The 285,117-nt window shown below is 39.2% G+C and overlaps 20 protein-coding genes, 5 long non-coding RNA genes, 2 other non-coding genes and 6 pseudogenes across 39 annotated transcripts; 17 read left to right on the top strand and 16 right to left on the bottom strand.

The window, feature by feature from the left end:
• The window catches only part of LOC111337332 (cholesterol 24-hydroxylase-like), a 5,228-nt pseudogene extending 5,194 nt beyond the window's left edge, over nt 1–34 (top strand).
• Nucleotides 35–3,706: 3,672 nt separating this feature from the next.
• LOC111337354 (cholesterol 24-hydroxylase) lies at nt 3,707–7,723 on the top strand. Its single transcript, XM_022943636.2, has 4 exons — nt 3,707–4,364; nt 4,885–5,218; nt 5,939–6,011; nt 6,731–7,723. The coding sequence occupies exons 1-4, from the start codon at nt 3,765–3,767 to the stop codon at nt 7,236–7,238; spliced, it is 1,515 nt and encodes a 504-aa protein (XP_022799371.2). The 5' UTR covers nt 3,707–3,764; the 3' UTR covers nt 7,239–7,723.
• On the bottom strand, nt 6,693–8,964 carry LOC148723830 (uncharacterized). Its single transcript, XR_015991468.1, has 2 exons — nt 8,766–8,964; nt 6,693–8,468 (listed from the first exon to the last, which is right to left on the bottom strand). It is a non-coding gene; the product is annotated as an uncharacterized LOC148723830 (long non-coding RNA).
• A 57-nt stretch (nt 8,965–9,021) lies between these two features.
• Nucleotides 9,022–21,078, top strand: LOC111337349 (uncharacterized). The gene is made up of 9 exons (XR_015992075.1): nt 9,022–9,518; nt 12,428–12,726; nt 14,319–14,472; nt 15,415–15,629; nt 16,106–16,238; nt 17,214–17,412; nt 18,046–18,077; nt 19,460–19,567; nt 20,259–21,078. It is a non-coding gene; the product is annotated as an uncharacterized LOC111337349 (transcript).
• LOC111337334 (uncharacterized) lies at nt 20,982–46,604 on the bottom strand. Of its 2 annotated transcripts, none has more exons than XM_088732451.1 (16): nt 46,429–46,604; nt 44,694–44,727; nt 43,969–44,062; nt 42,998–43,098; nt 41,664–41,839; nt 41,046–41,158; nt 40,299–40,341; nt 39,936–40,016; nt 37,541–37,654; nt 37,027–37,356; nt 36,063–36,192; nt 35,234–35,277; nt 23,500–23,746; nt 23,213–23,333; nt 22,819–22,874; nt 20,982–22,454 (listed from the first exon to the last, which is right to left on the bottom strand). In XM_088732451.1, the coding sequence occupies exons 1-16, from the start codon at nt 46,466–46,468 to the stop codon at nt 22,292–22,294; spliced, it is 1,887 nt and encodes a 628-aa protein (XP_088588577.1). In that variant the 5' UTR covers nt 46,469–46,604; the 3' UTR covers nt 20,982–22,291. The 2 variants fall into 2 exon arrangements, with proteins under 2 accessions (XP_088588577.1, XP_022799348.1); XM_022943613.2 differs by having other exon boundaries at nt 23,222–23,333.
• On the bottom strand, nt 27,690–30,688 carry LOC111337336 (galanin receptor type 1-like). Its single transcript, XM_022943614.2, has one exon. The coding sequence runs from the start codon at nt 29,507–29,509 to the stop codon at nt 28,388–28,390; it is 1,122 nt and encodes a 373-aa protein (XP_022799349.2). The 5' UTR covers nt 29,510–30,688; the 3' UTR covers nt 27,690–28,387.
• LOC111337337 (uncharacterized) lies at nt 46,538–62,838 on the top strand. Its single transcript, XM_022943615.2, has 13 exons — nt 46,538–46,664; nt 46,846–46,931; nt 50,608–50,702; nt 52,184–52,259; nt 52,507–52,574; nt 53,145–53,189; nt 53,396–53,475; nt 53,952–54,101; nt 55,395–55,480; nt 56,684–56,780; nt 56,903–56,956; nt 57,785–57,957; nt 58,476–62,838. Exons 1-13 carry the CDS (start codon nt 46,559–46,561, stop codon nt 58,635–58,637), a joined length of 1,278 nt encoding a protein of 425 aa, XP_022799350.1. The 5' UTR covers nt 46,538–46,558; the 3' UTR covers nt 58,638–62,838.
• A 2,347-nt stretch (nt 62,839–65,185) lies between these two features.
• On the bottom strand, nt 65,186–66,759 carry LOC148723829 (uncharacterized; annotated as a pseudogene).
• A 2,058-nt stretch (nt 66,760–68,817) lies between these two features.
• Nucleotides 68,818–74,646, bottom strand: LOC111337346 (immunomodulatory peroxidase-like). Of its 2 annotated transcripts, none has more exons than XM_088734039.1 (7): nt 74,207–74,646; nt 73,023–73,801; nt 72,238–72,416; nt 71,855–72,165; nt 71,164–71,417; nt 69,443–69,779; nt 68,818–69,349 (listed from the first exon to the last, which is right to left on the bottom strand). In XM_088734039.1, exons 1-7 carry the CDS (start codon nt 74,629–74,631, stop codon nt 69,292–69,294), a joined length of 2,343 nt encoding a protein of 780 aa, XP_088590165.1. In that variant the 5' UTR covers nt 74,632–74,646; the 3' UTR covers nt 68,818–69,291. The 2 variants fall into 2 exon arrangements, with proteins under 2 accessions (XP_088590165.1, XP_088590166.1); XM_088734040.1 differs by having other exon boundaries at nt 68,818–69,346.
• Nucleotides 74,647–85,123: 10,477 nt separating this feature from the next.
• LOC148723828 (immunomodulatory peroxidase-like) lies at nt 85,124–90,956 on the bottom strand (annotated as a pseudogene). Its single transcript, XR_015991931.1, has 7 exons — nt 90,496–90,956; nt 89,317–90,095; nt 88,532–88,710; nt 88,145–88,455; nt 87,454–87,707; nt 85,722–86,057; nt 85,124–85,628 (listed from the first exon to the last, which is right to left on the bottom strand). The product of XR_015991931.1 is annotated as an immunomodulatory peroxidase-like (transcript).
• An 867-nt stretch (nt 90,957–91,823) lies between these two features.
• On the top strand, nt 91,824–121,638 carry LOC148723827 (uncharacterized). Of its 2 annotated transcripts, XR_015991469.1 has the most exons (4): nt 91,824–91,984; nt 108,939–109,013; nt 113,533–120,013; nt 120,372–121,638. It is a non-coding gene; the product is annotated as an uncharacterized LOC148723827 (long non-coding RNA). The 2 variants fall into 2 exon arrangements; XR_015991470.1 differs by lacking the exons at nt 91,824–91,984; nt 120,372–121,638 and adding an exon at nt 107,670–108,150 and having other exon boundaries at nt 113,533–120,287.
• On the bottom strand, nt 101,414–110,023 carry LOC111337351 (peroxidasin homolog). Of its 3 annotated transcripts, none has more exons than XM_088732453.1 (8): nt 109,914–110,023; nt 106,624–107,074; nt 105,445–106,223; nt 104,468–104,646; nt 104,084–104,394; nt 103,388–103,641; nt 102,039–102,375; nt 101,414–101,945 (listed from the first exon to the last, which is right to left on the bottom strand). In XM_088732453.1, exons 2-8 carry the CDS (start codon nt 107,067–107,069, stop codon nt 101,888–101,890), a joined length of 2,364 nt encoding a protein of 787 aa, XP_088588579.1. In that variant the 5' UTR covers nt 107,070–107,074; nt 109,914–110,023; the 3' UTR covers nt 101,414–101,887. The 3 variants fall into 3 exon arrangements, with proteins under 3 accessions (XP_088588579.1, XP_088588580.1, XP_088588581.1); XM_088732454.1 differs by having other exon boundaries at nt 101,414–101,942; XM_088732455.1 differs by lacking the exon at nt 109,914–110,023 and having other exon boundaries at nt 106,803–107,070.
• A 1,155-nt stretch (nt 121,639–122,793) lies between the features above and the next one.
• LOC148723826 (uncharacterized) lies at nt 122,794–132,304 on the bottom strand (annotated as a pseudogene).
• On the top strand, nt 132,251–137,946 carry LOC148723825 (uncharacterized). Its single transcript, XM_088732456.1, has 2 exons — nt 132,251–132,948; nt 137,760–137,946. Exons 1-2 carry the CDS (start codon nt 132,370–132,372, stop codon nt 137,805–137,807), a joined length of 627 nt encoding a protein of 208 aa, XP_088588582.1. The 5' UTR covers nt 132,251–132,369; the 3' UTR covers nt 137,808–137,946.
• Nucleotides 137,947–139,328: 1,382 nt separating this feature from the next.
• Nucleotides 139,329–153,107, bottom strand: LOC111337338 (uncharacterized). Of its 2 annotated transcripts, none has more exons than XM_022943616.2 (3): nt 152,822–153,107; nt 149,486–150,121; nt 139,329–144,464 (listed from the first exon to the last, which is right to left on the bottom strand). In XM_022943616.2, the coding sequence occupies exons 2-3, from the start codon at nt 150,075–150,077 to the stop codon at nt 140,302–140,304; spliced, it is 4,755 nt and encodes a 1,584-aa protein (XP_022799351.2). In that variant the 5' UTR covers nt 150,078–150,121; nt 152,822–153,107; the 3' UTR covers nt 139,329–140,301. The 2 variants fall into 2 exon arrangements, with proteins under 2 accessions (XP_022799351.2, XP_088588578.1); XM_088732452.1 differs by having other exon boundaries at nt 149,486–149,713.
• LOC111337342 (protein Wnt-8b-like) lies at nt 152,179–159,022 on the top strand (annotated as a pseudogene). The gene is made up of 4 exons (XR_015992074.1): nt 152,179–152,403; nt 156,195–157,524; nt 157,786–158,152; nt 158,976–159,022. The product of XR_015992074.1 is annotated as a protein Wnt-8b-like (transcript).
• Trnan-guu (transfer RNA asparagine (anticodon GUU)) lies at nt 158,751–158,824 on the top strand. Its single transcript has one exon. It is a non-coding gene; the product is annotated as a tRNA-Asn (tRNA).
• LOC111337339 (serine/threonine-protein kinase PLK4) lies at nt 158,979–173,849 on the top strand. The gene is made up of 19 exons (XM_022943617.2): nt 158,979–159,318; nt 160,754–160,849; nt 161,567–161,662; nt 162,054–162,168; nt 163,507–163,619; nt 164,134–164,222; nt 165,062–165,158; nt 165,333–165,391; nt 166,110–166,158; nt 166,316–166,343; nt 166,555–166,631; nt 167,069–167,301; nt 168,128–168,340; nt 168,673–169,435; nt 169,997–170,078; nt 170,791–171,085; nt 171,410–171,728; nt 172,208–172,314; nt 173,147–173,849. The coding sequence occupies exons 1-19, from the start codon at nt 159,286–159,288 to the stop codon at nt 173,256–173,258; spliced, it is 2,976 nt and encodes a 991-aa protein (XP_022799352.2). The 5' UTR covers nt 158,979–159,285; the 3' UTR covers nt 173,259–173,849.
• Nucleotides 169,367–170,814, bottom strand: LOC148723824 (uncharacterized). The gene is made up of 3 exons (XR_015991471.1): nt 170,718–170,814; nt 170,266–170,310; nt 169,367–169,491 (listed from the first exon to the last, which is right to left on the bottom strand). It is a non-coding gene; the product is annotated as an uncharacterized LOC148723824 (long non-coding RNA).
• A 461-nt stretch (nt 173,850–174,310) lies between the features above and the next one.
• Nucleotides 174,311–175,688, bottom strand: LOC111337341 (uncharacterized). Its single transcript, XM_022943620.2, has one exon. The coding sequence runs from the start codon at nt 175,679–175,681 to the stop codon at nt 174,428–174,430; it is 1,254 nt and encodes a 417-aa protein (XP_022799355.2). The 5' UTR covers nt 175,682–175,688; the 3' UTR covers nt 174,311–174,427.
• Nucleotides 175,689–175,763: 75 nt separating this feature from the next.
• On the top strand, nt 175,764–199,475 carry LOC111337347 (RNA-binding protein 41). Of its 2 annotated transcripts, XM_022943626.2 has the most exons (9): nt 175,764–175,905; nt 177,934–177,991; nt 179,324–179,497; nt 180,434–180,629; nt 181,230–181,452; nt 182,003–182,316; nt 183,059–183,206; nt 183,735–183,885; nt 197,698–199,475. In XM_022943626.2, exons 1-8 carry the CDS (start codon nt 175,890–175,892, stop codon nt 183,878–183,880), a joined length of 1,275 nt encoding a protein of 424 aa, XP_022799361.2. In that variant the 5' UTR covers nt 175,764–175,889; the 3' UTR covers nt 183,881–183,885; nt 197,698–199,475. The 2 variants fall into 2 exon arrangements, with proteins under 2 accessions (XP_022799361.2, XP_022799360.2); XM_022943625.2 differs by lacking the exon at nt 197,698–199,475 and having other exon boundaries at nt 183,735–184,524.
• Nucleotides 188,310–191,431, bottom strand: LOC111337348 (uncharacterized). Its single transcript, XR_002695488.2, has 2 exons — nt 191,263–191,431; nt 188,310–190,472 (listed from the first exon to the last, which is right to left on the bottom strand). It is a non-coding gene; the product is annotated as an uncharacterized LOC111337348 (long non-coding RNA).
• Nucleotides 197,793–199,475, top strand: LOC148723823 (neuropeptide FF receptor 2-like). Its single transcript, XM_088733183.1, has one exon. It carries the CDS (start codon nt 197,793–197,795, stop codon nt 198,945–198,947), a length of 1,155 nt encoding a protein of 384 aa, XP_088589309.1. The 3' UTR covers nt 198,948–199,475.
• Nucleotides 199,476–201,389: 1,914 nt separating this feature from the next.
• On the top strand, nt 201,390–208,451 carry LOC111337330 (neuropeptide FF receptor 2-like). 3 transcript variants are annotated; one of them, XM_022943609.2, is made up of 4 exons: nt 201,390–201,546; nt 205,565–207,364; nt 207,988–208,089; nt 208,237–208,451. In XM_022943609.2, the coding sequence occupies exon 2, from the start codon at nt 205,617–205,619 to the stop codon at nt 206,787–206,789; it is 1,173 nt and encodes a 390-aa protein (XP_022799344.2). In that variant the 5' UTR covers nt 201,390–201,546; nt 205,565–205,616; the 3' UTR covers nt 206,790–207,364; nt 207,988–208,089; nt 208,237–208,451. The 3 variants fall into 3 exon arrangements, with proteins under 3 accessions (XP_022799344.2, XP_088589790.1, XP_088589791.1); XM_088733664.1 differs by lacking the exon at nt 201,390–201,546 and adding an exon at nt 202,826–203,842; XM_088733665.1 differs by lacking the exon at nt 201,390–201,546 and having other exon boundaries at nt 205,216–207,364.
• A 4,338-nt stretch (nt 208,452–212,789) lies between these two features.
• On the top strand, nt 212,790–215,494 carry LOC111337353 (QRFP-like peptide receptor). Its single transcript, XM_022943635.2, has one exon. The coding sequence runs from the start codon at nt 212,859–212,861 to the stop codon at nt 213,873–213,875; it is 1,017 nt and encodes a 338-aa protein (XP_022799370.2). The 5' UTR covers nt 212,790–212,858; the 3' UTR covers nt 213,876–215,494.
• A 2,320-nt stretch (nt 215,495–217,814) lies between these two features.
• LOC148723822 (QRFP-like peptide receptor) lies at nt 217,815–224,047 on the bottom strand. Its single transcript, XM_088733676.1, has 2 exons — nt 223,892–224,047; nt 217,815–222,783 (listed from the first exon to the last, which is right to left on the bottom strand). The coding sequence occupies exon 2, from the start codon at nt 222,690–222,692 to the stop codon at nt 221,538–221,540; it is 1,155 nt and encodes a 384-aa protein (XP_088589802.1). The 5' UTR covers nt 222,693–222,783; nt 223,892–224,047; the 3' UTR covers nt 217,815–221,537.
• A 4,134-nt stretch (nt 224,048–228,181) lies between these two features.
• Nucleotides 228,182–239,178, bottom strand: LOC148723821 (QRFP-like peptide receptor). 2 transcript variants are annotated; one of them, XM_088733814.1, is made up of 2 exons: nt 238,948–239,178; nt 228,182–235,404 (listed from the first exon to the last, which is right to left on the bottom strand). In XM_088733814.1, exon 2 carries the CDS (start codon nt 235,311–235,313, stop codon nt 234,159–234,161), a length of 1,155 nt encoding a protein of 384 aa, XP_088589940.1. In that variant the 5' UTR covers nt 235,314–235,404; nt 238,948–239,178; the 3' UTR covers nt 228,182–234,158. The 2 variants fall into 2 exon arrangements, with proteins under 2 accessions (XP_088589940.1, XP_088589939.1); XM_088733813.1 differs by lacking the exon at nt 238,948–239,178 and adding an exon at nt 236,516–236,808.
• Nucleotides 239,179–256,193: 17,015 nt separating this feature from the next.
• Nucleotides 256,194–257,622, top strand: LOC148723820 (uncharacterized). Its single transcript, XM_088734319.1, has one exon. The coding sequence runs from the start codon at nt 256,210–256,212 to the stop codon at nt 257,416–257,418; it is 1,209 nt and encodes a 402-aa protein (XP_088590445.1). The 5' UTR covers nt 256,194–256,209; the 3' UTR covers nt 257,419–257,622.
• Nucleotides 257,623–257,644: 22 nt separating this feature from the next.
• On the bottom strand, nt 257,645–259,487 carry LOC148723819 (uncharacterized). The gene is made up of 3 exons (XR_015992035.1): nt 259,188–259,487; nt 259,035–259,103; nt 257,645–258,109 (listed from the first exon to the last, which is right to left on the bottom strand). It is a non-coding gene; the product is annotated as an uncharacterized LOC148723819 (long non-coding RNA).
• Nucleotides 259,488–261,198: 1,711 nt separating this feature from the next.
• LOC148723818 (uncharacterized) lies at nt 261,199–263,287 on the top strand. The gene has a single exon (XM_088734495.1). It carries the CDS (start codon nt 261,881–261,883, stop codon nt 263,285–263,287), a length of 1,407 nt encoding a protein of 468 aa, XP_088590621.1. The 5' UTR covers nt 261,199–261,880.
• Nucleotides 263,288–263,470: 183 nt separating this feature from the next.
• LOC148723817 (uncharacterized) lies at nt 263,471–265,309 on the top strand (annotated as a pseudogene).
• A 5,756-nt stretch (nt 265,310–271,065) lies between these two features.
• On the bottom strand, nt 271,066–274,087 carry LOC111343316 (gonadotropin-releasing hormone receptor-like). The gene has a single exon (XM_022950462.2). The coding sequence runs from the start codon at nt 274,034–274,036 to the stop codon at nt 272,999–273,001; it is 1,038 nt and encodes a 345-aa protein (XP_022806197.1). The 5' UTR covers nt 274,037–274,087; the 3' UTR covers nt 271,066–272,998.
• A 5,216-nt stretch (nt 274,088–279,303) lies between these two features.
• On the top strand, nt 279,304–281,420 carry LOC148723816 (uncharacterized). Its single transcript, XM_088734494.1, has 2 exons — nt 279,304–279,546; nt 279,603–281,420. Exons 1-2 carry the CDS (start codon nt 279,304–279,306, stop codon nt 281,418–281,420), a joined length of 2,061 nt encoding a protein of 686 aa, XP_088590620.1.
• The last annotated feature ends 3,697 nt before the right edge of the window (nt 281,421–285,117 follow it).

Below are 285,117 nucleotides of genomic sequence, written 5' to 3'. Positions count from 1 at the left end.
AGTTGGCATAAGTGCAGCGGAAATAATGATATAAACTGCTTCAGGGTTATCACAGAAGCTTAACTTAATGCAGAGATGTCTGAGATAAGAGGGAAGCAGAGAAATGTCGAGTGTCAAAAGCGGAAGCTAATTGAAAAAAGCTCAGGGGAAGTTTCAGTTCCTACGAAGAAGGCCAGGGTGTGTCGGCCTCGGTACCAAAGCAAGCATCAAAGAAGAAGAGCGAGAAGAAATCTAACGTCAATAAGACAACCACAGCGACCTAAAAGCCGTGGTGATGGCCTTGCTCACGAAAGAATTTCCAAATGCTTCAGCTTAACTTGTAATACCGTGAGTTCATTCAGAACAGTGACTTGTGTTGCGTTATTTGGCCTTATTTGTTGTAACCTAAGTGTTTTTGCATCACATCAATTTCCTTGCTTGTTACTTGCATTCACATAAGTGTCAATACTGAGTTTTGGACTCAAACCAGTTGATATTGTCAACCATTGTTGAACTGAAAGGGATTTCAGATTGCTCTTGTTATTGATCTCACACGCCAAAGAAGTTATTGTCAGTAAGATGACGTTATGATTCCAGAAAAAAACTGATTGTTATTTTTGACTTGGAAAGACATGTTTGAAACCAACAAAGCATCTTTCTTTTCTTGACTTTTTATTTGGTAACATATTAAATCCGTACATCTAGAGTGTCTAAAAGGTAAAGAACTTTAGATTGGTTCTATAAGTTGCTGTCAGATTGGTCCTATATTTTTGCCGTTTTGGCGGGCTTTGTCCTATATTTTTAGGTCGTCGAGTCCTATATTCCTATATTTTTGGACCCCTAAAGCCCTTGACACCCTGAATGTAACTTATCCCTATACTCCATACAGTATTCAGCAAACAGGTATTGTGAATGCTCCAACATAAAAAAAAAAAATATTTGTAACTAGTAAAATAGTAAAAGAAAACTATATTTCCCCTTTGTTACCCTACTTTTAGCCAAACAAAACAACCATAACTATCCAATGTCATATGAAAAAATGCGTCATGACCTCAGGCCAAATATTAATACCGTAAAAACCCGAAGGTAAGTCGCATCCGCAAATAAGCCACACCCTGATTTAGCAGCTCAAATTCTGGAAAAAGTTTTTTTGAAGAAATTTTAAAGAAATCTAAAGTCGAGTCTTGAGAAGCCTTCATCCACTGTTCATCGAATGTGAACTCACTATTAACATTGCAAAGGAAAATAATTCAGTCTTACCCAAAATTTTAGCACTTTAATATAATGAACATCGTTTCTACCAACTTTGACACATGAATGATCTTTTACTGGTGTTTGTTGACAGGAATTTCTTCATTTAACATAGTTTTTCCATAGATTTTTGCATCTTACAACAGCAACGTGAGTAAAACATTCGAAGCTTAGTAACCAGGCATTAGGTCGGACGCGTTACACCTTTTCCAAATGTTCCCGCAAATAAGCCACACCCCCTAATTTCTAGCGACGATTTTTGGAAAAAAGGTGCGGCTTATCCGCGGGCTTTTACGGTATTTTCCGGTCCGGCCCTCCCACACAGTCAAAAAGTACATCTTACGTATCACAGAAGTCAGTAGAGCCATCATACATTGGTCGACTGCTTCCAGAACTGCAGTTGTAGCTTCTGCTGCATTCTGTCGACATCATTCGCCTTAGGGAGTGAATGAGTTGCCAGACGAACAAAATTAGCATATTGAGTGTTTCTTTGTTTTGGATCAAATTATCCCGTAAACCGGAACAGAAGGGAAGTAGTAACGGCGACAACCACAAGCGTACCAAAACAACAAAACATTATCCGCATAGGACGAATCATACGGAAAACAGCAATTCTGTAAATTTATCAAAGTACAAAGCATTCTTCCGTCGTCGATAGAGGTTGTAATATGGGAATCATTCCACCAAAGCACCCAAAGGCACGACAACAGCTGCTTAAGGTTACTTTCCACCTTCAGAGGCCAAAAAAATCGCTTTTTCTTTTATTGGACTAGAGTGAAGTTGGACATTTTACTAACGTTTACAAAAAAGAAAAATTTAAAAATCTCAAAATTAAAAGCTTCTGACTTATTTAGGAAAACGTATTTTCAAAGAATAGTTGATAAAGCAGGAAGGTATCATAATCTCGTAAATGGGCGAACCTCTGGGGGAATATTAGCGGGAATTTCATGTTATTTGCATATTTTGTTTACATCGCGCACTTGACAAAATTCACACGTGGACGTTCTCTGCTAATGGAAAGTCTTTTCTCATGGAAAAAAATCATAAATCAAAATTAAAGAGGAGTCCTTGGGCAAAGAAAAAGGAAAAAAACAGGCCCAAAGGAGAGAGAAATGGCACAGGAACAAAAGAACAGTGGTGGCAACTCCTCTCCACGCTGGCATCCAATACTACTAATAATATTAATAATAATAATAAACGAATATTTATCCCGGATAGCCCTTCAGTACCAAGTACTGTTATCAACGGGGTCCTGCTGTTAAAAAAATATTTAACATAATTATAACAAAAATAAGACTAAACAAAAATATTTAAGACATGCACTAGCCTAAAACCGTTAAAAACTACAATAAAAATCACAAGTAAAAATCGTCCAGGGCTTTCTTAAATAAAACTTTGGAATTAATGTTTCTCAAACGTAATGGCAATTAATTAATTGTATAGTGGTTTAGTTGGATTTGCTTTTGAACTTCATATATTCATTGTATACATACGTTAGTTGACCACTCCCCATGGCGGCTTTTCAGGGCCAATTCCCACCCATCCCACCCCAGGGGAAGACATCCACGACACAGTAATCTCGAGCGTGGGAAATTAACGTCTCCTACCCCTAACCTGCGGTTTATTCGTCCTTATCCGAGAAGACTAGAATATCTATCCGTTTCTTGAATATAGAAAGGTAGCAAATTCTCCTCACTTATTTTAAGACCCCCGGCCGGGGCTCGAACCCTAGACCTCCCGCACAACACAATCCGGGGCTCTAACCAACTGAGCTAACCGGGAGGCGGTTAGCTCAAGGTCTCACAAGGACTGAGACCTCCCGCTCGGTTAATAAGAACTATTATTATATGGCTGTGTCTCACAAGGACTGGGAACTACCGAATTCACGAATTTGATTGGCTGAAGTCAATATTGAAAGCGGTCTAGATTTTCCCATCTAGACCGGCATCTAGACCGGTCCAGAAAAAAAAGGTACAAAGAATATAAAAAATTGGCATATAAGATGCACAGCCATATAATAAACATCTTATTAACCGAGTTAGGTCGGTCTGTATGAGAGAATCTTGACCTCGGTCGCTGGTACAGACCTCACTGCGTTCGGTCTGTACTGGCGATCTCGGTCAAGATTCTCCCATACAGACCTTCCGCTCGGTTAATAAGAACTAAAAAATCTTGACCTAAGTCGCCAGTACAGACCGAACGCAGTGAGGTCCGTACCAGCGACCGAGGTCAAGATTCTCCGACAGACCGTCCTGGCTCGGTTAATATAATAAGATGTTTATCATATGGCTGTGTCTTATATGCTAATTTTTTATATTCTTTATACCCTTTTTTTCTAGACCGGTCTAGTCTAGATGGGAAAATATAGACCGCTTTCAATATTGATTTCAGCCAATCAAATTCGTGACTTCGGTCGCTCCCAGTCCTTGTGAGACACAGCCATATAATAAAGCTATTTTACTGCTGACCAGCTCGTCGCCGGTGATGTAGAGGAAGTTAGTTGAGTTTCAAAAACTTTCCTGTGTCGAAACAACATGGCGACAATTGCTACTGTGTTGTTTTGGTTAGCGATCTCGATTGCAGCTTTGCTTGCCATCCTCTTCTCGGTCTTTTCGATTTACGTGATTTACCTCCATAGGAAGTTCAGTCATTTACCTGGGCCAAAAAGGGACAGCTTTTTCTTTGGTAATTTGCCTTATATCAAGCGCGAGTTGGCGAAAGGACATATTTTTCCCGAATTGGTCATCGAACTCAACCGAATTCACGGTCCAATAATTCTCCTATGGATTTTTCATAAGCCAATCACATTCGTGTCAGATCCAGAACTCATCCGAAAATGTTTAATCACGCTTAACCTACCGAAAAATCCGTTTGGATACATAAACCTCGGATACCCATTTGGTTATCGTATGATGGGGCATGGGTTAGTAACCCAAGTGGACCATGACGCGTGGCAGAAGCGAAGAGCACTCTTGAATCCAGCATTCCATCGACGATACTTGATGAATTTGATGAATACGTTTAACGAAAGCTGCGACTTATTTCTGGAAAAGTTGGATAACATGGCTGACGGAAGAACTATAGTGGACATGTCGGATGAGTTTGCACGAGTTACTCTAGATGTCATCGGAAAAGTGGGTAATTTATATAATATATGTGCGTGCAGAAGGAATTGAAAAGGTTTCCATAGAACCTCATTCTATTCTTAACTTAAGTCTTATGCCTAAATGCAGTTTACTGTTTTAACCATGACTCTCTTTTACTATTGTCAAAGAACTGTTCACAGAGTATATAAAGTATGGGGTTTTAAGGAGATTATGGCAAGGAATTTTTTTCCTGGCTGCTCTGAAGGACATAGTGGTGAATGTAAATTGCAGAAGATTGAATTGATGAATGAGTCAACTGATTCCTGTTTCAAAGGGTGCTCCCCTCTACCTAACCAACGAGCTCCAAAAAGTACTGCGGGTGACTGGTGCTCGAATCAGTTTGGTTCAACATAGATGCACAGAGCAGCATAAACAGTTACCTGAGATTGCTCCATATTCCAAATTTTTGAACTGCATTGGGCAATTTTCCAAGCTGAAACAACCTCCAAAAGATTATGCACATAATATTTCTAAGGCTTAACAAACATTTTCTTAAAACCAAACACAGGTTGCATTCAATGTTGATCTTGAAGCAGTCAAAGATGCCAACAGTCCATTCACATCATCTATTTCCAAATCACTTAAAGGAATGCAAGACTGTTTTCGGATGCCGTTTTGGAGGATATCTGTGACAACATTTCCTTATCAAAGGAGTGTGATTGAAGCCGGAAAATTCATACGTGATTTTGGAAGGAAGGTAATTCTCGAACGTCAAGAAGCTATGTTACGAGGAGAAGATACGCCTCCTGATATCCTTGCCCATATCTTGGGTGTCAAAGCAAAGGAGCCAAGTATTACAATTGAAGATATGGTGGATGAGTTTTTCACATTTTTCATCGCAGGTGGGTGAATAGTTACCTTCATTATCCACTGGTTAACGTAAATATAAGTAATCATATTCTCCATACTTTTTGTTACATTTCCTATGGTTGTGACCAAGGGAATTAGCTTTCAAAAACTGGTGAAATAAGTGACCATCTCCTATAGTCTCAATACCTTAGCATTCGATTCAGAGGTGACACAATCAGACAATTCAGACGCTAGATATTCCTATGGGATCCTGGGGATTAAAGGTTAAATGTGCACGTAGAAATTATATCAATCCAAGGGGAATGAACAGCTCATCTTAAAGATAACAGACAAGGTCTGTGCTTGAGGTAATTGGCCCATCCAGCCAAAGATTGTCCTAGTTTCCCTTGAATGAAGCAATTAGTAGTATTGCTACTCCCCCCTGGATGGAATGCTAGTCCATGACCTGGAGTCCAACACACTAACCATTAGGCCACTGGGTTTCCCTTGCTTTAATGATAATAAATTATAATAAGGGAACTGTAAGCCCAAACAAAATTTGAAAATTTTTGGCTGTTTGCATTTACTGATAGCATCACTTAAAACATGCTACATTTTGGAACATTTTCAGGAAAGCCAGGTATGGCCACGTAGCTCTGAAGGTGATGGGATTGAACCTATAAGAAACATATTATCCCACATTAGTAATAATTATTCATTTGACAGTGTGCACATCTTTTTTATAATGAATAGTGCCTTAATGATACATGTAGGTCAGGAAACTACATCCAACCAGTTGTCATTTACTCTCCATGAGCTGCTGAGGCATCCAGATATTGAGGACAGGTATGAGGTAGTAAGTTATAACTGTGCATTTTGCATTGTCAGTGCACAGTCTGCTGTATAGCCTTACCTACAGAGGTGCTCTTGAAGTACTTTAGACATAATTAAAATAGATATGTTATATGGAGTAAAAGTGGCTGGCCTGGACCATAAAAAAGCCTCAAAACCTGATTTTTAGCATAGTTATCATGAGTCATCTTTTTGTTATATCCAGTGTCAGGTGTATTTCACCTTTCGCTCCGACGAAGGGCTAACGCTCGAAACGTCAGCTTTTGTAATCATTACGGTGGCCAATTTACCATTTCAACTTTGTTGATATATCCAAAAGTATTTCAGCAATGTTGCTTTCCCAGAAAGTCCAAAAATTACAAAACCATTTGAAGTGGTATAATTAACAACTTTTTACTCAAATGGGGGGGGGGGGGGGGGAGGAATTACTCTTTTAGTATATACTAAAACAGTGAGATAACATAGCACAAAAGGATGAGTTAAACTCAATTATTCCTGCAACAATTACAATTATATTTTTTGGTGCAATCCAGATTGGGTTGTAAGAGGTGAATAGCAAAGGATATTAGGAGTTTCAGTAGCCAATTAGCGTGTGTCTTCAATGCTATCCACTGTTTTAGTGACATATACATCTAAAACATACTGCTGAATATTCACTGATTGTCACCTGCCTAGTAAAGTGTGAAATCAGTTTTAATTTCTTTTTTTTGTAGAGTAAATCAAGAGATTAGGGCTGTTCTTGGTTCACGTCAGTTTGTTGAATATAAAGATCTTGGAAACTTCCAGTTCTTAGGACAGACGCTCAAGGAAGGATTACGACTCCATCCCCCTGCTGGGGGAACAAACCGAATAACTGCAAAAGATGAAGACATTGGTGGCTATATCTTCCCTGCTGGCACTACTGTAAATCTAAGTAATTTTGTAATGCACCGACACCCAGACTCATGGAGAGAACCACATAAATTTGATCCTGACAGATTCTCGCCTGAGGTCAAAGATGAAATTCCACAATCTGTGTACTTCCCATTCTCCCTTGGCCCACGCACTTGTATTGGACAAACCTTTGCTCAGTTTGAGGCCCGTGTGTTTATGGCGAGACTTCTACAGCAGTTTGAATTGAGTCTCTGTCCTGGTCAAGATGAGATAAGATATGAGGAGTATTTGACCCTGAGGCCAAAAGGGGGTTTGCTTTGTACACTCAAACAACGGCATGAAACCTAGATTAAAAGAGAGTCAAAGAAATTTCAAGTGTTTTTAAATGAAGGAGCAACATGCACATATAATACAACAGAGGTAGAAAAACAGTTTTATAACCTGAATAGAAAGGGGGGGGGGTCTTCATTTACGAAGTCAAATTTAACTTTGTTTGATGCCACTTCTTCATGTGTTTACTCCAGCATTTTGTACTCAATTCTTCATTCATTGAGACTTTTGTACTACATGTTTCTTTTTTTTTCTCATTCTTGTTTAGCTATGTTAGTCTCTCAGCCATTATGGCATAATGCCCACAGGAATGAAAGCTTAGTTACAACAGGGAAATGCAACAGTAAAAACCTCCACTCGCTAGGGAACATTTCATTGTAGCTCCTTGGTTTTACACACAAGTGTCACTCTCTCATTTAAATGGAATGCCTTGAAGAAAGAATTATTGGTGGTTAAGCCTCATCATAATCATTGCATTTTCAAATAAATTTGCTCAACCATAACTGTTCACTCAAATTCAACTGTTAACAAAACCCTCTCATTCCTGTGCTTTCAACACTCACCAAACCTGTACCCCAAGGGTTACCCACCCACTACTACAAGGGTTACCCACTCACTACCCCAAGGGTGACCCACCCACTACCCCAAGGGTAGCCCACTGTCTACCCCACGGGACTTCAATTTTGATTGTAGTAGAAGGTAATTCTGTGTCTTGATCAGGCACCACAGCTAATGAAATTCAGCTTCAAAAAGCCTCTTGGACAGGATGTTATCCCAGAAGTGATTGAAATGGTAACTTCTCCCTATAATATCCCATACAGTATTCAGCAAACAGGTAATGAGAATGCACAAACATAAAAATCTTTGTAACTAGTAAAAGAAAATTATATTTCCCCTTTGTTACCCTACCTATAGACAGAGAAAACAACCATAACTATGCAATGTCGTATGACAAAATACGTCATGACCTCAGGCCAAATACGGTATTTTCCCGTCTGGCCCTCCCACTCAGTAAAAAAAGTACATATTACGTATCACAGAAGTCATTGGAGCCATCATACATTGGTTGACTGCTTCCAATACCGCAGTTGTAGCTTCTGCTGCATTCTGTCGATATCATTCGCCTCAGGGAGTGAATGAGTTGCCAGACGAACAAAATTAGCATATTGAGTGTTTCTCTGTTTTGGATCAAATTTCTCCGTAGAATGGAACAGAAGGGAAGTAGTAACGGAGACAACCACGGGAGAACTAAAACAAAAAAAACATCCACATAGGACGAATCATGCGGAAAAAACAATTCTGTGTATTTATCAGGGTACAAACCATCCTTTCGTCGTAGATAGAGGTTGTAATACGTCGATAGAGTCGACAGAGGTTGTAATACGGGAATTATTCGACCAAAGGACCCAACGGCACGAAAACGGCCGCTTTCACTGAAACCCTGAAAACTTTTAGCCATGAGCTCATCGCATTCCTGCGCGTTAAAATTCTGAAAGTAACGACAACACAGCTCCACGAGGAACAACAAACAGAAAATATACCCACCATCTTCTCGGTTGCATTTTCAACTCTAAATTCTTTATTAGTCTGTACTACACATTGTCTATCCTTCTAAAGACAGCCCGTGTGGTTCCGCTTCCAACCCCTATTTTTTCTCAGTTTTCCTTTTCCATCTAGAATTTTCTCAGAATTATTCCACGCGTAAGATTTCAGGAGAAAGTTAAACCAATGCGTTCTGGTTTCAACAAACATTAATTTTATTACCATTCTTAGGAGTATCCACTTTTTGACGTCATAGGGTGTAACGACAGGAAGTTGGAACGGTTTATAAATGTAAATATTTCAGTCTCTGAAGAGGTCAGAACTTATTATCACTTTCGAAATCACGCTCAGTAACGTGCGCCTGTTTTAATCATAGTCGGAGAGTAAGCTGTGGCTCGTAATCTGCGTAAAGAAACATGCCATCGACGACTGTGGTTACCTTGAACTCTTTCACAAGAATCGTTGTTTTATTTTTTTGCCTAGCTACTCTGCAACTTCCTTCGATACAAAGTACTTTTAGTGAGGATGGTGTTGAGAAGTATGTTATTACTAGAAGAGAAAGGAACGATAGCGACGTATTCAAGGTTATTTACAAAAGTAGTCACAAGTGTCCTGAAGACGTTTGTGAAAACTCCTCTGCTTGGGTGAACAACATCGCTCCATGCAGCTGTTCATGTAGAGCCAACACTGCTACTTTCCTCCCGCAATTAGGAAGTTGTGGTGATATAGCAAGTGTAAAGAAATCTCTGTTTGGAAGTAAGTAAGAATCATTTTATAATAAATGAAGGAAGAAAGTGAATGTTTTTCATAGGGTGGATACTGCCATCTGACGGATACGTGTTAAAAAGCATACTGCGATACCCACTGGATAGAGATATATATGCATATATATATAGATATTTCTGTATGCGAGGGAAACCCTGACCCTGTACACCCCAAGTAATCATACTTAAATAGAATAAATGTTTGAAAAGAAAATTTGCCCTGAGCGGGATTTGAACCCACGTCCCTCCTGTTACTAGTCAGGTGTGATGACCACTACACTATCAGGACAACCATGCTGACAACACGGCAATCAAAGACTTGCCAGCATGGTTGTCCTGATAGTGTAGTGGTCATCACCTGTTTAGTAATAGGGGGACGTGGGTTCAAATCCCGCTCAGGGCAAATTTTCTTTTCAAAAATTTATTCTATTTATGTATATATATATATATATATATATATATATATATATTGTATTGCTGTAATTAAAGGCTGATAATCTTCGCTCCCTTCGCTCCGACGAAGGGCTAACGCTCGAAACGTCAGCTTTTGTAATCATTACGGTGGCTAATTTACCATTTCAACTTTGTTTATATATCCAAATTATTGCTGTAATTGTTTGTTAAGTTCAGGTTTGATCTTATTTATATAAAAAGCTTCTTTGAGTTTTAAATCAATTGAGTTGTTAGCAGAATCCAGAATACTAAAGCAAGAAAGGGTGAAAGTTCTTTCAATAATATGCGAAAAAAAAGAATTACGTTTTAAAGTGTCGGAAAGTTTCTTAAGATCGTTTTGAAGGTCGGAGGAGGTGTTGTTGATTTTGTAGATACGGTCAGTAAGAGTTCGGATAACGCCAATTTTGTAGCATGATGGAATAAAACTAAGAAATTTGTTAGGAGACCCGTGCAGGTTTTTTTATGAAAAACTGAAAAAACACAATCATTCGAAGAGTTAATTTGAATATATCAACAAAGTTGAAATGGTAAATTGGCCACCGTTACGATTATAAAAGCTGACGTTTCGAGCGTTAGCCCTTCGTCGGAGCGAAGAGTTGTCGATAAATATATCAAGAAAGGAGAGTTTACCATCATTCTCTTTTTCGAAAGTGAATTTTATGTTGGGGTGCTGTGAATTAATGTAATCAAAAAATGACATAGCATCCTGTTTATTGTGGAAGACACAGAAGGTGTCGTCAACGTAACGCCTATAAAGTAGAAGGCGAGTCGAATGGTTAAAATTATTTAGCCACGTTTCTTCGTGGAAACCAAGAAAAAGATTAGCTAGGATGGATGCTAACTGAGAACCCATCGCTACCCCATCAACTTGATCATAAAATTTTCCATTAAAAAGAAAATGAGTCTCAGCTGTAGCGAATGAAAACAGTTTCTTGAGGTCGGATTTTTTGATCGAACATTTAGCGTCATGCTTAAAAATAAGATCAACAGCAATATCGATAATTACATTTAACGGAATATTGGTAAAAAGACTTTCAACATCAAAGGAAATGAGAAACTTGTTGTTATGATCGAAACTCCTGAGTATTTATTCATCTACTTTTCTGTTATATAATTTCTCACGTTCTGTTACTTATTGATTGAAGATGGCATAAGCATGCCGAAGCATGTCTCTCAAAAAAGTTGTATATTTCTTACAATATTTATCATACTTGCTGCTACAACGACCATATATATATATACACCTTGCTTATATATATGCACTTAGCCTTCGGGCGAACTCATCACCTTAGTTGTGATTTGAGCACTCTCGCATGGCAACATGCCTGCACTTGGACCCACAAGTGTAGCGCCCAGGCAATGGTTTATTCCAGAGCTTGGCCCAGTGTCTGCACTGCACTGACGAGACCCACATAGGTCGAAACAGTGTGCACTCTGTCTGCAGTTATATATATATATATATATATATATATACATATATATATATATATATATATACATATATATACATACATTTATTGTTCAAGTCGTGCTGTTGCCATGAATTTCATTCGCCTTTTCGCTTAGTGGTTGGTTCATTTATGCACGGTGCTTCTTTCAACAAATGAAATTCGGAGGCATTGTTAGGAATTGTGAAGTTCTGTCGAGGACCCTCACCGTTATCTTTTTAGGGTGCTCCCGCGGAAAATTTAGACGATGACGTAATGGAAACACGCTTAATGGGTGACATTGCTCTCGACAGACTGCTCCAGAAGAATGTGATCAGTGTGGTTTTGTGCGTAGTGTGTCTCATTAATTAACGCATTTATCTGAGGAAATTTAATCTTCTCTTATGTTTTTTTTGTTTCCAAAAAAAAGTGAAAAATGTGTCCTAGAAACCAGTTTTTTAGCATAACTTCTCTAGTTTCATAGATTCACCAAAGCGAAAAATTAGAAGCTGCGACTCTACCTTAACGAGGAGACCACGTTTTCTCTACCGCTCCAGAAATGAAACATTCAGTATGGCCAAAGCTTGGTCGGAAATGTCGTGATTGACTTTGCCGTGACCAAATTTCTTTGTTTTTGTTTGTTTTTTCTTTTCAACGCGCGAATTTTTGAAAGTTTCCAAAGTAATAAAACAAAAATCACCGATAGCAAATTATTTACTACGGTTTTACTTAGAACGTGGCGATGCCTTCTCCTGTAAAGGTGAAACAGAGGTCTGACTTCATATTCAAAATACAGTGAAGACTTTGTGCCAGGGGAAAAGCTCTCTCAAGAAAACTGTAGGATAATTTCTGAATTAACGCGCGCTGGATGTCACCGTTGTCGTTTTGCGAGCAAGGTCTCTAAGAAGCTAGCCAACTTAAGGATTCTCTCTGCCAACATGCCTACTTTGTTAGTTAAAAATTACTAAAATTGCAGTCTTGATTATGCTGAATTAATTTGTCACCTCTGGTTACTTTGTAGGTTGCTCACAAGCGCTTGGTTTGGAAAGCGGGAAAATCAGCGATTCCCAACTAACTTCCTCGGATGTTTTTCCAGGTTTTAGTCCATCGGAGGGAAGACTAAATAATGATAAGGCCTGGTGCCCAGCTGAAAATACGCAGTTCTTTGAAATCGACTTATTGAAGGTCAGGCATGTCTCAGCCCTCGCAACTCAAGGATACCAAGGAAAATTCAATAACTATGTTAAAACATTTGAGATAAAGTACAGTTATGATGGTGCAACTTGGTTTGATTACCAAGATGAAAACGAAAAAAAAAAGGTACGGAATACCTAACTTTGTTTCATAGCTAGCAGTGCAAGAAAAACAAAGTATTGATTCTTTCCCACGGAAAACGAGACAAGAGACGTTTGTGACATGCCTGAGCAAGAGCGGAATATGCATTTGTGAAGACCTTTTAAAAACGTAACGAAAACTGATAAAATAACTTTATCTTTAAGGTGGTCAAATGAAAAACGAGCACGCGCTGGCTTTCTTTCCCATGCAGCTCTCTATAGTAAAGTTCTTGATTTTGCATTAAGCATATCTATTGCTATATAACAAACGCTTTATTTTGAGCAATAGTGAAAATCAGACCTGAAAAAAATTTCAGGCCTGTACGGGACTCGAACCACTGACCTCTGCGATACTAGTGCAGCGCTCTACCAATTGAGCTAACAAGCCAACTGGGAGCAGGCCATCAAATTAATTCGATATAAACCCGTAGATGATAAATCAAACAACAACAAACATATGAAACATATGTGTGAACTGCGGTTATGAGACGTATATGAGAACGATCCTTCGCAGTAAAGCACTATTTGAGCAATAGTGAAAATCAGACCTGAAAAAAATTTCAGGCCTGTACGGGACTCGAACCACTGACCTCTGCGATACTAGAGGTCAGTGGTTCGAGTCCCGTACAGGCCTGAAATTTTTTTCAGGTCTGATTTTCACTATTGCTCAAATAGTGCTTTACTGCGAAGGATCGTTCTCATATACGTCTCATAACCGCAGTTCACACATATGTTTCATATGTTTGTTGTTGTTTGATTTATCATCTACGGGTTTATATCGAATTAATTTGATGGCCTGCTCCCAGTTGGCTTGTTAGCTCAATTGGTAGAGCGCTGCACTAGTATCGCAGAGGTCAGTGGTTCGAGTCCCGTACAGGCCTGAAATTTTTTTCAGGTCTGATTTTCACTATTGCTCAAATAGTGCTTTACTGCGAAGGATCGTTCTCATATACGTCTCATAACCGCAGTTCACACATATGTTTCATATGTTTGTTGTTGTTTAAACGCTTTATTGAAGTCTTTATTGACCAAGCTTGTCCGGTAAAGATGGCTGGATACCTTGATAGATTTTCTTGTATGTTAAAATTGAGAGTTAGGAAAAATTTCCATGAAAAATAATGACGGACCATAGGGAGTCAATTTAGTTTGAAAATAGTAACCATCTGACTTACATCCATCTGATAGCCCCTTCAAGGTACATACAGGGCAGGGTGACTAGACTCGCTTTTTCCTCCTTGACTTTAGTTGTTTCGATGTTTTGAAAATTTCCTATACTACAGGGGCTGCGGTTCTATGTTTATTTTATACCTGTTCTCTTGAAAAATATAATTTCATAATAGTTAAAATACTTAAACATCCTCATGATATCATTATTAAGTTGAAGGAGAGACAGGCAAGTTAATTTCATGCGCCAAGATTTTATCGGCTGGTCACGATCAATTTTCTTCACAAAGAGAATTTGACCCTGCTTGTAAGCCATTTTTATTATTTTTCGCTTGATGAAGATATCATGAGAGAAAAAATTGCGTTTTCAACATTTTGGCTCGTAAATGTTTAAACAAATGTTCACTCTCTCAGGAATTTACTGGAAATAGTGACACAGACACAATGAAATACAACTACTTCAAGCAGACATTTGAAACAAGGTTCCTCAGGATATATCCTAAAGCGTATAACCGAGGTGGGTTCAGATGTCTCAGAGTTGAAGTATATGGGTGTAGTGACAATACTGGTAAGTGATTTTAATAGACGCCTACTACAATCATAACCATTACAATTTCCCCAAATGTGACTGGTACATTAGTTGCTTTATTTTCTACTAATCATTTTGCAGAGTTGCGATGGGATCGTTAGCTGTAATCGGACACCTGTGATCGAACAGTTAAATCAGCCCAGCTAAATCCACCAATCACGGAATCGATTTATTTTACCGTAGCAAGAGCCACTTTACCTACAAAACTTGATTGATGATTACGTTTTGGATAATTGATATCGAAAGCCTTTCCTCAAATGAATGTATCTGTTTTTTCGAGAAATGTAAAGGTTATGATTAATAGGTAACAGGACTTTGTATCGCCCAATTTAGTCTGTAATCATATTCGTGATGGACAAATTGGACTCCCGCTTCGCGGTCGGTGTTGTAATCACCCCCTCAGTTCTGTTCCCATTATTACATGATTACTTCTGTAAGGGACATATGATATCACTGAATGTAGTTAAGAGGTTGATTTTGCTTATACCAACAGTTTGACCCTATGCGCGAAAATAAAATAGATACATTTCTTTACACAAATAGAAAAATGTATGTATGTGGGACATAATATCTGACTCTTTCGACTGGATTTCATAATATTTCTGGCCTCTTGTTCACCAGCAAGTAGATGGAGCAACCAATTCCACCATTTAAAATAGGGTTCGTGCGTTTTCATGCACACACGCACCTTCTTGTAATAATTCAAATAATAAATCGATTTAATTATGGGTTTCTTGTGAGGATAATGTGTCAGGTAAAGATACAATTAAGATAATGATTGTAAAATTATGACTTAAACTTTCTCAATGAACATTTCCAGAGGTGGACAGCTCAATTCACCACTGCCCCCAGAGAGTAAGAGCTACTTCTGCAGTGTGATTGATCAAAATAAATTGATACTTTAAATTGCATTTTTTGCAGTTTGCTCCAGTTTCTTCGAGTGGCCCTTTTCAGTAGAATCTTTCGACCTGAAAAATGCTGGAGAGGTGGATATTGGGTCAAATAATAGCTATCAAGCCTGTCAAGTTGTTCCTGGAAGCACAGCATATTATGATTATCAACTGGAAAACAAGTGGGCGCGGGTATCTTCAGAAATCTTCAAAATGGAGAGAGCACATGGCAAACTAATTTTCAAGGTTTCGTATCTATGGTTTTAGAGCGTTTTGTTTAAAGCATGTAGGCTAGGAGCTCACAAATATTGTTATTGCCTTACCGACAGCCCAGTGGCCACCTTCTCATATTCACAAAGGATGTGATGGTCCTAGCACGGTGCATGTCAGTCAGTAGATCAATGAACGCTGTAGGGTTCAAATTTGCCTTAAGCCTTATTGAAAGTTAATATGAAGTCTCAAGAGACTACATTATAATATCTTGGAAGTCTTTAAAAATTGGAAGGTGTCTGCGATCTTTGCGAAGCTAAAAATTATCCTTTTAAGGATCATTAAAATTGCTGATTTGGATTTATTTTTCTGAGAAAAATATCGGAACAATGTTTTCTTGGATCAACTGGTGAATACTCAATTTTTGGCATAACCTTTCGACTTACTGGTGTTACGATCAGAGAATGTCTTAATTAATCTGTGTCTTGCTCATTTTTCTTTGAATTCTGTAGTGGATGAATGGAGCTGACAAGAATCTGTTTGGAAGAATTGTACGAATAATGATCAATTGCAGTTATTCAGCATCTCCATCTCGACCACCCAGGAAAGCTTGTCTTATTTTTAAGTCCTCAGGGAAAATCACTTGTGAGTTATAGTTTCTTTAAAATTGATAACGATTTTCAGCCTTTTAACCTTTTAAAAGTTTAAACAGTATTCGTTAGAGTCGCCACCAGCCAGCTTTTTCATCAACTAATTGTTTCTGAAACATTATAGGTCCACTGTGATAAGACAAAACAACCTGAGAAAATACCTGTTAAGATATGAAATAGTTTTAAGCTTAAATTCTCTTGTATATACCTCAAAAGATGGAATTAAACTGAAAAAAAAAAAAAGAAGAAAAAGAAAAAAAACCAGCACGAAATGCCAACAGAGTGGATACTGGTGCCCCTTAGGTACCCACCCTGTTTCCAGCTGGCTATTATTTTATGACTGGCTACTTAAAAAAGTCTCTGGAGGACGCTGATGTAAAGAGTAAATAACATGTGACACGGTTACTAAATGCATTTTTAAAATTCTCAGTGTTTGGTTGCGCGTTGATTTTTTTTTAAGGGGCGATAGTCTTAGACTCCTAACAAATAGCTGTAAAAGGGAAGCCGAAACAGTACAAAGGCTTAGCTCTTGTGTCGTAGTCTCTAGTACAAAAGGCATGGCGGGTAGGCACACATAATTTTTCTGTGGGAAGATTCTGGGGAAAGGGGTAGCACGAGGGGTATCTCACTCGTTAAGAGAAGTAGCAATATAAGGTTAGAGAAATAAGAATAGTCTCTTCTGTGAAATACATATATATGAACTGCGGTTATGAAACGTATATGTGCACGATCCTTCGCAGTAAAGCACTATTTAAGCAATAGTGACCCATTTTAGGACAGTTTATTGGGGTAGTCTGTGGACAAGGGGTCAGTGTTTTGTCCATCGTCATTTGTAAGTGCCCTCGATCTTAGATCTTAGTCTCGAGGTTCACATTTGGGGGGTCTTTTCTATTGGAGTTATATTTGGGTTTCAAAGCCAGCTTTGCATGTAACTGTTGGTCGTATTGAAAATGAATATCATATTGATGAGGCTTGAACTCTGATTATCAACACTATTTCTCGCAGACAACTTCAGTCACAGAATCCGTCCGCGGCACAAGTAAGGAAGACGCAGGAACAGATGGAATTTACAGTGGATCTGGTGTTGTGATTGGCATTGGAGTGGGATGTGCACTTGTGCTTGGAATCTTTATCACTTTTCTTGTTGTATCGTGCAAGCGACGGGAATCGTAAGTCTAATACTTTTTTTTACAAATCTTGACTCATTTTTTCTTTGAATACACGTGTGTTGCCAGTTTCAAACTTTGTGCTAATCATAAATGTGACCGTGATTTCTTGCAGTTGTCAAAAAGAATACGGCAAGGACTGTTCAAAACTTACAAAAAGACTTTAGGTTCCTTTAAAGTCTAACTTTACATTGTCTGTTCACTTCTTGTGATGCCTAGACTTTTGACTGTTAAATTTTGTTCCATTTCGACTCATCACAACCGTTTTGGATCAAATATTGAGTACTAAGATTTATTGTGTGCAGTTTTAAGCACAAGTAGATGATATGTCTAAATTTGCTTTTTGTAAGGATTCATTACAAAAGCAGCACCTAAACTTTGGTCTTATGAGTAAAAAGCATGTTCTTAGTGTAATGTGTTTAGCTTATAGATTCCACGCTACCACACATCTGTTCAATGACAGATCACAGAAGACATCAAAAATGTGGTAAGAACAAAACCGCGCAGCACGAGCCGCGGCAAAATGTTAATGGTGACGTCATCCAGTTCGTCTGTCCTCTAATCAATATTAAGTAGGAACCATTCAAAATGCGTGTATAATTCAGCATATCATAAAAATTGAAATTTTTCACACAGGAACAACGAACAGCAAGAAGCAAAACCAGCAGGTAAATTTTATTTTCATTGGCAGTTGATTGTAGAGTTTTATAGGATTGGAAAGGTACATCATCGAGTCCATTAAGCATTGCAATCAATACCTATTTTGAAATGTTTCACTTGCAATCAAAATCCATGTTGAAAGAATGTCACATTAAATGCTTGAACAGAAACATGGTGAATTGAATGCTATTACAAGATTGGGAGGACAAGTAAGGCAAGGCAACTGGATGGATTTTTGCAGCCCAGCGAGCGTAACGATCGAGAAGTAACATAATCAGGATTTAAGAAGAATATATAAGTGGGAGGGGGGCAGTTCTCGAATTAATCACTTTTTACCAGAATGTGTCACTTTTTACCAAAATACATCGCATTTAACCAGCGTGCACTGCGCCCCGTTTGTTGTGGTCAGTGTATTGCGTTACATAGCATTACTACTGTAAGGACATTTCCTATATGTACTCAAATGTCTTGTAAATCTACTTTCTTAAGTAAAGGCAAACCAACTTATCGCGGGTATTACATAGTAAATCAACTATCTTGATCACTAGTGAAGGAAAGTTCAATTAGAGCAACGAAAGGAGTCACTTGATCAATGAATAACTGCACCTTGCGTAAGTTGACATTCCGGTAAGCCGTAAAGCAAGAGGTGTTGATAAGCCTGTGCGACTCCATTCGCTAGCGCTTTAATCCTCTGCCCTCAAAGTTAATATTAAGGTCTCTCTGAATGACTTTCCTTTGCGATGTGATAATAAGGATTACTTATAAGATGTCATTTCCCCATCTGTGTGTTCTTGAAGTTTGGCAAAGCCGGATGAGCTTGTGTTACAGAACGCAATATTTTTCTTCTGCGCGCACGCCTTCTTCTTCGTCTTTAAGTATACTTTTTCTCTCGCAGAAAATGACGTCAGAGATACGTTTTTGAAAACCTCCATCTAGGTACCCTCCATTGATTACGACCCCCCCCCCCGTTCCAAATAGAAAAAAAATTCCAATTCGCCTTGGTAGGTAGTCAATGAACTAACTAAAATCGCAATACAATGCGTAAAGGTGAAATAGAATTGACACAAGGCTTTGCAAAGTGCCTCAGGTTCTCGGGATGGATTGGAAAGTATGGGATATGTGAGTGACTGGCATTATTATGGATCTCAAATGCATTACTAAGATTGCTATTGCTGTTCTTACATTCATATCGGCCAAAGATTGCATCGTGTTATCGCTGTCCTTAACTATAAAAGCACCGATCATGTCCGTCAAAGATGATTAGTAACTTAGTTTTAGTAATTAGTAAGAGCCTAGAACCCAAAATGATTGTCCTGTAGAATCTATCACTTAAATAGATTTTGATTAAATATTGTTTTTAATAGTTTTTAAAAATGACTTTTGATCCTAGTTGGGAACCCAGTGGTCGAGATTCAAATGGAAAGATCAATAGAGGATGTTTCAATCTCCGGTGAACAAGACGGTCAATCGACATACCAAGACCTTCTTACCAATAATGGTGAGTTAGTAAAGAATACAGTGTAACGGTTACTTAGATTGTTTTTCGGCGGTGTCCATCCAAAGACCTTTAATGATCACATTGTTTTTATAGCACATACCTGTGGTGAGGGTAGGGAGTTCTCGTTTTATATTAGCTTGAACACAAGTCTTTTGAGCTTGTATGATGAACTCTTGGCGGGAAGAAAACAGTCAGTGATGTTACCACACGGACAAGTCGTGATCACTCTCAGATACTGTTCATTGTGTTTACGTTAGCATGCCAAACAAGTTTGACTTAAATTATAAAAATGTGATTGCTACTTCATACTCCATCTGAAGAGTGTCTGCGTGCATCTTGAGGTAACATTTTGAAGCGTAGCCATTACAAAGTAAGACACTACATTGCAGTAAGCTCAGGTTGTAACTTCTCAATTCTCAGGCACTAATAATGATAAAAAGTGACTATTAAGTGAAAATGTAAAACAGACATTTACACTTGCCTTAAGACAATTTATACACCAAACTTCATTATCAACTTTACGATGTTCAACAGACGTCTTCCTTCTATGCTCTGATGCCTGTTGTTCTTCCCAAGAAATAGTTACTAAATTGTTCTTGACGGTTATCCCTAATCAACCATTTTCATTCTTTGAGGGGAGGTTTTACAAATTCATTTATTAAAAAAAAGTGTTTTCCCATATCCACTCCAGGACAAAGTAATGGTGGAGCTGATCCTTCGGAAGGTTACTATGGTTACTGTTCTCTTTACAAAAGTGTGGACAAGAACACACCAGTTACAGTTGCACCAGTTTACCAAAATGTACACACACCAGAGTCAGCACCAGATTATCAAAATGTGCAGACACCAGTAACAGCACCAGACTATCAGAATATGCAGACCCTGAAGGGTGGCGTACCATATGCTCCAGTGCACAGCCTTGAGTCCAAACAGAATCTAAATATAATCTCCTAAAGGGGTCTGATAGGCAAAATGTGTATGAACCCTTAACGAAAGTGGCAACTTAATTGCACGGAAAACTAATGGGCCTTGAGGTAAAGACAAAGAAGCTACATTCGGTCCAATGTTGATTCAAGTCAAGTGCTGTTCGGGATCTATGAGTTGTCAGTAAAGAAGTCCACACTGACTCTCCATGTTTTCAGAGATTTGATGAAGAATATGACTTGTATAAATTTTTTCAAAACTTTTTCTTTCTACACTTTGACATGATTTTTGTTACATTTTTGAAGTGAAATTATTATTTCTTATGAAGAAGTAGTGAGAAACAGGTATTGCCGAGGTCGGTAAGGAATTTTTCTTCCTTTTAAAGGTTAAACTGTGGTTTGTGTACCGCAGGTGGACTTACCGGCGGGCATGTCTCGATCGGTCATCCCAAGTGGGACGCAGAAAAAAAAGTTTGCAAAATGAGAGAGGATTATGCTGAACTTTGATCTTTAATATTTCTTGACATTTTTTACCATTTTCTTCCCTTTACACATAACATTTGTAGAATAAAGTGTATTATTATCCAACTACGCTTCGTAGAGTACAAATAACGCCATAGACGAGTACAAATATCACACGGTATTTGTACTGTAGAGTACCGGTTAAACAGGTTTTCTCGCATCGCGCAAGCGAAGAATTGGATTGTCGTTACAAAAAAAAAAAGGCGGACAATTTGAATCGTATTTCCGACGACGAAGAGTTAGAATGGCTGGCAAATATAGATCCAAGGTTGTAAGATGAATCGAACGAAGAAAAACAGCAAGACGACCAGGAAATTTCTTCATTTATTGAAGAAAATAGAAACAGCAACTCGACAACGTGCCAATTCCGTTCCGCTTCGCATACTTCTGTCACGCACTCCCCGTAACTAAATATCCGCGAAATTCGCCCGCACTGAACTGACAGTTTGGCGTGTTGAATAATAAATTACTTATTAGACGTTTTGTTGTGTAGTATCGCCGAGTATTTTTACCCGTTATTTGTATCTTGACTCGCCCTACGGGCTCGTCAAAATACGACACAACTCGTAAAAATACTCAGCGATACTACACAACAAAACGTCTAATAAGATATATATAGAAGAAATAAAGCTACATTTTCAATTTATAGTTTGATCCAACCTTGACATGGGACGAAGAAATGACAATACAAACGCAGAAATGTAGTTTAAAAGACGAATATTTACAATGGTTAAGTTAAAAGTCGGACTGACCAAGGAATCCTTCGAATGCTTGATTTTTTATATTTCTTGTGAAAGAAGAAATTTACGAGCAAAGACACAGCATCTTAAATGACTAAAAAAAGTTTGGACGCAACCTGCGTTGATTACAGGTGGAAGTGACGTCCATCTGGTATTAAGAAAAAGATGCGTTGCACTAAGGTCTGGGCCACATGGCAATTAAAATCCTTGCTTGGCCTTAGCGGTTTTCAGTTTACAAAGTCATTTGGGCTATCTAGACGCTATGACTAGAGATTGAAGATGGCCGCCTCACAAGTGCTGGCAAATTTTTCTGGAAATCCTCCATCAACAGATGAAAAGATTGCGCAATCAAGAGAACAAGTAAGTTATCACTCAGACTTGAAAAATCGTCGCTGCAGGACTCAGTCTTGATGCCTTGCACAAATACCATTTTGTACAAAGACGACACAAAATGAAACTGACAAGCAACTATAACGTTCGTTCTTCAGGTTTAACAACGTTTTTGACACTATTCCCCGCACCATAAGACCTGTAAATAATCATGGTGTAGGTGTCCGCTGACCCTCCTCTCGCGGTTCAGAGTTTTCGCTCTTAGCTTCTTTCGCCTCCCGGGTTCTTCTACTCTTCTTCTTGCTCGACACCAGTTCTCCCTCTTCCGGGCCGCCGGAAGTTTCAGACCCAGCCGTTTTACTGTGCCTTTTTCTAAGGCAAAAAGAGATTAAACTTACCAAAAAGGTTAAACACCTACAATTTCTTTTCTATAGGTGGGATGGATAGCCCATGAGTGTTTCACCTAAAATAGACCATATTTTTAAAGAACCAACACCAAGCGCAGAAAACGTGCGGGTTAAGACGAGAATGTACTAATTTAAGCAAATCAAGGTTTCGTTAACTCAGACGGTGATTTTATTTGATCGGACATGTGAATTTCAACTAAAAAGAACCATGAAGAGCATCAAATTCTGCTTGAGACGTTACTTTTACGTGAGAATGAGTTGAATCCTTTGCAGGTGTACGTTAACTTTCGTCGTAGGATCGCGAGAGATTGAGCGAGCTTAATACTTACTTTTCTCGTTGTTCTTTTGATTTTTCTCTATCTTTATCTTTTCGCGATGAACGTTCCTACAACAAAGAACGTACCATAAGGTCTACATATCGTTAGTGAAAAAAAATGAGATTATCTGTACTGCGTAGAACCGTCCGTCCAGATCTGAAAATCTGCTGTCCAAAAGGAATTCGCAGGTAAGTCGACTCATGAAAACCTAGCCAGTTGTCAAAAGCCAATAAAACTGAGATTTTGTGCTTTCCACGAGTCTGTTTAGGTTGTCTCCGTTCCAAAATATCCGTCTATCTCCATGTTTGCTGCGCGACTTTCAACCTTTTCTAGGCTTGTCAGCCAGCAGATGGGTTGTCGTCTGCAGGGAATAAAAAACTTCTACATAATATGAAATATGACATACCAGTCTTACCTCACGTCTTTCTCTGTCTCCTTTATCACGGTCACGGTGTCTTCTATCTCGGTCACGCCTATCTCGGTCACGATCACGCTCTTTACGCGGAGAACGATCACGGTCACGATTTCTGAAAAGGTACAAGTGGTCAAGTGAAAAGCTTGTCCAGTCCGCGTACGGTTACGTTGTACACAGAAAACGATTACCGTAATTCTGGTCTAAACGCTCGTGATAAAATTCCACGGGACTATTTTTTTCCTCACTAAATATATAAACTTTTTCTAAACCTGCATCACCTTTCTCTGTGTTCACGGCTTCTGTCCTTATCTCTGTCTCGGCGTCTATGTGAATCACGATCGCGTTTCCTATCTTCATCACTACTGCCAAACTCGCTATCGTCGTCTCCAGGACTCTCGCTGCCTTGCCTGGCCATGGTACCCGGGAATCCCTCGCGGAATCCCGGAGGAAACCCGCGACCTATGCCAGCGTCCCACGGCATGCCAGGAGGATGTCCCATCATTGGATGAAAAGCTTGCGTTGGATCTGCAGGGTAACCATGGAAACGATCACAAACGTGTTATTAATCGTTTACCAAAGAATCATGCAAACCCAAAAAATGGGTCTTTTAAAACAGCGTATTTTCCTCTCTGACGGAACCGCTTCTGGTGCGAGAGTCTGTCTTTAGTTTTGTCTACGTTAAACAACGTTAAATAACCTACGGAAAAAGAGAAACTGTTCCCACAGTCTTAAACCTTCGTCTGTCCTATGATTTTTACTGAATAACGTACTGGTATCGCGAGTAAGAAGTACACGTCAATCGCTGACGGGTTGAACGGGAGGGCTAAGGTTCACACAGCTGGTAGAGGTCGTTTAGCGATATCGATGCGGTGGGAAGAACGGGTCAAAAGTTATCAACGTAGTAGCACGATATTTGGCCGCGCTCTTTATTAATTTTAATCTGACAATATGCCAAGGAAGAGGTTATCGCAGGTCAACATCGAATACACACAACATAAAAATAAGCCAACATTTTTGGCTTGCATGAAAAATCTAAGACGGAAAAAACACTATTAAGTACTCAAATTACACCACAAGTGATACGCGCACAAGATGACGATGATGCAACAGGAATTTCTAAAAAAAAAAATGGTGCTGATAGTTTTTCATGAAAAACTTCTCGAAGTTCTATGTATCCCATGAATTAGCACAGTAAAACCGTCACAAATAAGGACGACTACACGGTAGCAACATCAGAAAAGGGCTCTCTTCAGATAAAGTTCGATCACACGATGGGAGAAGGCCAAGATTATTACAGAAAGAAAAGTAAGGGAAATAGGAGGGGAAGACATGTTCTGTTTTTCCGTTTCTTCAATCAGACTTAAGAAATTTAACTCACTGCTAACAGAGGCTAGGCAATGCATTTTAAGAAATGTTGACGTTGACAAACTAGTTAATTGACTTCTATGAGATGATGATAGATACCGCTTTAGACAGTTCAGATAATTCAAGGGAATACAGAAAAGCTTGTAAGGGAAATAGAAGGCAAAACTAAAGGAGATAAAAATTTGTGTCGGGCTGAGTTCTTTTAATATCAACTAAATCTATCTGAATGCTCACTGAGTTCCTCTTTTCAAGCTTTTTCCGTGGACGTGATTTTGCAAATAGAGGCTTCCCACATTTGCCGTTTAGTGCCAGCTTTTATCGAAAATGAACAGATAACTTGGATTTTCATAACCTTCTCTGACCCCGAAAAGAGTGGTTTCCATTATGTTGCTGTACCTTCAAATGTGGTTCGGGGCGGAAGACTAAAAAAATACACGTAGTAGTAATAAAATATACATCAATCCACGATTGAAAGGAATTCTGCAAACCAGGAAAACTTAAACGACTAAAAACAAAAAGGAAGGCGCAGATTTGAAATTGCAGATACGTCAATAAAGTTGATTTATGGCTACTTTTTTCCAAGACTAAAACCTTTTGTAATTCTTAAAATCAACGGATAAGAACTAATGTATAAATAACCCATCAGTGGCTGCATAATGGTAAGTTTGTTTATTTTGTTTTAGTATATTTTAAGCTAATGTCTCTTAAACTTGGCCTTCGATAACAACGTAAGAGCTCTCTTCAGGCGACCTTAAAACGTTTGGTCTGGGAAGAGTATTGCAACAAAACACCCGATAATGGTAAAACCAATTTATTTAACACAAGAAAAACAAAAATGCAATTAACAAATCAAATGACCTGAGGGGAAAAAGTTCATATCAGATATTCTGTGGAAAAACAACCTTTAAAAGAGGAAATGCTATTATTTTTAGCTACATCTGAAAACATCTACATTCTTACATGCACCGCAACGTAAAGTTTAGAATCTAGACTGAACAAACATCCGTCGTGCGACTAATTTTGATTTCCCACACTAAGAGAAATTTCCTGCCGCGGTCTTAGCTGTCTCCCCGTAAAAAGTACAAACTCTTCTTGTCGATAAAATTCCTAGCTGGTTATGTCTTAAGTTTCTTTTGAACAACTTTTCCGAAAGCGCAATTACCACAAAGGACACAATTTTAGCCACAACAGCTGCAGTATGTTCATTGGCACAGAACATGCGTCACAGAGCGTGCAAAAAAACCATTAAATTTGCAAATTGTGCCTTCGTAATGATGAATTTACACAAGGTAAGCAAATAAAGAAACGTCTGTAAAACCTTGACTTCTGAGCAGCAAATTCTTGCGTAATCGCAGCCGTTGGTGCTCGCGCTCAGAAATCAAGGACAACGAGAAACAACCCTAGCTCAAACAAATGTTACAACATTGTGTATCGCCTTAAATACAATGCAAATTTCAAAGCCCGTTTTTAATAATGAATTTTTATCTTAAGATCTCCAAAATGGTTTTAAAGGTTGCACTGGTCTCTTGTCTTCGCGACGGTTCATGCACACTCTAAAAATCAGGGCGGTAGGTTCAGCAGTTAAATATCCAGGTAGTAAATTAGAAAAATCTGCCCGAGTTCATTCCATAGCAGTGCATTTGGAAAAGCAAAAGACATGGTAATTTGTTTCGTTCAGATAATTGAAGAAGTGAAGAAGAAAGTGGGACAGTTGTCGTTCTAAAATTTATTTTTCGGGAAGCCAATTTCAGGCTTGAATTTTGTTTTACTTTTACTTTTCAGTACATTTTCACTTCACTGTTGATATCGACTGTTGAGTGTCCAGATTGCTGATGCAGTTCCTTGATGCTTAAGCTATATGTTCATTACTTGCAATTCAGCTTTTTACTTTCTTCTTTTGCATTTTTCTATGACAACGTTACAGCAATCAGGTGTGTCCAAAGACAAAAACACCATATCCACAGATCTAACGACATGTTTGCCACTAGTAAATGGCGACTGTGGATCACTAAGCAAACACTGGCGTAACAAATTGAATATTTTGCCATGACGAGAGGAAGGTAAACAAAACTCGCCTTTTGTATTAAATCTTTCGGAAAAGTTGTAGACACTGCAATTAAAAGGGTCGTGGAAAAATATCATGGAGCAACACCCTGACGAAAATAAAACCTTTTCCGAATGTCTCTTGCGAATGTAGGGCGTTGGAAAGAAGCGACAACTTTTAGCGAGAGAAAAAAAAGTGTGAGCATGCGTAATTGCTGGACACATTAACGCTTTCTTTCGTGAGGCACGAGTGTGAATAAACGAAGTAAATAATAGTATACATCACTGAATAATGTATCGATTTTGACTTTCTTTCCTTACAGAAGTACGAAAATAAATATAAAAGAGGAATCGAAGAAGGCGCATGGACCAGAATAGCCGTGAAGGGAAATTAAGTAGAAAATGAAAAGAAAAGAAAAGAAAAAAAAAACACTCTCCGAGACAACTTACGTGTTGTGGCGCAACTATGATTTCAAATCTAAAAAAAAACTTTAAACGTTATCTAGGATCGTCTGCGATGTGAATTCGATTTATCAAATTTACTGGCAAGACAATAAGGTAAAAATCCCTGACCTTAATCAATTTACATCTTTTTACGCAAGTGTAAATCAGATAATTCCAGAAGTACATCTTTCGAACACCTAAAATGTTATCTACGATCGTCTGCGATATGAATCCGATCTTATCAAATTAACCCGCAAAACAATAAAGTACAGTAAAAAAAAAAAAAATCCTGACCTTTGTCATTTTACATTTCCCATGCACGTGTAAATCAAATTATTCGACAAGTACATTATATGAACCTTTAATATTACCTTTGATCGTGAGTAATGCAAATCAAGTTTTATCAAATTATCCGTCAGAAAAATATAGTAAGGTAAAAAAAAAATCCTGGACTTTAATGATCTAAATTTTCTACGCAATTTCAAAAGAGATTATTCGAAAAGAACATCGTAGGATACGCGCTGTCAATGTGCTTGCCAATGTTAAGACCAACGATTCAAAATTATATGGGTTCGGAGTTGTTGACAAGAGAGAGAAAAAGCTATAACGAAAGATATCCATTTACGAGCCGTTTATTTGTTTGAACATCACTAGAACATGTCAGAGTCGGTCTTACAATACAATACAATACAGATTTAAAATACATTCCTAGAAGACCGCTTATTCGCGAAATTGACAGGGAAAAAGGAGAATTGTTAATAATCCCTATGAAAAGACTGAACACTCTTTTGAATAGAGGCAATTAAACCACCGTCAAATAAAAGAAACTTGCTTTGAAACATAAGTCATCAACGATTTCGACGTTTTATGATTAACAAGTAACCTTTAATATCTCGCTATTGTGTCTGAGCTTTCGCTGTCTTCACTGTCTTGTCAAGTTTACCGCATTCAGCGATTCCTTTTTTGTAAATATATTACGTGCAAATTACTTTGAAGTGAGAGTGCCAGACGTATGCCAGAAATCACACAAAGTATTTGTCGTTACAATTTTGTTGACAGTACATTGTTTCGTATTTAGATATGTGCTTCCCCCGCCGTAACTTAGTAATATTCCGCCAAAACATTCGCTCTCGGCAGGGGATACAACAAAGCGCTTCAAAATCCATGATCAAAATCTAATTTAAAAATGGAATACCCCACGACATGACTCCTTCATAAGAGTAATTATGCATTAAACAGTTATAGTAAAACATCACGAAATGGGTGTGAACTTTTCTTCGAGAAAAGAGAATTTAAAAAGATCTAAATTGTCTACTACACGAAAACGTCGGAAGCCGACGAACTGCCTTGCTCTTTACCGCGCGCGCTAGTGCGGGCGAAAAACGACCTGGCGCGGCGGAATGAGGAAACTTTTTCGGAGAGGAAAAACAGCTTGGAACGTTTTCCAGATGAAGAACAATGCTTTACGTGCCACTTGAAAGCCTTTCGGAAGTCCTCGCTGAACAAAGCATAGATGAGAGGATTAGCTGAGCTGTTGCAGACAAAAAACAGGATGCATACTTTAAAGAAAAACAGCAAATACTCAAACTGCGAAGTGTCCTGAAACATGTCTACCACTCGAAAAACATTGTACGGCAACAGCGTCATGAAGAAGACCAGGACAACTGGAGTTAAAATCTTGAGCGCTTTGCAATTGCGGTCACTTGCACGCCGACTTCCCCCATATGATGAAGAGGTAGGACGCTTGTGAGACTCTCGACGAATCCGGCTGTGTAAGGCGATGCTCTCGTTCAAACGCCTTCGTATACGGAGATATGTGAAGAGGATAATAGCCAAAGGTAGAAGATAGGTTAACAACACTGTCTCCCCTTGGTACAGCTTGTAGAAAGTGACACTCGGAAACTTGGGGTGACAGAACGCACGGCCGCCAGACTCCACGTAGTTCATGACAAAAAATAACGGCACCACGAACAGCAAAAAGGACAGAAGCCACACTAACAAAATCACAACCTTGACTGTTTTCATGGTCCCCTTTTGGCTCAAACCGTGCCCGGAAATGATGCCCCGGTATCGAAAAACGGCTATGGCGGTGATGCTAGCGATGGAAACACCGTGGAAAACGTCGCTCAACGGGTAAAGCACCTTACATCCAAACTCTCCAAACGGCCAGGTGATATCCTCTGTGCGCATCACGCCAAATGGAAGGCTGAATAGGAGGATACCTAAATCGCTGATTGCCAAGTTAAGAATCAAACAGTAAGCGAGAGAACAATAAAGACGTTCTTTAACCACCACTACACACACCAGTCCGTTGCCCAGAACGCCAGCCACGAAAATCATGGCGTCTAAAATAAACCGTACAAGCTGCAAGGAAAACGGTTCGACGTAGAAATGAAATTGCCGTCCCCCTGGGTCGCTTACGTTGCTGCTATTCATGGCTGTAACAACTTCGGGAAGACCTGTAGAGTTCGAGTCGACACCGCTTTAGTGTATGCGTAATCCTATTTCGAAAGAAATAAATACACGATAATCGTGCGCCAGTCCGAACTTCGAAGAGCCTCTTGGGCCTTTCAGTGGATCTAAGGTAATTGTTCAAATTGCCCGCGAACTGAAGTCTTGTCTGTTCAACTTTCGTACCAAACGTAGCAAAGCTGGCGCGACCAATGTTGACCGCAAGTCTGATGACGAGACACACTCACAAAATTGAATATTAATCTATTCCAGAAGACTATACATCGCTTTTGTTGACCACGAGCCACTTCGCAATGATGACAAACACAGCAATCTTGGCAAGGAAATAGTGAAACGTGGTTAAACTGTTCACGGTTGAAACAAAGATCGAATACGTATCCTTCCTGTTTTTGCTTCACTAACATAAGACGTGCAGGCCTCCTGTGGCTTAATTTAACGCTAGCTCCCACCCCACTGTGCCACAATTTTTCCCGGTCTCTATAGCGTCTCAATTAACTGGTGTAGTGTGTACTTCACGTACTTCGGAAGACTGACGAGCGAAGACTGATTAACTTCTGACGGATGGTCCTACGAAAGTCACGGTGACGTAGTGTAAAGTTACGAACAGGGCCCAAAATAAAATTTGATATAAATAGAGCCGATACCTGACACGGAATATCAGTAACAGCGCCGCGTGGTTTGTTGTTTAAAGCAATGACAGAGGTTAGCATTTTGTTCGCTCGCTAGAGTAATCATTGGTTGTGTCATTTGAATGACAATGTTGCTCTAATGGATAGGAAAGAAAGCCGATCGACGATAAACGAATTGGAAGTAATATTCAAATTTCTGACACTAAGGTATTGCCGGCAGGCATAATGGGAAGGATCTAATTAGCTGTGACTTAGTGACTCAGTCGCTATGAACGCGAAAATCCAAGGCATTCATCATCACATTTCCGCCATATTTGAGGTTGAGCATCGCGTTACAAATTACCAGTGCACGCTTTGACAATAAGAGCACCTTTCCGTAGGCTTAACTTTTACATTTATATCAAAATTACTCAGACATATTAGCGTCAAACCGAAAACAACACAGCAAAACAAAGCCAGAAAATACTGGATTACCTTAGAATAGAAAAGAACAAAAGACCCCTGTGAAAAGTGGAGGATTATTAGCAATGAAGTCTCCTAGGCGGTTGAGAATGCAATAAGGAAGATAGAAATTATCTTCTGCAGATTAGCTGTGCTCTAAATAACACGGCGGTGTCAAGAAAATAGGCAAAATCGAAGCCCCCCGGTTAAGTAAACTTTCAGATTCTGGATAAATAACTTGCCTCAGGTCACACCAGTAATTTGAGCTATGCACACTTACAAAAATAACTTCTAATAGGAACCACTTTTCCGTGGAAAGGACGCTAACAGGAAAACAAGGACCTTGCTTATAAAAGCTTAAGTCAATATACTTGATTTGAATTAAAAAATTCCTTTGCGAAAAATAAAAAACGCTTACAATAAAATCTTTGCAGAAACGAAGCAAAGGAGGCGAATTGGTATAATATATTGCCCATGCCCTAGTCAGAGTCATTTATTTTACAAATGTCTAAAATCTCCCCATGAGCCAACAATAAATGTTTATAAGAATTCTTTATGCCACTACCACATCAAACTACCGCTGCTGTCTTTCCTCACTGAACGCGTGAAAAAGGCAAAGAGTCGAACCTCTTCAAGTTTGAAAAGCCTGCGTGTTATCGTGTTGGAGAACAGAGCCAAACTTGCCGACATTCGAGTGGCAGGTGAAATCTTTAGTCCACTAATCAAATGAAATTCTCAAGTGCACTCTACGATAATCTTTGAGTTACGATCTGTCAGGGAAGGTGGTCACATATTTCCCACAGATAATCTCCGCAACTGACAAGATCAATTTATTATTTTTACTGTGGCACCGACGAGGGGCAAAACGTTTTCTGCAATGATAACAACATTACATTTAATTTGCATCCGGTTTCTTACAAAAAAGGATCTCATAAAAGAGGCTATTCTCAAAAAGGCCCTAAACATGTCAGCTAAGAGAAAATGACAGAAAAGCCAATAAAACGATGTCATATGTGACCTCACATTCCTTGGGCACTCAAGTGATTCATTTGGGGGAATTTTTTATGTAAAATGCAAATCATTTCTAGGTCGACAGATTGTGCCGGATTAGCGAACAGATTTTGGGATTAAGGACATTGTCATTTAGAAGATGCACAGTGTTTGCTTAACGAATGAAACAGTATTACATGCGTCTCCAAGACGCTGTCGCTGAGGTGCTCTGTCAAAAGTCCTCAGCGACGTTGTAAGCGAACCAAAACAACACGATGTACAGTACAAAAATTCAATTACATCGAGGAAACTACAAGTCAAAAGGATTTTGTTCATTTTGCATTCTTTCCTCTATGCAATAAGAGGGTTTCCCGGACAAATTGCAAATTGTTTTGGCAATAACAAAACGGGGAAGGAAATTAAAAAGGTGGAAATATTTTCAACAGTTTTTGAAATAGAGTATAGTTTTTTGAAAATATGAAAAGAACATTGATTAAATAGCATTTCAAACGAAATTAAGGTGCCGGAAATCATTGCGGACTAAACAACCAAAGATTAAACGCGGCTACTTTTTTCTTGTCTTTTTGGATAGAAAAATTTTAGGCTATTACAAAAATTTAAAAAAAAACAAACAGGTATTAAACTTTTACCCTATTTGTGTTTCCACACTAGAAAATAGAAAGAAAAGGGTGAAATCAAAGGAACTTTTCTGGAACACGTTAAATAAAAATCAATTTATCCAGTTGGCGCGAAAATGGGTGAAAACGGTAGGAAGCGGTCGATTTCCCGCCAAAATGAAATCTAGATTAGACAAAAAGTAAATCATCCTGAAAACTGCCGTTATGAAGAAAGGCATTTATTCGACATCGCAATTTATCTATTCCTTTGTCTCCTTCCCATGTAATAGCCAAGAAAAAAAAAAAGAAAGGAAAATACTAAAAGGACAATACAAAGTGCAGAGCTATTTGTATACATTAGTTTATCAAGAAAATCAACGTTAATTGGATTAATAGAAAATAGGTTTTAATGGTTCACGGGACAAAACTAGAGAAAGAAAATGCAGCTTCTCTATTTGATATTTTTGCAAAAGTGCACCTTCTGTAAAATACGAAGAACAAAAGCTTTCTATAAAGTTATGTCGCCGGCCAAGGTTAGCAAAACAGCACAGTTGTAAGGGAGATTTTTTTTTTTTTTCACATTTGTTTTTCGTCACATTTCTTTCGCGTATCCGATAAACGTTATCGCAAAGCAAAGTTTTCGAAAAGGAAGAGAGATGTTTAAAATAAAAATAAAACCAAAGAACGACGAGTCCACCTTTTTTAATAGTACTGTTAAAAAAAAAAAAAATTGTAAGCTACTAACAACGTTTTGCGACAGTTTCCCGCTATTATCAGAGAATATAGAGTGCAGAGATTTAATTCATATTGTACAAAACAGAGTTTTCGAAGATTAAACAGAAAAAAACAGTGAAGAGGCAAATCCTTCCAAAGATCCAGTGCATCGATTTAAAGCTTTTAAGAAACTGAGTTTTATCTTTAATAGCATTTCTCCCATCAAGCTGGTACATTTTTCCTTGAAAATTAGTTTAGAGTAATAGGTGTTTCAAGAAAACTTCCGGCCTGCCCTTGCTGCATGCTTGCTAAAAAAATCTTGCATGTTAAAAACTTCTTTTGATAAATTGTTGAGCCACTCAATTCCAAACTGAATTTACTCAAATTATGGATAGGGAAGTTAAGGCTTTTTCACATTCTTTTGAGGTAAGACTTTGTAGTTAAAGTTTTGTCTTGTGTTTTCGACGAAAAACTTATATTAGTATACAACAAGACGTGAATTAATACTTTATCGAGTGGAAGACATTTCTTCAAGGGAAAAAACCCTTAATGTTTAACTGAACATCTTTGGGACAAAAACATCACGATCATTTAGTGATTTCAGTAGTGTTGTATCACTGTGTTTTACATATATCAGTTCTGATCGATTTCTCATTTACTAAAAATACCGTTTCTTGCGAAATCTACGTCGATGGTATTAAATGGGAACCATACACTAACAGCAAATTTCCTTCAACAGAAAAGTTTCCGTTCTTCCCAGACAAGTTCCTGCTCCAATGTTTACACGAATGTATACCGACAATTTGAACGAGATAAGAGGAAAACTTCACGAAACCAATGAATTTAGTATAAAAGAATAACATGGGATTGTACAAAACAGAGAAAGGGTCACATAATATTTTAATTTCTTGGGGGACGAACGGCTTTCAACTTAGATTGCGACTGAGCAAGAGAATTTCATTACGTGCACTGACTCAGTTGAAGACGAGCCGTCCTTGACGCCCTTGGCGCCAAAGCCTTTCTTGTCGTAGGGCAGGTAATTTAATTAAGCACTCTAATACATCGTCATTAGAATAAATGAAACAGATAAAAAATTAAACTGCGTCGTAGGATTAAAGTAAAGCAAAACAGGTGAAAAATAAACGTCATTTTAACTCTGCTGTTTAAAGCTTTTTAAGCGAATTGTTCAGCTACTGCGCAATAGGCGAGGACGTGAAAAGAGCACACAATTCTATCTAATTTTAAATGTAAAGAATCGTTTGAAAAACATACACAGGACATTCGATCGAAATCGAAGACCCGGAAATTATCGCCTTATAAACATTCTTTAATTGAACAGGTTGCTTTCCAGAAGGATAATGGTGCAGGAGGAAATGATCGAGCATTTTGAGAAGACGTAATTAAGATCAGTAAAAGAGATAAATCGTTCAACTCACTCGCAAGATAAAACAAATTGATTGAAGTGCAGGGAGACAGATCTTTGTAGATGCAAACGCCCACCCAAATTGTTCAGTTAATCAATACCGCCTCCACAGTAAACCAGCTAACGGCACATTTTGAGCTTAAAATGGTTATAAATTGTTTTAAAATCGAGAGTAGCTAAAACGTATGTAAAATAGGATATAAATGAATAAAGGCTGATAGTTTCGAAAGAAACTGTTTGGGGCTGCGTCGGTGGGAGTAACGAAATAATTTGGATATATCAACAAAGTTGAAATGGTAAATTGGCCACCGTAATGATTACTAAAGCTGACGTTTCGAGCGTTAGCCCTTCGTCGGAGCGAAAGGGCTGACGCTCGAAACGTCAGCTTTTGTAATCATTACGGTGGCCAATTTACCATTGCAACTTTATTGATATATCTAAAATAGGATATGAAACGTTTAAACCACAGATAAGAAAGCGATTTATTTAATACTAGAAATAATCAACTTCAAGGCAAACTTTGCAGCTAAAACTTTATTAAGACACGACTTCTTCGCAGCATTTTAACGAGCTAGTTTTCCGCGGGGGGTGCTTGAGAAAAGAAGAAAAAATTGTTCCCCATCTCCACCAACAGATAGAAAATCAACAGCACTTAATAAGGAAAACTAGCTGGAATAAAACTTCCCGCAGTTTACAGTTTCCCCCGTCAAGTCATTTACACTCAAAAGAATTGTCTTCGGCAAGTTTTAATAACAATAACATGGTCCCCATTAAATCGCTGGCTGCATAAACGTTTCACAAGCAACTGTTTCCTATACAAATCCTGAGACTCCTTTACCTTATAGATTATGACGAATTAAAATAATTGCCTCACCTCCTGGGAAGAACGCCGCGCCTTCTTCAAACGGTCTTGGTCCCCTGCACAAAAAGATCACATATAACAGAATTTTTATAAATTGAATTTGACATCATGCGCTGGTTAGTCGTGTAGAAACACTACCCCTCAGTTGCTTTATAAAAATGTATAAAAACCTTCAAGAAAAAATGGTATAGTTTCATGAAAGAGCAAAGTCAGCTATCGAATTAGCACTCCTTCAAAGGAACAACTTGGAAATAAGGTGTTGGGCTGTCAAGGAGTTATCTAGCTCGAGCACCTCGTGGAAACGGAGGCTCCAGGAGTCTGATCAAGAACTGTTATTCATTCTCTACGACTCTGAAAGGCTCTACATCTGAATGACCGAGTCTCTGTGCCTCTCTCATTCAGCCCTAAGTACATGCTCTTAAATATCCTATCCGTAGGCATATTTGGGCTCACGAGACAACTGACCTTGGCAGAGACAACATATTTTAAGAGCGCTACCCAAATGCTTTCACAAGCCATTCGAAATGAACAACAAAGTACTTGAAAAACACCCAGTCTTCGAGAACTTCCCGTTGAGGACTCTAAGCAAGGTCCAGGACAAACCCAAACACGACTAACGATGACGATCATCGCACAAAGGTCAAGGACACATCACTCAAAAGGTAAGAATAAATGTGTGGTCTTGCAGCACATACCAACCCAAAGCTCAAAAGAATCGCACAAAGATTTCAAGATAATTTAACAGGCCTAAACAATTCCTTAACATTAAGCCAGAACATTCTTAAATTTATTAGTTTATCGAACACTTCTAAGTTTAGTCGTTCATAACAAAGGCACCGACCTTTCGTCTATTCCTTGCGGAAATTCCCCGGGTGGAGGCATTCCAGGTGGTACCCCTGGGGGTCCTCCTACCGGTATTCTTCCACGACCTCTACCACGCATGCTCATTGCACCTGGACGACCTGGAAACCCTTCAAGACAATGACAAATTAAATTTAAAACGGCACCATGTTGGTAGCTGTTGAGTTATTGCCAGTACAGTTACCACTCGCGAAGCAGTACCTTCCTAATGAAAATTTACCAAATAAACAACTGGAACTTCTTAAAGGTAAATATCATGATATGAAAGCAGGAAGAAATGGAGCTGGTTTCAAAGACAAGGAAGATTTGATTTGCATAAGTATCCGGTGTTAAAGGCGAGAAAACTCGCAAATGTTTGGCGGCGCAGGAAAAACACTTATCTGAAAAACACGTAAACGTGAAGGAAAAAGTCCGGGGAAAGCGCGAGCAAAAAATGGTTTGTCCGAAGGACAGGGACACGTACGTATAAAAACCGGAAAAACGCGGGAAAAGTTGTAAGCGTCATCAAGAACTAGGAAACATGTAGTTAGTGTAAAGTAAAAATAAATTTGCGACCATTGCCACTTCATTTTAAGAGGTACACACTCGTGTTGACAAATTTCCCGGGATTTTCTTAACATTTTATTACATCAATGTGTTAGTTATTCTTAGTCCAGTACATCCACATTTAGTTTTCAGCCTTCGTTATTCGTTTAACTAACTTGCTCCGTCAGTAAACACCTCCAGTTTACCGTTAGGTTTCATTTAACATGACGCCTTCGCAGAATCCGTTTGAGCTTTCTCGCAAACGTTCCACGGCTAAAGAAGGAACCGAGAGTGAATTTGGTAAAAGGCTTTCCCAAACAAGCGTTTACAAACGTTTCGAACAGTTCAAATTCATTTCCACGCTCCAGTTTTAAAATTAATTAGTAAGAGATAGCATTTTTCCAAAGATGAAAACAAACCTGGGTCAAATGGCGGCGGCATCCCGTCTGGAGGTAATCCCATCTCAGGCGGAAATCCGTGGGGCGGCGGACCTGCCATGCCGGGCATAGGGGGCATACCCGGGGGCGGCATACCCGGAGGTGCCCCCTCGGGGTGGTGTCGTCCATCTGGACCCATGGGTCTGAAGGGAGGGGGCATTCCGGGTGGAATGGGACCTCCGGGTGGCATATGCATAGGTATACCATGTGGTGCTCCAGATGTTGGAGGACCCATGGAGGGGTCCGGGTGAGGGGGGATAAATGGCGGGGCTCCTGACACCGGAGGCATACCATGGGGACCTCCTGGCGGACCTGTAATTGCCAATGAATCATTAAAGATCATTGAGGAAAAAAAACGCAGACAGGGAAGCACTCTCGAAGCACCGCGGGTTCCTCGTGAACACGGGTAACGGAACTTCGGATATTTATTTTTGCCATATTGGTGTTAGGATACAAAGCAAAACGAATCACATCTAATCAAATCAAAATAACCAACCTGGAGGGAAGTGTCTTTTGTTCATCATCCCCTGTCGAGCCGCCACATCCGGGTTCATACCCTCTTCCATCATCGGCATCATGACGTCATCTTCGCGTCTCCGGCGACTTTCCACTGAAATGAAACCAACACTGAATCAAGAGGAAAACCATGAAAAACAAACTACAAGCAAACAAAAAACCCTGACGAAAAAAAAACTGTATTATGGGTAAATTTCAAAGGAAGTTATATTTCATATCTACAAGGAGTCTAAGTTTCACGACGAGGAGAACTTGCATTTCTGTCTATCAAGTGCTATAGTCGCCGTAAATCGTGATCTTAGGAACATCAGTAGATGGTGTGCAGACAATTCTTTACTCATAAATCCCGAGAAGACAAAATTGGTGGTTGTTGGCTCAGCACAACTTCTTAAGAGGCTACCTCATATCTCCTTAACTCTGCTTGGCAAGACTATCTCACCAGTTTCGTTTGCTAAGGATCTCGGGGTATATGTTGATCAATATCTTAACTATGATGTGCATATTACTAAAACAGCCTCTAGTTGCATGAACCAGTTAGAACAGATAAGAAGAATTAAGCACCTTTTAGATAAGAAAACACTTTTATTACTCATAAATAGCTTTGTTTTTAGTAAATTATTTTATTGTTCCTCAGTGTGGGGAAACACATCTAAGCGTAATCTACACGAACTACAGTTGGTACAAAATTTTGCTGCCAGAGTTGTATTAGGTTTAAGGAAATTTGACCATATCTCTCAGGGGCGGAGATCTCTTAGATGGTTAGATGTTACAGAAAAGGTTTTATTCAATGATTTAGTTTTAGCATATAAAGGTGTAAATGGTTTAGCTCCAGACTATTTACGTAAATATTTTGTTAAGCGTTCAGCAGTTCACAATAGGAACACAAGGGGATGTAATGATTTTGTGATCCCCCGATGTAGATTGTCGACGGGACAAAGTGCATTTTATTTTCGCGGCCCACGGGAATGGAATGGTCTACCTGACAACATTAGGAATACTAAAGATATTGATATTTTTAAGCGGAAACTTTTTAACAATATGTTCTATACGTATGATGTGCGATCCTCGCAGTAGATAGCGCTATTTATGCAATAGCGAAAATCAGACCTGAAAAAAATCAGGCCTGTACGGTTTTCGCTATTGCACAAATAAAAAAAATCAGGCCTGTATGATTTTCGCTATTGCATAAATAGCGCTATCTACTGCGAGGATCGCACATCATACGTATCTAATACCGCAGTTCAAAATATATGAACTTCATATATTCATTGCATCTCATTTATCACTTTCACGGGTTTATTACGAATCAACTTAACGGCCTGCTCCCAGTTGGCTTGTTAGCTCAATTGGTAGAGCGCTGCACTAGTATCGCAGAGGTCAGTGGTTCGAGTCCCGTACAGGCCTGATTTTTTTCAGGTCTGATTTTCGCTATTGCATAAATAGCGCTATCTGCTGCGAGGATCGCACATCATACGTATCTAATACCGCAGTTCAAAATATATAAACTTCATATATTCATTGCATCTCATTACGTAAGGTTTGTTGGTTTGTTTTGTTGCAGCCACATAAAAGCTGCCAATCCAATTTGGAGTCACCCATTTTCGACAGCTTTGAGCAGAGGTTCTACCGGAATACATTAGCGATAATGTTGAAAACGTCTGCGCCTAGTAATGATAGAGCCAGTCGAAATTTTCAAATGAACCACTGATTCAATGAATATCTGAAGTTCATATATTTTGAACTGCGGTATTAGATACGTATGATGCACGATACTCGCAGTAGAGAGCGCTATTTATGCAATAAATAGCGCTCTCTACTGCTTGTTGATCTCCTCTGTGAGGACTGTAGTATGTTGGGCGGTAATAGTTCACAACATCCAAAGCTTCATCTGTTCCTTGGAAGGGAAAACTCTTTCGACGTTTTAGTTCTTCTAGTCCTCTGCGCGGGGGTAGTAAATCGTATACAGGTTTTACCAGAACTTTTCCGCTGCAAAGGTCCCAGATAGATCCCATTTTCTGTCTATCAAATGCAGCTTCGTCATTGTGAAACCTCGCCTCTAATAGCTTCAAGAATAACCTTCGTTGGGGCACCCAGCGGTTTCATTACGGGGCCGGCTTTGCGAGCGCGCCTGATGAAGCGACCCGTGGGCCTCATTTGATCACTGTTTTGTTGCCAGAAAGTGAATTTCTTTCAAGAAATCATTTGTTAGACAAGAAACCCTAAACTGACCAAGCCTGTCTAGTCAAGACGGCTGGATTTTGTAACCACTACTTAGTCTCGGTCCATAAAAACGACAAATAAAGACTTCACCAACGTCTATACATCTCTTTTTATTTGTTGGCTGTGCAAACTGTTTACCAGTTACATAACCTTACCTCTGGAGCCCTCTCCGCCAATGACATCAATGCTTCCTTCCAGTTTTCTTTCAGGGGGTGGGCCTGCTTTTCTGGGTCTCCCTGCAGCCAAAATAAACAAAAAAGGTCATGTGATCAGAACCGTTCAAGTGGGCTCCTGGTTCAGAAACGAAGTACTTCCAAACTGATACGATTTCGAAAGTATACATTTCCATCGGCGCTTTGAGGATATTTAGTTCAGATGATACGCAAAAACACATTAAAAAGTTTGCGTTTTTCAAATAAAAACCAATTAGCATCTATGGGACCTCTGCACCACATAGAAAGAGAGAAAAACAGTATACACAGTTGGAAAATTGGGAGCTATCTGAGCACGGTACTAACCATCAGGCAGCATGGCTGGATCCACTGTGGCTGGCGGGTGCATCTGAGAAAGAAATTTTAATAAAGTTTAGAGAAGAGAAAAAATACCAAAAATGTCTAAGTGTGAAAGGTTGTAAACATAAAGAAAAAAGTTGCAGAAAAAGTAGAAATTTTAGCTGAATTATATGCCATCGCCCTGTTTTGACTCAAACTAGTAAGTGTTATCTATGTATCTATGTTGTCTATGCAATCCCATTCATCATAGCATGCGTGGTTGTCGAACAAAGGGGCAAAAGTAAGTTTATGTAGGCGCCAAGCTCAATCCGACCAGATCTGATAAACGCACCTTGCACTCGCATGAACTTTCCTTTCTCCCTTTCGATACTTTTTTAAGTTTCTAAACGCTTTCGGCGAACAAACGAAGAGAAAGCGTAAAACACAACCCCAACCAGATCCCAACGATCGCCCTTTGTACTGGCATAACCCCCATCTCTACCTCTTTACCCTTTGAATGCCAGCAACACAAGCTACTCCAATTATATTTAAAGTTTGTCCACGATTCTAGAACAGTTTAGGCTAAGGATACTTGAAGATGCGAAGGGGAAAACTAAATGAAGACCTTTAGGGAGGAACACACGGTCATCGGGCTCAACGCGTTTACAAAAAGCTGTCCATTCTGCTGCCTTCAGATCGTGTTACAAATAGCTTTCTTCGACCAATCAGCTGAACTACTACAACAGCTATCATTAACAACAAATCCCAACTCACAAATATTTTCTTTGGCATTTGTAACTCCATTCTCATTCGCCTCTGTTTTTCACAGTATTGTTTCCACGTGTCTTCCGTGAAGCCATAGTTGAAGTAGTCAGTGATGTCAGCACCTGTAAACAAGAGATAATTAATTCAACATACAAAGTATATGGTTAGCCGATTTTCCCAAGTGGGGCAACCATGACCATTCTTCTAGAGCAATCTTCAATTGGGTGTCAAAAATAATTCAGGATTGTTTTGGTTTCACTTATGATTATGATTGGTCCAAAAACATTTCCGGCATTCTCTCCACCAATCACATGCAAAGCGAAAATCAATTGCAACTTGGTCATCTGCGTTTGGAGCAGTTTGCTTGCTCTCGTTTGGAGTTCTCACTGGCTAATGATTATGTATCCCTCAATTCTGATTGGACATTGAGATTACTTTGGTTTCTGTCTTTTTTGATACTCAACTGAAAAATGCAGAATGCGACAATTTACCCATTGTTTGGTTGCAGCCTTTTCTCCTCCACCAACTGAGTTACATGACGAGACCAAACAAGGGCTGCAAAGATAGCTACATGTAACTCAAAACTTTCATGGTTTCCCTAGCATCAATGGCTGTCGCAATTCTTACCAGGCTTTCTCCAAGGTTTGTCATCAACTGAGTCCAAATCAAATTCATGCACAGAAACTCCATTGACTGTTCCAACGGCATCCACATCAATGTGTTTATTGTCTTTTGTGTCCTTTACTGCGGCAGATCCACCTCCTGTCTTGAAATTCCAGTTTACAGGTGCCGCATATGGAGCTCTGAGGAGAAATCAATCAAACATCAGCACATGGTACATGTGGGAGACACTTCGACTTGTAAAAAAACCGCTACTGAACTCTACCTGATCTCTCAGTAACAGCGCACGTTGGGATTGGTAAATTTAGCAGGGCCTACTCTGCACCAACACATAGCTAGTCAGGTTATGTATTTCAAATCATATTAATTAAATACATGTTGAACTGCAGAAGCGTTTCAACTCTTTAACCTCTAAGAGTGACCAGCATCTAATTTCTCCTTACAACATCACCCCTGAATCACACATTGAGGTCACGAGAATGAAGGAGATGATCACCAACTAAAGAAGCTTTTGATTGTTAAACAAATTCTCCTTGTCAGCACCATAGGAAATGTATAGAGAGCAGTAGGGAGAATATGCCTACTGATCCTAGGGTGGTAAAGGGGTTACACTGGTTCTCATAATGATCTATTAGAGGTCTGAAAACACATTGAGGACATCCCTTTTAACAACACCGCCTCCCAGTTAGCTCAATGGATAGAGCGCTGGACTGGTGTGCAGGAGGTCGAGGGTTCAAGCCCCGGCTGGACCAACACTCAAGGTCTTAAAATAATTGAGAAGAATATGCTTACTTTCTATAACATCAAGAAATGGTTTAGATATTCTAGTCTTCTCGGATAGGGATAAATAAATGGGGGTCCCGTCTCCTGCAGGGTTGGGGGTAAGAGACGTTAATTTCCCACGCATGAGATTACAGTGTGATGGATGTCCTTCCCGGGGTGGGATGGGTGGGTTGGGTTTAGGTGGATGAACCTACAGTAGTAAATTGCTGGGGTGTAGTAGGACATGTAGTAGGGGACTACATGCCCTATTGTTCTTCCACCTGTACAATGTACAAATCTTTAGAAACAAACACATTGCCATTTTTTTATCATATAAATCAAATCGATTCCATTCCATTGGTTTGTAGAGTGACAGACTACAGAAGATGTCAAAAAGGAGTGAGAACACCGGTGATATGCTAGGCTACTCCTTGAGTGCCACTTTTTTGTTGTTGTCACATTTTGATATCACCTATGATGTACAACTAAACCAGCCACACAGCAAGATGGAATCAAAGTAAGAATTTGAGATATTAACCAACATTCTGTACCAAAAAAATGCAACTCTATGTTTTTACCCATATGGTGCTGCTGACGTATTTATTTCCCCAATAGTGACTTGAACGTCGTCATCATCATCGTCATCATCATCGTCATCGTCCTCTTCATCTTCATTACTCTATAAAATCCACCACACAGCTCTAAGTTACTCACTTCTCATGAACAACTCAGGTAATATCACAGACAAATAAAGGGGGTAAGTCTCTAAAGAAACTGTGACGCTGTGTCAGTGGTGAAGTGCAACAAGATAATTTGGTTTTATTAACTGTGTTGACAATGTAAATTGGCCACTGTAAGGAGTTTGAAAGCTGACATTTTGAGCATTAGCCCTTCCTCAGAGTGAATCACTATTACAGACTTCTGTCACTGTTGACCCCAACACAAACATAATCATTCTAATAACAAGAAAGAAGCAATGGATGTTATCTTTGGAATTCTATGTCACCCCTGCTTCTTCTGGTCCCAAGCACCCAATATACACTTGAGTGAATGCAAATTATTGTCCATGTCCTCAATTAATTGATTTAATTTGTTGAACCCTTGAACTCTCAGGAATGACTAAGACAGAATTAGTGTCACAGTCTTCAGGAATCTAGATAACATGATTTTTATTTTAGGACTGTGCCCTGCAGATTGGGAGAGTTCTACCCATTAGCCTAGAATTTTTTCCCTAATCTTCACCCCAGCAAGTGTAGTGGGGTTTTTTCATCCTATGGATGTTCATGGGTCCTCTCCCAGGTTCTGTTTTTAGTAGCCTATTTTTGTTATAATTATATACACCTTTTACAGTTGCTGTATCAGTTTTATTCAATAAACATGCCGTGCAGCCTCCAGTGAGCATGCGTTAGCAACTATGTTGTGTTTTTTCTGTTGTTGTCATGCACGGCTATGATGTTGTCAGGGAATTTAGACAACAGTAGGCTATTCTGTCCTTAACATGCCCAAGATCTGTTGAATTTTCCTGTATCAGGAGAAGTTTTGGACTTACCAGCTCTCCAGCCTCCTTGGCATCATCTTCATCTTTGACTTGTCCATTCTCAGTAATTTCCTCTTCTTCTTTTGGTTCTTGTTTTATTTCAGTGCTGCGCAGAGTGTACAAAGTGAAAAGTATGCAATAAAAGTTTCAATGAGAGATTTTTTGAGTAACAGTTACCACTTGCATTATCTGCCAAGTGCGAACCTTCAGGGAGGTTGTAAGGAGGTAAGAAGGGTGTTCCCTGAGGCATCCAAAAGCGGAGATCTCTCCAGCTTCATTTGAATGGCCTGAGCTTTTAATTTTCAGACATATTCTCTTGCTGTCACCTTTCTTAAAGAAAACCCGACCTAAGCAAAAGATGTATGTTTATGCGCAACATGCATCTGCAAGCTATTGGAATCAAAAGTTTCTTAACCCTTTTACTCCCACAAGTGATAAACATGATGATTCTCTTGATAATAACTATACATTATCCAGAAAACAGGCAATGAGAATATTCAAACTAATCTGGCAGATGTTATCTTGATTTAACACCAAATTCTGGTGACTACAGCTGTACTTTACAAGGGAATGTACAGCAGCTAGAGCGGAGAATAAATGATCAGATCTAAAGAGTTAAAGTGTTAAATTTACCACTAAAAAAGCTACTGTCTCCTCAAGAATAATTTTATACTGTTATATCTGTATTTCTTTGGTATAACTAGTGCTCAACTCGTTCAAAAATACAGACTTCTTACCTTAATGTTTCTTCCTTTTCCTGTGCATCACCACCTTAGAGCGACAAAAAAATAGATATCCTATCACATATCTAGACTGAAAGACATGGAGTACTTCTTCTTATAAAGTTCAAGGTAGTGACTTTTCAAAGGTTACTTTGCCAATCCAATTTATGTTTCAAGTTACAATAAACTATTAAGACATACATTTTCTTAATCAAGAATCATAATTTCAAGTAAGTCAGCTCCAGCTTGAATGAGTGGATAAAACAAGCTGTAATATGGTTCACCAAAATATCTCTTAAGCAGAACTGGTGAATTAATAGGCCATTTTACAGTTGTGTACTTTGTTGCCAAGCCTTTGATTCAGAGTGAGGCTGAAGGTGACCTTGTTGTGATAGAGACCTGTATCTACTTAGCATGATAACAAAGTGATTTACATTTGAAAGGCAGCAAGGTTTGTATCATAACAAGGTCACCCCTAGCCTCACTCCCATTCAAAGGCTTGGCAACCAAGCACACAACTGTAAAATGGACTATTGATTTCACTTTTTCCCTTAATTCAAGTAACAATGACACACTGCACACACAGAATGCTGACAAATGCAATGCAGAGCTCTGAGAGGAATTTCAGGAGCCTGAGTGGAAAGAATTCCAAATTGTACAATGCATTTTGACTATGATAAAAATTCACTTGAATTGTATTTTCAGGCATATGTCTATCCTGCAGTCAGAGACTTTGTGGACTGAAAGTAGAGCACCCTCTGAGCCTCCAGACTCATTTGCCTTTATTTGAAGAATTAATCTCTACCTTTGATGCTTTTTTCCAGGATCCCAAATCTATTCAACAGATTATTAGACTTTTTCAAGAACTCCAGAATCTGTACAAACCATTCAACCCCTCAGAGCATCTAATTTTTCCTTGCAACATCAACCATGAATTAAGTGTTAAGTTCATGAGAATTAAGTGGTAAATGATCACCAATTAAGCAAGCTCTTGATTCATGAACAAATTATATTTGTCGGCACCTCAGGACAAGTACAGAGAACAGCTGATGCATGTTCATCAACTGTTCTCACTGTCATCACTGACTTGATTAGCCCTTGGTCCTTGGTTGGTTTAACGTGCAAGGCTGTGCTCTAAGAAAAATTGGAGGGAGCCCAGTGCTCTAAAACTGTGAAATCCAGGGTGCCTAGCATATGTTTATATGAAAAAAACTAAGATTCCTGAGTCGCCCAAGGGCAAAAGTAAGACGCCAGGGGCCACTGCTAGACCACAGCCCCGACATGGGTTACCTTACTTATGATCTAGATCCTCCCCAAAAACTAAATAATTACCCTGGAAAAATTGATTTTCTCGTCCAACATTCATCTTATTTCTGAACAACCATGAAAAGCTAGTGACTGACCAAGTTTCAATTTTTGAAATTAATATTAAAGGTTGCATACAGCGTTTACTGCGATATAATTGACCGCTACATTTTTTGGAATCAAAATTAACATTCTACAGGGCAAAGTAGCGAAAATCCAACGATGCGAGGATTTTTCTTCGGAGAAAAATTCCCCACAAAAAGTTTCCAACGAGCACCTGACAAATTATTAGTTCTACAAATGTATGAGCTCAAAAAGTCATCTTTAAAGTATTCCTTTGTTCGTTTATGAAACAATTCAATGATTACGGAAAGAAGATATATCATGACGGGATTCGTCGCTGCAGATATGGCTTACAAGGGCATATTCTCGAGTCTTTCCTTACCTCCATATAAAAACTTCTCATCGTCTTCGGCGTCCGCCATCTTGATGGAGCATGTGGGATGCACACAGTGTGCGCATACAATTTCCGTGATCACCGCTGGTCGCCTTTCAGCCGGTGTATTTTTGTCAAGATGGCTGTGGAAGGGAGTTCTTTGTTTTGTGATGATGATAAATCATGCGAGAAACATCCCAACGAATCTGACGAGGACGATGAAAAGTATATTTCGGCACCAATAGGTATGACTGCGATAGTTTTGTCTACAGATGTTGTTTTTCTGGTTGATTTTCGCCGAGCAATTTGCGTTGATGTTGTCCCCACCCGCTTTCGTGAGATGTTGTACTTTTTAGACTCACAGCGAAGCTTTACATCACCTGATCTTTTGATATAATGATTTATTTCTTCCCTCTTTACCCACAGATAAGCTTGGGCCTGCTGGAAGATGGCTTCGACACCGTCTTCTCAGCTCAATTCTCATTGGAACACCTCCTCTTGTAGCGCTTCAGGTAATATGTTCAAGCCTATGGGTTTTTTCGCCGTTGACTCTTCAGCGCGCATCCGGCTTTTCACTTTCCTGACCCAGCCAGATGTTTCAGGCGTATCTCTTTCAATTGCTTGAGCCTGGTAGGCTTTCCTCTAACTTAATGTGTGTGTTTCGCTATCGATGAGATTTCTCTTTCCGCGTGGCGAGTATGTGCGCACAAGCTAGCTTGGTTTGATTTTATTTTTAATTGCCCTTCGATTTCGCAATCGCGATAAAATCAAATAAATTTTTATATCCCCAGTTGGTGATAAAGCTATTAGTGACGAAGAGGTGATGACAAGAAGGGCAAAGTACACATTCTTTGCTCAGTTTGTGTTTTCGAGCTGGTCAGAATATTATTTTACCTTAAAGGGACTTGAGCCACGCTCAAACCATTTCATCGTCGATCTTTCGCGAGCAATTAATTTCAAGGAATTGATATGGTCGCCCGCGCAATAGGAGATCATAATTGGTAGACTCAAAAAACCTCTCATTATTATGCAAAGAAATCTCAACGTTGAAAACTTCATTCTCTTTGCTATTCGGTAGTTAGTTCTGATTTAAACTCCAAAATGCCCGTCCATCGCAAATCCTGTAGATGGAATGTTTTTGAGAAAGAGCTGTTTTCATTAGTGCGGCTAATCTCTTAGACCGTTTCAAACTTTGTCTAATATTAAGCTTGTGAAAAAAAAAATATATTGATTTACCAGCAAGCGTGTCAAGTCCATCCTTTGTATAATTATATAGTATTTGCCTTTCATACAGCTGAGCTTTTGTGTTTTTGCCTTTCTTTTTCTCTTTGTTATTAAAACAAGCGAGGGTCTGTCAATCTTTTTAGATACAGTTAAGGTGATTTGTTTGCTACAAACTTGTTCTTGCCCTCATACTATTTGTCTTTCAAATTTTATGAGTTTCAGATGCAGGAGTGTTTTTGAGTACTAGGAGCATCTTACTGAATGAATTTGGAGTCAGATATTTAGACATACTAGATGGAAATATCAACGTAGACCAGTTTGCTTACAAATACTTTTAATTACATCCATAGTGGATTTCATATGGCAGGGAAGTTATCCATTTAATTTCTACATTCTACATTCACCCTATCAAAGGTCTAACATGCGAAATTTGAGCTGTAGAAACTCTTTACATCAGCTAATTTACATTATCAACTCAGTTGATAAAACCAAATTGTCTTATATGAGGTCAAGGGTTTATGCATAAAACATGAACAGGCCAAATATAACATGTGATGCACAAATTTTACAGAAAGGTGAATGTGATTTGTGAATTTGTGAACCAGCTTGAGGTACGATTTACCTCCTAACATATAGCTGACTTGTGAATTTTTTCTTTCATTTCATTGAAACCTTACACACAAGAAGAAAGATGTGAAGTTTTTCCTTTTTGTTTAAGACTGACCAGTGAATTCTTCTGAAAATTTGTGCGTGAAATGGGATCAGGACCCCTCTCTGCTATCCTCTCCTAATACCCTCATTGACAGAGCACCATAGTTTCTTTAAAAACTGACTCCCTTTATTGGACTTCTGCACTGGACTGACATGTAAGTTCTCCTTATGATGTCTGCGCATTTCCTATTAAAACCCTTACTCCCAAGATCTTATTATTAACTTTCCCTAAGAACTACTACACATTTCCTTGTTCATTAAGGACAAGAATTTGGTGTTAGATCAAGATAATGACTGGTACCTGATGAATTTGAGTATTCTCATTACCTGTTTGCTGAATAATGAATTGATATTATAGGGGGAAGTTACATGTTAATCACTTCTGGGAGTTTAATGGAAAAGGGATGAGAATAGACACGTTTATCAGCTTGAGGGCACTGCATTGACATAGAGCCAAATTCTCGCAACTAGCTTGGAAGAAAATGTTGTGTGGGTAAAAAGGAAAACTATGAATTAGTGACTTAGAGTTGAATGAGAGTATAGAATTTGAAATCTGGAGGTCCCTAGTGTAAGCTCCTTCCTCTGCCACCAACTGTATTCCTTTTTTCAGTGGTACCGAGTTCAACTTCTCTGGTACACTTTCTGCAGGATACTGTGTTATTTTCCCAGGCAGCACTGTTTTAACTCCCAGTGGTTTACTTTGTCTTTAAGTATAGATATGGTGAAAATATGAAGTTTATAGTATTTTGAACTGTGGTTATAGCTACGGATGATGCATGATCATTGCAGTAGAGAGTGCTATTTATGCAATAGCGAAAATCAGACCTGAAAAAAAAAAATCAGGCCTATACGGGATTCGAACCACTGACCTCTGCGATACTAGTGCAGCGCTCTACCAATTGAGCTAACAAGCCAACTGGGAGCAGGCCGTTAAGTTGATTCATAATAAACCCGTGATGATAAATCAGATACGGTGAATATATAAAGTTCATATATTTTGAACTGCAGTTATAGCTATGTATGATGCACGATCCTCGCAGTAGAGAGTGCTATTTATGCAATAGCGAAAATCAGACCTAAAAAAAAAATCAGGCCTGTACGGGATTCGAACCACTGACCTCTGTGATACTAGTGCAGCGTTGTACCAATTGAGCTAACAAGCCAACTGGGAGCAGGCCGTTAAGTCGATTCGTTAAGTTGATTTAAGTATAAATAGGAAACAGCAAACTGTGAGGGAATCTTGACTAATTATCAAAGCAAACAAAATGATCTAGTGAGCTTTACAGACTAAACAATCACAATTGTTATACCTTCCACCTCAATTAAGTTTTCTGATTGGGAGAGAATGCTACAGGTCAAAACTACCACTGTAACACCATAGGGAAACAAAACTAAGTAACTTCTTAAGGTGAACAAAACTCACTAACTCATCGACTTCCTAGGGAACAATAACTTAAACTTTTGACCTGCTTGAGGTCACTTTAGTATCCATGATGTGTATGCAATACAGCCAACATTAATTTTGGGAGGTAGAAAAACATTAAATAAAGACCAAGTTGTGTTTTGGTTGATGAGAGGTAAATCAGTATGTGTTGAGAACCTATTTAATACAATCAGTTTGTGCACCTTGAAACCCTGACAAATTTGTATGCCAGTCTGTATCCAAACAATGATTTTCAGATACCATTTCCAGGCAAAATCTTTTTTTCTTTTTGCCCTATGTGAAACAGGTGTTTGTTTCCCAAAGCCTTTAAGGGGAGCTAAGGGGAACATTTAGGAAACAGACCTCACTGTTTCCGCTGGGACCAGTCATTAACGGCTTATTGACCAACACTGCTTGAGTATGGAGGTCAAAACCATCAGGGTCAGATTAACTAATCTGTTTTCACAAACAAGGCTTGTAATGTTTGACTGATGAACAACTCCTTAAATGGTTCTCATGATGACTTGTGCCACCAATTCCTACTACTGGTGACAGTTCTTCTAAATGATAAAAGGCTGATAGTTTCGAAAGAAACTGTTTGGGGCCAAGGCGGTGGGAGTAACGAAATAACTTGGATATATCAACAAAGTTGAAGTGGTAAATTGGCCACCGTAATGATTACAAAAGCTGACGTTTCGAGCGTTAGCCCTTCGTCGGAGCGAAATATATATATTCTATATATAAGCCTTCTAAATGACAGTCAGAGAATACTATGAATTAAGTTATTGTTTTCTTATGAACACACATTAAATTTCCTTGTCTTTTTACAGAGAAGACGTACACCCTTATGGACAAAGTTCATGCACTTGAACAGTTTCTTTGGTACTGAGGACTTTTATATTCCTATGGGGGTTTTTATTCTTTGGTAGGTAATATGTAAGCTTTCTATACACATGCTTCATAGGTTAAGGAATCATGTCTTTTTTTCATTTAATCAGAAATACATTTGAACCTCTATTAAACAGCACTGTATTAAGTGGTCACCCTGTATTAAGTAGTCAGTCATCAAAGTCCCAAATTTATTGCTCCTTAAGCCCCTTCTACACGAGCAATTTTTATATGGCAATTTTTATTTGCCCGTATAGATGATGAAAAATGACCAATATTTTTGTGACAACTACATTTGCTGAAAAGCTGGCGTGTTAGTTTTTATGTGGAAAATAAAAATTGCCACAAAAAAATTGTCCGTGTAGATGAGACGCCACAATGTGACAAACACGCCTAAAGCTGCAACACGTCTGGCACGTCTTCTGACTTTTGCCATCTTGCTTTTTTCCTTTCCATGAGCATCTCCGCTATGCAAAATTATTACTGACACAAATTAACAACAAATATTTGTCAAGTCATCTACACAGGCAAATAAAAATTGCCACATACAGTTGCCACATAAAAAATAATTGCTCGTATAGACAGGGCTTTAATCCTTGTAATTTTCAGTTCTTTCAAGTGGTCACCTCTATTAAATGGTTCTGGTCACCTTTAAGTGAGTCCCAATGGCCTTTTTTTATTATATTCCTCCTGTATTGAACTACTCAAATAAAACTAAATATAATCTTTTTAAGTAAAATTTAATCCATATTTTTCTCTTGAAATCAATCTTAAGTAGTAGACTAAGTATTTTTTAGCTAGTTCTGTTAAAAGTGGTCAGTTATGGCATAAAATGGGGTTTTTATCATTTTTTAGATTACCCCTATTACGTATGATGCACGATCCTTCGCAGTAGATAGCACTATTTATGCAATAGCGAAAATCAGACCTGAAAAAAATCAGGCCTGTACGGGATTGGAGCCACTGACCTCTGCAATACTAGTGCAGCGCTCTACCATTTGAGCTAACAAGCCAACTGGGAGCAGGCTGTTAAGTTGATTCGTAATAAACCCGTGATGATAAATCAGATACAATGAATAATACCGCAGTTCAAAATATATGAACTTCATATATTCATTGTATCTGATTACCCCTATTATTGGTCACCCTGCCATTTCCTGTGGGTGATCACTTAATACAAGTTTGACTGTTCTTCTATCGATCATGATTTGTTGCAACTAGTTAACATGGGGGGAGGGGGTCAGGATAAATTAGATGTTAGTCACTCTTAGGGGTCAGGGAGTTGAGGAACATGGGGGGAGGGGGTCAGGAGTGATTTGTTGCAACTAGTTAAACCTGGAAAAGCCAGGGAAACATAGATAAACTGTGAAGACTTTGGAAGGGGTCTTGAGTTTTTTTTTCATGTTTGAGAAGTGCTTGATCATTGTTCATTATGTAGTCAAAATTCTTGGATGTTGCAAATGTTTTCAACCTTAAGGCAAGAATGTATGTTTTAAAACTGACTATTCTTTTATGCAGGATTGTTGATGCTAAACTTGGGAGGTTGTTGTGCCTACTGATGGGTTTAGGTTTCTACAGTGCTGGATTCATCAAGGTAACAAAATGAAGGTTTGATTTAGGGGTGAACAATTTATTTTAAGGTTGGCCATTAGACTTTTCACTTTTATTGTCATATTTAGGACAATTGCTGAGGCATCAAGAGTATTTTCAGCACATGAAAAAGAAATGGAGGTTTTTCTGAAATTAAATCAAGAGCACGGTGCTTGTATAATGCAGTCTCCCAGAATGCAGTGAAAAGAAAATCTTAGGGTAGTTGTTGAATGTCTGATTTAATTTTACAGGATTGTCTGTGCCTACCTCGGCCAGCAAACCCACCAATTGTTCCTTTAGAAGGTGCTTCACAAACTTGGTAAGGAAAACATATAAAAAAAGAGTTTTTCAGTTGGCTTTTCAGTTGTTTATTGGTATTACAAGTGGAATTTCTATTCATAGAAACATTTTTATACTTAGTTCATTTTTCTAATAACTAGTTCTTGCCTGAACTTAGTCAGGGCTAATCTCACCTTATTCTCTGTGTCTCAGTGTTAGAGCACTGGAGCATGGAGTTCAAAGGTCTTGAAGTTTGATTCCTTGTGCTGAGTCAGTTTTTTTTACTCTTTGTTCCACACTTGAGACAAAATGAAATAGTGTGTTTCTTTCTTTTCTTTGCTAGTTGGACTGTGGGCAATAGTAGTTTTCTTGTAAGCTTCCCAACTTGATATTTTACACTGTTCAGTTTTCCATCTCTTCATGTCTCTTCCGTTTATGAAAAGCTGTAACAGTTGTGCTCCACAATACCTTGTGTAATCAAGTGTAATTGCTACATTTGTCACACCAACAATGTGCATATGTTGGTTGTTAACCCCAGACGAACAAGTGTCCTGATAAATATTGTGTTAAACTTTTATTCATAGTTTTACATTTTGACTTTGTTTTTCAGGGGCCTTCCAAGTCACCATGCTGTTTTAGGTGTACTAGTTCCTTGGTAATTCATTTTCTTGTCTAAATAGACTCTTAAATACATGATTGGGTAAATAAATGTGATCCTGTTGGGTTTTTTCATTATTAATAATTGTCACAAGCCCATAATTTAGAGGTTTAGGATGAGCGAGAACCTCGTATGGGGGTGAGAGAGAAATCCATTACCTTTGTTTTGAACTAGATTGAAAAATGGCAGTATTTTATTTTTAGGTATATTTGGTTTTACTCCTATATCCACTTTTCTATGCCTCAGTGGGGATTTGCTGTCCTTTTTGGATTCATTGTGTATTGTAAGTGCTTCAAAGTTCATACTTTGTGTTGAAACTTTAAATTAACCTCTCAAGCCCCAAGAGTGACCAGGATCTAATTTCTCCTCACGTTAATACAGCTGAATTGCTCATTCAGGTCAGTGTAAATAGAGTAAATGGTCGCTAACCTTATAAGCTTTGATTGTTGAACAAATTCTTTTAGTCATTACCAAAGGAAATGTAAGAGAGGATTATGGAGATTATGAGTACTGATGTTATTGAGTAAAAGGTTAAGAATGCATCCAGAGCCCAAAGAAAAGTCTAAAAACACCGTTTATTGAGGATTTATTTTCTCCCAAACATCCACATGTTTACGTATGATGCACGATCCTTCGCTGTAGATAGCGCTATTTATGCAATAGCGAAAATCAGACCTGAAAAAAAATCAGGCCTGTACCACATGTTTCGTGGTAGATGCTCTAGAGCTGACTTTATGTTCATTGCATTGTGTGTTTTAGGGTCAGTGTCTGTTATGTTTAGTCGGCTTTACCTTGGTGTCCACAGTCCAGCAGATATTGTTGCTGGAGGAATTATTGGTTGTGTCATACTGGCTTATTGGATAAAAATAGACACAATTGTGGACAGATATATCAGCTTTGGGGATAATGGTATGTATTTTAAACAACAAACATATGAAATACATATATATGAACTGCGGTTATGAAACGTATATGTGCACAATCCTACGCAGTAAAGTGCTATTTAAGCAATAGTGAAAATCAGACCTGAAAAAAAAAAAAAAAAAATTCAGGCCTGTACGGGATTCGAACCACTGACCTCTGCGATACTAGTGCAGCGCTCTACCAATTGAGCTAACAAGCCAACTGGGAGCAGGCCATGAAATTAATTCAACATAAACCCGTAAGATGATAAATCAAACAACAAACATATGAAATACATATATATGAACTGAGGTTATGAAACGTATATGTGCACGATCCTTCGCAGTAAAGCACTATTTAAGCAATAGTGAAAATCAGACCTGAAAAAAATTCAGGCCTGTACGGGGGGCAAATGGTAACTAAGTTCTCTTTACAATTTCAATAATGTCAATCAGATTTATAGGCAGAGTGAAATTTATTCTGAACTTGTGCCAGTTGGCCCATCTTGAGCTTGACTTGATTTCTTTGTCTTGAAACAACTAGGGATTTTGTCCGCTCCCCCTCCCCCACCCTCTCCTGGATAGAATGATAGTCCATGGCAGGCTACCCTTAAGCATTTCATTAGGTTCCCCTGAAAGTTTGTTGGTACAGTCAAACCTTGATTATCTGGATCTGGATTTTCCGGATTTTTCCTCTGGTCCCATTTTTCATGAATATTAATGAGCTTTGATCTTCAAAACTTAAAAGAGGAAAAATTTCAGAGATTAAGTTTAAAGTCAGGAAAGTGCACTCAAAGCAGCACATTACCTCCTCTGCTTTCAAAAGATCGAGCTCTCAGAGAGTCATTGAAGCAGACTTTTAGAATGAAAAATGTGTTGTCTTTATTTCTTTTGTTTACATTATTGTCTTATTAATATTTAGCTTTTTGATTATCCGGACTCTTGATTATCCAGACTGTTTACCAAAGTCCCAATGAGTCCAAATAATTGAGGTTTGACTGTACCCATACTTCAGGGTAGAGAAACACTGTAAAAGGAGAGTTGCTTACACAAGAAGGCATCACAGCGGCCCTGCCTCGCAGAGTCCAGCACACAAATTGTAAGGCTAGTGTGTCTCCTCACAGAGTGAAACAGTAGCCTAGAATTGTTTGAGTTTGTGGATGGTCTTTAAAAATATAACAGTTTGGATATTGAGCTGTTTATCAAAGCTATCTAGTTATCTTTTGCTCTTTGTGCACCCAGCTTAAGTAGAAATTAAGATGGTTTAAAGCTGTAATGACATTTATTCCTTTTTATTTAGTTGTCCTTCAAGCCATTGTTTACTCCTTGTTGCTGTTGTTTCTTCATCCTCGTCCTGAGCCCCGTACGCAGTCTCTGGTTGAAACGGTAAATTCTGGTGTCAAAATTTACACCCAGTGTAACCATTGTAAGTATAATTACTCGGGTGATTATAGAAATTCTCACGCTCTTATTGGCTGAGAATGGCATCATATTCCGCTATAATCACCTCCAGTGAGGTGATTATAGTGGGAGGACAAATTTTCAAAATGGCCACCTCGCGCTTTGTCGATGTGTCTAAAGAGGAAATTAATTTGATGAAAGAAAATGCCATTCTGAGGAATACCAAACATGCCACAAAGTTTGGAATGACACTCTTCGAAGGTAAGGTGTAAAAATTGTGCTAAACATAACGAAGAAACCATTTAAATTTCCGTGAAAATTTTGCTCTTGTCGACATGCATGAATAAGTCAAAACAACTACATTAAATTTTCGCAACACTTTATTTACTTAACAGAATGGTTTCAACAACAAACCAAATTTACCACTGACTTTGAGGCAATGGAGGTCAACGAGATGAATAAATGTTTGTCAAAATTTTACGTCTCAGTCAGGAGGAAAGATGGGACTTTTTACAAGAGAAATAGTCTGTTGTCCATGCGAGCGGCTCTCGCTCGGTTGTTCACTGACATGTAACAATGACAAATAAAATTTAACATTCCTTTGCTCATTTCTATAATCACCTGTGAGTAATTATACTAAAACAATTAATCACCAATGTTCACGAGCCTGAGGCAAATAATTATTAATTATTAATAATAATAATTGTGCTCAGCTAGCAAAGCTTGTAAAGAAGTGCATTTTTTTTTTATGAATTGTGTGTTTCTAGTTTTGGAAAAGTTTTTATTTTAGAATCTCTTTAATTGTTGTTGTCCTGCTCGCACCTGCCTATTGCATCCTATTTGGTTTGAAACAATTTTTTTTAAATTGCCAACATGAGTTTGGCACTTGGTCATGATGCACAGACCTTACTGCACTCCATCCATATTTCATGACCTCAAGTCAAATATTTTCCTTTCTCATCCTCCCACTCAGTCACTTGGTAGGTAGTGTAGTGTTATGGAGCAATTTTATTGAAATTACTTTTCATGTTTTAGAGAATATGGTCACATTATCTATTAAATTGTCAAGCTAGTATAAACTGTCTTCTTTACTAGATCCTTAAGTGATATGAAAAGTATTAATAGACCTTTCAGAGAAAGAAGTGTTTCAAACACTTTAAGACTGAAATACTTTTTTTTGTCTTTTAGACTGCAATGACTGCTGTGTCAGTTGGTTTTGTAATTGGCAAGGCCACATCCACAAGACACCCATCCATTTACAAAGCAATCCTGGACTTTGATATTGGTGTGTTTTACTTTGTGCTTGCAATAAAGCTGGTTGTCCATCTCAAAGTCAATCTTATAAACTTGCAATGTTGCACATAACAACATCATGCCTATATTCTCAGTGTTTTTTTATTTGTTTAGATGATGTGTCCAATTTCACCCTGATCTGGGTTTCCACTGTACGATTATTGCTTGGTAAGTGGACCCGTAGACTTAAGTTAACAATCTGCAAGTAAACTGGTTGCACATTGTGCTATATTCTGTCATAGCATGACAATTATTTTAACCCAAGTTCTCTAACTTCAAATGGCTCCATGTCGCTGACCAGTGTTACACTTTATAAACTGAGTAGATACTGAATTTACCTATGTATAATACGCACTTTATTTCCATAAATATAACCATCAAAATTGCTGTCTGTGTTATACACGGACTCCGTTGTTTGCTGGGCACATCCTAATTTGCACGTGTTAAAATACAACAAAGAAAGTAACAAAAGCCTTGATTAAATTACTTACTTTCAATGAAAAAATTACAGGCGCACACTAAGATCTACTCTAAAGTCTTATAAATCACATATCTTTTGGTCATGATTTATAAGTTTTCCTTGTGTTCTTGCCAACATCCCGCATGGTTTTATTACATTATAGAGCCCAAAAATATATGTCCTATTGCTTGACTACAAAAACCAAGCTAAGCAGGTTTCAGCTATAGAATACCATGAAAAGGCTTTGGAAATCCAAGTACAAATAAGTGGTCAGATTGTTTACTTAAACCAGGTCAGGTGTCTTTCCCAAGCCAGGTGTATTCCTGTGTAAGTGCCACAATTTCCAACTTTGTCATAAGTGTTAAAATTTTACATGATATGTGTTCTGTGTATTGGTGATATTGTTTTTTTTTTTTTTAACTCCCAACTTGCGATATTATCTGGTGCACTTTTCTCCCTCCACCATTGTCCAGAATGTAGATGAGATTCTTTTTTAAATTTGTAGTAACAACTACTGTATATCCTGTTCTTCATAGGATACATCCTCGTGATACTTACGAGGCTGCTCTGTAAGATTGTGTTCAAAAGCTTGCTGAACAACCTTTTCCGAGTATTGGACTTGGAATGCTTTGAGATAACAAAGGTTAAGTACGACTCAAGTGAAAGGATGTATGGCCCTTCATTCAAACTGCCTCCTGTTTTTTATAAGGTCAGATTTAAAGTTATTTATAGTAATCTAGTAGTGTCCATGTTCACTGTAGAGTTTTAGTTGGTGAAGCATCAGAGTTGAAAGGTCTAATGTTTGATTCCTCTTGGAACTCAGATTTTTTTTTTTCTTTGTGTTGTGCTGGTGACAAGACAAAAAAAAAACAAAATTGTTGAAGACTTGTAGTCTTATTGACTCAACAACAACTCTTCACTTGACTCTGATGATGACTTTCACTCAGGTTGTTGTAATGTTTATCATTAGTACCCAGACTACCCACAACCGTCCCTTCTCGGCAATACCCTCCCCAGACAATCAGACTACCTGATCACATCGTACCCCTGGGTTCAAATCATTTACCATAATATTCTTATCAGGTTAGAAGTTAACAACAGTTTATTTGATTTGTAACAACGTTAAGTTCTTTTTAGTTGTAAATTTGCTTTCTGGCAACCAAAATGCTCACAGGTAGTTTGGGAACCAGAGAATGATTTTCATTGTTGCTTTTCTACATTTTTCAGGGAGGAAAGAAAAGAAGCCAAAAATCCCAGCCTGATACAGAGGATGGTAGCCAAAAGTATAACTTGATCTTTGTTATTAACTATGTCTCATATGTATGTGTAGGATGGGTGGGGATAAGTGGTGTACCACTACTTTGTCACAGTATTGGACTGGTTTTGTAGACCAGTGTGTGGCCAACATTGGTACCTTGCATTATTAGGCTACTAAATTTACCCTAGACCAGTACTGGAATAGTATTGCCAGTTTGCATTCTTTCATAGCTAATCAACTAATACACTTAGGAGATTGTGTTGGATATTGTAGAAATGAATCCAAAAGGTCAGATATTGCTTTACACAGTTAGTCTAGGATAGACTGGTCAGTTGGAACCAATGGAATGTCTGTTGCATGTAGTAACTATCTCAGACGTAATTATATGAAGAAATTGAGCATTTTGTTAAGTAGAGCCACTGTTACACTAAATGAAATAAGTGGCATATTTCGTACAGTATTTTTTATTATGGTATTGTTTTGTTGGAGGAAGTTTACCTGTAAACTCTCTTAATGATTAATATAAAACTTATCCCAATAATATTCTTAAATTATCCAATAACCAGGTAATAAGAATGCTTAAACTTATCAGGTGAAAATAGAGGATATTACATGGCCGCGCGGGGATACGAATTTTATCTTCGAGCCGAAGTATCTCTCACGAGTGAGCGTGAGAGATACTTTCAGCACGAGAAGATAAAATTCGTATCCCCAAGCGGCCATGTAATGTTCTGTTTATTATATAGATACTGATGAAATTTCAAATCAACCGACCGCGCGCCTGAGCGAGCTCTATTGTAATTGGGAAATTATGTTGGTAACCATGGCCACACCAATATCCTCACACGTGAAAGTTGAAAATTGTATCTTCACTGCGCGCGGTGAAGATATGATTTTTAGTAAAAGGAGAAATCCTGGTATTTCATCAGTATCTATATAATAAGTTGTTATCTTGATCAACCCGCGTAACATCAAATTTCCTGATTAATTTACATGGTGTCAGCTACAGGGGAGAACTAACAATCTGACATTGGGAGTTAAACAGCTAACATGAGAGAAATGAACCTGTGTTCCAGGCAATCAGACGGTGGAGACAAACAAAATAAGGGACCTTAAGAAACTACGACGGCGACGGCAACGAGGACGTGGAAAAACAAGAGATATAATTGGCAGAACAATAGCTCAGCACGTGCATTTTGAAACTTTGTTCATTTCATAGCCGTCCTATGCAAAACAACAACGTGAAATCGCCAAAATTTGCGTCGTCTACGAACCGAAACCGCGACGGCAAATTATTTTAATTTCCATTTGGAACTCAACGGCTACTTTATACGTCATGCTGAAGTTGAGCTGGGGCGCTGTATGAGACAGTAAGCTCCTGCAACCATTTTTGAAATTCTAACTAAGAGTAGAAATTCATTTTTTAATCGAAGTCTTCCTTAGCGTCGCCGTCGTGGTTTCTTAAGGTCCCTAATAAGTAGGGTGAACAAGGCAAAAGACGTGGTGGGACTCACTCTATCTCAGAACCCTAAAGATTTCTCTTGTCCACTTTGTTCTCTTTCTTTCTTTTTTCCTTTTCTCGCTTGTCTCCACTCTCTAAGAGCCTGGAACAGTCTGGGAGGGGGGGAAGGTAAAGAAAGTCAAAGCTAATTGTGCAATTTTCTTCTTCTTTTCATCTGTAAACACCATACTTAGGTTATTTGCTCAGAACTCCAAAGTGATGTAACAGCATGAGAAAATTAATTAGAGCGGCTTTATTTGACTTCCATTTTCTGACAAACAGAAAATAGAAGGTGATCATCAAAATGTGAAGGTTAGAAGATTTTAAAGAACTTTATTCAAGAAAGGTTCAGATTTGTATAGTTCAGGAAGTTCAAGAAGCGAGAGTCGCTCTCGGCTATCGCCTCGCACGAGTCTTACGCTTCTTTCGTGCTTAGCAAACCTCCCAAGTGCATCCATAACTCAATAGTGTACGCTGTGGTGTTTACCATTTGTTTTTGACGCTAAATTGACCAATCAGAGCGTGCGCTTTACTTTGGTTATGTTATAATTAACAAATGGTAAACACCACAGCGTACACTATTGAGTTATGGATGCACGCGGGAGGTTGCCAAGCACGAAAGAAGCGTAAGAGTCACTCGAGGCGATAGCCGAGAGCGACTCTAGCTTCTTGAGTGCTTAGCAAACCTCCCAAGTGCATCCATAACTCAATAGTGTACGCTGTGGTGTTTACAATTTGTTTTATAACATAACATTGATACATTGTAGCTAAAGAGTTCCCTTTTATGTAACAAATCTTACGTGACCAGAAAAAACAAACGCGCGCGGAAAAATAGTCTTTGCATTTGCTCACGTCAGCAGCGTACACCCATGGGCAAATGGGGGACGCTAAGTTGACCAATCAGAGCGCGCGCTTTACTTTGGTTGTGTTATAAAATAAGTTCGCGTAGATAAGTTGGAGCTAGTTTATGAATACATTTAAAAGTGATCAGCAGAATTTTGAACTCAACACGATTCTTTATGGGTGTAGCCAGTGAAGACATTGTAACGATGGTGTGATGTGGTCAAAATGGCCGATCCTACAGATAAGTCTTGCAGCGGTGTTCTGTACACGTTGCAATTTTTGTAGCTCGCAGGCAGGTAAACCATAAAGAGTACTATTACAGTAGTCGAGGCAGCTTGTGATGAAGGCATTGACTAAGGTCTTAGTGTTCTCAAAATCTAGGAATTTTCTGATTTTTCTGATGTTATGAATATGAAAGTACGCAGCTTTACATGTGTTATTGATAACAGTATCCATTTTAAGTTGGTCATCAAACCAACACCCCAAGTTCCTGACAACTGAGGATGACGACACATTAGTGCTACCTACCCGAAGAGACTCAATGTTGACTTTCTGAAGTTGTTGCCGAGTGCCAATTACAATGAATTGAGTTTTATCGTCATTGATTTTCAGTCGATCAGTTAACATCCATTTCTTAATATCCGAGATGCAAGCAACACCAACACCTGTACATATGTCAAATTTTTCATTTTCTATTGTGGCAAAATACTAAAAAAACGACAGTATACTTGTGGAAGAAGTATTAAGCATTGATTAACTGCTGATAATTGTCTTGATTTGTATGATCAGTTTTCTTATTTAAGATTCTGCACGCTACCACTGAAAATATTGAAATATCAGTTAAGTTGGGAACATTCCTTGTTTCAGAAGTTGCTGTGTTTGGTTGTCATTGGTAACAAAAAGGTTTTTGTTCTGGGAGGGGAAAAGTTGGGGGTGGGTGGTAAGCAATCAATTTTGACGAGTGCGGTTTTCAGGAAGGGTCTAAATTAAGGGACTAATCATTTGAACTTTTATTTATAAATATGCTTTGAGATTCACTGTTATTCGCTAATATAAAAGAAGTTGAAACCATGAAATGCGAAAGATAATTTATTGCATCATTCATGTGTTGTAAATGTTCAAAAGATTTATTAATAATTATGTATAGGTTTAATTCTTTGAGCTAGGATTTGAAGAGGCGATTACGAACAATTTAGTATGCAAAATCGATAGATATTGAACTTAATCGTTCAAGTTTCCTCGTTTTTCAGCGAGATATGAGGTAAAACTGAACAACACGCCTACTAGAAAGTGACAGAGAATGCTATTAATTTATATTTATAAAGTTTAAAGTTCATGTGACATATTTGATGGTTTATGGCTTTGTCCGAAATATTCAACGCATTTTTGTTTTTAAGTGTTGAGAGACTTAGATTGGTCCATCAAAGATTGTACGGGTTACCAGAAATTTCTTTGAGGATATGATAACTTAAAGAAGACTCGCTAAGTAACCCGCTTTTCAGAGTTATATCTATCTTGTAAAGGGAACGAAACTTTTTTACGTGAACTCTTCGATTAAAGGACAGGAGCTAGTTGTGCTGGTAATAACCTGTTAAAGAACAAACAATTATCTCTTTAATAGCGCAATTCAATTGAGTGTCGTAAGGTCAAAAAACTTACTTTCTGGAAGCATTGTTCCTCTGTGATTGGCTGGTATTCAACTGTTGCAACTGGCGCATTTCGGAGATTTGTTCCCTCGGCGGTCCGCGGACTTTACTTTTGCATTGGTTGAGAGGTTGGCAAGAGTTATCCAAACCGATCACCGAGCAACGTGTAGCAAATCAGTAAAATCCAGGTTCTTGGTTTCTTTCGACACTCGAATTACAAAATTCTGTTGTGCGGGTCATCGAAGATCCTTGCTTCCCTTTGTTTTGTTATTCTTTTAAATAAAAAGTTTGTAAGGGATATCGGAATCATAGAAATAATAAAAATCAAACCGTTGCTGTCAATTTTTGTTCTGGTATTGATTTAGAGATAAAAATAAAATGCATGCAGCCTTCGATTAGCTAATGCATAGTTTACAAGGAAAAAATTCCATAACTTTTAGCGAAGTTTGCGTAGAAACTTCTGCTGTGCATGCAACGATTCAGGTGCGGTACGTGCGCCTTTTCACCAGTAAGGCCTATTCCTCAAGGCGTTGACTCAGGCCTCTTTGTCCGGGAAAAGTCTGGGAAGAGGTGGGCGAGAGGTTCACTTGGTGACGTCATAACTCATAAAGAGACCAAGAAGGACTAATCCTTTCAAAATAGTGGTCTGGTTGACAGGCATTATCACTTTAACCCCATAGAGTCACTAGATCACAAGAATAGAGGAAATGATCACCAACAAAATATGATCTTGATTGTTAATCAAATTCTCCTCGTCAGCTGCCTTAGGAAATATATAGAGAGCAGTGTGGAGAATATACATACTGATGATCATTTAATTCTCAACTGCAGTTAACCTACTTTCCTCAACTCCCAGTTCCAACAAAGCTATCCTTCAATTCAACGTTTTCTTTAGAAACCTCGTATATATGTTAGCTGAGCGAGAGTAAAGCTCACGCTAGACTGGGTGTGATATTTACGTCGGAATTTAGAGATGCGATCTTTCCTAAAAATAGAAACGAAAGGCTATTTTACTGTGTATCATTTGTTATTTTTAAAAATAAGATCTTTAGAAAAACACACGCGGGTAACATTACACTACTTTCATTTGAGACGCCAGTTCTTAACTTATTAAAAAAACTGCAATAAACCTGTGTACTCAACAGTACATCAGCTACAATTGCAAGTAAATAAAGGGCGTATGTTCTAAAGAAACTGTGGTGCTACAACGGTGAAGGTTTCCTATGATAATTTAAAGTTTTTTTTTCTTGATTGAGAGGGAGAGATGGGGAGAGAGGGAGCCAGAAGAATGAGGCACTTTTGTGACGAAAACAGGGAACTTTGGTGACGAAAATAGGGAACTTTTATGACTAAGGGAACTTTTGTGACGTGATAGGGAACTTTTGTGTCGTGCATAGGGAACTTTTTGACGTCACTAGGGAACTTTTGTGACGACACTAGGGAACTTTAGCGACTAAGGGAATTTTTGTGACGTGCATAGGGAACTTTTGTGACGAGCATAGGGAACTTTTGTGACGCCACTAGGGAACTTTTGCGAAGACACTGGGGAACTTTAGTGACATTAGAGAACTTTGGCGACTTGAATAGGGCACTAAGTGAACTTATGTGACGCTGATTTGGAGGTGTTACTCTCAAGATAAACGTCACTTTCAGTGCAATAGCAGTAGCAGGTATTTTCCTTGTTCATTATCAAACTTGATGCGAACAGAGCACAAACAAATTTGGTGCTTTTCCAGCCGCTTTGGATACAATTTCTTAGTTGTTTCTAAACACTGACTAGTCTCATTTATTGAACAACCCAACATTTTACTTAACACTTTGACTGTGTTTCTTTCATTTGCGTAGACGTGGAGACAAGACAAACAATCAGCTCCGTTATCCACTCAACAAAAACTTGAATTAGATAGCCGGTCTAACCTATTATAGTAACGTGAACTTTATCAAAATCTCTAGCAAATCTCAAGACCCTTGACAACAGTACATTGTAAACAAGAGTGCAAAACTGTGCAATTATTTAGACCGTTCATGATCCGACAGGAATGTCATTACACTTTTATTCTGAAGAACAAACATTCGAGTTACAATGCATTTTTACGCAGCGAACTTCCCCCGGGTGGCAACGTCTTTAGGTACTAGGTTGAGCTTAAAAATGTAGAAGAGGACAGGATAAAAACTACAACCAAAACAGGAGGCGCATAAGCATGAAAGGTGAACACCTAACAATTTTGTACAGACTTAAATCAACTGTTAACTATTTTTAAAAACAACTCTAATATTAGCTGCCTTAGATCTTGTAAGGCGCCTTCCGTATTTCACCCGATTAAGTATTGTTTCTAACGAGGCTTTTTGTAAGATTTCTTTTCCCCCATCTTCCTTTCGAAGAATATCTTTGACCTTGGGCTTTGAGATTGGTACAGCTGTCGTGATGATCTCATTATTAAACATAGCTCTCAGCCTATCAAGCTCCAAAGATGAAAATAGGCTACGAACACTACTTGCCTATGTTGTTGTGGTCTGTATTTCCCAAGGTTAGTCGAAAGATCTCTCCACTCTTTGTTCAAGAGTCTCTTGTTCGTCAGGGAGGTTTACAGGCTCTGATTGGATGGAGGAAATGTCACATCCCCCGAACTTCGGGGTCCCTGTCCTTCAGCTGCTCATTTTCAGCTATTTTCTCCCTCACCGTTTGCATTTTCACAGATTTCCCCTCGATGTCCTCTTTAAACAGATCTCTCATCATCAGTTTCTTGGTCTTTGCTCCAATAACATTTGGAAGAATCTCCCTCGTCTACAGTGGAAACGCTTGGGCTTTCGTCTTCCCCAGGCATGACTTGACGCAAGTGTTTAGGAGCCAGGTCGGAGGATATCGATTTTTCTTGTTATCGATAATACTTCCTGGCTGTGGAAACATTGTGGGCCATCAGTTCCGCCAGGTTTCCTCTTGCTTCATTGCTGTCGCTACTGCTGTGTACGCCTGACACTTTCTAAAGAACGTAGAGCTTGGCGCACCCCCCACTTCGACTTTCCTCCATACGGACTTTAAAGCTCTGTTGATTTGACTGGAAACCAGAGACTCTCCATTAGACGTTAAAAACACACATTTGTCTGGCCCACTGTCAGAAAGAGCAAATTTCAAACGTACTTCTTTGAGGAAGACGTCCATCCAGCTTTTTAACTTTGGAGAGAAAACAATTCTGCGGGACCATGGGTGCTCACTGTCTTATGATCCTTCACAAGAACGACGAATTCGTCACTCTCCTTTTCCATTCTGTTGTATTCCCCGACTGTCATGTTCGCGAGAGCCCCTGCCCTGTTAGCGTTTTCAATAGATATAACAACTACTGGGAATCTCGTTTTAACGTGTACTGAGTTTTGATCATCATGCAGGATGTTGTGTGCACCTGACAGGACCTAACAAACATACAACATCTCTTGCAGCTTTGCTTGTTTCAGACTGTCTTATTTGATCCGGAGTTATCAAGGCGCATAAGTACTAGACTTTCTCCATCATTTCCTTATTCGTTTGGCCCAGTTCTGGCGAAGTGCTGATGACCATCGGTTGACCTTGCCTCTAAAAGAGATTAGATTATCCTTAAAAACAGTTATTCCTGACTGTTCAGTGAGGGAAAAGGAGTAAAAATGACGTAAACTCGTTAAATAACTCTGCGTTACTTTGGGGTGGTATTCTTTCGTTGCATAGCCCTCGAGGAACTTTTGGTTTATAAGGATGTCAAATGGCACTTGTCACCCCCACCTTCAAAAGCTTGGAAACTTGCTTTCTATGCTGTTGGCTGGTTTTCTCATCAAGCTCACCACCGTCGGCCGATCTAAGCCAGGTTTCAAATTCAGTAATGACATCTTCAGCCAAAACATGTGGAGTTTCAAAGGAGCTTCCATTTTCATTTGCACTGTCCTCAATCTCCACAACTCTTGGGTGATACTTCCATGTTCACTTCTTCACTTTCGCTTTCGCTGTCGGCGTCAAGAATCCACCTGATACGTCTATGTGAACTTCTTCTGGGGACTTCTATTTCATCTTCACTGTCTTCAAGGGCTAGAACACTCACAGAAGATTTACTCTTGTCTTTCCCGGGGTTGCTCCGTCTTTCGTGATAAGGTCGCTAGTGTGAATCACGGGCTGGTTCTCGCACCCTTGACTCTACCGCCTTTTATTATCCAACTGTACTTCGTAGAGTACAAATAACGTGAAAAATTGAAAAAACTGAGCGATTCTATTCGCGCGTAGCTGTTTACTTAACACCTCATATTAATTAATTTTCATCCTTTTCACCGCTTATTTACACTTCAGTTTTGCACTTTTTTTATTAGTTATTAGCTCTATTGTTTGTGTGTAAATACTTAGCTTTTACCTTCATTCCATTGTTTAAGAAATCGTCTATATGCGGAAATTTCCTCATGAACTCTAACTTGAAAATGACCGTGGAGCGGTCGAAACGTCGTTCATATTTTTTATCGCACGTTTTTATCACTAAATGTTTTAATAAGAACTTATTACTCCTTCTACTCGCACAGTTTTGTTAGGGAAAGCATTAATGGCCATCTTGGTTGCGTGATTCTCATAGATTTGAGGAAGGCCTTTTAAACTATCGACTACGCTGAGAATTTTATGCAAAAACTCGCTAAATATGTCGGGGGTATTAGATCGAGATGCTCAGAGAGAGTTTGAATATTATTTAACTAGTCTTATAACTTGATAACTCGAGCCCTCCTAGTTGTGGAGGACCACAAAAGTCAATATTTAGTTTAGTTTATTAGCTTCGCCGACAGGCAGGGACCCCGCAACAGCTTGCGCTAATGACTGCCACCCATCCCACCCCAGGGGAGGACATCCACCACACAGTGATGTCGTGCGTGAGAAGTTAATGTCTCCCACCCCAACCCTGCAGGAGACGGGACCTACGGTTTATTCGTTCTTATCCGAGAAGACTAGAATGTCTATCCCGATATTTTAGCCCCATTGCCTTCCTGATCTTCCAAAATGACCTTCCAAATTGCTTGATCTCACGAACTCTCTGCTGACGACATCTATGTCACTGTTTCTGCCTCTAACTTAACTAATGTTGAGGCCTTAATCAAAACTAAATTGAAAGATACTGATCTTTGGCTTTAAACTAGGAAGTTGAGACTCGATGTTACCAAAACAGAGTTAATGATCGCTCGCTCGAGGTAGAAATTACAGTCTTTGAATGACTACGCAATGAAAATTCATATGGACGCGCTCTAAATAAGTACAAATAGACCAACTCAACTAGAAATATTCACTTTGGCTCAACATTGATGGAAATCTCTCTCGAAGGCCTACACACATGAGATCTTAAGAAATGTTTAGTTGAGTGTCGGTGCGCCGTTGGCGAGTCAGATCATTTATTTCCATGCACATTGTCATTAGGCTACACAAAGGTCTTACTCTTTCTTATTCTCTTTTCGTTTTGTTTTTAATAATCTGTAGGACTGAAGAAAAGTTATTTAAGTTTTTGATACAAATTTTAAGCTGAGTGAATTTAAGCAAACTGATGATATATAACTAATCAATAAACATCCGTAGAAAGTAATTTTGAACATTCTGTCATTATTCTTTTTAACTGAATTGGAAACAGACAAATTTGAGGGGCGAGTCAGTTCAGTTGCAATAAAAAAGGTTGTTTCACCCGTTTGAACAAGTGCTCTAATCTTAATGAAAAACAAAACAAAACAAAACGAATCAGAACAAAAATAAAAACGAAAGAAAAGATTAACTGAGGATATAAAATGACCGGGAAGTTTGTCTCCGAATGTTGATATAACAGCATGAGGAGATGAAATCAGCGATATAAAAAGCTTCATGTTATCAGTACGTACTAGTAGAGGGCTCGATGTTTCAGAAGGATTGAAGACTAAACTGTCTCGAGGTTGCGCATGTGGCGAAGTAAAAAGCCTTTTTCTCCTTTCATCAAGTTTTCCTATGAACAGAAAATTGCCTTTCAATAAGATGCTTCGATGTTAAAGCGGATAGTTCAGTTCGCTTATAGGATTGACACTCAAGGGTGACTAGCATCTAATTACTCCTTACATGAACCATCACTCCAGAATCACAAATCAAGATCACGAGAATAAAAGAAATGACCGTCAACTAAACAAGCTTTTGCATTGATTGTTAAAAATTTTTTCCTTGCCAAAAGAAGTACAGAGAACAGTATGGAGAACATACGTATTGATGTTAAGAGAGCCGGTTCATAAATGCTTGTGAATTAGGACTCAGGGACCGATATCTGGAAAGTGATCCGCTGCGCATTTATATGTTGATAGTCAATGAAGAGACACTGATTAATGCATCAATGAAGTTTATTGTATGACTATCTAAAGCGGAATATAGCGAGCTTCCAAAATGGTTCACCTAGATATCATATTTGAAATTACACATGAAACCTTTTTGAATAAAACTAAAAAAAACCACAACAACAACAACAAGAAAAGCCTAATACCTATCGGATCCCTCAATGGCAATATCTTGTAGGCTGAGACCGGTAAAAATAAGGGCGCGATCCCCAGTAAGTTAGAAAACAACACAACCAATTACAAAAAGAACGTTAAATTTCACTAACAAGATTATCCTTGCAAACTCTCCTCCACCGTAAGAATTTAAATCAGTATTCCTCAAACCACTATCATATTTCTGCGCAAAATCAATATTAAACCCTTGACCCTAGTAGACTTAATCTATAATCCTTCCTAAAATAATAGAAATCCATGATTCGGAGCCGAGAAGCCGATAAATTATTCCATATTTTTGTGGATGGGTTAGTCGGTCGATCCTTTGTCATATTCACCCTCAAGGTTTGGAGTGTCGCCCTTCCTTCTGTCGGAAAATAAGATAATTAAAAAACAGTTCATCGAAATTGAGACGGAATTTAGATGAATTTGCTTCTAATCAATAATAGCTGCAACATACCCTCGCCATCCACATCTGAAACCTGGTTTAAACACGTTCAAGTTCATTTCGGGCAGCTTATTACAATCGGTGAATATCTTTGACTGTTGTAATACCCTCCTGGGGATAGAAGGGATGTTCTCAGAATTGTCGCAGATCACCTTGGCCAATGTGACTTTTCTAATTTCTTGCAGTTGACAAAGCGTGAAAGCTGTTTTATCAGTGTTCTTTGCTGAGTTCGGCGCGTTTTCATGCCAGAAGCGGTCACCTTCTCGTAGGCGTTTGAACTGCTCGGCTAGTAGACATTGAAAGGTTTTACCCAGCACTCCCCCCTCCGGATCTGCAGGCTCCAGCATTCCTGTGGGGAATCATAAAAATAACAATTACTATAAGCGCTTCATAAGAGCCCCCCCTCCTATTGCGCTTAATTGTTTTAGTTGTGTAAGCTGAGAGAAATTAAATTATAACATAACCAAAGTAAAGCGCGCGCTCTGATTGGTCAATTTAGCGTCCCCCATTTGCCCATGGGTGTACGCTGCTGACGTGAGCAAATGCAAAGACTATTTTTCCGCGCGCGCTTGTTTTTTCTGGTCGCGTAAGATTTGTTAAATAAACGGGAACTCTTTAGCTACAATGTATCAATGTTATGTTATAAAACAAATGGTAAACACCACAGCGTACACTATTGAGTTATGGATGCACTTGGGAGGTTTGCTAAGCACTCAAGAAGCTAGAGTCGCTCTCGGCTCTCGCCTCGAGCGACTCTTACGCTTCTTTCGTGCTTAGCAACCTCCCGCGTGCATCCATAACTCAATAGTGTACGCTGTGGTGTTTACCATTTGTTAAATGTAGATAAATTTTAGTGTCGGGGGGTGGTTTGCATGAATGGGTCCTCGAATGGGTATGATGAAGCGAATCCTCTGATATGATTGACTACACGAGTGGGCAAGGTTCTGGATCGCCCGTTTTGATCTCGCAAAAGGAGACAAAGAGCTTGTAGCTGATTTACATTCGTTAAAGATTTTTCAGCATTTTGGCAACAAGAAAGTCACAAATATGACTTTAGACGGTTGAACCAAAAAAAACACTTTAAATTTACTGAATCGTAAACCAATTTTCATTTGAACGTCGAAAGTAATTCGAGATTTCTTTCAGTTTTCTCTTTGCCTCGCTCTGTTATTGATCCATTCACTGAGGATGAAAAAGTTAAATCAAAGACGGTTTGGTAAGTGGCGTTTTCCCGCACTTCTGCCAGTTTGGTTACCTATTTGCAGTTCTTATTGGCTCCATGTGATATGCGCCTTTTTTTCTTATTGGTAGTTGTAATTGCTTTGGTTTTGGTTTTACGACTCTCCATAAAGTAGCGGGATTGCACCACTTGTCGATTTGATTTCTTTTGATTCATTTTTCTTTGTGGCCAGTCAAAGAAAAAGAAAAGCAACTACGCCCTCTTTACCGATCAGATGAAAAAATTAAACCAGATGTAAAAGTTGATCACTTGCCTTTTCATGCACTTCAGTCAGTTTTCTTACTTCCCCTACCCCCTTTTTTGGATTCTTATTCGCTCCTTATGATAATTCCCTTTGTTTTGATTGGCTCCTTATGATAATTCCCTTTGTTTTGATTGGCTCCTTATGAGAATTCCCTAAGTTCTGATTAGCCGTTGCTATTACTTTGGACTTGATTTCACGGCACTCAATCGATAATCAGTGTATAGCGGCATTGCACCTGCGCAGACATACCTCCAACAAAAAGATCGATGTCCCAGACTGACTGGTACTGGGACTTCAAATTATTTATATCTTTTTCGCCAATTCCAGCCTTTTTCAGATCTGTAAATCTGTTTACTTTTGGTTTAATTTTACAAAACGTGTTTCGATATTTCGTGTATGAAGGCACTCCGCGTTCGCGTCCTCTTTGGATGTTGATGGCTATGAGGTCGGACAAGTCACCGGGGCTTCGAAACAGGTTTTCTTGTACAGAGCTTGAAAAACGCCTGGAGAGAGAATCAGGTCAATCCAAGGATCAGTCGTGAGAATCATTATCTTGTATTGAGTTACTGATAATCCTACTTGTACGTGGAGATCTATAGAAATTAATTGTTTTTGATTGCGGGATCGATTGGTCGCTTTTTCGTTTTAGCTCTTCGATCCAAGTAACCTGATATGAAGCTGTTTTACAACGAATATTGTAGCAAGCATTTTGTCTTTCTCGAGGGAAAAAGTTTAAATCAAATATAATCGGGTAAAATGATTTTTCACTCGATTTTGACATCTAATTAACTGTTTTGTTTTTTGCAAAACTACCACCCCTCTTTCGCCTAATAACCCCTTCCCCGCTCTTTCCCCTCCGGATGAAAACGTATTGGCTTGGTTTTTTCCAGACAAGAGATACGTACAAGAATGTCCTATATACCTTTGATCTCTTACTCACCCATCAACTTTGGCTGCTGGACTTTTAACCAAGCCTCTAAAGATGGAATCGACACCACCATTACTCTTGTCATAAAGGTAGGTTGGATTACCAAAGTCAAGCACTGGGATAGGAGTGTACTCTGACACAGAATCTTTGCTGCATTTGTGTGCAAAACCCTCTTGAGTAAAACGTAGAAACTCCTCTTGAACCAAACTGTGGCCAAATCGGTAAGCCGCCGCAGAAAAGGCTTGGGATATTTGCGCATTGACTTTAGGGTTGTAACCATTGAAGTACCCTGTTCCATTCAGCGCGAGATTGTTGTCTCTGATCTACAAAATGAAGAAAAGAAGTCAGTTGGAAACTAAGAAAAAAAAAAGATAGAATTAGAAACTATTGCATACCGTTCTGGGGCTGAGAAGCAATGGCAGATCTTCGTTGTATGTGATGAATTGTAATTCCGCCCCGACAATTCTCCTGGTCTCCTGGTAAATCTGCTCCGCTTCCCAAACTGTGTTTTTACCAAAAAATTCTGCTATTCGGTTATGTTCCCGGACGAACAGAGTATGAACTGACATAAAACCTGTATGTTGTATCCATGAAATATATGTCATTATAATGAATATAGGGTAAGAAATATAGGGTAAGATAGAAGGGTTTGTGGCATGAAGATGTCGGACAAACGCCCGCACAGGATACTCCCTATATTTCTCAGGGGTATGGTTTTTGGGTCGTCGAGTATGAACTCTTTCACCACACGGAATGACCTAAAAGTATTTTCTCCCCGCAACATAAGTACTCCATAAAGCAAAAAGGTGAGAAGAAGAAAGAATTACACTGATCAACGTGGGTGTACTATTTGATTTACTAACAAACTCCCAGAACTACCACCATAAGAACTGTATGACAGACATTTAGGAGTAATAGTGTTGAGATCTTGGGGCTAAAAGGCTTAATCAGGGCGCACGTACAATTTCATCCTTCCAGTCTTGTCTTAATAAGGGTGTTTATGCACAAGCCTTGACAGGGTATCACCTTGTCAATTCGCTGTCTATATATGTAGCAGTAACAATATTTTAGAGTTTTACAGTAAATAGTTGGTCTGAATACACTATAGGCTTGGTTATAAAAGTTCGATAGACCACAGCCTAGTCTTTTTGTCTTGATCAGGGAAGCGAGGTGACCTCACCTTGATTCTCGTTCACACGTTTGTCTCCGGCTATGAAACAAGGTCTGTTAGGATCTCTTGATACACATGGTATCTCAGGATCTATTTGTGCAGGTAAAAGATCCCCCAAAGGGCAGCCGTGACGAGGTTTCATAATTTTCATTCTTCCATCAGGGGCTCGAAGGTGTTCAGCTTCCTCCTCGCTAGAGCCGTAAACGTTGGACGCGTCGATGAAAGCTGTTATCGTATTGGTGTGCTCTCTTGGTCCTGGTGAACACTCTTCTATAAATCCATGAGGAGCATCTCGAATCACCTTGAAGAATCTAACATCCCTCTTCTGGAAGACGTCATCATCGGACGGAACCTTAACGTTGAAACACTCTGGCTCGGTAGTGTTAAGAGCTTCACAGTCACATTCTTGTTTGCCCGCCAAAGTTAGGTCATGGTCCAGGAACTGACCCCAATTCATGGCCAAGTGTGTCAGCCTTGGAGAGTCAGGGTTTTTGCGGTCTGCATTTGTGCCATGGACGAAACGACTCACATCTCTCGCGTTGGGTAACTTGCCTCCATTTCGTGCCTCACGAGGTGTCGAAATCTTATCTGCATAATCAGCTTCTCGTACTCGTATGAACGGAGTACGGGCTGCTCCGAATAAGGGTTGACGCACATTATTGCAAGTTCCATCAATTTTTCTGAAACGGGCCTCCTCCTTAGACTTATTCGGACATTTCACGCTCCCTAATGGTCGATGTTTTAAACATTGAAGAACCTTTTCCCTGCAGATGCTTATTGTCTTGTTCCTGAAAAAAGAAAAAGGAAATATAAATTATTTAGTGGCAGAGTACCACTTGAATTAAACGGAGATCGGGATACCTTCAAAGTTAGACATGGTTTGATGCTGCTCTGATTTAAGGATTTGATGAATGTAACCGTTAATTGCAATTCATGGACCTTTGAAAGCTATTAACTTTTTTTTTTTTTTTTTATGAAAACACGTTTTTCTCAATTACTTACGTGCGTTTTAAGATTTTAACTTAATCTTTCTGAAAATGTAGATTTAAGTAATTAACTACGAATCAACGAGAAAAAAAGTTTTCTTCGTCCAGTGTTCACCTGCAAAACTTTGGAGTAACCTTAAGTATCAAAACTAAGCCTAAGGGCTGGCTGTGAACGCCTTTTTGTGTTCTCGTGCTGGAAACACTTACCCCCTTGCAGCTATTCCTAAAAGGTTTAAAACATTGCTCTTCTTACAAATGTCTCCAATGGCACGACTGACACAAGCTTCGTGCTGTAAAGTCCTAAACACTTTCGAGCCGTCCGCCAGTGAACTTTTACCATGTTGTAGTCTCTGGAAGTATAATGTACGACCAACGGTGTATGTTACATTTCTCCCTCTTCGATAGCTATCAGGTTTTTCTCTTTTGGCCTCAGCCATGGATTTGTTCTCAACGTCTTTGAATTCAGCTTTAATTTTAGTACAAACATCGGCCGGCACGCTATCTTGCTTCTCTTCCATGTCTAGGTCATTCAATTCATCAAATCGGCATTGGTCATTTAGAACAGAAGAAGATCCCTGCTCCAATCCCAGAACCAAGATAAGCAATAAGGCACTGTGTAAACGTCCTGGCATGGTGTCTGACGGAGAGATTAATAAAATAACTTGAGGCCGTCAAGTTGCAACCAAGAACATATAAAGTTCAATCAACTTTATTATAGTGATATTACTGCTAGTAATGTTGACAACGCCATTCTCTTTGTAAATTCTTTTTGTTCCCCCTGGTTTTGCGTGATATGGCGTGCGTGAGCTCGCGAACTATGCCTTGATTGTCAAAATATAAAATTGGTTCTGTGAAACATAGACCTAATTCTTTGAAAATTAAATTTGATATCTTGATAAGCAACGTTTATTTTTGTTAAATGCAGGCTTCTAAAACTTGCCGTGATTCTCTTTAGTGCAAAATTCGGTAGTTTTGTGTTTCAGAGCGACATAAAACTGATTGAAACTTGTTTTTTGAAATCGAGGTGAATAGTTTGTAGAAATAAACCATTCAAGTTCGACCCTTTTATAGATTAAAGCCACCAGCGCATGAAACATCATTTCGGGGCCGACCATTTAGCTTTTGAGGGAGGGGGAGGGGGGTTTGTGGGTGATTGCTGGTCATCAAGAAATTATTTTCCTAGCAATCTGCTGGGCAGGATATTCTTTTCCGTTCTAAATGCTCTTTTTTTTCTGTTACATTTGGGCTGCATGCAATTTTTTTCTTCCAATAAACGCTGGCAGGAAGTTTATTTTCAAAATCACCCCCTCCCCCCCCCTCAAGAGTTAATGGTCGGCCCCAAGGTCATACGCATTACTGGACGTGACAGTCCGACATTTTTGTAACTCACTGCAAGTTTTTTTCTTAAAGCCGACTGCCTTGTTAATTTGAAAAAAATTTCCAAAAACTTCGACGGAAAATTTTCATCAGAATAACAGTATTTCAAGGAATTATCGAAGAAATGTTTTATCATTGAATTTAATTATGGCCGGTGACAGCGAATGTATGGAGAGTTTTCATTTTTTCTGACAACAAATCGTCGATGGTGATATGTCCCGATTCAATTTATCGCGAAAGAAGGGTTTTATGGGGGGCTATCACAAAGGTTTAGATGGCGGCGCTCTCCGATTGAGGTAAGCTTTGCTTTGTTGCTGAATCCTTTCGTGTAGCTAACAAGATTGTTGTTGAATATCAATAGCTGTAAAGTAAGGGATTAAGGTCTTTTCATCCCAATAAATTGCCATGTAAACCGGCTATCAAACGTTTGAACGATTTCAAGTTGAAAACGACAAGCTCTTGTTTACCGTTACTGACTTACACAAATCATCCCAGGGACATTTCTTTTAAAACTACTAGTGTCAGTTACATATGCTTCGGATGGCATCCTCGTGTAATCCCTTCTTCTTTAGGTATGTAGTTCTTTATTGCAAGGAAATTTTCTTTACAGATTTACAGTATCTACATCTTGTGAACTCTGCCCAAAAATTTTTAATTCTTTCTGAACGATTGCACGTTAAAACCTAGAGAAGTACACAGAAATTACTTTGAAACGCAGATGTAAAATGTTCTGCAAGCACGAGTTTGGTTTAAACTTTTCGCAGTCTGATGATTTCTGTCTTTTCATATTGTGGTAAAACCTGGCTTAATGACACTAGCATATTTAAACCGTTCGTATTCACTTCCAAGGTTAGCAATCCGTCACGTCATTATATCGCAGAGATATAGCTGTTGAAATTTAGTGCCTGAATATTACTCCAACAAGGAAGTCGCTGGTTATTTGTTTGAAGGGTCAATTCTAATTTGCGTGTTTACGATGAATTTCAAAATAACCGCAGCCGTAGTGTAAGGTGAATCAAAACGAAATACTAAAATTTATTCTCGAGGCATTGACCACTTTCAAAAATGGCTGCCGGATTAATATTCTTTTGTTTAAATTTAAATTAGCCTTTCTGGCCTCGCTTGAGATAATGTATTCTTTTGAATTTTGTACTAGAGAACGAGGTCGCAGAGATTTAGCCATTGAAATCTAGTGCCTGGGTGTCCTGCAATAAGGAAGTCGCTGGTCAAGTTATTTGTTTGAAAGGTCAGTTCTAATTTCCGCATTTATGATGAGCTTAAAAATAACCGCAGCCGTATTGTTAGGCCAAGTAAAACAAAATACTGTATCGAAAATAAAAAGTAGGAAGGTTATCAGCGAAATACCACAAACATCAAAGTTTTGGTCTAAAAAAACCCTTTGTTTCTGTTACTTCTTCGTCTATCATCACACAAACCAACGGCAGCAGCTAACTTTGGACAAATTCTATTGTAGAATTTTAGTTCACTAATTGGTCATTTTAGCCCATCGACTTCGTTTTCCGCTAGTGTGTTAAGTTCTAAACCACATTTGACGTCAAAAATTTGGTTTGAGCAATACATGTAGGTTTGGGTGAGTGTTTCTTGCGGTTCCGCGAGGTTATCACTTTATTTTGGCGAATGCCTTCAACTCTGCCTGAGCCACAATATGGGAAAATAAAATGGGTTTCTTCTGCACAGTGAAATAAAGCTAATAAACAAACAAACAAAAGATGAAGAATATATTGTTCAGGTTCGCATGTTTTAGAGCCTTTTTCTTTTTCATACTCGTTAATAAAGCTGAGTGTCGGTGCTGTGATAGATCATCGGCAAAAACCTTTTACTGAGCGTGCAGTTTTCAACAAGTGGTCAGCTAGACAAAAGACCTTCGAAGTCATTGTGAAAAGCGAGAGATCAAAAGTTGAAATCGTGGTACCACTGTTGATGATGATTGATTGAAAAAAGTCAAGTTAATCATATTTGTGTAGAATTAGTGGTCTAGATATTAATTGCTTAGCAATTTTGGAGACCGTTTCAACACTAATAGACTTATTTGTTGAAAAAAAAAATTAACGAAATATGAATGCAAGTATTGGTAATGATAACTAACTCACATAGTTCATTCTTACCTTCAAGTCAGTTTGATATTTCGCATCGGGTCTACCAGGCAGCTCAAACTTTTCTAGCTGAAAACTTCTTATTTTATACCCCCAAACAGGAATTCTATCGGGTCATTGCTTCTTTTGTTGTGGTTTTTTTTAATGCAATTAAAATAATTGTTTACTACAGACAATGGTTTTTTTATCGATCGATTCATCACACCGGGAAAATATTTCGGTAATTTGTCTTTATTTTTGGAAAGGGCGGCTATTCAAAAAGGTTGCAATTAAAAGAATTATGCCGGTTTAATTTTACTTTCATTGCCTAGAAGTTTCCAAAGATTACTTTATAGATCTAATGCTAAAGTCCCCGAAGATGCTGACTTAAATGTAGTTTAGGCTCATTAAAAGTGCGCTTGCTTCATTGTGGAGATGTGATTTAATAGTTGCTTGAGACGTGCGTGTCTTCCAACAAGGAAGTCGCAGTTGTTTTTCCTTCATCATCATTATTATCATTATGCAAGTGAGCTTAAACGTCTCATACTAAATTCCGCACTCACGAGTTTGAAAATAAACACAATAGTATTGTAAGGCATGAGGAAACAAAACACCAATGCTCAACTCTCAAGAGAAGTTGACAAATAGTGACAAATGCTTGCCGAGATCAGGTTTTTGCGAGAGGCAGTTTAAGTCTGGAAACCCTTTTTTTTTATTAAAAGCGTCAGCTATCGTTTTGAACAAATTCTGATGAAGAATTCACTAGTTGTTTGAGTTTAGGCATGGATGTCTTCCAACAAGGAAGTTCCTGTTCTTTTAAAAGGTCAATATTATTTTCCGCGTTTTCGAAATCAAAGATTTAAAGCAGTGGTAATGTTAGAAAACATGAACCAGATATGAATGGGCAGATTTCAAGAGAAAGTAAGACAAGGTCGAAGAAAAGAAATCAGAGAAATACTGGCAAATCCCGTTGCGACCAGCATTTTACAAAGTTACTGGTCTGAAAAACCATGTGTTTGTTTATTACTCGGGCTTTCCGAAGGAAACGCCCGAGGCATAATTTGGTTTTTTTTTTTTGCTTTTGCGTTCAGTCACGAAACGCAGTTCCACTACAGCGCATGCGTGAAGTGTAAGCGCATGCGTAAAATGAACCATAGAGAGCATGGTTTAAGGGATGGCTGCCTTCGTGGACATTACCTTGCTCGATGTACGCGAAACAAATTCGATGGCTATTACGCTCAATATACACACAAAGTCACACACCGTTCGCAGTAGACCCACACTAAAACTTGTGGAGCGTTTTGGGAACGGGTCGGTCCGCGAACTTTAAGAGCGATCCTTTACGAGTGAACCTTACGAGTGAGAAATATCGAGCGAAACCTGCGCTATTTCATATTATATTTACATGCAAACACAACCGTGTATTTAGACGGGATCGAGAACCCAGTAGAATGCCAGAAGCTACTCTGACACGTCTCAGAAGAAAGGGCATGAAACTGAAGGAATTTGCTTATGAGCGTATTCGTCTAAGCATACCGAAGTCCACTTGGCTACGTCGTTATGTGAAGGTTAGAAGAGTTGCAAAGAATGTTTGTAAGCTTAATATTGTAAGCTTAATATTGTAAGCTTAATATGGTAAGATTAAATAAAGTTACACAGCATGAGACGGAGTGTTTGTTGAATTGTTCTGTGAGGGTATATTAAAGGATAATTAAATTGAAGTATAGAGCAGCCATGTGTCTCTGTAAGAGTAAGGCACACATATCAAACTATTGTAAATTTCAACTGAGTTCAGATATAGAGAAAAACTCTGGTCCTACTCCAACGTACATTGACCCTTGCAAAACAATAAGGGCACCATATTGCCAAGCTAATGAGTTGGTATTTGGACAAAATTCAGGTCAACAATGTGTTGCAATGAGTTTATGCTCTTTGACTTACAATAATAAACAAGGAATCAATTCATCTTTTGGGCGCAAGATTTCACATGTAGTGTCACGCGATTTTTTACGTAAACAAACCGCAAAAGTTCGGATATCGGGTCTCAAATTACGATATGTGTACGAACTACGAGTCGCTATTTCACGTTCACGTCACTAAAAAATTTTTCCATTGCTTTAATCTTGAAAAGTCGGAAAAACTCGAAAAGTTCCAGGTTCAAAATGTCCAATCAGAAGAACAAAAGCTACTTAAACGCCATGAACGTGGCAGAACTTAAAAAATATTTGCAGGAACGAGGAGTTTCAGTTAGCGGATATCTGAAAACTTCGCTGGTAGAAATCGCCTCTGCAGTCGAAAGAATGGTTTTGCCAGTGGATCCAAACTTCGAAAAAGATCAAACCAATAAAGCAGACAATTTCATAATTCATGATATGCTAATTCCCAATCCATTTTGGCATGTACTAAAATCTGGAAGACCGGAACACCGGAACACCAGAAAACCAGAACACCGGAACACCAGAACACCGGAACACCCCGGAACACCGGAACAACAACAACATTTATTTATACCACAAAGAAATAAGATAAGGGAATTGTATAAATGGTAAGTCAATAGCTTCAGTTTGCCAAAAGAAATGGATTAATAGCTTTTGAATCGGCCGATACCACGACATAGGGCACTTTCGTGCCCCCACAAATACAAATAACCAGCTGCTTCAGTGAGGATTAGATGGTATTGGTCAATCGTTTGCATGCAGACAGGTTGGGTCATCAAGCTTTGTTATTGGGGTTGTCAAAAGTTACCCCACAAAAATGGGTAATCTATCATCAACAGAGGGAAAAGTCAGGAAAGTGCCCTACTTTTCTTCTGGGGTGGGGGGGGGGGGGGAAGAGAGAAATAGAAAAGTTCGTATTAGCCTTATTTCTCCTATACCCTTAGGACAATTTCTCGAACAATTAAATAAGATTGTTCCAAACTCGTGCGGATTTAATGAATAATATATTGAAAAATAGATAAGTTATTACCGGTCTTTTAAATGTCCCTTTTGATATACCGTAGGGTAGGGCCAGAGTTAAACAGTAACACTACAACAACTTTCTATGGTATTTTTAGAAATATGGAGGGAGTTAAGAGTCTCCCAAAGGCGATCAAATGCATCCTCTTCCATTAAAATTCACTCGTTGAACTCTTTTCACTAATTTGGCGCCCTCGCTGGTCAGGAACACGAAGCACAAGGTGGTTGAGTAACCAAAACGTTTCTTATAAATCAATTTTTTTCCCGCGGCTATTTGCAGTTTTTTTTCGTTACCTCAGTTGTAGAGAGAAAGTTTTAAATTTTTGCGTTTGACACTTATTGCTGATAAACTGTAATTTCTGAACCACTCATTGCTTCCATAAAAAAAAAAAAAAAAATGACCATATTCTAAAAAGCTTATTGGTAATGATCGCCCTAAATATAGAGTTTATATCCGTCTGCAATCGTAGAAGCATTTTATCAATGTCGTCTTTCCTTCGAAGAGGCCGACTTTACCCTGGCTGTTCATGGCAATTTACCCAACCATTCTAAGCAACACATGGCAATCTGCGGTCTTTCCTTACACTGAGGTAGCACGGAAAGCCGGAAAACTCTTGAACAAAAGTTCATCTTTCAAACCGGCCGTCTAAATCCCACAGGTATCAACGAACGCTTTTCATTCCACTAATTTATTCGTCTTTTTCTCGTTGCCATGTTCCCACCAATCACGTTGCTCCTTTTTCTGCCTTTTAAGCACACACAAACCCTCACACAACCCACAATTCCCCTATTCGCTCCGACGAAGGGCTAACACTCGAAATGTCAGCTTTTATAATCGTAACGGTGGCCAATTTACTATTTCAACTTTGTTGATATATTCAAATTATTTCGTTACCCCACAGACGCAGCCCCAAACAGTTTCTTTATTCAATTGTTAACATAAGTCGGGTGTTAACTTTGGATTAAGCAGAGTAATACAATTAATACTAGATTAATATTGGATTAATACACTCGTCAACAGCTGCTTCGAGGGTCAATAATAACAACTCTGGGGGTCGTTGATCTTAGACACAATTATCGCTGTTTGTTTTCCATAGCCATTATATTTCTCATTTTATTTTGAATCAAGTGTGAATTTTATTGTTACTGTTCTTAGGGCGGGCTCGATCTTCATACCTTTGTCGAAGGGCACGGTGCCGCTTCACCACCTCGCCTTGTTGATCCATTTTCGTGTCTAACTTGGCAATAATCGTAAAACTCTTGTTTGTCTGTCTGTTTATTTATTTGTTTTTTTTGCAGTTAAATCAACGATTAATCCATGCAGTTTTATGTCTGGTCACTACAAATGGCAAGAAAATTCACCGTGAGTAAATCTTTCTATGTTGTAGGAATTTCTTTGTTTGTTTGGTGTAGTTTAGTAGAGCGTATCAACCTTGACTTACTTCCAACGTAAAATATAAGTCAAGTGAAGTAGTTTTAATTTGGAATTTAATGGTGATCTCACTCATTGAATTCGAGAGAGAAAGAGAGGAAAAAGAAGAAATCTATTACCGGCAATAAACACTTTCTTTAGAGTAGTGGCGGAGGGTAGAGGTCTAGTTAACCTTTTCTCCCAACAACAACTCCTACAGCATTTTTCGGCATAAAGGGAGTTGAGAGTTTCTTAAAAAAAGGTGACTGTGAAATGTTCAGCAGGCAACCGTGGACGATACTCCTACTCTTGTACGTTGGATCAGCGATGACCTGATCGGCCCAAAATAACGACTATGAAATATAAATATAGAGGCAAGACCGATACAACGAAGTTAAGTAAATTTTAAGACGGAGCACTATATTTCGGCTGGCCAAACCAGCCTCCTTCTTCTCTGAAAAATTGAACAAACAGAGCGATTCTATTCGCGCGAAGCTGTTTGCTTAACACTTCACATTAATTAATTTTCATGCTTTTCACCGCTTATTTACACTTCATATTTGCACTTTTTTATTAGTTATTAGCTCTATTGTTTGTATGTAAATACTTAGCTTTTACCTTCATTCCATTGTTTCAGAAATCGTTTATATGCGGAAATTTACTTATGAACTCTAACTTGAAAATGACCGTGGAGTGGTCGAAACGTCGTTCATATTTTTTATCGCCCGTTTTTATCACTAAATGTTTTAATAAGAACTTATTTCTCCTTTTACTCCCACAGTTTCGTTAGGGAAAGCATCAATGGCCATCTTGGTTGCGTGATTCTCATAGATTTGAGGAAGGCCTTTTAAACTATCGACTACGCTGAGAATATTATGCAAAAACTCGCTAAATATGTCGGGGGTATTAGATCAAGATGCTCAGAGAGAGTTTGAATATTATTTAACTAGTCTTATAATTTGATTACTCGAGCCCTCCTAGCTGTGGAGGACCACAAGAGTCAATACTTAGTTTAGTTTATTAGCTTCGCCGACAGGCAGGGACCCCGCAACAGCTTGCGCTAATGACTGCCACCCATCCCACCCCAGGGGAGGACATCCACCACACAGTGATGTCGTGCGTGGGAAATTAATGTCTCCCACCCCAACCCTGCAGGAGACGGGACAAACGGTTTATTCGTCCTTATCCGAGAAGACTGGAATGTCTATCCCGATATTTTAGCCCCCTTGCCTTCCTGATCTTCCAAAATGACCTTCCAAATTGCTTGATCTCACGAACTCTCTGCTGACGACATCTATGTCACTGTTTCTGCCTCTAACGTAACTAATGTTGAGGCCTTAATCAAAACTAAATTGAAAGATACTGATCTTTGGGTTAAAACTAGGAAGTTGAGACTCGATGTTACCAAAACAGAGTTAAAGATCGCTCGCTCGAGGTAGAAATTACAGTCTTTGAATGACTACGCAATGAAAATCCATATGGACGCGCTCTAAATAAGTACAAATAGACCAACTCAGCTAGAAATATTCCCTTTGGCTCAACATTGATGGAAATCTCTCGCGAAGGCCTACATACATGAGATCTTAAGAAATGTTTAGTTGAGTGTCGGTGCGCCGTTGGCGAGTCAGATCATTTATTTCCATGCACATTGCCATTAGGCTACACAAAGGTCTTACTCTTTCTTATTCTCTTTTCGTTTTGTTTTTAATAATCTGTAGGACTGAAGAAAAGTTATTTAAGTTTTTGATACAAATTTTAAGCTGAGTGAATTTAAGCAAACTGATGATATATAACTAATCAATAAACATCCGTAGAAAGTAATTTTGAATATTCTGTCATTATTCTTTTTAACTGAATTGGAAACAGACAAATTTGAGAGTCAGTTCAGTTGCAATAAAAAAGGTTGTTTCACCCGTTTGAACAAGTGCTCTAATCTTAATGAAAACAAAGCAAAACAAAACGAATCAGAACAAAAATAAAAACGAAAGAAAAGATTAACTGAGGATTAAAAATGACCGGGAAGTTTGTCTCCGAATGTTGATATAACAGCACGAGGAGATGAAATCAGCGATATAAAAAGCTTCATGTTATCAGTAAGCACTAGTAGAGGGCTCGATGTTTCAGAAGGATTGAAGACTAAACTGTCTCGAGGTTGCGCATGTGGCGAAGTAAAAAGCCTTTTTCTCCTTTCATCAAGTTTTCCTATGAACAGAAAATTGCCTTTCAATAGGATGCTTCGATGCTAAAGCGGATAGTTCAGTTCGCTTATAGGATTGACACTCAAGGGTGACTAGCATCTAATTACTCCTTACATGAACCCTCACTCCAGAATCACGAATCAAGATCACGAGAATAAAAGAAATGACCGTCAACTAAACAAGCTTTGCATTGATTAGATACAATGAAATATATGAAGTTCATATATTTTGAACTGCGGTATTAGATACGTATGATGCACGATCCTCGCAGTAGATAGCGCTATTTAAGCAATAGCGAAAATCCGACCTGAAAAAAAAAAAAAAAAAAAAAAAAAAGTCAGGCCTGTACGGGATTCGAACCACTGACCTCTGCGATACTAGTGCAGCGCTCTATACAACGCTCTAATACCGCAGTTCAAAATATATGAACTTCATATATTTCATTGTATCTGATTTATCACTCTCACGGGTTTATTACGAATCAACTTAACGGCCTGCTCCCAGTTGACTTGTTAGCCCAATTGGTAAGAGCGCTGCACTAGTATCGCAGAGGTCAGTGGTTCGAATCCCGTACAGGCCTGATTTTTTTCAGGTCTGATTTTCGCTATTGCTTAAATAGCGCTATCTACTGCGAGGATCGTGCATCATACGTATCTAATACCGCAGTTCAAAATATATGAACTTCATATATTTCATTGTATCTGATTTATCACTTTCACGAGTTTATTACGAATCAACTTAACGGCCTGCTCCCATTTGACTTGTTAGCCCAATTGGTAAGAGCGCTGCACTAGTATCGCAGAGGTCAGTGGTTCGAATCCCATACAGGCCTGATTTTTTTCAGGTCTAATTTTCGCTATTGCTTAAATAGCGCTATCTACTGCGATGATCGTGCATCATATGTATTTGCATTGATTGTTAAAAATTTTTTCCTTGTCAAAAGAAGTACAGAGAACAGTATGGAGAACGTACGTATTGATGTTAAGAGAGCCGGTTCATAAATGCTCGTGAATTAGGACTCAGGGACCGATATCTGGAAAGTGATCCGCTGCGCATTTATATGTTGATAGTCAATGAAGAGACACTGATTAATGCATCAATGAAGTTTATTGTATGACTATCTAAAGCGGAATATAGCGAGCTTCCAAAATGGTTCACCTAGATATCATATTTGAAATTACACATGAAACCTCTTTGAATAAAACTAAAAAAAACCACAACAACAACAAGAAAAGCCTAATACCTATCGGATCCCTCAATGGCAATATCTTGTAGGCTGAGACCGGTAAAAATAAGGGCGCGATCCCCAGTAAGTTTGAAAACAACACAACCAATTACAAAAAGAACGTTAAATTTCACTAACAAGATTATCCTTGCAAACTCTCCTCCACCGTAAGAATTTAAATCAGTATTCTTCAAACCACTATCTACTTTCTGCGCAAATCAATATTAAACCCTTGACCCTAGTAGACTTAATCTATAATCCTTCCTAAAAAAATAGAAATCCATGATTCGGAGCCGAGCAGCCGATGAATTATTCCATATTTTTGTGGATGGGTTAGTCGGTCGATCTTTGGAGTGTCGCCCTTCCTTCTGTCGGAAAATAAGATAATTAAAAAACAGTTCATCGAAATTGAGACGGAATTTAGATGAATTTGCTTCTAATCAATAATAGCTGCAACATACCCTCGCCATCCACATCTGAAACCTGGTTTAAACACGTTCAAGTTCATTTCGGGCAGCTTATTACAATCGGTGAATATCTTTGACTGTTGTAATACCCTCCTGGGGATAGAAGGGATGTTCTCAGAATTGTCGCAGATCACCTTGGCCAATGTGACTTTTCTAATTTCTTGCAGTTGGCAAAGCGTGAAAGCTGTTTCATTAGTGTTCTTTGCTGAGTTCGGCGCGTTTTCATGCCAGAAGCGGTCACCTTCTCGTAGGCGTTTGAACTGCTCGGCTAGTAGACATTGAAAGGTTTTACCTAGCACTCCCCCTCCGGATCTGCAGGCTCCAGCATTCCTGTGGGGAATCATAAAAATAACAATTACTATAAGCGCTTCATAAGAGCCCCCCCTCCTATTGCGCTTAATTGTTTTAGTTGTGTAAGCTGAGAGAAATTAAATTATAACATAACCAAAGTAAAGCGCGCGCTCTGATTGGTCAATTTAGCGTCCCCCATTTGCCCATGGGTGTACGCTGCTGACGTGAGCAAATGCAAAGACTATTTTTCCGCGCGCGCTTGTTTTTTCTGGTCGCGTAAGATTTGTTAAATAAACGGGAACTCTTTAGCTACAATGTATCAATGTTATGTTATAAAACAAATGGTAAACACCACAGCGTACACTATTGAGTTATGGATGCACTTGGGAGGTTTGCTAAGCACTCAAGAAGCTAGAGTCGCTCTCGGCTCTCGCCTCGAGCGACTCTTACGCTTCTTTCGTGCTTAGCAACCTCCCGCGTGCATCCATAACTCAATAGTGTACGCTGTGGTGTTTACCATTTGTTAAATGTAGATAAATTTTAGTGTCGGGGGGTGGTTTGCATGAATGGGTCCTCGAATGGGTATGATGAAGCGAATCCTCTGATATGATTGACTACACGAGTGGGCAAGGTTCTGGATCGCCCGTTTTGATCTCGCAAAAGGAGACAAAGAGCTTGTAGCTGATTTACATTCGTTAAAGATTTTTCAGCATTTTGGCAACAAGAAAGTCACAGATATGACTTTAGACGGTTGAACCAAAAAAAACACTTTAAATTTACTGAATCGTAAACCAATTTTCATTTGAACATCGAAAGTAATTCGAGATTTCTTTCAGTTTTCTCTTTGCCTCGCTCTGTTATTGATCCATTCACTGAGGATGAAAAAGTTAAATCAAAGACGGTTTGGTAAGTGGCGTTTTCCCGCACTTCTGCCAGTTTGGTTACCTATTTGCAGTTCTTATTGGCTCCATGTGATATGCGCCTTTTTTTCTTATTGGTAGTTGTAATTGCTTTGGTTTTGGTTTTACGACTCTCCATAAAGTAGCGGGATTGCACCACTTGTCGATTTGATTTCTTTTGATTCAGTTTTCTTTGTGGCCAGTCAAAGAAAAAGAAAAGCTAAAAGAAAAGCAACTACGCCCTCTTTACCGATCAGATGAAAAAATTAAACCAGATGTAAAAGTTGATCACTTGCCTTTTCATGCACTTCAGTCAGTTTTCTTACTTCCCCTACCCCCTTTTTTGGATTCTTATTCGCTCCTTATGATAATTCCCTTTGTTTTGATTGGCTCCTTATAATAATTCCCTTTGTTTTGATTGGCTCCTTATGAGAATTCCCTAAGTTCTGATTAGCCGTTGCTATTACTTTGGACTTGATTTCACGGCACTCAATCGATAATCAGTGTATAGCGGCATTGCACCTGCGCAGACATACCTCCAACAAAAAGATCGATGTCCCAGACTGACTGGTACTGGGACTTCAAATTATTTATATCTTTTTCGCCAATTCCAGCCTTTTTCAGATCTGTAAATCTGTTTACTTTTGGTTTAATTTTACAAAACGTGTTTCGATATGTCGTGTATGAAGGCACTCCGCGTTCGCGTCCTCTTTGGATGTTGATGGCTATGAGGTCGGACAAGTCACCGGGGCTTCGAAACAGGTTTTCTTGTACAGAGCTTGAAAAACGCCTGGAGAGAGAATCAGGTCAATCCAAGGATCAGTCGTGCGAATCATTATCTTGTATTGAGTTACTGATAATCCTACTTGTACGTGGAGATCTATAGAAATTAATTGTTTTTGATTGCGGGATCGATTGGTCGCTTTTTCGTTTTAGCTCTTCGATCCAAGTAACCTGATATGAAGATGTTTTACAACGAATATTGTAGCAAGCATTTTGTCTTTCTCAAGGGAAAAAGTTTAAATCAAATATAATCGGGTAAAATGATTTTTCACTCGATTTTGACATCTAATTAACTGTTTTGTTTTTTGCAAAACTACCACCCCTCTTTCGCCTAATAACCCCTTCCCCGCTCTTTCCCCTCCGGATGAAAACGTATTGGCTTGGTTTTTTCCAGACAAGAGATACGTACAAGAATGTCCTATATACCTTTTATCTCTTACTCACCCATCAACTTTGGCTGCTGGACTTTTAACCAAGCCTCTAAAGATGGAATCGACACCACCATTACTCTTGTCATAAAGGTAGGTTGGATTACCAAAGTCAAGCACTGGGATAGGAGTGTACTCTGACATAGAATCCTTGCTGCAATTGTGTGCAAAACCCTCTTGAGTAAAACGTAGAAACTCCTCTTGAACCAAACTGTGGCCAAATCGGTAAGCTGCCGCAGAAAAGGCTTGGGATATTTGCGCATTGACTTTAGGGTTGTAACCATTGAAGTACCCTGTTCCTTTCAGCACGAGATTGTTGTCTCTGATCTACAAAATGAAGAAAAGAAGTCAGTTGGAAACTAAGAAAAAAAAAAAAAAGATAGAATTAGAAACTATTGCATACCGTTCTGGGGCTGAGAAGCAATGGCAGATCTTCGTTGTATGTGATGAATTGTAATTCCGCCCCGACAATTCTCCTGGTCTCCTGGTAAATCTGCTCTGCTTCCCAAACTGTGTTTTTACCAAAAAATTCTGCTATTCGGTTATGTTCCCGGACGAACAGAGTATAAACTGACATAAGACCTGTATGTTGTATCCATGAAATATATGTCATTATAATGAATATAGGGTAAGAAATATAGGGTAAGATAGAAGGGTGTGTGACATGAAGATGTCGGACAAACACCCGCACAGGATACTCCCTATATTTCTCAGGGGTATGGTTTTTGGGTTGTCGAGTATGAACTCTTTCACCACACGGAATGACCAAAAAGTATTTTCTCCCCGCAACATAAGTACTCCATAAAGCAAAAAGGTGAGAAGAAGAAAGAATTACACTGATCAACGTGGGTGTACTATTTGATTTACTAACAAATTCCCAGAACTATCACCATAAGAACTGTATGACAGACATTTAGGAGTAATAGTGTTGAGATCTTGGGGCTAAAAGGCTTAATCAGGGCGCACGTACAATTTCATCCTTCCAGTCTTGTCTTAATAAGGGTGTTTGTGCACAAGCCTTGACAGGGTATCAACTTGTCAATTCGCTGTCTATATATGTAGCAGTAACAATATTTTAGAGTTTTACGGTAAATAGTTGGTCTGAATACACTATAGGCTTGGTTATAAAAGGTCGATAGACCACAGCCTAGTCTTTTTGTCTTGATCAGGGAAGCGAGGTGACCTCACCTTGATTCTCGTTCACACGTTCGTCTCCGGCTATGAAACAAGGTCTGTTAGGATCTCTTGATACGCATGGCATCTCTGGATCAGTTTGTGCAGGTAAAAGATCCCCCAAAGGGCAGCCGTGACGAGGTTTCATAATTTTCATTCTTCCGTCAGGGGCTCGAAGGTGTTCAGCTTCCTCCTCGCTAGAGCCGTAAACGTTGGACGCGTCGATGAAAGCTGTTATCGTATTGGTGTGCTCTCTTGGTCCTGGTGAACACTCTTCTATAAATCCATGAGGAGCATCTCGAATCACCTTGAAGAATCTAACATCCCTCTTCTGGAAGACGTCATCATCGGACGGAACCTTAACGTTGAAACACTCTGGCTCGGTAGTGTTAAGAGCTTCACAGTCACATTCTTGTTTGTCCGCCAAAGTTAGGTCATGGTCCAGGAACTGACCCCAATTCATGGCCAAGTGTGTCAGCCTTGGAGAGTCAGGGTTTTTGCGGTCTGCATTTGTGCCATGGACGAAACGACTCACATCTCTCGCGTTGGGTAACTTGCCTCCATTTCGTGCCTCACGAGGTGTCGAAACCTTATCTGCATAATCAGCTTCTTGTACTCGTATGAACGGAGTACGGGCTGCTCCGAATAAGGGTTGACGCACATTATTGCAAGTTCCATCAATTTTTCTGAAACGGGCCTCCTCCTTTGACTTATTCGGACATTTCACGCTCCCTAAAGGTCGATGTTTTAAACATTGAAGAACCTTTTCCCTGCAGATGCTTATTGTCTTGTTCCTGAAAAAAGAAAAAGGAAATATAAATTATTTAGTGGCAGAGTACCACTTGAATTAAACGGAGATCGGGATACCTTCAAAGTTAGACATGGTTTGATGCTGCTCTGATTTAAGGATTTGATGAATGTAACCGTTAATTGCAATTCATGGACCTTTGAAAGCTATTAACTTTTTTTTTTTTATGAAAACACGTTTTTCTCAATTACTTACGTGCGTTTTAAGATTTTAACTTAATCTTTCTGAAAATGTAGATTTAAGTAATTAACTACGAATCAACGAGAAAAAAAGTTTTCTTCGTCCAGTGTTCACCTGCAAAACTTTGGAGTAACCTTAAGTATCAAAACTAAGCCTAAGGGCTGGCTGTGAACGCCTTTTTGTGTTCTCGTGCTGGAAACACTTACCCCCTTGCAGCTATTCCTAAAAGGTTTAAAACATTGCTCTTCTTACAAATGTCTCCAATGGCACGATTGACACAAGCTTCGTTCTGTAAAGTCCTAAACACTTTCGAGCCGTCCGCCAGTGAACTTTTACCATGTTGTAGTCTCTGGGAGTATAATGTACGACCAAAGGTGTATGTTACATTTCTCCCTCTTCGATAGCTATCAGGTTTTTCTCTTTTGGCTTCAGCCATGGATTTGTTCTCAACGTCTTTGAATTCAGCTTTAATTTTAGTACAAACATCGGCCGGCACGCTATCTTGCTTCTGTTCCATGTCTAGGTCATCCAATTCATCAATAGTGTAGGTGTCTCCTTCAAATCGGCATTGGTCATTTAGAACAGAAGAAGATCCCTGCTCCAATCCCAGAACCAAGATAAGCAATAAGGCACTGTGTAAACTTCCTGCCATGTTGTCTGACGGAGAGATGAATAAAATAACTTGAGGCCGTCAAGTTGCAACCAAGAACATATAAAGTTCAATCAACTTTATTATAGTGATATTACTGCTGGTAATGTTGACAACGCCATTCTCTTTGTAAATTCTTTTTGTTCCCCCTGGTTTTGCGTGATATGGCGTGCGTGAGCTCGCGAACTATGCCTTGATTGTCAAAAAATAAAATTGGTTCTGTGAAACATAGACCTAATTCTTTGAAAATTAAATTTGATATCTTGATAAGCAACGTTTATTTTTGTTAAATGCAGGCTTCTAAAACTTGCCGTGATTCTCTTTAGTGCAAAATTCGGTAGTTTTGTGTTTCAGAGCGACATAAAACTGATTGAAACTTGTTTTTTGAAATCGAGGTGAATAGTTTGTAGAAATAAACCATTCAAGTTCGACCCTTTTATAGATTAAAGCCACCAGCGCATGAAACATCATTTCGGGGCCGACCATTTAGCTTTTGAGGGAGGGGGGGGGGGGGTGTGTGGGTGATTTCTGGTCATCAAGAAATTATTTTCCTAGCAATCTGCTGGGCAGGATATTCTTTTCCGTTCTAAATGCTCTTTTTTTTCTGTTACATTTGGGCTGCATGCAATTTTTTTCTTCCAATAAACGCTGGCAGGAAGTTTGTTTTCAAAATCACCCCCTCCCCCCCCCCTCAAGAGTTAATGGTCGGCCCCAAGGTCATACGCATTACTGGACGTGACAGTCCGACATTTTTGTAACTCACTGCAAGTTTTTTTCTTAAAGCCGACTGCCTTGTTAATTTGAAAAAAATTTCCAAAAACTTCGACGGAAAATTTTCATCAGAATAACAGTATTTCAAGGAATTATCGAAGAAATGTTTTATCATTGAATTTAATTATGGCCGGTGACAGCGAATGTATGGAGAGTTTTCATTTTTTCTGACAACAAATCATCGATGGTGATATGTCCCGATTCAATTTATCGCGAAAGAAGGGTTTTATGGGGGGCTATCACAAAGGTTTAGATGGCGGCGCTCTCCGATTGAGGTAAGCTTTGCTTTGTTGCTGAATCCTTTCGTGTAGCTAACAAGATTGTTGTTGAATATCAATAGCTGTAAAGTAAGGGATTAAGGTCTTTTCATCCCAATAAATTGCCATGTAAACCGGCTATCAAACGTTTGAACGATTTCAAGTTGAAAACGACAAGCTCTTGTTTACCGTTACTGACTTACACAAATCATCCCAGGGACATTTCTTTTAAACTACTAGTGTCAGTTACATATGCTTCGGATGGCATCATCGTGTAATCCCATTCTTCTTTAGGTATGTAGTTCTTTATTGCAAGGAAATTTTCTTTACAGATTTACAGTATCTACATCTTGTGAACTCTGCCCAAAAATTTTTAATTCTTTCTGAACGATTGCACGTTAAAACCTAGAGAAGTACACAGAAATTACTTTGAAACGCAGATGTAAAATGTTCTGCAAGCACGAGTTTGGTTTAAACTTTTCGCAGTCTGATGATTTCTGTCTTTTCATATTGTGGTAAAACCTGGCTTAATGACACTAGCATATTTAAACCGTTCGTATTCACTTCCAAGTTTAGCAATCCGTCACGTCATTATATCGCAGAGATATAGTTGTTGAAATTTAGTGCCTGAATATTATTCCAACAAGGAAGTCGCTGGTTATTTGTTTGAAGGGTCAATTCTAATTTGCGTGTTTACGATGAATTTCAAAATAACCGCAGCCGTAGTGTAAGGTGAATCAAAACGAAATACTAAAATTTATTCTCGAGGCATTGACCACTTTCAAAAATGGCTGCCGCATTAATATTCTTTTGTTTAAATTTAAATTAGCCTTTCTGGCCTCGCTTGAGATAATGTATTCTTTTGAATTTTGTACTAGAGAACGAGGTCGCAGAGATTTAGCCATTGAAATCTAGTGCCTGGGTGTCCTGCAATAAGGAAGTCGCTGGTCAAGTTATTTGTTTGAAAGGTCAGTTCTAATTTCCACATTTATGATGAGTTTAAAAATAACCGCAGCCGTATTGTTAGGCCAAGTAAAACAAAATACTGTATCGAAAATAAAAAGTAGGAAGGTTATCAGCGAAATACCACAAACATCAAAGTTTTGGTCTAAAAAAACCCTTTGTTTCTGTTACTTCTTCCTCTATCATCACACAAACCAACGGCAGCAGCTAACTTTGGACAAATTCTATTGTAGAATTTTAGTTCACTAATTGGTCATTTTAGCCCATCGACTTCGTTTTCCGCTTGTGTGTTAAGTTCTAAACCACATTTGACGTCAAAAATTTGGTTTGAACAATACATGTAGGTTTGGGTGAGTGTTTCTTGCGGTTCCGCGAGGTTATCACTTTATTTTGGCGAATGCCTTCAACTCTGCCTGAGCCACAATATGGGAAAATAAAATGGGTTTCTTCTGCACAGTGAAATAAAGCTAATAAACAAACAAACAAACGATGAAGAATATTTGGTTCAGGTTCGCATGTTTTAGAGCCTTTTTCTTTTTCATACTCGTTAATAAAGCTGAGTGTCGGTGCTGTGATAGATCATCGGCAAAAACCTTTTACTGAGCGTGCAGTTTTCAACAAGTGGTCAGCTAGACAAAAGACCTTCGAAGTCATTGTGAAAAGCGAGAGATCAAAAGTTGAAATCGTGGTACCACTGTTGATGATGATTGATTGAAAAAAGTCAAGTTAATCATATTTGTGTAGAATTAGTAGTCTAGATATTAATTGCTTAGAAATTTTGGAGACCGTTTCAACACTAATAGACTTATTTGTTGAAAAAAAAAATTAACGAAATATGAATGCAAGTATTGGTAATGATAACTAACTCACATAGTTCATTCTTACCTTCAAGTCAGTTTGATATTTCGCATCGGGTCTACCAGGCAGCTCAAACTTTTCTAGCTGAAAACTTCTTATTTTATACCCCCAAACAGGAATTCTATCGGGTCATTGCTTCTTTTGATGTGGTTTTTTTTAATGCAATTAAAATAATTGTTTACTACAGACAATGGTTTTTTTATCGATCGATTCATCACACCGGGAAAATATTTCGGTAATTTGTCTTTATTTTTGGAAAGGGCGGCTATTCAAAAAGGTTGCAATTAAAAGAATTATGCCGGTTTAATTTTACTTTCATTGCCTAGAAGTTTCCAAAGATTACTTTATAGATCTAATGCTAAAGTCCCCGAAGATGTTGACTTAAATGTAGTTTAGGCTCATTAAAAGTGCGCTTGCTTCATTGTGGAGATGTGATTTAATAGTTGCTTGAGACGTGCGTGTCTTCCAACAAGGAAGTCGCAGTTGTTTTTCCTTCATCATCATTATTACCATTATGCAAGTGAGCTTAAACGTCTCATACTAAATTCCGCACTCACGAGTTTGAAAATAAACACAATAGTATTGTAAGGCATGAGGAAACAAAACACCAATGCTCAACTCTCAAGAGAAGTTGACAAATAGTGACAAATGCTTGCCGAGATCAGGTTTTTGCGAGAGGCAGTTTAAGTCTGGAAACCCTTTTTTTCTATTAAAAGCGTCAGCTATCGTTTTGAACAAATTCTGATGAAGAATTCACTAGTTGTTTGAGTTTAGGCATGGATGTCTTCCAACAAGGAAGTTCCTGTTCTTTTAAAAGGTCAATATTATTTTCCGCGTTTTCGAAATCAAAGATTTAAAGCAGTGGTAATGTTAGAAAACATGAACCAGATATGAATGGGCAGATTTCAAGAGAAAGTAAGACAAGGTCGAAGAAAAGAAATCAGAGAAATACTGGCAAATCCCGTTGCGACCAGCATTTTACAAAGTTACTGGTCTGAAAAACCATGTGTTTGTTTATTACTCGGGCTTTCCGAAGGAAACGCCCGAGGCATAATTTGGTTTTTTTTTTTTTTCTTTTGCGTTCAGTCACGAAACGCAGTTCCACTACAGCGCATGCGTGAAGTGTAAGCGCATGCGTAAAATGAACCATAGAGAGCATGGTTTAAGGGATGGCTGCCTTCGTGGACATTACCTTGCTCGATGTACGCGAAACAAATTCGATGGCTATTACGCTCAATATACACACAAAGTTACACACCGTTCGCAGTAGACCCACACTAAAACTTGTGGAGCGTTTTGGGAACGGGTCGGTCCGCGAACTTTACGAGCGATCCTTTACGAGTGAACCTTACGAGTGAGAAATATCGAGCGAAACCTGCGCTATTTCATATTATATTTACATGCAAACACAACCGTGTATTTAGACGGGATCGAGAACCCAGTAGAATGCCAGAAGCTACTCTGACACGTCTCAGAAGAAAGGGCATGAAACTGAAGGAATTTGCTTATGAGCGTATTCGTCTAAGCATACCGAAGTCCACGTGGCTACGTCGTTATGTGAAGTTTAGAAGAGTTGCAAAGAATGTTTGTAAGCTTAATATTGTAAGCTTAATATGGTAAGATTAAATAAAGTTACACAGCATGAGACGAAGTGTTTGTTGAATTGTTCTGTGAGGGTATATTAAAGGATGATTAAATTGAAGTATAGAGCAGGTCGGTATTTATCAATGTTTTCCTGTAAGAGACCCATGTGTCTCTGTAAGAGTAAGACACACATATCAAACTATTGTAAATTTCAACTGAGTTCAGATATAGAGAAAAACTCTGGTCCTACTCCAACGTACATTGAACCTTGCAAAACAATAAGGGCACCATATTGCCAAGCTAATGAGTTGGTATTTGGACAAAATTCAGGACAACAATGTGTTGCAATGAGTTTATGCTCTTTGATTTACAATAATAAACAAGGAATCAATTCATCTTTTTGGCGCAAGATTTCACATGTAGTGTCACGCGCTTTTTTACGTAAACAAACCGCAAAAGTTCGGATATCGGGTCTCAAATTACGATATGTGTACGAACTACGAGTCGCTATTTCACGTTCCCGTCACTAAAAAATTTTTCCATTGCTTTAATCTTGAAAAGTCGGAAAAACTCGAAAAGTTCCAGGTTCACAATGTCCAATCAGAAGAACAAAAGCTACTTAAACGCCATGAACGTGGCAGAACTTAAAAAAATATTTGCAGGAACGAGGAGTTTCAGTTATCGGATATCTGAAAACATCGCTGGTAGAAATCGCCTCTGCAGTCGAAAGAATGGTTTTGCCAGTGGATCCAAACTTCGAAAAAGATCAAACCAATAAAGCAGACAATTTCATAATTCATATGCTAATTCCGAATCCATTTTGGCATGTACTAAAACCTAGAAGACCGGAACATCAGAACACCAGAACACCGGAACACCAGAACACCGGAACACCCCGGAACACCGGAACACCCCGGAACACCGGAACAACAACAACATTTATTTATACCACAAAGAAATAAGATAAGGGAATTGTATAAATGGTAAGTCAATAGCTTCAGTTTGCCAAAAGAAATGGATTAATAGCTTTTGAATCGGCCGATACCACGACAGGGCACTTTCGTGCCCTCACAAATACAAATAACCAGCTGCTTCAGTGAGGATTAGATGGTATTGGTCAATCGTTTGCATGCAGACAGGTTGGGTCATCAAGCTTTGTTATTGGGGTTGTCAAAAGTTACCCCACAAAAATGGGTAATCTATCATCAACAGAGGGAAAAGTCACGAAAGTGCCCTACTTTTCTTCTGGGGTGGGGGGGGGGGGGAGAGAGAAATAGAAAAGTTCGCATTAGCGTTATTTCTCCTATACCCTTAGGACAATTTCTCGAACAATTAAATAAGATTGTTCCAAACTCGTGGGGATTTAATGAATAATATATTGAAAAATAGATAAGTTATTACCGGTCTTTTAAATGTCCCTTTTGATACCGTAGGGTAGGGCCAGTAACACTACAACAGTAACACTACAACAACTTTCTATGGTATTTTTAGAAATATGGAGGGAGTTAAGAGTCTCCCAAAGGCGATCAAATGCATCCTCTTCGATTAAAATTCACTCGTTGAACTCTTTTCACTAATTTGGCGCCCTCGCTGGTCAGGAACGCGAAGCACAAGTTGGTTGAGTAACCAAAACGTTTCTCATAAATCAATTTTTTCCCGCGGCTATTTGCAGCTTTTTTTCGTTACCTCAGTTGTAGAGAGAAAGTTTTAAATTTTTGCGTTTGACACTTATTGCTGATAAACTGTAATTTCTGAACCACTCATTGCTTCCATAAAAAAAAAAAAAAATGACCATATTCTAAAAAGCTTATTGGTAATGATCGTCCTAAATATAGAGTTTATATCCGTCTGCAATCGTAGAAGCATTTTATCAATGTCGTCTTTCCTTCGAAGAAGCCGACTGTACCCTGGCTGTTCATGGCAATTTACCCAACCATTCTAAGTAACACATGGCAATCTGCGGTCTTTCCTTACACTGAGGTAGCACGGAAAGCCGGAAAACTCTTGAACAAAAGTTCATCTTTCAAACCGGCCGTCTAAATCCCACAGGTATCAACGAACGCTTTTCATTCCACTAATTTATTCGTCTTTTTCTCGTTGCCATGTTCCCACCAATCACGTTGCTCCTTTTTCTGCCTTTTAAGCACACACAACCCCTCACACAACCCACAATTCCCCTATTCGCTCCGACGAAGGGCTAACGCTCGAAATGTCAGCTTTTATAATCGTAACGGTGGCCAATTTACTATTTCAACTTTGTTGATATATTCAAATTATTTCGTTACCCCACAGACGCAACCCCAAACAGTTTCTTTATTCAATTGTTAACATAAGTCGGGTGTTAACTTTGGATTAAGCAGAGTAATACAATTAATACTAGATTAATATTGGATTAATACACTCGTCAATAGCTGCTTCGAGGGTCAATAATAACAACTATGGGGGTCGTTGATCTTAGACACAATTATCGCTGTTTGTTTTCCGTAGCCATTATATTTCTCATTTTATTTTGAATCAAGTGTGAATTTTATTGTTACTGTTCTTAGGGCGGGCTCGATTTTCATACCTTTGTCGAAGGGCACGGTGCCGCTTCACCACCTCGCCTTGTTGATCCATTTTCGTGTCTAACCTGGCAATAATCGTAAAACTCTTGTTTGTCTGTCTATTTGTTTATTTGTTTTTTTGCAGTTAAATCAACGATTAATCCATGCAGTTTTATGTCTGGTCACTACAAATGGCAAGAAAATTCACCGTAAAATATAAGTCAAGTGAAGTAGTTTTAATTTGGAATTTAATGGTGATCTCACTCATTGAATTCGAAAGAGAAAGAGAGGAAAAAGAAGAAATCTATTACCGGCAATAAACACTTTCTTTAGAGTAGTGGCGGAGGGTAGAGCCCTAGTTAACCTTTTATCCCAACAACAACTTCTACAGCATTTCTCGGCATAAAGGGAGTTGAGAGTTTCTTAATAAAGGTGACTGTGAAATGTTCAGCAGGCAACCGTGGACGATACTCCTACTCTTGTACGTTGGATCAGCGATGATCTGATCGGCCCAAAATAACGACTATGAAATATAAATATAGAGGCAAGACCGATACAATGAAGATAAGTAAATTTTAAGACGGAGCACTATATTTCGGCTGACCAAACCAGCCTTCTTCAGGTGCAGTGGGAAATATAGTGCTCCGTCTTAAAATTTACTTATCTACGTTGTATCGGTCTTACCTCTATATTTATACTTAATAATAAAGGCAATCATTTCCTCCACAATCGTCAGTTATTCCTCCTCTAATACGAACTAATGTGGCGCCAACGCTGGCCACAAACACGAAACAAGGGTGTCGCTTGATCAACCAAAAAGTTGCACATGAGTCAAATTATTCTCTTGCGGCTATTTTCGACTTTTTTCCCCATAACTTGTTGCCGAAAGAAATTTTCAACTTCAAGCCTCTGACACTTCTCGATGATTAACCGCATTTTTTCTTCATTTAATGATTGCCTGCGTGTTCTTGTTTGAAAGACTAATAAACACCTACCGCTCCCTTTCTTATATTCGTTGTGTGGCCAAATTGTTTGAAAAATTTCCATGATCTACTGTACTCCTATCTAAAAGAAAACACTTGCCAGGCCGGTTTTTTATATTTACAGAACACTCCTTCTACTACCTTTAGTGATAAAAACGAGCGATAAAAAATATGAATGACGTTTCGAAGGCTCCACGGTCATTTTCAAGTTAGAGTTCATGAGTAAAGTCCCGCATACACACGATTTCTGAAACAGTGGAATGAGGGTAAAAGCTAAGTATTTACATATAAACAATAGAGCTAAGAACTAATAAAAAAGTGCAAAAATGAAGTGTAAATAAACGGTGAAAAGGATGAAAATTAATTAATATGGAGTGTTATGCAAACAGCTTCGCGCGAATAGAATCGCTCTGAAAAATTGAACAAACAGAGCGATTCTATTCGCGCGAAGCTGTTTGCTTAACACTTCACATTAATTAATTTTCATGCTTTTCACCGCTTATTTACACTTCATTTTTGCACTCTTTTTATTAGTTATTAGCTCTATTGTTTGTATGTAAATACTTAGCTTTTACCTTCATTCCATTGTTTCAGAAATCGTATATATGCGGAAATTTACTCATGAACTCTAACTTGAAAATGACCGTGGAGTGGTCGAAACGTCGTTCATATTTTTTATCGCCCGTTTTTATCACTAAATGTTTTAATAAGAACTTATTTCTCCTTTTACTCCCACAGTTTAGTTAGGGAAAGCATTAATGGCCATCTTGGTTGCGTGATTCTCATAGATTTGAAGAAGGCCTTTTAAACTATCGACTACGCTGAGAATTTTATGCAAAAACTCGCTAAATATGTCGGGGTATTAGATCAAGATGCTCAGAGAGAGTTTGAATATTATTTAACTAGTCTTATAATTTGATTACTCGAGCCCTCCTAGCTGGAGGACCACAAGAGTCAATATTTAGTTTAGTTAATTAGCTTCGCCGACAGGCAGGGACCCCGCAACAGCTTGCGCTAATGACTGCCACCCATCCCACCCCAGGGGAGGACATCCGCCACACAGTGATGTCGTGCGTGGGAACTTAATGTCTCCCACCCCAACCCTGCAGGAGACGGGACAAACGATTTATTGGTTCTCATCCGAGAAGACTAGAATGTCTATCCCGATATTTTAGCCCCATTGCCTTCCTGATCTTCCAAAATGACCTTCCAAATTGCTTGATCTCACGAACTCTCTGCTGACGACATCTATGTCACTGTTTCTGCCTCTAACGTAACTAATGTTGAGGCCTTAATCAAAACTAAATTGAAAGATACTGATCTTTGGCTTAAAACTAGGAAGTTAAGACTCGATGTTACCAAAACAGAGTTAATGATCGCTCGCTCGATGTAGAAATTACAGTCTTTAAATGACTACGCAATGAAAATTCATGTGGACGCGCTCTAAATAAGTACAAACAGACCAACTCAACTAGATATATTCCCTTTTGCTCAACATTGATGGAAATCTCTCGCGAAGGCCTACATACATGAGATCTTAAGAAATGTTTAGTTGAGTGTCGGTGCGCCGTTGGCGAGTCAGATCATTTATTTCCATGCACATTGCCATTAGGCTACACAAAGGTCTTACTCTTATTCTCTTTTCGTTTTGTTTTTAATAATCTGTAGGACTGAAGAAAAGTTATTTAAGTTTTTGATACAAATTTTAAGCTGAGTGAATTTAAGCAAACTGATGATATATAACTAATAAATAAACATCCGTAGAAAGTAATTTTGAATATTCTGTCATTATTCTTTTTAACTGAATTGGAAACAGACAAATTTGAGAGTCAGTTCAGTTGCAATAAAAAAGGTTGTTTCACCCGTTTGAACAAGTGCTCTAATCTTAATGAAAACAAAACAAAACAAAACGAATCAGAACAAAAATAAAAACGAAAGAAAAGATTAACTGAGGATATAAAATGACCGGGAAGTTTGTCTCCGAATGTTGATGTAACAGCATGAGGAGATGAAATCAGCGATATAAAAAGCTTCATGTTATCAGTACGCACTAGTAGAGGGCTCGATGTTTCAGAAGGATTGAAGACTAAACTGTCTCGAGGTTGCGCGTGTGGCGAAGTAAAAAGCCTTTTTCTCCTTTCATCAAGTTTTCCTATGAACAGAAAATTGCCTTTCAATAAGATGCTTTGATGCTAAAGCGGATAGTTCAGTTCGCTTATAGGACTGACACTCAAGGGTGACTAGCATCTAATTACTCCTTACATGAACCATCACTCCAGAATCACAAATCAAGATCACGAGAATAAAAGAAATGACCGTCAGCTAAACAAGCTTTGCATTGATTGTTAAAAATTTTTATCCTTGTCAAAAGAAGTACAGAGAACAGTATGGAGAACATACGTATTGATGTTAAGAGAGCCGGTTCATAAATGCTCGTGAATTAGGACTCAGGGACCGATATCTGGAAAGTGATCCGCTGCGCATTTATATGTTGATAGTCAATGAAGAGACACTGATTAATGCATCAATGAAGTTTATTGTATGGCTATCTAAAGCGGAATATAGCGAGCTTCCAAAATGGTTCACTTAGATATCATATTTGAAATTACACATGAAACCTCTTTGAATAAATCTAAAAAAAAACCAAAACAACAACAAGAAAAGCCTAATACCTATCGGATCCCTCAATGGCAATATCTTGTAGGCTGAGACCGGTAAAAATAAGGGCGCGATCCCCAGTAAGTTAGAAAACAACACAACCAATTACAAAAAGAACGTTAAATTTCACTAACAAGATTATCCTTGCAAACTCTCCTACTCCACCGTAAGAATTTAAATCAGTATTCTTCAAACCACTATCTACTTTCTGCGCAAATCAATATTAAATCCTAAACCCTAGTAGACTTAATCTATAATCCTTCCTAAAAAAATAGAAATCCATGATTCGGAGCCGAGCAGCCGATGAATTATTCCATATTTTCGGGGATGGGTTACTCGGTCGATCCTTCGTCATATTCACCCTCAAGGTTTGGAGTGTCACCCTTCCTTCTGTCGGGAAATAAGATAATTAACAAACAGTTCATCGAAATTGAGACGGAATTTAGATGAATTTGCTTCTAATCAATAATAGCTGCAACATACCCTCGCCATCCACATCTGAAACCTGGTTTAAACACGTTCAAGTTCATTTCGGGCAGCTTATTACAATCGGTGAATATCTCTGACTGTTGTAATACCCTCCTGGGGATAGAAGGGATGTTCTCAGAATTGTCGCAGATCACCTTGGCCAATGTGACTTTTCTAATTTCTTGCAGTTGACAAAGCGTGAAAGCTGTTTTATCAGTGTTCTTTGCTGAGTTGGGCGCGTTTTCATGCCAGAAGCGGTCACCTTCTCGTAGGCGTTTGAACTGCTCGGCTAGTAGACATTGAAAGGTTTTACCCAGCACTCCCCCCTCCGGATCTGCAGGCTCCAGCATTCCTGTGAGGAATCATAAAAATAACAATTACTATAAGCGCTTCATAAGGGCCCCCCCCTCCTTTTGCGCTTAATTGTTTTAGTTGTGTAAGCTGAGAGAAATTGAAATGCAGATAAATTTTAGTGTCGGGGGGGTGGTTTGCATGAATGGGTCCTCGAATGGGTATGATGAAGTGAATGCTCTGATATGGTTGACTACACGAGTGGGCAAGGTTCTGGATCGCCCGTTTTGATCTCGCAAAAGGAGACAAAGAACTTGTAGCTGGTTTACATTCGTTAAAGATTTTTCAGCATTTTGGCGACAAGAAAGTCACAGATATGACTTTAGACGGTTGAACCAAAAAAACACTCTAAATTTACTGAATCGTAAACCAATTTTCATTTGAACGTCGAAAGTAATTCGAGATTTCTTTCAGTTTTCTCTTTGCCTCGCTCTGTCATTGATCCATTCACTGAGGATGAAAAAGTTAAATCAAAGACGGTTTGGTAAGTCGCGTTTTCCCGCACTTCTGCCAGTTTGGTTACCTATTTGCAGTTCTTATTGGCTCCATGTGATATGCGCCTTTTTTTCTTATTGGTAGTTGTAATTGCTTTGGTTTTGGTTTTACGACTCTCCATAAAGTAGTGGGATTGCACCACTTGTCGATTTGATTTCTTTTGATTCATTTTTCTTTGTGGCCAGTCAAAGAAAAAGAAAAGCTAAAAGAAAAGCAACTACGCCCTCTTTACCGATCAGATGAAAAAATTGAACCAGATGTAAAAGTTGATCACTTGCCTTTTCATGCACTTCAGTCAGTTTTCTTACTTCCCCTACCCCCTTTTTTGGATTCTTATTCGCTCCTTATGATAATTCCCTTTGTTTTGATTGGCTCCTTATGATAATTCCCTTTGTTTTGATTGGCTCCTTATGAGAATTCCCTAAGTTCTGATTAGCCGTTGCTATTACTTTGGACTTGATTTCACGGCACTCAATCGATAATCAGTGTATAGCGGCATTGCACCTGCGCAGACATACCTCCAACAAAAAGATCGATGTCCCAAACTGACTGGTACTGGGACTTCAAATTATTTATATCTTTTTCGCCAATTCCAGCCTTTTTCAGATCTGTAAAGCTGTTTACTTTTGGTTTAATTTTACAAAACGTGTTTCGATATTTCGTGTATGAAGGCACTCCGCGTTCGCGTCCTCTTTGGATGTTGATGGCTATGAGGTCGGACAAGTCACCGGGGCCTCGAAACAGGTTTTCTTGTACAGAGCTTGAAAAACGCCTGGAGAGAGAATCAGGTCAATCCAAGGATCAGTCGTGAGAATCATTATCGTGTATTGAGTTACTGATAATCCTACTTATACGTGGAGATCTACAGAAATTAAATGTTTTTGATTGCGGGATCGATTGGTCGCTTTTTCGTTTTAGCTCTTCGATCCAAGTAACCTGATAGGAAGATGTTTTTCAACGAATATTGTAGCAAGGATTTTGTCTTTCTCGAGGGAAAAAGTTTAAATCAAATATAATCGGGTAAAATGATTTTTCACTCGATTTTGACATCTAATTAACTGTTTTGTTTTTTGCAAAACTACCACCCCTCTTTCGCCTAATAACCCCTTCCCCGCTCTTTCCCCTCCGGATGAAAACGTATCCATTGGCTTGGTTTTTTTCCAAACAAGAGATACGTACAAGAATGTCCTATATACCTTTTATCTCTTACTCACCCATCAACTTTGGCTGCTGGACTTTTAACCAAGCCTCTAAAGATGGAATCGACACCACCATTACTCTTGTCATAAAGGTAGGTTGGATTACCAAAGTCCTGCACTGGGATAGGAGTGTACTCTGACATAGAATCTTTGCTGCATTTGTGTTGAAAACCCTCTTGAGTAAAACGTAGAAACTCCTCTTGAACCAAACTGTGGCCAAATCGGTAAGCTGCCGCAGAAAAGGCTTGGGATATTTGGGCATTGACTCTAGGGTTGTAACCATAGAAGTACCCTCTTCCTTTCAGCACGAGATTGTTGTCTCTGATCTACAAAATGAAGAAAAGAAGTCAGTTGGAAACTAAGAAAAAAAAAAAGATAGAATTAGAAACTATTGCATACCGTTCTGGGGCTGAGAAGCAATGGCAGATCTTCGTTGTATGTGATGAATTGTAATTCCGCCCCGACAATTCTCCTGGTCTCCTGGTAAATCTGCTCTGCTTCCCAAACTGTGTTTTTACCAAAAAATTCTGCTATTCGGTTATGTTCCCGGACGAACAGAGTATGAACTGACATAAGACCTGTATGTTGTATCCAGGAAATATATGTCATTATTATGAATATAGGGTAAGAAATATAGGGTAAGATAGAAGGGTGTGTGACATGAAGATGTCGGACAAACGCCCGCGCAGGATACTCCCTATATTTCTCAGGGGTATGGTTTTTGGGTTGTCGAGTATGAACTCTTTCACCACACGGAATGACCTAAAAGTATTTTCTCCCCGCAACATAAGTACTCCATAAAGCAAAAAGGTGAGAAGAAGAAAAAATTATACTGATCAACGTGGGTGTACTATTTGATTTACTAACAAACTCCCAGAACTATCTAGTAAAACTTTATTTATTGAGGATAGCACGTGATAGTGCACAAACACTAATAAACTTGTGGTCCTCTTAATTACAATAAATATATAAATACAATAGAATCATTAATATATTGAAAAAAGAAAAAAAAAAAAAAAAAAAAAAAAAAAAGATTACAAATATAAATAGAAATTTAGCTAATTACAAATAATATCACCATAAGAACTGTATGACAGACATTTAGGAGTAATAGTGTTGAGATCTTGGGGCTAAAAGGCTTAATCAGGGCGCACGTACAATTTCATCCTTCCAGTCTTGTCTTAATAAGGGTGTTTGTGTACAAGCCTTGACAGGGTATCAATTTGTCAATTCGCTGTCTATATATGTAGCAGTAACAATATTTTAGAGTTTTACAGTAAATAGTTGGTCTGATTACACTATAGGCTTGGTTGTAAAAGGTCGATAGACCACAACCTAGTCTTTTTGTCTTGATCAGGGAAGCGAGGTGACCTCACCTTGATTCTCGTTCACACGTTCGTCTCCGGCTATGAAACAAGGTCTGTTAGGATCTCTTGATACGCATGGAATCTCAGGATCTGTTTGTGCAGGTAAAAGATCCCCCAAAGGGCAGCCGTGACGAGGTTTCATAATTGTCATTCTTCCATCAGGGGCTCGAAGGTGTTCAGCTTCCTCCTCGCTAGAGCCGTAAACGTTGGACGCGTCGATGAAAGCTGTTATCGTATTGGTGTGCTCTCTTGGTCCTGGTGAACACTCTTCTATAAATCCATGAGGAGCATCTCGAATCACCTTGAAGAATCTAACATCCCTCTTCTGGAAGACGTCATCATCGGACGGAACCTTAACATTGAAACACTCTGGGTCGGTAGTGTTAAGAGCTTCACAGTCACATTCTTGTTCTTCCGCCAAAGTTAGGTCATGGTCCAGGAACTGACCCCAATTCATGGCCAAGTGTGTCAGCCCTGGAGAGTCAGGGTTTTTGCGGTCTGCATTTGTGCCATGGACGAAACGACTCACGTCTCTCGCGTTGGGTAACTTGCCTCCATTTCGTGCCTCACGAGGTGTCGAAACCTTATCTGCATAATCAGCTTCTCGTACTCGTATGAACGGAGTACGGGCTGCTCCGAATAAGGGTTGACGCACATTATTGCAAGTTCCATCAATTTTTCTGAAACGAGCCTCCTTCTTTGACTTATCCGGACATTTCACGCTCCCTAATGGTCGATGTTTTAAACATTGAAGAACCTTTTCCCTGCAGATGCTTATTCTCTTGTTCCTGAAAAAAGAAAAAGGAAATATAAATTATTTAGTGGCAGAGTACCACTTGAATTAAACGGAGATCGGGATACCTTCAAAGTTAGACATGGTTTGATGCTGCTCTGATTTAAGGATTTGATGAATGTAACCGGTTAATTGCAATTCATGGACCTTTGAAAGCTATTAACTTTTTTTTTTTATGAAAACACGTTTTTCTCAATTACTTACGTGCGTTTTAAGATTTTAACTTAATCTTTCTGAAAATGTAGATTTAAGTAATTAACTTCGAGTCAACGAGAAAAAAAGTTTTCTTCGTCCAGTGTTCACCTGCAAAACTTTGGAGTAACCTTAAGTATCAAAACTAAGCCTAAGGGCTGGCCGTGAACGCCTTTTTGTGTTCTCGTGCTGGAAACACTTACCCCCTTGCAGCTATTCCTAAAAGGTTCAAAACATTGCTCTTCTTACAAATGTCTCCAATGGCACGATTGACACAAGCTTCGTTCTGTAAAGTCCTAAACACTTTCGAGCCGTCCGCCAGTGAACTTTTACCATGTTGTAGTATCTGGAAGTATAATGTACGACCAAAGGTGTATGTTACCTTTCTCCCTCTTCGATAGCTATCAGGTTTTTCTCTTTTGGCTTCAGCCATGGATTTTTTCTCAACGTCTTTGAATTCAGCTTTAATTTTAGTACAAACATCGGCCGGCACGCTATCTTGCTTCTGTTCCATGTCCAGGTCATTCAATTCATCAATAGTGTAGGTGTCTCCTTCAAATCGGCCTGGGTCATTTAGAACAGAAGAAGATCCCTGCTCCAATCCCAGAACCAAGATAAGCAATAAAGCACTGTGTAAACGTCCTGGCATGTTGTCTGACGGAGAGATGAATAAAATAACTTGAGGCCGTCAAGTTGCAACAAAGAACATATAAAGTTCAATCAACTTTATTATAGTGATATTACTGCTAGTAATGTTGACAACGCCATTCTCTTTGTAAATTCTTTTTGTTCCCCCTGGTTTTGCGTGATATGGCGTGCGTGAGCTCGCGAACTATGCCTTGATTGTTAAAAAAAAAAATTGGTTCTGTGAAACATAGACCTAATTCTTTGAAAATTAAATTTGATATCTTGATAAGCAACGTTTATTTTTGTTAAATGCAGGCTTCTAAAACTTGCCGTGATTCTCTTTAGTGCAAAATTCGGTAGTTTTGTGTTTCAGAGCGACATAAAACTGATTGAAACTTATTTTTTGAAATCGAGGTGAATAGTTTGTAGAAATAAACCATTCAAGTTCGACCCTTTTATAGATGAAAGCCACCGCGCATGAAACATCATTTAGGGGCCATTTAGCTTTTGAGGGGGGGGTGTGTGGGTGATTTCTGGTCATCAAGAAATTATTTTCCTAGCAATTTGCTGGGCAGGATATTCTTTTCCATTCTAAATGCTCTCTTTTTCTGTTACATTTGGGCTGCATGCAATTTTTTTCTTCCAATAAACGCTGGCAGGAAATTTGTTTTCAAAATCCCCCACTCCCCCCCTCCTCAAGAGTTAATGGTCGGCCCCTAGGTCATACGCATTACTGGACGTGACAGTCCGACATTTTTGTAACTCATTGCAAGTTTTTTTCTTAAAGCCGACTGCCTTGTTAATTTGAAATAAATTTCCAAAAACTTCGACGGAAAATTTTCATCAGAATAACAGTATCTCAAGGAATTATCGAAGAAATGTTTTATCAACAAATGCCGAAGACACCTTCGCATGCTTCGACGTTAAGGGTTCAAACTTGTTATTGAATTTAGTTATGGCCGGTGACAGCGAATGTATGGAGAGTTTTCATTTTTTCTGACAACAAATCATCGATGGGGATATGTCCCGATTCAATTTATCGTGAAAGAAGGGTTTTATGGAGGCTACTACAAAGGTGTTGATGGTGGCGCTCTCCGATTGAGGTAAGCTTTGCTTTGTTGCTGAATCCTTTCCTGTAGCTAACAAGATTATTGTTGAATATCAATTGCTGTAAAGTTATAGGGATTAAGGTCTTTTCATCCCAATAAATTACCATGTAAATCGGCTATCAAACGTTTGAACGGTTTCAAGTTGAAAACGAAAACCTGTTGTTTACCGGTACTGACTTACACAAATCATCCCAGGGACATTTCTTTTTAAATACTAGTGTCGTTACATATGCTTCGGATGGCATTTTCGTATAATCCCATTCTTCTTACGTAAATAGTTCTTTGTTGCAAGGAAATTTTCTTTACAGATTTACAGTATCTACATCTTGTGAACTCTGCCCAAAAATTCTCAATTCTTTCTCAACGGCTGCACGTTAAAGCCCAGAGAAGTACACAGAAATTACTTTGAAACGCAGATGTAAAATGTCCTCAAGCACGAGTTTGGTTTAAACTTTTCACAGTCTGATGATTTCTGTCTTTTCATATTGTGGTAAAACATGGCTTATTGACACTAGCATATTTAAACCATTCGTATTCACTTCCAAGGTTAGCAACCGTCACGTCATTATATCACAGAGATATAGCTGTTGAAATTTAGTGCCCGAATATTATTCCAACAAGGAAGTCGCTGGTTATTTGTTTGAAGGGTCAGTTCTAATTTCCATGTTTACGATGAATTTCAAAATAACCGCAACCGTAGTGTAAGGTAAATTACAAAGAAATACTAAAATTTATTCTCGAGGCATGAATAATTTCATTACATTATTATAATTATGTCGCAGAGATTTAGCTATTGAAATCTAGTGCCTGGGTGTCCTGCAACAAGGAAGTCGCTGGTCAAGCTATTTGTTTGAAAGGTCAGTTCTAATTTCCGCGTTTATGATGAGTTTAAAAATAACCGCAGCCGTACTGTTAGGCATATTAAAGCAAAACACTGTATCGGAAATAAAGTCTGAAGAAGTAGGAAGGTTATCAGCGAAATACCACAAACATCAAAGTTTTGGTCTGAAAAAACCCTTTGTTTCTTTTACTTCTTCCTCTATCATCACACAAACCAACGGCAGCAGCTAACTTTTGACAAATTCTATTGTAGAATTTTAGTTCGCTAATTGGTCATTTTAGCCCATCGACTTCGTTTTCCGCGTGTGTGTTAAGTTCTAAACCACATTTGACGTCAACAATTTGGTTTGAACAATACATGTAGGTTTGGGTGAGTGTTTCTTGACGTTCCGCAAGGTTATCACTTTATTTTGGCGAATGCTTTCAACTCTGACTGAGCCACGATACGGGAAAATAAAATGGGTTTCTTCTGCACAGTGGAATAAAGTTAATAAACAAACAAACAAACGATGAAGAATATTTGTTTCAGGTTCGCATGTTTTAGAGCCTTTTTCTTTCTCATACTCGTTAATAAAGCTGAGTGTCGGTGCTCTGATAGATCATCGGCAAAAAGCTTTTTGAAAACTGCACTGAGCGTGCAGTTTTCAAAAAGCTGTCAGCTAGACAAAAGACCTTCGAAGTCGTTGTGAAAAGCGAGAAATCAAAAGTTGAAACCGTGGTACCATTGTTGATGATGATTGATTGAAAAAAGTCAATTTAATCATATTTGTGTAGAATTAGTAGTCTAGATATTAATTGCTTAGAAATTTTGGAGACCTTTTAAACTAATAGACTTATTTGTTTAAAAAAAAAAAAAATTAACGATATATGAATGCAAGTACAAGTAATGATAACTAACTAATATAGTTCATTCTTACCTTCAAGTCAGTTTGATTCTTCGCATCGGGTCTACCAGGCGGCTCAAACTTTTCTGGCTTAAAACTTCATATTTTATACCCCCAAACAGGAATTCTATCGGGTCATTGCTTCTTTTGAAGTGTGTGTTTTTTTTAATGCAATTAAAACAATTGTTCACTACAGACAATGGTCTTTCATCGATCGATTCATCACACTGGGAAAATACTTCGGTAATTTGTCTTTATTTTTGGAAAGGGCGGCTAGTCAAAAAGGTTGCAATTAAAAGAATTATGCTGGTTTAATTTTACTTTCATTGCCTAGAAGTTTCCAAAGATTACTTTAGAGATCTAATGCTAAAGTCCCAGAAGATGTTGACTTAAATGTAGTTTAGGCTCATTAAAAGTGCACTTGCTTCATTGTGAAGATGTGATTTAATAGTTGTTTGAGACGTGCGTGTCTTCCAACAAGGAAGTCGCAGTTGTTTTTCCTTCATCATCATTATTACATTATGCAAGTGAGCTGAAACGTCTTATACTAAATTCCGCATTCACGAGTTTAAAAATAAACACAACGGTATTGTAAGGCATGGGAAAAAAAACACCAATGCTTAACTCTCAAGAGAAGTTGACAAATGGTGACAAATGCTTGCCGAGATCAGGTTTTTGCGAGAGGCAGTTAAAGTCTGGAAACCCTTTTTTTTTATTAAAAGCGTCAGCTATCGTTTTGAACAAATTCTGATAAAGAATTCACTAGTTGTTTGAGTTTAGGCATAGATGTTTTCCAACAAGGAAGTTCCTGTTTTTTAAAAGGTCAATATTATTTTCCGCGTTTTCGAGATCAAAGATTTAAAGCAGTGGTAATGTTAGAAAACATGAACCAGATATGAATGGGCAGGTCTCAAGAAAAAGTAAGACAAGGTCGAAGAAAAGAAATCAGAGAAATACTGGTAAATCACGTTGCGACCAGAATTTTACAAAGTTACTGGTCTGAAAAACCATGTGTTTGGTTATTACTCAGGCTTTCCGAAGGAAACGCCCGAGGCATAAATTCGGTTTGTTTTTTTTTTTCTTTTGCGTTCAGTCACGAAACGCAGTTCCACTACAATGCATGCGTGAAGTGTAAGCGCATGCGTAAAATGAACCATAGAGCGCATGGTTTGTTGGGGGTTTTACAGCTCGCTCGGACGAATTAACAAGAGGTGCCAAGACTCTACTTTTCTTCTTTTATTCTCTTCTGGAGAGCTACTAGAGCAACGCTTTCTGCATCTAATAATCATGCTGTGGCGTAAGAACCAACGCTTTAAGTAGGAAAATCGTAGACGTGTTTGGGTTAACTGACCGTGAGAGTTTCCAGAGTGTATCCGTTATTTTGCAAAAAGGGGGAACTGGTTGGCCCTCACCGAATCACTTGTCGAACGCCAAGGAACCAATTGAACTCTAACAGCTGCTCACAGGAATTGTGCACACAAACGAGAACTTCAGTGTGGGTAGAACTCAAAGTCAGCTTTACCAACCCAAACATGACCACTTATGAAACTAATTATTCTCAACCATAACAAGCGATTAAAATGGCTAGCACGGTAAGAAGGAAATCCGCGAACTGAGCCAAGTTCAAGCACACACTCAAAATAAAAGATCAAAACTATAGATCTACCAGAATAACACGTAGGCGCAAAAGGCAAGGCTCAACAAAACAAAAAGCTTAACTGAAAATAACGTCGGAGCGAATAGAGGAATTGTGGGTTGTGTGTGCTTTTAAAGGCAGAAAATGGAGCTACGTTATTGGTGGGAACATAGCAACGAGAAAAACATGAATAAATTAGTGGAATGAAAGCGTTCGTTGATCCCTGTGGGATTTAGACTGCCGGTTTGAAAGATGAGCTTTTGTTCAAGATTTTTACGGCTTTCCGTGCCACCTAAGTGCAAGGAAAGACCGCAGATTGCCATATGTTGCCTAGAATGATTAGGTAAATTAAAATGTCTAGCGACTGGTTTCGATGTGCCCTTGTCATTCCTTTCCACGTCTCGAAGGTGTTCTCGGAATCGTTCACCTAGTCTTCTGCCTGTTTCGCCGATGTATATCTTTTTGCAATAAGTGCAAGTTATGCAATAGATTACATTGGCGGAGGTGCTCGTGAAGTGATCGGTGATCTTAATGGATCGGTTAGGTCCCGATATTTTGTCAGTGTTGTGAATGAAAGGACACGTTTTGCATCGTGCACGAGTGCATTTAAAAGTGCCTGGTTGGTCATTAGTCTTAAAATAACTTCTGACCAAAAAATTGCCTATGTTTTTGTCGCGTTTGAATGAAATGAGCGGAGGCTGCGAAAAGATAGTGCTTGTCTCTGGATTGTTTTGAAGTAATTTAAAGTTTTTAAGAATGATGGATTTAACTGAGTGGTTGTGAGGGTGAAACGTGAGAGTGAAAGGAATGCGGTCGGAATCTTCCTTATGCGACGTTTTGTAGTGCTGAATGTCGATCAATAAGTTGAGCGCGGTGGTAACCCGCTTGAACGACGGAAACAGGGTAACCACGTTTATCGAAGAACTGGCACATTGACTCCGATTTGAGGTGGAAATCAGAGTCATCACTACATAAACGACGAAGTCTTAGAAACTGAGAAAAAGGAATGGAATTCTTAACGTGAGATGGATACGAAGACGAATATAACAAGTAATTATGCGAGTCTGTAGGTTTGTAATACACACTAGTGCATAAACCGTTACCTTCAATTGAAACTTTGACGTCTAAAAAGGATAAAGAATTGTCAGAAATTTCCCAAGTATATTTCAGAGCCGGGTGAAAAGAATTGACTGCGGTTATGAATTGAGTGAGCTCCTCTCTGGTAGAGGAGGTAGCGCCAATACAGTCGTCGATGTAGCGACCGTGGAGTTCAGGTTTGGACCCGTTGTATTGGTTGAAAAATTGATGTTCGACAAAACCTGCAAAAAGATTGGCATAGCTAGGTCCCATTTTGGTGTCCATGGCTACACCATTGGTTTGTTTGAAGAAGTTGTTTCCGAATGAAAAACAATTGAGTGTGAGCACTAGTTCGGCTAAGCGTAGTAGTGTTTCAGATTTAGGTTCCTTAACAGTACGTTGATCAAAAAAAAAAATGTTTAAGGGCCAGAAGGCCTTCGCCATTAGGAATGACATAACTTGCTAGCTTAACAGATGGCACTTTAAGTAAGTTTTTAGAGGAGGACCTCAGATTTCTGGTTGTTACATAAGGCTTCAACAGTTCAGTGATGTAACTAGGGGCCTGGCCGTTGAGCGCTTTGTAGGTCAAAAGTAGTATCTTGTAATCTAAGCTCTGGCTGACTGGGAGCCAGTGCAGCTGCTTTAAGATAGGTTTGATGTGGTCTTACTTTCTTGTACGAGTGACGACACGAGCTGTGGCATTCTGGACATTTTGTAAGCGATCTATCAGGAATTTGGGCAGTCCGTATAGTAGCGAGTTGGTGTTATCTAGCTTAGATGTAATGAATGCATGAACTAACTTTTCAGTATCTGCTAGAGATAGGCAGTCTCTTATCTTGCTAATGTTTCTAAGGTGGAAGAAACAGGCTTTGCAGGCACTGGTGACATGCTTATCTGATGACATGTGCTCATCGAAGATAACTCCAATGTTTCTTGCAGAGGGAGATGGCTCGATCCGCTCACCAGACACATCAACATACTCTACTAATGGGGGTGGACGGTGTCGTGCGCTCAAGATCAATAGCTCCATCTTTTCTCTGTTTAGTTTCAGTTTATTGCACACTATCCATGAGTCTATCTCAGAAACACATGCCTCTATTTTTGCTATAGAGCTGGGTTGTTCGGCTGGGTTGGGCTTGAAAGGGAGATAGAGCTTGGTGTCATCGGCGTAGAGATGGTAATTTAGTCCGTACTGTCTGATGATGTTCCCAGTGGGTGAAGTGTATAATAAGTATAAAATTGGACCCAGTACTGATCCCTGGGGAACACAGTACCGAAGTTCTTTCGTCTTTGACTTGTTTCCATCACTTATCACAAACTGTTTTCGGTCTTGGAGATAGGATCGAAACCATTTTTGCACATTTCCTTTTACTCCATAGCGTTTTGACATTCTTTCCAGTAGTAGATCGTGGTCGATTCACGGTATCAAACGCCGCAGACATATCCAACAATAGCATGACAACACATTTTTGATTGTCTATTTTTAAGAGAACGTCATTTTGCACCATCAAGAGGGCAGTCTCTGTGCTTTGAAAACGCCTATACGCAGATTGAAAAGATTCCTCTAGATCATTATCACGTAGGTGATCACTTAATTGACAAGAAACTGCCTTTTCAATTATCTTTGTTATGACCTTCAGATTTGAGATAGGTCTAAAATTTGAATGAATAAAGGCTGATAGTTTTGAATAATCCTCAGAGTCCAGGTTGTCCTTCTTCAACTTCGGTTTGATCGCTGCTTCTTTTAGTGCAGCAAGCATTGATGCTGATTGGAGCGACATGTTAACGATGTTAGTTAAGACAGGTAGAAGGGCTGATTTACATTCCTTTAGAATAGATGCCGGTATAGGATCAAGATCTCAGGATTTTTTACCGATAGTGTCTACAAAACCCTCAATCTCTCTCTCTCTGACATCACTCTGAACTCGTTGAGTTCGGCATGACAAGGCTTTTGTTTGCTTCCCAGGACTGGGTACTGGTATTTGCTTCATTGGATAGCTTTGTTCTTATTGTTGCCATCTTCTTGTCAAAAAAGTCGGTAAATTTGTTCGTAAGCTCAATCGTTGAGTGTGCGGTCGGATAGCGTCTCTCTACTTTGTGGTTTAATGGCTTGTCAACTGCGTTGAAAAGCACTTTTGGATCTGATGCATTCTCTGAAATAATAGATGAGTAGTATGAAGCCTTTGCGTCTTTAAGCATTTTATTCACAGCCCGACACTGGTCGACATACATCTATCTGTCAATGCGCAGTCTTGACGATCGCCAGCGGCGCTCCAGCTTCCGGCGTTTTCTCCTAGCATCACTAATACCCTCGTGGTACCTTGGTGTTGATGGGTGGAGGGTTATTACGCGTCGTTTTAAAGGGGCATGCATCTCAAATATTTCCGTCAGTGTGGTTTCGTATTTTTCAATGAGACCTGTAAGATCAGGGGTGCTAGTTGACAGAGGGCCGGACTGCTTTAGGTCATCATTAAAATTGCCCATATTTACCGAGCGCAGTTTTCGATAACTAGTTTCCTTTTGTTCCAGAGGTGGTTTCTTTAGACGAAGTTTGCAGTGTACAGCAGAATGATCGGACAGCATGGGTTCCCGTATTTCAGTGCTATTTACTAGCTCGTCCTCGGCTCTAGTTATGATCAGGTCTAAGGTGTGGCCCTTCTTATGGGTGGGTCGATTGACATGCTGGACTAGGCCGAACGATTCTAAGATGTTGTAAAGTTTGACAGTATCCAAATTGCTGATATTATCCACGTGGTAGTTGAAGTCACCCACTATAAGTAGGTTACCAGGGAACACAACTAACTGTTCTGTGAGAATGCAGAATTCTTCGAAGAAGAGAGCACTATTTAGCTGATTTGCCTTAGATGGAGGTGGTCTAAAGATGGTAACAATTCTTGTAGACCCAGCGGAGCATGTCGTTACGATGTCCAGGTATTCGAAAGACTTTAAATTTCTTTGGGTTTGTTTCGTAACCTTTACGTGTTTCTTTATTAGGAGACCAACTCCTCCCCTTTGTGAGTTTTTCCGAGGAATGTGGTAAAACTGGTATCCAGTGGGGCAGACTTCGGTGATGGAAAAATTATAGTTTTCATTATTACTCAGCCATGTCTCAGTCATTGCGAAAATGTCCACGTTATTGTCGACTGCATAGTCTTTCATCGCAAGTTCCTTCTTCTTGATCGATCTGGTATTCAACAAGCAGAAGTCGATGGGTACGAATCTATTCTGCAGTTTTTGCTTTGAGCATCTTATGCTGATAAGATTGTGCCAATTCACACCTCTGGGACAGCAATTTTTGGAGCCAAGGGTGACGTTGTGTAACATAGTGGTTGGCCGTAATGCATGGCTGCGCTTCGCTTGCGATGAAACAATGACCGGTATTGTTTTGTTCATAGAGGGTCCGGGATTGAGTTTAAATGTCAGATCGCCAATTAGTTCCATGTTGAAAGCGGCGAAGCTGTTGGGATAATAAAAGCATGGTCTTTTGTGTCTTTTCATCCTGCGCCGCTTTTGATAAATGAAATGCTCGTTGTGAACAAAACATCTTTGTTAGAGTAATTAGATGTATTGTGAAACAAGATTCCGGCAGCTTTGTCGGTCGAACAGAAATGCGACGATGGATAGAAAAAATCCCTTCTAGGAGGCAGAATATTCAGCCTTGGGTCGCATTTTCGAGGCCAATTTGTAGATTCATAGCTTCTGTAATGTCTTGTGTTCAGAAATGGTTGGTTGGTCCAGTAGAGAGCGAAGTAGAAAGTAAGTCTACTTTACTTTAGGTAATCCCTAAACCATCCAAGCTCTTTTCTAGTGACTGCATATCCCATCGTGAGTTTCTCCAGTAGCAGGTCATGGTCCACTGTATCGAACCTTTTTCGCAAATCGATGAAAACTGCACCAGTTAGTAGACCCTGATCCATATTGCGCCTTATGTTGTCAGTGAATGATAAGACAGCCAAATCAGTAGAGTGGCCCTTACGGAAGCAACATTGATAGGGACTCTGTAACTTTTCTCTAGCCAGAAAATCATATAACTGCGTGTGAACTACTCTTTCCAGAACCTTGATAAGTGGCCTGGTGTGAGGTTTATGGCGCGTCAGTAGATGAATCGCCGGCGCGAATATGCCCCTGACTCCCCTCTCACATGAGGGATTTCAAACAGGGAATTGTTTACCATCATCCAATCAGCGTGGAGTAAACAGCGTGACGAAATCTGTGCCGCGGATGTCGATCGCTTGGAAAGCTGCATTTCTCGAAAGTTTTTTGGCGGTTAGCACTTGGATTTTGAATGGATCCCCGATTGAATGACACGAGAAGAAGCGTCAACCTTTTAGTTTATCTGGTGTTCGATTTGGTAGCCGGGCGATTCTAATTTCTGGGTGAAAATCGGCTTCGCGCTGGAGCGGTCGAAAATGAGCATTCCACCCTTGTCTCTGCCTTCTTATACAGTAAAGTAACAGTCAACGCAAAATCTACCAAATCGCTCAAAATCGCTATTTAGAACCACAGAAACGACAATACACGGCAAGTGAGATAGGTTTACATTTATTTTGAACCTAAACATACACATTCCTTGATATAAGTTTACGATATTACGACTCTTCAATATTCTCCCATACATTTCTTTATATATTTCGAACAAACGACCAGACACGCCGCTTGTGTGGGCATACTGAAGTCCTCTTGGCTACGTCGTTATATGAAGGTTAAAGGCTGATAGCTTCTAAAGAAACTGTTTGGGGCTGCGTCGGTGGGGTAACGCAATAATTTGAATATATCAACAAAGTTGAAATGGTAAATTGGCCACCGTTACGATTATAAAAGCTGATGTTTCGAGCGTTAGCCCTTCGTCGGAGCGAATAGAGGAATTGTGGGTTGTGTGTGCTTTTAAAGGCAGAAGAAGGAGCTACGTGATTGGTGGGAACATGGCAACGAGAAAAACACGAATAAATTAGTGGAATGAAAAGCGTTCGTTGATACCTGTGGGATTTAGACTGCCGGCTTGAAAGATGAGCTTTTGTTCAAGAGATTTACGGTTAAGGTTAGAAGAGTTGCAAATAATGTTTGTAGGCTTAATACGAAAAAGGTAAGATTAAATAAAGTTACACAGCATGAGACGAAGTGTTTGTTGAATTGTTCTGTGAGGGTATATCAAAGGATAGTAATAGTAATCAAAGTTTAATCTCTTTACGTGAGGCATGGTTACCCATATTGCCCGAGCCAGAGGCTCATGTATGAAACGCAAGACAACAACCCACCCATCCCACCCCAGGGGAGGACATCCATCAGACAGTAATCTCGTGCGTGGGCACTTAACGTCTCCTACCCCTAACTCTAACCCTACAGGAGACGGGACCTCCACTTATTCGTCCCTATCTGAGAAGACTAGAATATCTAAACCATTTCTTGATGTTATAGAAAGGCAGCATATTCTTCTCAATTATTTTAAGACCTTGAGTGTTGGTCCGGCCGGGGCTCGAACCCTCGACCTCCCGCACATCAGTCCAGCGCTCTATCCATTGAGCTAACCGGGAGGCGGTTAAGGATAATTAAATTGGAGTATAGAGCAGGTCGGTATTTATCAATGTTTTCTTGTAATAGACCCATGTGTCTTTGTAAGAGTCAGACACACGTATCAAACTATTGTAAATTTCAACTGAGTTCAGATATAGAGAAAAACCCTGGTCCTACTCCAACGTATTATTGTAAAATAATAAAGGCACCATATTGCCAAGCTAATGATTTGGTATTTGGACAAATTTCAGGACAACGTTGTGTTGCAATGAGTTTATGGTCTTTTATTTACAATAATAAACAAGAAATCAATTCGCCTTTTAGCATAGGCAGCCCAAGCTCTCTTTGAGAACCACACAAGGAACACAATTTACATATCGATTTATAAGGATTTGTATGGGATTTTCTACAAGATAGCCATAGAGATAGTTAAAAGTGAAAATATTAAATGAAAATGGCTTACCTTATTCCAGTACCCCCGCGAGTCTTGGTTTGCCAACATGACGAGGTTACCAAGCCGATTCCAACGGTCGTTGTGTCGTGTTTAAAAAGGACTCGGATATCTACAAACGCTTTAACGTTTCACTGAGGACTCGAAGAGCCACCTGGCGTCAATCGCAGGGCTGAGATTGTGTGGCTAGAGAATCGAAATGAAAGGTCAACCTTTGCCCTTGAATTCTGCTGTGGATTTGTGGCCGTGAGGACATTTTAGCTCGGGATTTTTTACTTCGTTCGGGAGGCTGTGTGGACAGAAGTGTTCGGCCTTGTCCTCTCTTTAAGAAGAGAAAACCAGGATTAAAACAAAAACGATTAAATCAAGTAAAATCGGTAAAATAATGACACCAGGAGCAAGCAACACACGTATGGAATAAGGTAAGCCATTTTTATCTAATATTTTCACTTTTACCTATCTCTATGGCTATCTTGTAGAAAATCCCATACAAATCCTTATAAATCGATATGCAAATTGTGTTCCTTGTGTGGTTCTCAAAGAGAGCTTGGGCCGCCTGTGCTTTTAGGCGCTAGATTTCACGTGTAGTGTCACGTGATTTTTTACGTAAACAAACCACGAAAGTTCGGATATCCGGTCTCAAATTATAATATGTGTACGAACTACGAGTCGCTATTTCGCGTTCCCGCCACTATAAAATTTTTCCATTGCTTTAAGTCTTGAAAAGTCGGAAAAACTCGAAAAGTACTAGGTTCAAAATGTCCAATCGGAAGAATAAAGGCGACTTTAACGCCATGAACGTGGTAGAACTTAAAAAATATTTGTAGGAACGTGGAGTTTCAGTAGGGTCTCTGTAAAACGTAGACCGGAGAGATGCGGATGGCGGATGCGGATAGAAAAATGCGGATGAAAAATTGCGGATGGAAAAATGCGGATAGAAAAAAAATCGGTTGGAAAAAACAAAACAAAACAAAAACATGAAACATGTCATTACAGTCGAACCCCGCTATGTCGAACTCGGTTAAATTCAAGTCCCGCTATTTCGAACAAAAATCGATTTCCCTCGGATTTACCCATGTTCTACTGCTAAAACACCAAAATAGCGCTAACTCGCCGAAAACGCTTCAAATTGGCCTGAGACGCTGGTAATCAACAAAGAATACAACAAGGCAATGAGGTAAGTCAATTTTATTTCAAAACATGACATTTTTTCTCTCTTTTAAGGTAAACCGATAACATTTCATACAAACCTTTATATAACCAATTGTACAACACTGCAAGAGTCACGTCCGCGCTTCTAGTAGTGAGCTTGGGCTGCCTGTGTCACAATACAAATCAATCAACGCTCTCGTTCATGAAACGCTGCCACTCTTTCATGTTGACGCCTGCCATGATGGAAGTCGTGGTGGAAAGTTCTGGTTCAGAGAGCGGGGAGTTGCCTGTTTTTGAGATCACATGGTGAGTTACTGTTACACTAATTGGTTTGTCATTTTCAATTTGGCTGGTGCTTTCTAACTTCCTGAGCAAACTGCATCCTTTTAAATCTGCGATTTGTATTTTTCCGATTTGCCGGAGTGAGAACACAACATGGAAAGAGATAGGACGTAGTGTGTCTTGACTTTATATCTACAAATCTCTATTTTTCTACTCGAGTTTGAAATGAGTCTTGTTGAATAGAGGTTTTACCAAAGAGTTTATATTTTTAAGCTTTAATAAATGAATATGCTGCCTCGGCTTGTGTCTGCATTTTCTCGTTTTATTCTTACTATTTTGGTTTACCCACAATTTTTTTCCATCCGTCGTTTACAATCCGAAGAATTCTTGGAAGGACCACTGGGACAGAGAGCGGCGAGGGAAAGGCGGATCTTTTTGTAGATCAGGATCAGCGATACAAAGTAATATATTTGAAGTTGAAAGCAAGGCTGATCGGACAGTTGTGGATTTTTTAAAATACATTATATTAGCCCAATATTTCGACTAGACAAAACTAGTCTTCCAACGAAAACTAAGTAAGAATGGAAAAGACGGTAACAGTATAAAAAAAAAATACAAAACTGAGAAGTAAAATATGATAGGGGGAGGAATACAATAGAAAAAAAACAAGTATAAAGAGGCATCATAAAAATACACATCATGAGATTAAATTTCATCGCCTCGGTTCATTCCATAGGGTCTTTCTCTGTCTGAATTAATTAGTTCTAATGGGATGAGTTCTATGTCTTTAATGGAATGATCTGGAAGGAAAAAGTGAGAAAATTAAAGTGGGAAAAGTTTACAATCCGCCCGGTCCACGTTTTACAGACACTCTTTATAATCGAACCGGCCTCACTATTTCGAAGCTACAAGGGAAATAGAAAAAGTTCGAGATAGCGGGCTTTCGAAATAACACCGGGGAAACGTAAAAGGAAGGGTAAATCCTAGGGAAATCGATTTTTGTTCGAAAAAGCGGGACTTGGGACTTGAATTTAACCGAGTTCGACATAGCGGGGTTCGACTGTAATGACATGTTTAATGTTGTTCTTTTTTTCCAACCGATTTTTTTTTCTAACCGCATTTTTCCATCCGTAATTTTTCATCCGCATTTTTCTATTCGCATCCGCCATCCGCATCTATCCGGTCCGCGTTTTACAGAGACCCGTCTTCAGATGTTCCTGTTCGATATGATCAAAATAAGGTCAATATAGGGAAGCGTAATTTAAATTGCGTTAGTTGTGATTTTATAGATGTAAAATATACTGATGATAATAAATGATGTGAATTAGTGTATTGCTTGTACGTTCATAAGAAAAAAAAATGGCAGTTCCGCAAATAAAACAATCCCACTCAGTCTCGTGTGGTATTAACCAGTTGATCTGTATGCAAATGACTTTTTCTATTTTCGCGCAATTCAGGCATGATTACTTAGCGCCTAAAGAATGAATTCTTTTCAACTTCCTGTCTACGATATAATCATGATTTTGAACAGACCCTTTTGCACATTTTATTTCTTCAAAAAAGTAGCTCACAAGGTTTTTTGATACTAAAACCATTGGTTGAGGAGTAAGGAGGAGCAATTCGAGTGCAAAAGAAATTTAGTTATGGAGCTCCCGGATGCAAGCAGTAATTTGTTTCAACTTGTTGGTAATCAATTGAATTTATAAAACTCTCATTAAATTTTTTTCTATCCACGAGTTTCAGAGAACTATAATTAGTTTACACTAAACGGTGTTTCCCACCCATGAAATACTAAATTCTAAACAAAATTCTAAATTCTTTCGAGTGCAAAAGAAATTTATGGAGCTACCGGATGCAAGCAGTAATTTGTTTCAACTTGTTGGTAATCAATTGAATTTATAAAACTCTAATTAAATTTTTTTCTATCCACGAGTTTTAGAGAACTATAATTAGTTTACACTAAACGGTGTTTCCATCCATGAAATACTAAATTCTAAATAAAATTCTAAATTCTTTCGAGTGCAAAAGAAATTTATGGAGCTACCGGATGCAAGCAGTAATTTGTTTCAACTTGTTGGTAATCAATTGAATTTATAAAACTCTAATTAAAATTTTTTCTATTCACGAGTTTTAGAGAACTATAATTAGTTTACACTAAACGGTGTTTCCCATCCATGAAATACTAAATTCTAAATAAAATTCTAAATTCTTTCGAGTGCAAAAGAAATTTATGGAGTTACCTGATGCAAGCAGTAATTTGTTTCAACTTGTTGGTAATCAATTGAATTTATAAAACTCTAATTAAAATTTTTTTCTATTCACGAGTTTTAGAGAACTATAATTAGTTTACACTAAACGGTGTTTCCCATCCATGAAATACTAAATTCTAAATACGGATGGATTTTGTTCGTTTCGAAAGAAATCATAGCACCTGGGTTTAAAGGAGGGGAGACTTTTCACTTGCGACAGCCAAACAGGAAGAAAACATTCCACAGCTCTGAGCCTGATATAATTGGTTTTGGGAGGCAGAATGCCTCTGAACAGAGTTTGTATGACGAGTACCATAAATCCTCTAATAGGTCCCCCTTCTACTATGCCACCCCTTCTGATAAGCTCCCCCCCCACTCTTAAGAAGAAGAAGTTTATTAAGTCCCCTACCCTCCCCCTCCTAAGACAAAAGTTCAAAATAACACTCCATGTCAGTAAATACGATAAATCTATGGAAGTACTGTATTTTTAGTGTGTCATTCAAAGTTGATTATGGTTATTGGTTAGTTGATGTTATTAAAACCTGGATCATTGGATAATGCAATTCAAGACTTTTTATCGGCTTAGCCATTATGGTATATGAGCCAATATACCATAATCTAATATCTGTACATTGTAACATCCGGTTTCTTCTTACAAAATAAAGTCGAGACGATTTGTCTAATATCTTTGGGGTGTTTTTTTTTTTAATAAAACAATTATTCCACTCGCGCTTGTTGGATATGAGATGATTATAGCCAACTCGGCGCTACGCGCCTCGTTGGCTATCTATCATCTCATATCCAACGCGCGCTCGTGGAATAATTGTTAATTATCATGTTGGCATCAATAGAATACGGTATACGAAAATTACAGAGCGATGCTAATAATATAACATAACTCTATTAAGCCTCCCCCCTCTAATAAGCTATCCCCTAAAGTAACTGAAATAAATAAGCCCCCGGGGGGGACTTATCAGAGGATTTAGTTGTATTAAGCAGTAACGTCACTATTAATCTATTTACACCCTTTGTCTGTTGTTGGTCTATTAGATGGTAGTCGAATTCCTGACTTGCCAGCACGGAGAAAGCGGTGACTGTAGCTGTGTTTTTTTTATAAAAATACAAACAAATTTTACGGCAGTTCATCAGTGTCAAACTTATTACTCAATTCCTTTCCGACCGCTATTAATCTCGGTAACGTTGTTCTTAGGAGGAAAGACCCGCGGGAAAGTTTCCTAGAGCCGGGCCTTTCGGCTTGCTTGTTTCTGCATTAGTACTTTTCAGCGTTTCTATTCGACCTTCTTACGAAGATCTTTAAATTGTTTTCACTCCTACAGCACCTTGTTTTGACTTGATTTGATAATTGTTCCTAAGATAATGCTTACAGCTGTACTGATGACGCTTTCTTAAAACAGATGTGATTGGTACATCAATAACGGTACTAATTGTCGATTTCGCTGAGGTAGAATGTTGTATCAATTGTGACAGGTCATGGTCCACTGTAAATTCCGCAGTCTTGAAATGGGTTTCTTAACAGACAGACTGGAGATCATCGAAACCAATTACACCCTCCCCGCTAATTTAGTGTTCCTAGCCGCGAACCTCGAGGGACTAGTTTGGAGCCTTGTGTGCACATTAAATTAAATAATTCGCTTTTTGACCTCGCACTTGCAAACCATATAACAAATCCCTTCTTGGGAAAAGTTTTACGTCATCCAATGCAGAGAGCACGATTCCTCCTACGTACGATTGTTTCTCCAGTCATGGCGACACACAGAGAATGACACTATCGATCAAGTCTCTGTACTGGCAAGAGGTAAAGAGAGGGTATTCGAAAAAATCAGCCTCATTTCATCGATATGAGCGAAATAAATTGGTTAGTGTAGACCACCCAGTCCTAAGTCACAGTGGGCTTGCCAATCAAGGTAGCTAAAGTACCGTCAAAACGTTCCCACGGATGAATCCAAAAACTTATCTCAAATAAGGTGAGTGTAGTACAGCTTTCCACTATGTTTACCACCCTTGCGCTGGAGGGAATTCTTGAGTAAATATTCGAACTGTCTTGCTATCTTTATATGCGGCCCAACAGAATAGTTTCTTGGTGATGTTCACTCTGAATCCCATCATTCCACATTCCATCATCAAGTGATAAATCTGAGGTTTTCTATTAAAACTGAAGTCAAGGTGACGGCTACGATCATACACCCGTATTGAGGCTTTAAAAGGATCCTGCTCGTCACTTATAAATCCTCTTGTTTCGATGTTACATCTAGCCAGGTCAACTCCAGGTTCGCATGTTTGCAAATTAACAATGAAACGGCTTCCGTCTCTTGGTGGAGATGGTGCGGGGCCAGAGTGATCCATATCTGGGTAGATTCGATTAAAAGACATTGAAAAATTGTTGAAAGGGTGAAAAACCTGCAAATAAATTTCTACAGAATGTCTTTCAGACGTGACCTTGCAGGTGTGTTTGTGCCTTCCCCAGTGTTTCAGCTGGCATTCCTTTCCACAATACTTCGCACTCATGCAACTCTTGCAAGACTTCAATCCAACATCATTTCGAAGGCAAAAGGCACAATATCTTCCCAATTTGTGTGACGTTAAATTTGTTGAACCGTGATCATTTCCGGAACACCGATTGCTTGGCTTAAACTCCACGGAAACCATATTAGGAGCAACCGTTTTAAATTCTAGAGGATGCTGCCCCGCAAACAGGTTTACTGCATCTTTCAACATTAGAACTTTTTGCAGATTCAACGGAAAAGAATATAATTCATAGTTGTAAAGTCCCTCATGAAAAGTAGGACCACAATTGTCGTGTATGTAGTTGTTTTCTATCACACAGGGGATTTTCCCTGGACTTTGAACTCCAGCCATTATGTCACCCATTTTGTTGTTACAGATCTTGTTTCCCTTGTACAGACCGCCCGAATTGCTGTGGATATAGATTCTCCAATAGAAGCTCTCAAATATCTCATTATTCTCCAAAGTGACGTCATTATGATTTAACATTACGCGAACACCAAAGGTACCACTGTGAAATATCTTGTTTTCACGAATTTCCACAGGGAGTGAAACAGTATTGTGAGGGGGAAGTCCCGCCACGAGGATTCCCTCGTACCTATTGTCGTAAATCTCGGAGTCGATTATTATGGCTTCCTTTGCTAAGACACCCGCTTGTTCTTCATCGACCCAGATTCCTCTTGTATTGCCATGAATGTGGCATGTGTGTATTGTAACACGTCCCTTGTTTAATACTCTAACTCCAGAGGCATAACATCCCATCATACCATTTCCAGTCACGTGACATTGTACCATTGAGGCTGAAGCGTTTGAGCCGTGTACCACTAGTCCACAACCTCCACCACCCTTGATTGTGCACTGAAGAAAACTTTGGTCCATTGACATGGACCAAAGGTTCGGTTGAGCCATTTCTCCAAAAGAAACAGTTCTCGAACTTGATATTGCCATTAGGTGCAACCAATTTAGATTCTGTTGAGAGAGTAATATTGCTAAAAAAGCAATCTTCTTCTAAGCTAAGCTTCCCAGAGGGAATGGTGACCTTAGCTTCGTTGCCCAGAGCAGCTATCACTGTGTTACTGATGGGCACTTGAAAGTGAGTGTCAGGGTTGTGACGTGTCAGAGAGTCGTCTAACCTATATTCTCCGCTTAGAAGAAGAAGCACTTTCGTTTGTGACTTGCTATTGTTGCTAAACATCATCATATTTACGTATGATGCACGATCCTTCGCAGTAGATAGCGCTATTTATGCAATAGCGAAAATCAGACCTGAAAAAAATCAGGCCTGTACGGGATTCGAACCACTAACCTCTGCGATACTAGTGCAGCGCTCCACCAATTGAGCTAACAAGCCAACCGGGAGCAGGCCGTTAAGTTGATTCGTAATAAACCCGTGATGATAAATCAGATGCAATGAATATATGAAGTTCATATATTTTAAACTGCGGTATTAAATACGTATGATGCACGATCCTTCGCAGTAGATAGCGTTATATAGCGTGTATCATACGCATTTAATACCGCAGTTCAAAATCTTTCGCAGTAGATAGCGCTATATAGCGTGCATCATACGTATTTAATACCGCAGTTCAAAATGTATGAACTTCATATATTCATTGTATCTGATTTATCATCACGGGTTTATTACGAATCAACTTAACGGCCTGCTCCCAGTTGGCTTGTTAGCTCAATTGGTAGAGCGCTGCACTAGTATCGCAGAGGTCAGTGGTTCGAATCCCGTACAGGCCTGATTTTTTTCAGGTCTGATTTTCGCTATTGCATAAATAGCGCTATCTACTGCGAGGGATCGTGCATCATACGTATTTAATACCACAGTTCAAAATATATGAACTTCATATATTCATTGTACCAAACATCATATTGTTGCGAGGGGCCTCCGATGATTCACAAATCTTCTAGTTTCCATCCAGATCTCTGAAAGCAGCTTTGACAGGCTCGTAACGACCACAGCACTTACTATCATGGGGATACGCGATAGTGGCGAAGCATAAGGAAGAAAGTCTTTGCCCAAGACCAGTAAGAGCCAAAGCTTTCCTAGAGTATCCCTTCCAGCAGTTTAGCATAACTCTGATATACTCCACGGAATCTTTAATACATTATTTAAACTTTCTCAGTTTAAGATATGCAGTTGTTCGGTTGTTAAATAAGCATGAGTCCGGGTTGGTTGCTCCCCGCATGGCTTCAATTCCTTCAGTATAAGAATTGATGGCCTCTTCATACAGCCCACTTTTAAAAAAGGTGTTTCCCTCCAAGCGGATTTAATCTGTGTTAGCACTCTTTTGGATTTCCAACGCAGATGTTTTCCGATTCTCCACTGGGGGTCGTGACGAGTAGAATATGATTTTTTGAAACATGTGAGAAAGGGGAAGAGTATGTGGAAATAGCTCTCTAAGTTCTTCATTAGAAAATACCTTGCTCACTCCTACATCAAAATCCAAAATTTGAAATGCAAATCTCTTGGCTTCCTTGGCTTTCTCTTGATGATCATACACACTCAGCTTCATGGCGTTTTCATAAATAATCCGGGACGTCTCAGTAATTAAAACGACTGTTTTCACTTCCTTCCCAATGTCGCCTTGATCGAGAAAGCATCTCAAATGCTGTTGCAGCTCGGAAGCATGAATGGTTAACTTTGACCAGTGATAGAACAAGGAAGGATCAGTTACAGAAGCAGATGCTTGTTCTGCTACGCTTCCAGTTACATTCAAAACAATCTAGTCTGGTGAGGCAACGACGAAAACAGTTGATGAGGAGTACTAGTCGAACAGCTCACAGCATTGAAGAAGCGGTTTCCTCAATGGTCATTCTAGTTCTAATAACTTCCTGAACCAGACGATGTAGGCCTAGTGACGTGGAGGATATTCTCTGGAATAGCGAAAACTTTGTGATGACTTCCAGGATGTGATCTTTTATCAAAGGACCACAGGAACTTTCTAGCACCTTATCGTCAGAGGAAAGCACCTTTCCGTCGATTATCCCGTCTTGAATTTCATGAGGCTCCAGAAAGGCACAAACGTTTACAAATCTTGATGCTGCTTCCCCATTTGTTGACTTCTTGACGTACTCGAAGTGAATAAGCCACGTGGTATGCACTGCCAGCCGACTTTTGGATTCGTACTCCGACGATGGTTTTGCTGGATGCTGGCTCAACAACTTTAATCGCTGGATTTTGTACTCTTCAAGATACTTGCTTATGGGACCACCAGCTTGTTCTAAGGCAAGCGGAAGACCACCGAGCTCACCAATAAGTTCTTTCAATAATTTCTCTTGTCCTGTGGGATCTAGGAGATCACTTCTAGAAACAAGAAAACGTATTGATTCGTCTTCTGAAAAGGAAAACAACTCCACGCAATTGGATAGATTTACGTCAAAGGAATCACAAACTTCTCCCGAGTTACGTCTCGTCGTGAGTAAGAGATGACCGATAGCTTGCCTTCACCATCCTCCATAACAAACTTTTCGCATTTGGTTGGAGAGGTTGAGCTTGTCTACATCGTGAAGCACCAACAACCATGGCTTTTTGCTTCTTGAAAGGTAATTGAGCACTTTAGACAGCGTTAGGTCGATTAAATCCGCGAGCAATCCCAAACGTAAAACCAGGTCATTCAGAGAATTTTAAAACCTATGGTAGTCTTTCATGGAGATCCAAAACACTCCTCCTTCGTATTCCGGTTCACGTTCCCATGCAAAGTGAGCGGCTAACGTGGTCTTCCCGAATCCTCCAAGACCGCATATGGCTGCCATGTTTAATACGCTGCTTTTTTCCAATTGTAGACATTTTTCCAGAATTGATAGTTCATTTTCCCGCCCTGTGAACCATTTACTTTGATCTGGCGCATCAAATACAACCTCCCTAGATTCATCTGAAAGGGAAGAATGTTCAAGTTTTTCCTTCAGTATATCCAAATCTCTCCGCATGAGGGTCTGGATGGGGTTTAGTGTTAAGTGTTATTTGGCCTTTTTTTTTAAATGTTTAGTGTTAAAATTTGTAAAATTTTAATGTTTAGCGTTTTAAAAAAGTTAACTGTTAAGTGTTAAAAGGTGTTAGAACAGTGATTTCACTCATTAAAGATCGATAAAAGTTTCATAAAGAAGGCAATATGTTAGAAAAAAAAGGACTAAGATTCTTCAAACTTAGCTCTTATGAGAAAGGGTGCAAAACTAGAAACAAAAGAAGAGCCCGCGCGGAACTGACCAAACTGGTCAACATGCATACTTTGTGCTCATGCGCATAAGTTCTTCAGACATTTTGTGGTCAGCGGTTTTTTAGCAGACTTCTGTATGCAAAATGGCCGCCACGTCCGCATCGGTGGGAGTTGTGGAAGTATTAGTCAGCTTTTATAGATGTGGCGAGGAAAATGCTTTTGAAAGGCATCGAAGCAGAATTCCAATCGGTAAAGAGCAAAGAAATATAACGGACGCAAAGAAGCATTTGATCAACTTTCTTGGTATTTCGCAAATGGTCACCTCATTGGGGATGGGAAATTTCGAGTTGAAACTGTACCGGCTGGCTAGGTATGCCCACGAGAAAACGAAGAATTTACATATCCTTACGCAACATCAATGGGAAATGGAGGTTCCACTCCTTGTTTCTGACGAAACCCAGAGTGAACTCAATGGTGAGCAGACAACTGATCTTTCAAATTCATAAAGTGCAGGAAAAAAAATTGCAAATTGCAATATTCACTGGAAAAGCTAAGGTTTTGCTATTCAAACCCAGGTTGTTCTTAATAAAAATAACTGTTATATTTGGTGACTTATGCTTATGTTAAAAGACCTTAAAGACCGTACGTTACTGACCCCTGTAGTTGAAAGCCTTCATGCAGTTTCCTACTTTAAAAACGAGACTTTCACAGCTTTACAGTATGCTCGAGACTTTGGCACAATTGCAAAAGAATCATTAAAAAGGACGACAAAGTGGAGCGCCAAATACCTTACACATGACAAATCCTTTTATCCAGTTCCAACATCTAGTATGGAGTTGGCAGATGTTGAAGTTATGAAGCCTCTAACAGCTGCAAGGATAGATCCTCCAATTGAGATAGCGATGTAGGAGTTGGTGGACAAATATCGTCCAGTGAGGCAGAGAACACTGCGGAGTGAAACCACAAAAGACAAATCTGGAACTCTTCCACCAGCAGTGTCTTACGCTCAGCCTCCTCGTTCCAAAGTAATGTTCCACGACGACTCAACTGTTGAAGGTCAAGAAGGAATGAAACCAATTATGCCGCAAGTCACAGATGACGATGGGGACTCGCACGTACCCAGCATCACGTTTGTGAACGATAGCGCGGTTGAAATAGTTGCCGTTAGTGAATTGCCAGATCAAGAGGATGAATACGACACTGACTCAGGCAGTGATATGGATGATGACGATCACGACTCCTACCCCCACACAACAACACTCACAAGGTCTGGTCGCGCCATTCGCGCTCATTTTCGCCTTGATTTATAGAGTTTGCACGATCGGGCGTGCGCATATACATAACCTTGTGAATGACTCTCTGATCCAGAGTTCATTAAATGAAAACCCGAAAATAGCGCTATCTTGGACCCGGGAAGGCAAGGGGAGTTCAGATTCAAAGGCTGGCTTGCTGCTGATACATGTGCTAAGAAACGAGAGGATTGGCTAGTGAGGACGCATAAGTCTATTTCCCGGTAGGTAAAAAGGAGCATGATAATTGATTAAACAAATGTTTGAAATGAAAGATTGCAAAAGTGCAATAACGACAGAGGAAAGTTTTCATTGTCGAGCATATTGTACCCTTCTGCTGAGAAATAGTCTCCCACGATTTTCCATGATAGAAACATAAACAATGAACAAACCCAAAATTGTAATCAAAATGACAGTCTGTAAATCAATTGTAGATATTATTCCATATCGAATGTCCACGTTTGTCTTGATTAGTATCTCGCTTTTTTAAGCCATTTGCGCTTACATTTGTATGAAATCTAGTGTTACTGTGGTTTTTTTAGTGTTAGATGTCAAACAGTCTAAAATTTAACTGTTTGATGTTATAGATGGAAAAATTTTAGTGTTTAGTGTTTTCGAGGCACCCCATCCAGACCCTCCAGCATGGCCGATCCCCCAATTTCTAGAGAGTTACAGCGGAGCTCCAATTGTTCTTGCCGCATCTTCCAGTTAATCTCAGAACTTTTTAAAAGGTTCATGTGTTCCTCATCTGTTCCATCTGTCTTGTAATCGTATCTTGTGTTTTCTTCAAATCTTTACAAACGCTTTGCAGATCTGACTGTTTCTCTTCGACACTAAAGATAGCTCTTTGAAACTCGGACTTAATCATGGCAAGAGTAGAAGAGACACTTTTCATGTTTTTATCTTGGTTTTTTTTCGTTGCGATGTAAGGAATGTATAAGGTTTTGAACATCATTATGAATAAAGTAGAGAAGAGTGTTGTCAAGTGGTTCACCAAGGCATACATCTATTCCTGTTCAAAGTTCACAAAAACCAAGCATGTGTAAGGCAGAGAGAAAGGATCCATGTCAGTATCTTAACAACTGAGCATTTGCCCCTTCCCTAACACAGCATTGACCGAGGCTCTGAATGGGGCTGCCCGTTAGCTGTAAACGGCAAAAACGTTTAGCTGTTAGGCGTAAATATTGACAAATTTTAACCGTGAGTCTTAAAAGAGTTAATAAGTATTGTGAAGCAACAAGGAGTACTGGTGAAACCCTTTGGATGATATACTTGTCCATCGAATCACTAATGGAACTGTTCTTACGCTGTGGAATTTTACTGTTGTAATTTCTCTATATACGACTGAACATAAGTTTCTGGTAACAAATTATAAGGTACTTTCTGTAGTGCTGGTTTTGGGTGAAATTTTGGAAAGAGTGGTAAACACGCAAATGAGTAATAATTTTAGTCACTGGGGTTAAAGTAAGCACCAATGCGGATTTAAACTATGTTTAAGTTCGGCACTAGCAGTGGGCCAATTAGTTTTTTTTTCTCGATAGATGCCATATGGATTTGCAGATCGACAATTCTCGAATCTAATAACTGAAACCTGAATAAAAAAGAAACAATTACTTAAATTTTCTTGAATTACAAGGACAAAAAAAGTGACTTAGTTGTTCACTGTTATCATACCTCCTTTTCTCCATAGCTGGAGCTTGTTCATAATACTCAGTTCATCAGCTGGAGGCAGCTTAAGGATTTTGACCAAGGCCTCCATGAGATCGAAGCAGTAGTCGTATTGGACGTCAGTCCACCTGGCAAAGTTGCAATGAGCCCATTCATTGCGCACGGTACGTCTTCGGCTAATGGTTGCACCAAAGTGAATGGTGTTGCTCCGCAAAGAACGGCAAGAGGTGCAGACGCGTCAAAGGATGTATCAAATGCATTGAAATGGGACATGAAAGGCTTCATAAAGAATTTCAATAAAGAAACTTCATCTTTTACACGTGTAACGTTGCTAGGAAACGAGGCTAGCCTCGCCCCAGGACAAAAGGAGTAGAGCGGGAAAATCGCGTGGGCCATCTTGTTGTGTTGATGTAGTGTCGCCATCGCTAATTGTATTAAAGGAGGTTTATTAAACGTTACACTGGTGGCAGCGGTGGGATAAGGACGAAATGACTTCGAGGGAAATGCTGGAGGATGTTATCGAGCGGTTAACCAAGCAGTTGAAGCTGGCAAACGCAACTTCGCGATCGACAAACGAGGAATTTCGACAAACACAGGTGAGCCTTGAAGCGTTGGAGAAGGAACACAAAGGAGTCGTCCAGCAGCTCGGTGAACTCAAGGAAAGGGAGTCCACACTAATCAGTGAGAGGGACGAAGCGAGGGAATCGGCGAAGAAAGCGTTGGAGAAGGTGTCGGGGATGGAAGGCAAGCAGTTGCCTTTTAAGAGACAGTCGGCGAAATCGACTGTAGCGAAGCCCGAAAAATTTTCGGGTAGTGGAAACGTCACAGACTTCCAGGCGTTTTTGGATCAGTTTGAAGTCTGTGCGAGGATGAACGATTGGAGTGAAGAAGAAAAAGCAAATCAATTGGTTTTGTGCATGAAGGAGAAAGCACGCGTGGTCATGTCCCAACTCCCGTTGGACGACAAGAACTCCTACCAGCGCATGGTCAAGGCCCTACGCGAAAAAATCGGAATGCGACAGGTCCCCGAAGCCGCCAAAGCTACGCTCAAGGCTCGACGAAGAAAGGTAGGAGAAACCTTGTTAAATCTGAGCATTGATATTAAACGCCTTTGTGGAGAGGCTTACCCGACCTTGAGCCCAGCTAGTTTAGAGCAAGCTTGTATTGATCATTTCACCGATGCACTTGGGGCCTCACTTGCAAAAGATGTGATTCGCTCTAAGCCCTCGACATTAGATAAAGCCCTTTCAGAAGCTCTGGAGCTTGAAGCGTTGGAACTCAGAGCTATTAGAATGAGAGAGAGAGAGTTGTGAACGATGTGTCAACCAATGGGGGAGAGGTTCGTGAGGTGCTAAACTCACCCCTACCAGGCTGGGCCCCCGAGCTTTCAACTATGATTGCATCAGCTACAGCAAAAGCAGCAACTGAAGCGGTGGTTAATGCAATCCCTTCTAGGAGTGTTCAGGTAAACTACGCTCCTCCTCGATTCAGACAACCCAATGGCAGGGGTAGGGGATGTTGGTCATGTGGGTCTATGTATCATTTCCAGAAGAACTTCCGACAGGGAAACTTCCGCAGGGCGGGGGACAGATCGTAACCGTGAGTCGCTCCCCGCCCGGAGACCAAGTACCAGTGATACGCATTAGCTCCATCCAACCTAACGCGTTTTTGCTCGACTGCAAGATCAAAGGGGTCCCTGTGAGTGCAGTGGTGGATTGTGGTAGCCCGATCTGCATTTTGAATAAGGAAGTGTTCAAACATATCGGCTTAAGTGACACCCTGGGGAAGGTCACATCCAAGATTGTGGGTGCTGAGGGCTCACAACTCAGTATCCTGGGAACTGTGGAGCTAGACACCACTCTCGAGGGGATAAGAGCTAAGCAGCTATTTTATGTTTGCGACAATCTGAAGCAGAATGCCCTACTTGGGATGAACTTTTTACAAAACAATGGGTACGTTGTTGACTTTAGTAGGGGAACCCTTCACGCTGGAAACACCCAGATGAAACTGAGAGGCGAATCTCGTTGGGAGGTCCACAGGGTGTCACTGGTAGAAACTGTTACCATACAACCAGATCAGAAAGTTCTTTTTGTTTGCCAAGTCAAAGAGGTGAATTTGGAAGGAATTCATGGGATCCTAGAACCTCTGGACAGGTTCTTTGAACGGTTCCCGATTGCGGTGCCCAGTTCTCTATCCTCGGTCAATAATGGATCGGTCCCAGTTCGTTTCTACAACTATTCCGGCCGGCCAGTTACCATCTACAAGGATACAAATGTAGGGGAGTTCTGTCCAATAGTAGAAAAGGGGCAAACAATACCTACGGAACGCAGTTACAGAGTAGAAACCGCCTTTCCCGACAGCAATAAGAGACAAATAAATTGCAACGCGGTGTCAGTCGAGGCAGAGCTGAGTTGCGATGCAGTTGAGGAGATAAAAAAGCTATTCCCCATAGACAATGACCAGCTAACAGAAGATAAGAAACTTAGCGTATGGAAAATCTTGGCCAAGCATTCCAAAGCGGTATCGAGAGGGCCACATGACATTGGCCACTGCACTAAGGCCCAATTACGAATTAACACTGGCTCTGCTCCCCCTTCAAGACTTCCCCTGCGCCGCTTTTCACCAGAACAAGAGAAGTACATCAACGAGGAGACGCAAAGGCTGCTTGAAGGAGATGTGATAGAACCCTCTACCAGTCCTTGGAGTGCCCAAGTCGTCTTAGCTTCTAAAAAGGATGGCTCATACCGTTATTGTGTTGATTTTCGTAGACTAAACAGTGCCACCGTCAAGGAACACTACCCTATCCCGAAGGTGGAGGACATGATTGATTGTCTTGCCGGCGCGAAATTCTTTTCAACTCTAGACTTCATCTCTGCCTATCATGCATTCGAAATCCACCCCGATGACAGAGAGAAAACAGCGTTCTCCACCAAGCAAGGACACTGGCAGTGGAAGCGGGTTCCCTTTGGGCTCTGTAATGCAGCTCCCTTCTTTGTGCGCCAGATTGCTAGTTTGTTAACAGGAATGACATGGGAAGAACTCTTGGCATTCTTTGATGATGTCCTGCTATTTAGTCCCACCTTTGCCAAGCACTGTGAATCACTGGATCGTGCTCTTTCCCTCATTGAGGAGGCAGGGTTAAAGGTGAAGCCAGAGAAATGCCGTATTCTGCCAAAGCGCGTACCATTTGTTGGCCACATCTTATCAGAGCAAGGAATGTCCACAGACCCTGAAAAGGTGTCTGCAGTGATGTCCTGGCCTCCACCAACCACTGTGTCTGAGTTGCGTGTTTTCCTGGGCAAGGTTGGATACTACCGAAAGTTTATACCAGACTTTGCAAACCTTGCACACCCTCTGTTCCAACTAGAGGAGAAGGGGCGTCAGTTTATGTGGTCGATCGCCTGTCAGAAGTCTTTTGATGGCCTGAAACAAGCCCTATGTGTAGCGCCTGTGCTCGCCTTTCCACAATTTAACCTTCCTTTTGTGCTAGACACTGACGCTAGCACAATTGCTGTCGCTGCCGTTTTGTCTCAAGTGCAGAATGGCGAGGAGTGCCCCCTTGCGTACGCTGCGAAGGCCCTGACAAAATCGCAGCGGAAGTGGCCCCCAACCAAGCTTGAAATGTATGCCCTTGTGTTCGAGACAGAATCCTTCTACCCTTATGTGATCAACATGCAGTTTTTTGCTCGGCTGGACCACCAATCGTTGGTGTGGCTCCAGAGTTTTAAGCACCCCAAACCACAGGAAGCCCGATGGGTTGAGTACCTGCAACAATTCGACATGAAAATAGAACATCGGCTTGGTCGTCTGCATGCCAATGCTGATGGCCTTTCGCGTAGACCTTGGCCAGAAGACCCACTGGTTGACAAGCTGGAGGAAACAAATGTCGCTAGTGCGCCATTGATTGTTGAAACGACGACCCATGTTGATGAGTCAAACCCCCCTGAGGGTATGCAGTCTGTACCTAGACAAACGCCCGTGCCATGGTCCAATGGGCACTTTAGAACAGAGCAGTCCAAGGACAAACATCTACGAGCAGTGCGGCAGTGGCTGGAAGCAGGGAGGCGACCACCGAAGCAGGAAATGGAAGGGGCTAACCGGCATATGTGGTCTCTTTGGAGTCAGTACAATCGACTGCTGTTAAAGGATGAATTGTTGTACCGGCGATGGTTCGACGAGAAGACCGGACGCGAAAACCTACAGTTGTGTGTCCCACAGCATTTGAAGGGAGATTTGCTGCGGGAGCTACATGACCAGTGCGGACACTTGTCAGTACGTAAGACTACAGACAATGTGCGGAAACGGTTTTACTGGTTTGGCCATACTGTGGATATCGAACTGTACTGTCAAACATGTCGCACGTGTGGTTCCAGAAATGGACCAATTCCTCGACCGAGGGCACCTATGCAATCCATTAGGACTGGTTATCCACTCGAGAGGATTCAGATTGACATTCTTGGACCACTTCCTAGAGACCAACAAGGGAAACAGGTTCGTTGCGGTTGTGGTCGACATTTACACCAAGAGGCCCGAGGCGTATGCCCTACCTGATCAAAAGGCCGAAACCGTAGCGCACGCTGTTATGGACAACTTTATATGCCGCTTCGGTTGCCCTCGTGGAGTGCTCAGTGACCAGGACCGTAATTTTGAGTCGCGCACATTCCGTGGGTTATGCAGCTTGATTGAATCCGTCAAACAGAGGACAACTCCTTACCACCCTCAGTGTGATGGGGGTGCGGAACGGCTTATCCGTACGGTTACTAATATCATTGCCAAGATTGCAGAGGAACAAAAGCAATGGGATCAACATCTTCCTAAGGTCCTACTGGCGTTGCGAGCATCGACCCATGAAACGACGGGGTTCTCCCCCAGTATGCTGATATTTGGCAGGGAGCTGAGGTTGCCCATTGCTGCAATGCGAGGGGAACCCCCGTCAGAACAATCCCCTGATTACCCGTCGTTTCTGAAGAAACAGCGTGAAATCCTCAAGGAAGTACAGGAACGAGTGGAGAAGAATGTAGCAGCCAATCTCCGTCACCAGAAAGATGCCTATGACGCACGCTGCAAGCGGAGATCAAGACCTTACAAAAAGGGTGAACTGGTCTGGCTAGAGGAGAAGGCTGTTCCCAGGTGGCTGCACCGTAAGTTCCATCGTCCTTGGTCCGGGCCATGGAGGGTAGTCAAGGTCGTTTCGGACGTCACCTACAGAATACAGTGTCAGGAAGTGGCCCCCTTGCGGAAGATACGGAAGACCAGACTGATTGTGCACTTTAACCGTCTTAAGCCGTACCACGCAAGGCCCGTTGAACTTCAGCCGACAATGCGCGACACCGAGGAGGTCGGCAACCTATCAATGGATCTGAATGTTGGAGAGCATGCTGTGGTGAGGTCACAGAGGGCCCACAACGTTGAACCTGCCCAGACCCTTAGACGTTCAGATAGGAACCGTCGTGCTCCTGTCTGGATGAGAGACTTTCTCTTAGAGAAGGACCTTGATACCACCCTTCTTCCGCTAGGGGAGGGGGGTGTGTAACGTTGCTAGGATACGAGGCTAGCCTCGCCCCAGGACAAAAGGAGTAGAGCGGGAAATTCGCGTGGGCGATCTTGTTGTGTTGATGTAGTGTCGCCATCGCTAATTGTATTAAAGGTTTATTAAACGTTACACACGTTAGTCATAGTGACGCGGATTTTTATGCAGGGCTGCCTTATTGTTGATGCTTTCGTAGTTCAACTGGAGCCAACAAGCAAACTGGGAGCTGGTTATTATGTTGGTTCGTATTAAACCCCTCAGGGGTCTGTTGTCTTGTTCAGATATAATTTTAGATTGTTCATACCGTTCTCCTTACTTACCCTTAAGTTGTTTCATTTTTCATTGCAGCTACTCGAGAAACAGCTTTCCTTCACACCATTAGCACAGCCGCTATAACTCATGAACTAACCCTATGGTGTAGACAGAACAGAATACTCGGATGCATGTGCGGTAAGACGAACAAACACCAAAAAGGAAACGGTGACTGGCAGTGGGGAGGATGCAATGATGACATCAAGTTTGGAGAGAAGGAGACGAGACAGTTTATTGACAAACTGGAGAAAGGAAACGACGCTCGTACAACATTCAACCTGCATAATAATCAAGTAGGAAGGAAGGTGGGTTTCAGTTTTTGTCGTAATTGTTTCTAGTTTGTTCAAATATTGGTCAACTGTTATTTAAAAAGTATAACTGTCATTAAAAGATCATAGTTGTCATTTTCGTTTTAATGTGATGGCAATCTAACGTGATTTTTCTTAGAAATGAAAAAATTTATATACATATCTTGCGTTTCTAATGTTTCGTCCTTGGTTATATCAGATTGTCCGCGCAAAGTTAAGAAAAGTATGCAGATGTCCTGCCGTCACTTAAAGCTGTAACATGAAAATATGCTGGAAAGAGCTGGAACCTTTAACGTAGTTGGACAGGAGCTGAAAAGTAGATACCGCTCAGCCGTCCGGGTGTCATTTGTGAATACAAAGCTTCACAGGCGCGACAACGACCGAGACAGACTGATGACTAAGAAAGGGAAGAAACTAGTTTATCTGGACTCGTCTCCAAACTACTGTGTATGAAACACGACGGTTGGCTCTCCTGAAATGTGAGGAAGGACATGGGCTAGTGACGTTTTATCCGTGGAGAAGAGCAGATCTTTATGTAACTCTTGTAGTCTGCGACATCGGACGGTAGAACATAACAAGCAGGTTGAGTGTAGATGTAAGTTCGTGTGGTGCTGCACTGTTAAATGCAATTTATGCACCGTAAAGTATTCACTTACTACTTGTGGGTGAAATATTGGTCCAGGTTCTTTCTGAGTTCTGTTGTATATAGCTTTCCACTTGGAGTATATCACGATATTTCAATTTAATTTTATCAATTTTATATTGTTTGTATATAGTTTTTCTTCTTATTATTATTATAATTATTAGTTTAGTTTACGTAGGTGTCCCCAATTAGTTTTTACTTGTAAAAACTAGAACGATTGACACGTTAATAAAGTTATTCATTCATTCATACGTGTTTGTTTCTGTCAAAGTGTCATTGTAACACTAAACACGATTTTGATGTAAATTACTGTTAAGTCTTCAGATCTTCCTGTTCGATATGATCAGAATAAGGGAACCGTAATTTAAACTGTGTTAGTTGTGATTTTATAGATCGTGTTTGTAAAATATGCTGATGATAATAAATAATATAAATTAGTGCTTTGTTTATAATTTCATTTCGTCATAAGAAAAAAAAAATGACAGTTCCGCTAACAAAAGAATCCCACTTATTAGTCTCGTGTGGTATTATCCAGGTGACTTGTGTGCTAATGACCTTTTCTTTTTTCGCGCAATTAATGCATGATTACTAGGCACTTAGAGAGCGAATTCTTTTCAACTTCTCGTTTACGATATAGTCATGATATTGAACAGATACTTTTGCACATTTTATTTCCTCAGAAAAGTTGCTTACAAAAGAAATTTATGGAGGTACCGGATGCAAGTAGTAATTGGTCTCAACTTGTTGGTAATCAGTTCAATTTATAAAGCTCTAATTAAAACCTTTTCTATTCACAAGTTCTAGAAAAGTATAATTAGTTTACACTAAACGGTGTTTCCTATCCATGAAATACTAATGCTAAATACGGATGGGTAGAGCCAGCTGTTTTGACACGATTGGATAATTATCGCTTAGACAATGCTTACTGATGACACTTTTTTAAACAGACTGAAGTAATTGGTACATCAATAACGGTACTAATTGTCGATTTCCTTGGGGTAGAATGTTGTATCAATTGTGCGATGTCACGGTTCATTGTAAATTCTACAGTATCTCTTAATGTCTTCAGGTTGGTTTCTTAACAGGCAGTCTTGAGATCACCGAAAACAATTACATCTACCACGGTAATTCAGTGTTCCTGGTCGCGAACCTCCAGGGATTCGTTTGGAGCCTTGTAGACGCATCCAATTAAACAATTCGCTTATTGTCTTCGCACTTTTAGCACATGTACCAAATCCCTTCTTAAGACAAGTTTTACGTTATCCGATGCATAAAGCACGACTCCCCCTAGATAGGACTGTGTCTCCAGCCATGGTGATACACAGAGAATGGCACTATCAATCATGTCTCTGTACTGGCGACGGGTAAAAAGAGGATATTTGAAAAAAAAAAAATCAGCCTCATTTCATGAATACGAACGAATAAATTGGCTAGTTTTGACCACCCAGTCCTAAGTCAAAGCGGGCTTGCCAATCACTTCAAACATGAAGATAAATCATCAGTCTCTTAGAGATCCTTAAGCTTGCACCAGACGAAAGAATCTCCCTAAAGTACCGTCAAAACGTTCCTACGGATAATCCAAACACTATCTTAATTAAGGTCAGTGTAGTTAAGTTTTCCACTATGTTTACCACCCTTGCGCTGGAGGGAATTCGTGAGTAAATATTCGAACTGTTTTGCAATCTTTTAATGCGGCCCAACAGAAAAGTTTTTTAGTGATGCTCATACTAAATCCCATCATTCCGCACTCCATTATCAAGTGATAAAGCTGAGGTTTATCATTAAATTTGAAATCAATGTGGCGGCTACGATCATACACACGTATTGTGGCTTTATGAGGATCCTGTTCATCACTGATAAATCCTCTTGTTTCGATGTTACCTGTCGCCATGTCAACTCTAGGTTCGTATGTTTGCAACTTAACAATGAAACGACTTCCGTCTTCTGGTGGAGGCGGTGCATAGTCAGGGCCGGAGGGCTCCATACCTGGGTAGGTCCGACTTATAGACACTGAGAACATGTTGAGAGGGTGAGAAACTTGTAAAGAAACGTCTACAGAATGTCTTTCAGTCGTGGTTTTGCAAATGTATTTGTGCCTTCCCCAGTGTTTCAGCTGACATTCCTTTCCACAGTACTTCGCACTCATGCAACCCTTGCAAGACTTCAATCCAACATCATTTCGGAGGCAAAAGGCACAATATCTTCTCAATTTGCGTGACGTTAAATTTGTTGCACCATGATCATTTCCGGAACATCGGTTGCTTGGCTTAAACCTCACGGAAACCAAATCAGGAGCAACCGTTTTCAAGTCAAGAGGATGCTGCCCCACAAACCGGTTTATTGCATCGCTACACATAAGAACGTTTCGCAGTTTCAACGGAAAAGAATATAATTCGTAGGTGCGAAGTCCCTCATGAAAAGCAGGACCACAGTTATCGTGTATGTAGTTGTTTTCTACCACACATGGGACTTTTCCTGGACTTTGAAATCCGGCCATTATGCCACCCATTTTGTTGTTACAGATCTCATTTCCCTTATAGAGACCGCCCGAGTTGCTGTGGATGTAAACTCCCCAATAGAAGTTCTCAAATATCACGTTATTCTCCAAAATGACGTCATTATGGTTTAACATAACGCGAACACCAAAGGTACTGTTGTGATATATCTTGTTTCCACGAATTTCTACGGGGAGCGAAACGATGAATTGAGGGGGGAGTCCGGCCACGAGGATTCCCTCGTACTTATTGTCGTAAATCTCGGAGTCGGTTATTGTGGCTTCCTTTGCTAAGACACCAGCTCTTTCTTCGTCGACCCAAATTCCTCTTGTATTTCCGTGAATGTGGCACTTATGTATTGCAACACTTCCTTTGTTAAACACTCTAACCCCAGAGGCATAACGTCCCATCGTACCATTTCCAGCCACATGACATTCTAACATCAGGGCTGAAGCATTTAGGCCTTGTACTACTAGTCCACAACCTCCGCTACCCTTGAGTGTGCAGTGAAGAAACCTTGCCGTTCCATTTACATGAACTAAAGGTTCGGCTGAGCCTTTCCTCCAAAAGAGACAGTTCTCGAACGTGACATTGCCATTGGGTGCAACGAGTGTATACTCTGTTAAGAGATTAATACCTCGAAAAAAGCAATCCTCTTCTAGGCTAAGTCTCCCAAAGTGAATGGTGACCTTAGCATCGTTACCTAGAGCAGCTACTACTGTGTTACTGATGGAAGCTTGAAAGTCAGTGTTGGAGTTGTGACGCTTCGGGGAGTTATTTACCCAATATTCTCCGTTTGGAAGAAGAAGTACTTTCGGATGTGACTTGCTGCTGTTACTGTACATTACATCCCTGCAGAGAGCCTCTGATGATTCACAAATATTCCAGTTTCCATCCAGATCTCTGAAAGCAGATTTGAAAGGCTCGTAACGACGACAGCACTTACCATCAAGGTGATACGCGATAGCGGCGAAGCATAAGGCAGAGAGTCTTTGTCCAAGACCATTCAGTGCCAAAGCTTTCCTAGCGTATCCCTTCCAGCAGTTAGGCACAATACTGATATACTCGTTGGAATCTTTAATACATTTTTCAAACTTTCCTTGTTTAAGATATGCAGTTGCCCTGTTGTTAAATAATAAGGGGTCCGGGTTGTTTCCTCCCTGTATTGCTTCAATTCCCTCAGTGTAAGAACTGATTGCCGCTTCATAGAGACCTTCTTTGAAAAACTCGTTTCCTTGCAAACGGAATTGCTCTGTATCGGCACTCTTCTGGATTTCCAACGTAGACGTTTTCTGAATCTCTACTGGTGGTCGTGACGAGTAGAAAATAATTTTTTGAAAAATGTGAGAAAGGGGAAGAGTATGTGGAAATAGCTTTCTAAGTTCTTCATTAGAAAATACCTTGCTCACACATGTATCAAAATCTAAAATTTGAAATGCAAATCTCTCGGCTTCCTTGGCTTTCTCTTGATGACCATACACGCTCAGCTTCATGGCGTTTTCATAAATGATCCGGGACGTCTCAGTAGTTAAAACGACTGTTTTCACTTCTTTCCCAATGTCGCCTTGATCAAGAAAGCATCTCAAATGCTGTTGCAGCTGGGAAGCATGAATGGTTAACTTTGACCAGTGATAGAACAAGGAAGGATCAGTTACAGAAGCAGATGCTTGTTCTGTTACGTTTCCAGTTACATTCGAAACAATCTGGTCTGGTGAGGGGCAACGACGAAAACAGCTGTGGAGGATTCGAACAGCTCTCAGCATTGAAGAAGCGGTTTCCTCCATAGTCATTCTGGTTCTAATAACTTCCTGAACCAGACGATGTAGGCCTAGTGACGTGGAGGATATTCTCTGGAATAGCGAAAACTTTGTGATGACTTCCAGGATGTGATCTTTTATCAAAGGACCACAGGAACTTTCTAGCACCTTATCGTCAGAGGAAAGCACCTTTCCGTCGATTATCTCGTCTTGAATTTCATGAGGCTCCAGAAAGGCACAAACGTTTACAAACCTTGATGCTGCTTCTCCATATGTTGACTTCTTGACGTACTCGAAGTTAATAAGCCACGTGGTATGTACTGCCAGCCGACTTTTGGATTCGTACTCCGACGATGGTTTTGCTGGATGCTGGCTCAGCAACTTTAATCGCTGGCTTTTGTACTCTTCAAGATACTTGCTTATGGGACATTGAAGGGCTTTGATGTGAGCACCAGCTTGTTCTAAGGCAAGCGGAAGACCACCGAGCTCACCAATAAGTTCTTTCAATAATTCCTCTTGTCCTGTGGGATCTACGAGACCACTTCGAGAAACAAGAAAACGTACTGATTCGTCTTCTGAAAAGGAAAACAACTCCACGCAATTGGATAGATTTACGTCAAAAGAATCACAGACTTCTCCCGATTTACGTCTCGTAGTGAGTAAGATATGACCGAAAGCTTGCCTTCTCCATCCTCCACAACAAACTTTTCGCATTTGGTTGGAGAGGTTAAGCTGGTCTACATCGTCAAGCACCAACAACCATGGCTTTTTGGTTCTTGAAAGGTAATTGAGCACTTTAGACAGCGTTAGGTCAAATGAATCCGCGAGCAATCCCAAACGTAAAGCAAGGTCATTCAGAGAATTTTCAAACGTATGGTCATCTTCCATGGAGATCCAAAACACTCCTCCTTCGTATTCCGGTTTACGTTCCCATGCAAAGTGAGCTGCTAACGTGGTCTTCCCGCATCCTCCAAGACCGCATATGGCTGCCATGTTTAATACGCCGCTTTTTTCGAATTGTAGACATTTTTCCAGAATTGATAGTTCATTTTCTCGCCCTGTGAACCATTTGCTTTGATCTGGCGCATCAAATACAATCTCCCTAGATTCATCTGAAAGGGAAGAACGTTCAAGTTTTTCCTTCAGTATATCCAAATCTCTCTGCATGGCCGATCCCTCAATTTCTAGAGAGTTACAGCGGAGCTCCAATTGTTCTTGCCGCATCTTCCAGTTAATCTCAGAACTTTTTAAAAGGTTCATGTGTTCCTCGTTCTTCTGTTCCATCTGTCTTGTAATCGTATCTTGCCTTTTCTCCAAATCTTTACAAACGCTTTGCAGATCTGACTGTTTCTCTTCGATGCTAAAGATAGCTCTTTCAAACTCGGACTTAATCATGGCAAGAGTAGAACAGACGCTTTTCATGTTTTTATCTTGTTCTTTTTGGTTGCGATGTAAGGAATCGATGAGGTTTTGAACATCATTACGAATAAAGTGGAGAAGAGCGTTGTCAAGTGGTTCACCAAGGCATATATCTAGTCCTGTTCAAAGTTGACAAAAACCAAGCATGTGTTAGGCAGAAAGAAAGGATCCATGTCAGTATCTTAGCAACTGAGCACTTACCCTCCCTTGACGCAACATTGACCGAGATTCTGAATGGGGCTGCCCGTTAGCCGTAAACAGCAAAAAGGTTTAGCCGTTAGGCGTAAAAAAATTGACAAATTTTAACCCTGATTCTTAAAAAGAGTTAGCCGTACAAATCTTTTTTTAAAATAATAATAATAATAATAATAATAATAATAATAATAATAGTACGGTATTTATATAGCGCTATTTCTATCACTATCCAATAGCGCTGTACAGTAACTTTGTAAATCGGACCGATAAGATTAAAAAAACCATGAAAATCTCTAAAACATGAGTAAAAGAAACTAGCTAATAAGGTAGTCTGTAATAATGAGTAAAAACTTGAAACATATTGAAATTAACTAATTTCCTAGCCAATTAACTAGCTCACCAACTAATCAGTTAATTTACTAGCTAACTATCTAGCGGCCTAACTTACTACTTATATAATTAAATAGCTCAGTAAGGAGTAGTCTAATTATAAAATCTGTTAAAAAGGTATGTCTTTATACAGGTCTTAAAATGTGATAGCGACCCGCTCACTCTTATGTTGTTTGGAAGAGAGTTCCATAGAGTTGGTGCTACAAAAGAGAAACACCTATGACCATAACTTGCTAGCTTAACAGATGGTACTTTAAGTAAATTTTTAGAGGAGGACCTCAGATTTCTGGTCGTTACATAAGGCTTTAACAGTCCAGTGATGTAACTAGGGGCCTGGCCGTTGAGCGCTTTGTAGGTCAAAAGTAGTATCTTGTAATCTATGCGCTGGCTAACTGGGAGCCAGTGCAGCTGCTTTAAAATAGGTTTGATATGGTCGTACTTTCTTGTATGAGTGACGACACGAGCTGCGGCATTCTGGACATTTTGTAAGCGATCTATCAGGAATTTGGGCAGTCCGTATAGTAGCGAGTTGGTGTTATCTAGCTTAGATGTAATGAATGCATGAACTAGCTTTTCAGTATCTGCTAGAGATAGGCAGTCCCTTATCTTGCTAATGTTTCTAAGGTGGAAGAAACAGGCTTTGCAGGTACTGGTGACATCCTTATCTAATGACATGTGCTCATCGAAGATAACTCCAATGTTTCTTGCAGAGGGAGATGGCTCGATCCGCTCAACAGACACATCAACATACTCTACTAATGGGGGTGGACGGTGTCGTGCGCTCAAGATCAATAGCTCCGTCTTTTCTCTGTTTAGTCTCAGTTTATGCACACCATCCATGAGTCTATCTCAGAAACAGATGCCTCTATTTTTGCTATAGAACTGGGTTGTTCGGCTGGGTTGGGCTTGAAAGGGAGATAGAGCTGGGTGTCATCGGCGTAGAGATGGTAGTTTAGTCCGTGCCGTCTGATGATGTCCCCAATGGGTGAAGTGTATAATAAGTATAAAATCGGACCCAGTACTGATCCCTGGGGAACACCGTAACGAAGTTCTTTCGTTTTTGACTTGTTTCCATCAATTATTACAAACTGTTTTCGGTCTTGGAGATAGGATCGAAACCATTTTAGCACATTTCCTTTTACTCCATAGCGTTTTTCCATTCGTTCTAGTAGTAGATCGTGGTCGACTGTATCAAACGCCGCAGACATGTCCAACAATAGCATGGCAACACATTTTTGATTGTCTATTTCTAAGAGAACGTCATTTTGCACCTTGAAGAGGGCAGTCTCTGTGCTGTGAAAACGCTTATACGCAGACTGAAAAGATTCCTCTAGATCATTATCACGTAGGTGATCGCTCAATTGACAAAAAACTGCCTTTTCAATTATCTTTGTTGTGACCTTTAGATTTGAGATAGGTCTAAAATTTGAATAATCCTCAGAGTCCTGGTTATCCTTCTTCAACTTCGGTTTGATCGCTGCTTCTTTTAGTGCAGTAGGCATTGATGCTGACTGGAGCTACATGTTAACGATGTTAGTTAAGAGAGGTAGAAGGGCTGATTTACATTCCTTTAGAATAGATGCTGGTATAGGATCAAGATCGCAGGATTTTTTACCGATAGTGTCTACAAAACGCTCAATCTCTCTCTCCGACATCATTCTGAACTCTTTCAATTCGGCATGACAAGGCTTTTTGTTTGCTTCCCAGGACTGGGTACTGGTATTTGCTTCATTGGATAGCTTTGTTCTTATTGTTGCTATCTTCTTGTCAAAAAAGTCGGCAAATTTGTTCGTAAGCTCAATAGTTGAGGATGCGGTCGGATAGCGTCTCTCTACTTTGTGGTTTAATAGCTTGTCAACTGCGTCGAAAAGCACTTTTGGATCTGATGCATTCTCTGAGATAATAGATGAGTAGTATGAAGCCTTTGCGTCTTTAAGCATTTTATTCACAGCCCGACACTGGTCGACATATATCTGTCTGTCAATGCACAGTCTTGATGATCGCCAGCGGCGCTCCATCTTCCGGCGTTTTCTCTTAGCATCACTAATACCCTCGTGGTACCATGGTGCTGATGGGTGGAGGGTTATCAGGCGTCGTTTTAAAGGGGCATGCATTTCAAGTATTTCCGTCAGTGTGTTTTCGTATTTTTCAATGAGACCTGTAAGATCAGGGGTGCTAGTTGACAAAAGGTCGGCCTGCTTTAGGTCATCATTAAAACTGCCCATATTTACCGAGCGCAGTTCTCGATAACTAATTTCCTTTTGTTCCAGAGGTGGTTTCTTTAGACGAAGTATGCAGTGTACAGCATAGTGATCGGACAGCATGGGTCCCGTATTTCAGTGCTATTAACTAGTTCGTCCCCGGCTCTAGTTATGATCAGGTCTAAGGTGTGGCCCTTTTTATGGGTGGGTCCATTTACATGCTGGACTAGGCCGAACGATTCTAAGATGTTGTTAAATTTGACAGTATCCAAATTGCTGATATTATCCACGTGGTAGTTGAAGTCACCCACTATAAGTAGGTTACCAGGGAACACAACTAACTGTTCTGTGAGAATGCAGAATTCTTCGAAGAAGAGAGCACTATTTAGTTGATTTGCCTTAGATGGAGGTGGTCTATAGATGGTAACAATTCTTGTAGACCCAGTGGAGCATATCGTTACGATGTCCAGGTATTCGAAAGACTTGAAATTTCTTTGGGTTTGTCTCGTAACCTTCACGCGTTTCTTTATTAGGAGACCAACTCCTCCCCCTCGTGAGTTTTTCCGAGGAACGTGATAAAACTGGTATCCAGTGGGGCAGACTTCGGTGATGGAAAAATTATGGTTTTCATTATTACTCAGCCATGTCTCAGTCATTGCGAAAATGTCCACGTTATTGTCAAATGCGTAATCTTTGATCGCAAGTTCCTTCTTATTGATCGATCTGGTATTCAACAAACAGAAGTCGATGGGTACGAATCTATTCTGCAGTTTTTGCTTTGAGCATCTTATGCTGATAAGATTGTGCCAATTCACTCCTCTGGGACAGCAATTTTTGGAGCCGAGGGCGACGTTGTGTAACACATTGGTTAGCCGTAATGCATGGCTGCGCTTGGCTTGCGATGAAACAATGACCGGTATTGTTTTGTTCATAGAGGGTCCGGGATTGAGTTTAAATGTAAGACCGCCAATTAGTTCCATGTTAAAAGCGGCGAAGCTGTTGGGATAATAAAAGAATGGTCTTTTGTGTCTTTTCATCCTGCGCCGCTTTGATAAATTCCTGTGCAGAAGCGAAGCAGTGATTGTACAGCAATTCATCGAGCGATGTGAAATGATCGTTGTGAACAAAACATCTTTGTTAGAGTAATTAGATGTATTGTGAAGCAAGATTCTGGCAGCTTTGTAGGTCGAACAGAAATGCGACGATGGATAGAAAAAATCCCTTCTAGGAGGCAGAATATTCAGTCTCGGGTCGCATTTTCGAGGCCAATTTGTAGATTCATAGCTTCTGTAATGTCTTCCGTTCAGAAGTGGTTGGTTGGTCCAGTAGAGAGCGAAGTAGAGGAGAAAGAGTGCAGAACGATCACATACACGTCTTACCCTCATTGTATTGTATATTTATAAAAATGATGAAACCCTTTGGATGGTCTACTTGTCCATCGAATCACAGATGGAACTATTCTTACTCTGTGGAATATTACTCCTTTAATCTCTTTATATACGACTGAACATAAGCTGCTGTTAAAAAACTATAAATATTTATAAAAAACGTAGAGGACAAAATAACCCTTGGACATAAAATGGCCAAATCTGTGACCGTTAGTCCTAAAAGCCATCACCCATTGAGACCCTCTTAATTAACCCTAAGTTGTTATCAATTAACTGTTGCTGTGTTAGGGGAGGAGTGGGTGCGTAGTTGCTTATATACTGAGATTGATCCGAAAAAAAAAACTTTAAGTTCGGGATAAGCCATCTTGAAAAACACGCGCGCTTACAGAAACAGCCAAGGCGACAGCTTCGAAACCATCTCCCTTAACTTTGGGCTATCAAAGGTCCATTTATTATAAAGCAATTAAAATCATCTGCTTTTTTTTAAGCACAGGAGCCCCGGGTTTAATAAGGAACGTGAAGCAACAAGGAGTACTGATGAAACCCTTTGGATGGTCTACTTGTCCATCGAATCACAGATGGAACTGTTCTTACTCTGTGGAATATTACTCTTTTAATCTCTTTATATACGACTGAACATAAGCTGCTGATACAAAACTATAAGTTACTTTCTGTGGTGCTGGTTTTGGGTAAAGTTTTGGAAAGAGTGGTAAACATGCAAGTGAGTAATAATTTTAGTCACTGGAGTAAGCGCCAATGCGGATTTAAACGATGTCTAAGTTCGGCACTAGCAATGGGCCAGTCAATTTTTTGTTTCGATGGATGCCATATGGATTTGCAGATCGACTATTCTTATTTGCAGATCCTTATAACTGTACCCCGAATTAAAAAAAGAACAGTTATTTAAATTTTCTTGAATCACAAGGACAAAAAAAAAAGTGGTTTAGTCGTTCGCTGTTATCATACCTCTTTTTCTCCATAGCTGGAGCTCGTTCATGATACTCAGTTCATCAGCTGGAAGCAGCTTAAGGTTTTTGACCAAGGCCTCCAAGAGATCGAAGCAGTGATTGTATTGGATGTCAGTCCACCTGGCAAAGTTGCAATGAGCCCATTCATTGCGCACCTCTGAACGTACGTCTTCGGCGAATGGTCGTACCGAAGTGAATGGTATTGCCCCGCAAAGAACGGCAAGAGCTGCAGAAGCGTCAAAGGATGTATCAAATGCATTGAAATGGGTCATGAATGGCTTCATAAACAATTTCGCCAAAGAAATTTCATCCTTTACACGGTAGTCATAGTGACGCGGGTTTTTGTGCAGGGCGGCGTTATTGTTGATACTTTCGTAGTTCAGCTTCAACGTGCTTGGAGGAATGGTTTTTCGGTGAGTTGGATAGGTCTGCTTATCTAGTCCACAAGATGCCACCAGATGCTGGTAAAATGGCTTCATCTCGCTCTGAATTTTGACCCTGAGACAAGGGGTGAGAACATTTTGAAGGGCAATACCCACCACTACCCAGCGTCGTTGTTCCAAGGATGTGGCCCCAGTTGAGGAAGCCATTGACGGCTTTGCCAGTCACGGTTAGAGAGAAACTGATATTAATCCTATGACGAAGATAACACAATTTCGCGTTGAAATTATTAACGTCTTAATAAGGACTTTTCTTCCTTCAATCATTTAGTAAATAAACCTGGCCTCTAGAGGCGGCTGGTATTGGTTGATAATTTCCTCAGCAGAGAGATTACCCGAAAAATGATTATTTCACCGTGGAGCGAAGCTTCAAGGATAAGCTTGAGTGTGATATTTTGAGGACAATCTCACAGCTAAGGACATTATTAGCCGACATACAAGCAAGCCAGAGGGCAGTTTATTTATTTTACAAGCCTCCCATTAATTTTTGTATCGCGCTTTGACAGCACATTTTGTTGACTTTTTTCTACTTTCCAGTGTAACATTCGAGATAATTATAATAATAATAATAATAATAATAATAATAATAACTTTTATTTATATAGCGCTCATATCTTCAATTCATGGTGCTTTACAACACTGTACGGGGGACTTTACCAGACAGCTAAGCAGTTTACAATCAAATAAAGGCGAATATGACAGATGCCCCCTCCCCCCAATTCCCAGTAAACAGGCCAGACCACATCACAGTAATCTCGTGAAGTGGGTTCTATAACGTCCCCTGCCTAATTAAATCAACTAATTAATAGATGCAGGACACGGGACCTCCATTTATTCGTCCCTATCCGAGAAGACTAGAATATCTAGCCATTTCTTGATCGATGTTATAGAAAGGTAGCATATTCTTCTAAATTATTTTAAGACCCTGAGTGTTGGTCCGGCCGGGGCTCGAACCCTCGACCTCCCGCAAAACAGTCCGGCGCTTAACCAATTGAGCTAGCCGGGAGGCGGTTTACTTTGAGATCTGCTTTTTATGTCACTATAACTAGACTACAAAATGAGTTCGTTTTTCTTGCATGTAAAACTAATAAGATGAAAAAGGTAAACTCTTGAGCTGGCTTTTTTGTGCATCCTTTGTCTCTTTTCGACGGAAATAATCGTTGGACAAATATCAACGTAGACAGGGTTATTGCGTGATAACTATCCGGTGATTCTAGTGCGAAGTAGCCAATAGAATCACAAAAAATCAATGGGTGGGCTATGTTGCGTGATTTTGCACCGCGTGAAGTAAAGTAGCCAATAGAATTGCGCGAAAAACGATGGGTGGGTTATCAAAATCAAAAATCAAAAATCAAAAATCAGATCATATGAATCCAAATAATGGATCACGAGAAATGTATGATATTTATACAACAAAGTAAACTAGCCGCCTCGCAGAGCCCTTAAGATCATAAGCAGCATAACCTGTATATTAAACTTGATATTACTACTCGTGTAAAAGTTGAAGTTGAAAATGAATTTTAGCGCTTCAAGTTAAGTTTCAAAGGCCAATTAAGATCAATGTCTAGTGTATATTTGCCGCTGGAGATTATATATCTTTGATAACACGAAGTTCTTGACAAATCCTTCGACTTTCACCATCACTCGGAAATGACAATGAAATTAAAAATTTCCAGTGGGCATATTTACGACTCACCCAACGAGCTCGGAGGATATGTGTCAAAACGATTGCACAAATTTCTTCCTTGAAATCTGACCCTTTGGCTCAGTTTTGCTTTCGACATCTCTGTAAATTTATTTACGAGCTAACTAGTGTCAAATACCCCGTCTGTAATACTAAGATAAAACCATTCTTAGTCAATTTGTGACTTCACAAGTTATCCAACACCTTTAATAATTTTAGTCCAGCCTTTTGTGGACATGACTGGGTCAATTATTTGCACAATTTATGCAGTAAAATGTAAATATCACTCTTTCAGTTTTTTGTCCGCTTTATTTTGGGAAGTCAGAGCGCTCTTAATTAAACAAGCATATTTCAGTTCAAAGCAAAAAAGAAAAGATTTAAATCTACTGATAAAAATATTAATTTTATAGTAATAAACGGCGCGCTTAAATAACAATTGCCCTTTCACTGTCTGATTCGATCATAATTTCGGCATCTCGGGAGAATGACAGTCACGAAATCGCTTTTTGTTGGCCAGTATGATTTTATAGTTTCCAATTTCCTCTCACGATTCACTGAGGAATTCGAGGGGTACATCCATTTTTGGTATTCTTATGATTCACCCATGGAAATGTTCGACGTCTTCGTCCTCTTTTCAGTGCGTTTCGATGCATACAAACAATGTAAGGGCCTATAACATTCAAAATCCCTGTTTTAGAGATTCATTTGAGCTTGTTTGAGTTATGATACTGTGTTGTATTCCGGCAAGAATTTAAAGGCGGGATCTAACGTCTCTTTACTCTACTGCCTAAGGTAAGGATTATTAAAAACTTTTCTCGTTTTTCGCACGATATGTGACAACTATGATCGCTACCTTAAAGCTCCATTCTTGCTAGTTGTACTCGCTCGCAATGCTAATGATACACGACCCGAGATAACGATCAACACGATTGAAATTTTACTCATCCAGCGGTTGTATATTAAAAGACGTTAAGTCCACACCGTTGTAGATGGAATGAATGAGCTAAAACGGTATTTTTGCGTGCATCGCTAGTAATCAACGTTTGAACACTACCAGCGATTCTCATCTGCGTACAGCCAATTTGGGGTGAAACCAGAATCGTAAATCACAAGTCATAGCAGTTAAATTAGACGGAATCATGAATTACGAGATACTATTGAATGAAAAATTAAATAACGAATATCGAAAAACGTAAATGCATAAACTCACCTGAAAGAGTGCCTTGTTTCCTTTTCCTGACCAGCAGCGAAAACCCAGTTTAGCACTCTGGCCAGATTAAACTTAGTAGCCGGCGTACGATCGACTTAGCTACTCTGCGGCTTTTTCTACCGATTATTCACCTAGGGGTTCTGTACACCGGCGCTAGATGTGGAGCCTATGTGAACCTAGTTGAAATATCTAGGAAATCTTCGATGGTCTTCTACGTCGTCAAATCGAAAGAACAATTTTCTTTCGGTTTTATCCTGAAGTTCTCTCCATTTTCACAGGGAGAGGTACGTCATCGCAAAGTCGCAATGTGATTCGCTGCTTGGATATTTCATCAAAGATCGATATGAGAATTTTGAGGGAGGGGGAAGTGGGGGCTAGGGGATTAAAAAAAAAATTGTGGCAGGAAAATTCAGGGCGATATTAGGATTAGTTGCTGGATTCTTTCACGTTATTTTGGAGCTTTGTTTGAGTTTTAAAGTCCCTTTTTACTACGAAACGAAATTACTCTCGTTATTGTCGGGGTTTATTGCCCAGCGGACCATCATATAGCGAGAGTCGTTGACCCTTGTCCTGGTTACTATTGTCTTCATTGATAAGGATGATGGGTGTTATTGGGTGTACTCGACCTCCGACCATCTATATACCAAGTTTTACAAGGGGCCACAATTTTATTACAAGGTGTGAGGATATTTCTAAGTGCGACAGAACTAACCCCGCTCACCTGACGACTTCTTTCGGCTACCCCGGAGATGCCGAAGGAAATTAGACCGTCTTGCGTGCATGATGTTCTTCTGACCATTACTTAACGTGGAAACTGGCTCAATCCGCGCATGAAATTGAAACGTTTATCTTAGTTAGGCTAACATGTTAATATTATTTTAGCCACCGGAATATGTTTATTTTTAAATTGTTTATTTTGCGTTTTCTTGGTGAGGCAATGGGAGGCTGACTCGTGCGGAACGTGGGAGACTGGATTCCTTCTCTCATCGCTCTCCTGTAACACGAAAGAAAAAACAAATTAATTTCAAGTTTGTTTTGGTGGCTTAGATCATTCGTCATAATTCGAAATTTTGAGAATAAAGATGCTTAAGGCATCATCGAAGCGCTAGTTTTTGTATTTCTATTGAAATCATTCTCAAAATTCGATGTGATACAAGAAATATTGAGTGGGTATGAAAATACTTTTCTCTATTCATAGTCTACGCCTTTTAGAGTAGCAGTACACCTTATTATAAACCATCGGTTAAAACAACAGGAGTTCGTGTTCATCTCATTCTTTATTTTGTTTCTGTTATAAAAACTGAAAATCACACCTTGTCTCTAATGAGTGCATGTGATTAACTGAAACTTTTGTTCGCATTTGTGTAAAATCCTTCTTTCTCCTGCATTTTTCCAAGCATTAGAGGGAAAAGTGCATGGTCTTCTTAGGTCGTGTCTAAGTAAATTCTGAAAGTCTTTCCCAAGTTGGTATCACTTGTTTTCACTCCCCGTTAATCCCCCTCAGGCACTCATCTCTAGACGTAAAATAATCATTTCTCTAGCAGTGGTAGGGAAATGAATTTGCTGCGCGTGTCACGAGTTTCCATGTAATTCGTTTAGGTCTTTTCCCTTTTCTTTTTTCTTTTTTTTTTTTTTGACCATCCTTGGAGCACTTTCAAACAGTAACTTTATTACATATTTCCTCTTATAGTGCGCTAACAAAAGAACCTAGTCTGAAACGAAGGATAACTTAGCGACCACGCCTTAGCTTTAAGCGTTGAGCCGGATTCATGAAGAAGCATGATTACATACTAAATCACATCAAAATAACAAGATAATTTGGTTTTATCTATCAACTGAGTTGATAATGCAAATTGGCCACCGTAAAGAGCTTCAAAGCTGATACTTGGAGCGTAAGCCCTACATCAGAGCGAAACTTAACTATATTTTATTTCTAAATATCAGTGACCTGATTTTTCCGTGTTGCGAAAAATTACGCCTCCGCAATCTAGTAATCTCTTCTCTTCGTGGATGGTGTCATGGTCTTTGATGTAAATATCATACTTAGAGAAAAAAAAAATATAAGGAATTCAACATGTCCACGCACAAACGAATCTTTGTTGGCAGTTAGATAAAAAGTTGCGGCCACGTACAGGCTATCTTTCTGAATACGAACCTGGAAAAAGGAATAAACATTAAATGGCATGTGAAAAAACTTGATAAAGCTTGTGTAGGGAAAATCAGCTTTCTTTTGCATTAGAAAATCAGAGTAAGTTTCGCGCCTTTTGTTTTTTTTCTTTGTTTTGAGAAAGAAAATCACACCTCCTACTAAAACGAAAAGCCACCTCTGGTCTCACGTGGATGCTTTGAATTCAATCTTCAACTCACTTATTTTATTAGCGTGCGTGTTTATGCGAATTCCTATAAAGTGTTAAGGATATGTAAAGGCTCCACCGAAGATCACATTCTGGCCTGTACTTGCTACATGCGATGGTTCACGAAAGTTCGTCATGAAGTTCTTAGGCACAAAAGTACAAGTTTCTTTTGGTTGCCTCTTTTTAAGTCCCTAATCAGCCATTTCAGCAGTGTATGCAAAAAAAAAAAAAAAAAAAAAAAATTAAAAAAAAAAAAAACCGCATAATTTTATCTAGTAAAGCGCGCATGCAAAGTGTCATGTCTGCAATAAGTTATCAAGAGCGCCTTGGCTACTTAGTTATCCTTTTGAATGGAATCCCTTTAAAAGCAGGAGCATGTTTGAAAAACAAACCATACAAACAAACTTTACTCTTGTCACACTTTTTTTTCCACTTCATTGTTCAAAAAATCTCACCTTTGTAATTAAACTGAAAAATCACAGCTAGTCTCGCGTGGGTACTTTTAATGCAGTCTTTTGTTCGCGTGTTCAATTAATGGACGTTTTTATGCATATTATTACTACAAAGCGTTTCTGGTATAGATAGGCCTTCCCTGATAATCATTTGCCATCTTTTGAACCCGCAACAAGTGAAGGATCACAGTCGCTCATTGAAGATCTTTTTAGCGCTATTAGAGGCTCTTTTAGTGTTGGGTCATTCTCAGCAGGGACACAGCAAAACTACAAAGTAAGTTGCATTTCTGCAACATTATTTTCAGACAGGTGCTTTAATTCCATCAAACTACATCTTTGCTTGTCTCAATTTCGACGCGCTTGTATAACTGAAGCACGAAATTAAATGACACCAGCAATTTTAAAGTAACAAGCGAGAATGCTTATTCTCTCCATAATCCTGAAAAAAAAAAAAAGTTAGGCCAGTTCAGTTCAAAAACAAATTTAATGACAAATCATACAACCCAAGACTTTAGAAACAAACTTCCAAATATTTCGTCAAGTAATAGCGGTTTTGTTACTTTGCAGGTCTGGCATTCACAATTTGTTATGGAAGTATTGTGAAAGAGGAAGGTTATCGTGGACAGAAGTGTCGGAAGTTATGTCAGAACGAGATTTGGAACTGTTCACTGCACGACAAGAATGTGTTTCAGAAGTTACCCATCTTTTTTAAAAGAACTTTGCCACACGGTTACTTGAATTTGAACCTTTTTTCCCTTTTATAATCTGCTTCGATTGACTATGATTTGTATCGCACGTTTTCCTTGAATTGAAGCCACCCAGTTTTGAATGTTTTAAAAGCAGTTATTTTGAATTATTATTACAACAACAAGGATTTGATAATATCACTTGCCAAATGGCTAATCAACGATCTTCAACTTTTTCTTGACTGTTCAATTCCTAATTTTTTAAAAGTAAAACAGTTTGCTTTCTGATTTATGGGGAAATCTGTTGGCAATTTGTAGCATGCAAAGTAACTCTGTGATTCTTTGTATTAAGTGCAAATTTCCCCAAGTTGTTCTCTATAGGAGAACGTTTGCTGAGCTCGATGATGAATATAACTGTTTTATTATAATTACTCATGTCATTATCCGAGCACACGCATCAAACGAACCACATATATTTGTTTTAGGCTATCGGCTGTATTTTTGTACATATTGTAGTCTAAAATGCTTTAAAAAGTCCGCATTTTTGTCTCCGGCTAGAACTAACTTGTGTAAGAATTAATGTATGATGCACGATCCTCGCAGTAGATAGCGCTATTTGAGCAATAGCGAAAATCAGACCTGAAAAAAATCAGGCCTGTACGGGACTCGAACCATTGACCTCTGCGATACTAGTGCAGCGCTCTACCAATTGAGCTAACAAGCCAACTGGGAGCAGGCCGTTAAGTTGATTCGTAATAAACCCGTGAAAGTGATAAATGAGATACAATGAATATATGAAGATCTTCATATATTCATTGTATCTCGTAAGAATTAATGTTGTCAGGGTTCCTTGTACTCCTATCCAGAAATCTTTTCAGATTATTCACACTGATATGTTTACGATGTACTGATCCAAAAGTTGTTTCATTTTCCATTGCAGCTACCCGAGAAACAGCTTTCCTTCACGCCATCAGCGCAGCCGCTATATTACTCACGAACTCACCCTGCAGTGCAGACAGAACAGAATACCCGGATGCAGGTGCGGCAAGACGAGAAACCAGCATAAAGGAAACAGTGACTGGCAATGGGGAGGATGCAGTGACGACATCAAGTTTGAAGAGAAGGAGACGGGACGGTTTATTGACAAACTAGAAAAAGGGAACGACGCTCGTACAGCGTTCAACCTGCATAATAATCAAGTAGGAAGGAAGGTAGTCTTAAATTTCTGGTCTTTTCAGATATCTGCTGCCATTAAAAAAGGACCACTACCTTCTAGTCATGATATACTCATGACAGTGCCTCGAAAAACGGTCTTGGCAGTACAGTCTATTGACGGCCGCAGAAAGAATTATTTACTGAATTTTCTGTTCGAAGTCTTAGTTTCCAACACCATATTGGTAGTCCGTCCTCGGGTCTCTTAGAAAGTAAAAAGATTTGTAATAATCCTGATGCTTCTTCTTCGCTCAAAACAGGTTGTACGTGCAAAGTTCAGGAAAGTTTGCAGAGATGCCACAGCGTTACCGGAAGCTGTAACCTGTTGCCCCTTTTAAGGTGGTTGGACAGGAACTGAAAAAGAAATACCGCCCAGCCGTTCAAGTGTCGTTCGTGAATAGCAAGTTTCACAAACGCTACAACTACCGAGAAAGACTGGTGAATAAGAAAGAGAAGAAGTTGGTTTATCTGAACTCGTCCCCAGACTACTGTGTACGAAACGCGACGGTGGGCTCTCCTGGAGTGCGAGGAAGGACAGGGCGAGTAACATTGTATCCGTGGAAAAGAGCAGATCTTTGTGTAACAATTGTAATTTACGGCACGGGACTGTAGAACATAATAAGCAGGGTAAGTATAGATGTAAGTTCGTGGGGTGCTGCTCTGTTAGATGTAGTTTATGCACCGTTAAATATTCTCTTACAACTTGTGTGTGAAGCTAAAGGCTTATAGATTTCCGTACGCTTTCGTAGGAATTTCTGAGGGTCGTCGAAATTTTTACATTTGAATCAGTACGAATATATTATTGCACGTCAGTGTTTCAGAAGATTCTTTTTTATCAACTCCTGATGAATTGTTTTTGCAACGATAAATGCAATTTTTTATTTTACTTTCAGGATTTGTTGTATTTTTTTAAATCACCTTTTTCTTCACCGGTTGCAAGCGCGACACGCGAGCAACCACTGAAATGAGAAACTTGAAAATCGCCCAAGAAGTATTATTTCGGAGATCTTGAATGGAAAGGACGCCTCTTGGATTGTGGGGAAGGCACATTCGCACAGCTCTGACGATAAATTTCCCCTTCTTATAAGTGTAACTTAATTTATGCAACTGATTTAGATGGACTAAATCACTTGTACAAAGGCGAGCTGTACCCCCACCCACATTTCAACTTTTGCGGCGCGAAAAAGAAATCAGTTACTATTATTTTCCCATTGTTACGTAACTTGTCTCCGTGGCGCAATCGGTTAGCGCGTTCGGCTGTTAACCGAAAGGTTGGTGGTTCAAGCCCACCCGGGGACGTATCATTTTACTTCTTAGTTTTATTTTCTCAGTTGAATTAAGTTTTTAGTATTCGATTGGCGCTTTACTAAGTTTTTTTTTTTTCATCTAAGCTGAATGAATGTAAACCTTGTATGTAAATTATTATGCCAACACATTTATTTCTTCACAGCGCGAACTGAAATAAATGATTTGAAGCTATTCAGATTACAACCATAATCCATTACGGCCGTTGGTGACACTAGAGCCTCGCTTCAGTGATTCATGTTGTGATTGCGCGGGCCGTTCAAAGTGATTCGTTAAATGGCGGAAAACGACTTTACTTCTGAAGGGAGCTATAAACACCAGAAGTAAAAGTGTCTCTGTGAACATGAAACGACGAATTGAAGCTAAGATTATCCAAAAGTGGTACCAGAGCTTTCTTTCTGTGTTACGCTCGCTCGATTCTTGGAAGAAGTAGAGATACGTCACGCGATCGAAAAATGAGTTCTCGTTTCATGGGGGAATCAATTGAGGTAAGGATGGCTAATCGGTTTCACATTTCATTGGACGCTTACTACGTGTGCGAACTAGTAACACCAATTGCAAATCAAAGATAGCATGATAGCGTGTTAGGTCATTTGAGAGAGCACCGGCGAAGAAGAATTTGCGCCTTCTAGCTTGAAAGTCTGAACCTGATGTTTCACCGCGGCCTCTAGTAGCCAGTCAACAAATTTCGAGAAACGTAGTTTAAAACTGAGTATAACTCCCAGATCTTTTGTCTACGATGACGAATAATTGTAGAATTAGGTTGAGAGTTCTTTCCTTTTCTATTGTACTTTATTGATTGAAAGATTTTAAGATCAAGTGATATTAGTTTGAAAAGTTTTGCTCTGCATGTGTCTGATTTCGTTGTGAATAATCATAGTCCACGATCTGGCGGACTGCAAAATCTTAGGAACGCGATGTCGTGACTCCTTCGGATTCGTTTCTGAGTGCACCTGATTTCTAGCACATTGAAAAAAACGAAGAAAATAGCTCGATTCGAAGATAACTGGATTTTGATAAGTAACATTTCACAAAATTAAGTACATCTTTTTGAGAGCTAATCAGTTGATGAGTTTGTTTACTATTAGCTTGAGCGTTCAACTCCCAATACAAAAGTTTTTAGAAAAATTTGATGTAGCTTTATCATGGAAATCTGAAATTTGAGAGGAAAGCCTTTTTCTGTGAGTGGCTACTCGCAGCGTATGCCTTAGTACCGGTAATTACACTTTTAGATCACTGGTGGACCTACATAGTTATAAATATATAAATAATCTGGTCAAACTTCAACACATGACCACTTATTTTCACCTCACAAAACTACTCTAGGGCCTATTATTTTGTTCCATGTTCTTTGAAGACTGTAGTCAGGGTGTATCCTACTGACCAGTTGTTTTATATTTGCTTCACAATTACGAATGGTAATGCCAACCATTTACTTCCTGTTTTGTACTTTAAAACTTTATTCCACACTGTGTTTGGGTGCAGTGAAAAATGAGTTGAGTCCGACAAGTCAACGCTTTCATGTGCACTTTTCATGGAAGACGGGATGGCAAGAGTTCCATATAACCCCATACATTAATTATGCCTAGAGTGTTACAAAGAAACCTTTATATTAATTTTAGTCTTTATGAAATGGAATGCATAATTAATGTTGGGGTTATATGGAACTCTTTCCAACGGGATAACAGAACTAAGAGAGTTTTCTTTCATGGATTTCATTGTGTAAAGTTCCTGTCTGAATTGTTTCTAGCAGTACAAAATTGGACTTTCCAATCAAACAAATAACAGACGCAAGATTTGTGTTTTACACTATTTTTACTGGAAAGTTACCTGTAAAATAATGTTGACTTTGTTTAGCCTTTCTTTTTGTGAGCTTGTTTTAAACATATCAAACACACGCTTATTGCTTATTACTTTCTTTAGGACTTCAAAGTCCAGGAACTTTTGGGTAAAGGTGGATTTGCCTGTGTTTATCGTGCTCTTTGTTTGGCCACTGGACAGGAGGTTGCCATCAAGATGGTGTGTATTAGAATAAATGAACTAACTGCTTAGACACAAACATATTTTAGGAATCTACATTATGTAGGTGTCCAAAATTCAGCTATTAGTAAGCTAAATAGTCTAAGATGTGAGGCAAAGTGACTCAAATTTATATATTAATAATCCACACTTCTTACCAACAGGGATTTCAATTAAAGCCAGGTACTGGCACTATACCACTACCTACAATATGAAACCCCTTAACTTTATTTGTTTAGTCTGTAAAGCAGGCTTTCGTGTTCGGCCCTTTTATTGAGTACAGCGGCTTATTTACTATCAGTGGCCACTTATAGAAAAAGTTACTGAAACCTCTGTGTTGAGTGATTCTAATATAATTGAAAGATAAACTGAACAAATTTTATTGTTCTTTCATTGGAACTGGCTAAGGCACACTCTTGTCTGAAAGTGTCTCCTATTTGGAAGAGACTAATCTCCATGTAAAGATGTGGGTATTCCCAAGGAAGACTTTCAGTTGTCTGCCCTTCAACTCTCACTCACACACTGGCCAACCAAAGGCTACTCTCTAGTCTTCTGTACATGTAGGTGGTTTATTCTGTGCATCAGATGTTCTTCAAATTAACAAACAGTTTTGATGGGAGACTGGTTATTTTATTGCTGTGTTAATGTGAATTGATGGACTGCTATTTGAATTACTACATGGTTTTTTTTATCATGTCAATGTCGGTTTTATTACAGATTGATAAGAAACTCATGAAAACATCAGGCATGGTTGCAAGAGTTATAAATGAAGTGGAAATTCACTGTCAACTGAAACATCCTTCCATAGTTGAGGTAGAAAACTGTTTTTATTTTTCTGTACTCTTTTTCTCAGAGATTTTAGTAGACTTATGTGCAGATCAAACTTGTTAATTGCTCTTTAAAGATCAAAATTTTTGATGAGACGAAGAAAGGTCTTGAAGGATTTTCTAAATTTGCCTTATTTTTTCTTTTTTACAATCGTAATTAAAAACCTTGACTAACTACTGCATTCTTCCTGTCAGATGTTGGTTAGAGGGTATTCCATTTTTTTCATTACAGAACACTTCACTTAATGGTAAATCCAATTTTTGGGAAAGAAAACATCCAAGACTTTCTAAAAAGCTGTCCTTTTCATCTCTCAAAATTAAATGATTCATTGTGATCCAAAGTATCATTATGATAACACTTGATTAAATATTGACAGCTATACAACTACTTTGAAGATGCAAATTATGTCTACTTAATCATGGAAATGTGCCACAATGGAGAAATCAACCGCTATCTCAAGAAAACAAGGAGACCAGTAGGAGAAAATGAAGGTACAATTTTAAAATCTGCTGCCTGTTCTTTTTTTACCTCCAAGCATCAGTATGCATATTGTCTATACTGTTCTCTGTACATTTCCTAAGGTGGTGACATGAAGAATATGTTTAACAATCAAGAGCTTCTTTAGCTGATCATTTCCTTTATTTTTGTCACTTAAACGTTTGACCTAGGGGTGATATTGTACTTGGAAGAATTTGATGCTAGCCAGTCTCTAAGAGTTTAAGAGTTGACATTATTGTATTGCAAGAAAAAAAGAAGAAAAAAAAAGAAAGATACCTGGTTAGCTAGAATTAAAAGGTAGAATGAATCAGGGGTTAAATCATCAAGGGCCTGGGTAGCAGGCAAATTGACCAGTTGTGAGTACGGTTTTGCCCACCTGGTTTGACGATCTGGAGGAAACTTGATCTTAGAAAGAAGTTCAGCTCTAAAAGTTTTGCCCACCTGTGAAAACCAGTTGCTCTCCCGCTGAAAACAGCAATGAAACCCCTAATGAATAGGGTAGCTCTCCTGACCCCTAAGAGTGTCTGCTATTCAGTTTCTCTTAAAATGTCACCTCTGAATCACACATAAAGTAATGCCATGTGAATAAAGGACACAGTCATCAACTGAAGAAGCTCTTGAGTGTTAAACAAATTCTCCAGTCAAATTATCCGGTCAGTGGTCCGAATCCTGTACAGGCCTGATTTTTTTCAGGTCTGATTTTCGCTATTGCTTAAATAGCGCTATCTACTGCGAGGATCGTGCATCATACGTATCTAATACCGCAGTTCAAAATATATGAACTTCATATATTTCATTGTATCTGATTTATCACTTTCACGGGTTTATTACGAATCAACTTTAGTTAACAGCCTGCTCCCAGTTGGCTTGTTAGCTCAATAGGTAGAGCGCTGCACTAGTATCGCAGAGGTCAGTGGTTTGAATCCCGTACAGGCCTGGTTTTTTTCAGGTCTGATTTTCGCTATTGCTTAAATAGCGCTATCTACTGCGAGGATCGTGCATCATACGTCTCTAATACCGCAGTTCAAAATATATGAACTTCATATATTTCATTGTATCTGATTTATCACTTTCATGGGTTTATTACGAATCAACTTAACGGCCTGCTCCCAGTTGGCTTGTTAGCTCAATTGGTAGAGCGCTGCACTAGTATCGTAGAGGTCAGTGGTTCGAATCCCGTACAGGCCTGATTTTTTTTCAGGTCTGATTTTCGCTATTGCTTAAGTAGTGCTATCTACTGCGAGGATCGTGCATCATACATAATGTGAATAAAATGAGAGAAACTTGACAGTGAATGAGATAATGCTGATATTGACTTGATTTGTCCAAAGCTCGTCACATCATGACTCAAGTCGTCAAAGGAGTGTTGTATCTTCACACACATGGCATAATTCACCGGGATCTTACGCTTGGAAATATTCTTCTGACTAGAGAAATGGATGCAGTGAGTATCTTATTTTAAGATTGGTAGCTTCATGTGAAATACTGGTTTGGGATGATAACAAAAAACCTCAAAAAACTCAATTATTTCTCCATTTTGAAGTGAATCATAAGGCATAAGTTAAAGAAATACTTATTATAATAGTAACAATTCAATATAATTAAACTCTTGTGAAAACCAATACCATCAGCAACTCCCAAAGAGCCATCATAGTTAGCTGTTACTTGAAAGTGTCTGCCCTCCATTAATGACATGTGTAACTTAGATTATTGTTCATTTTGAAAGAAAAATTATCCAAGCTGCGGTTAAGGGAGATAGAGTTTGCTCTTGCCCGGCAGCCATCAATTAGAAAATGTTCCACACCAATGACATTGGAAAGCTGGTTTCAGGCAGCAGAGTGACTAACTTGCATCTTTCTGAGTACTTATAATAATTACTGAACTTTGTCCAGGTGTTTTCAAGGGTACAGAAAATGTAAGTCTGTATTGACCTTATTGACATCCTTTATATGTCTCAGAAAATTGGTGACTTTGGCCTTGCAGCAAGACTAACAATGCCCAATGAAAAGCACTATACTATGTGTGGAACACCAAACTACATTTCACCGTAAGAGTCATTCTACAATTTGTTATCATTAATTTTTTTGTTTATTACTAATTATGTTGTCTTTCACTTTGTAAATCCCATAACTGACCAAGACAGAATTTCTCCTAATTAATACAATATCAAGCAAAGGAGTGATGGGAATAAAGAAAAATATCACTTAGGGGATTATTAGTTAATTGATGAAAAGAAAATTCTCCAAACTAACATCATAAGAATTATTTGACAGATGTAAAGGAGAATTAATGATGAGATCTTGGAAGTGAGAGGGGTTTAAGCTCATCACCAATAGATGAGCTTGGGAACTGATGCCTTAAAGGTTGGACGGGAGCCTGAACGCTTCAGGCGTAACAAGGAGGTATCCATGGCAACCCCACGAGTGGGAACCACCCTTGCATGCAGCCGCCAACTGGCTCCGTCACACTGAAATAATTCAGTGAAAAATACTCACCTGACCTCATACTTACCAATGCACAGAAAGGGGAGGGATGGGCTGGGAGCCAGAATCCGCAAAGATTCGCTATAAGCGATAGATCCACAAAGATCAGCTCAAAATGCCAGCATGAGATGCAACATAAGTTGCACGATAAGCAAAGGCCCCTGCGGTCACACTGCAGATTACGTACACTTGTGCAGGGAGGAGACCACTGACTGCATTGGCTCGAAATTTAACCTTGCCTAAATTACATTTAGCCACCTTAATCATCTTTTGCGCCTGAACTGTTTTTCTCACTTTGCAATATTGCAGACATGGTAAAGCTAAATATGTGAATGTTAATTTTGAAAATGAAAACAAAGATTGAAAAGTTCAAATATCTTGTTTATCCTTTTTTTTTTACTAGTGAAATAGCCACCAGAGGTCCTCATGGTCTTGAGTCTGATGTCTGGTCACTGGGGTGTATGCTCTACACTCTGATTGTTGGATGTCCTCCATTTGATGTGAGTTGAATACCTTTTACTGCCGGGATATCCTGTTTTGCACTTTATTTTACCATTAGTGTATATAAAGACTCCATTGGGTACCATAAGACATTGTTCTCCTGTTTAAACTCTTGATTTATTCTGTCAGTAATATGCATATTTATTGTTAATTTTGGTTTGTTTGTGTTTCAGACTGAGGCTGTTAAAAGCACACTGAACAGAGTAGTCTTAGCCGACTATGACCTGCCATGGTGAGTTTGTTTTCATGCCACTGTGACTAATTATTAGCGTTTAGCTTCTTGTAAAGGTTGGTAAAATTGGTGCATTAAGGCCAAGACACACTGTGCGACAAATCGCTGCGACACATTGCGTCGATATGTCGCTGCAATATGTCGCATGAATTCAAACCAGTTTGAATTTGTGCGACATATCGCAGTGACAAAGATTTTTTACATGTCACACAAGGCTATTTGTTGCAGCAACCTGTCGCGGCTGCGTGTTGCAGCGATTTGTCGCAAGTGTGTCTCGGCCTCAATTAGCCCTACAAGAGGACACAGATGTTGTACATTCACTATCAGCTCAGGTTTTTAAGAAAAACTGAAGTAGGCTGTGACAAACAAAGACTATGCATAGAATACAGCTAGTACATAGCAGCTATAAATCTCAAAGTAGATAGGTATTAACTCTTTCACCCCCAATATCTCATGTATTTTCATTTAGCAGTTCTTGGTACCATCTAGCTGTCATACAGTTCTTATGATGTTGGTTTGGAGAATTTGGCATTGGATCAACAAATAAATTTTTGCATAGTTGATATTTTTTGGGAGAGTTAAGTCCATGGCAGATTATTCCCATTTACGAGAGTGGTTGTCAGATACTTACAATGAGTGATTGTCAGGCTCTCTCTTTAATTAGTGCTATAGTTTTCACAAGTGTTCCCATGGACCTTTCTTCTTCCTTTGTTTTTAGTGATCTTTCATCAGAGGCCAAAGATCTCATCAGTCAGTTACTCAAGAAGGTAAACTTTTAATAAAAATGTATTTTGCAAGGATTCAAGCCAGATGGCACATACAAGGTTGTTTGATACTAATGTTCAGTAACTGCTGTGTAAATAGTTTTAAATTTAAGAATTTCTTGTTCTTCTTTCTAATCAAAATCTCCTCTTTGTCATTAAGAACCCAGGAGACAGGATCACACTATCAGGTAAGAGACAGATAACTATATTGGGCTAATCTATGCACATGAAGGAGGATCTTACTAGTTTTTCAACCAAAAGAAAAAGTACATTTTGAGATATAAAAATTAGTCCATCCGTTAGTTTGAAAACTGATGCTTCAAACTTTTCAGTTAAATTTCAGTGTCGTACAGGATAATTGTTTGATGCTTCATGAGAACTGTTTCTTTATTTTGACAGGAATTTTAGATCATCCATTTATGACACAAGAAAGCTTGCTGAAATTTTCTTCAAATAATCAGCTGTGTCTACCAAAGGTTTGATGTTTATTCTATAACTAACTAGCAATTTTAACTCTCCAGTAAGTACCACCAGGAACATAGGAACCAAATTGCTGAAATCACTTGAACTGCCAGAACTGGGGGATTGATGTTGTTTATTCAAAGAAGAAAGGTCAAAACACATGACATGATGAATCTAGTAAGACTTAATCAGTCTTCCATACACGTTGAATCACATTTGTTTGGAAAATGTATGTACTTGTAGAAAATTGTCTAGAAAACTATTTCCCAACCTGCTTGATGATAGCAAAGGTTTTCATCGCACAAAAATTAATAAAAATTTTCCCCAAAATAATTTAACTGTAAAAATTAAATTTCTCATGAAATTCAACCCATGCAACAGCTGGGTCTGCATTTCAGAGCCCTCATTTGATTTTGAGAATTGTTTTGTTTTATTCCTCTTTCTGACTCAGCATGTTGTAGAACAGTCAGTGGACAGTGGAACTGGAACAATGGCTACAGTGTCTACAGGATTGGGAAGATCCTCAAAATCCACTCGCAACAACAGTGAGCATACAAAACCCACAGGAATACAGGGAAATCAGTGTACTGATACTTTTGCTGACAGATCAGATGACTGTCTGTCCAATATGTGGCCTCGACATGCCAGACACCCCCCGTCTCCACCTGTTAGACAGAGAGCGAGGTAGAGAGAGCATTCTATGATACACAGTATCAGAATTTTTTTGAACCCTTTTACTCCCATGCTTGACATTGTATTGATATTGTAAGGAGAAGTTCTGTCTTGATCACTCACAAGAGTAAAAAGAGTTATTAAATGAAATGTGAGTGATGTTAAATTAATTTAATCATCATGATTCACTCTTTTAATAGACACTTATTAACTAAAACATTTTGACCACAAGAAATGCTCGTGGAGTAAGAGATTTTGCATCAATGTCAGTGTCTCTGTGGAACTGCACAGTCCCATAACCCAACAACAATCAACTGATAACAAGACAGTTAGGGTTAATGTTGGGAAAGAGTAGGGGTGATTGTGCAGTTTCTCAGACACAGACACTAATCCAAGATTTCCCCAATGAGGATTCCAAGTTGCATTAGTCATGCAATAGTAGCACTAGTCAGTAAACCACCCCTTAGTTTGCTTTTTTTGACTATGTCCCGTTCCTCCCTTTATATGCTGTTGCAGTTGTGCTACCATGGTACCAGTGTGCCTCTCTTGGGGGCAGTGCTGTTGACAACCTCCCTACCCTCCCCTTACTTCAGTGGCCTGTGCCAGATCCATTGTTATGGTGATGATCCAAAAAAGCAAGCCAGCTAAAAGACAGTGAGGCAGTTGAAGGGAAAAGAAAGAATTGCTTTTCTTATTGTAGATCTCCTCCAATGTTTTTGGTTGCCTTCTTTTTATGATCATCTCCAGCCACTCAGTGTCTGGTAAAGCTGATACAATGCCTCAAAAGTACTCAACTTATTTTTCGCATTCATAGTAATTGTAACCCGTTTTTCATTAGTCATAGTGAAAGTACTAGTGAAATGAAGACAAGTTCTACAACAGACCAAATACGCGGGACGGAAATGGCTCCTGCCTCATCCACAGGCCTAAAACAGAGTCCGGCCTCACCTTCTTGGCTGTCTAATATCACTGCTTCCACCTTCAGAAGAAAAAAATTGAAAGAGGAGTTGGATACTAGCAATGGTGAAAACAGGCTTAAAGCAAAATTCAGGTTTGTAGCTAAGAGTAAGAAACCAATTGACATTAAATTTACTTGTTGAAGCAGTTTTTCTCAAAACCTCCTTGCCCTCTTTTTTCCCCAGTGCTGGTCCGATCACTTTTTGCTTGGTACCTAAAATAGGGGTTAATGGCTGGATTGCAGGAATTTCCCAGCTATCAGCCAGGGTGACATATTAATTGGAAAGGTGTGGAAACTCCTGAATATTAAAACAGGCATAACTATACCTTCCATTTTTAAGTGAGACAACAGTTACTTAAGTGATCGATTGATTGAATAATTATATTGATTTCAAAGCCCACGGCTCAAATTGAATATTCCTCTAGGAACTACAATGCCAGCAAATATAGCAGCTCATATGGACAGACCCTTGGTGACTTTCTCAAAAGTGCAGCTTATGGGACAAACACAAGCAGCAGTGGGTTCAGCAGCAATGAAAAAGACATTGGTCATCAGGAAAAGGCTCACCAATCTAGAACCTCTGATGTTAGCAACCATAGTTTGTTAAAAAGGTCCTCTTCCAATGTCAGTTCTTCAAGTCACGTGGACACTGTTCAAAAGGACAAGTATTTTCAACATCAGCGAAAAGGAAGTGACAGTGTCACAAAAGATTCAGGTTTAGACTTTTCCCATGTACAAGATCGCTCAAGTGGGACATCTGCAACCCAAACAGCTGCTGAACAACATAAGAGAAACCACAGATCTAAATCAGTAACATCACGAGCTAAGTCCTTGGGAGACATTGTAGAACCTTTAAATTCAGAGAGGCTTAGGCCAATCAGACAGAAGAAAGGAAATGCTGTTGTGAGCATCACTGACAATGGCGAAGTATGTCTGGAGTTCTTTCATCATAAGCATGGTGAAGACAAAGTATTTGAGGTGATTCGAGTATCCCAAAATGGGATGAAGATATGTGTGTACCAACCCAATGGCAAGACAGGTGTACGGCTGTCCCTACAACCTCCATTTCCTCCCACTGGGTGTGAGTCATTGAGTTCATACTTGTTCTCCAATTTACCTTCAAAATATTGGAAAAAGTACCAGTATGCCACTAACTTTGTCCATCTTGTGCGCAAAAAGACACCAAAGGTTTGTAGGAAGCAAAATTTTCTTCATAAAGGTTGTTTGAAGTATATAATGAACACCTAAAGAAGGGTGGTAGTAATCAGTAAAAGTTTGTTGCTGGTGAAAAAGTCCGAGTCCACACCTTGGCTACCACTACTGTGTTGTAAACCCTCTGGGGATGAACACTTAAAAAAACTGTCACAGTGCCTGACAATTCTCCCTGAAGTTTTCAATTGATTAATAAAATCAAGCTGTGAATGAAATCTGAAAAAAAAGGTTGGGAATTATTTCTTTCATCCTCATGACCTTGATTTTTATTCAGTAATGATAACGTAAGAAGAAAACATTTTGGTTGCTTAGTCACTCTTGGAGGTTGGATGGTCAGGTCCCGGTGATATTTTGGATCACTAGGTCTATAAGACTGTGCACTGTTACCTCAAGCTTCTAGTGCAATCAGCGCATAGGTTTTGAAACATAGCAAGGATTGGTCAGGGGAAGGGAAGGGGGCAGTTAAACATATTAATTTTTCTATACACTTTATGTCTTAGAATTGCTCAGTGACACTTTACAGCTCTGATCTTTTAGGTTACTATGTACTCCAAACATGCGAAGTGCATGTTGATGGAAAATTCTCCTCATCCAGACTTTGAGGTCTGCTTTTATAATGGTAAGTGTAGTAAATTAAAGTTGTGAGAGAAAAATAATGCTGCTAATGAGGTTCCTGGGTGTATTTTTTAAGAAGTAACAAGGGCAAGTTCTGTGTAAGAGCCAAAAAAAAAAAAAAAAGAAAAGGGTGTAGAACTCCTTGAATGTGCTAAAATTGAAATTCAAAAATCGTTACCCACAACACTCACCTGTATAGTGAACTGACCACCCAGGTTTCAGCCAGAGTGAGAGCTCTGAAATCAATGTTAAGTTTTGTAAGGGAAATTAAAGTGTAAAGGGTCTAACTCATGGCTGGATGGTACATAGTTAGGAGCTTTTTCCAGGTCTGTGTGTGTCACTAAAGGATTGTGGAAAATGTATTAAATGTTTTAACAATTAACCTTCTAAATGCAGGTGAACTCTTATGCATGTTGAACATTGTCTACCTCTCCCACATAAAACTGAGACTTGGGCACCAAGAGTGATTTATTATATGACAGTATCATTTAATTGGTTGTGTATAATAGTTTTTCATACTCAGGTTAATTAAGCGTGGTGGCAAGGTATTAAATGTACTATGTTCAGTTAGTTCCAAGTCCTTTTTGTGGCCAGTATTATCTAGGGTTTAATTTTTAAGGTAGAGTTCTCCATTTATCCTCACCTCTGTTCACTTCAGTTTAATAAAATTGAAGACATGACTACTTGATGCTAAATGTGCCATTACTGTTACACAGGGGCCAAAATCCACCAATCTCATCAATGCACTCGGATCATAGAGCCTGGAGGAGTATCATACACTTTAGAGTCTGTGGGTGGTGCGGAAGGTGCTACACAGGAGATGAAACCACTGTTGGAACATGCTCAGAAATGTTATCAGCAATGTGTTCATTTAGAGAGAGTGATGAGCAAAGAAGAGTTGGACAGCAATGAGGGACAATACTTTCCCTTCATTGTGTGCCGTAGGCCACCAGCGTCCAGAAAGCCACCAAAGGAGAGTGATGTTCATTCTGAAGATCACAATTCTACTAGGTAAGAACAATACAGGTGATTGATTGATTTTATTGTTAATTTGGATTTCATTGTATTTTGAGTAATAAATAATTTCAAGAGCAAATAAAGTAAAACACCATCAAACTGCTGTAATTTTGGATTACATTTGAAAATAAATACCTAGGACATAAATGCATTTACTTATGAGATGCATTGAGAAACCACTAAATGCAATGCTTAACCCAAAATAGAATTAAAAAATTGATACAATTCTGTTCTCAGTTATGTTCAAATTAGTGACCAAAGACCAAATTGCACAAAATCTTTCTGAAAATTATTTATTTAATTTTTATTCTTTCTCAGACCTCCCGATTCCATTGAAAATGCTGCTGTGACATCTCCTAGCACCATCGCACCAGTGTCCACATCTCTGATGTCATTTGATGGCACCATTGCCAGTGTCATCAATAATTCAAGACACTCTACAGCTGGGTGTAATACAAAAGTTGACAACAGAACAGTACCTTGTGTGAGTGAATCACAGAGGGTCTCCAAATCTCAGTGTGGACAAGAAGCAAGAAACCAACAAAGTGAGCTGATAGACAAGCAAGTGTTGAGGCAGGACTCGACATCACAAGTCATCAAAAGTGTATTTGTTCAAGGAGTTGGCTGGGCATCACAGGTGAGTTGAACGCTACTTGGTTGCACAGGTGGACACATTTTAAACAATTTGGAAATCTAAGAAATCATCTGGTGGCAATTTTTAAATCAATGTGCAATAGTATTATACCGGTAATCACTGTGATTGCATGTTTTGATTTATGAGACAAGCTTGGAATACCTTGTGGTTATTAATCAAATAGCAAATGAAAACATTAGAAGGTGAAAAACTGAGGCAAGGAGGGAAACTTTTCTTGGCTTTCTACCTTTTTTTCCTTGTTTGACTGGTGCTCATATTCTTGCTGCTGAATGACTTAGGGCTTAGAACAGGCTTTGACCAATCACAGTTTGCACTTCTCTATCACTGCAAATCTGAGCAAGTAATATTATGTTATCGCCCAAAGTGCTTCTTGACTGTCATATAACCAAAAGCAAAGTGATTACAATTATCAAAACAAAGGGAAATCACAAGGAGACAATCATTCCTTTTAATTGTTTTAGTTATCCAGTGGGGAAGTTTGGGTGCAGTATAATGATGGTTCCCAAATGATCATTCAGTCATCTGTAACAAGTATCAAATACACAGATAGTAATGGAACAATAACAAGGTAATAATTATTTATTTGTATTGGTTATCATGGAATTTTAAGAAGTAGCTTCTGGATTGTGCCAGCTTCCTACAGCTGAAAGTTGAGGTTAACCTTGGGGTTATTGCAGGAATTACATTGAACAATTCAACTCATGAAAGATGAAGCAAATAATTTTCTCATAATTAGTATCAATTCTTGTTTGCATGTAACTGATTCAAAAGCAAACCATTTTCTTCCATAAAATCTTTCCTAGAGTGCAAGAAAAGAAAAAAAAGAAAAGAAAAAACGAAATATATAAATGGTGTCATTCAAATGTATGAACCTTCTTTTATTTAGTGGTTTTACATAATAGTCCATTTTACAGTTGTGTGCTTGGTTGCCAAGCCTTTGAATGGGAGTGAGGCTAGAGATGACCTTATTATGATACAAACCTTGCTGCCTTTCAAATGTAAATCACTTTGTTATCATGCTAACTAGATACAGGTCTCTATCACAACAAGGTCATCTTTAGCCTCTCTCTGAATCAAAGGCTTGGCAACTAAGTACACAACTGTAAAATGGCCTATTACCTTATTCAGGAGTGTTTATAGGGAACTTTAACACTTTTCCAATCAGCTTGTGGCATTGTACATCTTTCATTGCCCGAGTAATATAACAAGTTTCTATTTACTGATTTTTAGGGCAGACCTAGTAAGTTATATAAGTGTTACGCTTGTATTCCATATTGGTATATAAAATTATATAGTGATTTTGGTCTGTTTATAAAAGATATGGTAAATGTAGACAGTAGGTGTTTTTCTCGTTAGTCTTCCTTTGTATTGAAGTAAGAAGCTATTATTTATTGTTTCAGGTACAGTCATGCAGACAGATTACCAGAACCAATCAAGGAAAAGCTTTGCCACCTGCCAGTCATTATTGAGAATCTTGCTGCTTCACCCAAGATATCAGAGAGTACTAGATAACATGTTAATGAAAATGAAGCTAGACAGTTCTACAACAAAACAAAAAATCGTGATGTACAGTTGGCAAATTCTACAGAACAGGTCTTATTTATTTATCCTTCATGTTGGATTTTGTCCATATAAAAAAAAAAATTGTAAAGATCAGTGATTTAGTATGTTTATTATTAGTTGGAACTGACCAACAAGACTTGTCAAACATTAAATATTTTAAATGTAAAGTAATTTTGATTTTTTGCCCTAGCATCTCATACAAAACTAAAGATTTTGGTCCTTGCAAGATGATTTTCCTAAGTAGTTGTGTAGGAGACTGGATGAGATGGGTTGACAATCAAGTTTTAAGAATTTTTTTTCTGTTTTAATCAATTATTAAATCATTATGTTAATCTTTATCTCTAACCTTTTCAATGTCTTTTTTTTTTTCAACTAGAAATTTTCATGTTTTTTTTTTTTTTTTTCGGGCAAAAACTTTGCTAGAGAGAAGCCCAACTTGATGTAAATCTATTAGTTTTGATGTACAATTAGTGTAACTTTCCAGAAGGAAAATGTCTTGATTGCATTTACATTAAATGTATTAAATGAACCTTCATGATATATTCATTTTTTGTTTCTCTCTTTTGTGGAAATAACTCAATTTTCTGTTTTGTGGTATTAGTGTACAGAGCAGAAAGCACAAGAAAAAATATCAGTTGAGAGGTTATTACAGGTGATAGCAAGAACTCTGTAAGGCTGTGCTCTTAGGAAATTGAATGGACCCCAGTGCTGAAACTGTGAACTCCAGGGTGCCCGGCATATGCTTTGTATGAAAAAACTAAAATTCCTGAGTCGTCCAAGAGCAAAAGTCAGGGGCCACTGGGTGCTGCTAGACCACAGCCTTGCTCTGGTTTCTTTATTTTCTGGAAAAGGAATAAAATGGATCTGAGCCTGGAAAGCTATTCAAAGTGCACCTCTTTACATCTTAAAGTACACTTTAGTACCCTTTTTTTTTCAAAAAGTGTACTATGTGATCAATAACAATTATTAGATGCCTATAACACTAGTAATAAAAGGCCATAAACAGTATCAATTGATAAGTTTTTAATTTTTGAAACAGGGCTTTACAAATTAGTTTTTTCAAAGGTAATTTGTATACTACTTGCTTAGAAAAGAGAGGTTACATTGACATTCAACTCTCAAAAATTAAGTTCCTCTTCAGAAAAATTAGCAAAATAGTCACGAAACCATCCAACTCTTTCCTTTTTCTGTGCCACACTCAGAAATGGATTTTTCTGTAAACCATTGATGACCAATTCCATGAAACGGCGAACTGGACCTTTACTTGGAAAGTCATCCAGTAAGTACTCCAGAAATACATGCTCTTCAAAACTGGTATTCTGTTCTTCTTGTGAGTTACACACTTCATTGTCTACTGGGTATGTCCAGAGCCTGTTGGAAACCTTCATTTGGTCACTGAATGCATTCCTCAACAATCCCCCTGAGTCTCGGTTCTGGAACCTATTTCTGACAGTAAGATGGAACAAGAATTCTGATTCAGAGACCTGGTGCTCTTGTCTGTGTTTCACCTCTTTTAGGATGTCATCAAAGAGCCCAGTCTTGTCGCTCTCATCAAATGACATCCAGCTCGGTGTCTCTGACAAAGTCTGCACGGTTTGCTGTAAGTATTCCTCTTGAATCAATCTCTTTCGTCTATTGATGGTTTTACCCCAGTATTCCACAGCTGTAACAAGCTTCTCAGCTGATCCACTTTTTTGAGTTCCAACCTGTAGTCCTGCGAGTATCTGTTTGATTTTCTGGTTCAGTTTGGGATCAGTTGTTTGTGCCTGTGCAGTAGAGTGCTTGGTCCGTGCCTTTTCGAAGTCCTCGAGGCTCTTTTCTATCCACTGTGGTCTTTCTCCTTTCCTTGTTGGAAATTGGGCCTTCATTTTATGCCTCATAAGACTTTTTCTCAGCTCAGTAACATTCTCTGATGACCTCTCTTCAAGAACCTTCAAACTTTCGTACCCTGTATACTGTTGCGGGTATTCCGTCATGAAGGAAAGGATACCGCTAGCAGGAATGTTTCCCTCTTTAACTTGTTTGTTTTCATTCCTATTCTTTCTTTTTCTCGGAGCTTTGCCAGTTTGTAACAATTTGGGAAGAAGAACCTCTAAAAATGAACTTTCTTTCGCTTCTTTTTCTTCACCCTGATTTCTGATTTCATTTTCACTCTCATCTTTCACTGCCTGCTCGACAAGGCCTGCGATTTCACTTTTCCCCTTGTGTCTACCTAGTAAATCAGAGTGAGAAGGTTCCACTGATGTCTTTGGTTTCTCTCCATTGTCACCATTGTCAGAACTTAACATTCTGATCCACGATACGTATACCTTAGGAAGATGGTGGGAAAGCCTCTCAGGCAAAAACCCACGACCGATCAGCATAGCCGCCATAACAATCCCAGAGTTCTTAATCGCTAAAGTATCCATCCCGAAGGCCTTAGGGCGTAACATATTCATGTCCAGATCTCCGCAATTACTTTTTCAAGATGGCCGTCTTGTTGTCGATTAATGAAGCGGGTTACATACTTTTTCATATTTGACAAGTTTAAACCCAAACGATCCATTTAAGTTCAAGGGTAATTTTTCAGACAATTGCAAGATGGTTGGAGGATCAGGTAAGATCAAGAAATGATTTATTTCTTGTCCTCAGTTGCCGCTTATTTCTGTGCCTACTTAGTTTCAGGTAATTTGAAATGTATTACTAGTAGCGATATACCAAAGTGTAGTAGTTTATTATTACCCCTATTTTATTTATTTTTATAAGTAAAGATTTGGTAAAACATTTGACAATGAAAAACTGCGATAAAATATTATAAAGCATGACACGACGTTTCGACGTTTCCAGAACGTCATTATCAAGTAAACTAAAATAATAAAATCGAGCATATATATAATGAAGCGGTGAATAAATTACAAAACGTTAAAAGTCAAACAAAGAGTTTAGCCCTAATGGAATCGCTCTGGGTGTTTAAATTGGGCCTTATTGTTCTTATGTACAACATTTCATAAACAAGACAATCCCATTTCGTGCCGCATTTTTTAAGCATTCTAAACTGGCTCTCATTGAGTAAGTCAATGTTCCCATGGGCATCTCTCAGGTGGCGACCAATGGCAGAGTATCGATGATCAGCAATCAACCTTACATCTCATTTACCAAGCTTTAGTAAAACCTCACTTTGATTACTGTGACATTGTTTGGGGTAGCTGTGGGAAAACGCTACGAGACAAACTGCAGAAATTGCAGAGTAGAGCAGCCCTTGTGTTGACATTCTCTAACTATGATGCTGATGCAACTGAGCTACTCAAGTTTTTAGGGTGGAAAAATCTTGCACACCAGCAGGAAATCCATAAAGCATTGCTGATCAACGCGGTTGATGCTGGGATCAGGTGCCTAATTCGCTTTAGGGCCCCGATACCAGAGGCGATCTTTTTTGTTAGTTTTCGATGTGACTATGCCAATCGAGTTTATTATCTATTATTACACCAAGCGATTTTGTAGCTGTAACCTTGCTCACTTGAGTATTGTCCATTCTAATTGTTGGTGAAGCTGTGAGAGTATTCAGTCTCTGCCTCGACCCTATTAGCATGAATTCAGGTTTAGTCATGTTCAACACGAGTTTGTTCGCTTGTAGCCAGTTGAAGACATTTTCTAGGTCTTCATTTAGGATCTAGGTTGTTTTCTAGGTTTTCTAGGTCTTCGTTTACGATGACAAGGTGTGCATGCTTTGGGAAGAATTTTCCGCGCAGGTTAGCTCAATGGATAGAGCGCTGGACTGATGTGCGGGAGGTCGAGGGTTTGAGCCCCGGCTGGACCAACACTCAAGTTCTTGAAATAATTGAGAAGACTATGCTGCCTTTCTATAACATCAAGAAATGGTTTAGATATTCTAGTCTTCTCGCATAGGGACGAATTAATGGAGGTTCGGTCTCCTGCAGGGTTAGGGATAAAAGACGTTAATTACCACGCACGAGATTACTGTGTGATGGATGTCCTCCCCTGGGGTGGGATGGGTGGGTTGTTGTCTCGCGTTTCATACATGAGCCTCTGGCTCGGGCAATATGGGTAACCATGCCCATCGTAAAGACATCGTAAAACTTTGATTACTGATCTTATTGACATCAGATCAGCTCGTGAAGAATAGAACATCGGATCTGATCAGCCTTGATGCTCAATTTTTAAATTCCCCCAGTGTCCAATTTTTCTATCACAAGCACTTATTTGATTTTCCCAAATCGTGGCTGAAAAATAAGAGAAAAGATTTCCATGCAACCCCATACCAATCAAAAACAAAGCTGTAACCCCAAAGGTAATCTGCTGTTTTGCCTCTGCTTCCTTTTATCCAAGAATTGTATGCATAATGACCTATGAGGTTGTACAGAAACCTTGCCAAATAATATCTTTTGTAAAACAACATTTGCTTCTAAACAACTGCTCTCTGACTGTCCTCCCAACTTCCCAAGTGGCTCTATTATGTTATAGAGCCCAGAAAAAATGCGTTCTCTTGCCTCTATAACATAACTAGTTACATTACGGGTCTTATAAACTGATAAAGTATGTGCTTGGAAATTGAATTGACCAATCAGAGGATGTGTAATATGTTTATTATGTTATAAACTTAAATGTGTCTTATTTTTACTAATAGTCAGTGGAAAACCATTTAAGCCAGATCCAACTTCATATGAACAGACTGGAATTCCATGGTAAGTGAAGAGTGTTTTACAAATAAAAATTGGAGTAATCAGCATCAAAAGAATCGGAATGATTCCATTTTTGTATACTACTTCTTATGACTGTAATGTTCATATGATAGAGTGAAAACTACATTGAAGGGGTTGCCAGCAAAATCAGGGGGAAAAGTGTCAGACCTCAGGCCTTCCAAATGTAGTAAAACTGTTACAATTTATATTTCGCTAGATGATGAGTTTCTGATTCCGTTGGTTTCACTCTGTACTTCTGATCACGGCCGTTACCAGAGTTAGTGAACTCATATAAGTCATATACATCATCACTAAATGTTATTGTTAACTACTTGGTTCTGCAAATAGTTTTTTTATTCATACACACAGTGATCAAAATAATAATCATAATTATGTAGATCACTAAATTCACGAGTTTATATACTTGGTAGCATTTTGCATATATTACAGTTAGGGTGATGTACGCTAAGTAACAAATATTTATATTGTGACAAGATGCGAATAGTGGCGGAATGAATAGAATTAACAATAGCTCAAATGAATTGCTGATTATGCAACAGTTATTTAATGAGGTCAAGGTGGCAAAATGTTATAATTTAATAGTGGTGAGCTACGAGATACTGATAATTCACGATGTTTCACAGTAGTCGAGTTCAATAATTGTTTTATCATTGGATCATCAAGTCTTCCTTTTATGGATATTTTCACTAAAATCATCTTCTGAAGAAGCAATCAGAGACGGAATCTACCATTTTTCTAAGGAGAGTGCTAATGTAAAAAAACTGCAGTAGAGTATTATTTGGAGCCAAACATGGATGTTTTTTTATATGATCAGGGCCCAGTTGTTTGAAGGCTGATGAGTGGTAACCCAGGGTTATATTTAAATCCAGGTTTCAATATTTCTCCAATTGAAAGCCATCTTGGGATAATTTGCCCAGTTCTCTTTAGAGTATTCAATCATTGAATTGTAGACAAATAGAATCAAACTGAATTTGCTATTAAAATTTTCAGATATGAGATCAAATTTCACACTAACCTTGGGTTAACTCAACCCAGCTTCGAAAAATCCGGCCCTGACCATCATTTTTGTTATTAATTAGATAGTACATACAAATTAGATAATAATAATAGCTTTTCAATATTTTTATCTTTTGATATTAGTTCTTATTAACTCATTATTTGTAATTAGTTTCACGTTCATGTTTTAAATGAGCTGTTAGCTCTTAGGTGATACGTGGGTAAATAAAGTATTATTACATTATTATTATTTTGAAAAGGAAAGAAAAAGGTTATCTAAAGATCTTGAAGTAGCGTATCTGTTTTGTTTTGTATCAGTGGAAATCCTTCCCGTTACCAGAGTCGTGGAGTTATTCGTATGAACAGAAATGACTCCAAACCATTTGAGGATCAACGTCTTGGAGTCCCAGGGACTGGAACTGAGTCTGAAGCTGATCAGCACTTGAGGGGTATGGTGAAGAATCAGTTGGAAACCAACATTACTCTGGAAAGGTAAACAATAACAACAGCAACAACAACAACAGAAACAAAAACAACAGCACTGTACTTCGTAACAGTTATAATCCATAATGTGAACATTGGCGAGAAATTATCATGAAGAATGCCATGAAGTGAAAAATATTATGGTATTCCATGCCAGTGAGCTAGTTATGTTCAGGGGTTTCATTAACGTTTAAGCAGGAGGGCAACTGGTTTTTACAGGCAGGCGAAACTTTTTTTACTGAACTTCTTTATAAGATAAACTTTCCTCCAGATCGTTAAACCAGGTGGGCAAAACCGTACTCACAACTGGTCAATTTGCCTGGTGCCCAGGCCCTTAATGAAACCCCTGTGTGTTCATTGCTAGATTGTAGACTGAGTGTTTTTTAGTAACAGAGAGGCAAGGTCATCAAATTCACAACTCATATTCACACAAAGGAATGTATAATGCACATGTCTTTCTCAGCGGTGTAGCTTGTTCCAGGTGTTCCGTTACACTTATAGTAATTAAAATAAATTCGATCGTGTCATAATGTGGCAACACACTTTGTGTAAGCCACACAAAAACATCAAGGTCTGGAAAAAAATATGGACAAAAAAAACAATATTCCAATCAGGGCTTTTGGCTACCCATAGCCTGGACCAAACTTGTTTTTAGAGATATGAATGAAAGGGGTAAGTTTCTAAAGAAACTGTGGTGCTGTATCAGTGGGGAGCTAAAAAAGACAATTTGTATTTATCGACTTAGTTGTTAATGTAAATTGGCCACGGTAAAGAGTGTCAAAGCTGACGTTTCGAGCGCTAGCCCTCGTCAGAGCATTTAGAGAGATGACTATTGATTTCACACTGTTAGCAATTTTTAAGACTCAGGAGTGGGGTAGCGGACCATGGAATGGTGGGTTGTCCTACATTTTAATAAGTTCTGTTAATTTTTTTATCTTCTGTTAGTGAGTTGAACAGAAAAAAGTCATTTCAATCCTCTTCATCGTACAAACCATTTTGTCCTGATAAAACTGGTGCGATGAGTTTAAAAGATTACCAATCATTACAGAATTATGAACAGTATGTCCAGACCCTTAAAGAGTGTGGCTTCAATGAAGAAGAAATCCAGTTTAAGCTAGAACGAGAAGGGTATATTACAAAGGTAGGCTCTGTTTGTACAGAATTATTTGGGCTAGGTATAGCTTCATAGAGTGTGGCAAATGGTTTGTGTGTGACACATTATCAGGGTCAAATTCTATAGAAAGGCGAGCGAGATTCGTAAATTTATAAATCAGCGTGAGCTGTGATTTCCTCTTAAAATAAACGTGACTAGTAAATTTGTTCTCTATTTCGTGAAAACCTCAAGTTTTCCCCGAAACCTCTTAAGAGGGATTTGAAATTTTCTCTTTTAGATACGTGACGCTTGAATTTTTTTCTAAAATTTGTGCGCGAGACGTGGTCAGGACCCCCCCTTCCTTTGCTACCCTCCTTTTTAGAGGTTGCTGCCTGAAGGAAGCATGCAACAGGAGAAGAAAATCTTCTGGTGCAGTACTCTAACTTGCAATTCAGTCTCAATACTGAGGAGTAAGTAGAAAATAAGGGAAAGCAAACACACAGCTGCAACCGTTGTCAAAAGCTTCCCTAAATAAAAAACTTTTTTTAGGCAGGATTTACTTTGGTTGACAATTTCGCCCCTGAATCTTTCTTCATTCAATTTTCAACGTTTCCGTTCATTTTAACGCCCTGTTAATTGATTTTTCAGGCCCCAAAAATAAGCCGATATGGTGCCAATCCAGTTGCTGAGCAAGAAAAGCTGCAAGAGCTGGAAAAAAGAATCCAAAGGCGAGAGGAGGCCTTGTCTTCTCCAGAATTGTTTTCTAACGTGCGAGTTCTGAGCAGGCATGCTCTGGAAGTTGAACAATCACTTCACAGAGGGACAGAGAAAAGAAGCAGTTTAAGCCATCTGGTCCAACGAAGGAAACAAGGTGGGCTGTTCGGAAGTGACTAGATGAAAAGTAGGACAGTGGAAACTGCAGTGCAGCCATCTTATTACCACAAGTTAACGTTAAGAGGCGCGCGATCGTTTATTCAACCGGCCATGTTTAATTTGGAATTAGAGTCGACGTTAGGGGGAGGGGGTGGGAAGGGGCAAAATATTCACTCCCCCACCCTCACCCCTCTCCTTATTTTTTCACCCCTTGATACAAATTTCTCTCACTCCTCAGCCTTCCGCTCCCTTAAAATCAAAGATGACGGCCATAATTTTCGCTAGGAAAATACTGAGCAACTCGCTCATCTTGTGAAATGGAAAGTGAGGGAGAAATATGCAATCACGAACATTTGACAATCAGTGAGCTGAATTGTTTCAAAGGGCAAGAGAAAGGAGCAAGAGGCAAGAGAACAGGGTACGGGAAGGGATCGAGTGATTCCCCCCCCCCCTACACTATTTTTTCTGCCCTTCCACAACTCAGCTCCGTTTCGAAGACATAAAAACCATGTTAATTGTTACTTTGTGATTAATATCTTACCTTTCAGCCATTCATGTGAATGATCCTCTCTTGCACACTCTAATGGAAGCAGATCAGATATTGTCAAAATCCAAACGAAAATTACCATCATCTAACAGCCCAGAGCGAGCCAGCGAATATTTGGTAGAAGTCAGTGATAATTCCAGTCAAAGTTCATTGGTCAAGAGAGAGTCACTGGGAAACAGCGACAGCAGTGATACCCGCCTACCAGATAACATTAAACCTGTTGAAGAAGAAGAAACTCTTCAAAATAGGCTGTCGGTGGAGCAAATCAAGGAAATTCCAAAATTTGCAAATTATCATCCAGGAGAACCAAACAAGGTAAGCCATACACTATGGTACACCATAATGGCGGATTTAGGTGGAGGGTACCGGGGCTCCGAAACCTCCCCAGCAGACCTGTGAATTGTTTTGCTCCTTGTATTACACTAAGATTCTTGCAACAACAACATGGCTTGCTACTGCTCAATATGAAATATTTTTTATTTACTTACAATATTTCTCAGCTTTATTAAACTATGGTGTGAATAAAGAAAATTTTGGTGCCCCTCCCCCGCCCCCACCCCGCGTCAAAACTTTAGGGTCCACCCGTGCACCATCTTCTCAAGATGAAAGCTAAGTATAGGATCAGCACTTATTGTTTCAGAGCGCTTTTCGGTCAAGTGTCGTAAAACCAAAACCAAAGTAATCGCATGATAACAACAGCCAATCACGGAAAGGAAAGTAGCTCAAAGTTAAAAAAAAGTAAACCGCACAAAGCGCGGGAAAATGCGACTGAACAACTTGCGAGTGGTTTTAATCTGAATCTGATTGGTTGAGAAAGTGGCGCGTGTTTTTTGGACTAAGCACATAGCGGAGGAGTGTACAACTAAACCAGTCGCAGATTGCTTTCGACCCTGAATTGAAAATTACTCAAATCGGTTACTCGGTTTTCTCTCATTCTCGTGAGCAGCTAGCCACAGCCAGTTTTAAACACCCTTGTAGCTTCCAGGGGTGTTGGTCGGCTTGCTGAAGCCTAACCCTGTTTATTCGTGAATTTAACATGTTATTTGGTATTTGGTAGGTTCTGTTCGTAAAGAATTTGCATCAAAAGACAACGGAAGCAGATCTGGTCTCCTTGTTTCTAAGATTTCAAGAAAAAGAGGGACCTAAAATCACTTTCAGACTTATGAAGGGAAAGATGATTGGACAAGCGTTTGTGACAATGCCAAGTGAGTTTTGTTTCAGGAGCGTAATTTTTAAGGGTCGCAATGTTTTCGAACCAATTCAACATTCTTTATTCCGCTGTTCAATTATTCGGGCACTATATTCAAGATTGTTTTTATTACTAGGGCATATAGAATCGATGATTTCTGTTCTATGAAAATCTAAACCTGCTTTCGTTGCGTTATGCATTCGTATGGTCTGTCTTTTTCTTTTTTTTTCGGGAAGGGGTGGGGGGGGGGCACGTTTTTCAGGCAAGTGGAGTGAACCACGAGGCGAGCATAAGGGAAATGCGGAGGGTGAGTTACGCGCGAGAGATGAACGCGATAAAATGACGTCATTTTCATGCTCCACGACTCGTGCATGTGTCACTCCTCGCGCTATCATTGCGTCGCGTCGCCCTCGCCTCGTGCTCTGCTCCAATCGCGTGTAAAACTTGAGATAATGACGACTGTTCAGAAGGGACACATGTGAAGTACTTTTTTTTAAACCAATGAACAATTTTGATCCTCTCCTCGTTTTTCGTTTGGTTGTAGACATCGACACAGCGAATAAAGCCTTGAATCAGGTTAACGGCTTTATTTTTAAAGGAAAACCAGTGATCATTCAGTATGGCAAACAGAAGGCCGATTTGTCTGACGAGAACCCGGCTGGGCTGAGTTCTAAGGGATCAAACACCTGACCACGGTGAGTCGATTTCGATGGGGCAGAGAATTCTCTTGATGGTCTGAACAGCTATCTACCGACAAATTAGACTTTGTTGACTCAGATTTACAGATCGGAAATATTGGAGCCTGCCCGAATTAATCTTTGTTATTCTCAGGAATACGAGAATTATTATTAAGAGCCTGATCTTTTTTTATCTTTTTCTTTCTTGCACGATATCGTGCAGGGGCTGTCGGTATAGGGTTAAATTTCAAAAAGTAATCGTAAACGAAGCGTGTATCTACTAGCTTTACTTAGATTGTTATTAAACATTTTAATGCATTTTTCGATTCTTACCCATGTTATCATAATTTTTGTTGATATTGTTAGTGATTATAGTGAACACAGGTTTTCTATCAGTTAAAAAAATTTAAAAATTTGTTATTATTAACATTATTATTATCATTGCTATTGTTATTGTTATCTATATCATTACTATTATCTACCACCGCTAGTCTTTTTTTTTTTTAATTTTTCACTTTCACTAACCGATAATTGGTCCTTGTTTGGATTGTTTGCTATTATGCCCTTATTACAAGTCTTTATTCAGTAATATTGTTTATGACTGCAATTAGCGGCAAATCAAAAATTAGATTAAAAACTATGTTTTTTGTGTGTTAAGGACTGTATTTTGAATTTAAAGAAATGAATTATTAGTTAGGTCTGCTTGTCTTTAATATCTCTACCCTTGAAAAAATAAAGACGATCTTAACCACGAAGAAAATTTCTTAGAAATGTTCATCCTCTTTGTATTGACACACAAGACAAACGTGAATCGATTATACCAAATTTCGCAAAAGATTGAAAAAAAAAATGGTGAAAGAAATCTCTGTAGATCTTATTCGACGTCAGTGATCATTAAAAGCCCTTGAGCGTTAATAGGATTTGTTTTCCTGCTAAGACAATATCATGCGGCACGTGCCTGTTCAATGGGAACTTTTTTTTATTTTTACTAGTTAAGTCTCGTCTTTAAAAGGGACTGTTCGATCGAACGAACAAACAGTTATAGTCAGCTTTGAATTTTCTTTTTTTAAGGTAAATAGAGAGTTCCTTGATCTGTAACTACGCAAATTCAAAATATGAAACTTTGCCTTTGGACATTTTGTCGCCATGTCGGCGTTTTTCCCATCACTTTAAAGAAATATTTACAAATGAGTCTGCTTGAGAACTTAATCGCATCACACAAATGCAAGCAGAATTTAGGCTTTGATCTTTCTCCAAGATAGTATAAAATCATGACTGTGAATTTAGGCTTTATATTTGTCGGCATCTTCGAATCTGTAACTTTTGCCCTTTTTTTCAGTTACATCTTTAACATAAACTTAGTAATTACTGACATAGATGTAAACGAAAGTACGTCTTACGTATCTTAAACGCATTCCCATTGTAAACCCCCGCTAATGGAAGCTTGCGCAATCTGTGGATGATTTTCTTGGCAAACAATCCATCAGCAATAAAGCCGGGAAGGTCGTTTAAATAGATTTACATGTCATTAACTCGAATAAAACAAATATAAGTGATCGCGTCTAAGTTTAATCGGAGACAAAAGAAGGAAGACTAGTATCCGCTGCTCAAGAAGAGGTAAATGAAGATTTAGACGAAGAAAAGTTGATTCAGTTGTAAGACGAGATGTTGGGAGTGGTAATGTAAGGTAAAACTTTATCATAGCCCGGACACTGTAGAGCTCTAGCGAAGGATAAAGAGGTGAATCAGGCACAATGCAAATGAAGCAAAATTTCGAGTACCCCCAACGTTCGAAACAGGACGAATCGATCTTAAAAATTTGGTCCAATTTTGAGTTTTGAAGATGAGGGGGGATTGTCCACAATTTTCAAAAATAAGGTCCATGCAGAGAAAATAATTTAAAGTGATGGAAATGCTAAGAAGGCATCGCAAATTTAATTAAATTTAATCAAGTGAAAAGCTGAACAATTTTAAAAAACTTTTTCATCGTCTTCTGTTGTTTGAACCGAAAATCGCCAAAATAGTTCCCTGCAGAAATGCCGTTCATCTCGAATTGAAAAACATTTTTCCTGCGAAACGCAAAAACCTACCAATGCTAAAAAAGAAACATGACAAAGCCTTCCAATCGCCAGCTCGACGCTTCGCTTCAAGGTTCTTTCTTGTGTACTAGAAAAAAAAGGTTAAAATGAAATAAACCAATAATGAAAATAATAATTTTGAATTAATCTTCTTTTGCCAAAATTGGAAGTCAAAATAAGATTTGGAGAGACACTGGTGGGCAGCTCATCTTTGTTTTTGTTTTGAGCAATTTTGTCCCTCGCTCCAGATGCTTGTAGTGTTTTAGCTTGATATGAGTATTTTGTCTTTATTTCTGGTTCCGAATTTCCGGCTCTGTAGTGTTATTGGAGTTTTAAATTTACGTCTTTTCCGTAAGATTGAGTTTTTGTTTAACTGGGATTTTCTTCCCAGTGATGGGAGAAGGTGTGCGACATTTACGGACGAGTTCCAATTGATTAACGAGGACTTTGGACTGTATTCATTAATCGTCGTTAAAGTTCCACAAAGACAAGGAAATTTTATAATTTTCGCAGGGTGCGTCTAGAAAATCGGAAAACCGACTGCGGGGTCTGTCAGCTAGTGGCTAAACATATTTTTTCTAGGTCATTATGTGTAGTACTATTAATTAATTTTCCGGGTTCCACCCTTAAGCGTCAATTTCAAGCCTTACGCAAAACGAGTTAATAGCCGTTCCAAGGGGGTGGCGCGGTGTGATGGCAGACATGGAAATGCACTTTCATCCTAGACGATGTTTCGAACTGGTATTTACAGCCTCCTACCGGCTGTAAACGATCTGTTTTTGTCTGGATTTTTACGTGAGATTGTCCGTGGTTTTACCGTGGGATCGCCAACTATTTTGAATTGGCTTACCTTCTTGGCTTAAACAGAGAGGTTTTTTTTTGTTTGGAATCGAACCAGATAGATCATGTCTTCCTTTTCAGATGTAACGTGCGGAACACTTCGCCATTTGTCAATTCTATTTGTCGTTGTTAAATAGTGGTGTAAAAATTCCTCTCTCCGACACAGAAATTTTTAAACGTCGAACGCCTTTTCCTGTATGGTTTGCTGTCACGAGGAGACAGTTTGACGGCTGGAAGTCCTAAAATGATGCGTCTCGTAATTAGAAGTGAAGTTTATTGTATTCAGTTTTCATCTTCTATTTCACGTGGATAATTTGGTCTTTTCATTACATATTTCCTATTTCGAGAAACAAAAATTTCCGATTAGGTTACGTAGAACAAACGGTGTGAACAGAAGGAAGTGATTCTACTTAAGTTACATGACCATGGGAGACCTGTAAACTGGCGTGAATTTCCTTTAGTGTCATTTGCGTCGGCGTGTATTTTTTTCCTTGGCCATGAAAGCATAGCGCATTTTTTTTCCTTTGCTTTTGCCACGATTCTTAATTCGTTAGAACTATTGCAGTTGTACAAAAGCAAATCCCAAAAAAATGTAAATAAGCTGCGCGTTTCACAAGCCTCACACAGCAAACGCGCACTCATTTTTTCTTGAGAGAACTTTTTAAGTTTTGTCTAATAGAAATAGCTCACCATGTAGAACTTAACAACATCTGTGAAAGTACTCAGTGAAAGGAAGAGTCGGGCTATCCTTTCCATAATGAAATTTGTTATTCTTGACTTAAATCAAAATTTTCATAGCATGTGAAATCGGTCGCCAATTATTCCAGAGACGAAAACTTGAGGCCACATGGACAGTTCATTACCTTTAGGCAAATTTTCCTTTATCCTTCCTGTAGTCTTACATATTTGTTTTATCAGAGCAATTACTTACAGGGCACAATTAGGTCAAACGCGCCATTAGATCTTCGAAAGTTTTAGAAAAGGATATCGGATGAATTTACTCAAAGGTGATATTGTAGTCCAAAATATCATTGGGTTTTCCCATTTTTTTTTTGGTGGGGGGGGGGGGGTAGTGGGATGTTGACATTTGTGTGGTACTGGCAAAAACTTCTTGACGGCTTTGCTTTTCACAACCTGTGTAAGAACTTGCTGCATAACTGAGGAGGATTAATATAACGAAGGAAGAGTTACCTATCCATTTGGATATAAGCTTCACACCAAAGCAACATTCTTCTTTTTTCATCGTCTTTCAAGATAATGCGATGTAACGCTGGCTATACCAGCGGATATATATCAGCTGGTATAACTAGTAAGAGCAACTTTGATCAGCATAAAGATTGTTTGATGGGATTGTTTTTGGGATTAAATTGAACTGAAAACAGCGATCAAAAGTCATAGTCATCCTGTATTTCATGGGACCAGTTTTTTGGTTTTTGTTTGTTTTTTCTTGTTTTACCAATGAAAGATTCTCGCCTTTTCGAAAGAAAGGACTCTTTAACTAGAGATAAAAAAAAGAACAGATAATTCAGTGTGGTCTCTTTAATCTCCTTGGTAACAACTATTGTAAAGGAATACTGTCACTAAGAAACTAGAAGACAATATATAAAGTCGAAGAAATGTGTTGCTAAGAAAACAAAAGCAATTTCGATAGCTATGGCTAATTTAGCACAATTCTTTGCCAGGAGCCTCTATAATTATCGATGTATATTTCCGCTTGGTAAGCGGATTAATCACTTCCATTGACGCACTACTAGATATTCTAGCAGTTCATTAAGGTCTTAGGATCCAAAGATAATGACTAGAAAAGTCCCTTCGCTCACGTAACAACTTAAGGCTGCCGTTGACCACTAATGTTTAATGCACTTAAGTTGATACCCAGCAGTATAAACGATTCTTTGAAACCAAATGTATCACTATTGTTATTTACTATTTGTGCGTTCTTCTTCTTCTTTCTTACCTTTGGTCGCGTGAATTACGTGCCACGTGTTCTTCTTCTTATCAAACACTCTAAAAGGTACAAATGATTAATAGGTCAACCCTACAAACTCAAAGAGTGACCAGCAGTTAGTTTCTTCCCACAGTAATACTACTAAATCGTTCATTAAAGTCGTGAGAATAAAGGAAATGATCACCAACCTACGAAGCTTTGATTGTTAAACAAATTCTCCCTGTCAGCACTGAAGAAAACGGTTAAGCGTAGAATATTGAGAATATGGATTTTGACCTTGGATGTAAAGGGTTAAACGGATCACTGAATGTTAGGAAATTCCAGCCATGGCAACATGAATAATCTCACGAAAGTTTTGTATTTTTGTGCCGAAAACGAACGTCATAGTAGAGGACCTGGACACCACAATAAATCAGCATTTGTTAACTTCCGAATCGCGGAGCTCGCACGTTCAGAACAGCCTATGGTTCCTTCTTCATTCGGATCTTTTTTTTCGGATAATTCAGGGTCGCTACTTTTAATTTTATTCAAACCTTCACTGCGAAGCTGCTTCAGAAACTATCCTATCCCCGCCACCTGTCTGATGTTGGTCGTAATTTCCTGTGCTCAACATTCAAAAATAGTTTTTAACCGTGTTTCTTACGTAGTAAAATCAGTGATTAACTTTTGGATTGAATTTCATTCTAAATCCTCTTAATTTAAGTTAATTTCCTTTGCTCTTGCATCTTTATCCTGGCGTAGACCTTAAAAAGAATCTGTGACTACGTTATTTTGTGGTTATTTAAGCGTGGTCCCTTTTATTTTATTTTTCACATTTTCTTGCATCTATTCTCGATTAAGAGTCATTTAACTCTCCTTTAGTTTTGGGAAAGCTCTATCGCAAATTCGAAGGTTATTTAAGCCAGTAGTCATATGCAAAAATAAGATTAGATTAAATCATTATAAATCAACAAATCTGCAATGCTTTTCGTCTTTCTAAAAGAGACAAACTGGACAATTCTCTCCTGATAAAAGACAAAGGGGCTTTCGATTGATTTTATTAATTGAACACAGAAAACACAAGATTTTAAGTGAAAATCAGCATTCCTCGACCGAAAAAGTAGCAGCTTTTTTGTGGTAGAATTAAATATTTTATTTTACACTTGCAGCAGTGAAAACTTCCCTCTTTGGATCAAGTGCGCCTAGATTTGTGTTGAAACATAACGATCCTGGAGAAGGAGATACTGCATGTGTACTTATTTTGTTTTTCTTTTTTGTTGTTGTCAGGCAACCTTTTAAAAAAATCTACTTAGAGCAGTCCTTACGGATGCACCTTCTGTTTTGGTTGGTTGGTTTAGTTTTATCTCTAATGCTGATTTTCCCGACAACCTTGTATGTGAGGGCGAGAATAATCCAATCACCGTAAACAGTGACTTTTATTAGGAATTGAAATTCCATTTTTTTGGCCGGTTAATTTTGGCGCTTTCCTGTGTCTGATTTTTACGGCGTGCTTAATGAAGAAAAGATACCATCTCTGCTCTATTCTCATGCGTCAGAGTGACTAGATAGATTTTTATCAGGAAAGTAAATGCTCTCAGAGTCTTCTTTTATCAGAATCCACAACAACTGTCCAGGTTTAGCTTCACCGTTTCCTGCGTTTTAGATACTGATGAATGACGTTACGCACGAGTTCCAATCTTGATCCTCCCACGCCACCTTCGGTTGTGACTTTTTGTTGCGTCACGCCAGATTGCATGCATCTTTGAAAGTAAAAAGTAACAGAAGGAAATATATTTAATGTCGTCAGTTACAATGGCACAAAGGGCAATCTGTTTAGCTGCGACGAAATTCTTACAGTCAAGAATAGTTTGGCCATTTGTATTGGAATTTCCTATGACGACCTATTTTTTGTTCGGCCAATTTGACGCAGTTGAAGGGTGTTCAGGAATCGCTTTATAGCGATGAAAGCAATTGGGTGAGAGAGTGAAAAGATTCAATTTCCGTGGGAGTAGGAGTTGGGGGACGTAGGGAGTTGATGCTCGAACAATTCGCAATTAAAAGTTTTATGTTGATGATAATGCAAAGTAATTGGATAAAGTTCGGCTTTTTCCCGGCCTGCAAAAGGGCTGTAGAAACTACAGATATCGAATGAACCACATGGCCACTATTACTCAAGACCTCTTAGTTGTTTGTAAGCTGACAGAGTGTTCTATAAATGATCTATTATTATAGTAAGCTAATGGGATTTAGTTCTAAGCTGTTGTCTACTTATCAGGGTATTCGTTTACATGTGTTTGGCCACGCGCGTTTTCGACCCGTGAATATTGCATACCATAGATTAGATTGAGATTTTAACGTTAAGAAAAACATGTTTTAAAAAGTTCGCTTTCAACAGCATGGAACAGTTGACCTATTGTGCAAGTGGACATATGAACCATTCCAATTACGCAGTCAGATACGATATAGAAGACGAGAGAAGCAATGGTGAATTCCCGATTAGTAATGTTTCGCCGTTACTAAGCGCTTAACGTCATAACATCAGAGGTTTACCTGTTTAACTTATGCTGCTCTCTTTCGTATCGTTTCCCATGGAAACCAAAACCATCGTCTCTTGCTATGTCCCGAAACAGTCTACAGAGAAAATGCGACGTTCGGTAGACATAGTGTGGCACCACTCCGGTGACTCATCTCAATGATGTCGGGGAATGCAAAAAATTGACCTTTTCGCCTCAGATAGAACCTTCGCGCCCAACCAAGACATTTATAGTCTTTGAATAACTGAGAAGTGACGTTGCGGTGTTCTAGGTTACGCTTTGTTAATTTGTATAAACTTTGCGGAGGTGGGCAGTTTTTTGCGTCATGGTTCTGCCATTCCGCAGGAAATACGTCGTCTCGTCCGGGCTTTTCATATAAAACAAGGTGTTAGCGGTTTTTTTAATTTTCTGATAAAGAAATACTTCAACGGTCAAGCTTGATTAAATTTTCTCGGTCGGTGAACTGAACACATCTCACCAGTGAAGTGATTGATTAACAAGAAGATCAAGGACAGACTGCTAATGTCAAAAGAGGCGCTAAAAGCTTGATTAAGGTACGAATTCATATTGTAGACTTCTAGGATGATATATTGTCCTGTTACAGCTTCTTTTACAGTGAAAGGGATAGGTTCATTTAAACCATTTTTGCCAAGACTTATCTTCGTCTCAGGGGCTTAGATTTTTTTCTTCCTTTTCCTTGGCCAAAAAAACACTCGTAGCGGTACTTGATACTTAAATGGAAACACTTGTGGAACCAGGGTAGCCATGGCAAATCGTTGCGCTTTAAGACGGTAGGAATTTCCTTGCCATTTGGCGATGTAATAACTAAAACTGACCTAGAACTGACGTAGCTTTACAATTTTGCCATGAGCGAATGAGCCTTTCTTTCCGAACTTAATTTGAGTAAAATGGCTCAGTTGCGAAAAATTATTAGTTATAATATTGGAGTAGTGTGTTCCGTCCCGTGTTCATTCTTTACTCGTTTTCGGCGTTACAAGCTTGACTTTGCAAGTGGCTTTACCTTTCCAGACAATGATTTTAAAATTGATATCGACTCCGACCTTCGTGAACCTTTTTCTTATGACGACTATCTATAAAATGATTAGGTAAATTTACACTAGATTACTTTTCGCTTCTTTGCGTTAGGCTTTAACCCGATTTGCGCACGATAAGGCAAGAATGTAATGCTTTCTCGCTTTATGTCTTCTTTTCTTCTCGCTTTTTAGGCTTTTTTTTTATTTATCCCTAGAACAAACTAGAAGATCATGAAAACATAGCCGATATATGGACGCGCTTTAACGTCGAATTATTTCTCACTTCTTTAAATTTTTCTTAAGTCAGGTCGTATCGTGACCCTTGTGTTTACCTCAACTCGGCGATTTCCTGAATTCAGCAATCAGACATTAATATGTTTTTGTTCTACGCTTCTTAGTTTATTTCCATAGGAAAAGGTGCGCGATTAGTGTGAAGCGGAAGAAAAACTCCTTGCGGAAAGAGAAGTATGCTTAGGTTATTTGCAAAAGGATTTAGTTGCATTTTTGAAGTTTCTACCCCTAGGAGACACAGCACGGTTGCGAATCTTTTCAACAATAGCTGAAGTGAATCATTTAGCGGTATGATATTCGCGGTCAAAATTTTATTTACACAAACCCTTCAAGTTTAATTCTATGGCGGTGGAGTTATGGCGGAACCCGTACATTGTGTGCCAAAGTAAGCACTTTGTTAATGCCCAAATCGGAGAAAGCGACGGCACTTTATCTTTACACTGTGCGGTATTTTTAAGGGTCCATAACTAATTTTCGCCAAGGAATTAACCATGTATCATTTAAAAAGACTGAAACGCATTTTTTTGAGTTAAGGTTTCCTATCCTATCGTTTGACACTTTTGACAGGAATCGGGGAAATTTGGAAGGTATCTAGAAATAATAAGCTTGATCATACTCTTGTCACGGTCTAAAAGGGTCACAAATAATATAATTTGGTTATATCGACTAAGTTGAAATTGTAAATTGGCCACCGTAAAGAGTTAAAAAGCTGACGTTTCGAGCGTTAGCCCTTCGTCAGAGCGAAGAAGCAAACGCTCTTCGCTCTGACGAAGGGCTAATGTTGGAAACGTCAGCTTTTTAACTCTCTACGGTGGCCAATTTACAATTTCAACTTTGTTGATATAACCAAATTACCTTCTTACCCCCACCGACGCAACACCAAAGTTTCTTTAGAATCTTACCCCCTTTGCGCATATAGCGTGAATAGTTGTCTACGCTCTTTTCTTTGATAGCACAATATCCTGACGCCTTAGTTTGTAATGATTGAATTATTTAGCTTCATTCAAAGGAATTAACTGGTGACGATTGACTGTGAAGTTTGTCACTTAGATGATCCCTCAACACCAGCTTTAAGAGTCCTTTTGCTTGCCAAGTATTATTTTTTTCCATTTTTCTTAATTTTTGAATTTCGAGTTAAGGATGGATTGTCATGGTTTTGGTCTTTTTTCTTTTTTTTTGCGAGAGCACTGAAATCGTTTAAACGCTTTCGTGTAGTGCTTTGTTACCAGTATAGTAATTAAAAGAAAAACGCAAAATGGTTACAAATTTGAGACGAAGCCAAATTCATCATGTAACGAAACACACACCTACCTGAAATGTGTCTTTCAACATTATACTTGACGACTTCTTTGGTTGAATAACCGTGTCCGGGAGACTTGAAGTGTACGGCTCTTTTCGTAAAACCATTATATCTTTTTAATTCGACATATAAAGGGGAAAAGTTCTGTTTATTCGAAATTATTTCAGACAGTATGTCGGGCTCGTTAAGATATTTTTCAGTATTGTTGATGGAAGCTTTCCAGTCCGAGACATCTTAGGAGAATGGGTGAGAGACCTGAAGTGTATGCCTCCTTTTGAACAACCGTTATGTCTTTTTAATTCAACATAAAATGAGGAAAAGTTCTGTGTATTCGAGGGGATAGATATTATTTCAGACAGTATGTCGGGGCTTATTTTTTCAGTGCTATTGAGGGAAGCTTTTCCAAATAAGGACATATCATGAGGATGAGAGGGAGCTCTTTTCGTAAAACCATTGTCTTTTTAATTCAAAATAGAAAGAGGAAAAGTTCTGTTTATTCGAAATTATAGATATTATTTCAGACAGTATGTCGGGTCTCTTTGAGATATTTTTCAGTATTGTGGATGGAAGCTTTCCAGTTAGAGAGGAGGATGCGAGTAGGATAAGTGAAGTACAGTCTTTTATGGGTTACTCGTCATTTATACCAGCTCTATCCGCTTGCCATATTCGCGGCGTTGCTCAGAACTTACAATGTGGGCTCTCCAAGGCAGACTGTAGCGTTTGACGACAAAGGAAAGTTTCTGCTACTTTTGAATCAAACGCTCTGGGACATAATCGTCCGTCAGTACGTTGTACATCAAATTAACTTAGGAACTTTCCTCTTTTACTTTATGTATTGCCTTTTCTGTCTTTCGTGTCATAAATCTTTGAATGTTACACAAGTGTTTAGGGTAGCTTTGTGTCTACGCCAGCATGCAAAGAGATGATTTTACTACGGAAAACAAAACTTGAGTACTCTGGCAAACATGAATCAATTACGAGTAATGATTGAGTCCATTATTTGTTGCTCAAAACATCTGTGTTATGCATTTCTTGTACTCCTGTGGAGGAGAGTCTACATACGGGTTCTAGCAACTAATCTATGTGAGACGTGGCCTTTGTTGGCGCATCTAGTACTTTGTAGCTCCATTTGGCATCGAAAAATGTAAATCGGCCCTCTCAACACAAGAGCGTCTTGTCGTAAAGCGGTGGGCTTCAGTGTCTATATACTCATCTCTCTGACTAGTCAGGAAGATTAAATCCAAGGATGTGGTGTCGTTCTTGAAGTCTTCCATTTCAGCTCTGTTCAGAATTGGAGGGTCGGCTCTCCAAAAGTGACAAGTCACAGAGAAAAAGTTCAACGTTTTCTCGTGGAATAAGGGTGCGACATAATCTATGGTTTCAATTTGCACGGCACGTCATAAGTAGGTCACTTTGAAGCAGGTTTGTGCACTGTTTTTGTGTTATTTGGGCCGCAAAACGCTGAAGGGACATACATGACTCTCGCAGAATTATCAAATAGCAGAACGTGTATAGATAGGAGCATTGTAGACTTTCCTGAGGGAAACTTAATCTACCAGTTCGATTCGAAGTAACAGAGCGATTAGAAGCCTATCGTAAGATATCTTCGCGAAATTGATGAAGTCATATATCTTTAGATAACCAAGTAAGGATTAGATCGATAATGAGACACTGACGGTTATGTATGAGTTTCGGGTTGCGTGGTACCGAGAAGAATTATTAAGCAAGTAAGGATGCTGCGCTAAGTTGTATCCTGTCTATCACTGATGTAAGCAGTCGCCGTTCTACTTTACATGTTGGAATTTTGAAGCCTTTGCTATCCCACTAGCGGTTTACCACAACAAAATAGACTACATTTGAATCGAGTAGTTACCACCAGAAATATGATACGTCAAGTTGAAAAATTTTGTCAATAATAATGTCCGCGAACACCTTTTAGGACTCACCCTGAAGGACGAAAAGGCTGTCTAAAATGGTACTAGAGGCCGACAAAGAATGGAGGCCGGAAATGATTGAAAGGATGTTTTTACTGAATGTTTGTGTAGAGTTTAACATTGGAAGCCTCTTGCATTAACTTCAGTACTAAGTTGAACGTGTAAAATTCCGCCATATCCTATTGCTAGTGTTAATTGTTTTATAATTTTTATTCTGCTTACAAGAATAATGGATGCGTTTACCAACCACTTACCCCCTGAGTGCAGTGAAATTAGTTTTCGTCACTTTTGCCGATTTCATCAGCACTTATTCTACGAAATATGAGGAACGTGCACAAGAAAAACAACTTATATGTAATTCATCGGCGCGGCAGAAATTAGTTCCCACGAAATGAGAGAGTGGGACATTGTCAGATCAAACTAAGGCCGTCAGACAAAATCAGTAAGTTTTCCAAATCTTGGCACATTTGAGCATATGCTGGTGTCAGAATGTAATTCTTGGACTCGCCGATCGTTCCACGACATGGAACAACTCTGTCACCCCAATTTTTGGTGAACATATTCAAAAATTATTTCTCCTCACTGCATCTTTGGATAAGGTCCGCGAAATAGGGTTTTCAAATTTTGGTAAGCAAAGAGATGGTTTTTGGTGATGTTGGAGCACTGCAATTCATGGACTCTTCAACCTTTTGTGACATGAAATAACTACATTGCCCAAAATATGGAAGCCTCCTTAATTATTCTTTCTGCCCAGTGCATCTTTTTGTTTCGTGACTTGCTATTTGAAATAACCATTTTGTTGATTTTGGCTTTGTCGAAGTGTTCTTATTTCTTAAAGACGAATCAGTGCCAAATATGGTTAGATTTTTCAGTTTCAGTTCCTCTTCCTCGAATGTTGTAACTCGCCCTTGGGTTGATTGATCTCTGTGTGGTAGCTTTGTAAACAGTATAACGACTTTCTTATTAATTTTTGTGGTGGGTTCCTTGTAATCTGAGGAAACCAGCCAACCTGAAAGCAACAATTTCCTCTTCCTTAAGAGGGCCCGTAATTGATATTATCATTAGTGTCCGTGTAAGATCTTTTTTCATATGCGACACAAAAGAAACCAAATATTTTAGAAAGCCACAACCGGCGGCGCCGATGGCACTTTTTAACACTTCGTGTGGACATCTCTGTGGCTGCTGCTGGAGACATTTTTTTAATGGGCGGTCTTCACGAATTGAGCTAAATATAATATAAATAGAGATAAATATTTTCAAATACCCGCCTTTTACACGCAAATTGAACAGGTTCGCGTTAGATCGGTAACATTTCTACTGAGAAACTCGGGTAGAAAAATGCGTGACGAACTATCTCCCGTTGGAACCACAGATTTATTTGTTTTATGCAAGTTTATTTACAGGACAATACCTACTGCATTTTCGTTGCTTTCGTCCTTTAAAATGAAAGCGTGGAAATACACACGTCATGCGTCCAAAAACTGCATGGCCGATCAAATTTTAGTTTCGTTACTCATGGGTCACACTTAATTCAAATTTCTGTCTAAACTAATCATCCTCGGCAAGCTTTCCTCCCTTTTAGTTGTCCAGTGGAACCTCGACTTAACGAAGTACCAAAGGACTGGGAAAATTGGTTCGTTATATCGAGGTTCAGGGGCATACATTCTACTGTAACTTTAGCTGGGCTGGAAATGAAGTATCGCTCGTTATACCAAGGACTTCGTTATATTGAGGTTCGTTAAATCGAGGTTCCACTTATTTTATAAACTTACCAAGCTCAAGATGCATTCACGAGTGGTCGATTCAGTTTTAATATAACGCATCATTTGTAGAACTGAAAGGTATATGACAAATAGTTCAATCAGTAAGACATCTCTTTTGATTTGTTACAGGTATCAAACGTTTTGTGAAATAACCTTAAGAATTTTTCGACGAAGAAGCGGACAAGAGTAAACGACGAGTAGAACACACTTCAGCGACAAATAACATGGAAAATGAACTGAATGTATCTGCTGCTAACCCAAATGCAACGGAGTCTTATTCAGAGTCTTATTTCGAGCCTTATTTGGAGCCTCTACCGCTCAAGATATTTCGCTTTGTAATCTACGCTGTAATCATCGTGTTTGCATTGGTGGGTAATGTAGCCGTGTGTATTATTTCAAGTCGCACTCGTCGCCTTCAGACAAGCACGTATTGTTTAGTTATGAACTTAGCCATTTCTGACATCGGATCTGTGCTTTGCCTCCCGTTCTTGTTACCTGAACTCTTTGTTGGAAACTGGCTGATGGGGGAAGCCATGTGCAAACTACTCAAACCCAGCGTTGTGGTGTTTAACTTTGTAACAACGAACACGTTGGTGGCCATAGCATGTGATCGTTTTCGCGCCGTGGTATTCCCGTTCGTCATGCGACCGTCAAAGTCAGAAACACGCTTAATCATCGCAATACTTTGGCTCGTCGCTTTTCTTTTTTCTTTGCCTTCGTATGGTGCTATGACTGTGATGGATTTTCCAGAAAGCCCTGGCTTCTACTACTGTTTGGATGTTTTCTCATACGACTTGGAAAAAGACACTTTCTACCGTCGCATTTACACAATAACAATGTACGCCGTGAATGCTCTTCTTCCAGTACTCGCCATCTCGGGGCTGTATCTTAAAATCACAGCAACTTTAAAACATTTTCGCCTCATACCAGAGGCACTGAGGCCCAATCGTTCATGCTCACTCAACACCTCTCCCAATTCGAGTCCGCGCTCTTCAGTGGTAAATACCAACAAGCTGAACATGAATCCCGCAGGCGCAGTAAGGAGGCAGATGATGGAGAGGAAATTTCTCAAGATGTTAATGACTGTGCTGCTTGTTTACGTACTGTGTTACCTTCCTTTCCAAACTTTGTACCTCGTTTACGAGTTTAATCCAGATCTGGCATATCTAAGCTACTTACAGCCACTTTCAGAGTATTTATACTTGATTGTGTGGCTTCCGAACGCTCTGAATCCAGTTTGCTACGGTTGTTTAAACCAACAGTACAAGAGAGCGTTTAAAGCGTTGATATCTAAACCTCGAAAATATTTGCAGTCGTTCAGATCGCGGCGGACTTTTTCAACAAGAACTAATACCTTGGCTGGAGTGAAAATTCGGTGAACTACTGCAGCTAAGCGGGGAGGGGGGGGGGGGGGGTCAGAAAGAAAGACGAGATATTTATTTTAAAAATATGAAAATATAACTCCGTACATTATCTGCATTTCCTTTGGGTGTGCTTCTTCATATTAAAACACGCAACGTTCTTAAGTTACCCGGCGTCTAATGCTTATCGCTATCGTAACGGTGGCAACGACTTAAGACTGGCTGTCAAATCAAGCGACACCACGGTACTCGAAAAAACCAACGCTTGTACTTATCCAGTTTCATAGTTCATAATAAGAGAAAGGCAGCAAAAAGGAATATGATATGTATAGTTTTGATCTGTATTTATGAACGATAGAATGCTGCAATAATTCGATTATTTATAAATATTATGGTATGATGAAAAGACATATTGTACAATGAAAATACACCTTACGTGCATACATGTACATAAAGATTTACTTCATAGTATAGCATTGTGATAACGATTAAAGCAATGCGTTTGCTGTTTGTCTCTAAAATGAAAATAAAGCAATTTAAAGCTTATTGCTACAAGAGCTTTGAACCTGGTATCCAGATTATTTTCAGCGGTCGTGGGTACATTGAAACCTGTATCAATCCTTAGACTACTGAAAGTTGGTATAGCATTAAATTCCTCCTTACAACATCACTTTTGAATTAAACACGAACATCATGGGTAAAAAAGTAATGATCGCCAACCAAATGTTTCCTTGATAGTCAAACAAATTCTCCCCGTTAGTACTAGCTTGCTGAGCAGGCATAGTTTTGGCGAGCGAAAGCTCCGTATTTTCTTAGCGAAAATTACGACCGTCGTCTTTGATTTTGATGGAAACGGAAGGCTGGGGAAAGAAGTTTTCACCGAGGGGATGAGTCAGGGACAGTGAAAAATAAGGAGGAGGTGGGGGGAGACCACTTCCCGCCACCTGCCTCTACCGTCGACTATAACTCTAAATCAAGCATGGCTAGTTGAATAAACGATCGCACGCTTCTTAACGTTTACTTGTCCTCATCCTGCACTGCAGGCTACGTTGGTACCACAGGAAGTATATAAAGAATACTACGGAGAATATGCACACTGATGCTGAAGTGGTGCATTTGGGAGAGGAATGCCCCCCCCCTTCGCGACAGTCTCCCAGACCTGACGTCAAATATTTGTAGTTCAAGTGGTTTTCGCTCGGAGGGTTTTCCGCTGCGTTCTCCGGTTTTTACAAAATCCAACCCATCAAATTCCATTTTGAGTAGGAAAATACTGGACGAAAACGTATCCGTGGACGTGCTACTGTTAAATTTCAATTAAATTATTTTTTCTTTCATTTATTCATGAATCGGACATCCCCGAGACCCTTGCAAGTGTTCGCGTTTTGTAAGGTGTCCGTGCGAATTCAGGTTTTATTAAAATGCGTATTATTACGTATGATGCACGATCCTCGCAGTAGATAGCGCTATTTAAGCAACAGCGAAAATCAGGCCTGAAAAAAATCAGGCCTGTACGGGATTCGAACCACTGACCTCTGCGATACTAGTGCAGCGCTCTACCAATTGAGCTAACAATTGGTACAGGCCTGATTTTTTTTTTTTTCAGGTCTGATTTTCGCTATTGCTTAAATAGCGCTATCTACTGCGAGGATCGTGCATCATACGTATCTAATACCGCAGTTCAAAATATATGAACTTCATATATTTCATTGTATCTGATTTATCACTTTCACGGGTTTATTACGAATCAACTTAACGGACTGCTCCCAGTTGGCTTGTTAGCTCAATTGGTAGAGCGCTGCACTAGTATCGCAGAGGTCAGTGGTTCGAATCCCGTACAGGCCTGATTTTTTTCAGGTCTGATTTTCGCTATTGCTTAAATAGCGCTATCTACTGCGAGGATCGTGCATCATACGTATCTAATACCGCAGTTCAAAATATATGAACTTCATATATTTCATTGTATCTGATGCGTATTATTGTAAGTCTGTCTTGTTTGTGAATATTTATCATTGACTGGTAATTCTAGATCTTCTGACTGTTCTTCAGGAAAGTGTATCAGAGAGTATTTTGCAAAGTGAAGGGTTTATTCAAGCATTCGAAACAATCTTGCGGTAGAAAACAATGTATACGAGCAATTATAGTTCGATTTTTAATTGCTGATAGACAAAGACCTGAGATGACAGGACATCGATTTTGAGAATACCGAAAATTTTTTTACAAATTTAATCAGCAGTTTTCTGTTCCTTGCGAACAGATGAGTGTTAGCGATTTTCAGATCCCGGCATTAAAACTGTAGCTTGTCTTACTAAATATCGATTCATCCATTTGTCTGACAACTACTGTTGAGCTAAACCGTGAAACGTTCGTAAACTTTATTTACAACACGCTTGGACTGGCCATGGTCCGTTGCGCCCCGAACATATATTTAAATGCAATAACAAAACGCATGGCCATTCATCTTCACTATTGTTTCGGCTTAACTTGACCCCGAACGAGACAATTCAGGCACAATAGATTGTCGCATTTTTAAGCGCAAAGTGAGGCGGTTAAGGAGCCTTTTACACCAAGACATTAGCAAGCCCAGGAGACCGCGCATCCAAATAGGAGGAAGCGAATTGTGAGTAACAAGTGTTGTTGAAGGTTATATTTTCCACTTTGAAGATCTCATTAATTTTGGCTTGTTGTTTAACGTTCTGCTACTGGTAAACGGCCATAGTTACGGATACGGTGATCCGGCATGAACGTTAAGATCTTGCACTGTCGTTGTTTAGCTCAGAGAGACTATAGACATCCTGAAAAGCACCATTGTCGTTGAAAGCGACTGACTTTTTGACAATCAATTTGAACGAACGTCAGATCAACTCGCAACACTGGCGACCGTCTGTTGCTCGCGAGCTCAGGCTATTTATAATAAGAATGTTATACACGAATGGTTTGAGTTCTAAAGGATTCTTTTGGCTGTTATTTGGCATACATATCAGCTTTCAGTGTTTCATAGTTTGCAGATTATCTTTCCAAAAAAACAAAAAAACGGAACAAAGACTAAGCAGAAACAATTTATCCTTTTCATTAATCAAATTAGCACATATCGATTTAAGGCGCTGGGAACTAAAAAGTTTCTTCGATCGGCCTTCAGTAGCAGTTCGATTTTACTTTCTTGAATCAGTTCAGTTTTTAAGTGTCATTTGACTGTTTATACCATTTTTTTTTTTTGGCATTTTTTAACTCCGTCCAATATGAAAAGAAAATTAGTAAACTTAAGCTTAGTGTTGTGGATTTACGATTTCCACTCGAATGCCGTTTTATCAACAGACAGATCAATGTCAGTGTTAATTACATGAATTTGAAGTTGTGCTGTCAAAAGAAACGACTATTTGCATACAAGGTAAAAAAAAGGTTGAGAAGTTTTGAAGTAGACGAATATGTTATTGAATGCTGACAAACGTTATGTGTGAGTCACGCTTCACGGGTGACTTAAAATTAATTATAAATGATAACCTGGGCCGAATAACGAAATAGTGTATTGACCGTTGGATTAAGTTGCTCCAAATTATATCAATTTCATTATTTATTAGCATCAACGTTTGACTGATCATTACTATCACAATAAAGGTTTGCCCCTTTTTCCTTGAGGAAAATACAGTTAGAAAGTTTTGACGTCATAGGTTATAATAGGAACACTGTGGCCTCCTACTAAAACACACCCTCTTTACTTTCGTCATTACCTGTACCAGCGCCTTTTCCGATTGATGCCCCCCCCGGCCCCGTAAGGTTGGCTGCCACCCTGAGCAACTAAAAGTTATCCTGAACATTCGAAGTAAATAAAAGATCAATGTCAGTGTTAATTACATGAATTTGAAGTTGTGCTGTCAAAAGAAACGACTATTTGCATACAAGGTAAAAAAAAGGTAAAAAAAAGGTTGAGAAGTTTTGAAGTAGACGAATATGTTATTGAATGCTGACAAACGTTATGTGTGAGTCACGCATCACGGGTGACTTAAAATTAATTATAAATGATAACCTGGGCCGAATAACGAAATAGTGTATTGACCGTTGGATTAAGTTGCTCCAAATTATATCAATTTCATCATTTATTAGCATCAACGTTTGACTGATCATTACTATCACAATAAAGGTTTGCCCCTTTTTCCTTGAGGAAAATACAGTTAGAAAGTTTTGACATCATAGGTTACAATAGGAACGCTGTGGCCTCCTACTAAAACACACCCTCTTTACTTTCGTCATTACCTGTACCAGCGCCTTTTCCGATTGATGCCCCCGCCCCGGCCCCGTAAGGTTGGCTGCCACCCTGAGCAACTAAAAGTTATCCTGAACATTCGAAGTGAATAAAATTTTTCTAAATATCAAAATATGCTTGAAATTTTACAAGAAGCTGACTTTCTAGTAGTTTTTTTTTGCGGCTTATGTCTAGTAAGTAAAGGTTTTGAAAGCATATACTCATTAATGTTCTGAAGACAAAAGGAAATCATGAAGAGAACATCTGATGAAAGAGTTTGGTTGTCATAGTAAACCTTATCCTGCAGTTTCTTATAAGGCTCTGTTGTATGATAATGACCCCCCCCCCCCCCTCCTCGAAGTCCTTATTGGCAGTCTATATTTTAATAGTGCCCCCAGTGAACTGATCAGTCCTTCGTTCCCTGAAAAGCCAAGTGACCCCCCTTCTCAAAAAAAAAAAAAAAAAAAAAAAAAATCCTCCATCTGGAATCGTCTGTGAATGAGAAACATTTCTGCAATGCATTTAAGTTGGCTCCCTTATGATCTCATAAGATGCACTCATGGCTTTTAATAGCTTTAAATGTAATACAACTCCAGCACCTTTCAGATTTGAAAGAAGAAAATACTCTCACTCTTGCGCTATACAGCCACCGCAGTTTCACATCCTTCTGAAATTGGTAAGTGTATGTCAAATCAACAAATAGTGCCGTTAAATTCTCGGTATCTTTCGTGATCTTCGAATAAGGTATGAATAATATCTATCTTCTTCACTTGAAGTCTTCATCGCCGGTATCATGCCCTTTTCGATTGCCCGTAACTTGTACCTCCAGAGTACTTGAACGTGTTATTGTCTTAACAATCAAATTCTTACAAGAAATACTGACAAATAATGGATTATTTTGAAGGTTTAGAACTAAAAAGTGAGAAAGGATTGCAATAACAATTAGCGTAATATGATCGTTATCTGCCCCTCTCAGAATACAACATAACATGTTCTTTCAAATGTCATCTTTAATTCCCTTAAGTAGGACTTAACACATAGGTTATATGATGTTTGTGACAGGTATAAAACAGTTAACATGGCGACTACAAAAAGCGATGCTTCATAATTACATTAGCAATGGAGGCAACAATAAGTGTGAGAGAGGGAGGGAGAGAGGAAGGGACAGAGAGAGAGAGAGAGAGAGAGAGAGAGAGAGAGAGAGAGAGAGACAGAGAGAGAGAGAGAGAGAGAGAGAGAGAGAGAGAGAGAGAGGGAGAGAGTAAGAACTCTGTCGCTCTTTTCCGCGGCTCTGCAGCGAGGCAGATTTTTTCCCCTTTATTTTTATCCAGCTTTGAAGTGATCTTGGGTTATTTGGCAAGAGAAACATAGAAGGGAATGTCAACGGCGCCGTTGGCGACCCTCTAACAGAGTTACGCTCTATTCTCGCGAGATAAACCAAGATGACCTCTCTTCAATGCGTGCTTCTCAAAAATAGTCCTTAAACCCTTAATAAAAAATAATGAATACCCTGAAGATTTACCCCCAGCTGAGGGAAACGACCTACTAACCTTGGCAAATGATGATAGTTTTCTAATTTTGAAGTCACACGGCACTTAAACGAAAGTCGTAAACGTATGTTAAAAATGAATTTATTAAGCGAAATTTTGCTCTCCGAAGAGTGAAATGATCATAAAATATGATTATGTGAATAGTAATTCACACCGGGCAGCTTTTCCTTTTTGTGGTGAAATCAGACACCAGATAGGTGCAGTACTTTGCGGCCGCCATATTTTTCAAGTACTACGGGCTTACTCGAAAGGGCGTAAATATGGCGTCCTTAAAAAATTTCTGTTTGACTTTTCGGCAAGTAACTCATCGGCCTAAAATGCTCTGATCTGAAACCTTTACTCCAATATGATGTGTTATTTCTTAGTGGCGTGACAATAGAAGACCATTAGCAGAGACTGACGGCGCTTAACCTTTAGCACAGTTAACACAATTGAGACCCCAATTTGACAGACAGCTTTACATACATTTAATAGTCTATCGATAGCATGATAACTCCTTTACTCGACACGAAAAGGTCACCATTTGGTTTTCTAAGCGTAACGAATAGACAGAAGCGTTCTCGTTGGGTAGACGGCTTTTTTAAAAACAGAACAATTAAAAATGACAATATGAAATGATTGCAGATGAAACAGGAAGTTATTTTTTGATGTTCCTTTGAAACACGAAATCTGTTGTGTTCGTTGAAAAGTTCACTTTTCCCAAGGCAATGTTAAGAAACTCTAGAACCTGAGACTCTTCGCACATTTTGCACTCATTTATAAATTCATATCAGTATGCGTACAATAACAACTTATTTGTTGTACAAATAATACCTTTAAATTTTCCATTGTTCAATTATAATTTTCAGTTACATTCGATCGAGTGCAAGTTTGAGAAGGACAGTGGGGACTGAGGTCAAAATGTACGATGGCGCAATCCCTACAAATGTATCTGTTGCCGCTCAAGATAATTCTACCGGCTTATCGGAGGATGATCCAACCTCTTATTTGGAGCCGATCGCTCTCAAAATATTTCGCTTTGTAATCTACGCTGTAATCATCATGTTTGCATTGGTGGGCAATGTAGCCGTGTGTATTATTTCAAGTCGCACTCGTCGCCTTCAGACCAGCACGTATTGTCTAGTAATGAACTTGGCCATTTCGGACATCGGATCCGTGCTTTGTCTGCCGTTCCTGTTACCTGAACTCTTCGATGGAAACTGGATGATGGGGGAAGCCATGTGTAAACTGCTCAAACCCAGTGTTGTGGTGTTCAACTTTGTAACAACAAACACGTTGGTGGCTATAGCATGTGATCGTTTTCGCGCCGTGGTATTCCCGTTCGTAACGCGACCATCAAAGTCAGAAATACGCTTGATCATCGCACTACTTTGGCTGATCGCCTTTTTGTTCTCTTTGCCTATGTATGGTGCACAGACCGTTAAAGTGTTTCCAGAAAGTCCTGACATCTACTACTGTTTGGATGTTTTCTCAGACGGCGACACGGACAAAGACACTTTCTATCGTCGTATATACACAATAACGATGTACGCTGTACAGGCTCTTCTTCCAGTGCTGGTCATCTCGGCTTTGTATCTAAAGATCACAGCCACTTTAAAGAATATACATCTTGTGCCTCTAGCACTACGGCGCAGTCATTCCTGTTCGCTTAACTCCACGCCCAACATAAGTCCACACTCATCCATCTTAAATTTAAACAAACTGAACATGAATCCCGCGGGCGCACAGCGTCGACAGATGTTGGAGAAGAAGTTTCTTAGGATGTTGCTCACAGTACTTATTGTTTATGTGCTATGTTATCTTCCGTTCCAAACACTGTTCCTCGTTTACGAATTTAATCCAGGTTTGGGCTACCTGAATTACATGCAAGCACTGTCGGAGTACCTTTACATGATCGTGTGGCTGCCGAATGCCATAAATCCGATCTGTTATGGATGCCTGAATGAACAGTACAAGCGCGCTTTTAAGGCTCTGATATTAAGACCTCGTTCGTACTTTCAGTCTGTCAGATTGAGGCGCAGGCTTTCTAAAACTGTCATCACCGATGTGCAGTTGAAGGATATTGCAGCGTAGCTACCCTTTATAAACAAGCTTAGTTTTCTAACGTAACCCACAAGGAATCATTAAGCAGTTGTACTTTTTGTGGTAAATCACTAACCGGGAATCAATGGATAAATATAATTCTGTTGATGTAGTAAAACAATCCTCACAAGGTCTGCTAATTACGTGCCGTACAATACCGTATTATAGAAAAAAAAATAGGAAAAAATGTTCTAATAACAGGATCTTCGGAAGTTGTGATTGACGAAAAGAGGGGCCATTCCCATCCATCTCCCACGCTTAAACTTCTTGGAATTGAGCGCCACACTGAGTGTATTAAATAGAAAGTACTAAAATGATTAAAAAAAAGTTGAATATCCTTATAAATAATGGCTCAGCTTTATCTGAAGAACATTCTATTGGGTCACATCCCATCCACCTTTCCCGTATATTACTGAATTAGTTAAGCAGATGAGTGCAATAGTAACGACATTATAAATTAATGAGGAAAAAATTTCTCGAACAAGTGATCATCACTAGTGCTATTCTGAAATATGTTTACCCGCATGAAATGTATTGTGGACTCATCCACGGGTAAAACAAATTAGGTATGTACTGGAAGACAATACTATCAACGAAAAAACAATAATTTCACCATATTACATATTTTTTCTCTTCTGTTTTTTTGGGAAGCTAGGTACTTTTCCAACTTCTCGATGCGTTCCAGGCATAGCCATTTTTTTCTCTCAAAGTTCGTTAGCTGGTCTTCTTTCTCTCTCTTCTTCTTTGTTCTGGGAACTTCATGTAAAGTCCCTTTCGGGCTGCCATTTGGAGGCTTCTGATTATGATTTTTGGGTATCTTTTGAACTTTATTGTCTTCGTTCCTACCTGTACCAGTTCGCTTACATTATTTTTTTTTCTGTGTAATAAAAAATCGCAAAAATTATTGAGGTCTTATCCCTGTTAGGAAAAGGCCCTATAGAAACAATTTTAAGGCTGTTTTTGACCTTTTCTTCATTCTGCTTGTTTTACGTCTCGCCATGCCACGTCAGAATGGCAGCCGCGAAAGCTGTCACGTATGTTTAGAATTTTATCTTATCACGTTGTTTGTATCCTCTGATTAGTTCTAGCAGAAGAAAATTCGTTTAGGAAAATATCAAGAGCTTTCTAGTTGGCAAATGTTCACTTTCAAGGCGAGCTTCAATCACCAGATGTTCATATTTTTTTTCAGGGCGCCATATTTGTACTCCACAGGGAGGCACGAATGCAGCGTGCCCATACCGGGCATCGCAGCATATCTGCTGTATTTAAAGGAACAGATAATTAATCTATGGTAAACTGCGTAAAGCTAAGGCTTACGAACTTTTTATAGTTATCTGTGATCAACAATAATTTTGTTATTTGCTTCAGGTCTAGATACACTTGATTTAGTTTTGTGGTGTGACAGTCAAAATGCTAATGAAGTTTTCCTTTTTCACAGGATGTCCACGCTGTTTTAACTACGGACCCTTTTCAGAACGCCTGGATTTTCTACCAAGTCTGATTCTTTTATTTCATCTTGATTTAATTTTTTTTTTGCGTATGCCTTGAGCTTTCTCTGAGAGTTCTATCGCAAAATCTGTTTATTGTCCAGTGGCTATTTGACGGCGTTGTCAAGACACCTGTTTTAAAGTCAGGATTTCTTTTGTCTTTCCACTCTGTTTTGAATTGTGCTTCCTTCGATTCATGATTGTATCTTAAAGCAGAACTGATTTTATCTCTGATCCCACTCCTGATGGTATCAGCAAAAACCCCTATACCTTGCTTTCACAAGATGAAAACCTTTTCCCCTCGAAAGCTTTTCTGTTCTTGATGACTTTCTGTAGATGTGGAACTTACGATACGTATTCTCTTTCAACTAGCTTTGTATCCTATTTAACTGGCGGTTTTAGCGTTCGTGCGATGATTTTTTCAGCTAATTTTCCGTACAATAGGTGCTTAAGGTAGAACGGCGGACAACTTTTTAAATCGAATTTTCTTTTTTCATTTGGAGCGCCAATAAAGGCAACATCATACATTTGAACAATTTAACAACATGCGCTGCGCAGCTAATATGTCTTTGGTTACCAACAAGAACAGAAAAGTGGAGAAACTGCTATGAAAAATTTACTAAGTGGATGTTTCGATGGTCCTTGTCCGTGCGATTATTGGCGACTTCGACATAGGGCTCATCAGCTGCGGTGGTCTATCATTCTTTCCTACTTCAACTAAGCTCAAGTCAATAACTAAATGAGCCTTTTATTTGCCCGTTTACAAGGTACAACATTCTCTGTGGAAACGTATCGGCTTGGGCAGGCTGTAATCTATGTAAACAGTTCAGACCCTAAAAGATATTTCAAGATAAAATAATTCTTGACTACCTTTGCGGAAAAATGTAATGAAACTTCTGAAAACTTTACGAAATTCAATCGTCAGAGCTGAAATTCGTTCCGTGAATGCGCTGCGTTGGTTTTAACGGCCGAGTTGGTGGTGTGCTTTTTCACTTGCTTTGGCATCAGGTTGGAAACCTCTTCATATTTTTTAAACGTTTATGAGAACTATAAAAAGTTGAGACAGTATTAGGGCAAGATATTAGACCGACCATAGTAGCCTAGTATCCGTGATTTGTTGGCAGGATTAAAAACCCAATAAACTAGATTGCATGTAATGACAAATCCTCATTACTTGCAAAAAAAAATACTTCGTGGCTAGTGGAGATTTAGCTAAAGAATTAAGCATAACCAAAAACAGAACAGAGGAAAGAGTTTTATTCCCACGCCTCATTGAGCCAAAGCTTTATGATAATACAATGCAGTTGTTACTTATATGAATGAACTCATATAAGATACTTTTAGTGGTGAATAAGCTTTCTAGAGGGAAGGATGGCAAACCCATTTAAGCTCAAAAGACGCTGTGATTAATATTTATTTTTGATATTTAGTCTAGAGCATAACACTTGGATAGCAACTATAGTAAGTAATCAATATGCCAATTTTCAAAATAACCTCTCTGAATACAAATGGACCATTTGCATTCTCTTAAGAGTTACTTCGTAATAATGAAAGCGCGGTTTGTTAAAGGGAATTGGACTGTGACAGCCATAAATAAGTAATTGGCTTGAACTCAAATTTCTTCAGAGAAGCCAAAAGTGTTTTAGTGTACTTCGCGGATCTACTTACTAATGCGTTTTGACTTGATCAAGCTTGACTTTCCATTACTTGAAAACATATCAGAGAGCGATGAATAGAATCTTAAAGAAAATCATCAGTCCGGAGAGCACGACTGATGTAATTAATTTTATTTTGGTTAACTTCGCTTACAGAGCTATAGCCTCTTGAGCCACCAAATATATTTTTGCCACAAGTACAGTTTTCATTTAAAGATATTTCTATTGATTTTGATGGCAGAATGGAACTGGCCGGTTCAAATTTATGGATTCGCATCGATTTCCCTTCCAATCCGCAGGCATATCTCGTACACCGTAAACTTGTTTTGGTTCTTAATACTGTACTTGGAACAAGTGCAGATGTGTGTTTTTCTCAGCCAAAGTGGGAAAAAAAATAGTGGAGAAAAAAGCTCGAAAACTTTGTTTTTGTTCTTCATTTTATTCAGTCTTCTTAAGATCTTCAATTTTCCATTCCAGCTTTGACTTTTATTTCGATAAAAAGTGGCGATGAGACTTGTTTAGACAAAGAACTAAAAAGCCTTTGATCTCTGATAGCTTTAATCGGGAACTTTTCCATATTTTGTCAAAACAATATACATAAAAGAGGTCCATTTTTTTTTCAAGAGTTACACAAGCTAGGTTAAGAGAGCGAAACTCGAACAAGTTTTATCTCAGCAAATTGTGTTAAAACGCTTTGGTAGTATTTCAATGTATTACTCTTGAGGTTTGTTGCAGCACTTATGAGGTTATTTCCATAATTTTTTCCCGACGAATGGAACGGTAAACACTCTTAGGGAAAATAAGTTTTTGTCCAGTAGACGCCAAATATCATTAATCGAATCCACTCAAAGTCAAGAAAGTTTGAAAAATTGACAAAAGCTTTTTTTTTTCGCAGTTCCTTGATGAGGAAATTATGCTATTTTCAGGGTCACGATAATGAAATAAATTCGTTTTGGCTAGCGAATCATCTGTTTCACTAAGCCCAATGGAGGCAACGTTACAACGTTCGACTCGGACGGACAGACCTACGGACTAGTTGAACACGGACTTCTCTGCAAGGGTGGCTGGAATGAAAACTTAACTCTTGAAAACATTATATCTCAGTAAAATTCCTCATGTTAGCACCAGGGGAGGAAACTGCCAGAATACTGTAGTCAAGAAAATAATTTTCAAAATTTATTGAGAAGATTGTCTATTCAATCCTTCTCGCTTTTCATGACTTCTGAAATAGAACAAAAGTAAGTATCGCGCTGTGATTTGAATAAAGGAAATGAAATTCTTAAAAGGCACAAAGACATCGAGTCGTGCACGGCTCAACAAAATTTCTTCATGAAAACATTGAACATTTTCTGGTGTTTAAGTTCTGACTCAGAGCTAATCTTGATAAAACGAATAATTAAAAAAGGCTTTTTTTTTAAAAAAAAAAAATCGAGTCTACTGATTACATTGTTGCTTTGCCCATTTTCCCCTTCTGATCTTAAATCCCTTCATTGAGAAGATTATACCATAATGATATCATCTTGTATTTGAAACTAAAAAGAAGGAAAGGTCTCATTTTCGTTTTTAATCTCTTACGGTCTATATCGTAAGATGGTTTAACTTGGCCAAAAATATCTCTCGTGACAAAATATCAAACCCCTATGTGGTGGTGTCCTATAAACTGAACAAGTACTAAGGTTTCTCTTCGTGAGGAAAAATGATTGTAATGTGTCGTTGTTCCGTAGCATTGATTGAGTTCTCATAAACTATGAGACTTTGCATCACCAAAGACATCTCTAAGACTCATCCTCGGGAAAAACACGTTCGAAGAAACGTCATCAAATAAACTGTTTTGCAGAAATGGTAGATTAGATTTCATCGAAGAGGAACGCTTTTTTATATTGGTTTTGGAAAACACTCCAAAATTAAACCTTGATTAGAGATTGTTTTTCATTTTAGTTCCTCGTTGCTAGAAATTGCCGCGCCATTAAGTCTCCCCCACTTTTACTGAGAGTACGTAAATCCCATTATGAGGCTTACCGAGAGATCGTGGTCAGGAAAGGGGCGTTAATCCGGCCATTTATTGTAATAAAGTTGATCGTGAAGGTAATATTTTAGATCTATTTTTTGAGATAAATTTAAGTTGAAGCTGCAAATAAACGAAAAAGGGATCTATAGGGCTTTTAAAATCCTCATTTACACTTAATTGCAATCCATCGTAGAATACCGACAAGAAGTGGCTCCTGATTCAATCACTTGGGAACATAATGGCTGGGCGTAAACAGTGTCATTTATCCCGAAACGTATGGCAGACGTACTCACGCGCCAAGTTAATTGATGAGCGTGCTCAAAGCTTTACGTAAGTAAGTACGTAATTTTTGAAATAATATCGTGCTAACACAACTTGAGTCTTTACTCGAACACTTGCCTTCTACCATTGTAGACTCTTAAAATGCTTGACAGAGTGACATTTAAAACTTTAAATGCCATATCTTTTTGCTATCCGCATTTAGCCATTTAAGTTATTTCTTACCCCTATAATCTATTATAAACCAAATTCTTGTGCCTTAAGCGAAACATATATTGAAGCTCTCCAACAAAATTAAAAGCATGCTATTGAACGAGAAACTCACATTTTTGCCAATTTACTCGCTAAAGTTTTGAAAGCCTTGATTCAGTTTTATGAACAATCTTGTAACTTTCTGCAGCTTTTAAAACTTGCTGCAAACTAGAAAAACTTCCTGAGACGTCACTTCTGAAAAACAATACTACTTAAGGGCCTCTTAATTGCTTTTTGATCCTCATTTTCGCAAATCCATTTAAATTGATAAAAGATCAGGTTTAAAATTAACATCTTGAACGCAGTACCAGTATTAAAGACACTGAAAAGTTTCTCGAACATCATTTTGATTTGGACGTTTAGATCTCCACACTTCAAAATGAATAATACTTCCCAATGCATAGGAGACGTAAACATTGAAGGAGAATCTACCATCAAAATACTGGTATACAGTGCTATTGCGCTGGTTTCTCTGCTCGGAAACAGCCTTCTCATACTCGTTTTCTTCAGATCAAATTCTGTGAAGAAAGCAACAAACGTGTTCATTATCAGTATGGCTGCTTCAGATCTCTTTTTTCCTGTTTTTCTGATTCCGCGTTTAATAATCCAAACCGTTACAGGATTGTCACAAAACGTATTCCTCATCCACGGAGCTATGGGTTCTTTTCTTTGTAAGATCTCCAACTTCTTCACCGACATGTCCATTGCGGTGTCAACACATTCCTTGGTCATGATTACCATGGAACGGTTTCTAGCTATCGTTTTTCCATTCAGAATTCGTCAACTCTCTTCCAAAGCACGTCTCTACGCCATTTTGATGGTGTGGATCATAGCGATGGGGATTCACTCACCATACTTCTACACATATAGATTGACGAGTTCAGGAAGCTGCTCACACAACTGGGAACCAGCATTCAACCACGAAATCACGCACACCCGCTTTTACACTGCCCAGTTCGTGGTGGTTGTCATTTTGCCCTTCACGTTGATTACCGTCTTGTATAGCGTAATGGTTTGCTGCCTCTTCTTAAACAAAGACAAACTCATAATACATCGCCCCAGCAAGGATGCTTCCAAAAGAAGAAGCGAAGCAAAAGAACTCAGAATGCTCAAGATAGCAGCGACGATTGTCATTGCCTTTGCACTGTGCTGGGGTCCTTTCAACATTATTCAATTCTTTCACCTGTTTGCCCCAAGGAAACTTGAAAACATTGATTGCAAGATAAGGTATATGCTGTCTCAAGTCGCGCTTATGATGGCGACTGCTAACTGCACTGTTAATCCAATCGTTTGTCTGGTCTATCTAAGGAACTATCGTTTACAAGAGAGTTTGGCAAGTTTACGGTCACAATTCAGCAACATTTCTAAAGGGAGTCAACGAGAGACTGAACTATAAGAATCAAGTGTTTGGTTCATGATGTACACCTATTATGCACACGTACAAGAAATAAGTACCTTTGCTCATAAATCAGTTTTATCGAGAGATATGGTAACATTCTTGAAGAAACAGTTTAACTAGTCAAAAAATCTTTTTTGAATTCTACATGAAGTGCAAAAAACTGCAAAACAAAGCAAAGACAAGAGACTTCGGGAGGGGGAAGACGGAGACTTCGGGCGGGGGGAGGGGGGGTGGGGGGGCTTTCGTCTTTTTCCGAACAGTTTCAAATTTCCTTCACAAAGGAAGCAAAGAGCTTCTCAGTACCTTTCATTAAGTAACTGATTCATTTTACTTGTCCATAAGTGTCATAAGTAGGTATCTCAGTATATTTAGATTTCAGATTGGATCAGGCTATTATAGTTACAATGACCATATTTTCTGGTTTTGCTAAATAGTTTAGCTTGATTAGATTTAAGCGATTTTTAATAGCAATGTGGGATTTGAATTGACTTTGCTTCTGCACGATTCATAATTTTCTTATTTACACAAGCCGTCTTAACAGCCAATCCTGAGATACGAGACTAAAACAATTACTATAATATTTTGTGTGTTTTTATAATAATTTTTCATTACCTTGTGGCTATATATTGTGGGGAATTAGCGAGGAGCCCACACTGTCACTGTTTTCTTCCAGAATTTATTGCTCAAAAAAGCAGACAGAACAACGTTACGCGAAGTCTCTGGCCGACTAAAAACTACTCACAATGATTTTCTTATCTCATGAACACACCTTGATCAAAACGTAAGTTGATTGGCTATAAAGTTCTTCCCAACAAAGATAAACAAACTGATTTATCGGAGCGGATAGATTGTGACACTCGATTTCCTGCAGATAATTTGACTCGTTACAATATTAATTATCCTGTTTCCGACAATATTATTTCGCTCTGATTATATTTAACCGTTGGGATTTGTAAATTTTTGGTTTTCCGACATTTGGAGGAAAAGTACTTAGTCTGCACGACTTGATGATCATTTACAACTTGCATTTGGTATAATTTATAAATTGATAAAAATTTGGCTGCGGTTAAGCTTTTTTGTAATGTGCATCCTACTTCGGTCGAAATTATCATTGTAGGTGTTCTTTCAGTGACTTTAAATAGTATTGCGTAACCTTTACTATTGTAATATGATTGACAATTAGCTGATCAATGTCGTTTTGTTTAACCCGAAATAGAATATGATTTGTAACGTAGAACCTTGGCAATTTATTCTACACGTGGAACGTGCAGTTGTGATTTTGGCTTACCCGTTTATGGCTTACCCGTTTTATGTATTTATTACTGAATTCAAGGTTTACTTTGGAGTCTCGTCCCGAAGTTAGTGATTAAGTTTCTCTTTTCTCGATTGTTTGTAAGAAATGGATTTAGAGTTTTCTGTTATATGCTTGTTAAACAGAACATTATCTCGCATGCAGACACCAATTTAGATCCTGTGCATTAGGAATACTTGGAAGTTAGTGTTTATTGATTATCAGATAAGTTTCGCTCATTTAAGATTAACCTATTATATTTAAGTTCCTGTATATATTGTCTTTATTTCAGATCGAATAAAATAGAACAAAATACAACAAACTATACCAATTTGTGTTTATACGATTCGAGAATCCGAAGTCCGTATATTGGGTTTTCACCGCCGAAGGAACGGTGTACTAGGATAATACTTGGTCTGACTGCTTCTTGGTGGTAGCTTATTAGTGCATGCTAAAAATTCTCTACAGTATTTTAAAAGATTATCAAATTTTGCCTCGGCCATTTTTTAAATTCTGATGAAATGTTTAATCTTTGGTAAGGCCTTGGCAACACTTTGCTTATGTGATGTAGAATTGAATCTGGTTTAGTTTGGTTGCAATAGGTGATCTTATTTCTCTCAGATTTGAATGATGATTGAATAGAATACATTTGACGAATGCTAACGGGGCGTGGAAATCTTAATAAATTCCATTCGAAATGCACCTAGCTAGCAATTATTTACTAAATATATAAGATAAATGATGGCGAAATTAGCCGTATAGTTCTACTACTGTGTAATGGAATTCTAAAACTGAGAAACAACTGAGACAATTCGTGCCCAGAATACCAAGCATGGTCAACTTTGAGCTCAGTCGTAAAATTAAGGAAAATGTTTTGGTATTTGTCGTGAACATGGGACGATAAAACCCCAAGAATCTGCGTCACTGGTGTAAGTGATTTGATCAGTGTAATAACTCACATGACGCTTTTGACGTTGCTCATCCTAGCAGTAGGTAGGAAACCTGTCACACATAGTCCGATGAACCTACTGTCGTGCGGTGAATGGTTTGAACCCGGGGGTAACATGTGAATGTGTAGTGTGATCGTCCGGGTGAGTGTAGTCCTGAGAAGGACTGTTGTCGGTGGTGGTGACTGATGTTTCGACAACCTGTGCGGAAGTCATCATCAGAGTCAAGTGAATAGTTGTTGTCAGTAGAATGTTCTTAGTACAGTTCGTGTAAAAGGATTGGTCAGTTTTGCCGTGATGTTATTGGCTGTAAGACTCACTTGGCGTAAGTCGGTCGTGATTGGTCTGTTTCGATCCTTCGGTAAAGTTAGGTCGTTCTGTTCAGTTCATTTGTAATGTTACTGTCGTGAATGAGTCGTTTGTATGGAGTCGGTAGTAGTTGACTCCTGTTTAGGGGAGTCTGTTCTAGTAAACCAGCTTTCCAGAGTCAGTCGTTGAAAGTAGTTAGTGCTGTAGGTTAGACATTGCGCAGAGTCCCAGTCAATATTGTGGTTCATAAGTCGATGATGTTCAGCAATGTGATTGCTGAAATCACCTTTCCTCGTCGCCCGTCTGTGTTCAGTCAGCCTTTTTGCGAGGTTTCTGCCAGTCTCACCAATGTAGGAGGCTTGGCAATTGTAGCAATTGATCTAATAAATCGCTCCTTGTCTGTTCCACGGTTGGTCCTTGTCTTTAACGTTGGTTAGTAACTGACGTAGTGTGGTGATGGGTTTGTGGAGCGACGCGGATATTGAACGGTTGTAAGATGCGCGAGATGTTCTCAGACATGCCTTTTATGTACGGTATGGTTGCTGTAGTCGTAGGAGTTGCGGTGTCCTTTGTTTCGGTAGCAGAAGTAGTTTCGGTAGGTCGGCGAGTGTTTCGTCGAATGAAGTCGTCGTCATAGTTTTTCTTTGAAGAGACACGGTAAAGGTGTTTGTTCTCGTCGGATAAGCTGTCTGCCCAAGTATTGTCTTTTAAAGAGCTAGTGCCCTCGGAAAGAGGTATCTGATTAAAAATTCATTGCCGCGGGTGAGACTAGAAGTTGTTTACAAATATAGTAAAAGAGGTGTAAAACGACTTAAAATTAAAAAAAAAAAAATTAAGAGTTCTTTTTCTGGTCGAGAATTCGAAATGTAATAAATCCAAAAACGAAACTAGGAGGTATCAAAAATATGAGAAGAGTAAATGAATTTTAAAACAAATTGGAATATGACTCACTGCAAGGTCTAATTATCATCTTATCTAATTTACGATATGAGAATTGTGATGAAATTTTGTGGGCCGAGGCCAGGAACGTGTTCGATAATTGAGTCAGTTTGCTAGACATAACGTCTCGTAGTCACGTTCGACGCACTAAAAACTACTATAAAACGAATACAAGAATTGTAAAAACGTGTAAAATGGTATATAAAAAGTCACTTGTAAAAATGTAGCGGAATTCCAACTCGATTTCGATCAATTACGATCCTCATCAGTAGTACTCCGCCATGTTTAAAATACTCATAATTGATCGAAATCGAGTTGGAATTCCGCTACATTTTTACAAGTGACTTTTTATATACCATTTTACACGTTTTTACAATTCTTGTATTCGTTTTATAGTAGTTTTTAGTGCGTCGAACGTGACTACGAGACGTTATGTCTAGCAAACTGACTCGATATGAGAATTTATTATCCAACTACACCTAGACGAGTACAAATAACGCCAAAGACGAGTAAAAATATCACGCGGTATTTTGTACCCTAGAGTACCGGTTAAACAGGTTTTCTCGCATCGCGCAAGCGAAGAATTGGATTGTAATTACGAAAAAAAAAAATTCCCGGACAATTTGAATCATATTTCCGACGACGAAGAGTCAGAATAAAGGCTGATAGTTTCGAAAGAAACTGTTTGGGGCTGCGTCGGTGGGAGTAACGAAATAATTTGGATATATAAACAAAGTTGAAATGGTAAATTGGCCACCGTAACGATTACAAAAGCTGACGTTTCGAGCGTTAGCCCTTCGTCGGAGCGAGAGCGTTATTTGTATTTTGACTCGCCCTACGGGCTTGTCAAAATACGGCACAACTCGCAAAAATACTCAGCGATACTACACAATAAAACGTTTAATAAGATATAATTATGTATTTCTTATTCAAAATTAGTAGCAACTTCATATAGACATCAATTTTGACAAGAGCAATTTACTTTCTTCATTATCATCAAAACTAGATCAATAGATTGGAATATAACTTACCGCAAGGTCTAATCATTAGAGAGATTTAATGCAGCGTTTGCGTGAAAAGGAAAACGTCAACTTGCCCCTTCAAGTTTCACGTAAAATAGCGCGACCTTACTGCTTTAGCTTCGCGGGAGGTCACATCATGGTGGATTTGAAGGCCGCCTTGTTTAACTTACAAGGAATAGTTTTGGCGCCCTTTTTCCGGAAATTAACTTCTACTCTGTGAGAGAAAAAGTGAAGAAAATATTACATACACGACAAAAGCGAAACAGGCTGCTTTCACGCAGAAACGGCAAGGCACAACCGGCAAACGTAAAGAAATGGCGGGAAAAACAAAGTCACGTGGTCATTCTTGCCATTAACGTTTCAAGTAAACGCGGTGCTAAATCTCTCTATTATCTCATCGAAATCACGACAGGAGAATGTATTTCTTGCTCAAAATCAATAACAACTCATGTGAATATTTTGGAAAGTTAGATAAACTATTTTCTCTCAGTCAGAGAAAACAATAATTACTCTATTTGTATAGGAAATAGGAGATGATCAACAGCTCTTCGATATTTTTGCTGAATGGCTAACGATAACACATTGTTTCCCTCTAAATAAGCGACGCACGCCTATACAGAAAAAATATTGTTTGATACCAATTTTTTCTTTTATCAAAATGAAGTCATTTGCTGAGAGGTGAATACTTAACACGTCAGCTTTTCTCATTGGCAGTAACGGAGATTAACATGCTTGTTTTGAAAGAGGTGACTTGTCATGCCAAGAATTCATGGTTCTTCATCACTCTTCAAATTATCCCTGATGGTATAAGTCGAGGTTCCTCATATGGTAAGGGAAGGAAATTGAAATCCCTTTCCGCAGTAAACATTAGCCTCTACTTCTGGAACTCATTTCCTATGTCCAAATCTTACCTGAAACTCCACCCTAATGTACAAATTAAATCTGAACGCCTTTTGAAATAATTAATACAACCTGAATAAAATCGATCGATGTAACCTTTCGATGACGTGTAGAGGATGTGTACACTCGCTAAGTAATCTTTAACATCGTAGCCTTTGCCTCCTCCAGAGTTAATGGCTCGAACCATGGTCCATCCCCCACTTTCAAACGCGTCAAACACGTCTTCATCTGAATATCTATGTTCTTTTTCAATAAAATCGTGTACCTAGTAATTCATTTCCATCTTTGCTAGGGCCTCTTCTTCTTACACTTTAAAGAAAGATAGGTGCTATGAATTTTTAACCATTTTCCGAAAGAAAGACTCTTTTGGTGATTAGCATGTAAAACCCTCTAATGAACTCTGTAAAACAATCATTCAAACTAGCATCATCAGGGAGAATAATAACAATGCAATGGAGTTGAATAGCCTATTCCCGAATTACCCTTGGCCTCATTTTCAAAACGAGTCCTGGTGCATGCTCATCCTTTCATATGATTATAAGGTTTCATTTACATGCAAATTAAACTCATTTTCACAAGAATGGTTGAGCACCAGGCCTCGTTTTGAAAAAGAGGCCAAGGGTAATTCGAAAATGGGCTATTAAACCGCGATACTGACAGGTACTTGATCTATTTTTTAAAACTGAAAAACCTTTATTTTTCCAGTTGCCTGTATCAAGTTACTATTTGCAACTTTTTTCGATTTTTTTATGTTCTTTATTGGATTTCTTGTGCTAAAAAGCATTATAATGATGCTGATTTTAATGTCAAGATGGGGCGCAATTTTTTTTAGGAAAGAGTTCGTCTATCATTCGTTTTTAAGAAAGAAGCACGAAACGCTGAAACTTTTTTCTTGTTTACGACGAAGTTAACTGGCCAAAATTTGAGATACGTTAATATCTTGTTTAATTGGAAGAGTATTGGGAGAGTTTCAAGGTTCAGTTTGAAACTGGAGGAGTTGATAAAAAATGTTAACGTTCAATAAACTGACCCATGGCATCACGAGAGTTTTAAAAGAATTTATAAATTTTCTCAGTCGTTCCACTCTACTAAAAAACCAAAAACCTACATGTAACTACAATCCCCTCAAAAGCGAGCCTTAATACTAAAAATTTCATTTACGTTCTAGTTAACTTGCAAAGCTGTTGAATAAAGGTGAGCGGCGATAAATCGGATTCAGTTTAAATGAAACTAACAAACCCTTTCGCCGTTAAACAAGCCGAAAGAAGGAAATGGGTTAGGGTTACTTTTCAGGTCTCAAGAATGCTCAGCGTAAGGTGGGTCCCCATCAGCCACATCATCGCCCAGCTGAATGGTGGAATAAAGGTAAAAATTGTGTCCAGGCTCTTGTAACCGCCTCCCGGTTAGCTCAATTGGTATAGCGCTGGACTGTTGTGCGGGAGGTCGAGAGTTCGACTCCGGCCGGACCAACACTCAGGGTCTTTCAATAACTGAGAAGAAAGTACTGCCTTTGTAATAATATCTGCAAATGGTTAGACTTTCTAGTCTTCTCGGATAGGGACGATAAATGGAGGTCCCGTCTAACAAGCCCTTATATGTGATAAAAATTGTGGGACGTTAAAGAACCCACACACTCTTCGAAAAGAGTAGGGCTCGTAGTGCCCGGTGTTGTGGTCTATCTTTGTGTAGTGTTTAATCTAGGGTAAATTGGGAGGGAAGGTGAGATCAATACATGGACTGAAGTGGCTGTATAGTGCGTCTGATGAATTCTGACGTCCGATCTCACCTTAACTGATTGTAAAGCGCGACTGATTATCTATATAGTAGTTTGCGCTATATAAATGTTAAATTGTTGTTGTTGTTGTTGTACATCGAGGCTTTCACCTTGAGATCGCATCCTGAGGAAGAAACACCTCACGCTTGTAATTGATGCAATATCCCAATCGCTTATGCAGCCGGTAAAGTGGGCTATATGCTTGCCTACTTTTCGCAAACATATAGCCTATATAGGCTAAAAACGTAGCTCCATTTTCTGGCTTTAAAAGCACACACAACCCACAATTCCTCTATTCGCTCCGACGAAGGGCTAACGCTCGAAACGTCAGCTTTTGTAATCGTTACGGTGGCCAATTTACCATTTCAACTTTGTTGATATATGCAAATTATATATGTTTGCCTTTCCTAGAAATGCGCTGAGGAGAGGTAAACAGAAAATTAACAACTGAATCAAATCAAGCCACTCGTGACTTTCTTAAATTTGGTCTTCGCTAACGTGACTGGTTGACTTATCACAGCTCTCTAATCGATGCACGACGTCGCTTGTTTCATACTTCCGCGATCTCCTGTACTTTTTACCATATCTCTTACTCTTCTTTGTGCAACATTCAAATGTTTTCCCTGTACGCATCATTGATTTCAGTTCTTTTGAAAACTGGGGAATAAGCAAAAAGCAAAGCCATGGGTTAACTGCACAGTAGCAACTCGAAAAAACGTACGAGATGTAGGAAACTGTCGTAAAGCTTTTGTTGCACCCTGGAACCGACCAAAGTGAAAAAAGTTTAATGAAGGTTACAGTGATGGGGAGCGTCCAACAGATAAGAAATGCTGTAATAGTTGAAATAGCCATCATAAGGAAAATCCGGGTGCGTCTTCGGTTCCGTCTTGCTCCGTTCTCGCTTCGACATGAACTCATTTTGTCCTTTCGAAGACGAAAAGCCACCATTATGTACAAAATAGAAATTGCAAGCAGAGGTAGAATCAACACGGTTGTATATAGAAAGATACTGTATCGATGATGTGCTGACTTATCATTGAAAGCTGGTTCCCAGCTCGATCCACAGACTTGAATATCATAGCCATTCATAGGAACCCTGATAAGTCGGTGAGTATAAAAATACGGCGAGTGAAATGCTGCAGCCATAATCCATGTTGAGGCGATGACAAGGCGGCGTCTTGCTCTAGAGGTACTTTTATATTGAAGGGGATATACCACTGCAACGAAGCGCTCAATGGCGATAACAACCATGCTCAAAGTAGATACAGACAGTGACATGTCGCTTAAGAAACTGCACATCTTGCACAACAATGCGCCTCCACTTCCATGAACAAGGAAAGCAGCGGACCCAATAATTCCGTTTGCTATGGAGCGTGGGAGTAGAAAGACTGCCGTCAGAAGGTCAGATGCTGCCATACTAGCGATCACCAGCAAGAGTTTTTCTTTCATTCTCACGAACGCTATGATAAGGAGAGAATTTCCCATCAAGGAAGCAAAGAGTGTGAAAACATGTATCGTAACTATGATTTGGCTGGGAACTGTGCTAAAGCACTGTTCTGGAGCAGGCGTGCTGATGTTTCTCTTACTTGTTCCAGAGTCATAGGGGAAGGACACATTTCCGATGGCCGCCATTCTGTCAACCAAGGAACGTTATCAGTGTGGAAAGCTGGATTATAACTTATGCACTAGCCAGTGTGGTCGAGTTATTGCCCGACGCGCCAGTCTGAGGGTGCAATTACATTTGCTTTAGTTTCACTTAAGAAAATCAAACTTAACGCGTCCTCTCAGTAGTTGGTAGTACGAATTGACGAAAAATGAATTTAAGGGGCCAATCGTAATCTGCTACTGTCCCTTATTTCACTTATGGCAACGTGTTATTACTTAAAACAGCCTTTCCTTTTAATGGCATTAAAACAATTTGCTCCTTGCCTATTGTTCAGATACTGTTGATAAAAGCATATTTGACAGGTGGTCATATTTGAAATGGAAACACTTTTGAAAGAAATGTTTTAAAATTCATAAAACCACTGTTTTGAGATCATAAACAAATATTAAACAAAATGCTTTTGATTCAACATACGGAAAGAAACTTCCATACCTTTCCGCGCTGATTGAAGCACTTTGGAAAGGTCTCCCTTTTTGCATTGTGTAACCACATACTGTTACAGTTAGCGTAATTTTTTCCTTGACTTACATGCTTTAATTTTAAAATTATGTTCCCGACGTTGATATCATAAAGGGGGAAAATCGGCAGACTTATTCGCCAGCCGTTTTCATTGGTCGTCTCGTTGATCGGGAATATGTACTAGTTTCGTAATGTTTGAGGCTCCAAGGTTTGACAATATGGTCACGCCCGGCAAAAAAAAAAAAAAAAAAGGAAAAAAATCGAAAACGTTTCAAACGCCGCTTATGATATTCAAACAAAGCGCAAAGTAATCCCTTTTATCTTTTCACTGAAGTTTGAATCTACGGTATGGCGTGCAAGTACTTCATTTCAAAGCTGTTCCGTTTTGTGACAACAGAAACTACGCACAAACAAAAAACACGCACTTGTCTTAGTGCAGAGAAAGTTATAAGTGACCATCTTCATTTACTCTCCGATTATACTAGCAAATGTTCATAGATATATCATCATTTTTTCTTCTTTCTCACTAAAGCAAGTCGGAGAAGAATTTTATTTTTTCCCGCCTGAACCTCGTTACGTAAACTTCTTGATAAGTGGAAGCAAGAAAGGTTCGGTTTGTTCCCACCTGCAATTGCAGAGTGGTATTTTAGCACTTGTAGTCTCACCTAGATTGATATATAAATTAAAAAACCAATTATCAACTTACCGTGAAAAAAGTGAGTGTTTTCACCTAGAATCGCCCGAACTGAAAATAACGTGAACTTGTATCTCGGTACAAGTCTTAAAATCTGCAGACATTGATGCATCCAGCCCTAAATGATTTTTTTTTATTTCATCTTGTGGTCGTTGTAGACAATCACACTTAGTAAATTGCCTTAAATGAAAATTTTTGAATCGATCACCCGGACACCTCCAACTCGTGTTTTTGGATGGTAATTGAATAAATCAATGATATTTTGACAAATTGGAGGACTTGGTATTTCTAATTGGTCAAATGTATATACGGATGCTTGATATTTCTTCGCTTTGATCTCTTTGTGGTTTATTGTGATTCAATTAAAGGGCCATTCAGATGCATAATCTACCAGAACCTTTTACGTAATCTGTTGAAAAGAGCATATGTTTCGTTTTAAAGCGAAGCACTCCGAAGCGATCGACAGTGGAATTTTTATTACATCTTTTTTAAAAAGCCCGTTCGCGCCTCTGCTCATTTGTTGTGTTTTGTTTTTGTAATGCTTTGCACAAAACTCGACGACGAAAATGCATGAAATAAATGCCTTTTCAGCCTCCAAGAACCTTAAGGCTAATAAACAGTGTTCTTTAAGTAAATAAATAGGGAGCTTCACACTAAAACACTCTCCGGCATCCAGCTTACACGCTGCCATGCTAAAAGCTTAACGACATATGTGAAAACTCCCTTAAAGTAATTGGCCATATTCAGTATAATTTGAGACTTAATGTCTACGGTGATTCAAGGACGCTTTAAAAGCTTGTAAATCGTTGCTTTATTGACCACTTTAAAAAATGGCTGCCGGATTAATATCCTTTTGTTTAAATTGAAATTAGCCTTTCGGCCTCGCTTGAGATAATGTTTTCTTTTGAATTTTGTACTGGAGAATGAGGCCAGAGAGGCTGATTTAAATTTAAACAAGAATATTAATCCGGCAGCCATTTATGAAAGTGGTCTACTGCTTAAGATTTCAGCTTCTAATCTATAAGCGTATCATGCTATGAAGCTTCCGTAGTGGATAGAAGAATTTCATATACTGTATGCAAGTCTAACTTCAGAGATAAAATATAAGATCTAACGTTTATTTTCTTTAAGAATATTTATCTATTCTTTCTGGTACTTTTTCAGCAACTATTTCACGGTCGCGGAATGAAATATTGCCTTCTGGATTAAAGTGCTTTTTAATGAATAGGAATTCATATTTCTCATCATATTAGAATTTCAGGATAAAGTTCCTGATTCATCTCCAAATTATGTGTTCCGTTCTTCCGACAAGCTGACGCCCTCATTTAACATCGAACTGTCCTTTAATTAACAATTAACAGCTGGCTATGACAGCCACCCACCGAAAAAAAAAATTAACGCATTAGCATCGACGATCGAGGTAGAAACTAAATTGGGTAATGACGAAAGAAATGGGGCAACACGTAATGAAAGCACAACATATAATCACTGAGTATTTCTCAGTTTCCACGGCAAAATTCAGAAAATCGTGTTCCATTATTGACAACCTCTCGAGGGTGAACTACATTAGAGCTATGTGCCAAAAACGTACTCACCTCACCGAACAAATCCTACATTGCCGCTCTGAACTTTCCAAAATCTGTCTAGCAGTTTTATTACAATCTATCCGCACCAAAATTCAGGAAACTAATTCAAAACTTTTCAATCATTTGAACCAAATTAAGACCCAAAAACTTGACTAACTTATCGGTCCCCAAATCGCTAACCACTCATCACCAGAAAACCTCAAAACTGTAGTTACCATTCCAGAAAACCTCTCACTTTCCGATCCAGAAAAATCCGTCCTCAGTAAGGGCTTCAATTTCGTTTCCATTTCTAAAACAACGGACGAATGCTCAATTAAGCAAGACGTAGAAAAATTCCTTCGTCGCGTTCAATTAAAAGCCTTTTTCACAACAGAGGGGATGATTCCAACACCTCGAACAAAGACACTTTCGAAACACTTCAGACTCGAAAGTCTAAATGGACTCCCCCAGAGGGCCAATTCGCATCATTAGACTTTTTTATCAAAAAGTGCCGCCACGATATCAACAAACTCAATTTCAAACGTATTACCAAATTTTCTAATCTCTCTTCTGAAGAGTGGTCGGCTCTTAAAAGTCTTGAGAAAACGCAAAGACATAGTTATCAAAGCAGCCGATAAGGGCGGCTCAGCCGTGGTTTGGCGCACCGACCTCCACCAAAAAGAAGCTTTGCGGCAACTTTCTGACTCCTCTTTTTATCAAAAAGTCGACAAAGACCTCACTGCCAGCAATCAAAACTCCGTCAAGAATACGATCAACCAACTCATAACTAAACAAGAATTGCCGGCCACAGCAAAAAATCTCATCATAACCACTCCTAGAACTTGTATTTACTTTTTATCTAAAATTCACAAACCTAACAACCCGGGTCGGCCCATTGTCTCGGCTTGCAGTTGCCCTACCGAACTTATCTCCAGCTATCTAGACAAAATTATGGCTCCCATCGTCAAAACTTTACCATCATATATTAGACAGCCAACACGCTCTTCAAATTTTTCGAGACTTTAATTTCCCCTGCCAAAACAAACTTCTTTTCACCATGGATATTACGTCTCTTTACACTGCAATTCCTAATGGCGAAGGCCTTCTGGCCCTTAAACATTTTTTTGATCAACGTACTGATAAGGAACCTAAATCTGAAACACTACTACGCTTAGCCGAACTAGTGCTCACACTCAATTGTTTTTCATTCGGAAACAATTTCTTCAAACAAACCAATGGTGTAGCCATGGGCACCAAAATGGGACCAGCTATGCCAATCTTTTTGTAGGTTTTGTCGAACATCAATTTTTCAGCCAATACAACGGGTCCAAACCTGAACTCTACGGTCGCTACATCGACGACTGTATCGGGGCTACCTCCTCTACCAGAGAGGAGCTCACTCAATTCATAACCGCAGTCAATTCTTTTCACCCAGCTCTGAAATATACCTGGGAAATTTCTGACAATTCTTTATCCTTTTTAGACATCAAAGTTTCAATTGAAGGTAACGGTTTATGCACTAGTGTGTATTACAAACCTACAGACACGCATAATTACTTGTTATCATCGTCTTCGCATCCATCTCACGTTAAGAATTCTATTCCTTTTTCTCAGTTTCTAAGACTTCGTCGTTTATGCAGTGATGACTCTGATTTCTATCACAAATCAGAGTCAATGTGCCAGTTTTTCGATAAACGTGGTTACCCTGTTTCTGTCGTTCAAGCGGGTTACCACGGCGCCCAACTTATTGATCGACCTTCAGCACTACAAACGTCGCCTAAGGAAAATTCCGACCGCATTCCATTCATTCTCACGTTTCACCCTCACAACCTCTCAGTTAAATCCATCATTCTTAAAAAATTTAAATTACTTCAAAACGATCCAGAGACAAGCACTATCTTTTCGCAGCCTCCGCTCATTTCATTCAAACGCGACAAAAACATAGGCAATTTTTGGTCAGAAGTTCTTTTCAGACTAATGACCAACCAGGCACATTTAAATGCGCTCGTGCACGATGCAAAACGTGTCCTTTCATTCACAACACTGATAAAATATCGGGACCTAAACGATCCATTAAGATCACCGATCACTTCACGTGTACCTCCGCCAATGTAATCTATTGCATAACTTGCACTTATTGTAAAAAGATATACATCGGCGAAAGAGGCAAAAGACTAGCTGACCGATTCCGAGAACACCTTCGAGACGTGGAAAGGAATGACAAGGACACATCGAAACCAGTCGCTAGACATTTTAATTTACCTAATCATTCTAAGCAACATATGGCAATCTGCGTCTTTTCTTACACTTAGGTAGCACGGAAAGCCGTAAAAATCTTGAACAAAAGCTCATCTTTTAAATCGACAGTCTAAATCCCACAGGGATCAACGAACGCTTTTCATTCCACTAATTTATTCTTGTTTTTCTCGTTACCGATTCCGAGAACACCTTCGAGACGAGGAAAGGAATGACAAGGACACATCGAAACCAGTCGCTAGACATTTTAATTTACCTAATCATTCTCAGCAACATATGGCAATCTGTGGTCTTTCCTTACACTTAGGTAGCACGGAAAGCCGTAAAAATCTTGAACAAAAGCTCATCTTTCAAACCGGCAGTCTAAATCCCACAGGGATCAACGAACGCTTTTCATTCCACTAATTTATTATTGTTTTTCTCGTTGCCGATTCTGAGAACACCTTCGAGACGTGGAAAGGAATGACAAGGACACATCGAAACCAGTCGCTAGACATTTTAATTTACCTAATCATTCTAAGCAACATATGGCAATCTGCGGTCTTTCCTTACACTTGGGTAGCACGGAAAGCCGTAAAAATCTTGAACAAAAGCTCATCTTTCAAACCGGTAGTCTAAATCCCACAGGGATCAACGAACGCTTTTCATTCCACTAATTTATTCTGGTTTTTCTCGTTGCCATGTTCCCACCAATAACGTAGCTCCATTGTCTGCCTTTAAAAGCACACACAACCCAGAATTCCTCTATTCGCTCCGGCGAAGGGCTAACGCTCGAAACGTCAGCTTTTGTAATCGTTACGGTGGCCAATTCACCATTTCAACTTTGTTGATATATCCAAATTATTACTTTAGAGATGGATGGTTTTCAGTGAAGCCGAGATTAACTTTTTTGATCGAGTTTCCTGGCCTTCATCTGAAGACATTCTCAAGAAATGCGGCATAAAATTGATGTTGTTTTTGTTTGACCCTTAAATGCTGGAGTTTTTAAAAATACGTTGTCTGATTTCTTCGTATGAAGCATGACTTTCATGAATTGACTCAAGAAATTAAAAGGTAAACGAACCAAAAACTTTTAACTGCGCATGTCGTTTGCTTCTCATCGATTTTTTTGTCGGTTTAACCAGATTGTTCACTTCTCCGCCTCAGTGCAGAATTCATTTGTTAGAATTTCTGAGCCTACCGATAGCAACTTACAGCATCCCCGATAGATGGTAAAGTGGAACTTAGAGGTGCATTTGATCAAATTACAGGAGACGTTTTTTTTTATAATTAAAAACAATATATCAACTGTAGTTGGTCATCTTATAATGGACTATTTTTATCTTGTGTGTGTATTTCTTTAAGATGTCTTCCTCTAACTAGTAAAGATGCCTTATCCAGCTCGTACTTTAGTTGGTTAATTTTTCCTCGCTTTTCGACTGGGATTGAGTTCATGTGTTTTGCATCTTGTATTTTGTATCTCGTCAAAGGCAATGTTTCATATTAAATTAAGACAAGGATGCCGGGGTGAATTGCCTTTAGCAGTGACTGGTTAGGAAATCTGAAAAAAAAAAAAAAAACAAAAACAAACACACAGACAAAAAAACCAACAACAACAACAAAACCCAATCAACCAATCCGAAAAAAAGGTGGAAAAAGATTGCTGCCGTCGTTTTGGAAGTTCTTTCGTCGTGCAAAATATTTTGTTTATATGTTTGTACCCTTTTGACTGCATAAATGAATATAAATTTCTTTATTATTATTGCTCAGACGGTGTAAAATGATCAGAATACTGCCTTGTGCGCACTGCTGGATTCATACCTGGATAAATCTAAAAGATAAGAGCTAGATTGGGTCGCTGAGTAAGCCTCAGAAAAATTGATCCCAGCCTTTGTGTGGCATTTTAAACAACCCTCCGCCACAAAAGAAAAAAAAAAAAGAAAAAAGAAAATAAACTGTGACAGCGGCAAAAATTCTCACTTCTTGGGCTATACCTACCCAGATTTTCTTGCTCCTTGTTCCGAGGGGAAGAAATTCTGCTACGATGAATTAACACCAAAGTTATCGGAGCAATTGATCTAATAAATCGCTCCTTGTCTGTTCCTCGGTTGGTCCTTGTCTTTAACGTTGGTTAGTAACTGACGTAGTGTGGTGATGGGTTTGTGGGGCGACGCGGATATTGAAGGGTTGTAAGATGCGCGAGATGTTCTCAGACATGCCTTTTATGTACGGTATGGTTGCTGTAGTCGTAGGAGTTGCGGTGTCCTTTGTTTCGGTAATAGTAGTAGTTTCGGTAGGTCGGTGAGTGTTTCGTCGAATGAAGTCGTCGTCATAGTTTTTCTTTGAAAAGACACGGTAAAGGTGTTTGTTCTCGTCGGATAAGCTGTCTGCCCAAGTAATGTATTTTAAAGAGCTAGTGCCCTCGGAAAGAGGTATCTGATTATAAATTCATTGCCGCGGGTGAGACTAGAAGTTGTTTTACAAATATAGTAAAAGAGGTGTAAAACGACTTAAAATTAAAAACAGTTATTTTTCTGGTCGAGAATTCGAAATGTAATAAATCCAAAAACGAAACTAGGAGGGATAAAAAATATGCGAAGAGTAAATGAATTTTAAAACAAATTGAAATATGACTCACTGCAAGGTCTAATTATCATCTTATCTAATTTACGATATGAGGATTTATTATCCAACTACACCTAGACGAGTACAAATAACGCCATATACGAGTACAAATATCACGCGGTATTTTTACTCTAGAGTACCGGTTAAACAGGTTTTCTCGCATCGCGCAAGCGAAGAATTGGATCGTAATTACGAAAAAAAAAATGGCCGACGATTTGAATCATATTTTCGACGACGAAGAGTCAGAATAAAGGCTGATAGTTTCGAAAGAAACTGTTTGGGGCTGCGTTGGGGGGAGTAACGAAATAATTTGGATACATCAACAAAGTTGAAATGGTAAATTGACCACCGTAACGATTACAAAAGCTGACGTTTCGAGCGTTAGCCCTTCGTCGGAGCGAGAGCGTTATTTGTATTTTGACTCGCCCTACGGGCTTGTCAAAATACAGCACAACTCGCAAAAATACTCAGCGATACTACACAACAAAACGTTTAATAAGATATAATTATGTATTTCTTATTCAAAAGTAGTAGCAACTTCATATAGACATCAAATTTGACAAGAGCAATTTACTTTCTTCATTATGAAAACTATATCAATAGATTGGAATATAACTTACCGCAAGGTCTAATCATTAGAGAGATTTAATGCAGCGTTTGCGTGAAAAGGAAAACGTCAACTTGCCCCTTCAAGTTTCACGTAAAATAGCGCGACTTTACTGCTTTAGCTTCGCGGGAGGTCACATCATGGTGGATTTGAAGGCCGCCTTGTTTAACTTACAAGGAATAGTTTTGGCGCCCTTTTTCCGGAAATTAACTTCTACTCTGTGAGAGAAAAAGTGAAGAAAATATTGCATACACGACAAAAGCGAAACAGGCTGCTTTCACGTAGAAACGGCAAGGCACAACCGGCAAACTTAAAGAAATGGCGGGAAAAACAAAGTCACGTGGTCATTCTTACCATTAACTTTTCAAGTAAACGCGGTGCTAAATCTCTCTATTATCTCATCGAAATCACGACAGGAGAATGTATTTCTTGCTCAAAATCAATAACAACTCATGTAAATATTTTGGAAAGTTAGATAAACTGTTTTCTCTCAGTCAGAGAAAACAATAATTACTCTATTTGTATAGGAAATAGGAGATGATCAACAGCTCTTCGATATTTTTGCTGAATGGTTGATAACACATCGTTCCCTCTAAATAAGCGACGCACGCCTATACAGAAAAAAATATTGTTTAATGCCAATTTTTTCTTTTATCAAAATGAAGTCATTTGCTGAGAGGTGAATACTTAACACGTCTCAGCTTTTCTCATTGGCAGTAACGGAGATTAACATGCTTGTTTTGAAAGAGGTGACTTGTCATGCCAAGCATTCATGGTTCTTCATCACTCTTCAAATTATCCCTGATGGTATAAGTCGGGGTTCCTCATAGGGTAAGGGAAGGAGATTGAAATCCCTTTCCGCAGTAAACATTAGCCTTTACTTCTGGAACTCATTTCCTATGTCCAAATCTTACCTGAAACTCCACCCCAATGTACAAATTAAATCTAAACGCCTTTTAAAATAATTAATACAAACTGAATAAAATCGATCGATGTAACCTTTCGATGAAGTGTACAGGATGTGTACACTCGCTAAGTAATCTTAAACATCGTAGCATTTGCCTCCTCCAGAGTTAATGGCTCGAACCATGGTCCATCCCCCAATTTCAAACACGTCAAACACATCTTCATCTGAATATCTATGCTCTTTTTCAATAAAATCGTCTACCTGGTAATTCATTTCCATCTTTGCTAGGGCCTCTTCTTCTTACACTTTAAAGAAAGATAGGTGCTATGAATTTTATAACAATTTTCCGAAAGAAAGACTCTTTTGGTGATTAGCATGTAAATCCCTCTAATGAACTCTGTAAAACAATCATTTAAACTAGCATCATCAGGGAGAAAAATAACAATACTAATACTAATACTAATATAGTGTTTCTGACCGCTTGCAGCCTAAGGCTGAATTACGGGTGCAGTTTAAGGTTGAGAACAGACGTCAGCATATCAGGCGCCTCTGGTAGCCGCTTCAGTCCATCGATCTCACCTTCCCACCCATCCCACCCAGGGGAGGACATCCATCACACAGTAATCTCGTGTGTGGGAAATTAACGTCTCCTACCCCAACCCTGCAGGAGACGGGACCTCCATTTATTCGTCCCTATTCGAGAAGACTAGAATATCTAACCATTTCTTAAAGCCGTGTTGCACAAAAAGTATTCAATGCATCAGGCTCGTATTCATTGGCCGAGTTGATCGTACTGTGACCTTTCGATATTCAGAACTGATTTAGTTTTAGCTCCATCAGAAACTGAATTGCTTATGCTAATGAGGCAAATATTGTAAACAAGGATTCCCCTATAGAAAGGCAGCAAATTCTTCTAAATTATTTTAAGACCCTGAGTGTTGGTCCGGCCAGGGCTCGAACCCCCGACCTCCCGCACAACAGTCCGGCGCTCTATCCATTGAGCTAACCGGGAGGCGGTAACAATACAATAGAGTTGAATAGCCCATTCCCGAATTACCCTTGGCCTCATTTTCAAAACGAGTCCTGGTGCTCATCCTTTCATATGATTATAAATTTTCATTTACATGCAAATTAAACTCACTTTCACAAGAATAGTTGAGCGCCAGCCTCGTTTTGAAAAATAGGCCAAGGGTAATTCGAAAATGGGCTATTAAACCGCGATACTGACAGCTAATTGATCTATTTTTAAAACTGAAAAACCTTTCATTTTTCCAGTTGCCTGTATCAAGTTTCTATTTGCAACTTTTTTCGATTTTTTTTTGTTCTTTCTTCGGATTTCTTGAGCTAAAAAGCATTATAATGATGCTGATTTTAATGTCAAGATGGGGCGCAATTTTTTTTAGGAAAGAGTTAGTCTATCATTCGTTTTTTAAGAAAGAGGCACGAAATGCCGAAACTTATTTCTTGTCTACGACGAAGTTAACTGGCCAAAATTTAAGATACGTTAATATCTTGATTAATTGGAAAAGTATTGGGAGAGTTTCAAGGTTCAGTTTGAAACTGGAGGAGTTTATAAAAAATGTTCAATAAACTGACCCATGGCATCACGAGAGTTTTAAAAGAATTTATACATTTCCTCAGTCGTTCCACTCTACTAAAAAACCAAAACCCTACATGTAACTACAAATCCCCTCAAAAGCGAGCCTTAATACCAAAAATTTCATTTACGTTCTAATTAACTTGCAAAGCTGTTGAATAAAGGTGAGCGGCGATAAATCAGACTCAGTTTAAATAAAACTGACAAACCCTTTCGCCGTTAAACAAGCGAAAGAAGGAAATGGGTTAGGGTTAATTTTCAGGTCTCAAGAATGCTCCAGCGTAAGGTGGGTCCCCATCAGCCACATCATCGCCCAGCTGATCGGTGGAATAAAGGTAAAAATTGTGTCCAAGCTCTTGTAGATCGAGGCTTTCACCTTGAGATCGCATCCTGAGGAGGAAACACCTCACGCTTGTAATTGATGCATTATCTCAATCGCTTATGCAGCCGGTAAAGTAGGCTATATGTTTGCCTACTTTAAGCAAACGTATAGCCTATATAGCCTAAAAACGTAGCTCCATTTTCTGCCTTTAAAAGCACATACAACCCACAATTCCTCTATTCGCTCCGACGAAGTGCTAACGCTCGAAACGTCAGCTTTTGTAATCGTTACGGTGGCCAATGTACCATTTCAACTTTGTTGATATATGCAAATTATATATGTTTGCCTTTCCTAGTAATGCGCTGTGGGGAGGTGAACAGAAAATTAACAACTGAATCAAATCAAGCCACTCGTGACTTTCTTAAATTTGGTCTTCGCTAACGTGACTGGTTGACTTATCCCAGCTCTCTAATCGATGCACGACGTCGCTTGTTTCATACTTCTGCGATCTCATGTACTTTGTACCATATCTTTTACTCTTCTTTGTGCAACATTCAAATGTTTTTCCTGTACGCATCATTGATTTCAGTTCTTTTGAAAACTGGGGAATAAGCAAAAAGCAAAGCCATGGGTTAACTGCACAGTAGCAACTCGCAAAAACGTACGAGATGTAGGAAACTGTCGTAAAGCTTTTGTTGCACCTTGGAACCAACCAAAGTGAAAAAAGTTTAATGAAGGTTACAGTGATGGGGAGCGTCCAACAGATAAGAAATGCTGTAATAGTTGAAATAGCCATCATAAGGAAAATCCGGGTGCGTCTTCGGTTCCGTCTTGCTCCGTTCTCGCTTCGACATGAACTCATTTTGTCCTTTCGAAGACGAAAAGCCACCATTATGTACAAAATAGAAATTGCAAGCAGAGGTAGAATCAACACGGTTGTATATAGAAAGATACTGTATCGATGATGTGCTGACTTATCATTGAAAGCTGGTTCCCAGCTCGATCCACAGACTTGAATATCATAGCCATTCATAGGAACCCTGATAAGTCGGTGAGTATAAAAATACGGCGAGTGAAATGCTGCAGCCATAATCCATGTTGAGGCGATGACAAGGCGGCGTCTTGCTCTAGAGGTACTTTTATATTGAAGGGGATATACCACTGCAACGAAGCGCTCAATGGCGATAACAACCATGCTCAAAGTAGATACAGACAGTGACATGTCGCTTAAGAAACTGCACATCTTGCACAACAATGCGCCTCCACTTCCATGAACAAGGAAAGCAGCGGACCCAATAATTCCGTTTGCTATGGAGCGTGGGAGTAGAAAGACTGCCGTCAGAAGGTCAGATGCTGCCATACTAGCGATCACCAGCAAGAGTTTTTCTTTCATTCTCACGAACGCTATGATAAGGAGAGAATTTCCCATCAAGGAAGCAAAGAGTGTGAAAACATGTATCGTAACTATGATTTGGCTGGGAACTGTGCTAAAGCACTGTTCTGGAGCAGGCGTGCTGATGTTTCTCTTACTTGTTCCAGAGTCATAAGGGAAGGACACATTTCCGATGGCCGCCATTCTGTCAACCAAGGAACGTTATCAGTGTGGAAAGCTGGATTATAACTTATGCACTAGCCAGTGTGGTCGAGTTATTGCCCGACGCGCCAGTCTGAGGGTGCAATTACATTTGCTTTAGTTTCACTTAAGAAAATCAAACTTAACGCGTCCTCTCAGTAGTTGGTAGTACGAATTGACGAAAAATGAATTTAAAGGGCCAATCGTAATCTGCTACTGTCCCTTATTTCACTTATGGCGACGTGTTATTACTTAAAACAGCCTTCCCTTTTAATGACATTAAAACAATTTGTTCCTTGCCTATTGTTCAGATACTGTTGATAAAAGCATATTTGACAGGTGGTCATATTTGAAATGGAAACACTTTTGAAAGAAATGTTTTAAAATTCATAAAACCACTGTTTTGAGATCCTAAACAAATATTAAACAAAATGCTTTTGACTCAACATACGGAAAGAAACTTTCATACCTTTCCGCGCTGATTGAAGCACTTTGGAAAGGTCTCCCTTTTTGCATTGTGTAACCACATACTGTTACAGTTAACGTAATTTTTTCCTTGACTTAGATGTTTTAATTTTAAAATTATGTTCCCGACGTTGATATCATAAAGGGGGAAAATCGGCAGACTTATTCGCCAGCCGTTTTCATTGGTCGTCTCGTTAATCAGGAATATGTACTAGTTTCGTAATGATTGAGGCTCCAAGGTTTGACAATATGGTCACGTCCGGCAAAAAAAAAAAAAAAAAAAAAAGGAAAAAATCGAAAACGTTTCAAACGCCGCTTATGATATTCAAACAAAGCGCAAAGTAATCCCTTTTATCTTTTCACTGAAGTTTGAATCTACGGTATGGCGTGCAAGTACTTCATTTCAAAGCTGTTCCGTTTTGTGACAACAGAAACTACGCACAAACAAAAAACGCGCACTTGCCTTAGTGCAGAGAAAATTATAAGTGACTATCTTCATTTACTCTCAGATTATACTAGCAAATGTTCATAGATATATCATTACTTTTTCCTCTTTCTCACTAAAGCAAGTCGGAGAAGAATTTTATTTTTTCCAGCCTGAACCTCGTTACGTAAACTTCTTGATCAGTAGAAGCAAGAAAGGTTCGGTTTGTTCCCACCTGCAATTGCAGAGTGGTACTTTAGCACTTGTAGTCTAACCTAGATTGATATATAAATTAAAAACCCAATTATCAACTTACCGTGAAAAAAGTGAGTGTTTTCACCTAGAATCGCCCGAACTGAAAATAACGTGAACTTGTATCTGGGTACAAGTCTTAAAAACTGCAGAGATTGCTGCACCCAGCCCTAATTAATTTTTTATTTTTCATCTTGTGGTCGTTGTAGACAATCACACTTAGTAAATTGCCTTAAATGAAAATTTTTGAATTGATCACCCAGACACCTCCAACTCGTGTTTTTGGATGGTAATTGAATAAATCAATGATATTTTGACAAATTGGAGGACTTGGTATTTCTAATTGGTCAAATGTATATACGGATACTTGATATTTCTTCGCTTTGATCTCTTTGTGGTTTATTGTGATTCAATTAAAGGGCCATTCAGATGCATAATCTACCAGAACCTTTTACGTAATCTGTTAAAAAGAGCATATATTTCGTTTTAAAGCGAAGCACTCCGAAGCGATCGACAGTGGAACTTTTATTACATCTTTTTAAAAAACCCCGTTCGCGCCTCTGCTCATTTGTGAGTTTTGTTTTTGTAATGCTTTGTACAAAACTCGACGACGAAAATGCATGAAATAAATGCCTTTTCAGCCTCTAAGAACCTTAAAGCTAATAAACAGTGTTCTTTAAGTAAATAAAGAGGAAGCTTTCCACTAAAACACTCTCCGGCATCCAGCTTACACGCTGCCATGCTAAAAGCTTAACGATATATGTGAAAACTCCCTTACAGTAATCGGCCATATTCAGTATAATCTGAGACTTTATGTCTACGATGATTCAAGGACGCTAATGTATAAGCGTATCATGCTATGAAGCTTCCGTAGTGGATAGAAGAATTTCATATACTGTATGCAAGTCTAACTTCAGAGATAAAATATAAGACCTAACGTTTATTTTCTTTAAGAATATTTATCTATTCTTTCTGGTACTTTTTCAGCAACTATTTCACGGTCGCGGAATGAAATATTGCCTTCTGGTTTAAAGTGCTTTTTAATGAATAGGAATTCATATTTCTCATCATATTAGAATTTCAGGATAAAGTTCCTGATTCATCTCCAAATTATGTGTTCCGTTCTTCCGACAAGCTGACGCCCTCATTTAACATCGAACTGTCCTTTAATTAACAATTAACAGCTGGCTATGACAGCCACCCACCGAAAAAAAAATTAACGCATTAGCACCGACGATCGAGGTAGAAACTAAATTGGGTAATGACGAAAGAAATGGGGCGACACGTAATGAAAGCACAACATATAATCACTGAGTATATCTTAGTTTCCACGGCAAAATTCAGAAAATCGTATTCCATTATTGACAACCTCTCGAGGGTGAACTACTTTAGAGATGGATGGTTTTGAAGCCGAGATTAACTTTTTTGACCGAGTTTCCTAGCCTTCATCTGAAGACATTCTCAAGAAATGTGGCATAAAATTGATGTTGTTTTTGTTTGACACTTAAATGCTGGAGTTTTTAAAAATACGTCGTTTGATTTCTTCGTATGAAGCATGACTTTCATGAATTGACTCAAGAAATTAAAAGGTAAACGAACCAAAAACTTTTTAACTGTGCATGTCGTTTACTTCTCATCGATTTTTTTGTCGGTTTAACCAGATTGTTCACTTCTCCGCCTCAGTGCAGAATTCATTTGTTAGAATTTCTGAGCCTACCGATAGCAACTTACAGCATCCCCGATAGATGGTAAAGTGGAACTTAGAGGTGCATTTGGTCAAATTACAGCAGAGGTTTTGTTAATTAAAAACAATATATCAACTGTAGTTGGCCGTCTTATAATGGACTATTTTTATCTTGTGTGTGTGTATTTCTTTAAGATGTCTTCTTCTAACTAGTAAAGATGCCTTATCCAGCTCGTACTTTAGTTGGTTTATTTTTTCTCGATTTTCGACTGGAATTGAGTTCGTGTGTTTTGCATCTTGTATTTTGTATCTCGTCAAACGCAATGTTTCATTTTAAATTAAGACAAGGATGCCGGGGTGAATTGCCTTTAGCAGTGACTGGTTAGGAAATCTGAAAAAAACAAAAAAAACAAAACAAACACAGAGACAAAAAAAACCAACAACAACAAAGCCCAATCAACCAATCCGAAAAAAAGGTGGGAAAGATTGCTGCTGTCGTTTTGGAAGTTCTTCCGTCGTGCATGTTTGTGCCCTTTTGACTGCATAAATTAATATGAATTTCTTTATTATTATTGCTCAGACGGTGTAAAATGATCAGAATACTGCCTTGTGCGCACTGCTGGATTCATACCTGGATAAATCTAAAAGATAAGAGCTAGATTGGGTCGCTGAGTAAGCCTCAGAAAAATTGATCCCAGCCTTTGTGTGTCTGGCATTTTAAACAACCCTCCGCCACAAAAGAAAAAAAAAAAAGAAAAAAGAAAATAAACTGTGACAGCGGCAAAAATTCTCACTTCTTGTGCTATACCTACCCAGATTTTCTTGCTCCTTGTTCCGATGGGAAGAAATTCTGCTACGATGAATTAACACCAAAGGGGAAATAAAGGGGACATCAATGAAACAATGCAAGTAAATTTTTCAGTCGATAATGCCCGAATTTCAGGTGTGTAACCAAATTCTTAACACCAGCTGTCGATATTTGAATGTTTACGTGATCCAACTACTGAACAGATTGCAGACGAAGAATCTCCCACACAATTACTGATCAAACTGCACACAATTTCCATTAGTCGCACACAATTTCCATTAGTCGGCACATCATATTTTTATTACTTTACCATTTTTTGATTTACTGCAAATCACGTAGCAAGCTTCCAGTCAGAGACAAAATTTTTTCTGTCTTCATCCAGGCAATTTTTATTCGGTCGATTCCGCAAAACAGTAAATACGAATTTTTTTCTTTTAATTTCGAGCAAATATGCTTGTTAAGATATTGAAACCGGGACATCTGATAACAAACACGACAATAATCAAATTATTCCACCCATCAAAGTACTTTGATGTGGCGCTTTTTTCTTTAATAATAGGAATTATGCGCGATGACGTCAAAACAATTTCTCGCAGCGTCAAACCGAGTATTGGTGGTGATCGCTTCGCGTGTGTTGTTGGTGTTTAGAGAAATAATGAATTCCCCTCGTCTGTTTTTTTCACTCTTTGTTCGAAATGCCTCAATGGTGTAATACCTAGGGCTGTACAACCTCTTCAGACATGAAAATCAAAACTCCTGGCATCGCTTACCGCAGGAGAAGAACTGCTTTCGAAATGGCTTGCAAAAATTCGGCGAATAAACACGCCAGTTAACGAGTACTCGAGGCTATGTGGCGACCACTTTGAAGCCGACTGTTTTAGGAAAATCCTGGGTTCCTTGCTTGTCAACTTGAAACCAGGGTCAATTCCCACAAAGTTTTGCTTTGTGCAAGAAAAAACACCGAGGAAACCTCCATCCAGTGTTATAGTATGTAGTTTGAATTTTTAATATCTTAGCGTATGTGATATGTATTTTTATGGGCTGATGAATTGATCGTGTTTAAATAAAGATTACATTACATTACATTACATCAGAGCGAAAATCGGTCGAACGAATGCAGCCGACTTAGTACGTAAACACAGTGTCGGACGATTTGCCAGAAACATGTGATGGCTTTGAAAGTGACAGCATTGTCTGGATCAATAAGGTCCTTATCGAGAGCACTATTTATATAACTTTGAACTCTGAAAGGGACAGTTGATTTCTTTTAGTTTGATCATCCAACATAAAATACCGGTATGCCGGGGAAATAAGCTATTCACGTCTATTTATTTTTCGACCAAGGATCGCTTCGTTCCGCTCAATTTCGCTCCTTTCCTGCAGGAAAGCCATCTCTTTAACACAGGAATAGTCAGTTGACTAGGGGTGTTCACTCTTAAGGAAACTCCGTCGATATCATCCTCAGAAAGAGTGATTTTAGGCGAATTTCCTACAGCCATGGCCGATGTGACATATATTTTTCTCTGATATTCCCGCGAAACCATCACCACCAATGTTGTCACTTTCAAAGCATGATCACATGTCCGTGACAGTCAGCGGTACGTATTGAGGGCTCGCGAGGGAGCTAAAATTCACACTGATCATGCGCAGGACGATCAGCTTGGTTAGATAATGGCGGCTGGTGCAAGAGCCGTGTAAAAATAGTCGGGGCCTCTTTCTTCAGATTCCGCAACGGTTTCTCATCAGATATTCTCTGGGGAAACCAAAAAAAAAAAAAAAAAAAAAGAAGGAAGCAAATTGCTTCCCGAATTTTTTTTTCGAGTGGAGCGCTTGATTTCCAGGCGGAACGGTAAGTACAGAACAAGTTCCTTGCTTGTTGCCTGCTCAACTGAGTAGCCTCGGGTAAAACTGCTTTGAACTAAGAAAAAAAAATCACATTTTATTTCCAGACTCAGTACTTAGTCAAATGGCTAAATTATAGCTCCTTTGACAAAAGTTGGGAAGACGAAGAAAACCTAACGCTCGATCTTGTCAGGTAAGCATAAGCTTAACTTTGCAGTCTTGACATATTCAACTTGGTTGGAAAGCTGAGCGAATCTGCTTCAAATTTACGGTCAGAATTTATAGTTGTCACAGTTGTCGTTACTGATAAATTTTATTTTAGTATTCATTGGACGATTTTCTCAAATTTATTAAATGTGTACACTATTCATTTCTAATTACATGTTTATAGTTGCCAGAACTAGCATGCCTATTATTTTAGAGTTCATTTCACTGCTAGTTAAATATGAAGTAATTTAATATGTTCATCTGAAGGTAAGACAAACGTTAAATTTGAAATCTATTTCCTAATTGACTTGACTATGTTGTTTTTGCTATTTGTTATATTTATAACCTGGTTGCTGACTTAGTTTATATTTTTATTCTTGCAGAGATTATGGCAAACCTCCAGTTCAACCAGACCGGTCGATAAAAGCTATTTAAACAATAGACTGCTTCTGTCGAGAAACTATCGGCTGATAGTTGCCCCGCGGAAATTTGATTTCTTAAAACAAATATGCTAGTTTTAAGAACATCAAATTTCCAAGGGGCAACTATCAGACCGATAGTTCCGAGACATAAACACTCTATTGTTTTTATTGTTCACCACTAAATTTTCTTCCGCGCCTACCGCTTGTCACAAATGTCAATAATTCGTAACCGTACATTGGCTAAATAATACTTTATACCTGTCACAATTGAAAAGTCACTGTTTTTCCGATCTGCCTAACTTCGCGGCCGTCAAACTATTCAAAACTTTTCACGGATGAGTACTATCAATCCAGGTATTTTCCGCGGACGGGCACTCTCCATCCGGGTATTTTCCGCGGGCGGGCACTATGGGCTGATAGCGTCTCTCTACGGATGAACGTTATCGCGTCACGTGATCGATTTAAACCAATAAGAACCGGATAAAATTTAGTGGTGAACTATAATGACACATAACATGTGTCAGTACTGACTAAATTAAATTAACAAAAGTAGGGGTAATGTGGTAATTGACTTTGAGCACGATTGCTTCCGAAGAATTTTTCATGCAAAGGGATGGTTCATAGACATTCTTTCATTTTAAGTTACTTTCTTTGCCATAATTTACAAATGTGGTTATTACACAAAATGTTTCTAGACCAATACCAAAGAATGGTAGGTCTAGCTAAAAGTTAGGTTTCCTCTCAAGATTCTTAGACAAGACAAGACAAGACAAGTCAACTTTATTTAGCCAAGGTGGCCCAGTCTGCTGCGAGGCTGGTATCCTTAAGGGCCCTGGTTTCTATAAAATTTACATATACACATTTCCAATAAAATTACAAAGTTGAATAAAATCTTACAGGCAAAGTTTTTTTTTTTTTGTAGTGCCTTCCAGAGTATCCGCTTTGGATTGACCTCTTTACATATGTATAGCTTATTACATTTTTAAACTCTCTGTAGAGTAAAAGTTTTTTAATTTTTTATAGTTTCATGAGCTGCCACTGTACTCAGCTGACTGTCTTGGATGTGTACTTTCCTGTGCACAAATTTCCTTTTGTTGTTTAATGAGTTCAGCTTTGTTTTTCGGACTGAATCCTTTGGCATTTTTCTCCTTAAGTTCATTTATTAATTCCTTTACTGACATTTTGTCAAAGTCAGGTTCAGTTAGGCTTATGGGCTGTGAAGTATGCAATTCAGGGTCAGCTCATCAACCACTATGTGGTCTAGTTCAATGTTAAGCAGTGGCTTTTTGTCACAGCAATAATTATTTTTTGAATGAGAGGACATTTTGCTGATTTCCTCGAGGGATCTTGCAAGTGGTGGCATGTTTTAGGTATCGTATTTCCTTTGGCAGACAAAACAGACTGTTCAGTTTGAAGAATTGAAAAAGAAAGAGGAATAAAATTTGAATTTCTTGTCATGCGTGCTCCATTGCCATTAATTTTTATTTGTATTTTGTCATCTGTACCAAATGATGGGTTTTGGTGCAGGTAATCCTGGACATATTCCTGGAATAAATCTCCCACCGAACTTACTTTAGCTGCAATGTGTTTCTCTTGGGGTGGATCAATGTGACACATTTAATTTAGGTGATCTCGGCTTTGTTTTTCAAGATAAGACCTAGGGAGACCATCAAATGTTATTGTTAGTTTATGGTAAAAGTTATCTCCCACGCAGAATTTATCAAGCAAGAAAAGAATTTGTTCAATCTTTTCTTTATCTTGCTCTGGAAAGTTGCTATATTTAGAACCTCTAGCATTTTGCCTAGATTCCTGCGAAACCTGCAAGTTGTGAATAACACTTGTGTCCAATTCCAGTACATTTAGGCTACCTAATTCAAGCCCAAAAGATTTGGAAAACCATAAAACTGTATCAGCTATTGAGAGGAAGCATTTAAGGGTTCTTGCCTTCTGTTTTGCTTCTGAAACTTGTTTCCCTTTGTGAGCAGAGATGCCTGTTGCCTCCTCTAAAACTGTAATGTAGTTCTCCAGTTCTCTATTTGATTTCTGGAGCTCCCCTATGACTTTATTGCTCTCGGTTAATGAGACGATCATTTCTTGATCTATTTCTTTTGTTTCCTCTCCTAACTCCTTATGCTTGGCCTTCCATTCTTTAATTTTCTCTCTCATGGACTCCATTTCTTCATGAAATTCTCTGACTGATTTCACTTGCCCCTCGCACACGTGAAATTTTTAAACTTTTTCATCCAAGTCCTCTCTGGCTGCACCTTTGGTTTTCTCATACAGTAGCACAACTTTACCGGCAAGTTTAGACAAATGAATGTTGATTTCATTGCGTGTCGATTCATCATCTGTAAAAGCAAAAAGACCACAAGGAATACAATGTTCCAGCAGATCCACGTAATCGATTTTGTGTGCATTTTCAGTTGAGCCGGCCTGTTCGCCTTCACTTCCGGTAGAAAAATTTTGACTGGAAGTGCCTTCAGCACACGGAGATGCGACGATTTTGTGCCACTCTTTTAACAGTGGAAAGGGTATATCCACGGCAAAAATAATCTCATTCACATCAGCTTTTGCTGTGTAACGAATTTCTAGCTGGTTAACCAAAATGATGTAATTTATTTATACTCCAAATACTTAATTTATTAGTCCCAGGCTCTAAATGAAACGGGGAGGCTACAAAGCATAGAATTGAGATTCTTGGGATGCAAAATGAAGGACGTTGCGCGATCAAAACGATGAATCTACGAGTCCATTACATGGCTCGTGACTGCCTTCCTCTGGCCCTTTAAATCGCGGATTTTAAAGCATCGTCATCGAAAGTATTTTCCCTGATTTTCAGCGTCTTTTGGAACCGGTTTAATGGCAAGGAAACCCTTTTATTTCAAGCTTAAAATGAAGTTTCAGCTGTAAAAAAAGCAAGTGGATTTTTGAAAGGATACCAAAACCCTGCTGAGACCAGTTGACATTTTCGAGAAAATGGGAACTCAGCAAGCTAATAGAGAAGAAATATGGTGGATTTCAAGCATGTTTGTGCTGAGAAAGATTGGACTTGGGAACCGGTTTAACCACTACGAAAATATTAACTACGCGATTCTTCAGGTTGTACGAGATGTTAACTTTGTTTTAAGATTTTTGAACCTTGGGCTGAAGCTTCCAAAGCGATGTAATAAAGAATAATGAATCAAGGTAACTCAAAATCTCACTGTTTTCTTTGTAACGGCTTGAATTACGCGTTTGTATTCTAAGACTGTATTGGGCATCAATGCGCCTACTCGGCGGCCATACTGTCACGGATTTCTGGCCATGAAGCCATCGCATGTTTCTGGCAGATCGTCCGACGCTGTGTTTACGTACGAACTCGACTGCTTTCATGCGACCGATTTTCACTCTGATGGAGGTTTCCTCGGTGTTTTTTTCTTGCACAAAGCAAAACTTTGTGGGAATGGACCCTGGTTTCAAGTTGACCAGCAAGGAACCCGGGATTTTCCTTAAACAGTCGGCTTCAAAGTGGTCGCCACATAGCCATTTCGAAAGCAATTCTTTGTTCTCCTACGGTAAGCGATGCCAGGGCTTTTTGATTTCATGTCTGAAGAGTTTGTACAGCCCTAGGCAATACACCATTGAGGCATTTCGAACAAAAAGTGAAAAAAACAGGCAAGAGGAATTGATTCTTTCTCTAAACACCAACAAAACACGCGAAGCGATCACCACCAAGCCTCGGTTTGACGCTGCGAGAAATTGTTTTGACGTCATCGCGCCTAAGTGCTATTAAAAATTATTCACCGAAGTGGAAGTGAATGGAAGTGGATATCCACCACTTTCATTAACACTGAGATGAAAAATTGTTTTCGTATATACTATACAGAAAGCAAAAAAATAATTTATTTCTGTCGATTTACCAAAAATTGGTCGGAAATTGAATTGTTGACACGCGATTTCGTCTCTTTTGCCGCCCGGAGGTGAGCGGCACTTGCGAATCACTTCCGGACCACCAATCAGCGCAAGACAAAAGAACTATTAACCTGTGTGGTTTATACTAATATTGTAGATATATCTTTTTAATTGCAACGTCTTCGATATTTTAATTACTCAATTTGTAGACTTTTTCCATTATCGAACATCAGAAATACGATTAAATAATGATTCAAGTAGTTACGCGTTTCTTTGTAATGCATATGTACAGGAAAGTACAGCTGAAATTGATCAATCTCCATTTTTATGTACAAGAAACGAAACAAATTACTAAAACATAAGAGTACTCGGTTGAAAAAAAAATGAAAGAACAAAAGATCAAACGACGTATTTTCACTTCTTTTTTATCGAGATGTACATTGCATGCGGCAACAAAGACGGTAAGAGTTTCAAATTACTATCTTACTTTTCCGGTTTTTAAAGATGCTATGATTTAAAAGTAAGTCAAAATCTGGATCCAGCCACCTTAGGACTGGTTATTATCTACTGCCTGAGGGGGGGAGGTTGTGAAGAATTTTGATTGTGTCACACTGCAGTGAGATTTACCTTGTAGTATCCTTATGATCACCCCTCAGTGGCAGTCAGTTTTCTAAGACGACTGATCTTCCCTTCATTGCCCCTGAAAATTATCAACCTCTTAGTCGATAAGTAACAGCAGGAGCCCATCACTTGGAGCAAGCAATTACCCCGCATTCCTGTCTCGGCGTTTTAACAGACTGATCTAGTTTTAGTTTGAATTTACGGCGAATTCTAAAACTCAATAACCAATCACAAGCACGGACTTAATTTTCAACTGACGTCATCATTTCACCGGAAGAAGAAAAAGAAGAAACAAAATGGCGGAGAGAGGCAAAGAATCCTCTGATAGTTCTAGACCTTCTAGCGTAGATTCCAGTGAAGATTTTGAAAGTGGCAGCTCAGAAGAAAGCGGGAATGAAGACGAACCCGATGCGTGCTCGATTTCGCGTCCGTCAGGTTCAAAAAGGAAGAAGAACGATAGCCAGCCTCGATCAACGGGGGAGGCAACAGAAAAACAACAACAAAAGAAGAACAAGAACCAAAAATTTAGTTTAAATAACGACGAACAAGAAGAACTGACCTCCTGGATATTTTGGCAAGAGTACCACATAACCCCTACATTAATTATGCATTCAGTCTTTGTTCAATGGAAGCAGTAGTGGTAACAATAAAACTCTGCAGACTAATAGTATTTGTTTTAAAAATTTGGATTTTTTTTTCTAAGTCTTTTTTTGAAACAGGGTAAGTTTGGCACGTTTTGGCTTTGCCAAACGAAAAACTCAAGTAATTTTCCAGAGGTTTTGGATTTTGTCGCAAGTTTACAGCACTTGCGATTGACTGCTCTAAGCTACCAGATACGCAAAATAGGGTTGAAGCTGTATTCTCAGCAGCGTGGATGAAATTACTATCAAATTTTCGATCTGGAAAGTCTTCCCAGGAGCGTTTAATTGTTGAAAGATTTTTAGTCGGCCAACATTTCAACATCGAAGTGGTCCATGCAGTTATTAGCCTTGTTCATGAATTGGTTTATACCTGTATCTATTCACATATTTAGGGTCGGAAAATGTCTGATACAACTTTTGATACAAAAACATCGAGGCTGTGTACGGAGTCAGACAAAACCCTCTACAGATATTGTGGAGTGGCACTTTACAGAATGATTAAGAGCGTGTCCCTGTAATTTCCGACCACTCGACCTCTGTTTTTCCAGAGGATTATGGCTGTAGCTGGATATGGATTCCGGATTGGCGTAGCCAGTGAGCTCTGATATCTCCAGAGCATTTATCGAGTACGTTGCTCATCGTTCGAAGAGCGATAACGTTCCTAGAAATTTCTACCTGATATCTCCAGTGGGTCGAAATCATCACGGAGCGCTTGGATGACTGTTTTGCGACCACTCGAATTTGTGAATTTGCCGTCTAGGACGCAATACTCTGCATTTGTTTTGCCAATGCATTTCTACCAATTGGAACCATCTTGTACCAGACATTGGATTTTAGGCTCTCAATTGGACTCAGGTAGAAATTTCCAAGAACGTTATCACCCTTCGGACGGTGACCAACGTACTCGATAAATGCTCTGTGCGGATCTCACTCTCCACCATCCATCCTCCTAATCTTGTTGTTATACTTTCTCGCCCGTTTTGTCGCAGTCGGTTGGTCTCCCTGGCGGTTCTTGGTTTGTCGCTCTTTGTATTCGACGCACTGCTCTGTCAAGGTGAAATCACTTAGTTTACAATCATGTTGTTCTTTAAATCCTCTCATTCCTAGGTGTGCGACATTGTTCCACCAGACCAGATGGAGAAGAGAGCGGGAATTTTGAAGGCCGATTGTACCTGACGACCACATCTTTTCAATGTCTTTTAGCTGTTTCAACTGGTTGAGCGGCATTTGGTTTGTTCCCAAGACCCTTTTCCTTCAAATCTTTTTTCTTGATGGATAGCATCGTTGGAACTTCTTCGAACTCAATGGCTGAAGATTTTTCGAGGTTGAAGCTATCTATTGCCGGTGGACATGGACGCTCCAGAAAGTACCTTGGTAAACCATTGCGGTAAGTTTGTAATGTTCCTGGTTCCTATTCTTTGCCTTTATTTTCTTTTGTCGTCTGCCTTATTTCTAGAAAGAAGTGCTAGAGGAGCCGCGGTGATACTTCCTTCGAAATTGCATCGCGATCAATTTGTTTGCCGTGATTTTCACTGTATGGGTACCAATATCAGTTTCAGAAAGAAGAGGAAAAGAGAGCTTATTATAAAGTTTTGCCTGTGTTTCAATACTTGAAATAAAGTAATTATTAGATATGATGAATATATGAAGTTCATATATTTTGAACTGCGGTTATAGATACGTATGATGCACGATCTTCGCAGTAGAGAGCGCTATTGATGCAATAGCGAAAATCAGACCTGAAAAAAATCAGGCCTGTACGGGATTCGAGCCACTGACTTCTGCGATACTAGTGCAGCGCTCTACCAATTGAGCTAACAAGCCAACTGGAAGCAGGCCGTTAAGTTGATTCGTAATAAATCCGTGATGATAAATCAAATATGATGAATATATGAAGTTCATATATTTTGAACTGCGGTTTTAAATGCGTATGATGCACGATCCTCGCAGTAGTTTTTTCTAAGTTCGACAGTAAGTTTGGAACTGATTTTGTTACAAAAAAACAGTTGTAGTACAATAACCCCATCAGCTGTACATGTGTTAGTTTTTGTGTGTATGATATGTCACGGTGATTAACCTTGAAACTGAGTGAAAATTGATACAATTTTCTCACCTTGACCTCATCCCACATCATGACTCCAACTCCTAATGGTCTGGGGTGTCCTTCCTCCTCTCTCTCCTTCTGGTAGTTGACATAGGCTTTGTGTTGACCATAGAGGTACTCATCATCAATACCAGCCTTCTCAGAGCCATCTTTGATTATCTGCTTCAGAGTTTTAGAACGTGGCAGCTGCAAAATATTCAGGTCTCTCAAAGCTTGGTATGCTGATGGGCTTCTGTTGTAGACAGCCGGAGCTACTCAACAATAGAACAAACAAAATGGTAATTTTCAGTAATGGATAGCATCTGCACTGATTGACTGACTGACTTGTGGAGAGGCCTGTAAGCTAACTACTCTGGCTTAGGAAGATAAGTGGATTGCTAAGAAAAATTCATTGATTGATTGATTGATTGATTCATTGGTTGATTGATTGATTCATTTATTCATGCATTGATTGATTGATTGATTCATTCATTCATTCACTCATAAACCGCCTCCCGGTTAGCTCAATGGATAGAGCGCTGGACTGCTGTGCAGGAGGTCGAGGGTTCAAGCCCCGGCCGGACTAACACACAGGGTCTTAAAATAATTGAGAAGAATATGCTACCTTTCTATAACATTAAGAAATGGTTAGATATTCTAGTCTTCTCGGATAGGGACGAATAACTGGAGGTCCCGTCTCTTGCAGGGTTAGGGGTAGGAGACGTTAATTTCCCACACACGAGATTACTGTGTGATGGATGTCCTCCCCTGGGGTGGGATGGGTGGGATTTAGTGGGGGGACTACTCGCATGATTCGCGTATGTTCCGTTCTAGTCCTACCCTACTGCAGTGAAAGTGGCTAGAAAAAAAATCATTCATCCTTCACTCATTCACTCATAAATCATTCATTAATTCAATCAATCAATCAATCAATCAATCAATCATTCATTCATTCATCCATTAAATCAATCAATCAATCATTCAGTCAATTAGTCAGTCGCTTATTCACAGATTTATCAATCAGGAAGTAAAGAGACGAAAGGCTTACATCCCTGAAAGACAACACCCAGCATATGACTGTGGATTTTTTGTTGGTCTCAAAAATTACTTGTATACACCGAATCGAAATATGGCGTACAATTTGAACTGCCATTGTTCTGGACTTACTAGTCTCTCACACATGTGATAATCCTTTTGTGTTTTCCACGTGAAGACGAGGCTGGTAAGTCCAGAACAATGGTAATTCAATTTGGACGCCATATTTCAATTCGGTGTATGACACCCACTTTTATCTATTACTTACCAACTCGTACAGTAACTGATGACCATCGATTGCCATTCTTCCCATTCACTGTTAGTGAAATGAAAACAGCAAGTCAATGCAATTGATCATAAATCATTCATTCATTCAATCAATCAATCAATCAATCATTCATTCATTCATTCATCCATTAAATCAATCAATCGATCATTCAGTTAATCAGTCAGTCGCTTATTCACAGATTTATCAATCAGGAAGTAAAGAGACAAAAGGCTTACATCCCTGAAAGATAACACCCAGCATATGTTTGTAGATTTTTTGTTGGTCTCAAAAATTACTTGTATAACACCCACTTTTATCTATTACTTACCAACTCGTACAGTAACTAATGATCATCGATTGCTATTCTTCCCATTCACTATTCATTCATTATTCACATTCCCATTCACTGTTAGTGAAATAAAAACAGCAAGTCAATGCAATTGATTATAATTAAATATGTATAAGTAATCATATGAATGCGAGTGCAATTATTAAGGATTTACACTACTTGTTATTTTTGAAAATTATCTCAAATTTCAGAGTTTTCAAAACTCACGAGTAGTGTGAATCTGTCATAATTGCTCAAGCTTTCATGGGATTACCCATTTATTACTCATTCATTACCTCACGGAGAAAGTTACGAAAGAGCGTGTTGTTAATCTGCAATGCAGTGCAAATTAACAATTGATGATAGATTTGCCTGCTCTTAGCCAATCACAATGAAGTAATTTTCTCTGTCATATAATAACATATTGTAAAAGACATTAGGAACTATAGTAAAAAATTGAACAACAGCAGCTAGGAATGACAGACAGGGTAAAATGGCTGTGACATTCAAATTATGTGGTGTTTGAATACTTCAGTTGCTATAAGCAGCTGAGATGTACATGTAAACAGATCGAAGCATTACGTGTATAGAACAAAATTACTACGACGAAACTCAGCATTATTCCTTTGATCTTTCAAGAAACTCTCTCGATCTTTCTCCCATATGTCTTTCACTAAGTTTCCAGCTTTACGTCCCTTTCCATCTTTGTACTGGTTCCCTTCATTGACGATCCTAGAATGCTCCTCTTTCCCTTCATTAGAGTTTTCAATCGCCTCTATAAGCTTACGAAGTTCGGAAGACTGTTCTTGTGGCTATTCAATACGTGTTTGTTTATACAGCTTTCTGAATTTCTTGTCCATTCGCGATCGAAGTTGGCGACTGTTACTTAGCCGAAGGGATTTGCTTTAGGGAGACAAATATTGAATTGGGTAATTACTACTGGGATTTCGCCGCTCCTCTCGTTTAGTTGAGTCTAGGGATTGTCTATTTTCGAGTGCGCTTTTCGTATATCGTTCGCAGACGAGACAATTCCCACAGATTTTCTGCAATCGGTCTGAAATCAACTTGCGGTAATTCCAGGGACGTGCCATACTTTGCAGTTTTTCGAGTACAAGGATATTCCATTCAAAAAGCACACATTTTTGGGAACGTAACCCAGTCCTTTACGCAAGTCATGACCATCAAGACCAACCAAGCCCGGGCAAAGAACACGCGTGTTTGAAAGCCATTTGTGAGCCAAATTCACAAGTTCTGCGGACTCCACTGGAAAGCCCAATCTTCCGTCTTCTATTTTCCGAGATCACAAAATTGGGCTATCTAGCCGCCATTGACCATGCGCATAAATTATAAGTCTAACAGGCTGAAATGGACCGGAACTTGGAGAAAACGGCAGATTTCTAGACTCTTCAATGATCAAGGCAGAAGAAGGCGCCGTGGATTCCGCCGGCAACGGGAAGAAATCACCATCCCCTATCGACCGCACTTCCCAAAAATAATCTGAACTCGACAAGGTGGAGGCTTAGGAGGTAAGTGTGGAATTATCTTGAACCTTCCAAGCAAGCTCCTTGTTTTTTTGGGCTTGTTTCTGTGCAATCCTGCAGCGTAAAATATCCTTTAGGGAGGTCGAGGTGTTCGAGGATGAAGACTCACTCACAACTTGCTTGCGTGGCTCCTTGTATTGACATTCTCGATCATGATCATCGCTTCAATTATGCCGCTTCATTATTTATCAAATACTTTACGGCATTACAAAACACAGGAACAACGTCCGAAAAGGGATAAAGTTTGATCAAAAAGAAAACTCCAAAATAGACACTGCGACTTCACCCTGAGGATGAGTCACTACAATCGATAGTTTTTTCCATCTCTCTGCAAGTTGAAAGTGTGATATATATGGCAAAGAATGGTGGGAGACTGAACGTGAAGAAGGGGAGGAATGGAACAAGGAAATGGAGAGAGAATTGGTGCATTCAGCGTATTTTTATTATGTCGACATGTCCACCAGCTGAAACCGCCATTTTGTTCTTACCGATCCGCGCTGACATAGACCGGAAGTCACCTATTTCGCGGGAAAAAATAGCCTAAAAATAGACCGATCTATGAAAATGCCGTGATATAGCCTCAGTATGGTAGTTGCTTGGTCCAAGTAATGGGCTCCTGGTAACGGCTGGTTCCTTAGTAAGGTCATATAGATTAAAAGAGAGAGGGGGAAAGTTATTCTTTAAGAAAGGAAATACCTGAACAATTTTTTTCTTTTTTACTACGCTTCCTTTTGCCTTTCCTTTGATATTTCGAGATGCTTCAGCGACGTTTGTGGATACGAGAGATGATATGGAAGCCATATTGACCTTTATGCTCGATTCTTTGGACGGAGAATGACTATACGAAACGTTGTGGAGTACCTCTCCCCCCTCCCCTCCACCCCCACCTTACCACTTCCCAGACTTCAATTTTCAACTTTTCATGGCTACCACATACAGCATTGTATACACTCAATTGCAAAAACGTTGACACTTAAAGGCGTTTACAGTGAACGATGAGACCCTATGGCTCTCTGGATACACGTATGCACAGTGGTGAATGATGGAAGCTATCCACGCTTTCTTGGAAGAAAAGGAATGTCATAACAAAAGTGTGAGAAAGTGAATCACTAATCGAGTTTCTGCATGCGCATTTCCCATAAAGCTGTTTGGTTGATCCCATCCTTCATGGATCATACATAATGGTGCACTGTTGTGAAGGGCTGAATGTTATTTTGTTTGAGCTGCCTAGCTGCGCATGCTGAGGAGGAGCATGAAAGAGGAGGAGCATGAAAGAGGAGGGGCATGAAAGAAGAGGAGCATGAAAGAGGAGGAGCATGAAAGAGGAGAAGCATGAAAGAGGAGGAGCATGAAAGAGGAGGGGCATGAAAGAGGAGGAGCATGAAAGAGGAGGAGCATGAAAGGTAAAGCTTGCGATTGTGTGTTTCTTTGAGACAGCCGACCACGTTTGCAAAAAGCAGACGATTTCGCTATCTCCATCACGACTTGTTAATAGCAGACCACTCGAAGTGAATCTGCGCGTTGTTGCAGTTGTTTGTTAAGGTCTGGTTAAAAAAATTCGAACACCTTCTGGAATTGAATCTTGGTATTGTTGCATGTGACGATAGGTTTCGCGCCCAAACTGAACTCTCGTGGACGGCACAACAATAACGGGGGAAAACTACCTTTCTAGAGCGACTCGGCTGCGAGAACGGGAACTCGTCACCATTCCCTAGTACAGGCGACCTCTTCGAATGAACTTTTACGGAAGTCAAGGACGAAATAACCTTTGGTATCACAGTAAACTTTATTTTAGATCAGGACAACAACTGACACGACCTCAAGTGTATTCAAGTTTGTAATCTCAGATGTAATGAAGGATGTCAGTAAGGATTTAATCAACGATGTAATTGAAAAACCTTTACAAAGTACCAACTTAAATATTGAACTGGTGTGAGGTTCTATTTTGTTCTTTAAATTGACAATATTTGAGTAAGAGTACGAAAGAACGGAAAGGCCTCTTTGAAGAGAAATGATTTGTATCTAAATATATATATGTCGAAATTGGAAGAAACTTTATGCAGTTAAAAATAGGAAACTTAGGTGAGAATTCACAGCTTTGATATTGACAACGTACTCATGGTAATTACAACAGAGCAGCTAATAAAATAAAATGAAAACTACAATTAAACGTTTCTGCTTATCTAAGCAAGATTGGTGTTAAGTTTGATCGTATGAAAAGAAATTGAAGTTACGAGTATAAACTCAGCTGCCAATTACGTACCATGAGAACCGATTTTGCCAGAAAGATCATTAGAGCTTATGTTTACGAAAAACTTCACTAATAATGAATAACAAAAGTACCGAGATGCAACTGTACAACTTAAGTTGACTATTCAAAACTACTGAGGCTTTTCATCTTTTTAAGACATCACAATGAAAGAAACTCGTATGAATTGAGAACGGCTAGGGTGACGAAAACAACGAAAAAATACGCGCAAACGACCATACGGAAGAATCACTAAATTTTCCCGTAACATGCAGTTGTTTTTAGCTCAGTACTACTGAATTTTTTATTGCACAAGATCATCATTATTACAAAGCTTTGCAGTACAATCAAATTAACACAATCCTGAGCAGGAAGTCTCAGAAGCTTTTGTACGCTTATCTGGGAGACTCCTTGATATTGATAAGACAAGTCTGACGGTCTACGGCTTACAGATTCTGCACATTGATTCGCATTTACACATATGTTACATTGGTATTTAATATACTTCTTTGAACTATTCCTGAGAATATGATTTTTTAAATTTTCGTTTGAAAGTTGATTTTCATTGGATATTTTTTAGATCACTTGGTAAACTGTTCTATATATCAAATCACTGAAAAATAATGCTTCATTTTCTGAGGTTTGTTTTAATACAAGGCTTGTGTATTTTCTTTTTTGAACGAGTGTTTTGATTGTGAACTTATTCAGTAGTCTTGAAATACTTTTTAATGAGATAGGTAACTGACTGTTTGAAAGTTTACTCATTAAAATAGCAATGGTGTAATAATTGACTTGATGAAGTTTCTCGAGGTTTAGCTTAAAGAGCTAACACTCGATGAATTCGATTTTGTTGAAGTTATTTTTAACTGCTACCGAAGTCAGTTGTCGAGGTTTAGCTCAAAGATGCGAACATTAAGAGGCTGTCCACCTTAGAACGGATAAGGAAAATTTCGGACCTTCACCGATTTCCCTGATTTTTACTGTGAAAGTCGATACTCCTATCCCAGGAACAAATATTGCGTTTATTTTGAATCAGTCTGGTTTTTTCATTTTTTACGAGATTTTCAAGGTGGCCTCAAAGGCACCCAGTTTCTTCCTCGGACCTCCATAATTTAGCTACAAAGTCGAACGCTGCTGAAGCCGTAGTTTCAACTCTAACGAGCTTTCTATTTTATATGTCTAAGATCAACCCTCTGCCACTACGTTAACGGTCAAATGATTACACTGTATATATTTTTCACTGAGTTACAAATTTTTCAAAATACTTACCTCGAGCACTGAAATTTGTGATGTGTGAGGTACATGTGGTTGAAAGCTATTTTCTCTTATGTGGTACCTGATCAAATCTATTACAGCCTATAAGCACTTACACCTAATAAGTAAATTATGGAATAAAACTTTTGGGCACTCTTCATGGCGCGCCGCACAGAGCTTTTTGCAAATTTCATAAATATTCGCCATTTTGATCGAAATCAAAGATAACGCAATCCGACCGACAGGTAAATTTGGGATCTGAGAACTTGTTACAAATCATAAAATAAAACTGAAGAGCAGATTTTTATATTGAAAAATACATATCATACGGTGGCTTCAAAGGGACATACACTTTCCTCTCTCTTTTTTTTCACTTGCGACTTAGCTGCTACTTTCTTGCGACTTAGCTGCGACTTTCTTGCTACTTTCTTGCGACTTAGTTGCTACTTTCTTGCGACTTAGCTGCGACTTTCTTGCGACTTAGCTGCGACTTTCTTGCTACTTTCTTGCGACTTAGCTGCGACTTTCTTGCTACTTTCTTGCGACTTAGCTGCGACTTTCTTGCTACTTTCTTGCGACTTAGCTGCGACTTTCTTGCTACTTTCTTGCGACTTAGCCGCGACTTTCTTGCTACTTTCTTGCGACTTAGCTGCGACTTTCTTGCGACTTAGCTGCGACTTTCTTGCTACTTTCTTGCGACTTAGCTGCGACTTTCTTGCTACTTTCTTGCGACTTAGCTGCCTGGTGCATCAGCCGGCCAGGTTGTTTTATTTGAAAACAACGTAGACTCCTATAAACAATAGGTAGTCTGTTTTGCCTTGGCTTTACAGTATAGCTATGAAGTTTTTCGCCGTTTTCTTTTTCATTTCGGTGTGCTCTACATCGATGGCAGTGCTTCCATCTTACTCTCCGGCAATAAGGAACAATGCAGTAATACGCGACGAGATAATCAAGGACTACTTCAATCTTGGGCTTACTGCACCTGAAATTGCATTATTTCTCGTAAGTGTACATGGTATCGGGATCTCGTTAAGACAATTGAAAAGAATACTTAGACGGTTGGGATGTACAAGACGTCGGCGTCGAAGTAATTTGAATGAGGTGGTAGAAGCAGTCGAGGAGGAACTGAAGGGGAGTGGAAGCCCTCTCGGATATCGAGCAATGCATCAGAGACTCATCAATCAGCACGGTCTTGTTACTACGAGGGAAGTCGTTCGACATGTTTTGAGGGTTTTTGATCCTGAAGGGGTGGAGCATAGGTCACAGCATAGACTACGACGACGAATTTACAGATGTAAAGGACCAAATTACTTATGGCACATTGACGGCTACGACAAACTAAAACCGTTTGGATTCTGCATTCATGGTGCAATTGATGGCTTTAGTCGAAGGATCCTATGGCTGGAGGTTGCATCTTCGAACAACGACCCTCGTATAGTAGCTCAATATTTCTTAGACTATGCAAGACAGTTAGGAGGTACGGCAAGGATAGCACGTGGAGATAGGGGATCTGAGAACAGGAACTTAGCAGCTATTCAGCGTTTTTTTCGGCGGTCCATGAATGACGACTTTGCAGGTGATAAAAGTTTCATGTATGGGAAATCTACAGCAAACCAAAGAATTGAAGCATGGTGGGGACGTTTGAGGCAAGGATGTGCAGAATGGTGGATTACATTTTTTAAGGACTTGAGAGATTCTGGTTTGTATCACGATGATGATATAATACACCGCGAATGCCTGAAGTTCTGTTTCATGGATGTCATACAAAGTGAACTACACAGAGCTGCACTGGAATGGAATGTTCACCGAATTCGACCGTCTAGCAATGTGGAATCTCCGTCGGGAAAGCCAGATGTACTCTACTTCGTTCCAGCATCAGCTGAGAGCCAAGATTACATGACTCCTGTTGACATCGACGAAATCGAAATCGCACAGGATACGTGTGCCGAGCAACCACAAGCGAAAGGATGTCCCTACTTTAAAGAGCTCTGCGATCTAATCATGGAGGATGAAGGTCTAGAACCAGCTACAACAGCAGAGGAAGCTCTACAACTGTACTTAGATCTACTGGACCATATTAATGCCATACCATAGAAGAATGGTTGAATTTCATTCCTGTTCACAGGCTACCCAGCATGAGCAGTGTTTTTGGTACACTCAAAAACAAAGCTTTGTATGCGGTTAGTTAAGGGGCTATGTTAGGTTCGCAAATATTCAGTGTGGCCAAATGTACATCGGAAGGTATTTATTGTTGGTCAGATCTAATGCCGCTATCATTTTGTAGCTAGATACCGAGCCACACAAGTAAATTAATTAAAAATGCTAATTAAAATCAACTTTATTTCTTCTCTGTTTCCAACATGTTTTCTAAATGTGGAAAGGAACTTAAACTCTTGACGCTAAGAACGGATTATTTTCATTCATAAACTACACACCTGTGGGGGAGAGAAATTGCCTGACCCACCATTCACACTCTTTACAGTACAGTGTATTATAAAGATATCATCTGGCCAGGTAATTCGAAATCTATGAACTCAACAAGGTAGAACAGCAAAGTAAATAGCAGGTAACGAACTATTTTCCATTCCATTTTAAAAGTGTTATGTTAACACAACCTATTAGAGTACACATGAATGACATGTATAAAAAGAAAAGAATAATTAATCCCCTATTGCAATGAGCAGCATTATCCTTATTATCTCAGTGCAAGTATGTCGCCCCCGCAAACCGAACCAAGAGCTTGCAAATCTCCATCTGTTGCCATCCTCACAGCTGTAAAGTCCATCTGTAGTAAGGAAAAATGAGTTTATCTTAGAGTCAAACTAGTCAAGTAAAATAAGCCACTTGAGGTGTAATACGAATACGTAAACTTGAAAAAAACACACAAAATACTTGCAGGTCCTATGGGTATATTTCCCAAGATAAGAAACACAAAAAGGAAAAAATGGCAACAGATACTATAGAATAATACATGGATGTACACAGATATGGAAGTGCTCAACTCAATATATCATGTACAGCAAACAAATAAGATCTTGAGTTTATATGGAATTTCTCTGCAAGTGTCCAACTTAATATATCAAGCAGTAAATAAGTAAGATCTTGAGTTTAATGCAAGAAGAGAAATTCCATATGTATACAAGCAACATTTGCCGTATATCATGTTCAACATGTACATGCCATATATCAGGCCCAACGTTTGCCCTACATCAAGTTCATCTACTTTGGAATGTTACTTAAATTAGTGGGCAAAGGACTACATGCTTGTCCAATTTGGAAGCAATTAAATTAAAAAAAAAACTTTTTTTCTCTCATCCAATTATTTCCAAATCAGTTACCTTGGATTCAAGGAATGATAAATAGCTACCAATAAAAAAATTATTTTGTATGCAATAAAATTAACTTCACTAAACTCGTTTGGGAGTAAAATTTCTTTCAAATTATAAACGCAAAACCGAGGTTAGTCTGGCTAGTTTTAATACTTACAAAAAAAAGTTAATTGGCAGCCATTTATGAAAAGGGTCAAAACTATTCCTAGTGAAGCACAAATAACCGTCCCATCTTGAAGTTAAATGATTAAAGGTTTCTCGAATGTAAACCAAACGTAACAAGAAGGTAAGGAAAGTGTAAAAAGACAATCTGAGATATCAAATTTAAGTGCGCCACAATCTCGAGTCCAGTACAGGAAACGGTTGGTAATAAATTCTTACCCTTTCGTCTTTAAACTGTTGGCAAACGCCATCTTTAATCCCACGTTTTTCTTTTAAAAAAATGAAAATCTAAAGAGAATGAAGCCAAATATAAGTTTTTGTACCTTCAGCATTTCTAATTTGAACGAATGACAGGAGAAAGTGTCAAAATACCTGGTTCGGACCTCCGGAACTAGCTGTTCTCCTAGAGAATCCATGTTGTTTATCGGCAATGCAACCTAGCCTGCGTCCCACTCGGCCCAGCTAGGTAGCCAGGCAGCTAAGTCGCAAGAAAGTAGCAAGAAAGTCGCAGCTAAGTCGCAAGAAAGTAGCAAGAAAGTCGCAGCTAAGTCGCAAGAAAGTAGCAAGTCGCAGATAAGTCGCAAGAAAGTAGCAGGAAAGTAGCAGCTAAGTCGCAGCTAAGTCGCAAGAAAGTAGCAAGTCGCAGATAAGTCGCAAGAAAGTAGCAAGCAAGTCGCAGGTAAGTCGCAAGAAAGTAGCAAGAAAATCGCAGCTAAGTCGCAAGAAAGTAGCAAGAAAGTCGCAGCTAAGTCGCAAGAAAGTAGCAAGTCGCAGTAAGTCGCAAGAAAGTAGCAGGAAAGTAGCAGCTAAGTCGCAGCTAAGTCGCAAGAAAGTAGCAAGTCGCAGATAAGTCGCAAGAAAGTAGCAAGAAAGTCGCAGCTAAGTCGCAAGAAAGTACCAAGAAAGTCGCAGCTAAGTCGCAAGAAAGTAGCAAGAAAGTCGCAGCTAAGTCGCAAGAAAGTAGCAAGAAAGTCGCAGCTAAGTCGCAAGAAAGTAGCAGCTAAGTCGCAAGAAAGTAGCAAGAAAGTCGCAGCTAAGTCGCAAGAAAGTAGCAGCTAAGTCGCAAGTGAAAAAAAAAGAGAGAGGAAAGTGTATGTCCCTTTGAAGCCACCGTAATATCATGCGACTTTTTCGCCGTTAAGTTGAAAACATTGGTGTTCTAAAGAGGAAAGACCTGTGTTTATAGTTAATAAATTATGCAAATTAGCGTTATTTAAAATTGTGTCCATAAAAATTTTTTTCTACGATGTTCTTAAACACAAAGAGCTGTCTCTTTTAACTGAAGAGCATATTATTCCACACTTCTAAGGCAAGGTATGTTTTGTGTTTATGGCCATTTTCATCTCCCACGAAGCGCTGATTAAGTAAAACAGCTGTGTTTGTTTTGCACGCTTATCGCCAACTAATTCAGTTATCATCAACCACAGAGAAGTGGACATCGAAGATCTTACCTGTAATATTTCCTTAACCTCTCTTCAGTAGCAAGAGATGTTTTTTTTTCCCGGCAAGACGCAACAGAGCTCGTTTTCCTAACAGCTTCTTTTATCTTATGCCGGATTATTTTTCCCTTCTTCGAAACTTTGTTTACTTCGATGTAATTCAATTATTATCCATTGGGATCTACACCAGTTGTCATGTAACATTTACTGACTTAACTGCGCAAGCATTCATGCTTTAGTGTTTGTTTGTCGGAAAGATGTCTGCCGAACCCTTAAATTGTTCTCTTTACGAAATAGTACAGACTCAGTGTGGGTCTAGTAGGGAAGAAACGAAGCAAGTTTTGCTCTCCGACTGCAACGCAGATATATCCGCCCATTTAGTTAGCTGCCACTTTTCCAAATGCAGCGCTATTACGGAAGCCGAGCTAATCATGGCAAGAACGGGAATATACCAATTGTCGAGAAGTCAACTCGCGGGTATGACAATCTGCCCGAGGCACCGACACTCACTAGGAAGATTCTGGAGGGGTCCAAGATCCACACCGGGAAGAGTACAAGTGTGTCGGGCAGCCACGTTGTAAACTTCCAAATGGGCGACCAAGTTAAACTTATATTTGGCGTAATCGCTGCTGTTGGATCACGTAAGTACCATAAGCCTTAACTTGTGGTTCGCTAGTTCTATTTTCCAGCCCTGCACTCCTACAAGTCTACCCTTACTATACACTACTCCTAAAAGTTTCTGTTATTGTTGCTCACATTTCAACTTTCCCGTAGCTCATACTAAACTGCCAAATAAATTTCTTCCTTTTTGTAAATATTTTTGGTTTTCTTTGTTTTGTTTTTGTTTTATTTTTTTTGTTTTATTTTTGTTTTTGTTTTATTTTTGTTTTTTGTTTTGTTTTTTGTTTTTGTTTTTGTTTTTGTTTTTTGTTTTTGTTTTATACTGGCCTGCGTAGCTGGCAACTTAGTGAGCGGCAATATTCTGGAGCAGTGGATCGGGCGTGTAAATTTCTTCCCATTCCCCTCGCGTCGACGCACCTTACCGCTCAAGAATACTCTTCCTTTAAACACATACACAAGGACGTCAGCTGGTCAGGCCTGTAATATTATACATTACGATCGCGAGTTATTAATCGTTTGCACTAATCTATAGCTGTCTACATCACTTGCCGGAAGAAGCATGCTGAACGATTGTTGAGTTTAAGATGGCGGGGTTCTGCCGAAGGTTCACAAGACCAAGAGGGAGCAGTTTCTGAAAGGTTTGTTGGATCTATTTATTGTCCCTTAGATTCCGTACTTTTCTCGCTATGTATTTAGCTTGCGCATGCCACATCAACCATGTACACCAGGCAAGAAACTTCGAAAAATAATGTGTTAGTAGCTGTGGAGTAAACTTAATATGAAAACGACACTGCTGGATAAAGATGAAACCCTTCTTTTTTTCGCAAATTAACCCCTATATATGCCTTTCCGTTTTACTGAGTCTTTCAATAAAAAGAGGCATTATAGCTGATAAAGCATGTTCAGAAAAGCTCGTTTACTTTTCTCGTTGTTAGTGAGACTGTCTTATCTCTCAGACCAGCCAGATCGGATGCGAAAGCTACTATACAAGCACATTCAGCCGAAATGGAGACCACTCCATTCCGTAATTTTCTCACTCCAAAGCCTTGCTCTAGTCCCGGCTGGGGTCCAGGGAGTGCTCAAGCAACCTCTCTTCAGAGCACCGAAACAGAGATTCTCATCACTTCCAACGCAGCGATGGACAAAATTGCCAGCAATATTACTTGCACGCGACTACCACTAACTTCACGACTGGACTCATGGGATGAAAGCACTGCAGCACAAAGACAATACTGCATCCACAAAGCGGCTGAAGACTGCATGCTGGTGTGCGATGTGATAGCCCCAAACGACGGTAAGCGGCTTTTTCATGCCTTGGTATCTGCAGGTGAAGAAAAGAATGATAAAGTAGTAGCCGATGACGTGCTGAAAGCCTTGATGACCGCTTACAAGAATGCTGAAGCCAAAAGCACCAAAACGCAAATTCTAAGCCTTTATGCCTATAAGTATTCAATTAGCACGTTAAAGAAACTTCACTCACCATACGATAAGTTGTCAACTCGTCAGATACAAAGAGCGCGGTGTCATGCAAAAACAATAGCTCCTGGAAGAGTGCCTGAGAAGAAAAAACATCATCGTGTGCGTACTGATATGAGTAAAGTGGACCATTTTATCGAGTTCATTAATCGTCCATATTTTTCCCAGGACGTGTCTTACGGAACTATGTCGCTGCAGTTAGACAGTGGTGACACCACTGAGATGCCAAACGTCGTGCGTATAGTGAAGCGCTCTACAATGATTAGCCAGTACATGCAATTCTGTCAGGAGGAGACTTGTGAACCTCTAGATCGCTCTACTTTATTCAAGACTCTTGAAGTCAGAGAAACCTCACAGAGAAAGTCATTGCAAGGCCTCGACAACACTGCTGCCGATGGTTCAGCTGGCTTCCATAAAATTAAAATGATAGTCGACGACTTAGAGAAAGGGGGAATGAAATGGCAATGGGGCGCTGAAGTCAAAGAAAGGCTGAGGAAAGCAAAACGCTACTTGAAGACTGATTTTCGTGTTCATTGCAATCCAGAGAAGGCTGTATGTCCTGATCATTGCCGTAAGCTCGCTCTTAGTGATGAACAAGATCTCGAATTCCACGAAAATTGTTCCCACCAACACACACAAAACTGTAAGGAGTGTCAAAATCTGCGAAATATCCTTGATGAAGTCGAAGAAAAAATTCGAGGACCGTCTAGGAGACCTTACAGCAGCGAGCAACGAGATGATCTCCTCTATGACTTGAAGCTGGAAAAAACCGACAATTTGCAGTGGAAGACTCACATTGTTCGCTCCATAAACCAGGAAGCAGCAAAGCAAGATCAACTGACGATGATAAGCACCAGTCAAGACTGTGCATTAGTCATAATGGACTGGGCAATGAGATTTATCCAGCTTAAATTTCGTGAGAAGCTGTCCGATTAATTCGGCAAGAGAGGAATGAGTTGGCACATCTCGACAGTGATCACAAGTGATCCAAACCACAAAGGAAAACTAGAACTGCAGTCCTTTGCCCATCTGTTTGACACATGTCAGCACGATTGGTTCGCCGTGTGTTCCATCATAGAGAGTACACTAAAAGAAATTAAAACCAAGAGGCCCCACATCCCTCGAGTTTACCTAAGGTCCAATGAAACTGGCTGTTATCATAATTCTCTCATTGCCGCAGCAAGAGACATCGGTCAGCGAGCAGGTATTGAAGTCTTTCGCTACGACTTTTCAGAGGCACAGTATGGCAAGGATGTGTGTGATCGTATCCTGTGCCCATTGAAAATATGCATCCGACGTTTCTGCAACGAAGGACACGACATTCTACCAGCGGGAGACATGAGAAAGACGCTCTCTGAGAGAACAGTGAAAGGTACATCCGCGTGCGTATGTGAAGTTGACGAGTCTAAGAGAACCTTAGAAGTGAACAAGATAGATGGTTTTAGCAAGCTACAAAACATCCAGTTTGGGAAAAAAGTATACGTGAATGGAGGTCGTACGGAATAGGGTGTGGCAAGGAGATTTCTTACGACCAGCTAGTTTCAAATGACCAAGGGGACACCGCTCTCGTTGTAAGTAAGGAGTTCTTCTCTTTTCACAATGCACGTGTGTATGAATACACAGTTCCTGGAACAGAGGGTTCAAATGAAGACGATGATTTGGACGATTCAAAGATGGACATGTTTGAATGTTCGGAGCCTGGATGCGTGAAGAGTTTCCAAACGCTTTCAGAGCTCGAGTTACATTTGAACGTAGGGGACCATTGTGTGAAGGATGAAAGGCTGTCAGATACAGTATATGATAAGCTCCGTAGAGATTGGGCAGATAGGTTTACTACATCAGTCAGCATTACTGACGAACCACAGTGCGAAACTAGTACCCACCAGGTTGTACGTGACTCAATGCCTCCAGTAAACACTGTCAGTATGGGCTGGGCCCTACTCAAGCCACGAGCAGGATCCACTAGATTCAGTGACAAAATTAAGAATTATCTAACAGCAAAGTTTGATCTAGGCGAACAATCAGGGCTGAAAGCTGACCCTCAGCAAGTTTCATATGATATGCGAAAGGCAAGAGACGAGCAGAACAATAGGTTGTTTGACCGAGACGAGTGGCTTACCAAGAGCCAAGTGCAGGGGTTTTTCTCTCGCTTTACAGCAAACAGAAAAAGGCAACGAACACCCTCAGAAATCAGCAAAATCCGAAGAAACTGTCCCTAGAGGAAGAGGAAGCTGAACGACAACGGCTGATGGAACACATCCTTAATGAACTAAAGCCACAGCACCCTCTGTCCTACGATGCCTTTAATCAGTGCGAATGCGCAAAGGAGAATAAGCTTAGTCTTTTTAATGTAGCAATGCTCAAAGAAATCTTATCGTTTTTTGAAGTACCATTTAAATCAAGAGATAGGAAAAAAGACCTTATTGAGCAACTGATGTCATTTATACAGGAATGCCAATGCTTTAATTAAACTATATCAGAAGCTGCATAGCCCAGGAAAACAAATGATGGTGCCTGTGGAGTGAGTTTGTTTTAGAACAAGGCATATGGTATTTCGCGGACTGGACTGGACTGGACTAGTAAAACGCGGACTAGTAAAGCGCGGACTAGTAAAACGCGGACTAGTAAAACGAGGACTAGTAAAACGCGGACTAGTAAAACGCGGACTAGTAAAACGCGGACTAGTAAAACGCGGACTAGTAAAACGCGGACTTAACAACAACAACAACAAAAAAACAATTACATACGAAGGCAATCACAAGACTTAATGGCGAGCTAATTTAGTGAGTGACAATCCCTGTTTGACCTTTAAGCTACACATGGGTTTGACATGCACCAGATACAAACGAATTTATAAGTTTAGGCTAAGAAAGAATTTTATTCAGCACCAGTTCAAAATCCTAAAATACGCTTTCGTCATAAATTTCACGGCAGAAACGCAGGAATTCGATAAATAAAAGTCGCATTAAATCTCCTTGTGTCTAGGTAGAAAGAGTCTCATTGACTTCAGCTTTTCGGTGGAAGACGGAATAACCGATTTACACACGCCATTACAGAAAACAAACAAGCAGACTGACGACTCCAAAACACATATTTGCATTCACTTACAATTTGACTTTCCGTGACATTTTAAAACGGAACAGAGGTAAATCTTCGAAGAATAATCGTCGTTGGAAATAAAAAATACTTTTCGTAAGATCTCTGTTTTTCTCTTTACGGGAAAATCGTCGCATGATCAGTTCACTCGTGTGTGTTTGTCACACAAGTACTGCTGTTTCTTCAAAAGCGTATGCTTCAATTGACAGGTGTCACATCGTGACAGTTACTTTTCCAAAATATGTTTGAAAATTTGTTCGGAAGCCTTTTAACTACCTTTACGAATAAAAATCTTTCGGCGAAAGTTTTCTTTTTAATTTAAATAACATTTGTTTTCTTTATAACTCACTCGCTATAAAATTGTTAAGTTCAAGGAGGATATTCCCGTAATTAAAATCGTAATTGTAGCTCTAAATCATTCAGGTTCTTCAAATTAAAGAGAAAACTTTCGCCGAAACATTTTTATTTGTAAAGGTAGTTAAAAGGCTTCCGAAAAAATTTTCAAACATTTTTTTGAAAAGTAACTGTTACGATGTGGCACCTGTCAATTAAAGAGGAAAGAAGCATACGCTTTTGAAGAAACAGCAGTACTGGTGTGACAAACACACACGAGTTAACTGATCATGCGACGATTTTCTCGTAGAGAGAAAAACAGAGATCTTACGGAAAGTATTTTTTGTTTCCACCAACGATTAATCTTTGAAGATTTACCTCTGTTCCGTTTTAAAATGTTACAGAAAGTCAAATTGTAATTGAATGCAAATAGATGTTTTGGAGTTGTCAGTCTGCTTGTTTGTTTTCTGTAATGGCGTGTGTAAATCAGTGTTTCTTCCACCCAAAAGCTGAAGTCAATGAGACTCTTTCTACCTAGACACAAGGAGATTTAATGCGACTTTTATTCATCGAATTCCCGCGTTTCTGCCGTGAAATTTACGGCGAAATAAACAGTTTTTAATGTAAGAGAAAAATCGAGTTTCCTGATGAGAAATTTACGACGAAAGTGTATTTTAAGATTTTGAACTGCTGCTGAATAAAATTCTTTCTTTGTTAGCCTAAACTTATAAAATCGTTTGTATCTGGCGCATGTCAAACCCATTTGTAGCTTAAAGGTTAAAAAGGGATTGTCACTCACTGAATTGGCTCGCCATTAAGTCTTGTGATCGCTTTCGTATGGAATTATTTTTTGTTGTTGTTAAGTCAGCGTTTTACTAGTCCGCGTTTTACTAGTCCGCGTTTTACTAGTCCGCGTTTTACTAGTCCGCGTTTTACTAGTCCGCGTTTTACTAGTCCGCGTTTTACTAGTCCGCGTTTTACTAGTCCCCGTTTTACTAGTCCGCGTTTTACTAGTCCAGTCCAGTCCAGTCCAGTCCAGTCCAGTCCAGTCCAGTCCCTCAGATACCATATGCCTTAGAACAATAGGCACAGCCTCAAAGTAACCAGATAAACAGTTGTACTCAGCGAATTAACGTACTCACTTCTGAGAAAATTCGCGAAAATCCCTCAAAATTTGTCGTTATTAAGTTTGTGGTGATGTTCTTAACTCGCAAAAATTAAAAGAGAAAAAAGAAAGGAAAAAATACTACCCTGACCGTGGGAGATGTTAGTAGCATTTACGCGTAAATATAGGTTTGTGATTTTCTTAATTTCGAGAAATGAATGATATGTGAATTTTGCAGGAGTTTATTAAAATTCCAGTTTGAATCATTTGTATTATTTTTCAATTTCTCCCGGTAGGATTCTCCTTCTCTCGAGGGCTCAATCATGTTGCATATTTTCGGGATTCGCGTTTGGTTCGACAACAAGACAAACCTCTGAAACTACATGTTGCGTGACCAGGCGTAACTGACTCAGTCACGTTGAAAAAGTAAACATGTAAAATTCACCTCTTCAACAAAAACCGTTTTGAAATGATGAATATATGAATACAGTATATAGGAACTGCGGAACGAGAAGAACTTAATCGCAATTATAGACGAAACTTTTAATTTGCGAAAATAAACCTGAAAAATTCATGCTTGAATACCCCATGTTAAATACCCCTTGCTCAGAATATTATTCAGTCCGCAGTTTTAATAAAATGATAGCTAAAATAGACGCCAAATATTTTTCAATTCTTCACTGCAATATCAGAAGTCTTTCTAAAAACCTAAATTTATTGGAAGAACTATTATACTCCATTGATACCAAAGTGGATATTCTTGGAATTACAGAAACCAAATTGGGTGAGAATTCTGTTAGTAATGTAAATATCAACGGCTATAATTCATTTCACACAGACTCTCCAACAAAGGCGGGTGGAGCCGCTCTGTATATCGCTAATAATCTTAAAGCAGTACCTAGGCCTGATATTAAATTTGATATAACACTAGTTGAATCATGCTGGGCAGAAATTGATGCTGGCAAAGGTAAAAAGAAGATTATAATAGGCTGTATCTACAAGCATCCTACTTGTGATCTAAAACAGTTTCGCAACCAACTAAATGATATAATCAAATGAATTAATTCCAATAGGCATGAAATTTACATCTTTGGAGATATGAATATAAATTTCTTGAAATTTAATGAACACGTCCAAACTGAAGAATTCTTAGATATGCTCTAAGCCAAAAACATCTTACCAATCATTACTAAACCTACCAGGCTTACTGATCATACAGCAACACTCATTGACCATATATATACATATTGTTTTAAAAATCTTACAGCAGGAATCCTGACAGTTGATTTAACAGATCATCTCCCCATTTTCTGCATAGTTAAAATCCAGCCCACACGGAACAATGATAATAAAATATATTTTCGAGACTATTCTAAATTTAAGAAAGACCTATACTTGGATGATATAAATCAGATTGCTTGGCATGAAATCCTTAATCCCCAAAATAATTATAATGAGAAGCTAAGGGAGACAATTAATATCCTGAATGAAATTGTTGACAAAACATGCACCTATCAGGCTGGCTAGCCAGAGCAAACAAAAGCAACTTAATAGGCGATGGCTCACTGAGGCTATTTTAAAATCAGTAAAAAGGAAACAGAAAATGTACCGGACACATTACTTAAGCAATGACTCTCAAAAAAAAAAAAAAAAAAAAGGGAATATAAACATTATGCAGCTATTCTTTCACATCTTAAGAATAAAAGCAAGACAGACTATTATAGCATGCAATTCTCAAAGTACAATGATAATCTTAAACAAACTTGGAAACTTATCGGTACTCTTGTTAAAAGGAAAGCTAGAGCTCAAACTTTCCCTACAAAAATTACCCATAATAACAGGACTTATTCACAAGAAAAGAACATTGCTGAATCATTCAATAATTTCTCTGTCTACATTGGGCCAACTTTAGCACAGAAAATTAAACCTGATCATACAGACCCTTTGCAATACATAGAATCTACACCATCAAACAACTTCTACCTTGCTCCAGTAACCCTTGCACAAGTGTTTACATTGTTTGCTGGGCTAAAAGAAAATAAAGCATCACTCACTGTTCCTAATAAGCTTATCAAACTTGCAGCTAAACAGCTCTCTGCACCTTTCACTGAGATCTACAATGAGTCAATATCATCAGGAGAGTTTCCTGAAGCCTTTAAGATATCAAAAGTAACCCCAATATTTAAAAGCGGTGGTGTATCTGAGTTAGGTAATTATAGACCAATAGCAGTTATTTCTCCCTTCAGTAAAGTACTGGAAAAACTAATATATGACCAGCTTGTGTCCTATTTAGAAAAAGAATGTCTACCGCTTTTTAACTATCAATTTGGCTTTCGAAAGGGATATTCCACGGAATATGCAATTCTCGAAACTGTAGAGAACTTGAAGTCAGCAATTGACAGTCAACAAATTACAAGTGGTATATTCTTAGACTTTTCTAAGGCCTTTGACACAATTAACCATCATATTCTCTTAGGAAAATTATACAAATATGGGATCCGAGGAGTCCCCCATGCATGGTTTTCAAGCTATATAACTAATCGTAAGCAATATGTCAAAGTTGGTAATACAGAATCTAGCCTGAAAACTATTACATGCGGTGTACCCCAAGGCTCCACACTAGGTCCGTTGTTGTTTCTGTTGTATATCAACGATTTGCCAAGGTCTTCAGAGAAATTAACTTTTAGGATTCTTGCAGTTGATACAAATATGTTTTATTCTTTAAAAGACCCCGAGCAGCTCCAATCAGTTATTGATGAAGAACTTAGAAAGGTCTTAAAATACTGTGCAGCAAGTGTGCTGTCAATTAATCTCAAGAAGACTAATTATGTACAATGAAATATATGAAGTTCATATATTTTGAACTGCGGTATTAGATACGTATGATGCACGATCCTCGCAGTAGATAGCGCTATTTAAGCAATAGCGAAAATCAGACCTGAAAAAAATCAATTAACTAGCCAGTTAGCTCCAGGTCAGTGGTTCGAATCCCGTACAGGCCTGATTTTTTTCAGGTCTGATTTTCGCTATTGCATAAGTAGCGCTCTCTACCGCGAGGATCGTGCACCATACGTATCTTTAACCGCAGTTCAAAATATATGAACTTCATATATTCATCGTATCTGATTTATCATCAAGGGTTTATTACGAATCAACTTAAGGGCCTGCTCCCAGTTGGCTTGTTAGCTCAATTGGTAGAGCGATGCACTAGCATCGCAGAGGTCAGTGGTTCGAATCCCGAACAGGCCTGATTTTTTTCAGGTCTGATTTTCGCTATTGCATAAATAGCGCTCTCTACTGCGAGGATCGTGCACCATACGTAAGACTAATTTTATGATTATTACTTCACTTAAAAAGAGAACAAATATCAGAATAACAGTTTCCAATATAGAACAAAAATCAGATACGATGAATATATGAAGTTCATATATTTTGAACTGCGGTTATAGATACCTATTATGCACGATCCTCGCAGTAAAGAGCGCTATTTATGCAATAGCGAAAATCAGACCTGAAAAAAATCAGGCCTGTACGGGATTCGAACCACTGACCTCTGCGATTCTAGTGCAGTGCTCTACCAATTGAGCTAACAAGTCAACTGGGAGCTGGCCGTTAGGTCGATTCGTAATAGACCCGTCATGATAAATCAGATACGATGAATATATGAGGTTCATATATTTTGAACTTGCGGTTATAGATACCTATTATGTACGATCCTCGCAGTAAAGAGCGCTATTTATGCAATAGCGAAAATCAGACCTGAAAAAAATCAGGCCTGTACGGGATTCGAACCACTGACCTGCGATACTAGTGCAGTGCTTTACCAATTGAGCTAACAAGCCAACTGGGAGCTGGCCGTTAAGTTGATTTTCGCTATTGCATAGATAGCGCTCTTTACTGCGAGGATTGTGCATAATAGGTAGAACAAAAGTCTCAGATAAAATATTTGGGGGTTTTGATTGATGAACATTTAAAATGGGATGCTCAGCTCCAGCACATAAACAATAAAATAACAAAAAACATCGGAATTCTATTTAAGCTTAGACATTATTTACCTGTGGGCACATTCAAACAACTGTACTATACTCTCATATATCCCTATCTAACATATGGATTGATGTGCTGGGGAACTGCATACAAACCAGGTTAAATAAAATCAAAATAAGTCAAAACAACGGTATTCGCAGCATCTTCTTTGATAGCAAATGAGAAAGTTCTACATCATATTTCACACTATTAGAAATCTTAAGATTAGATAATATTTTTAAATTAAAAATTGGCTCTCTTGTGCATAAAATTCAATATCAAAAAAAGAATATACCTCCAGTCCTCTATGATCTAGCCCAACCAGCTTCAGCTGTCCATAATTACTCTACTAGGTATGCCACCAAACAAAACTTGTACAGACCATTCTCTAGAACCAATTATGGTCTAGCAAGATTTAGTGTGGTGGAATCACAGATCTGGCAAACGATACCTATTAAAATAAAGTGTTTCCCTGCCAAAAGCTTTAAAAAAGAATATAAACTTTTCCTACTTGGCAGGCAGACATCTTGAACAACTTTAACCTATCATAGAGATCTATTTTACTATTTTAACTATTGAGTATATATGCTATCTCCTAAAGTGTATTTAACTTTCACCCATCCGTAACTGCTCTGTGGTAGTGGCCAACGCGAAAGCTTGGCTCCTTTGGCTACTACACTCTCTTTCCACTGCTTTGTGTAAATACATGTATGGTTAGAATTCTCTTCTTTTTTTTTTTTTTTCTACTTTTTCTCTTTCACGTTGTTGTATTTGTAGAATAAGTGTGAATAAAAGAATGAATGAATGAATGAATGAATAGACGTGTTTCGAACCCTTGACTTTTGCAACACCGCCGGTTCAGCGCTCTAACCATTAGGCTAACAAACCAACTGTGATGCCATTCTACAAATGATGATGAACAGCTTGCTAACCACTTAAAAGGAAAACTTTAGCAAATAACTGGAAGAAATGGTCAAATCTGGCAAATTGGCCACAATAATAAACACGAGTGAAATGAACAACTTCTGCAGCAACAAATTCCGTTGGTACGTCGTTGATAACTGAAAACAAAGGCTAGCGCTCTTCAACATTAAGTAAGTTTCTCAAGTCCAAAAGGGATACAACAGTAACGTTTCCACTTCTATAGAAACTACTGTTTGCATGGTCAAATATTGCTACGGAAACTATTTTGGACGCGTGTGTCGAAAAACAAGGAACGCATGCAGCTAATTTGCATATGACTACAGAGAAAGATTTTTCTGAAACATTTCCTCCATACCATTTAAAACGGACAAAACAAGTTTTTTTTATCGATTTCGATACTTCATTAAGGAGCTGGTACTTTATCTTCAAGCAGTTTTAGGCCGTTAGGGCTTAGAAATCGGATTCATGTGCGGATCGTGTTATCAGTTGGTTTCGATCAAAATGGCGAATATTTGTTAAATTCGCAAAGCTCTCTGCGGCGCGCCATGAAGAGTGCCCAAAAGTTCTATTCCATAATTTACTTATTAGGTGTAAGTGCTTATAGGCTGTAAAAGATTTGACTCTAGATTAGGTCCCACATAAGAGAAAATAGCTTTCAACCACATGTACCTCACGCATCACAAATTTCAGTGCTCGAGGTAACTCAGTGTAAAATATATACAGTGTGATTATTTTACCGTTAACGTAATGGCAAAAGGTTGATCTTAGACATATAAAATAGAAAGCTCGTTAGAATTGAAAATACGGCTACAACAGCGATCGACTTTTGTAGCTAAATTATGGAGGTCGGGGGGGGGGGGGAAACTGGGTGCCTTTGAGGTCACCTTGAAAAATATCTCGTAAAAAGTGAACAAAACCAGAGTGGTTCAAAATAAACGCAATATTTGTTCATGGGATAGAAGTCTCGACTTTTACAGTAAAAATCAGGGAAATCGGTGAAGGTCCGAAATTTGCCTTATCCGTTCTTAGGCGGACAGCCTCTTAAAACTGAACCCGGGTATTGTTGAAGTTGTTTTTAACTACTACTGAAGGTCTAGCTTAGAGAGCCGATTGCAGTTATTTTTTTACTTCGAGTTTAGAGAGTAGAACACTCGAACTGTTCATTACTTTTGTTGCATTACAGAATTTCGTGGAGTCTTTCGCCGACACATACTAAACAGCTCACGAGAAAACCTTGGAACAAAAAGAAGGCAAATCCAGGCGTTGAGTGCACAATAAACTCCCCCCAATAGCAAGGCGATACTACGAACTATGCGAAAAATCCTGTTACATTTAGATAGTACCTTAGGTGAAAAGAGAGCGAGCAAATTAATCACAATATAGAGTGACCAACATATCAATAAAGCTGTTATAGTGGCAAAGGCCATCTTTTTCAAATTCTTGCTGCGTTCTTGATGTCTTCTCTCTCCGATGTCAGTACGACACTCAGCTCCTATTTTGTCTCTTCGAAGGTTCACGACAATAGAAATGTGCAAACAGGAAACAACCAGGAGTGGCAAAATCAAAACTGTCGTAAACAGGAAAATGTTGTAGTAACGGTGGGCTACGCTATGATCGAAAGCTGGCTCCCAACTGGGTACGCAGACCTTGATATTGTTAGTTAAGCTTACTAGTCGCATGATGTAAAAATACGGCGAGTGAAATACTGCAGCCAAAATCCAAGTTGAGGCCACTAGAAGACGACGAGTTTGCATAGAGATGCTCCTGTACGTTAAAGGATGAACAACGGCAAAAAAGCGCTCTGTGGTGATTAATACCAAGCTCAGAGTTGACACGGAGAGTGATATATCGCTCAGGAAATTGCACAGCTTGCAGAGAAAACTTCCGAACACTCCATCAACGAGGAAGGCAGGATAGCCAGTGACTTCTATCGTAATGAGACGAGGGATTTGGAAAATTGCCACGAGAAGGTCGGACACAGCCATGTTAGCAATGAGAAACAGAAGCTTTTCTTTCATTCTCGCGTATGCGGTTATAAGAAGGAAATTTCCCATTAGCGATGTAAAGAGAATAAGAATGTATATCGCGATGGTAACTTGACTCGGAACTGTATTGGTGACACACATCTCAGATGAAGGGGTGTCGTTGCTGTTTCCGATTTTCTCACCGTTAAGAGTGGAGATGTTTTCTCTTGCAGCCATTATTCCAGCGATGAGGAATGAAGAATATTGGTGCTTGTTGTCTATGGTCTCACGTAATGTCAACTGCGTCTTTTTAACATCGCAACGTAATTGGATATTACGGTATTACCTTTTAATGATGGATTGACGTTTTGCTAAGAACTTGACAGTTTGTGCTAGCGTGATCTAATTACTTTTGGGAACTGAATACATAATGTAATCCTATTCAAAAATATGTATTGTAAGTTTTCGCCAAGCGAGTCTCCTTTATAGCATCTTGTGCTCCTTAGCTTTGTTAATAAATCCGAGGAAGTGCACTTCTTTTTCTTAAATGAGGTTGTAAAAAGGCTTCTTTCTAGGGTTCTGTTTTCTCTTGAAATTAAATCACTTTTTCTGCTTGGCAGGGACGTAAACACTTACTGTCAATTTCTGTCAGGAATGAGATGGTTGCTTAAAGTGACAGCTGTTAGCTTTTCAATGAACATGGTAATTATTATGATAGAATTTTTAAAGTTTACTTTGATAACAATATCGTCATGAATCTTTCAAGGATTCTTTTAAACAATTGTAACAATACAATACAAGGTGCAAATGAACTGAATTGTTGTAGGACGGTGAGTTTGAGAGGATCAAGGACAGGAAGCTTTTAGCCTAAGCTATGGTGAGTGACTGAAAATAAGCATCTAGAAATTTCTAGAATGCCTTCTCAAGCAGACTTGCATACATGAACTTTCCATAGAACTTTCTAGAACATTCTAAGATATCTTTGTAGAAGGCCTAAGTAAGTTATTGAGGTTAGTTACTTGTACTGTCTATAGAGGTTTTGTACAGCAGCCATGTTGTATGGCAGGAACAATAGATTATTTTTCCCATGGGAAACAATTTTCTTTCTTATGCAAAATATTTTCATTGTTCCTGCCATGCGACGTGGCTGCCATGCAAAACCTCTATTGGAGTCGCTCCTGAGTAAGAATTTTACACGTCGTTTAATAAAGTACTTGAGTTTATATATAGGATTACAGTGATTTTCTGTTGGTTGAATTATACCGTAAAACCTCTATTGTTGCAAATGGAAAAGCACAATGCAATCATTACGATCGTTTTTGCAGTCTTCTCTGTTTCACTTAAACTTAATTAAGATTTTATTCTACCTTCAAACCTTTTTTTCTTGCAAAATGTATCTCAGTCTCTGTACATGATAGACGAAACATTTATTCAATAAATTGTGTGCTAAAATTGTCATCTGGCAGACGTTACTCCAGGTGACCAATCTATCCTTGAAAGGAAACGATGGTTGCACTAAAAAGAGAGAAAAACTGAAATTTCAAGGAAAAAACTGATCTTAAATTTTTACATGAAGTAGATGATTTTTTCAGAAAGAATAAGGTTTAGAAAAAAAGGGAAAAGGATTACTGGGTCTAGAAAGAAAGTTAGGGCGACATAACGCGTTGAATGCAATATGATTGACATGTATGATGGAAGTTGAGTACAAATCTGTAGTGCAACCCGTAACTCAGAGACTAATTAGGTTACTTTGTGCTAGCACAAGTATAAATGCGTCATGCGTCATCAAAACGTCAATCTTTCGCTCCATTTAATTAGAAATAAAAGAAATCGTTTGTAGTTGGCATATTAAAAAGCCACATCCCATTGTTTCCCGAAGGTGATACCACTCATAAAAAAAACCCTGCTGTTTACTGTTGGTCGTTTCAGTAGCTAGTTTTGTGCTGCTGAGAAAAAAATAACCACCCATGAGGCGTCTTTATCTAGATTGAGAGTCACAATGCCTTATGCTTCCGTGTAGTCAAGTTAGCCCAAGATACACATTTTCATTCTGTCATCATTCCGAAGTGAAACTCCCTTTTTATCATTTCGTTCGTGAGAATGAAAGAAAAGCTCGACCCCCCTAATGCTAACATGGCAAAACCAGCCACTAGTTATGATGTTTGAACTACGATATCTCGTCAAACGAAAGCATAACGGTGGATGTGCCCTCATTTTTTGTGGTCCATTGTTTTTCCCTTTTGGCTTACCCTACGGTTTTTTTTTTTTCATTTTTTGGACGCTAATAATGTGATTCATTCCTTAACCTACTTGAAAATAGGGCACTATAAAAGGTTCTGTGCATCTCCAGGGTGTTAATTGGGTGGATCTTGAATCTTTAATCCTAAGGGTTACCCTATGTTCAATTTGCGTGTACTGGTAAAATGTGTTATGGAAAAAATCAAGAGGCTTAATTCAATTTTTGTTTCATTGCGTCACCATAGATTACCATATCTCTCGAAACCATCAACATTAGTGGTCGAAGTGAATTTTGGTCAGTCTTTGTTTTCGCTATCATTTTTCGTATCTTTGATATAAAAATGGACAATAGAAACTTTATCTGCTTTTTAGAGCATTGCATAATTACCTTGATTGCTGTTTAATCACACTGGGCATACGTGTCTAGTTTTGCATCATGAAATTGAGAAATAGTATGTAGACTGCGTTTATGCAAAGAGCGAGCACGCTATTATTAAGAAAATGTGACTAATCATAGCATTAATATTATATATTTGTAATCAATGTCATCGCTTTTTGGCAAAAAAGCTTCATGCAAGTGGTACTCTTTGTCTCTGTTGTGAGCACTTCTTGTTAGTCAAGCGGGAGATCTCTTTTTCGTCCGGCGGTGCCAGCTTCCCTGATCAGGCAGTCAATTTTTATAATCCCCATTCTTGCGAATCTTAAGGTAGATTAGAAAGCTATAATGGTCAAATAAAAAAGTAGGAAATCTAAGGTTGATCTCCACCAGATATTTTATGACTCACAACCTGAGAATCTACGAAGATATTTTCCATTGTACAAATTTTGCCGCTGACTAGCCCTTAGAGGAATAGCTGAAAACACCGCACTTACGACGGAGAGGTTTTGCGCTCAACCTTACGGTTAAATTGTACAGTATAGCAAGAAATTCCTTATCCCTCCACCTATTTATTATAAAGTTGAATGTCCCTGATATTGTTTTATAAAAAAGAAAGTATATCAAATTTGGTACCATTTTAATAACTTTGTTATCTTAGGGTTTGTAATATAGATGGAAAATAATATATCTCGTAAGTTATTCATGAAAAACATAAAAAGAGATGATTATCTTTTACTCTCTTTACGACCTTACGTTGAATTAAGATTAGTCCAATTCTTCCCTTAACACGAGAAAGTGGTCAATTTAACTTCGTCAGACACCTGCAATAAACTGCCATTATGCTTTTCCCTATTTTTTATATTTGTTTATCAGTGATGCTGTGTTACTTTCACTTATGGCGTGAAAACATCCAGGTGAATGCCAAGGGGTCATGGAGGGTCAATTTAACTTCGCCAGACACTTGCAATAAACTGCTATTAATTTGTTTGATCGCAGCACATCTTCTCTCATCATGTATTCGCCGTAAAACAGGTTTCAGTTTCCAGAGACACTGGCTCTTTCCGTAAGCACATACCTTTTATCTTCCCCACAGAATTAACACTTAAGAAATTTGCTCGGTGAGCAGAGCACGTAGCTCGTTGGAATTCATGGAAAAGGCGGTAGTTTATGTATGCCCTTTGTCCTACATATTTTATGTCTACCTTTTTGTTACATAACAGTAGTCAAACGCTATTTCCTCCGTAAAACTGCTGTTGAGTCTGATTCTAATTTCGTCGATAGATTCTTTACAAATTTTTTATTGCTAATCTCGCTTTCGTTTTGCCGGAACTTAACTAACTGGTGATTCATGAAAATTTAGGCAGAAAGTCGCTTTGTAAAGGGTCATCATTAAAATGAAGCTCGGCTGGTGGAACCTTTAAAAACACTAAACCTTAGTTCGTATTCTTGGTGAGTTAGTTTCCCAGTTGTAAAGAAGTATTTTAAAAAAGGTTGCCTTTGAATGAAGAAGTGTATCAATATCAAAGAGAGTGCTAGAGAAAGCATTAACTTTTCTTAACAAACAAAAAAAAACACGAGCCAGATCTAATCTGTTTGCAGGCACTTCTGAACTAGACAAATGAATCACGCTCTGATCTCGATATTTTTTTTGGAGGAAGAAGTTGCCTTAAAAATTCCATATCATTGAGCTACATCCGAATATGCCCACCTCGCAACAAATTTATGGCGAGTACGGGCACGGATAACTTGAGGTTATAAGATTCTCAAGGAAAACCAAACAAAAACAATTCAAAAACTGCATATTTCAGCAAAATAACAAGAATTCCCCTTTACTCTAGTATACCATTTAGCTCTTTCTCTTTTCACACCCTCAAGGTCAACTTTGGTTTGACATGACAGGAAACTTCATATCGTTGCTTAAAAGAAATGAACACGTGGTGCGTCTAAGGAGGAAGCTTAGATACCATTTTATACGAACTCACTGCTGGAGACTACAAGACAGAAAGATTTTTGTATGCTTCATGGCTATTACCTAAAATTACATTCTAACTAACTGCCAACTGTAAATACCACATGTCTCCAAAGCAGCTTACAAAGCGATCGTTGAATTAAACGAGATTTACTTGTAAATTAAAGTTGATTGGAATTCTTTCGAGTCATCAAACTGCAAATGATCACATGAGGTTGCCGAGCGCATGTGTAAGATCAGTATTTAGAGCAGAATGTGTAGGTTGGGGGAATCTGAAGCGTTTCTGTCTGTATTTCTGAGCTCTCAGCGAGTTTCTCTAGAAGTCATTGGAGAACCGCCGCCATGTATAGGTTCGGGTCATCCTTCTCCTTTCGTTCGCTCGTAAGGGGTGCTAGGAAAGATTCTTCGGCCGCAGATCCGTCGGACATTGTTAACTTGGTCTCTTTGTTAAATACACCAATCACGCCCACAAATTTATTCATGAATCTACGGTCTGTTACGACGGTAAAACAATTTGATTAAACTGATATCGCGCGCGAAAAGGCACTGATGTTGGGTATGCGGAAGGCACATTTTTAGAGGAAGTATGAGTTCTAGTCTTCTGAAATGGGGCTGAAAAACCCGGTTGTTCGAAGAGTGGCCATCCACGACGCCAGTTGTTGTGTATTAGGGTTCGATGTTGTAGTGTTCAGGCCTCCAAGTCCACGCCCAAGGCCCCAGGAGACGTAGACTCGAGTATTTAGTATGCAGTGAAAAGTGAGAACGGGGTGTGAGAAAATCTAGGATAACGAACAAACTAAGCGACCTGTAAGCGAACTGTAAGCGAACTGTATAAGCGAACTCCTGAACATTACATTGGCGGCGAGGATCATCTCGTAGGCGTTCGATCGAATTGTTTCGATCGAGAAATCTCTGCGAATGGCTGCATATGATACAAATCTCAACTTCGGACCGTTTGACCCGGACCTAGATCCGACATCGGTCGGCACTCGATTCAGGAAATATCTCGAAAGATTCAAAGTATACGCTGCAGCGATGAATATAAAGGACAAAGCGAGAAAACGAGCACTAGTCCTACACTGTGCTGGTCCCAAAGTACAGGACATCTTTGACACACTAGAGGATACGGGAGAAGACTTCGAAACCGCTGGAGAGAAACTGGTAGAGTATTTTGAGCCTAAAAGACATTACTTTTTAGCATATACCAATTTCGGCAGTTAGCCCAAGAGGAAGAGGAGTCGTACGATGATTACACCACGCGTTTAAAGCAAGCAGCGGCTCCGGGCGAATTTTCAGAGGGTTGGCGTGAGGTTGAAATACAAATGCAGCTAATTGAAAAGGGAAAATCGAAGAGAGTTAGACGCCGCTTGCTCAGTAAGCCGCACTCGCTTCAGGAGGCGTTAGATTACGCTAGAGCACAGGAATTGTCGGATAAACAAGTGAAGAGAATCGAAATGGAGCAACAAAGTCGAGGGAACAGTACCGAGGAAGAGTTGAAGAGGGTCTTTTTAGGAAGGCAAAAGAGCCCGACTGGTATCAACAAAGAGTGTTACTTTTGTGGAGGCGCATTTCCACACGCGGGAGGAAAGGAGAAATGCCCGGCATGGGGAAAGAAATGCACCACATGCGGGAAGCTGAATCATTTTGCCAAATGCTGTAGGAGTAAAAGGAAAGTAAATAAGAGTATCGTAAAGACAGTTCATCAGGAGGTGCAATCAGATAGCAGTGACGCGGAATCCTTTTGTGGGATCGAAGAAGTTGGGGCTGTCGAAAGCAACACAAAACCCAGGCCAATAAGAAGTATAAAAATCGAAAACCACGAAGTCAAAGTGCTGATCGACACAGGAGCGTCGGTTAACGTAATGGATGAATGCACCTGTCAGCAGCTACTGGCAAATAAGATCAAATTGGAGAAGTCGACAAGTGTTTTGCGCTCGTACCAAACGAATGAAAACCCGTCCAGGCCATTGACAGTTATGGGCAAATTCGATGCAGTCGTCGAGTCAAACACGAGAATCTTCCCGGCAACGTTCCACGTCATTAAAGGTAACACCAACACGGAACCCTTGATAGGATTTCAGACTGCCGAAAGTCTTGGCCTGGTGGTGATTACGAATGCAATACGAACTGATTCTGAATTGTTCACAAGCAAATTACTTGAGGAATACGCAGACCTGTTCCTGAAGATCGAGAAAATGGAAGGAGTGCAGGTAGATCTACACGTTGACCGTACAGTAACACTACTTGCTCAACCTCACAGGAGGATCCCGTTCAGCGTAAGGCAAAAATTGGAGGCGGAGCTGGAGAGACTTCAAAGGGATGATGTCATCGAGAAGGTCGAAGAGCCTGCCAGTTGGGTATCCCCAGTCGTGATTAGACCCAAGAGAACGGCGAATGAAATTCGACTGAACGTGGATATGAGAGAGGCCAATAAAGCCATTCCGCGGACCCATACTATTATGCCTACTCTCGAGGATATCACACATGAGCTCAATGGAGCAACTGTTTTCTCCCACTTGGATATGAATCCTGGCTATCATCAACTGGAACTGCAAGAGAACAGTCGGGACATCACCACATTCTCAACGCACACCGGGTTGTACAGATACAAAAGGCTAAATTTTGGTACGAGATCCGCCGGTGAAATCTTTCAAGACACCGTGAGCAGGGAGATCACTCGAGACATTCCTAGATGCCTCAACATCAGTGACGACATTCTTGTGTACGGAAAAACACAACAGGAACATGATCGGAATCTAGACAAATTATTCAAGAAGGCTAGAGAAAAGAAGATCACATTTAACAAGGGAAAGTGTGAATTCAATAAGCAAAGTTGTGTGTATTACGGGATGAAGTTTTCTACAGATGGAGCATCCCCTGACCCGCGAAAGGTTGTGGCTATCAAGGCGGCCGAGCCTCCTCGCAACGCGAAGGAACTGAACTCATTGCTATGTACAGTGCAGTACAACGCGAGATTTATGGAAAAGTATGCTCCTCAAGCCGACCTTCTGAGAGGTTTACTTGGTCTATTTTGACCCCGCTGCAGAGCATGGAGTTCATGTGGATGACTGTCCGTTAGGAATCTCAGCGACCTTGATCCAACGTGAGTCGAGTGACAAAGGCTGGAGGGTGGTGCAATACGCAAGCAGGGCCCTCTCAGATGCGGAACGGAACTATTCCCAAATCGAGCTAGAGATGCTTGCGGCAGATTTTGCGTGCAGGAAATCTCATATATTCATGTATGGCTTGCCGTTCAAAATAGTCACCGATCACAAACCGCTCGAAGTCATCCTGAACAACCCTAGGCATCAGACGTCAATACGGCTGCAGAGAATGATGGTACGAATGCTCGATTATGAGTTCAAGTTCGAATATAGGCCCGGAAAGACGAATATCTCCGATTATACATCTAGGCACCCGCTGCCTCGTGAAACCTGCACCAAAAGGGAACTAGGCACTACTAAGGATGTCAAGCAGTACGTGAATTTCGTGGTGGCAAGTGACATTCCCCGGGCTATCAGCAAAGAGGACCTGGTAAAGGCAACGGAAAACGACGAGGAACTAAAAAGTTTAATCACCTGTATACGGGAGAGGAAGATTGACCACAGGAACCTAGACATGAAAGCGTACTTCAATATTTACGATGAATTGGCTTTGGCTGACGGTCTTGTCCTTCGGGGTGAAAGAATCATAGTCCCTCGAGAATTCAGAGAAACTATGGTGAAAATTGCTCATGAGGGTCACCAGGACATCGTTCGTACGAAACAACTGCTTCGTGCCCACGTTTGGTTTCCCGGAATCCATAAGATGGTCGAAAAGCACGTTGGGAATTGCCTAGCTTGTCAAGCTACCATCCCTTGCCACACCAGAGAGCCACTCCAAATGTCGGATCTGCCAACAGGTCCGTGGAAGAAGATCAGTGTGGATTTTGCGGGACCTTTTCCAAATAAGGACATGGGTTTAGTGTTCTGGGACCAGTATTCAAGGTATCCTGTCGTAGAATTTGTCACAAGTACCTCCGCAGAGGCTGTAATTCCCCAGCTCACACGTGTTTTCACTACTTATGGAATTCCAGAAGAGGTGAAGACAGATATCGGCCCCCCATTTAATGGGTCCAAATTTGCAAAATATGCCTAAGAACGAGGGTTCAGGCACAGAAAAGTCACACCCGGAAGGGCGGAGGCAAATGGTGACGTCGAACGACTCATCCAGACGGTCAAAAAGAGCACGAGGGTTGCTAAGATTGAGGGGAAAGCATTTAAACAAGAGATCCAAAGGACGGTTGGCAACTATCGTGCCACACCCCATCCTGTGACGAGAGAGAGTCCCGACAAGCTTATGTTCGGGAGAGAGATAAAAAGAAAACTGCCAGAAAGGGTCGTTCCCCAGGAAGAACAACGCCATGAACTAATCCGTGAAAAAGACGAGAGAAAGAAGAAGCAAATGAAAGCTTATGTTGATGAGCGCAGACACACATCACAGAGCTCGATCAAAATTGGTGACCGTGTCCTTTTGAAACAGAATAGGGGTAACGCGTTGACCCCGCCGTATGATCCACGACCATATGCAGTCGTTGGAATGAAAGGGAGCATGATCACTGTGAAGAGGGGAAAGGAAGTCAAATCCCGCAATTCTTCCCACTGTAAGGTATTCAAGTATGCTGGAAAGGAGGAGCACGACGATTTGGATTGGGATAAAGAACAACAACCGATGAACAGGCGACCAACGAACCGCCATATTGAAGTAGGGGAGGTTCCTGGAGAGGGAAATATAGTCAAGCAAGAGACGCAGAGGGGACCGACAATCGCGCCATCGGAACCCCGGAGATCAGTAGGAGCCAGAACGTCCACGTGGGAAACAATTTACAGAGACGTCAAGCCTCACTAAAGAAAAAGGGGGGAGGTGTAGTGTCCAGGCCTCCAAGTCCACGCCCAAGGCCCCAGGAGACGTAGACTCGAGTATTTATTATGCACTGAAAAGTGAGAACGGGGTGTGAGAAAATCTAGGATAACGAACAAACTAAGCGAGCTGTAAGCGAACTGTAAGCGAACTGTATAAGCGAACTCCTGAACATTACAGATGTATACCACTATAGAGTAACGCGTGTATAGACCAAGTGAATGAATGAATGAATGAATGAATGAATAACTTTATTAACGCGTCAATCATTCTAGCTTTTACAAGTAAAAACTAATTGGGGACACCTACTACGTAAGCTAAACTAATAATTATAATAATAATAATAAGAAGAAAACTATATACAAACAATATAAAATTGTTAAAATTAAGTTTTACATAACTCAAAATTTTCACAATTATTTTTTGATATAACATTTGATAGGTCAAGGACTCTGACTTCATTTTCAAAAGCAGTTAAAGAGTCAGCCATTTTGAGTGATTTGTGGAGCTTCGACCCAATATAAGGTCCCATGTACCTTAATCTATGTCTTCCGTATGTAACCGTGTTGTATCTTGGTAAGGAGAAATCGTCTGCATTCCCAAGATTGTACCTACTTATGCCACAACTAAAAAGTTCAGAAATATATGGTGGGACTAAATTAGTCTTAACTTTATACATAAATATAGCCATGTCCTGGAGTCTGCGATTACATAACGTTGGAAGTCTTGCTTTACACAACTGCTTTATTAGAATACTGATGAACTTAATATACATTGATAGATATATGGATAATCCTGTGACTGCGGCTAAGGGTATGCTATAGAGTCCAGAGTATGTAATAGCTAAGGTATCTATCCAATAGGAACAAACGACGATCAAGGACGATCAAGGATGGATAGCCATTGCTGACTAGCACGCATGTTTATCACTTTGAAAGTTGTGAAAACATCGTCCTTCGGTTCAAGAACTCATCAATTCTCCCCCACTACACCGGGACTGGTCCCTAAATCCCCTTGAATAGACTCTTCGACAGCGAGCGCTGAAAAGTTTCAAGTGAAGGGCTGTAAAGTAAACTATTTGGAGCTCCGCTTTTAGGCTGGGCTAAATCTATATGTTAAAAGACAGTGCTCACAACATTACAAGAACGCTGCACACGAACAGCACACGACAGAACAACGTGGAGAAAGCTTGCGTCCACATCCATAATCCCCTAGCTACCTTCAGTCATGAGTATGGGAACAGCTAGCAAAGCCAGGCGAATCCCAAGCAAGTTTACTTCATTTGAGACGGATCTTCAACGAGATTATTGTATTAGCATTCTTCGTTTTATATCAGCTTACAATGTGAAACCTCAGCTTTAGAATAGAAAAAGACACGATATTCTAGTTTTACTTCGACATCACCCTGTCCCAGTTATCGCATGACAACAGCTGTTTTGGAGTAAATTCGAACAGGCCACTTCCGAGTTCTCGCGGTTCAGAAATCTAGTAACGAAATTAGGGCACGATAACGAGGCTAAGTTCGAAGTCATTCTAATTGAAGGCCTGGCAATTTTCCCTCATATATTTTGAACTGCGGTTATAGATACGTATGATGCACTATCCTCGCAGTAGAGAGTGCTATTTATGCAATAGCGAAAATCATACGTATCTATAACCGCAGTTCAAAATATATGAACTTCATATATTCATCATATCTGATTTATCATCACGGGTTTATTACGAATCAACGTAACGGCCTGCTCCCGGTTGGCTTGTTAGTTCAATTGGTAGAGCGCTGCACTAGTATCGCAGAGGTCAGTGGTTCGAATCCAGTACAGGCCTAATGTTTTT

The sequence above is a fragment of the Stylophora pistillata genome, chromosome 9 (assembly GCF_964205215.1).
Source record: "Stylophora pistillata chromosome 9, jaStyPist1.2, whole genome shotgun sequence".
Taxonomy (NCBI): domain Eukaryota; kingdom Metazoa; phylum Cnidaria; class Anthozoa; order Scleractinia; family Pocilloporidae; genus Stylophora; species Stylophora pistillata.
The sequence above is the reverse complement of the archived record's forward strand: the minus strand, read 5'-3'. Positions and strand labels throughout refer to the sequence as shown.

Coding starts and splice junctions, on each gene's coding strand:
- LOC111337337 (XM_022943615.2), top strand. CDS start 46,559: ATGGCTGTGGAAGGGAGTTCTTTGTTTTGTGATGATGATAAATCATGC. Junction 52,260..52,506: donor ACAGTGCTGGATTCATCAAG/GTAACAAAATGA, acceptor TTAATTTTACAG/GATTGTCTGTGCCTACCTCG. Junction 55,481..56,683: donor CGCAGTCTCTGGTTGAAACG/GTAAATTCTGGT, acceptor TTTGTCTTTTAG/ACTGCAATGACTGCTGTGTC.
- LOC148723825 (XM_088732456.1), top strand. CDS start 132,370: ATGACTTCGAGGGAAATGCTGGAGGATGTTATCGAGCGGTTAACCAAG. Junction 132,949..137,759: donor TCAAGGCTCGACGAAGAAAG/GTAGGAGAAACC, acceptor TTTTCATTGCAG/CTACTCGAGAAACAGCTTTC.
- LOC148723821 (XM_088733814.1), bottom strand. CDS start 235,313: ATGGCGGCCATCGGAAATGTGTCCTTCCCTTATGACTCTGGAACAAGT.
- LOC111343316 (XM_022950462.2), bottom strand. CDS start 274,036: ATGGCTGCAAGAGAAAACATCTCCACTCTTAACGGTGAGAAAATCGGA.
- LOC148723818 (XM_088734495.1), top strand. CDS start 261,881: ATGGAGACCACTCCATTCCGTAATTTTCTCACTCCAAAGCCTTGCTCT.
- LOC111337353 (XM_022943635.2), top strand. CDS start 212,859: ATGAATAATACTTCCCAATGCATAGGAGACGTAAACATTGAAGGAGAA.
- LOC148723820 (XM_088734319.1), top strand. CDS start 256,210: ATGGCAGTGCTTCCATCTTACTCTCCGGCAATAAGGAACAATGCAGTA.
- LOC111337346 (XM_088734039.1), bottom strand. CDS start 74,631: ATGCCAGGACGTTTACACAGTGCCTTATTGCTTATCTTGGTTCTGGGA. Junction 73,802..74,206: donor TTAGGAATAGCTGCAAGGGG/GTAAGTGTTTCC, acceptor TTCTTTTTTCAG/GAACAAGACAATAAGCATCT. Junction 69,350..69,442: donor TTCAGATGTGGATGGCGAGG/GTATGTTGCAGC, acceptor ATTTTCCGACAG/AAGGAAGGGCGACACTCCAA.
- LOC111337347 (XM_022943626.2), top strand. Junction 179,498..180,433: donor ACCAACATTACTCTGGAAAG/GTAAACAATAAC, acceptor ATCTTCTGTTAG/TGAGTTGAACAGAAAAAAGT. Junction 183,207..183,734: donor AGCGTTTGTGACAATGCCAA/GTGAGTTTTGTT, acceptor GTTTGGTTGTAG/ACATCGACACAGCGAATAAA.
- LOC111337330 (XM_022943609.2), top strand. CDS start 205,617: ATGTACGATGGCGCAATCCCTACAAATGTATCTGTTGCCGCTCAAGAT.
- LOC111337341 (XM_022943620.2), bottom strand. CDS start 175,681: ATGGCGGCTATGCTGATCGGTCGTGGGTTTTTGCCTGAGAGGCTTTCC.
- LOC148723822 (XM_088733676.1), bottom strand. CDS start 222,692: ATGGCGGCCATCGGAAATGTGTCCTTCCCCTATGACTCTGGAACAAGT.
- LOC111337338 (XM_022943616.2), bottom strand. CDS start 150,077: ATGGCTTCCTCAACTGGGGCCACATCCTTGGAACAACGACGCTGGGTA. Junction 144,465..149,485: donor CCAGCTATGGAGAAAAAGAG/GTATGATAACAG, acceptor AACTTTGAACAG/GACTAGATATATGCCTTGGT.
- LOC111337336 (XM_022943614.2), bottom strand. CDS start 29,509: ATGAATAGCAGCAACGTAAGCGACCCAGGGGGACGGCAATTTCATTTC.
- LOC148723816 (XM_088734494.1), top strand. CDS start 279,304: ATGGCTGCATATGATACAAATCTCAACTTCGGACCGTTTGACCCGGAC. Junction 279,547..279,602: donor AAACCGCTGGAGAGAAACTG/GTAGAGTATTTT, acceptor CAATTTCGGCAG/TTAGCCCAAGAGGAAGAGGA.
- LOC111337351 (XM_088732453.1), bottom strand. CDS start 107,069: ATGCCAGGACGTTTACACAGTGCTTTATTGCTTATCTTGGTTCTGGGA. Junction 104,395..104,467: donor TGCTTCTCAGCCCCAGAACG/GTATGCAATAGT, acceptor TTCATTTTGTAG/ATCAGAGACAACAATCTCGT. Junction 101,946..102,038: donor TTCAGATGTGGATGGCGAGG/GTATGTTGCAGC, acceptor ATTTCCCGACAG/AAGGAAGGGTGACACTCCAA.
- LOC148723823 (XM_088733183.1), top strand. CDS start 197,793: ATGGAAAATGAACTGAATGTATCTGCTGCTAACCCAAATGCAACGGAG.
- LOC111337334 (XM_088732451.1), bottom strand. CDS start 46,468: ATGGCGGACGCCGAAGACGATGAGAAGTTTTTATATGGAG. Junction 43,099..43,968: donor CCAAGGAGGCTGGAGAGCTG/GTAAGTCCAAAA, acceptor TGGATTTTATAG/AGTAATGAAGATGAAGAGGA. Junction 36,193..37,026: donor GCCGCCGCCATTTGACCCAG/GTTTGTTTTCAT, acceptor ATTGTCTTGAAG/GGTTTCCAGGTCGTCCAGGT.
- LOC111337354 (XM_022943636.2), top strand. CDS start 3,765: ATGGCGACAATTGCTACTGTGTTGTTTTGGTTAGCGATCTCGATTGCA. Junction 4,365..4,884: donor CTCTAGATGTCATCGGAAAA/GTGGGTAATTTA, acceptor AACCAAACACAG/GTTGCATTCAATGTTGATCT. Junction 6,012..6,730: donor CATCCAGATATTGAGGACAG/GTATGAGGTAGT, acceptor TTTTTTTTGTAG/AGTAAATCAAGAGATTAGGG.
- LOC111337339 (XM_022943617.2), top strand. CDS start 159,286: ATGAGTTCTCGTTTCATGGGGGAATCAATTGAG. Junction 164,223..165,061: donor ACACCAAACTACATTTCACC/GTAAGAGTCATT, acceptor TTTTTTTACTAG/TGAAATAGCCACCAGAGGTC. Junction 171,729..172,207: donor GAGTTGGCTGGGCATCACAG/GTGAGTTGAACG, acceptor TAATTGTTTTAG/TTATCCAGTGGGGAAGTTTG.